The 203,760-nt window shown below is 39.4% G+C and overlaps 4 protein-coding genes across 5 annotated transcripts; 3 read left to right on the top strand and 1 right to left on the bottom strand.

Annotated features, from left to right (window-relative positions):
- The first annotated feature begins 30,567 nt into the window (after positions 1-30,567).
- LOC118788801 (ephrin type-A receptor 6-like) lies at positions 30,568-133,095 on the top strand. Its single transcript, XM_036544900.1, has 17 exons — positions 30,568-30,623; positions 41,507-41,571; positions 59,517-60,180; positions 90,316-90,471; positions 90,761-91,096; positions 113,706-113,830; positions 114,193-114,355; positions 116,651-116,759; positions 120,071-120,141; positions 120,945-121,070; positions 121,727-121,912; positions 125,842-125,903; positions 126,559-126,768; positions 129,699-129,848; positions 131,888-132,081; positions 132,355-132,504; positions 132,817-133,095. The coding sequence occupies exons 3-17, from the start codon at positions 59,535-59,537 to the stop codon at positions 132,929-132,931; spliced, it is 2,799 nt and encodes a 932-aa protein (XP_036400793.1). The 5' UTR covers positions 30,568-30,623; positions 41,507-41,571; positions 59,517-59,534; the 3' UTR covers positions 132,932-133,095.
- Positions 133,096-137,154: 4,059 nt separating this feature from the next.
- Positions 137,155-137,868, top strand: LOC118789268 (claudin-14-like). Its single transcript, XM_036545612.1, has one exon. The coding sequence runs from the start codon at positions 137,155-137,157 to the stop codon at positions 137,866-137,868; it is 714 nt and encodes a 237-aa protein (XP_036401505.1).
- A 3,926-nt stretch (positions 137,869-141,794) lies between these two features.
- Positions 141,795-155,710, top strand: LOC118789050 (LIM and senescent cell antigen-like-containing domain protein 1). 2 transcript variants are annotated; one of them, XM_036545346.1, is made up of 10 exons: positions 141,795-142,004; positions 150,310-150,469; positions 150,787-150,853; positions 151,304-151,424; positions 152,050-152,199; positions 152,408-152,558; positions 153,134-153,226; positions 154,236-154,284; positions 154,699-154,774; positions 155,578-155,710. In XM_036545346.1, the coding sequence occupies exons 1-10, from the start codon at positions 141,976-141,978 to the stop codon at positions 155,690-155,692; spliced, it is 1,011 nt and encodes a 336-aa protein (XP_036401239.1). In that variant the 5' UTR covers positions 141,795-141,975; the 3' UTR covers positions 155,693-155,710. The 2 variants fall into 2 exon arrangements, with proteins under 2 accessions (XP_036401239.1, XP_036401238.1); XM_036545345.1 differs by lacking the exon at positions 141,795-142,004 and adding an exon at positions 146,515-146,618.
- A 13,945-nt stretch (positions 155,711-169,655) lies between these two features.
- Positions 169,656-197,736, bottom strand: LOC118789415 (tumor necrosis factor receptor superfamily member EDAR-like). Its single transcript, XM_036545827.1, has 12 exons — positions 197,686-197,736; positions 186,224-186,301; positions 184,356-184,484; positions 181,903-182,084; positions 180,146-180,231; positions 176,570-176,653; positions 176,081-176,206; positions 175,833-175,907; positions 174,908-174,980; positions 172,248-172,422; positions 171,915-171,975; positions 169,656-170,592 (listed from the first exon to the last, which is right to left on the bottom strand). The coding sequence occupies exons 2-12, from the start codon at positions 186,272-186,274 to the stop codon at positions 170,258-170,260; spliced, it is 1,377 nt and encodes a 458-aa protein (XP_036401720.1). The 5' UTR covers positions 186,275-186,301; positions 197,686-197,736; the 3' UTR covers positions 169,656-170,257.
- Positions 197,737-203,760: the final 6,024 nt, after the last annotated feature.

The raw sequence follows: 203,760 nt of genomic DNA on the forward strand, positions 1-203,760 counted from the left end.
TAATCACTGGCGTTTCTGCAGGGAACACTCGCCCATCTTTCGCAGTTCCGCTGTTAAATCACTTTCACCAAGAAAGCAAAAGAGATCCTCTGATAACTTCCTCATTGGTGCAGTTCTGTAGGGTACATAAAGTACTCCCCATTCTGCTCCTGACTTGCTTCTTGAAAACTGTATTCATAAGATCTTACTGTCCTTTTAGTTTAATATCAGCTCTGTTCACTCACATAATAACTGCAGGAAGAAACTAAAACTATGGCATCTCTTACCTCTCACGAGCACTTTAACTTCAATATGCAGACCGTTGCCTTCGTATGTAATATACATTTTAAAATACACATTTGTTTAAATACTCCTTTGATACTCCTGCTTTCCATGCGGGTCATATTCTGTCCTTATTGCTGCTTCAGTTGGCATGATTATATGGGTCAGTAGAATTCAGATGCCCTTTACCACAGCCTCCCTTGACAATGAGTGTAGTTATGTAATGAATGGCTGGGTGGGTGGGTCTCTACATTTCACTTCACGGTCATAAAGGAACATGCAGTAAGTCATAATAGCCTGATGTTTTGAAAATAAGGCAAACAGCTTCAGGGTGTCTTGTCAGCAGTTATTAAATGTGCTGTCATTTCTACGGAGGTCAAGTAATTAAGACAGACCTGTTACAGACCTTCATTGCTTTCCTGGTTAATCAAATCAAAACATGTTAGATTATCACCTGTTCTTGGATTTACTGTATATGTCCTCAGGGCTGAGAAAAATGTAGTTTAGATAATTCTGTTGATAGGTGTAATTGGCTAACAAGACAGGAGATACAACAGCATACACAAACTCACTTTACTGTTACTGACCTGATTAAATTTTCAAGCCTGTACTATCTTAGACTACAAGATTGTTTTCACAGCAGCTCTGCTCAATCAAACATTTTTGCTGAATTACGTTTTCACTAACTCCTTTGAAATTGCAACCTGCCACCCCCTGTCCTCCATATACTGTATATGTGAGCAGAGCATTTAAACATACACTTCAAAACATTACATGAAATAAAGCCACAAGGTTAAGTGTTTTATTTTAGAGGTGTGCAGACAACATTGTGTTGTACAGAACAACAGCACATTTGAAGAAGAGGGCATCTGCTGTATAAAGGTGTTACTTCTTAGATGTATCTGAATTTGAGTGAGAAAGTGACATAGAATTCCCTGCTGTCAAAAGTAGCTGGGAAAAAGAATCTGTGACCCACATCTTTCAGGAGGGGGAAAATTTGGATGAGCAAGTCGGGGAGGAACAGAGAAGCCCTGATAATCGTCAACGTGCTTCCTCACACCCTGGTTAATGGTAGCACGCAAGAAAGTTCAGGGAGATGACCAGAGGCAAGGCAAAGATGAGGAAGAGCACAGAATGTCAGACAGATAATGGGACAGGTGACTGGACTGAGCAGATCATTTTGGCAGGAAAAAGTGAGGTCATGACTTTTTAATCCAGGTTAATTGGAACAGGGAGGCAAAACTGGAAGTATAAGGGACATATGAAAGGGGGTGGGCAGGATAAAAGCATGTGCTTTTATCAAGAGTAGATTATTACCATAGTATAAGAAGAACAGTATGAGAGAGGGCTGTCAGACTCATTTCATGGAACAACATTCTTTCTGACTGCGTGTGCACAAGCACTTCAGTCTTACTGAGCATCATGTAGTTCTCTAAGAAGACCAAGCAGCCATAAAAATGGTTCATGGGTCACTCTAAAACAGCCATGGCATTACTGTGAGTGAGGCAGCATGCTAGCCTAAAGACAATGCAATAGCTTACTGATATGTGTCATGAATGGAGGACCAGCATTCCTTTTTGTTTGTTTTTTCTTTATCAAAACACAGACAGTAGCATGATACACGGTACATTCAACTTCATCATTTGGGTACTCTGTTTCTTTTCCTAGCTGATTGGTGTGCACAACAACCTGAAGGCCATGCATATCCCTTTTACACCCCTAAAAAACTATTTTCTTTCCATTTTCACTCAAGAGCTCAAGACATATTGGCTAGTTTTCTATTCCCAAGAAATCTGGTTCTCGTTCTAGATTTTGTAACTCACAAAATCATTATGAATTAATCCAATAATTTTATAATCTGATCGGAAAACCTTTGAAAATGGTGTCCAAAGAAAACTTGGATAGCCTTGTCTCTATGTGGCCAAGGAATCTATGATTTACAAATAAGCAATGTCAATGTCAAAAAGCTTTTGCTTTTGTCAGGACACACTAAAGTGAGGTATGTACAGTCTAAAAACAACTTTTCATCTTCAATTACAATTACTATGAATCCCGGTTCCAGACTGTGCTATGCAAGAATGTACCAATTAAAAAAAAAAATCAGATATAAATCTAATAAAAATGAATAGCTGTTTACGGCTTTACAGCCTTATGGGAGTTTTGCTGTTGATGACCTTGAATCTGCTGGTTCTAATAGACTCTACTTGCCAGTAATGCTGTGGGACTGAGATTTATGCTGCTGTGTTGTAAATTTATGGATATCCCGAAAGCGATTCAATTCCCAAAGTCACATCTATTTCCCAATTTATCCAACTCCCCTTGCTGTCACAAGAGAACACTTTTGCTGAGAGGGCTATAGCCTGCTGCTTTAACACCTGTGAGCCAGGATGAGTGCTGAAATGATTTCAATAACATGGACCAGGCTACTGAAAAAACATTGCTCGCTACTATGGTACTAAGATTTTCCCAAAGGGTGATACATGCTAACATTTAGATGTTCTCACCAATATATTTATTAGGATCGTTCATACATTCAGATTATGGTAGATGGCATGGACTGCTCCAAAACTCATGAACAATTCTTTATTGGTTCGGCTCCCTCTAGGAAGATGTGTTGGTTATTTCAAGTTTTCCTTTATTTGTTTAGACTTTAAATGACATTTTTCTATGCAGTAAATTCTGTGTCAGCTTGAGGTTAAAAGTGGTCAGAATACCTGAGTGTAACTAAATTCTGATGCCTTTCTCTTCAATACCATCTTTGAGTTTTAACAAGTAACTAGTTTCTTGATATGTCAAGGCTGAAAAACAAGAGTCCACTGTGCTCCACTGTGTTCTCTTTGAACACCGACCCATGGTGCCCCCACTTTCCCACAGTGAGCTAACTGAACACAAGCCATTGAAATAGCTCTATCGGCGTATTAACTCCCATTATGTTTGCTCCTTGTCGGCCTTACTGATTGAAAATGACAAAAATAAATACAACGCCACATTGTAGGAGCCCCTGACCTTTGGCAACAATCAGTTGTAGCAAATGATAATCTGTCAGTTATTACTTCTCTGGCTTTATCTCTGTTCCTTTGCAGACTGGTCACTTCTGTACAGAGCAATTCTATTGTGCTGGAAGTCGCTCTGGATAAGAACATCTGCTAAATGCATGTAATGTAATGATATGGTATGATATCTTTGCAAAGGAAAAAAAGATTGGTTTCAGTCAGTCAAAAATTGTTATTCAGTGAATCAAAATTAAATCACATGCATCTTGGGGCAATTGAATTTGTTCCAAGACCGGTCAATGCCTTTTCTAAATGGATCTAAATGTAAAACAAACAAATTATGCCTGCCCTTCACCTCTTCACATCCTGCCCACTAATGACTGTCACTTCTAACTTATGTGTGCTTATCTATGACTCTCGAACTCTTATTAAAAAGCATGCTGCACTATTTTTAAAAACCAATCCAATGAGACTAAAATGCAAAACATCATGCAGCTCCAATTTCTTATCAGTCACAAACTGTTCTCATTGTTGTCATTATCCTGTCAGAACAATTACAGCTCAGTTAACCACTCATGCTACACTTGGTTCGAGGCACACATCACAACTACTTTTCAAGTCACCTTCACTTCTGCATCTTGGCTGTGCTCCCTAGCTAAAAGCTGTTATTCCGCTTGGGTGCAGACTGCCTCCACCCTGTAATATTCCATTCATCAGGACAATTAAAGCAGAACATTGCTTCCAGGGCAATAATTAGAGTCTGAAAGTGAACCTGACCCGCCACTAGGACAAGATCGCTTGATAACTTTCATTTACACGCTTTTTGCTTTTCAGGGTTTATTATCCATTGTCTTTTCAAGCAGTCCAGAAAAAAAAATACATCCATGAAATTATGCGTGTCTGAGTGTAATGTTTGAAACAAGCAGCATTAGCAGGAACAGACCTGTCAGAGACTGATACTGCACAATAATTTCCACTTCAGCTGCACCCAAGTATCATAAACCAGGGGACAGCATCACATGATGTTTGTCTAGTATTTGTTTAGAGTATTTTATGAGTTGCAGTAAGATATCTATTCCTGCTTTCAAGATGGTTTCACCACCCAGTGTCATTTATTATAATTGCTAGGGTACATATATTTCTCACTAAATCTCAGAATCACCAGGCTTTCTTTCTTCATGAAAATTTCCATCAATGCCAAACTTATATGAATATTATATTAACTTTGTATGCCTCCTGATAAAAGATTTGAATAAACATGTTTGTCAGGATTCAGGATAGAATTAAATTGAACTGACCTCTGGGTTTTGTGCAATTTTGGTTTTAACAGCTGCCAGTTCTCTTGCTGGCTGTCCCTACATACAATCAGATTTTATGTCAGGTTTTGCAGTGTTTGGTTATCATATTAAATGTTGTTCTAATTTTTCCAAGAGAATTTTTAAAGATATAGTTTACTATAGTAGACAGACCAGTGTACATGAATGTTTTTGATCTTGTCCACTGGAAGACACAAGTTGTGCATACATCAAGCATGTAATCCGTATTCCCCTATACTTCCATTATTATAGTAGGTGCACTGTCAGTATGATAGGTATATTCAATTCATTTCAGTTTTATTTATATAGCACTTTTTACAACATGAGTTGTCACAAAGCAGCTTTACACTGGTATTCCAGGCCTGATACCCCCTCAGAGCAAGCCAAAGGTGACAGTGGCAAGGAAAAACTCCCTGACTAATAGGAAGAAACCTTGAGCAGAACCCGGGTCAGAGGGGGAGCCCATCTGCTTCTGGCTGGCACTGGGTGGACAAATTGAGTAGGAAAGAATTTCCTAAGAAATTCCTAACAGTACTTAAGAGTGGTGAAACATGTAGGTAGTAAGACACAGCAGTATATGGTGCGTAAAACATAATGAGTCTTGTAAATCTTAAATCTTTAAAGTTCAACAGCAGAATATGCTTAGCATGTAGTCCTCAAGGGTCCAGTTCTTTGTACATGGAGGGGTCCACAGGACTGACTGCGAGGAAGCTGAGCTGGAGGTCCCAAAGTGGTGCTTGAGTTACAGCTCCTGGCAGGAGCCCCGAGCCAGGTGAGGAAAACAAAATTGAAAAACATTGATTAGTGGACGATAAGAATGGCAGGAATGTAGAGCAAAGGGGCAGGAGAAGGGGGGGCAGGGAAAAAGATGCCAGTGTGCATAAGGAAAAAAGACTAACATTATGGCAGTATACCTAGGGGACGGGAGGCAAGGGACCAGCATAATCATGAGGGCGACCCTAAGGCAGTCAACGACACCAAGGTTTTTGATAGCTGCACTCGAGTCAAGGAAGACACCATCAAGGTCTAGTGTAAAATGAGTGAATTTGCTCCTGATTGACTTTGGGCCAACAACCAATATTTCGGTTTTATGTCTGACTTAAGGAGGAGAAAATTTCAGGCAATCCATTTCTTTACATCTGTTAGGCAGGCCTCCATGTCTGATATATTCAAAGGGACATCGGGTTTGACTGATATGTGTAACTGAGTGTCATCTGCATAAAAGTGGAAGCTAATGCCATGTTTGATATTGATATTGCCAAGAGGCAACATGTATGTATAGGAGGTTTAGTACAAAAGCCGCACATGTCAGAGTAGCAAATATCCTATGAATGATTTCTGACTCGAATAAATCCTCTATTTTAGTTCTTTTAGACCTCACTGCCGCCTTTGACAGCATTTACAGGTATCATGTCATTTTAATCAGTCACCTACAGACATGTGTGGATCTTCCTGGAAAAATACCGGCTTTGGTTAGTTTTTATCTTTCTGTCAGGAAGCTTTTAATATGAGTTGGAGAATATGTGTCTAAGGTCAGACTCATTGTCATTGTAGACGTATTCTCAATCTATATGTTGCCCCTTGGGCATGTTATCAGTAAGCATAATAGCTCTGGCTAGCTTTTCACTAGTATGCAGATAACACAGAATTTGTTTTCTGTCCAATGACATGGGTAAAATAACCAGTTCTCCAAAGATGCATTTCTGATATTAAATATTGGCTGTCTCAGAATTTCCTTCAGCTGAATTCAGATTAATCAGCATTTCTGGGTCCCAGATCAGATCTGCTTCATTCTAAAATAAGTAATCCCCGGTGTAAAACCTGAGGTGAAGAAGATAGCAGATGTGACTCAGATTTGAGCTTTGAACAAAAGATGGTATCCCAGGCATGCTATTATCAGTGAATAAATGTTTGCCAAATCAGATCTTTCTTATCTATTATGAACACAGAGTGTCATCCATGCATTCATATCCTCTAGACTGCTGCAGTTCTCTTCATCTAATTGTATACAGCCAGTTAGTAGTTGTTGTTGCAGGACTCTTAACCCAAACAAGTAGATGGACATATATTACTCCAATTTTATATTATTCATCTTTACACTCACTTTCAGTTGCTTTTAGAATGTAGGCTTTTGTTTATTATTCGTAAGACTTCAAAAGATCTTGTCGAACTACATTTTCAAGTACGCTGCTATGTCCTAAGAGTGATCTTGTTTTATCTGTGCAGCTACTTAAGATACTGTATGGAATACTGTGCCAGAGAACAGTAGGGCTGCACAGATTTTTTTTTTTTTTTTTAATTTTACCTCAAATTGCGTTCAAGAGCCTGTCTTTTCAAATTTGATTATAACTTACATATTGTAGTTCCTTTCATTGTATCATCTGCATGCCATGTTTGTGCTGTGGTTGCTTTTATTTTCTGTGTGTTTATTTTTCATTTCTTGCTATTGTTCTTTATTGGAAAGCACTCTGAGTGCTCAAATGGGTTTGGGTGTGCTGTCTGAGTAGGGCTTTCCTCTATTGTCACATCACTAGGAATGTCATCCTTTAAGAAATTGTCAGCTGTTCCAAAATTGCCAGGCTCTTTGATCTTAAAATGGCAGCGCAATGCACCCACCACACCTGTATTATCTGTCAGATCACCAAGATAAAAATGTGTACATTCACATCTTATTTCATATATTTTTTATCAAGGAGAGTGCTTAATTGCATACTCCCAATTTAAGGTAAATGTATCTATTTTACTCTATTTTAAACTATTTCATAAAATGACTGCAGCACAGTGGAGTACAAAGTGAGAACATTTTGCTTTATCAGAGCAAATTAATCCGTTTCACACTTTTTACACCTCAGATAACACCTTTAGGTCTGGATGAGTGATGTTATTTCGCTGTAATTTCCGACCTGAAGATGTACATCTGCCATATGTGGTATTGTTTTCTCATGCTCCCACCAATAATTTCATTTATCTCTTATGCACCTTCCAGCTATAGATGAATAGACTAGGTGATCTTCCGTGAGTGCATACATAGCTGCCAAATAAACAAAACATGTAATGAGTGAATGTTTTATTTGCAGCTGTTGTTGCTGTTTCAAATTTCACTTTTGTCGGTGATTGTCCCATTGAAATCAGTGTGCAATGCCTGTTTTGAAAAGATAAGCAGAGTTAAAAAGGCTTTACTCTGACATTCCAAGAGCATGATTGGTTACATCAGCTGCAACTGTTGATGCTGCAACAACATTTAGTTTACAGTTTCACAAATAACGGCAAAAAATTTGAAGCTAAAACAAGGTTTTAATTACACCCTTGGTCAGACTCATTCGTACTAATTATGTTAATGTTTAATAATTGCCAAGAAGCTGCTTAGTTGTGGAATGACACTCCAGGTCCTCATTCCCTTTCAGAGGTGCTCAGCAGTATTTTGGCACATTTGCCTGCACAGCATTTTTGATTTAAGGCCATTCACACCTGAGAATTACACAACCACAACTACGTAAGGGGTGGTCCACCAATCCACACAAAAAAATGAAATTAATATTCTAAAACATAGCACAGGGAATTATCACATGGAATTTCTAATTCACTGACATGGTCTTCTCCCTCAGGGATCTTACATTTTACCCTAACCATAAGGGAGCCTACTTTTACTGACCATCACATATATGTGGTAATCAATGGGTAGCTGTTCATGTATTTTATTAAAAAAGGGGGTCATAATATATAGAGGTTCAGGCTCAATAGTGCTTCTCATGTTTATACTAAGGGCCAAATTCCCTACTACTTGCTCCCTCGGGTTGTATCTCGGCCTCCTTCATCGGAGACTAAACAAAAGCAATATGCAATACCTGGGCTGATTAGCAATCAGCCTCACCTGAGCAGGAGCATGTAGATAAGGTTGCTGCTCCTCCAGGTCCTAAAGCCTCCCAGGCTGTGGAAAACGGCTAACAGCTCTCTCTAGTGGGGTGGCAATGTAGTGTAGTGGTTAAGGAGTAGGACTCGTACCTGAAAGGTTGCCAGATCGATTCCTCACTGGGGTACTGCTGTTGTACCCTTGGGGTAAGTGCATAACCCGCAATTGTGTCAGTAAATATCTAGCTGAATAAATAGATAACATTGTAAAAAAAAAAAAACTGTAACCAATGTAAGTAACTCTGTATAACAGAGTACCTGCTAAATGACCACAATGCAATGTAATGATGCACGATGATTTCCAGCTGAGATATTTTAAGACAAAAAGGGTCAATAAAGCTATTTCAGCGCTGTATCAGTTGTACAGAAACACTGACTATGCAAGCAAGGAAACTCCAAAAACAGAAAACCACAGAGGCGAAAGCTACGAAGCAGACAGACGTCCTGCTGTTGTGGAGCTGATGCACTAGGTGGGCTTGTGACCCCTTTTGACCGTGAAAGAGACCGTGAGAGAAGGAGCAGAAAAAAGGGGAAAGAAAGAAGATGAGACTTATGAACGGAGGCAGAGGAGGAAGAAAAGGGGAGGAAGGAATGAATCTGAGAGAGGTATCCTCCTGCAGTCACACGCACCCCCTCATCATGGCGTGAGCACAGAGTGGAGCTGGGGGAGCACGCCTCTAAATGTCCCCAACATACAATGAGTGAACACTACAACAACACACAAACACTGCCCTCTTACACACATGAAGCCATTCCAGCTGCTTGCTCACGTGTGTCTGCCTGTGTCCTGTATCGCCTCTGCGTCCCTGTCTCTGAGAAGACAATGTGCCAAATGCTGTGTCCATTTATTAGCTTTTTAATAATTGTGGTATTATTATTATCACTATTATTGTAGTTGATGTTCCACCATGAAATTAAAACAATATCAAAGAAAATTTAAAAAATGCACTTTAATACATCAAGAACATATTAAACATTACAACAAATGCACAGACATTGTCAAAGTCATTTTGTTAAATCTAAATTAAGTGCGATTAAAGGTGTCATATAACATAGGAAATGCCTTCTACAGATTCTTTTGACAGCTGTTCTGATAATTATCATGATTGCTTAGGTGGAAAGTGCACATAATGAGCACAGACTGTAAGGGTAACTATTACTCATTTTAATGTTCAGGAATAATTTTGAACAATGCATTGCAAGATCTATTCAATGGAACAGATGGTTTAACTTGTTTAATTGCTTTAATTACAATATCGTTACAATCACAAATATTGGAGAAACAGATTGTAATGGAAAATGAATAAAAATCCTAAACTCTGTTGCATGGAATTCACATTAACCTCAGTCGTTTTCAATGTTAAACTGGTTTTTCTTGCCTCATCAGCTCTGTTCAGGAGCAAACATGAAATAGGGACATGTCATGACAACAGTGAACAAAAATATTTTGCAAGATATATATAGATACAAGAATCTAAAATTAACATTTACAAACCAGCAAATCTCTGTACATTGGTACTGTTTGTTTAATTAGTTAATTAATTAGTTTACTTAGTATTTAATGAACTCATCTTAAGAACCACACATAGCTTGCAGATACACAATAAGTGAGTGGTTGAAAGAGAGCTACAGCAATGCTTTTAATAATATATTATTCATTGCTGCTATTTTATAAGCAATTGATCTAGTACAGCCAAAGACAGTCTTCATCCTATTTTACTGCTGTGTATTGTGGAAAGTGTATAGGTCTAACTGTGTATGTACATTTTTGATAAATGTAGTTTATAAAAATCTTCCCTCTGTGACCAAGAGGACAAAATTCAGTTAAGATGAGTTCAGCTTCTGTGAGTAGAACTGAAATAACTCATATTTTATATCCCATACACTAATTTGTATATTCAATTCATCTCATCTGGACCCTTGTGAGGGGTATCATAAAAGTCTTCTCGGGTGTGTTTTATGCCATAAACACTTCTTTGCAGACAAATTACAATATGATGCTAATTAATTCAATAAAAGTTAATGATGCAGGTATACCTTTGTCATCTAAAATTATGCTGAGTCAGGTAAGGAGTGCTACCATAACTAATTGATTTTTTGCACCATGAGTCAATGAGGAAGACAGCACAGTGCTGAGTGGAGAAAAGTTCGAGGTGTTTTTCCACAAACATCAACTTTCATGTTTCATAACAAGTTATTAGTAAACTGCTAATCCGTTATTAATTTATCTGTTTTTAAATGACTGCTCTTCATAACGAAATGCTTCCCATTCATAACAACAGATAGGGACGTTTCATCTAACCACAACGGCACTTTAGCATTACATGTTTTTCCACATCTTCACAAGTAGCAAACAAGTAACTAATTAAAATTGTCATATCTAAACTGGAAAGCAATGAAGGTTGGAATGTAAATGAATGTTTTTGATTTAAAAGAAAAAGCAACACAGTGGCCAGTTGTGGTATGCTTCCTCCTCAATGCCAGATTGTAGTTGGAGGCTGTCTACAATGATATATTTCACTTATAGATATGCATCTGTGTTTAGCAGTATCACAGAGGATAATAAGTTTAAAGAGATGATATTGTTTTGCCTCTAGAATGTTCTAAATTATAACAGAGCAAAAATGTCAGGCAAGAAAAGCACACTTCCATTCCATTCAGTGTAGGCTACATACATACATACATACATATATGCAATAAGCTGCAACTGGGATCCTTAGGGCAGGTTGCTGAGCCGGTTGCAGTCTTTTAAATGTGACACGATCAAGCAAAGAGTAATTAATTCAGCATACATGGGACTTAATCTATGCATGGAAAGGAAGTGGACATTCCTGTGGAAACAATCACATGAGTTTCTTTTTAGAATATTTTCATGAGGGGAAAACGTCAAAATGGTTTTGCGTGTTTAAATTGCAGCCTTGCTGTTCCCTGCGCATGCTGTTCTCCAGAGACCCACTGTCTGTTGTGATGCCACGGCGTGTTTGGGCTCTGATTTGTTTACCACTGATTGCTTTTTCATGAACTGTGACTGTCCGTCTGAATCACTGTCAGGATTAGATTGTGCATGCAGGTGGCACGAGGCCTGAGCAGGAGAGATTTGGATGGCATTCCGTGCACATGTGTAACCTGGCACACTGGAGCTCGTCACCATGCAGAGGAATTTGTACAGTAATTACAGAGGAGACCTGGCCAGGTGGCACAAGTCCCCGGGACCCTCTGATTCACCTTCAGCTGTGGGCGAGCTCTCACTCTGAATAGGCTTCCGCCGACAATGTGAGTCATACAACAAACGCCAAATCCATATGCATCACTTTGATGCAGGTTGAATTCCTAAATGTATCTGGGGTAATGCTAACCAAAACCATCTGTGTATGTGATGCATTCAGACATGGCCAGAGCCCTTAGTACCACACAGCCTGATGCAGTGGGAGGCAGTTCCTCCCCAAAGAGAAACCTCCCTGTGAGGTTCTTCTATCACATTGCATGCCTCTGTCCCTTCGCGTGAGCAGTCCTCTTGTATTGAGGAGTGACACGGTCACAGGGTCTCGCTCACAGCTTCTGGGAAAGTGACAACTGTGCTGTCATTTATGTGTGATCCGCTCCTAAGTGATTTGGAGTGTCAAGTGAAGCTGCTAGCTACCACTGGCTCCTATACAACTGGTTCTGAATATGACTGGCAATGGACTGAATGGAGTTTTGTGGATTGAATCATTCTCCTCTGGGACTAATTTAAAAACAGCACATCATCTGTTGTCCATCTAGTCCCAAATTCTAATCATTTACACTATTTACACTATACCAAGCGCAGCAGATTTCTAAATCTAGTCTTAGCATATTCTTTATAGATGTGTCTTCCACAATGACCGAGCATGTGGAATCTGATCACGCATTGGAAATTAATACAGACATTAAAACAAGAGAGCACAGTGAATTTTGGCCCTGACTTTCTGCACTTTATCAGAATGACAAAAAAGCAGAGTGCAATGTGTCATGTAGTGGAAACTCACCTTTGTGGGTTCTTCGCTATCAAATGGTTTTATTAATGAACTATCAGCAGCGCAGTTAACCAAGTGTCTCTCTCTAACATTGTATCTTGGGAACTGGAATACTTTTCACTGCTCAGGTGTGTGGACCTCTCAGCTCACAATACATTATACAGTGCAGATCAAATTTGTCTTTCAAAACCATCCGCAAAATGCCACATTCCTAAAGCATGGATGACTGCAACTGTCATCACTGCAGTGGGTACATTGTCTCCACTGGGGTTAGGGTTAGAATCTGCTGCAGTACTGTGTGACATATTTACATTCCTCCCTCTGGCAAATAAATCTATCCCTACAATGCAGGTGCACCGAGGTTAGCAGACAGGACAGGGGATGGGGGATCTAGTGCATCAAAAACAAGCATATTTACTGTACATGCTTGCTTTGCAAGTGCACATTATCAGAAGATTCAGTTTTAACTCCAAAAAGGATAAACCCAGTGTCAGCTGTGAGGGTAACAACACTTGTGATTGATAATGTAGTTATTGTGTCTGACAGTTAACGTTCTGCTTTTCTAGCTACTGTAGGGTTTCTGCATATGCATCACAACCGGTCCAATGGGATTCTGAACAGTTTGTTTATCACTGTCATTTAATTCTGGTCTTGTTAATTTTTTGTAATTTTAATGGTGTTTTGTTACCTGTGCATTGCAGAATTTTAGACTGTTGGTAGGTAAAAACAGACATTTGTTTTGATCAGTAACAGTTAGGTAACATGTCAGTTCTATGTCTCAATAGCATATATATTGTGGTATGCTCATTTATATTTTGTCATTTAAAATATGCCCTTGTCCAGAGCAAAATACACAGAAAGGTGATAAAATGCTCTAATAAGGTTGCATGAAAATGAGCACATACACATCACAATTTTGCATATCACAATTTATCACATTCAAACACATGTCAGGTCCTGACACAGTGCTTCAATAACCAATGCATGCATTCCTCAATAAATAAGTGCAATAAAACATATCATACAACAAAGCTAGACAAATTAAGGAAGACAAGTTATGCTTTGGTAGGTGATGAAGTCCTAAGAGGCTGGGGAAAAAACAGACAAAAAAAAAATGAAATATATGCACTTTATGAGCTATTAATCTGTCTTTTCTGTCTCCAGCACAAACTCCTGTATCCAAACCCCTTGTCACAGCAGCTGATCTAAAGAGAAATTACTTTTCAACTTATTTTAAGGAAGTTAAATAAAAACATAAGCTCAATATAAAATAACCTCACCTTTGAAAAAAGATTAAAGTAACTCTGTGCTAGCCTTTTTAAACCTTTCAGTTGAAAGTTATGTTCTACGAAACTTCTTACCTAACACAGTTCTGAAGTTCGCCATTTAAAAAAAGACAGCCTACACCTGTCAGAGTCATGTTAGAGGATTTAATTTTCAGGGTAGGAGGCTTTTAAACTCCCATTAGAGGCTATGCTGTGCAGACAGACGCTAACCCAGCATGTAGCCTTTGAGAAGACTACTCAACATCCCCAGAGGTCTGGGGTAATGGGTTGTCATGGAGACTGGCCGACAACGCATGTGATTGATAATAGGATATTGTACAAATAAACAAATTAATCTCACATCATTACAGCAGAAAACTACCCTACTTTCAGCTCACAGAGAAAAGTCCTACTTTCAGCTCACAGAAGAATGTAACAGTGCTTACCTTTATGCACATACATACTTCATAAGGAAACATATCTGTAAAATCTGCCCTGGGTAAAAGCACAGTGAATGGTAAAAATAAGGTTGATTAGGTATATTTTAGCATGCCATGTACAAAGCAGCAGTACAGTCCACATGGATTAAGTTTGTTCACACCAAGGGGTGAGGAGTTCATTATTGCATCAAATATAGCAGTTATTGGCATCATATTTCATCACAGTCCAATAGGATTGCCCTCACAGCAGCTCTTTTCTTTGTGACATATTTTCGCACATTCCAAGCAAAATGCTACTGGAATCTCACATCTAGTAGTGCAGAGGCTATAGAATGAGAAGCCATTATGGATCATTAACAAAAAATAGTCTGCTAGGCTAAAAAATAGCCTCCCTTGTACATATGCTTAGGAAGCAAGCATAATGTTATTGCACTGATGTGTCATTAAAAGCTCTCAAAGAAAGGTGCCCAGTATTGTAGTTACATCAGTCCAAATTCAATCCGGTGTAACTCATTCCTCTGCCGTGGCACACATAAACACACACACACACACACACACACACACACACACACGCACGCACATACAAACACACAAATAGATTTACCTAATTGCTTCACCAACCAATCCCTTATTCCCAGATTTCATCCGAACATGTGTCAGTCCATCACAGTGCTGTAATAACTTGAGTTATCATAATTGCTGTACTGAATACATAAAGTGCTACAATAAATTATTAAGTGCCTTACAACATACCCTGCAGTAATACAAAGGCCATGTGAGTGAGGGAAATAACTGAGATATGACTGGATTGCTATGCCCTTGAGCAATGTCATTCTCTTTAATTGCTTTAGCACACATATATTTGTGTAAATGGACAATATGTATATAAATCTGTTATGTGAGTGTCCTTGGAGAAGTCTCTCATTTCCAAATAATAATGTAATATCATGTGTTCTATAAAATCAAGAGCACCTATGCATAAATGTCAATTTCCACCATAGCAAAATAAGAGACTGATATACAAAATCACAAAATATGAGGTGAGATATTTAAAATGGGTGCGAGATTGAGAGGCCCACGTCTGCAACAAGCTCCCTACTGAGAACGAATAGTTCGGAGTCAGTATTTCCTGCCAACAGAGCTCTGGGATTTGGGGGGGGGAAACACAGCTTGTGAGCCAGCCTCCCCCACGCTTGACGCAGTGGCTCATGATGCTTGGCTGCAATCCATGGAAGTGAAATTATTTCTATTAAGCAGGTTTTAAACTTGAGAATTGGAGAAGGCTCATAATACTTATTTACATTCTCTTGAAATGACCTGGCAGTTTTATGATGGAGGAAACACATTTTTTGAGTATTTATTTGTTAAGGATCAAGTTAATTGGAAAATGCATCTGTCATAAATTAACACAACTGATACATAATACTTAACCAAAAAATGTATTCCTACTCCTACTACAGAAAAAGTTGACAGATGCAAGCTCTCAACATATTAATTCATTATACCAACCTGCTATGGGTATTATGAATCATCTCTAAGCATGGATAATAACTACATGATCCCATCCATTGCTCATTATCCTGACATATCTTTATTTTTCATCATAAATTATTCTTGTTCCTGCTGCTGAATTTTTCAATTAACTTTAAAGTTAATGCACATTCATGATCTTCCGAGGTCCCAAGATGCTGGCAAAATCATTAACATAATGCAGCTGTTTCTATGTAGAAAAATATACAAATTGTTTTTATGTGAAGGAGAGGAGGTGGAGAGGAAATTTTGTGATTCTTGCATGATAACACTGTCTACACTAAAAAGCAGCAGAATTTCAGACACCCACACACATGCTGAGCTGTTCTATCTGATAGGAAATATTCAAGTCAATACAAATGTCTCATGTATGTGGGGGTGGTTCTTACTTTGTTGTCTGATGTGATAATCATGTAAAAGTGAAACACATTTAATCAAATGAACTTTGACAATTTTTGAAGTTATGCTGAGTTAATGATAGAAAAAATACTATAATAGCTGTAGAGCCTAATCATTTAATGTGAGTGGAAATGAAAAAATAAATACTTTTTCCAGTGAAGCACTGGAGTCCTGCCCTTTTGTGTTTATATTAAAAAAAGTCACACAACACATATGGCATAGCTGGGGTGAGAGGTATCCTTAAGTTACTGTGGCAGTATTGGATGTGACATTCATTTCTACATAATACAGTATGTTAGGGGTTACATTGTCCATGCTCCTTGACACACTTTATTAAGAATGCTTAACGCAGCTGTTATGCTATGCTTAGATTGTTTTTATGCATGCTTTATGTGAACAAACTTAATGTACAATGTAAATGAATAAAGATATGCATTTAATATGAATACTAAAAGTTACTAGACTGTATATCTCTTCCATAAGGAGTTTTGTCTAGTCAAAAAAAAAAAGTTAATGTGGAGCATTTAAAGGCCTTTTAGTGGTACTTCCTCTGTTCAGAGGGATACATTATTATACAGAAGTATTGCTGTACAACAGCCTCACTTCATGGATTCACTGTTTTCTTATTAAATAATAACAGAACAATGCTTTAGGCTTACCAGCTGTCTATCTCAACAAGGACTGGATGTTCTGTAGTTTCACCCTCTGTTAGCGTGAAGAGGATGTCATTCTGTCATTGTGTTTCATTTTTCGGGACATCAAACAGCCGTGAATAAAAGGTATTATAAGTGTCAGCTGGTTTGTTGCTGGAATCCACAGTAGTTAGAGACAGTCTAGTTTTCTACCACTGCCTGTATCTGCTTGCTAAGCTGCGTGGTGCCATGGTTTTTGATCATACTGGAATCAACTGAAACCAGCTTTGTCAGACATTGCCTCCACTGAAACAGCAAAGATGACTGGTAGATCTTTTTTTTCCCCTTGTTCAATTGCAGTCTAACATTTACCGCAGCTGTGCTCCTATGGGAACAAAATTTTGACCTGCACAATATTTCATTTCATAAGAGCTTGTTTATTGCGTCCTGGCAAAGCAATACACTGTGTTCCCTAATGGGCAAAATGCTGCTGCGCTGCATGCTGTTGGGACCTCAGTATCAGAACACAGGGATGTAATTGCTGGGTGGGAGTGATTGTGCTGCTCCTCTGGAGAAGTGAGCAATCAGCTCTTTGGCTGGTTCCTCTTACACAGAGAGTATGTCATTTTATACCCTCTCACTTAGTTATAATCACACTCATTCGAAATTGCTTTAAAGAGTAATCAGCGGCAATTTCTGTCGCAGTCCGTGTTGCCGTTATACAGAGTACAACAGTGTAGGTGTGTCAACTGCTAAGTTACTGTTTACCAGGACATACTATATACCTCTACAACAGAGGGAGTTTATCCCAGACTGGTCTGTGGTGGCTCAAGTTCAGCTTCCATTTTTTGCATAAATTTTTATTTTCAAACATCATGGAAAAAGCCAAGATATTGTTTCAATTTGCACAAATGTTCCTTATAAAACCATATAATAGGTAATTATATCCGACCCCAGATCCCTTACAACAGTATCAGGGTCTGACCCTCCCTCTTCCCCTTGCATGACAGATGTTAACACAGAGTGGCCTACTTGCATAGGTTTACTTTTTTGTGCTCCAATGTTATTTTCAGGTTTTTGCATGTAGGCTACACTGAAACTAACAAAACACTGAAACTGCATGAGACAAAAGTATCATGATGCTACATTTGTCTTTATAGATGACCTATTACTGATAATTGAACACTGCTGCCATACTAAAATTCTAGTTAATTCATGTGGTTGAACAATAATTTAATTTTAAATATTGTAGCTTGAATGTGCTCTTTAAAAAGCATTCACAATTTCATGTTTGTTCATTCATTTGTCTAAATACACACGTTTATTAATAAACATATGTGAAAACGTATACTGCTCCTGCTTAGAACTGAGCAGCGGCCTGTACTTGCTTGCTCTCCATCACACACCATGCAGCACGCCCGCAGAAGAGATTAAACACAATTTCAGAATGCTGGAATGAAGAATGTCACTGAGTGAGCCGTACAACAAAACGGACTCTAAACTGTTTGATGTCTGAAGTTTACAGCTTCATCGAAAAAGTAGGAGAAAGTGGCAAAGTCCGCAGCGCGGCCCGTGTTCCTTTTAACGCTCACCACAGCTGCTCCCTTGAGCATTCCCTTTTATTCAATCTCTTCTGACTTCAGCTAGAATCATTCTCCTAAACACAATCAGCCTGTCACGGGGGGATCAAGCTGCTTTAAGAGCATTAAAAACACCTGGCGCAGTGAAATCAATAGAAGCAGGTCAAGCGCATACTGAGATGCATTTAACAAGGCAATCTCTGAAGCCGTGGGCAACTGGGAGTAGAATTATTTACTCTGCGGTTGCATTTCAATATTATAATGTGTCTGTCACAGCTTGGACAAATAATTAACTCCGATCAACAACTGAAACATCTTCATTAATGCACAGCTATAATGTATTGCCTTGTCTCCACTATGCTGTCCATGGCGTGTTTGGTCAAACAGGTAAGGTAACTCTCCATTGTAAACTCGAATGCATTTTATTAAAAAAGCAGAACTATAGGTAATCATGAACCACATCAATTTGCTTCGAAAATGTTGACAACAGATAAGGGCCTTAATTTTGGTGGCAACATAATGTTCAATGTAAACATTAAATACTGCTAAAATATAACTAGACAAGGCAATGAGTTTTCCAAGTTCCCTCTTAGCATTTTTGCAGTCATTATGTGATTAGGAAGGTATTGTATTATGGCCTAACTTGTAGTGGTCTGTAGTTTGAGGTATATAAGTGTTTGCTACTGTATTTATACTGTAATTTTAATGGTTGGGCCAGGTTTGGACCATATAGGGTCAAGTTTGTGCAGTAGTATGTAGCTATTGGTACAGTAAAATCAGTCTTGTAATATATTATAGTTTACCAGTAACTACTCATTAAATATATTGTTGTATTATTTTTACAGCCAACTTACTTGCAACCAAAATACACTTGACAACAGAACTTGACACTTGACAGTACACTTGACAACTTGCATCAGAAAAACACTGTTGCTGTTAACTTAAATCTTTTGGCAGAGTTTTTGGTTATAAATAGAATGTTCACCTGAATTTGTATGTTGAACTAGCTTGCATATAAAATATGGAAGGTGATACAGCCAACTTAACTGGACTATTTAAACAGGTGTCATATAATCCAAAATATCCCACAGTACTGCATTTACAAACATTCAATGACTTTCAATGAGCCACGCCCACTTAACTATGTTATCAATGACGCACCCTGCCAGAGCTTTTGTTTGAGCAAGTAGAAGTTGTCTGGGTTGGCAACATTGGTGACAATGACAATGGAGACACATTTTGTCTGCTAGTCTGCAGCTGGCCTGTAACCTGACCGGTGGAAATGAAGCAAGAAATATTAACCTTTTACCAATAAATACTTATTCCACCCTTTCTCTCAAAATCATAAATATACAGAATATTATCTTCCAAACACAGTAGTGGTAACAGGGAATTAGAAAAATGAAGCTTGTGTTCAGCATGCTACACTATCACACACTGGAGTGCACACAATATACACTATGAAACAAAGTATAGTGCAGTACATTTGTTATCTCAGGCATGTAGGCCCATACTGGCTCTCTCTGCGCACCAGCCTCATGTCAGCCCTTCAGTGTGTGTTGATGTTTCCTCAAACCCGCAATTGAGCTCCATTCCCACAGCCAAAACAGACACTTGTCAATCCATACTGAATGCATCAAGACTCTAATGTATTTTTTTTTCTCTCCTGCCCATTTCTTTTTTAAATGGAGCATGCGGCGTGGTAGCATCAATACAGCATGAGGTTATGAGTACCCAGCAGCCCCCTGCTGCGTGCAATGTCACAAGTAATTACCTTTATTTATATAACTCACTCAGGACTCAGTGGCTTTGCTGCTCCACGCTCTCTGTTGGGCAAACGTGTAAGTAAATATTTGCACGCAATCCTGAACCGCTGAGAGTTTCCTTGGTGGCGAGCGCTTCCATTCCATGAAATATTCAGAGCGCGGGGAGGATCCCAGAGGCGCAGTGCAGGATTTTTTACTCCGATTTGATCATAAGTGATGATTTTTTTCATGAGCTGTGACAGTCCCCAAGAATGGCAATTGCCCACAGGATAGTCACGGAAGCTAGGGAGGAAATCCTCAGATACAGTACATGCCACAGTATTACGGCTGTTTTTTTTTTTTTTTTCTTTCTCAGCTCTCATGTGAGATAGCAATAAAGTAATTCACAGTAACAGATGGTCAAATGTGGTCATTTCACTGTTTGTGCATTTTATACAAAATACTAGGCTCATCTGTTCAATTGTTAAAAACATTTAGTACAGTATAAACCGAATGCCATCATAGTCACTACATTGAATGATTAGCAAGTAATGCTGTCAGAGTTCAATATATTGTTTGGGATTTTAGTATATTAATAACATATGTTAAACACAAATATCGCACATGTACTACTGTTCACAAGCCAGTATTTTTTGATAATCATGTCAGCTTTCTACTACAATCCTTCATTTTTGGAAGGATGCAAGTGATGGAAATAGTGATTGAGAAAATAATCAAATGTTTTCCAAATGCAAAAATTCAATTTAATGTAAAAAGTGAAGGAGTCGTGAGACTTTAATAATAAATTGTGCATCCTAATAGCTGCGTACACTTTCAAACTGCAAAACTACAGAGTGTGTACTATGCAGTGTGTTTTCCTTTATTTAGAGTAAAGGATAGCCATGGGATTTTTTCTAGGACAAAAATTTTCATATGACAAAACTTGGACAAAAACTAAAATTTTGAAAATGCTCACTTCATGCTTCTAAAAAACATCAAAATGGTATCTCCTCTGTCAGCATCTACATTATTTGAGCTGCACAGTTCAGATTCCAGAGGAGAAATGTACTGCTCATATTTATTCCAAAACAGAGATGATAGAGTTGTTTGGACATGTAGCTTCTCACGGGCAATTTACCACACACTGGAACATCTTACTGAGATAGTGTTATTGCTCATTGACAATAATAAGTGGCAGTTAGCGTAATAATGCAACGCTTCCCTTTTGCCAGAATACTTCAAGTTGTGAAGTGCTACTTTTCAGCTTCCACTGACAACACTGACGGCTCATTCGTAACTAATGAGCCCACATGTTTATCACACATACTTTGAGAGGTGTGACTCACCTTTTCCCTAGAGTCGAGCAACAGGACACGCAAAAAAATATTTTTTAGAATAATGTAGTTTTATGCTGATTCTCTTAATTCTAAGTCTTCAACATTTATTTTGTACAGTTGCATTAAAACATTTGTAACAGTAAATATAACTTTGCATAATGCATGAGAGGCGTGCTTTGACAATGAAGTAAGACAAGTGATATTTTTATTATGACTCTTTAAATAATTGTACACTGAAGTTCCATTCCCAAAACATAGAAAGAGATGATGTGACTAAGCTGACATGGAGGGGGAAAAAGGCATGGAGAAAAGGGATTTATTTTTAAAGTGTCTCCACTCTACAACCATTACTTTCTCCATTCTGATAATTGGAAAACAATATTAAAGTCAACAAGATTTTAAATTAAAATCGTGAAGTGTTCTCTCTCATCATTAAGCACAAACATGAGAAGCTTACACAGAAGCTTCATTACCAGTCATTCCAGTGTTGACATGCCATGCCATTTATAGATTTCGTTGTCATCTTATATAGAATTATCGTGCAGGACTTGAACAATACTATGATAATACAGCTTTCCTTCTGACTTCACAACATTTCTTGAAAGAGAAATTACTGTATTATTTGCATGATGAAATAAACATTTGTTTGACAAATGAAGGGGGCATCAAATCAAAATATACTTAATTGTCAAGAGACTGAGGATGCCATATGGGATGAGTGAACTGGCTCTTGGGGCAGCTCAGATAAGACAGGGTATAAACATCTCTGTAAATTGACCGGGGAATCATCCAATTACATTGTGATTTTAGATAGGGGAGGTGGCAGCGGGATCCCACAAGCACAAGGTGGTTGCATAAGCAAGTTAAAGGATTTCTGTATAGTTTCATTTCAAAACAAAAATTGGATGCAACTTTATACACCCACACAAATAATTTTCCATTCTATTATTCACCTTCTTGTCCTTAATTTCCCTGTCAAATCACATTATGTCAAAATGTCCAGTACTTCAAGCAACACCTCTTACCATGGTTCTCTCCTTTATGCAACCAATAGCAACATTTGCTTATTGCTGTAGTCATAAACAAATTTGCGTCAAATATTTTAAGGGTACAACCAACAACAATGTAGAAATGTGATGCTGTCAATGCAAATAATTAACTAATCAATATCTATCATTTTTGCCATATATGAATTATAGCTGGCCATCCATCAGAACTACATCACATTTTTACATTACTGTCATTTAGCAGAAGCTGTTCTCCAGGGTGACTTACATAGGTTATAATTTTTATACGTTATCCATTGATACAGCTGAGTAATAATGAAGGCAATTCTGAGTTAACTCTGGGTTAAGTACCTTGCACAAGGGTATATCAGCAGTACCACAGCGGGGAAATGAACCCGCAAGCCAGCGAGGGAGGAGACAAGGAGATGCAAGACGGGGTTAAAGACTAGCTAAGCAGCAGGGTTTCTCATCAGTTTAAGTGTGTTGAGGACAGAGGAAGGAGGATTGACAGAGGATTGACCATATAAATTATGACTGCCCTTATATTGTTGTAGAAATGTATTAACATCTTTGTGTAATGTTTGTTTTATAATATTTATCATACAATAGGTATTATCTTTATATTGTTAAATGTATTTATTGTTGCTCCTGGTCATGCACCTGTCAGTACTGGCTGTCACACCAAAGAGTTTCCCGCAGTGAGAGACTTAACACCCGCATGTTTAGACAGCAACCTAGCTTTTAAAGTAATTAATTGTTACAACACTTAAATCTTCCTTTTTCAAATAGCATTTTAAGGGTATCATAGCTTTGATTTATGCATTGACATTTTTATGTTATTGATGTTTTATTGTGGCACTTTATTTAGTCTACTTCAATTATGTCACAGGTTATTGTATCACTCTGTCACACTGACACTTTCATACAGACACGGTGTAAGATTTTCTGTGTGTACAGTTGTTTGCACAGCCTTATTAAATGGATTTATGTTCTTTGCTTTGTAAGTGGCTCAGAATAAGACATTCTGCCAAATGAGGAAATGTAAATGTAAATGTAAGGTTATTGTTACAATTTGTAAACCTCAACATCAATCTTGTGAATGCCAGTTCAAACTGTCAAGGATATATGAGCAGATTGGGGATTAACCCTATGTTTTCCTACAGCCACATAGCAGCCTGCAGTAACAACATAATAAATCAGAAGTTTGAAATGTTACTTCATGTTACTGCAGATAAGACTGCACTGAAACCTTACATTTTGTCTCCGAGAGAGAAATGTTGTTAGCGTCCTGTCAGTTCAGCCCAAAATGCACACCAGTCAACAGAACATAAATTATCTACTGCCCTGCTCTGCTTATTACATTATTGTCATTAAGCAGGCGTTCTTATCTAGAGTGGCTTACACAGACCATCTAATAAAGTGGCATAAAAACTGCATAAACAGGACACCACTAACCTTTTCATGAACAAGTGCCAGTGCCAAACTTAGTGCTGAGGTCACAAATGCATGGCTAGATTGACATGCACAAAGCAATATGTGTGGCCTAAGGGCTATACCATTCTAAATATAATTTCTAACAAATGCCATACAAATGCAAGCGAACCTCCACATCCCCAATTACATATATAAAACTCTGAAGCACACTTCCATGTATATAACTGCACATAAGAACCACAAGAGGCCAAGACAGACAGTGGGCATGACTACGATGTGAGGTTACGGGGTGGGGGGGGGGGGGGGGGCAGTCAAGCTGAGTGCAGTGGTATAGCTGGCGTGTAAGGATGGTGATTAATTGAAGACAAGGGGGAGCTATTCCCCTAACTAACACCAGCGTTTAGAAGCATATGCATCATCACTGGTAGCCAGTAAAGGGAGACCAGGAATTGTGAGACCTGGGAGAATCTAGGGACACTGTGGACCAACTGAGCTGCAGCATTTTATATAAGGTGCAAGGGTCTGAATGCACATGCAGGGAAGACACCAAGAAGGGAGTTGCAGTAGTCTAGGTGGAAGAGAACCAGGGCTTGTGCCAGAAGTTAAATTTCCATAAAGAAGTAAATTTCCATAAAAATGAAAAAAAGAAAAATGATATGAGAAATTAAAATAGAAAATATTATTTTCAACATGCACAGAGTTGATTTCTTTGGGCACACACAATCCTTCTCTCACTGCATTCCATTCTCTGCCAACATATTGTCAACTTAAATGCTCTTGTAACTGTTGAGACTGGTCTTTCACAGTTAGAAAATAACTCATTAACACTTCACAATGTTGACTCTTTACAGTCACCAATGTATACATTCATGACATGATTTATTATATTCATTTAGCATACATTTCTATCCAGAGAAATGACTGTATCCATGCACACTGTGCATGTGAGTGTGATTCAAGCACTACCAGAAGTTAACTTGTGCTAAACTGAAACTAGGCAGCCTCGAAAACTATGGGAAGTCAAGTCCAATGTTTCTTAATCACAATATCCACAACACACAGCAATACAACAATATAAAAAGCCGCAAGTAATACTAGTGCAAGCAGCAGCAGTTCATCAAAAAAAATCTGGTTATCTAACCATTCCCCTGATATGTGTGCAGTATTATGATCCAAAATGAGTGCCTAAATGGGTGCTACTCACTGTGTTAATTGACAGAATGGAAGCTGAAAGAAAATTCATTGTTCTAGTTTTAACTTTAAGTAATCTCAGCTGTACATAAAATACTAATCAGCTATACATAAAGGTGTTGTTTTTCTAAGAGATCTATCAAAGCTGGAAAGTTAATCAAAGCTGTTAGTATGCACCAGTACTATTGACCTCCGTATTACAACATATCAGAGACTGATCAGTTACAATTCTCAGATTGCAAATTAACGCACACGTTTCAAAAGCCTCTGACATGGCATGTACTGCAGGCACATACATTAGGTTGCGTATGGTTTCATTTTCTACTGTGAATCAGATTTTAATGGCTTTAAATATTTAAATGATTTTTCTTCAGTTTTGTTTTAATGTTCTTACATGAATTGGTGTAGTTTATCATTACGGTCCATTGTGGCATGTATAATTTATCTATTATATAATTATGCCTTATGAACTTTAGCCACCCAGTTCACATGCTGATATTAGACTTCTTCTGTTTGCTCCTCTTACTTCAGTAATGCTGACTCTCAGATTATAGTCTATGGTCCATTAGGCATGCATCTTGTCTCTGTGGATTCCATGAGAGAGGCCAGTGGTGCAATAATTGCCCTACCCAGAATGGGGCTTTATCTCTGCGATGAGAGCAAAATGAGTTTTTAACTATCCCATGCATATCAGTGGGGAGGAAGGCTTCACAGAGGTAAGCATAAATAATAACACAGAATCCACCGGAACTCAGCTCATTTGGAGACTGTCAACCTGGATGACTGAAAACTGAAACAAGTATTATTTTTTATGTATTTATCTTGTGGATAGAGTACATACACTGGATGTCACTGTCACAGTTTATTGCTGAGATTGAGAAATTTAAGCTGCTACTTTGTCTTGCTTTTGTGTATTTTTATGCATTTTTCAAATTATTATTATTTTTTAATGCTGCCTTATCTTGTTAAGGAATTAAAAATGTACAAATACAAAGTCAAATTGCATGCACTTACAGCTGTCATTTTGACTTGATATATTTGGTGAAATAGTGGCAGCTATTCATATGGGGGGGGGGGGGGGGGGGGCATTGTCCTAATGCCATCTGTCTAATTGTAAAGAGCTCCTTCAGGGGCTTTGACAGACGATTGTAGACTAGGTTCAAGCACGTTACAGACAACCAGTCTATCTCTTTATAAATACTACATCACTAACCCCGGTGTCTTGTACATGCATAGTGAATTGAGGCAAAAGCTGGAATGATTATGAGAATGGATGAGAATATGATGAGAATAATGAATGACAATTGATGGGAATAATTTAGCTGGAAAATGGAATTTAAATCATTGTTTCATTTTTGTTAAATTGGAAGATCTACAAATTATCCTCTGTTGTCTAGGTTTTTATTTTTGTTTTTTACAATTACAGTTGTATTTAGCTAGCCAACGTAACTGCTGGCTTCTTTTACTTCTAGCTAGCTATTTCTAACTATTTTAGCTAGCAGACTAATAGATGGCTGTACATGGTCAATGTAGTGGATCTGGATTAATGTGATTTGTTGCATTGAAAACTTCCATTGAAACAGAGCATAGTGCATCAAATCAGTAATCAGAGCATCAATACTTGACTTATTTGGCTCAAAGGTCTGAATGCAGAAACTGATATAAAAAGGCAGAATAGCTTACTTAGCTTGGTCACCAAGTAAATGTACTGCTGGTGCAGTCTGCTGACATGGTCAAGAAAGGGATCTGTTGATTGGCACACTTTTGACAGAGATTGCAGAAGGCATGAGAATTTGAAAGTGCATGTCTGTGGAAGCACTAGATTAATGTTATGCCTAATGGGCAGAAAAGGGGCAGCAGTGCTTAGTGGTAAGGCATGGGTAACCAAAAGGTTGCTTGTTTGATTCCCCACTGAGGCACTGCTGCTGTACCCTTGGGCAAGGTACTTAACCCACAACTGCCTCAGTAAATGTCCTGCTGTTTAAATGGATATCAAGGAAAAAAAATAAAATCTGTATGTTGCTCTGGATATGAGTGTCTGCTAAATCATAATATTCCAATGCAACATAATGTAAAAGGGGTTGAACATGCAGTAAGCAAGTGGCAAAGCATCATGAAACAATGAAGAAAAATAGGGCAGTTTTAGACTTTTAATCAGTGCATCCTCCTTTCTGGGACAACAGAAATAGGCTTTTAGAAGGTATAGTCAGGGCAAAGATTCTGACAATAAGCAGAACTAAAAGGAGTTAGCCCAAGTTATGTAGCTGGTATGATGATGTTTTAGCTTGGTAGTCTGAATCTTCAACTGTTTGTGGTGTGTCAAAAACAGCCCAGAATGATCTATTTACCTCCATTTTGCTATAGTGCTAGAGAGACCAAAGTTATTGCCGCTCCTTTTTGCATGGCAGAAACTACTACATAGCAGGATCTACTGTCATTAGCTGTCACACCAAGCTCTTTTTTATTCTACCCTATATAGTTGTTGCGGAAATCATTCAAGAACATTTACTTGGTTTGCAATGGTCGCAATGCTTAGTCAGTGTTTACTTTTGTGGATGCATTATTTGCCTTGTTTTCATGCCTTATATGTGGTATGTTGTCATGGGCAGCAGGCAGTTTGCAGTGAGAGGACAGTATTCAATTCTGAAGGGAGACAATATACAGGAGCATGAGCCAGACACGGGGAACTCTAGAAAGCTGCACTGTCCTCAAACGTTGAACACTTTGAGTACCTATCAAATTTTCAGATATCAATGGTTAAGGAAGGACTATAAGATATTTTGTGTTCAAATGAATAGTCCATCCTGTGTTACTGTCCTGTCCTGGCATTGTGTTGGATGTGTTGGTGACTTGACTGTAGAATTAAGTAATATCTTCCCCCCAGCAGTCACAAAGACTAACCATTTTAGAGTGATTGTGCCAAAGATTTCTTCTGGGCACCCCACCTCCTCAGGTTTACAGCCTACCAAGCACCACAGAGCTGGGTATACACTTATTTGATATTAGGAATCAAGATGTTAGAATAATAAAAATCTGTTAAATGTCTGAGTCCAACTGTGTCCAGACGGTAAATTCTACATGGAGAAGCTGAATATGCCTTTATACAATGAGTTTTTAAAAATATGTACAGAAACATCCTGGCACAATACTCGGAAATAAAATTTAAAAAGCTACATTTTATTTATTAAAAGAGAGAGAGACTCGTCACCAGAAGTGTCAAGTTTGAATCCTGGGTGGCATACTGCTGTAATTTTGAACAAAGTAATGCAATTAACCTGCATTATCAATGATCTTAATTGTTCACATAAATATTCAGCTATATTGAAAATAGTGTATTAAATTATAAGTATGTGAATTTCAGGATTTATAAATGCCTTTTATCTGGAAACTCAGAAACTAATTGACAACTATAGCAACAGGTGATCTGATCAGTGAACCCAATAAAGTACTTAAAATCTTACCTGGATGGTCGGACACTGCTACTTTGCTCCATTTTACAGTTGTACATTTTTTTCATTCTGTGGAGGGAGATTGCCTGGTATTGCTTGTCTGGATTTTCCTGGGAAAACTTCAAAGCCTTTGTATTAACTTTTTGTTTTTCTACAAGGCAAACTTTGTATGTGATTGAGTATTAGCTAAACGGGGCTGACTGATGTTGATTAATTTAATGTGAGCTCTTTGAAAGATCTGTTCTGCTGAAGTTGATTGACTTAGTTCATTAAATGTGGGATTTTCTTCTATTGACAGTAATTCCGAAGATGAAAGTTTGCACACTAATTTTGTGAGAAGTCCTAGAGGACTGGGGGATGTCATTTCTTAATCTTACTTGACAGAGGTCACTGGAACTTGCTCCTTTCAGATATATAGGAGGAGGGTGTGGAGAACTTTGCTTAGTTTGTCAGCATAATTAGTGGCATATAATTCAAAGCATGAACGGATTTATACGTTTGTCATTTTCCTTACCACAGAGAAATGCACTATGACATGTCATCATTGTTTTGATGGGTTATTTTACAGGTGTCTGATTTTAAAATCAGAATAAAGAAAACAAATTATCAACGTTATACATAAATTTGACTGAATATACAAGCAAGCAACAAGTAAGCATGACGGTTGAATGTTTAATGCAATTATGAACATTTCTTATGTTTGTTTTCATCCTGTAACCTACCAGATTCTCTCCCTCCCTCTCACTAGCACTATCGTGTTACTTTGATTTGTAAAATAAACCAAAATACATTGTTCAACCACTGTTCAAGTATGTAGTATAATGCATTGAAGTGTAGTAATGAGAAATACTGTATATCTCTAAAACAATGATTATAAATAGTTCATATATTTGAACTTTTACATGCAAAGGCAATGGCCGTACTTTTAACAACCTTCCTGCAGCAAAGAAACCAACTGACTGATCAGTATGGATCTCATTGGGAGAGTGCTAGGAAAAGAGATAAACTTATGTGTTCCATAATTCATATTTAAAAGGTCATAAAAACATTAATAAATCAAGTAATTTTCTGATTTTAAGTCAAATTTATTCGATTGCTTTATGATGCAGAAGAAATAAGCCTTCCGCTGCACATTACACTGTAATGATTAATTATGACTACTGCAGTTGCAGTATTTACAATATATTTACAGCATTTATGGATATAGTATGTAATGACTATTTTTTAGAATAGCGTACCATATTTCGGCTGCATTGGAGCAATATTTATAGGAGAAGATACATAAATTAATAAATCTTACTGTCGTTTCCATATCTTCTTTAATGAATTTTGCCCGATGTTGAAGGACGCAGAAATGTGACAATAAACTGTGAGAATTAAGAATTTCTGTGTTGTTCACTGGACTGCAGTCAGCTAACACCCCCTAGTGCCGGGCTGTCAGCTTAGTGCTGTAAAACTGGGCTCCGTCCTGTGTCCTGAACCACAGAAGCTTCAGTCGTTATCTGTATCAAAACTGGGATGGACCTGCACTAAACTGAGCTTCACTGAAAGAAGCCCCCGGCACAGAACGGGATTTTAGGGTCGTCCCACACAGCAGCACTCTGCGCATTTTCCGCATAGAGGAACCAGAGACCCACGCACCTGCTTACTTACCAATGAGATATGGCCATGATACGAACTAGTTACCTATAGCTATAAGGAAGCTTGAAACAGGTACAGAAACAAGAACCACAAGTTTCTTTCAACTGTGTGCTTAACGAGCTAGTGCGCGCTCATTTACTCTCAGCAATAAGATGTGGATGGAGTTAAATTATGTTTTCTGATTATTTAAGAGAAATTAACATTTCGTAAAGTCAAAACTTGCATATGACGGAATCCCATACATTAATTTCCAGAGAGGAGTCCGTTGTCGACAGAGATGGAAAAGACGGTTGTGCGTTTTTTCTCCCCAAACATTCAATGGGATCTCAGACCGTAGTTTGAGGGGAAAAAATACACCTGGATACGACATCTTTTGATGGATTTTGAGGATTACCGAGCAGCCCAGTGGATTTTTTAGAGATGACTTCTGGAGTAAACGCCTGCCTCATTATTGTGCTGTTAAGAGTTCTTTTCACCGACTCCACTCACAGCAATCAAGGTAGGCTAAGATTATGCCATGTAAGCAGTACGCTTTCAGCGTTAACCGATGTCTTGTTGCGTTATACACACTCTGTATATTGAAACCCATTTATAGACCTCTGGACACACATTGTTTGGTGTTTAACACTTTTCCACATTGTTTCAAGTAAAACACTTTGGTTTCGTAAGTATGCACATCATTGGATAGTCTTATACTGAATACTGTACGTGGTATTGTACGTACACTTCCATGTTTAAACTTTGAAATTGACAGTCAGTTTATGTTTTAGGTACCACCTTACTGTTTGAAACGTCGTTGTAAATTCGGTTTGTTCGGTTTATTTAAATTAAGCCTGGCTGACTGCAGCCCTTCTTAACCGATCGACTCATCACGATAATAACAGGGACTAATAATTGCGCGTTCCATGTACATTTAGATTTGCCATCTGCATAAAACTTTGTATGCTTTGTGGGTAGCAAAATATCTTCATAGAAATTAATATACAAATATGCACTGACTCTTTCATAAACTTCTAATGTTTTTTTTTTTTTCTTCTTAACCAACGACAGTATGATCAACATATTATGGTTATAATAATCCAATCATAATAAATGCATGGTGGGGGGGGGGGGGGGTACCAGGTCATAAACCTGGTATTCCGTACAATCAGTGGCAGTTAACGTGTTCTTTTTTACTGCACTGTATTTGTTCTGTCTTAAATAAGTGCTTGTCACCACTGAATATGTGGAAAAATGCGTTAAATTTGAGGATCATAAAAGCGATGGCACAAAGGAATTGGAGTTGAGTGTCATGTTGTTCCTATACTGGCAATGACTGAGATTTAGAATGGCGAATAAAGGTTAAATATTGTTTATATGTTTAGCAAAGGAGTCTGCAAACTATTTCTGTTCTTGTTATGTACGAACTCAACTCAACCCCAGGGTCATGAGTTGTTTCATATAATTCAATATATTTATTTAGTTAGTTTCCCTCATGCCCTCAACAATACATTAGCAGAGCTAAATAATGCCACTCTCACAATGCAATGTGCACTGTGAGAGTGGCATTACCAATTTTTTGGTAATCATTCAATCAGCCTAAATCAATTAAGGCCACTGGCTATGCAGAACAGAACAGTTAAACAATCAGAGCTGCTTGTGTTGAATTGAATTGAGCTGAATTTGAATTGCCTGTGTCTGCTATTTAAAGGTATGCATGGCATTCTGTAAAAGCATTCAGTGTTTGCAGTTCTACAAAGCTGAAGTTTATTGAAGTATTTTTATAATACAACTGCATGTGTACTGCCATTATGATTTAAAATAATCTTATTCAGAGACATACATAAGCCTCAAGATTTTATTGTGTTTCTTCGGTTTCAATACAGCTGCTGAGTCTTATTTCCTTAGATAAAGATTAATTCAACAGTAAGGGAGTAATGATTCAGTTTATAAATATATACCTCCCACACACATGGAACTCAGTTATTGTTGTCTTTCTTAAGAAAGAAGTAACACTTTTCTTTTTGTGAGATGATAAAGATGATGGTGATGATGATGGTGATAATCATGAACACCATGTAACAGTGTGCCCAGGTCTACCTCACATTCGTCTTTGAGTGTATGACATTTGGACTTACACTTGCACTTAGTCTCAGTGCAGTCTAATTGCTCTGTATGTCTTGCATGGATTTTTGTTCAATCTCAACAAGTGCCTCTCATAAAACATGCAAGTATTTTAAAAGGCTCTAGGAGGAAAATCCAAGGCTGATTGTCAGGTGAGGTGTACCTTCAGTTAAATGTTTTTACCCTTGAAAATTATTCTTTAGACTGTTTGAATGGCTTGCTACTACAAATAGGAAGATCAAAAGCCTCTTCTCAGGCCTAGTCCACACATACACAGGTATTTTTCAAAACATAGCTTTTTCCATGTGTTTTGGCCGTCGTCAACATGCAAACCGCATTTTAGGTCACTGAAAACGGACCTTTTGCAAAACTCCTTCCAGGGTGAAGATATTCAGAAACTGTGTTTTCAGTGTTGACGTGTAGACAGGGAAAGCAGAGTTTTTGGCTTGTAACGTCAGAGTGTGCGCCGTTATCTCCTTTGTTTACATGAGGCGATTTTGTGCAATGGCGGACGCTGGCAAAATAGTGCTTTTTTAACCTTGCTAACAGGACTTTTTACATGTAGGGATGTAATGGTACCAAAAACTCACTGTATGATAATACCACCTTAAAAAGTCCACGATACGACATTTATCGCGATATTAAAAAACGAAGAAAAATTATGAGAGGGGCTTTGCCAAGGAGCAATGAATCACTAGCTTCCAGAGGAAGAGAGAAACATTTGACTTTCTGTGAACCCGCATATCCTCAAGAGTCTCCTGCCAAGACACAATCTTTTGGTGGTTCACCCCAGTATGGAAACATGTAGGAGTTGAGCTACAGTGGTTTGCAGTGGGAGCTGGATACCTTAAATTGACTGATCTGTTCCGGATCTGTAAGGTGTCAGTGTGAATGATAGCACGCTACGTACATAAAGCCATAAGGAATGGACTGATGCATGAATACATCAAGTATCTAAAGGGAGATTATGTATGTAAAGAAGAACAAATACAAATAGTGTGTAATAGTGTCCACATTCAGTTCGCATACCTAAGTGTCAGAATTGTATCAGATTTATTTCCATGTACACATATGGTCCGAACCTAACATGCCCATATCTGGTACCATGTGTATTTTTGCTGTTTACATCTTACAAAAAATATCCAATCAGATATGAAAAAAACTCAGACTTTGGTCAGTTTCTCCTGGCAGTGTAAATAAGGCTTAAGGTTTTTAAAAATGCGAGTTCTACAATACTAACAAGATAATACATTTTGGTTCTGGCCCATTATTCATCAGCTGTGTGAGAATTACTCATAGTCCTGCAACAAAAGTACTTTTGGGAGTAAAACAAGGTCCCACCTCAGAGTAGGCAATGGGAGTTATTTATGAAGCCTCCTTCTCCTACTCTAAGTAAGATCATTTCATACAAGGAGATCTCAGTTTTTATGACATGAAGTGATGTAAACCAGCATTTGTGATGACATTTTTCTGAGTTTGTCTTGTATGTTAAGAACATGCACAGTTTTTTAAAGCCTCAATGTTGTTATAGCTCTGCAATTTGTGAACATGATTAAACATTCCATAAATATGAATAAATGCAATTAAATTAGTGCAGATTGTTCCCATTCTGGTCTACATGAAAGCAAAAAATATTTATTTGAAATTGTTTTTGTTAATAACCACAATGATAAAATGTTTGTCAAAGCTATATTATTTTTTTTTTCATCACGGTTAATATTGCCTTAATTTCCAATGTCCCCCAGGATAATAGGCTTGACATCCCATATATGCCAACGCAAGTCGGTGGCTTCTGCAGAATTAAGCAAACAATTATCATGCAGCTGGCTTTTTCAAGGATGTTGCTGGATTTATATAGTTATTTATAACATGAAATATCCTTTCCCAACTGCCCAATTCCCATCTACATAACGCTATGCATGATCTTATGAACGCTATAGATGACATAATTGATATATGAAATATTGTCATTTAGAGGTTTCATACTGCCACATATTGCTGTTAATACTGAAATTCAACATAAATATTTGACGTGTAGCTAGCTGTTGGTTTTGAGATGTCCATATGCAAGTGGTCATGGGACTGGGGATGGGGATGGGGACGCAATAAATGGTGATGTTCTTCCCACAGAAGGAGTGTCAATGTCTCTGAAGAGGTCGATGACAAATAAAATACCCTTCTTATCTGACCGATACCTTTTTACCAGCTCTGTGTTGTAAAATGTATGCAAATTGTATTTGCTTTCCCAGAAAACACATACAGGCTGCCTGGATGTAGCCTGCAACTCCTAACAGGTTAGGACAGCTTGTGAGGACTCCTAAATACCTGTCAAGGAAGGAGTACTTTTAAGCATAGAGAATCTTGATAAATTACTTTTATTCTTAGGAGGAGGAGCAAGAGCAAATTGATGTCACTGAATTTTTGAGCACTTAGGACCTACTTAGGGTTTATACCCCAAGGGCCTGCTTTGTTATCAGTATAGGATATGGTGCAGGGCATGGAAGATCTTTTGCTTCATCGTCACAGAACTCCATGATTTTATTGAAATGATAAAAGGTGCTTGGCTTACATGTGAACCTAGTTTAGCAGTGAATAATTACCCAGCTTACTGGTGAAAGCTCATACTCATGCTCAAGCAATACTAGCATGCTAGCTAGTGAATTTATAGCAGATGTTTGCAGCAAACAAAGCCAGTTGTAAGTTGGGTAACTGTAAAGGTACCTTTGAAAAGGTACAACAAGCTAAATAGTAATCTACAGAGAATTTAGGTCAAAGGAAAAAATAAAGTGTTGCCACCATATCTAGCTGTCCTACCTAGCTAGGTACCTCAACAGAGTAATGGTTCTTTCACATTATCACAGGAACGGTGTGCAAATTAGAAATCATTATATCATGTGGGGGCCTGTACAACTGTAACTTGCCTGATGTTCTGGCTGCCTTCTTTTCCATAACTTTTAGGGAATGCTGTGTTACATTAATGCACATTTTCGCAAAACATTTGTGGGTTCTAAATCTCTCCCTCAGTGTGAACTGATAATAGTTTTATTAATCTGAATTGTAGTGGATTACAGGTTGACATTGAGCTGGAAAACAAAACTACAGGCATAAATTTTTTTATATTTGTATATATTACGATATAAATCCTGTCCATTCCATTACATTTATGTTGAAAACTGGTTTTCACTTTTTATTTCAGTGTCAAATGTCAGAAAGAATATGACCCGTGAGAGTGAACAAGTCAGTGGATTAATAATTCAGTTGAGTCATAGCATTCAGCTAGTCAAATTGATCTTAAAACTTACATGACAAAAGCTACTGTGTGTACTGTCTTCACATTTGAAGACACACATATGAGATATAAGTTATGTTACAGCATTGTATTATTTCACTTTTTTTCTGTACTGAAAGCCATTCTTGAAGGAAGGTATCAGTTGTTAAATCCAAGTGAAGACTTTAGCCATGATGTAGTTTCGACCCTGCACTGTGTTGGATTTTCTTCTAATTTTAAAAGTAAACAAACCGGACCAACTGCTTTCTTTAACTCTGAAAAGGACTTTATGATTAGCATCTGTAATGCATGTAATGCTGTACTTATCAGTGCTTATATATATTTGCAGTAGTCATTCCTAATTTTTGGCAGCATTCTTCAATTTATGACTTTGCGAAACTAAATATTTAAATGTCATTTTTGATTAATCCGCTTGGACTGGGAAGAAAATGACATGCTTTTCAGGTTCATTGTCATAGATTATTATTTTTATGGTAATTGCATTTTGAGAATCTTATCTATTGACCAAAGAATCAAAGGGAATATACACGGTTTGTTTACACTGTTAAATGTCAGGGTTTTTTTTTCCATCTGTTAAATCAGTTTAGCAATGTGCTCTTTCATCTCATGAAAATACCATTCTCTGTAATCTTTTACCATCAGATTTAAATTGCTAACTTTAAATTAATATTTATCATTATTGTGGATGATGCATAAAAGATGTATTTGTTAAATAAATGTTAACATGAATTAATTATATCATACATAAGAAATCAATATAAAGAACAGAGTTCATGCTAAGTGGATGATAAGGCACTTTTCCTTGATTGGTTGGCTTTTTTTTTTTTTTTTTGCATTTCCATGATATTACATGCTTTTTTGAGGTCAGATTTGGTATAAAGTCATTCTGGAGATCTGGCAACCCTGGTCTAAATCTATGGAGGGTTAATCCTCCACAAGATGCAATGACTCATCTGTGGACTAAAAGCCAATTGTACTGAAGAGAGTAAGAGTGAGGTGGGGAGCTGATTCTCTCTGCAGGGCGCTGCTGATTATGACTATGACAGTCATTATGACTATGACTGTTAAGTCCAGTCCTTAAGAGACAGACTTTTCCACAGGTGGAACAGGGATAGGAATTTGGTTGGGTTGAGGCTTGTGCAGTTTTATGGGTTATGCATTCTTTCCATTTTGATTTTTTTCATCTAACAGAGAGGGTGTGCATTATTATGATTCTTGGCCCTTTGTGTCCTAAATGTCTAAATTCGCATCCATTTTTGAATTTTTTATTGAAAATTCCAGTTCAGTATAATTCAAACAGTCTACATTCCAATTCATTATGGATTTTATTTTCAATTGGAATGGACCCCAGCTCTACTGTCAATATTATTAAAGCAGAACAAACAAAAACAGCCAATTTTGCTGTTTCACAGGCAAAGCTGTCTTTTCTGCCTAAACTAGTTTGAAATCAAACGCGTCGTTTATGCAAAGTGACAGATTCAAATGACCAGGACTGTAGAGGACATTGGACAGGGGTGGGCCCTCACTTATGATATGATGCGATATGATGTATACATCCAGCTGTTTTCAACCTCTCTAAAACAAACATACAAAAAAGAGAGTAGAGACAAATGCAAGTGTATCATACAGCCAGTGCACTCATGTAATTCTTTTCAAAGAAGTGTTGGTTACTCAGTCTTGTCAGTTCTCAGTTCCTTAATCACTAAGTATAGTGTCTTTCCCCATTTCAGGTGGCTTCCTTGACTCTTAACAGCGAAACTGAGCAGGACAAATTTTGATTTTCTCACGAGCATACACACTCATGTGATATGTAAAGACCCAAACACAAATCATACACATGCACACACCCAAATACAAATCCATGTACTCATACAGACAGCAGAATCTCATATCCGGTATGCATGCGAACAGGCCTACAAGATGAAGTAGGTAATAAGAATGACTACTTCTGTCCCCCCCCTACTCTAGATACATTGGTAGCTACAGTGCTCTCCATGCCATCAACTGCGCATCGTAATGCCATCATCAGCAGACCTAGCAGTAATGTGGCTGGTGTATAAGGATGATTTAATATAAGAGATGCTCTTTAATGTACCAAGTGATACTGTAAAATAAATAGCATATTTTACTTCAATAGTGATGTATATTCTTCCACTGTATTGTTCAGGCTTCAGTCTTTCATTGTTTCACATGACTTTTCGTTGTTTGTTTGTGCTCAGGATATTTGAATAGAATTGGGCTGTGATTGGAGTGCAGTTTACAGTTTACCGGTAGTTAATGGGATCTGAATTTCATTTGGCTGACAGAATACAGTGAATGAAGTGTATGTAATCAAAACATGTTACTCTTTGAATTTAGTGAACCCTGTTGGGAGATCTCAAAGCACTCATGTAACTTCATTTGTTATGAGTACCTGTTGTTATTTTTAAGCGTACTTTCTTCAACCTCCAACGTAATTTTTAAATGTGTACAGGCACATTGTTTCCTAATATGTTTTCCCAAGATGCCACCACTGCTAAGGAATACTAGTTAAAAGTAATATCCATGCACAAGAGCATCCAAGGAAAGACATTTTTGTGTGTGATAATTTGTTTTAAACATTCTTAATTTTTTTTTTGCCTTTTCCTTTTTTGCTTTTTTGTTTTTGAGGCATAAACCATGCCATACTGGGGAGCAGTGTGTGGCGGGTTCATGACTTATTCTATGAAACTGTTATGTTAGAAATTCTCCACCCTTTAACTGTATAACAGAAGAATTCTTATTTCCAGAAGGTTCCTTGTCACTGCTACTGTAGACTGCAAACAACCAATCCTTGGCCATTTCACCATGCTAAAATGATGCCCTGATGCCAGTAGATACCATTCACTAAAGTAAAGTTTCCATCCTCCACTCAGGTTAGACGAATGTACATTCATGTTGAGTCAATATGAATTTGGATTTAGGCATTTTCAAATTAAAATTTAAATTCTCTCTTTTGTTAGCACAGTACAGTACACTGGCATACAGTACACTGGCATGCAGTGAGATAATGAGTGTACAACTTGCTTGTGGGATAGGCAGTGTTTCCATGTGCTCTTCTCTACACAACGGATAAATGGGCACCAAAGTGAGTAAGAGTGAGAACAGAAATATATCAGGCCACAAAGGTTATGTTTTATTCCTCTTGCGTAACACTTTGTCACACAAAATAACAGCCTGATGAAAGATGCTTTTTCTGCCCAATCTTGTCTGTGGGAAATCAACGTGGGATACAATCCATGGGAATAGAATTCAAAACTTCTTACATTTTAATGTACCCATTGCCTTGATGGTAACCAGACAATCAGTGCTTCTGCATATAAATAGACACAGCATGTGGGGCACACTTGTTGCCTGTTTCAGTTCTGCACATATATAATGTATATATTTAAAATTAAATTATTTGAACATTTGTTATCAGACAAATTCCATTCAGAGAGATTGCAAAAGTCCATACTGCTCTTATTACATTACATTATTGGCATTTATCAGATGCTCTTATCCAGAGCGACTTACATCGATTACAGCTTTTTACAATGGTATCCATTTATACAGCTGGATATTTACTGAGGCAATTGTGGGTTAAGTACCTTGCCCAAGTGTACAACAACTGTGCATCAAACCAGCAACCTTTTGGTCATGAGTCCTGCTCCTTAACCACTGTGCTACACTGCCGCCCAAACTGTGTTCAGATAGCTTCAGCTCCATTCAGATCCACAGAATAGAGGAAGCTGTGGCATGAAATCAGTTAGAGAGGTTTGGATAGATTGCTGCTCTACACCACGCCACCTCACGGCGTGTTAGATTGTATGTAGATTGTATGTATTGTGTGTACAAAGTTTAATATAATGTAAGAATTATATTAAATAAATAAAAAAAACACTCCTGAAGCATTTTTCTGAAAGAAAAAGAAAACAAATCCAGGAGGAAATATGTTTTATTTAAACACGTTTTTATTCATGCAGTAATGAAGAAACTTGATGGTCACCAGCATGCTGCTGAATGACACTTATATTGCTGATTTATTGGCCATATGTCTGCTTGTGATTTTCTTTCTGATTTTCTGCTTGTGATTTGATTTATACAAATTCTAATTAACCCAGTCTGCAAAAACAAAGAAAATTGCACTTTTCTCATGTCTCTGACTGTGGAGGCTTGCAGAATGCCAGTGGCTGACTATTTTCACATACAGTATATGCATGATCTGGTTTCACTAATGCAGACTATCCCATTGCCTTCTGATGCTGTGGCTCAATCAATAAGATGCTTTTGTAGAACAATCTGCTTTACCAAATGACCAAATGACATTGTTTTTTTTTAAGATACAGATTGCCACATATTATACAGAATGTTAATTACGGGCTGTTTTGGAAAGCTGACACTGGTATGCACTTATCTTTGTCCAGATGAAGGTATGAAGTAATTCTAATCAGTTTCTTAACTTGAATAATTACACCCTTACTATGAAATATGCCTGAGATAAAATAAAAAATGGCAGTAATGAGAAAAGTACTCACATTGCAGGCCAGGGCATTTGTGTTTTTATCTAGTCTTTCAGAGTCCTTCAAAACTACCTTTAGTTGTGATAGTTAAATTATTTACACACAACTCTTGTGATTTTGCCCTTTTCTGCTCAAATATACATGCACAGCCAATGTGTCTAACCATTTTCAGAATGCCATCCATCTTTTTACTTTGTCCTTGCTGCAATGTGTTTTAGCTTGGTTTCATTTGAGAGAGTATACACATATAAGAACAAGAACAATAATCAATAATCTTAAGGAAACTGGCCATTCAACCAATATAAGACAATATATGTCACTTTGTAGTCTCGAGTATATCCTGCACTGTGCACTGTATCAATTATAGGTATGGTCTTTAACACTCTGAGGATCTCTGATTCCACTGTGAGTGGTTTAAGGTATTCTATGCATAGGTAACTCTGCATGAAAAAAAGTTCTTTTTAACGTCTATGAAATGTACTTTCAGTAACTTTCTACCTACTCTCTCGTGTACTGACAGAAATTATCTTGACATAGTTTCTGTAATCCACTTACATTTTTTTAAAGGGATTGAGTAAACACCTGACAGTAATCCATCCTGAGTCTCTTTTTGCTTAGTCTAAAGCGATTGAGCCCTCAATTCCATCAACATTTGTCCTGACTTTGACTAGCAGATGGTTGTATGTCTCTGTTTTACATAAAAACACTATTGCTTGCATTCATTTTGATGACAATTGTACTTGACAGAATGTTCGTTGAGAAAACATTTAACAGTTGCTCTTAATTGCAGGTTGAAGTTAAATACAAATGTTGATTTCACTCCTGGCTTAAATACCTTAAGCCTCTTTTCAAAAAGAGTTTGATATCCAGGATAGGTTGTTTTACCCTCTATTTTTAGAGAAAGCACAGTACTGGACTTTTGGGCAAAATATATATCCTATTTTCCCTGGCCACAGGATATATATACTAGTGACCTCTGGCTTCCAGCTCAGAACATGCACTCTGCTTACTAATTTCTTAAAAGACCCCAGTTTCAGTCAGAGAAACCTGATCAGTTAAAGGGAACCCTTTTCAAATTGCATCTACAATTTGCTACTGAGTAGAAGTAGTGAGATTCCAGTACATCATCACATCACATATGTAACCATACGTGTTGATCTCAATATAAATTCAAGAGACATGACATTCAAATGACCACTTTCAGCCCCAAGATTTTAGCAAACAGGAAGGGCCAAAGAAGCAGCCCTCTCCTCTCCAGAAGTCTGTTCTGTACACCTTCACAACTTCACAAAACAGATTGAGAAAACAGCTGGCAAATCTCTCTCAAAAAAAAAAAAAACGGATGTGGAAGCAAATACAGTGTGCAGTCACTTTCAAGCTTCTGCTCGATATCATATCCTCAGATATTTCAGTGACTTTCTACTTTGTTTCGAACACTGATGGTATAATGATTGTTTTCTGTCTTTCCAGTTGTGCTGTTGGATACCACTACTGTGCTTGGTGAGCTGGGCTGGAAAACCTATCCTGTGAATGGGGTAAGTCCATATAAAAAATGTGTTACTTTACACCTGTTTGTGCAACAGTTACTTGCTGTATTTGTTGAAGGTCCTGAAGGTAGAGTGGATGGAGATGTAAACATTAAGACATAAGAGTTTGCAACACAGCATGTATCAAGATGATGAATTTTTACTTTGCACACTATCCCAGATGAAGGAAGCTCACTTGCAAAACAGAATTGTAGCCATTGATTGTCCCTAAGTTTGGAAATAAAAGAATGCGCAACTTGTGTCTTTTAAATTATAGTCAAGTAGTTATAGAGGTATAGTTGCACCTCTGTAAAAAAGCTGTTACATTTATCTCAGATGTAAAGAGATGCCATGGAAGCATATTCCCAGCCAATTCCCTACATCAGTCACCTCTATGCATTTCCATTTCTTTGAATTTTTCTATCCCTTGTTGATTTACATCACTCAACATTTTCAGTTCTGTCAGCTAAATTTTTATCTTTGTGGCCTTGATATAGAACTGGATTCTTTAGTTTTGAGAAGAAAATTTTAATTGTCTATCTTTCTGGATTTTTGGATTTTCTGTGTTGATTTGAAACTTTATTTCTCTTGATGGATTCATTTTGGATTTTGCCATGTATAATTTTCCGTGTGGAGCTGTGTGAAGGTGTGTCCTGTCGAATGGACTTTTGTTTTTTGTTCAGTTTATCTTTTTGGTATTAGTAATTTAAGGTAATACCTTTGCTCCTGATGATCTGGTTCTGTCTGTAGGTTGAGCCCCTTGTCCATTACAAGGAAATCTGACTAAAATATCTGATACTGACCTACGTATACCATCTTTTACATTGAAACTTGCTGTACTATGCTGTCTATCCCACCCACTAAGTGGATGAGTGGATGCATTACTTTGAAGGTGGCATAAAGGATTGTGATTTTTGGTAATTAGGGTGCTTGAGTTTGGCATTCTGAAAAAGTGACATAATGGAAGATGAATTTCTGACCTCTTGGACCTCAATCCTGCATGTCCTTTTAAAATATGACGTATTCCAGCTTGATATCACAAGGGACCTAAATATGTTGCAATGAATGGCATTTGACATGAAATAGCATGAAATTGTGACGCTGAAGCAAGAGCATTATAATGAGTCATGGAGAAAAGTGTAATTACTGCCAGCCTGTGTAATGCAGACCAAAACTCTCAAACCCCCCAAGGAGTAAGGCAAAGCCCGCATTTATGTAGAGTTTAAATCTGTTGGCACATTGCTCCTATATAAGGGAACGAATCACTCATATCCTGACTCTTGGGGGTAACACTCTACAGTGGGATCACATGTACTTTTGGGTTCTGTTATATTCTCCTCTTCTTAATGTCCTGAGCAGAGTCTCAGGCCACAGACCTTCTTTGGTCAACAGCTCAATGGAAGTAGGTCTGTGGCACTTTCTGTGTGGTACAAGAATCCCAGAGAGCCAGTCATAGTGGATGATGTCACCTTTCATAGAAAGTCTCCTGACCTCACTGGGTTCAATGTCCCCTAAGCATACATTTGTATCATGCCTATATTTCTGCCTGGAGGCTGAGCTGTAACAAACCTGGAGGGAATTTCAAACATTTGTTATTTTACCAGCCTTGTAAATCAAAGACCTATTATTCGGTTTAGTTTGATGGATGTTTGATCATCTGTCCATTGAAAATTTCTGCTCCGATGTCAATAGATGTAGATGTTAAACAAACACAACATCAAAAATCCTGTCAACCTAAATGTTACCCCAACAGTATATCCTGTCTTTTAATTCTTTTATCTCGTTTAAATCAGTTTGTGTTGTACTTATCCCAAAGAAGATATTTTTCCAGTGTCAAAAGAGAGACTATTACATCATGTAGGTCAGCCAGACAGCAGCCAAAGAGGAAAGGGCTGGCTGCAGCTCTGACTCTGTGATTAAGCTGTCAAGATGTCTCCTCGCCTGCCCAGAAAACCAGATTGTCCATGAATATTTAATGCAAAAAGGTGATGAGGGGCAGAGAGAGGAGGTGGATTGCCAGGAGGTAATCCAGCCCAAATTCAGTGTGATTAGCCTAGGAGCAGAGCACAGTCGTGTTATGACTTTTCGAGACTTCTCATGATTAGTTCTGAGACTGCCTCAGCTGGATGTGCCGTTTGATGGTTACACTTAAAACAATTAACTTTAAGGGGAGGTTAAGGTTAATGTAAAAAAGACAAGGCTTTTAAATCAATTGTGATTGTGAATGGGTGTTTACAACTGCCCTGTCTAACCAGGCATTCAAAATTGTTGCCCATGAACAAATCAACTGTGACTATTCATGCAGATTTCCTGTATTACTCCTTGTTTTACCTTGTAAATATGTTCATCATGAACTGGAACCTGAAAACCTGAAAAGTGATTAATTCATTGGAAAGTGAATGTTTCGTGCATTCATCAAAGCTACCAGGGAATAATTTTAAATTTTGGAATAAGACAAAGCTCTGTGTGAGTCCATGAATGAATTCATTTTCCACCAGCTTATCCCAGTACTGCAATACATTTTAATGAAGTTTAAATCTTAGCATATACATGGTTTGCACCCATTGTGATGAAGATACATGTGGTATAAAGCATAAGGAAGCGTGTAAAGTACAAAACTGATGCAAGGGTAAGGTGGTGATATGGCCCGAGGTAAAGCCTGTTGTAGTTTATGCTGTAAACTACAACAAAAATGTTTGAAATATGTCCAACTATGCTATAAACCATGACAAAACTATTCATTAATGTAGGCATCTGTGTGCCATCACATCCCACATAGCAACTGTTTGGAGAACATGCACATTGATGGAGAGGAGCTTGCTATCTGCTGTCCTATACTGTCTGACTGTCCTGGGACAATCGTTTCTGCTCTCTCATGGCACTGTGCAGTGTCCCGGCAGTAACTCTTTTCATTTGCAACAATATTTATGTGATTGTCCTGTTATGGTACCTTTAAAATGTAGGCTCTTTATTGTAGCTAAACTAGCTAATGGCTACCATTGTATTTGCAGAGACTATTCAAAACAGTTCCACTGTGATTAAACAAGAATGCCTTCATAGTGAGTTACTGCACACTCACCAGCCAGTCATATTTGAGTATTCATCTGAAAAATTCTGTGTTCTAATCCTAGAGAATCTTTTTGAAAACACACCAGCAATTAGATTCAATAATGAATCAATGTCTAAAACATAATAAAACACAAGAAGACCCTTTATGTATATCATTGCAATTAATAACTGAAGTAATTGATATTATGCCGACATGCAACATGAAGAAATCCAAAGTAACTCATACAAAAATGCAAAAAAGAAAAAAAAAAACTTAACTGAAAAAAATCGTATCTGTTGTTTGCCTTGATATCGTATGCTGCTGATGTGCTATGGTTGGTAACAAAAAAACCGTTTTGAATGAACTAATCATGTAATACATACTTTGCAATGCAAAGTATATTCCTTCTCTTCCCCACCAAAAATGTTGGGAATAATCTGATTGACCTCTGCAGAAGTCATGTAGCCTACAGGTGCCAAATACTCATGTCCAAACGTCTGAGGTCCTCCTCAGTTCTCACCTGTTTCAGGCTGTCCCATTTGGAAGTGTTGCTGCAGTCTAACAGTCCCCCAGAACCCCTCACCATTCCTCCCTCCTACTCCCAAAGCTATCCTTCTTTAGATCTACCTGCTCTTTTCTCCTCCCTCCCGCTACCAAAGCCCCCGTAGCCCTTTGATTCGTCTACCTCCACTTACTGCAATATTCCAAACCCAGGTGCTGGCATAAAATTGCCTCAGTCACAACACCCCTTCCTCCCCACTGGCTCTCCTCCTTTTACCATGTCTGTCCAAGGGTCTGGTCATTATCCTCTACAGGACCACTACATGATAGTAAATTGCTTGTTTTTGGGGTTTCACTGGTAGCTATTAAATTGTTGTCGTAATAATGCATGGCTAATGCTATTTTCTGTACTGTGGCTTGGTTTGTTGTAAGATATCTCCCAACTGGTGCCACAAATTGCAATACATCTATATCTACAAAGGCCCTGTGAGTTGATTTAAGGCATCACCGATAGCTGACTTCAGAATTTGTGAAATATATGATAGTAATGGAAGTTAATAATGAGTCTTAATATCCTGGGCTCCCTGGCAATATCTTGGGCTGAGCTCACACTTAGAGTGACACCTCCTTCTTTAAATGCATTGCCAGGAATCCAGAGCAGGGATGTTTTTCATTGGTATGTGGCAGAAGAAGGAGCTGGGCCTGTGGGGAGAAATGGCTGTACAAGGGGTGAGAGCCGGTGAGGCTTCCCACCCAGTTGGGAGAAGTGACGTTGTTATGTCGTAAGGGGTAGTAGTGACAAGTGCCTACAATATCGTGCACACTCACATACATCGTGCACAAAGAAGACACACTGAAAGAGATATCAAAGCTCATGCTGCGTATATCACCTCTTGTCACGTTTTAATGTAGCTAGCGGAAAATAAGAATATTATTTGTGGCAATATGATTAGCTGTGAATAACTGTACTGTGGGGATGTTGTGCTCCCACTTCTTTTTTAATGTATTTTGACACCACTTAATTTAACAGTTTAGACATGTAATTATAATGTATCCACGCTGCAATTAACATGCATTAACTGCATCACCTTTTTAATAAAGCATTAACTAATGCTGGTTTGTTGGATCTGTGATTACAGAGAATAATGCTCGTCTGACCACTAAAACCACCCGTAAACCTCATTTTGATTTAACTCCAATCTGTAACCTACAGGTTGTGACACTGTAGTTAACAATAGCTGGTAATCTTCCAGTTTAATATGAATTATGAGTATCTAAACAGTGGCTGATGTATAATTAGCTATAGACACACGAAATAAATGCAGCAAACAATCACTTTCAGCTTTCTCTTTTTAGGGAGCACCTATCCAGAGATTTCAAATCAGAAATAAAATCCACAGAGAGGACATTTACCTCACACAATGGAATTTTATTTTGCACCTAATTCAACGCTAGTAAAGAAATTCACTCAGAGTCAATTTCCCTCAAAGCTAGTATGTTCTCTGCTTCATTCTCTGTTGACACATTCTCAGCTTTTTAAAATTGACCTTTGAGAGATTTACATGTAGCCCTGCAATTTGAGCAGCAGTTGATTGGCGGCTTACGAATAACATGTATAATTTATTTTTTTTTTCTTCTCAGAAATGTGCAGTGAGATACTGCAACTTTATTGCAGGGTGGAGGATGAGCACAGTGAGAGTCCTCCAGGTAATTTGATTACTGAGCCTTGGTAATGAAGATCAGGGCACTGAGACTCGGTGAGGACTTGGAGTGGAGGACTGCTAAGCCAGTTCTCTACTGCCTTTAATGATGCCATTTCTATCCAGGATCCCGCTCCCACTGCGCTTACCATACACAGTTCCTATCGCACATTTTCATGGAATTTGCAATTATTTGAGCTTGGCACAAATATGATGATTACTATATGGTAACCTGAAAATGTCTGGGGTTCTGCTGCTTACATGGTAACTTGTGTACGGTTTCATAAAATAATTATACTTAAGGTGCAGCACACCCCCAAACTAGTTCCCTTGATTCCCACACATGGGTGACGGTAAGGAGACACCCCAAGATTGATAGACTTTCCAGCGAATGCATCTATCTATCTATAGCTCCGGTGAACATCTGCTAAATAAATGCATCTGCTAAACCTAACTGACAGAGAGAAATATGTTATACATTAGTCTCTGCATGGTTGCAGACATTGTCTATATCTTCATTTTTCTCTTTTTCCTGTGACATCGGTATTGATTTTCCTTTGTGTTGAAGATAGATGGGGATCACGACATTGAAGATGTTCTCAGCGACTGAGTCATTTGTTCTGTTTGTTAGAGTTAAAGAAAAGTATAGATAAGATCGCATCTGCTTCAGAGTAAGAGATGATTTATGAAAGATCAGATTGTAAAGTGAGAGACATTGTGCCTTATATTACATGCCAGTTCCACACCACTCCTGCCTCGGTCTATACAGGCCAGTTGGCTTATTCCCCATTTATTTCCAGTAATCCCACATTAACTAATACAGAATGGAGCTAAATTGATTTTATTCAGGGCTGTTGGCAGCTGCAGCTCGGAAACAGTGGATCCCCTGTGAAAATGGCATGCAGTCGAAAGTGAGAGGAGCATAACTTCACCCACAGGAAATAAAGGAATCAAGACAATACCTGTCTGTCAGCTGGAGTAATATGCATCTCTCTCTCTCTAAAAACTGCAAGAGTGTCAATCAAAGCTCTTTTTCCAGGCCTCTGAGTAGCTCAGTGGTTAAGGCGTTCCCTTTGGGCATATGCTGAGCTCTGCGGTTCAGATTTGATCCCAGCCATGTCCTCAACCTGCAGTGACTGGGAGTCCACAATGGCAGAACAAATGGGCTTTGTCCTGTCAGGGACAGGAGTGAGCATGTCAAGCAGGAGTTGTTCATCTGTCCACTCTCAGGCCCCTGTCACTGATCAGGCTCCTGCAGATTGCTTGGAGGACATCAGTGAATCCAGGCCCATACTCTAACTCACCATAGTGTGTTGGGCAACCTGCATTGTGAGAAATGGTCACGGTTTGAGTATGAGTGTATGAGTACATGTAGTTATTGCTGTGAGACTAGCGTAACACAGCCAATATGCAGTTCCAAAAACAAATAGGGCTGCATAAAGGGAAGCAAGCATAAAAAGCTCTTGTTCCAGCAATTTGTGTGGATGTGGTTTCAAAGAGGCAGCGTAAGGGCTACTTAGGGAGACAGGAGACAGGCAGTTTTCAAAGCTTTTCATACACACACATACACACACACGCACGCACGCACGCACACACACACACACACACACACACACACACACACACACACACACACACACACACACACACACACACACACACACACACACACAAAAATAAATTCATTTATATCTCATATTTATTCAATACATTTTTGGGTGTTGGTAAGCCAGCGTTCACATTGTATAAATGTAAATCCAAAAATAATGAACTTTACCACTTATTTTGGCTCAGATATCTTATTGGAGATTTTCTGTGGATATATATCCAGATTTAAATTAGTGCAGGTATCAAAGGTATTCATTGTGCCGCATTAAGTGAACTACTGAGTTAAAAGTAGTCCAGCTGTTTTCAAATGCTAATTTTACACTACAATTCCTGAATGAAATTTGATATGTCATAATGTTTATCTGATAGCTCATTGTTAAGCTATATGAACACATTAGTATGATCTAAGTGTTATACATTGCTGTTAAGGATCATTGTTATCAGTTAAATCAGTTACTGATTTGTGCCTATATTGTAACTATAGTGGATCCAGAAAGTCTAAACACCTTGTCAAAATTTCTCATTTTTGGTGTAGCAGCCTGTTGTATAAAGGCCAAAATCAAGGTGAAGTCAGACATTTTTTAACTTTATTTACACATTTTAACCAACAATATCTAAGTCAAAATCAAATGATTCAGTTTTTCAAAAAAAAGTATTAAAAATGAAAGACTTTGAATGTCTTGGTTGCATATTTCTGCATATGCTTAAAGTAGTTGTTGGGGGAAGTACCTTTTTTCTTTGATAATTGCAGTGAGTCTGTTTGGATACATCTCTGTTCAAGTGTACTTACATTGTGAGGGGATAGCTTATGAACAGCTCTCTTCAGGCCAGTCCAAAGATTTTCAGTGGGGTTGAGGTCAGGGCTCTGTCTGGGCCATTGATCTTTCTTCCATCCCATGATGGATTTGGCTGTGTGCTTTTGGTCATTGCCATGCTAAAAGGTGAAATTCCCCTTCTTCAGTTTTTTTTTTTTTTTTGCATAGGGTAACAGGGTTTTTTCCTAAATATTTTATTTTGCATTATTCATTTTCCCCTCTGTCCTCACCACAGCTCATGTCCCTGCCAAAGAGAAACAGCCCCATACCATGATACTCCCACCACCATTCTTGACAGTAGGGACTGTGTTCTTAGGCTGATGCGCCAAACATATTTGGAATTAAGGCCAAAAGGTTCTACCTTAGTCTTGTCAGACTACAAGACCTTTTCCACATGGCAACAGGAGATCCAGAGTGTCTTTTTTACATAATTCAGATGAGACTGGATGTTTTTCTTTGTGAGAAATGGCTTCCATCTAGCCACCCTACCCCACAGCTCAGGACTGTGGAGAACACATGAAATTGTAGCTATGTGCATATGGTGGCCAGTCCTTGCCATGAAGTCCTGCAGCTCTGTTTCTGATGGCCTCTTGAAGGCCTTCCTGATGAGTATTCTTCTTGCATGGTCATCCATCTTGGAGGGGTGGCCTAATTTAGGCAAGCTCCTGTTGGTGCCATATTTAATCAATTTCTTGGTTTTTATTGTATTCCATGAAATATTTAAGGCCATTGATATCTTTTTATAACCCTCTCCTGACCTGTAACTTTCAATAATTTGATCCTGGAGATTTTAGGCCTCAAGGCAAAGAGTGTGTTCTAGATCCACTGTATGTTGTTCAGCTTAATGCTCCATGGAACTGGCCATTCTTGTTGCCCCTGTTGTGCCTGTGCAGTGTACTTCATGTACTATGCTCTGATGATAAACCACTCCAGATAAGTTTTTTCTGTCAAATAACTAATTATTTATTTTAATTAATTTATCTCATAGACCTCCCTTCTGCAAGTTAAGTCTGTTCCCTCCTGTGTCTGTATGTCTCTTGGTTCATAGAGCATACTCATTCAGTAAATGTGTGTGTAACTATACTGCAGTACATTCTTAGCGTGTTCCTGGACCTCAGGTTTTTCATTATGCCATCACTTTTGATTGCTACATGTGACCATTTAAACTCTTTCAGTTATAAATAAAACCGGATTACTAGTTAGTGGACAGACATATCTCAGATCCAACAATCAAGGTTTTGCTGTAGCAATAACCATTAAATCTGTGGAAAAGACAGAACAACATTATGTCAGCGAGCTACCATGGCACAGTATTTCTGGCTACACTGGATTGCCGTACCCTGCACTCTTTGTTCCCCACAGGAGGCAGGTATTCATTATCTGTTGTCCTGCTAAGGGAAGGGTGATGGATGGAGGTTCAGGCTGTCCTGCATGGCTCCTTCCTGGTGTTGATGAATTCAGAGATGAGATGCAGCCAGGGTGTTTTGGTTTCATTCAGTCAGAAGCATCAGATTGCCTGTATTGATCAAGGGCAGCATGGGAGTAATGTGCCAATCCCTAAAGTTATTATATTTTTTTCCTTTCACTCAATTTAAATCTCTACATAATGCATCAGAGAGCGATTTCAGATGGCTTTAATTTCTTCGTGCTCCGGACACAGTGGGATGCTACCCAGGGCAGGAACATTGTGCTGCGGAAAATTGCAGAAAGGTCTGGCCAAATTTAAATTCAATGGAATTAAATGTTTCCTCCAATTGAAAGTTTCAATAGAGGTGCTTTCTTTTATTCAAAAAGTGCTGGAATTTCCATGGAAATTATTTGACACATTTATATCCAATATATGTTCCATATTTTTAAATGTCCTGGTTTTGATAATTTTTTTCTGTAGTATTATTGCAGTGTAACTGCAATAAAGCCATAGGACCAAAATTAAGAATCACACACTGATTATACATATATTGGAAAAAAGAAACATCAAAACATGATGTTGATGATATGATGTGCATGGAAAAAAAGAGCTTTACAGAAATCAAGGACCCTAGGTAAGAGTTTGCCTGTGGTTAGCAAGATCACACACAGTACATTAGAATTTTAGTACTTTAGTGACTGATTATTACTGCGCAAAATGGCAAAACTGCATTATGTGATTTTACTGTAAAAACTGTGGTTAAGTACAAAGAAATTGATGTTCAGAATTTTTCTCTAAACCCACTCCTAAGTAATAGTGTGACTTAATGCACATACTCATGCCAAGATTCATATGTCAGGCTTCATTTATTATTTCATTCTCTGTCTATATGCAAAAGGGAAACAAATCAACGTATACTGTCATTCATCTCGTTCAAAGTTCAGTTTTGCATACATGTAAATTGACAGCCAACCCCAACTTCTACAAGCATGCTTCCAATATGGGTTCACAACAGCTAGACTTTATTTTAGTTTGAACAAAGAATATGTAACTTTGATATTTAACATATATAATCAACACCACTTTTACACTCTTACACAAGTTTAGGCAACACTTGTATTTGCAAAAAAGTCTGGGCCCTAAAAATATTTACTGGGTATCATGTGTGTGGGCTCTTCTGCCCCTGGGTAGTGCAGACACAGCAGATATATGTGTCAGGGTCAGCCTCTCAGTCTAGCTTGGCCCTGCCATAGTTCTGATGTGGCCTTGACAAGGAGAGATCTGCCATCAGCATGCTAACCATGGTCCCTAGGCAGAGCGGACTGGCTCATTGTCTCTCTGCCTGCAGTCAAAAAAACAACCATATACCAGGCACATACACTAGCTAGTAGGCTGCTGTTTGGGCATAGTTAAAGAAATCACAGTGTTCAGAGAGGCAAATATATTCCATTAATTTGGCACTCCAGTCTTGTAATCTGACAGTAGCACTCTACAGATGCATTTTGGTGAAGGGGCTATAATAATAATTAATAAGAGATGATATTTGTTCTGTTTTAATATTAGGTCTTTTGTCCATTGCCTTATCTTTGGTTTTACTTTCAGGCATCTTAATGGATAGAAAGGGCTCTCGTCTACAGTAACCAATCATTTGATTTTTGCTAAGACAAAGTTAGTGAAAGGAGACAGATTCTCTATGAAGGAATTGCTTTGCAAAGTTGTGTTGGATATGAAATTCAGCCACTCAATTGCATATAATTCTAAAATTATATCTGCATGAACTTTTTGTTTAGATTGAGACATATGAAACAGATTCATTAAGGCAGACTTGCAGGGTAAACCTATTTTTCATGAGTTACACATCAGTGGCATTACTTGAGCTGAGACAGAACAATCAGTGCTCTCATGACATGGAGCATGTACCAACAATAACTCCAAAGGTTGTGTTACATACAGTATGTGCCTCTGTATCATTTGACCACCCCAGGTTCCTTTATATCCCTTTTTATATCCCTTCATAAAGCATCAATCTTGCTCTTTTCTGCTTTTGCTGAGCTTTTGATTGGTCTTAATCAATTTCACTGCCAATTTGCACCAGCTAATTGTGTGGACAAAATTAAGATGATGAAATACTTTTGCTTTTTTACTTTTCTGTTCAGTTTCTCTAGCATAAAGACACTTCCTGCAATCAAAGACTCATCACTTTACCCATAACTTTAATGTGATGTCAAATCCAGTCCAGAATTTGGTTTAAAAGCTCTATCAAATATCATTAATTGAGCCCTCAGTTTGAAGCCAGCATGAATTATATACCCCCAGGGCCAGGACTGAGGCACAGTGCCCGAGAGACTTCAGATGCTGTCAAGACTGAAATGAAATAGAAATGTCGCTTTCCTATCAACAGGGAGAATCGACATTGCTAGTCACGCGGGCAGAGAACAAAAGATGTAAAATATGATGCAGAAGACAGTTTTGATTCACTGTTTTCCTCATCCCTTTAAATTGTTTTATTTCATCCTGATTGTTAATTCAAAAAGGAACATGCAAGAGATGGTAAATGAATACTCCAGGCACTCCAGTCTCTTCCTTGAACCCGACAACGTGAGGGATCCATTCTCTCAGAGAAAGAGATTTCTCTGCAGTAGGGCTGTTATTCAGTGCTGCGGTATAGTTCTTTTCTAACTTAATTGTGTGAATCAGGTAATTGTCTGTATGAATTTTCTTTTATAATGTGTTTCATTAACACTGAATAAGAGTCCATTAAAGCAGGTATTGTGGGAAGACATGCTACCAAACCATGTGTGATGAGTACAGGAATGCAACTTCTTCATGGAATATCAGAGTTCATTCTGAGACTAATGTGCACCAACGTTTCACTTGGTTACAAGAAGTGGAAAGTTTTGCCTCTGGGATTGTTGAAAAGTGGGTGAACTGTGTGCTGTCTAGTCTAAGAGTGAAAATATCACTATGCCAGTTAAAGCTCCCAGATCAATCCCCAGAGAACATCATAGAGTCACAGAGAGATATTATAGCGTGGAATTATTTTGTTACTTGTTAATAGTATATATTTTTGGTTCTTGGTGATTTCACACATTTTATGTTAACAGGGCCTGAGGCAGCATTGTCATTGAATGACTGCAAATCTAGAAATCATGACTGGTATCGGTTATTTACAAAAGTTGCTCAGATATTTTATTGGAGAAAAGTCAATCCATTTTCATGTGTGAATAGATTACAGAGAGAGGTCTTCTGGGGCTTATTCTAGCTGAGATGGAGGGCCTTTGTTCATTAATCATGGCTGTTTGTGCAATATTAACGCCGAGAGCTTTTACAGTGATGTGTTAGATACTTGCCGAGACACAGTGGAGTGTAACCAGCGCTTCTGGCAAGATTGAAAATACAAGGGCAATCATGCAAGGCAGCATTCACACAATAACAAAATTAAGGTAAGGTAATTGCACTTTCATTCTGTGGAGTGTAAAAACACAGAAAAGGTAGAGGAGAATGTGTTTTGTTGGAACTACCAAAGGTGAAGGGAAATAGCATGAGGGGACAGGCCATGAATATGCCACTCAGGACAAAGAGAGAGACAGAACAGGGCATTCAATTTACACATTGTGATCTCTGTCCTTAACTAACCCTTGTAGCACTTTTGTAGGTGCAAAATGTATAAAAGCAAAAACAATATGTACATGTACTGTTCTTTTCTGTCCATGCACATCATCATGATTCGGGCAGTCATGCAAATATTGTATTAGAATAGAAAAAGGTTGTTTCCTAAAACAGTGTACCATAATAGACAGATTGGCTCCATGCCACAGTATATTAGCACAATAATACATGCCTGTCTAATACACTCAGTTACTAAATGTCTAAATCTGACATCTTCCTGCACTGTTGCCATATAAACAAGAATAATTAATTGTTAACATGTTAATTGTATAATTAATATATGCATATGTATATTGTGGATAGACAGTGTAATGGAAACATAAAAATTAAATAGCAATTAAATTTCCTTTAAATACATATTATAAAATAAAAATAATGTAAACACAAAACAATATGTAAATATTTATTAACTACTAAAGAGTTGGGGCCACACTTCAGAACAACTTCAGTCCTTCTTAAAATGCTGTTATACAAATTTTTAAATGTTTACAGTGGGATACCGGACCGCTGGTGGAAAGGCATGAGTTTCTTTACGTACTCCATACTCTGTGTTCCAGAACTTTCCATAAAGGTTCAGTGATGTACAGATTTAGTGACTGGGGAGTCCATGGAAGGTGTTCACTTCAATCTGGTGTCTATGAAACCACTCTTGTATACAGCTTGCAGTGCGTATGGGGGTGGTGTTATCTTTGAATATGGAAACATCTTGATGAAACCAAGCTTACACTGTAGGTTTAGGGTGCACTTGGTCACCTAAAAGGGCTTTTTATTCCATGGCCATAATTCTACCATTCAGAGTAATAAATCCTATGAGATGGCTGCCCATATCAGATCCACTGCTATGTTTAACAGTTGGGAACATCTGATTCAGGCTGTAGGCTTCCTTTGGCTTCCTCCAAACATAAACCCATCCAGTTGTAGGAAGGAGAATAATTTGTGGTAATTTTTGTGCCCGTTGTTTTGTGGTTTTTAGTAACTATCCTAAGAGTCTTTGAGCTTCGACTTTAGACAACTATTCCACTTTCCTGTTGCAGTACATCCTTGATTGGCATATGCCAGCATGATGTTTGACATTGTTCCCCTTGATACATTAAATAATTTTGCCATTTCTTTGACTGACAAACCTGCAATTTAGGCAATAATAATGTATTACGGAAGGTGTGTGTTGGCGTGTGTATATGTGGGAATGTAACGACAGCCTCTGTAAGACAGTTTGATCAGTACTGTAAAGTCAGGCCATACTTGTGATGGCATGTTTTCATGGAAAATCAGTGATAAAGCTTGTGCAGCCTAAGTTGTCATTTCAACATGGTCAGTAATTAGGTGTTCAAGGAAAATGGTAGAAGCCAAAATAAAATGGACTAAATGTGACTACCTTACTCACCATTTTTCCTGTTTTTTTTTTCATTCAGATTACTGCAGAGCGCTTTTTCATTAGCCTCAATTAATGTTAATTCGCCATTAGAACTTCATCATCCATAGCAAGCTTGCAATACAACAGAAGCATGAGATAACAGTAAATTAGCTTGGAGAGACCAGTGTCCATGTCAGATTTTAATTATGTTTAGTGGTTTTAGCAGATGCATTGGTTAAAATGTAATGCTAGCCAGTCAGTGGCAGCTGCCATACCTGGCATGAAACAGTGCCTTTTGAGGTCCATAATTTCAGTGCAATCAAAACTGAGGCAGATTTCATAACAGCAGCCGTTGAATGAATTTGAATAGAAAGTTATGAACAAACTTTCTAACATTCAAAATACCAGTTGTTTTGGTGTCTTTAATACAGCAGGGCATTTAAATTTGAATGGTTTTAGCAGCAAGCAAAGCTTAATATCTTGGTATCAGAGAGGGCTGGAGTCCCATTAGTATGCAAGGGCCCAAGCTGAAACAGCACCTCTGTAGTTGTATTATGGGTAAGCTGGAGGGAGGTGTTTATGACTCTGCAGAGTGTGTCAATAAATGCTGCTGAATACAGGAGGGACGCTCATTATGGCTATGCTGTTTTTGTTGTTTGATCAGACAGAAGATCAATTCCAGCAGCACTGTTGTTCTGTTTCTTACAGGCAGTGGTAAATATCTCATTAGGTACAGCATGATGGGATTTAATTAGACTTGATGAATCCAATTATGGAGCAAATGTGGCAGACAAGTGTGCATGTACTTAGGTGAGTGCATGTGTGTGCGTATACATGTGTACGTGTGTGTGCATGTGTGTGTGCACGGCCCAACCCTCAAGGGACAATCACGATCCCCAGTGCTGAACATGCAATAAAACCCAGCACGTTGAAACGAAAGAAACGAAACCAAGAAAACGAAACCAATATTTATTAAATCATCCAAAGGCAGCGGATTTAACAGAAAATGTAACCAAGGAAAAACAGAACCAGACCAAAGAAAAACCGTAAACCTGGCAGGGAGGTTAAGGGGTTCCTCACTCCTACCCACAGTGCAACCCCAAGGCTGTGGACGGCAGGACCACCCCACTGTTCCTGATGGGCAGCTGCGCGTTCAAAGAGCGCCAGGTCCCATTCCACACCATACAGGGAAAAATAAAAACATACCACTACAACTGACGAGTAACTGAAACAAAGAACAAAGGGAAAAAACCTAAAAGAAATAACTAAACAAAACACTGGCGCTGGAGTGGTGAGTCCGCCTTGAGAGAGAGAGATGACAGCTCTCTGTCGCCATCATTTAAACTTTTGGCTCCACCCACCTCGCTGCATCCACCTGTCACCTAACATCTGCAAGACAGGGTGGAGACAGGAGCAAGGGGAGCGGTGCGTAACACATGCGTGTGTATGTGTGTGCCCATGTGTTTGCGTCTCTACAGTACTATTTACCATAGTTATGAGTGGATTTCTGACATCGCTCACCTGGCAGAAAAAATGTTCTCGATTGGTTAATTATACACTCTATGTATGATTCAGGGATACGTTTATTATCATGGTGAGTTTATTTTTTACCTGCGTTTAGCTGTGATAACATCATATGACCTGTAATATAAACAATCTGTCAGAATATCAATATAAAACAAGAATAATAGAACGGTTACATCTGAACCAGAAAAAGTGTATAGTTTGTAACTCAATGTTTGAGTTGACCTTCCTTTACTTAAATAAGCCATTTGAACATGAATGTTGTTTATGACATGCATGGAGTTCATATTCCTTATATTCCTCTCATATTCCTTTTCCATTACACTTTCACTCTGGTGAGGTTGGCTGAAGAAGTGCTAAGCGAGAAGCTCAGATTTCTGTTATGATTACAGCATGTAAAATAGGAGAGAAGTAAATGTGAGTTTAACGTCTGCATTGCCCTTTTAACCTAGTTCAGTGCTGTATCTAACACCATGACACTGGCAGAAACCAGGAGCTCAGGTCCTTTATCACAAAAAAACCATTCATGTTTAAACCTCAAAATATTGAATTCTCTGTCCTCATTCCAAAGCTTTGGGTCATAAATTCAGTCACAGCACTGCTCTCCATGACAGCAGCTTTACAAATTTAATAGAATTACCTCACCTTTGGCAGGCAGCTGTAAATAATTGAGTCTTGCAGTGAAAATGTTAGAAATGGGTTTCACCATTCAAAGAAATCAATCTTTCTCTCTTTCATGAGCACTTTTCAATTATGCATGTTAAGATTTTAGTGCTGAAATTTCAGCTCAGGCTAATGCTCTGTTTCTAATCCCTTTGCTGAGGAAATCAGAACCATTATGGGGCAATGAGCTTGAGGTCAGGCATGCAAGGCAACTACTGGGCCTGGAAGTCCTTGTCTCACATGAGATTATAATTCTGCAGGATCTTCCCAGACCTCTGAAAGATTTTAAAGAATAAGAATGAGAAACTAAATGGAGGCGCATAGAAAATGATTGGTTTTGTTTTGCCGTTTTCTTGTAAATGCAGTGGTTTGTAGCACTATATGATGCAGGACTCAGTAAAGCTAGTTTTTGTTAGTTTACTAGCTTGCCAGCCAACAGGCTTATTTTATCTTCAGGTTCCCTTGGTTTGCCCAGGCTCCCACCTAGGCCCTGTATTTCCAGAAGGAAACAGAAGTATTTGCACTGCATTTTCCTCACACGTTCACAGATGTGCCAGTTATATACTATAATCAGCACGGCACTAAGACATTAGGCTGCCCTTAGATATTCCTCAATTGATGAGATTAATTTTGGCATTTGACAATGAGCTCAACTACCTTTAAGCTTTGGTCATTGCTCATTGCCAGTAGCAAAGGTTTTTTTTTTAGGTGTTCTTCTTTTTTATTGTATAAACATATCACATACTTCTATTGCCCAGTAAATCCCACAGACTTCATGTCACATATTCATGTTTCCTTTTTACCTCACTATCTCATAGTGGTCACCAAATTACCACAAACGCTAATATAAAGAAAGCCTTCACTTCTGCCCTACTGAGAGGGGCAACTATAGTACCATTTCAACACTGAGTATTTTTATGAATAGCGGTCCAGATCTTGATAACAGGAACAGAGTGACCTCATACTCTTTGCACCAAGCTGCAGCAAGGTCTGAGCAAATAACATGAGTAGGCTTGATGCCCTCAAGCCATTAAAGGGCAAACAGTACAGCCATCATTCCTGCAAAGTAAACCATTAATTCACTATCCAGTATATCAAGTATCAATGAATCTGTAAATACCTTCAAATCGTTTTTGTAAATCTGTAAACTAATCTAGCATGGTGGTAGTCTTCTATCCCTGTCCCTTATTAGCAAAGGCTTCCCTAAACTTCAGGTAGTATCCTAATCAGTATGTTGGGCTGTTTATCCTCTCCATCAAATCAAATTCAGAAGTTGGTGTCTGTCTTTGTCCTGACTGACATATTCCCAGCAATCATCCAGAACAGATCTTGTGAGATAAGTGGCAACATGAGCCTGAATATGAGAGGCATTTAGACTTGCATGGCATGGGCAGGGGAGGATCTATAAAAGGCTTGCAAATGATAGTGACATACCAGTGTCAGCTGGGTTTCTCTCACTGCAAGGAGTTTGATTGAAATGGATTGGCTTAATTCTCCCACAACAGGAAGGCTACCTGCAACACAGATTGTGGAGTGCACTAATTTGTCCATATAAGAGGATAACATTGGGGAATGTGGCCTTGGCAAAGCAGGTTAAGTGAACATGTGAATATAAGCTTGTTTTTATTTCGGGTAAGTGATTATCTCTGCTTCACCTTCTTAGTGGGACACCATCACAGAGATGGATGAGCAGAACCGGCCCATCCACACCTTCCAGGTCTGTCACGTAATGGAGCCCAATCAGAACAACTGGCTGCGGTCCAACTGGATCTCCCGGCAGGCTGCCCAGAAGGTGTTCGTGGAGCTGCGCTTCACCCTGAGGGACTGCAACAGCATCCCCTGGGTGTCAGGCACCTGCAAGGAGACATTCAACCTCTTCTACATGGAAACGGACGAGTCTCATAGCATCAAGTTCAAACCGGGCCATTATACCAAGATTGACACCATAGCAGCTGACGAGAGCTTCACGCAGACAGATCTGGGTGACCGCATCCTCAAACTCAACACTGAGGTGCGGGAGGTGGGGCCCATCACTCAGAAGGGCTTCTACCTGGCCTTCCAGGACATAGGGGCCTGCATCGCGCTGGTGTCAGTGCGCGTGTACTACAAGAAATGCCCCTTCACGCTCCGAAACTTGGCCACGTTCCCAGACACCATTCCCCGCATGGACTCTTCCTCGCTGGTGGAAGTACGAGGCACCTGCGTGAACAATGCGGAGGAGCGGGACACGCCCAAGCTGTACTGCGGAGCGGACGGGGACTGGCTGGTGCCGCTAGGCCGCTGCGTCTGCAGTAGGGGCTACGAGGAGCTGGACGGCACCTGCTTCGGTGAGTGAGCTGCTGTCCAATCCTGCTCTCTGCTTATGTCATCTCATATGTCTGTGTACGAGGATATAATTAATTCATATGATCATGATGATAGCGTGCTATGAATAGACTAGTAGAAAACCAAGCATCTTATCTTGCATTATATATTGCACATGGTTTACATCATGGGTTTCTACATTCACCTGCCACTTGTCTTGGGAAAGTAGGCATGGCCACCGTGACATGACATGGTGAGGGCAGGAATTGTGCAAGGGTAAATTAGGGAGCATATGTTTAGCCTTATACTTACAGGTTATCAGGGATCATGCCAAGCAGCCACTTCATCACTGCTTTACCAAGAATCCCACAGGTATCTCAGGCTCTTGTTGTCTCATCAGAAGTATAAAATCAGGGTTGAGGTAAAGAAGGCAAGACGGTTCACATGGAAAAACAAATGTTCAAATGCAAAGATCTAGAAATGCATACACAGAGAAATGTACACAAATACAGATATTAATCATCCATAATATTTTTGTTTTTGTTTCTGTGATAACACTTTAATGTATTATGGCACAGCGCTAAGCTGCACAAGGTAAAATGTATGCCAGAAGTATACATAATGTGTACATAGATAATATGTACATTTTCAGATACATTTCCTCACAGCAGGAAATGGAATGACATCAGGATCAAATGCAAAACCACCCTGACTTTTCATGGAAGCAAGTAGTTGTTGTAGTCCATCCCTGGTCAGAGAGAGTGAACGATTTTACAGGCTGCTAAGCCACAGTCCTGTGCTTTCACTGCGGATCAGAAATATCAGCACCGCACAGACAGGCAGACCTTGTCTCTTCACATGCAGAGGCATAAAGGCCGATGGAGGGCGGCTTATCGACAGAGTCGCCACATAATCCCCATGTTACGATCTCAAATTTGTCAACACCAAGTCTTTTGTCGGTAACACGAACGCAAACACATTCAGATGAGATCTAATAAGTGAAGAGCATCCTGTTTGGGTGTGATATTTACCGAGATGGAGTGGTGTTTTTTCAGATAAGAATGCGGGCTGCATAAGAGAAATCTCTTTTCAATAGTGCCCGTTTTCTCTGAGGCCAGCCCACCCCGGAGCCTTATCAGCAGAATGGATCACATAGTAGATTAAGCTGGCAGTCGCACACAGCTGTCAGTTGTCAAGCTGTGTGACTGTAATGGAGCCGCAAAGTGAGTGGGCGAGCAGCTCCCAGACCTCCTGAAGGCCCTTGAAAGCCAAGCCACAGACTGAAAGCTTTCATGGTATCCTATTCATCGCAGTGGTCTGAAGGCTCTATGTCCTGCTGCTCAGCGTTGTCGTACACTTGGCTGCCAAAGGTTACCTTCACTGTCTTGAGGCATTTTGCTCATATTCCCCCCTTGTTACCCCAGTTTCTCTATTCAAATGTCCCCACCATGATGGTTGTCCAAATACATATTCAAGCAATAAACATCTAATAAATTTAAAATTTAGGAGAATAACCGATAATACTTTTAGATTATAGACTGACACATGGTTTAACTACCTCACTGAGAAACTGCAAAGTGATCCAGGAGACTTAATTTGTAATTTTACACTGTCCACACTCTTAGGTTTAACATGAGGCTACTGCTCTGACTAATCGGTAATTGATTTTGACTGATAATGGGATAAAACATAATCAGCTAACTGCCATGCAGATATTCAATTGTGAAACTTGTTTTAGTTAGGATAAAGCCAGGACACTTTCATTACAGACCAATCTTGCCTTACCTGGCCTCATTTGACATCTTCAGTGCAGAGCCTGCACTGCATATTGTTGTCATTTTCTGTTGAAGTTCTCAGCATTTAAAAAAAACGTACATGTGTTACTAACATATGTTTACTTAAATGATTATTACAAACTGAAAATTAATTTCCATTTTGTGATAAAGGGATAGTTATTAAAACATGAGGTTGCCAAGCAGCCATGACACAACCATACCTTTTCATGTTTTCCACCCAGGTATTAAAACACATGTGCAATAATCTCTCCTGCAGCAGTTGCAAGCTGTAATCAATTGCATTAGGGATTTCTTGTGTTCATTAGCATACTCTCCTCCCAATACCTTTTATTTTGTTGTCACGCTGGATTTTCCAAAATTACAACAGCATTAAAGCTGACCTGCAGAAAGCATCAGGTGCTGTAATGTGCCAGATGACAGCTTGTTGGTACTAAACACCCCACAAACATGGTAAATCTGGTCCTAAATAGGGCTGTAATTAAAATGTCTGCTAAATGAAGCTATGCTCTGAATTAAGGAGTGGAAAAAAACTCAGTATTGAATTTCTCCAAGGAAAAAAACATCACTTATGTCACTGCAGAGATGAAGTAATTTTGAAAATTGTACCTTGTTTTATGCTTAATTGGAATCTCTTACATCTAAGGATTCCTGTTTTTTTCTAGATTCGTAATGATCAAGACAAGATAATTAAGTTGTAATGGTCAGAAAATCACATTTTTTACAGATGGTAGGAACTGATTTTATTCTCCAGTGTTGGAAGTTCAGCCTCCAAAACACTGGCCTGTCTGTGTTAGTTGACTTGAAGTTGATATTTCTAGTGGGTTTGGTGTCTTTATGGTTCCTCAGCTACTTGTGAATCCTGAGCATAATGTTCAAACTTCAGCTGCCCTCTCTGTGGCCAGATAAGAGTCCATTTCATTCCAAAAATGTTCATACTACTACCTGTAATGATACATACACTATATGGACAAAAGTATTTGGCCACACCTGTTTTTCAGGGTTTGGGCTAGGCCCCTTATCTCCAGTGAAGGGCAATCTTAATGCTTCAGCATACCTAGTCATTTTGGACACTACTATGCTTCCAACTTTGTGGCAACAGTTTGGGGAAGGCCCTTTTCTATTCCAACATGACTGTGCCCCAGTGCACAAAGCAAGGACTATAAAGATATGGTTTGATGAGTTCGGTGTGGAAGAACTTGACTGGCCCGCACAGAGCCCTTACCTCAACCCCATCGAGCACCTTTGGGATGAACTGGAACGGAGATTGCGAGTCAGGCATTCTCGTCCAACATCAGTGCCTGACCTCATAAATGCTCTGCAGAATGAATGGGCACAAATTCCCACAGAAACACTCCCAAAATCTTGTGGAAAGCCTTCCAAGAAGAGTGGAAGCTGTTATAGCTGCAAAAGGGGGACCAACTCCATATTAAAGTATATGTATTTGAATGCAATGTCATTACAGTCCCTGTTGGTGTAATGGTCAGGCGTCCAAATACTTTTGTCAATATAGTGTATCTGTGTGCTGGTATCTTAGTATGAATATGTTAAAGCATAATGGTAAGTTATGTCAGTCATATTAGTTCTGTTAACATTACTCCTGTTGCAAATGTTATTAGTCAGTTGCTAAACAGACAGCAGTGCATTGGTAGAATTAGTTACCTATATGTTCAGTGTCATTTCAGGTCTGCTGGCAGGTGCCTTTGGGGGTGTTGTCAGCGGTGGGAGGGGAGGTTAGCCTGAAGACTTTAACACTGTCACATGGTCCTCCAGTGCTGTTTTGTGGCCTCACTGACTTCAATATTTCAGTGACTGCTGCTTGTCTAAAGAATAACTGAGTTCACAGCTGAATAATAACCTTATGTGACCTGAAACAAACTATGAAGGTAGTGAAAAGTACCATGAAGTGCCCCAGATTTTCTGTCACTCTAAATGCTGATTGGACGGTTAAATTCTGCAATTTGGGTTCCGTGGACTGACAACAGAGCAGCAGAATTACTTGTAGTGCTTGCGATGTGTGTTGAAAAATATTTCTCAAATGCTTGTCATATGCTTTTTACACAATTTCATATTTTGAACATGAGCAAGAATGTGCTTCTGTTGATGTATTGGTGTATTGATGAACATATCAGAAGAAGGAGGCATTTTGTTCAGTAACAATATATTTTTAGCTTCAGGATGTGTCATTATCATTTGTGTGTGTGTGTGTGTCTGTGTGTGTGTGTGTGTGTGTGTGTGTGTGAGAGAGAGAGAGAGAGAGAGAGAGAATGAATGAATGAGTGCTTGGTGCCCAGGGCATGTGCCAGCACTGTACAGGAAACTAGGTACATGGTAAAATATATGAATATGCATTATTGTCAAACAATCAGGTGAGGAGTGCTCTTGATTTGTCTGTTGCTTTTCAGTTATCTGTGTTATAATGAGAGCCTGCACCCGCCAAAAGCTTGAAAGCCAACAGGAGAGAAAGCAGTAGGCATGAGACCTCCTATTTGGTGTTGCCTCTCACATTACACCAAAACAATTCTAGTCCAGGGTTAACACATTCTTCAACACAATGCATTGTAAAAGATAGTCCAAACCATGATCATTCAATGACAGGAATTAGGAATATTTCTTTCATCAGAGCAAGAGGACATTTTCGCTCTTTGTTTCCAGATTCAAACAAACATTTTAAATTATCGTACTGCAGAATATTATAGCCAAATACAGTACAGTATACAGTGCAGTAGCCATTACAGTGCAGAGGCTGCATTAAAGACACTTTGATCTGAAGGACATTTTCCTTTTTAGCAAAGGTACTTCAGCAGCCTGAACAACATTAAAAAGTAATGCCAGTATTTTCAATCCATCCTATGTTCTTCATCATCATAAAAAACAGTAGAGTGTAAAGTCATGAGTATAAAGGATATAAAGTATAAGTATCTAAAAGTATATAAAGTAATGATAAATTTATGATTACATTTTCAGTATAAACAATTGTGCTGGAACCTTTTGGAAATGATAGATTGGTGAGTCTAAAACCGGTTTTCATGGTATTATGTAATAGTGCACTCCTCATTGTTTCGTGGGGAAGAGCTTAACTGAATGACATCCATACCTTTTCTCTCTGCAGCCAGGAAATCCTCTCTGATTTGATGATCTGGGCACAATCTGGTCCTAATCTTACTTGGCTTCTCCACTGCTTCAGCATCAGAATTAAGAGATGTGTCCTGGAGTTTGGGAGAAAGCGAACTATCCCCAAAGTTTGAGTCTGCAACCTTTTTCCATATGAGGACAAGTGAAAATTATACAAATACGCTTTTTCCATTCTCTCTCATTTTGCCTGTCTGAATATGATTACATTATGGAGCATGACATTTCAGTCTGACTCTGTGCAAACAAACTTAAAGGTCTCATTATGCTGTTATAATACTGCCGATGGGTTTCCATGGCAACAAAGGTATATTTAGGAATTGAGTGCCATCAGCAGTTTGTCGTCTTGCGTTTCAGCTGGCAGTCGTCTGCATGAGGAGCTGCTTCTGAAAGAATTGCCTCAATGAGTCGACAGTGTGGCAGATTGGAGTAAGTTAATATATTCCTGATACAGGTAATACATCCTCCATGGATGCATTAACACTCCCAGACTCCCAGATTTCCCCACTGCTGTTATGATGAATGATGCAAGGAAAGGCATTATGCAATAACATCTTGCAGTGTAAAGTTCTGCCATGCTTAGAGGTTTGCAACTCAATTTAAATTGAATATTCTATTTAGTGTAGGTATTATATAGGCAGGTGGACAGCTGTTATTTGCCATGAGCATTTGCTGAATTTTCTTCTGTGCAGGATATATTTGGATGTATATGATCAACTGTGTTTGTGTACTAATTTTCTGTATGCTGTTATGTGGTCTGATTAAGTACAGCACAATGAACACTCACTTATCAGATAACAAACAGCAACAGCAACACTGTCAGAAACTGAAGAGGATCTGCACATATGAGAAAACGCTCTTAAGCGTAGTGCTTTGAACAGTGAGTTAGTGATGAAATAAGCCTGAAACACTGTGTCACAGTTGGGTATATTCTGGTAGCTTTTGAATGAGACATTTGCTGTACTTTCAACAATTGGCAGGACAGAATGCAAATTAAATCTGAATTTTAGCAAAAACACATGTTTTCCCTAAGAAATGGTAGCATCATCTCAACATCTTGGTCAGCTGCTTGCCTTTTTCCACTGAAAGCAAGCAGCTGACAAAAGTATATTTCAATTTAAATAGTTAAATAAAAACTGATAATGCAACCGAATGAAATGTCCTTTATCCATGCATATGCTTTGCCTGTTTTTTTTTTAACAATTCTGCTAAACCCATCAATAAAGTCTGCTATAAGTGATTAATTAGGTTGCTGAAGATATGGGAAAGTATTTCTGCTCAGTGTGTTTTTTTCCTTTTTGTGCGGGCACAAATGATAAACAGCATGCCATAGGCTGTCCTGCATCCCACACATTTATTACATCTCTGTCAGTGCAGTTATAGATCATGTCAAACTTCAGGATAAACATGAAAAAATAAGGGAGCCATGTTTGGCTTCAGAGCAGAATTGAATTGTCGAGAGGTGGGAGGCACTATGGAATTTCGAGGCATCTTTTACCAAGTTTTCAGAGGAAGTTACGGAGCACTGTCTGTTGAATGCCTCTGGCTGTGTACGCTCATAGCGGTATTCTATGGAATAATAAATGTACCATAATTACAAGGAATTACATCAAAATGTGACCTCTTCAGAAGCTGTATGGTTGGAGTCAGCCAAAGTACTGACAATGAATTTAATTTCTAAATCAGATTTCATCTCTGGATCCCTTTACAGAGGGGCTCTGACTCATCAGCCACCAATGGATAGCACCCACTGGGGTGATGCACAGTGTCAGTCTGGTTTCTAGAAGACTCACCACCCAGCTGAGGTGGAGAGCGATTTACTTTGCTGACTGAACTGGGGGACGATTACGTGTCCACACTGAGAGACCCTGTGAGGCATGTCATGGAGGCTTGTTGTACCCTTTCAATAGACACTGACACTATGCACCATACAAACTAGCTTGCATGCAGTCATTTTGACATAAAAAATTACATATTTGAACACACAGTATGATAGGCTACATGTTAATACTGATTAGGTCACATATATTGTATTCCGTCATTAAGTGGGGCACAGGCATCTAAAGTGTTTACTCTGTAGCATTACTGTAGCGGGACATTGGACTTCACAAACCAATTCCAGCAGAATTGCGTGGTACCAGGTTTCATATGAGTAGAAGTGGTCTACATCCGACCGCATTGCAGTTTATCATTAATTTTCTGAAATACATTCTTTTTTTCACTCACTTATTTTTCACAATTTTCTTCAGAGAGTACTCAATTTGTGATTTGGTCAGAAGGATTTAAACAACGCTGAAGCAGCCAAATTGTAGCACTGATGTCCTAAGGTGATATGGTTACAGATTATCCCCTTTGATGGTGCACTGTAGTGACTGGACTCTGATCCTAGCTTCAATCCCCCAGGCCTAGCGGGAGTCCAGCTAGTGAATCATCCATACGCTGATATGAAGGCATAATGGATGTTATCTCATTTACCTCATCTCATCTAGCTTCTTCAGGGTACAGGTGCACTGGAAGTCTCCACAGCCTGACCTGAACTCACCATATTCATTAGAGTAAAACCACCGAAGCATGAAAAACCCTCCTCAAAGCTGCAAAATGTCTGTGATAGGCACTGGCACTCACACATTGCACACTGCAGTCAAACGGCCAGGTACCCTCATAGCACAAAACCTTTTTGGAGACAGCTTTTTAATTGGAACATTACCAACCACCTTACAGTCTCTTTTTTCAGAACAGCTCTCCCCAGCTTTCACATTTTCACAGGATAGCACATAACTGCCTCAGTAACAAATGTAAGATAATGAATGTGCTAACCAGAGATTGCATTCAGCCATGCTTCCTGAGGCAGATTAAATCTCCTACAGTACTCGGCAAAACATTTTCTTCACCGTAAAAAAAAAACGTAAATTCGTTTCTGAATTGGAACGTGTCCCGAGGTTTAATTGGAAGAAAGCTGGAAACAGCGCTGAAGTCCCCAGTCAAATGTTTCCAGCTATTGTGAAGGATTTTTTTGTCTGGCTCAGGAAATGATGCATCCAAATATCCTGCTGCAAAAGTCTCCACACAGCCCATTGTGGGGAAATGAAAATGCAAAGTGCAGTTGCAGACGGAAGACAGGATGATAGAGGAAGAGAAGGATTTGTCTCACGCTCACCAGAATGAGCCATTATTTTCCTCAGCCAACAAAACACATTTAGTGAATCACGCCGTAACATCTGAAGAATTTATTTCAGTATGAGGAGCGACCGTTGTTAATTGGGTGCCTTATAAGAAGACCCTGATTGCCACTAGCAGGGGATGTGCCATGGGAGTTTACACTCTGTTTAAGAAGTCTGTCTGTGTAGTTGATTCTGTATATTTAAGGGCATAAATTTGTTAAATAAAATGATGCCGAAATGCATCATCACATCATTGCCTTTCACCACCAGGTTGAGTGGACACTACATGTTCTTTCGTGTTTTTCTGTATGTGAAGAGTACAACTGATGTATTTATGGTCAGATTTGAATAGAAACTGGAATGGTTTTCTTTGGAACAAGGAAGAAATGTTTAGATTTTAGCGCTAGTATGGCAACTATTAAGCATATACATTCTGTTGAGCAACATCCGGTGTTCTGTACTGTATGTTTTCAAAAAAAAATAAAATAACTTCTCAACACGTAATGACTTAATTTGAGACCATCCATTCTGACATGAATATATGGCATTTGAGCTGCATAAATTTCCATATTATTGCACACTTTTCCATTAAATGTTTCTGCTTGTTGAAGTGGAATGTGCAATAATGACAGAAGATCAGCTGTTGCATTCAATGCCAGTGTGAAAAACAGGCGTCCACCTTTGCACATATAAACTGCCAAGCTCTCAAGGACATGGTGGATCCCAAGGACAGAATGGAGATGTATCAAAGACTGAATAATCTTTAATATGTATGAACTTACCTCTCTCAAGAAAGAAATGTGCCTTTTTATGTATTGGTGGAGTCGCATGACATATGACTTTAAAAAGTATTGTGGTGTTTGAAGGTTCTGTTTTTCATTTGAAGGAGTGTTTCTCATTATTCAACTGTCTATAATTTTAGGGTGCAGTATATCCATCTCTGCACCTGATTGTTTAATTTAGGCATAAATACTGGATTGCCTTTATTTTATAGTACAGCACCATACAATTGCAACTTGGATAATCTGTGAATTCACCTTGTTGATGTAATTTTCATGAGGTTCATTAGTTTCAGCACTGGAGACCCAGGCCTTTTGCCTCAGAGGGTTAAAGGCAGAGGCCACCATGTGGAAAAAACACTGGCCTATCCTATTTGTAAAACACATTTTGAATAAACTACTTAAAAGCAGAGAACTAAAACTGGCTGACCATTGTATTACATGTGTCTATAATGTATCTGAATAAGATTTATTTGGCTTGTAATTTCAAAACATTATAAACTGTAACATTATTAGTAGTTAACTATTTATAATGATTGATAGTCATATGATATTCTTTCGAAATAGAAAATTTATATTTATATTAACGTAGAACAAAAAATCTTTGTAGTTCTGAGCGATGGAATTCTGCCTGGCTCCCAGATAACTTTGACTTGGAGTTTGTCTTTGAAACAGGACTTGGCTGTAGGCAGCATTTGCTAACAGAGTAACACTGGTGTCCAAGACATTTGTCTGCCTCCGCTGGTCTGTCCCTAGAAACAGAAAGGTTCCAATGTCCCCTGGCTGTAATCACTCCTCCTAGCAGGAGATAGGGACACAACCCACTTGTCTGCAGTAAACACCTGATATTTACCATACATCTGCCACTAGGACCATTTTAACACATTGCTTGTACTTGTGTGTCTCTGCCTATGGATGTCAGTTGTTGAAAAGAGAGGCAATTGTCTCTCCAAGGTAAAACCCTCCCCTCGAGGATTTGCACTTTATTAGTATCGATATCAAGACAAAAAATATGCTCAAGCACATAGTACATAATCACCACCCGTGCAGACTGACATAGCATGTAAAAAGGTGTTCAGTCAGAGTTTAGCATACTATTAATGTTCTAATCCAGCAGGTTTTTACCTTCTTAAGTGAAACATAACACTTCTTTGTGGAACCATCTTCATGTAGCAATGCACGGTGAGGGTATGAACTCAGAGTCGTAGCATTTAATATAAATGACTCTGACTTTTGTAAGTCTAAGACATACAAAATGACATTATTGTGATTTTCATAAAAAGGGAAAATATAAAAATGTAATTGAGAAATAACTAGAATGTAGAGGATTATGACTGTGTACTATAATTGGATATGTGATTGGAACCTTTACGGGAGCATATTAATTTTTAACTTTTTAATTTATAGGATTCTGTTGCTATTATTCTTCTATTCTGGGCACAGGAACTAAAGTAATGTATTAAGTATGGCTTAAGGCCTCGTGCTTATTCATAGATATGAGGAAGTATGCAGAAGGTACAGTAGATGGAGGTGATATCCTGTTGAAGACTAGAGGCGGCCACAAAATTGCAGAAATTACTACAGTGACGTTATGTATGTGAGGTTATGCGACGCCCTGACACCATCATGGATGAGGACTGAAATGCTCAGAATCACACAGTGGCAGAGGGTTTAGTGTGTGCTTTCAACCACAAATGACATACCACAAACCACAAACATTCTCATGCATTTTCTGTTGTGCATTTGTCCTAAGTCAATATTAAAATGTGTAAAATGCAATAGAGAGAGAGTGTGTGTGTGTGTGTGTGTGTGTGTGTGTGTGTGTGTGTGTGTGTGTGTGTGTGTGTTCAGAAGAGGTGGTCAAATGCATTAAGATGAACATATCATGAAACAACATGCTGTATCTAAAGAAAAATATAGACAACTAGCATGTTGCAAATAGTTGTGCAAAGTTTAAATGTGAACTTGCGATGACTTCTGGTTGCTCCGGTATTTTTGAATGTCATTTCAAAGGGTAGCAGAACAAAGCCACTAGAAAAATTCCCAAATGCACCACAGAACGAGCAGATGAACCCTCTACCGCTTGCAAATCAAAGCGAGCACAACATTTGATGCTCTTTTTTCCTCCAATAGAATCCTATCAGACTCTGCAATGTTTCCATTGAGCTTCTCCTCTCTGCTGGCCAATAAAGCCTGAGAATTAATACATTAAAGTGCTTATGCAATGGCTTAAATAAGACATCACATTGGTTGTATAATAAGTGAGTTCAAAAGATGTCAAAATATACCACTGTGGGTATTAATCAGCATTCAGCATTTTCTAGCAAAATGGTTTTCCTTCTTGTTTTTTTTGACTCAGTATACTGTTGAATAGAAGGAAATAAATGTTGAAAAGCTTCAGTTGCATTATTAATGATGTGATGGGCACCAGTCAGCCTTGCTTCAGCTCAGAAAGTGTGAGCTTCTTCTTCTAAACTCTGACTACAAATGCAGGAAGTTCACACAGAATTTCAGCTGTAATTCCATATGAAGAAGTTCACATTGCATGTTTATAGACTCCCTATTCTGACTGTTGGAAATTAAGTGTTAAAGTATGAAGTGTTTTAAATACTGTAAACCTAAAAACTGTTCACCTGCTTTTATGCCAGCCATGGAAAGCAACACTCCACTCTGGCACCAAATTGAGATAATTTCCCCTTCCAAGAGAAAAAAAAAAAGGCTTAAATTGCTCAGTGATGTCTTGTGACAGGACCAGGGCTGTTGACGCGTGCATCTCATTGCTAGAAATTCCAATCCCAAATTTTATGGTTATATTTCTGCCCCTTAAATTGACACATTAGTGTTGTTTTGTAACTTGATCAGGATCCGTTAGGAGACTCACTCCCATGCCACTACTGAATGACAGTGACCGGAGGGAGGATTTTTTTGACAGACGAACGTGGGTTTGCTGGTACACACCTACATAATCAAGCTAAGAAGAACACCACAGTGCTCTGTTCCTCGCATTGCAGTAGGCACTCTATGGTAACGAGATAAGCCACGCTTTTTAAAAATGAGAAGAGAGATGAGCAAAGTAGGTCACATTTAAAAACATGAGGTGTGAGTCATCTCTTCTAGGGGGGATTTAACATGAACTCTGAATGACTCCTCCAAAAGTAGCTCTTCACAACTGCGCCAGTTCAGTTCGGAGAAAACCGTATATATTGGGTTTTATTCTATTTTGCTATTTTTTATGTTATGAGTTTCCAAAGTTTTCTAGGTATTTTTGGACATGGCTTCTCACTCCTGTGTTAGCCTGTCATGGTAAGTGCAATAGCATGTAAAATTCCGCTCTGTTTATGCTATTCCCAGTGCTGGTTTTATCTCCATAATTATAAGCAGCTTCTCCATAGGCAGTTTATTCTCAGACATCATTCCATTCCTTTGTCTGCACAAATCTCTTTCATTGACAATCATAAGACTAGTGAAAGGAGACAAAAAAGCTCTTCTGGCTGTGACTGACCGTGCCTCTCTGATTGGAGAGAATGTAACCAGGTCAACCCCACCAGACTTCTCCAAAGATTTCCACACTGCATTAGATTACTCTTGAAACTTCATTCTGAAAAAAAAAAAATGTTTTATAAGCAATGATGAGAGCCTGGGACTCAATGGATCAAAGTTGGTTCATCCCCTGCAGTTTAAAATGTACAGCATCAAAATCACCATGCATTTGGTGCTGTTGAAAGAATAGTCTGGCCTCATCACAGACTAACACTGGTAAGAAATCCCTCTCTCTTTCAGTTCTGTAACAAGTAAACTAATTATAAGGTTGTGTTGTTGTATTAATAAAACTATTATATAGCAATTTACACACAACAGTTAACACTTCCAACAAAAGTTTTACCTTGATTGCTTAGTGTAACACTGCTTGCAATTAACTGGCAACTCAATTGTACACAAACTGCACAAAGCCGATAGCCGTCTGTCTCTATTAAACTAGTTTTATGCAACAGCCAATCAACACACAGACAGCCATTGTTCATGTTTCACTGGAGAAGTGCTAGCATTCCACTTATAATAACTAATTGCTAAACAAACTAACTAGCTAGGTCTTTCATTCTAAGTATCTACTATTAATTCATATCCAGTTGTTTACAGATGGAGGGGAAAAATACACTGTGAGGAGAAAGAAATAGTACTCATTAGGTTTTATGAGGGTTTGTACAAGTCAAGTGATAAAATGTTAACACAATATGTCCATGTTAAGTTTTGCTGAGTCAGCTAGCTGAATCCTTATGGATCATGTGGTCAAAAAAAACTGAAGGCCCTAGTCATTGCACTTCTCCTATCTCCTGTAAATAACGAACTCATTTTTCATTATATCAGTGTCTCCTTGAAAAAAGAGAAAACCCGTTACGAGCTTGCAATGAATATGGTAGTACAATCACCAGGCTCCATATATGCGCAGCAATACTCAATACTGAGCATAAAGAGAAAAATATTGTCAATTCTGTTACATAAATTCTTAGACAGATAGGTGTACGCAGCCGTCAGCACATTTCAGCTGAAAGAGACAATGCCCTGAGTGCTGATTTAGCAGGAATGAAATGTTTCTGTGGGAACACAGCCATTTACACACACCTTTGTATTGAACAACCTTGTATTGAATTTTTATTGTGTTTAATATCAGCAGAGTTGGAAGTTTACCAAAACCCATAAAACACCTGAAGGGGGCTGTGAATGTGAACTTTTCACCTTGAAATGTTATGGTGTATTGCCTTTTTAACATCTTCCATTTCAAGCTATGAACATACATTGTTTGAACAGGAATATACTCTACATGAAGTATATGTTTCTATAATAATACTATAGCAGCTCCAGTGGGTTTAGAGTAGCTTCATGTCATGTACAGTGCCTTAAGAGCAAGACTGTGTCACACTGCACATCAGTTCCCTGTTTGGGAGTCAGGTTACACACATTGTGGTTCATACAAGGTTTTTACCAGTACGTAGCCTGCTATTGAAGTCTCAAATACTCAAATCCATTTCCTGACACATCTCTTGTTCTACTGAAAATGCATGGCCTGTCAGCTGTGCCTCTGTTTCACTCCCTCTGGTGAAGACAAATGTCTTAAGTAACCAGCGGTCAGTGCATTTCTAATTCTCTGTGAACTGTGTATTTGCATATCAAAGCAGGGAGATAAGAGTAAATATTCTTTATGGTCCCATCTGCTCACGGTCCCACTTGAGACTGGCGGGAAAAGGGGGCCTACAATTACACCAGGACTTCACCAAGTTCACTCACTGTGCTGTACCTCTGCCAAGATTTCGACACTCTTATAATGTGAGAGGCATACATGGCGTTCTGAATGAAACTGGCCTCATAACCAAGTTACAGCACATAAACTGTCTGAACTGCCACATCGCATTTGTAGGGCGTGTTTATAATGATAGTTCATAGATGCATTGCTACCTACTGAGAATATCTGAGTTAATAATTAAAGTCATATGCAAATAGTTATCAAGTTGATAATGGGTAACAGTGACGTTGTGATATTACAGGTAATTGCTATAATAATTTGCTTTGTGTGACTTCAGATGTGTTGTTTTTAATGAGTGCCAGGTTCTAATATGATGTTTGCAGTTAGCTTACCAAGTCAAAGCTATATTATAACATTTTCACCAGCCAATCACTGTTTTAATTGCATTTTTTAAAACATGCTAAATGAAATGTTCCTCAAAGCATAGGCTACATTTAAAAATTAAATTTACATTTACATTTATTCATTTGGCAGACGCTTTTATCCAAAGCGACTTACAAGTGATGTACAATACAACACAAGTGAAAAACCACACAGAGTCAACATTATTAGAAGTATTGCTTGACAAAGTTCCAAAGGTTGGCCAGGCAAGGTACCAACTAGCAGGTAAAGCTAGTGAGTGCGTTAAACCATTACCACCAAACCATTACGTTAAACCAGCTTTTCCCAAACTTCTCCTGGAGGACCCCTGGTCCTGCATGTTTTAGATCTCTCCCTGCTCCAACACAGCTGATTTAAATGATCAGTTTGTTATTAAGCAGCTTCAGGGGTTCATAAGTAAAAAGTAAAGCACAAAAGTAAAACCAACTTTTTTCAAGTGTCTCTAACCTACTGAAGTAATTTTATTTTAATTGACTCTTTTCATTTTACACACTTTCAAACGGATCAGACTATTGCCACATAGTCACGAGAAAAACAGGTTACAGAGCCTGTCTTAGTTTCAAAGAGACAACAGCTGTGTTACAATTTCTTCATCCGATTTCATGTTTCAAAAAAAAAACCTATATGTTCAACAGAGACTTAAAATATTGATCTGGCCAGGCTACAGATGAGTATGTGAGCAATTTTCAGTTTTTCTTTGATTTGTTTATTTATTGCTAACTCAGATAATGAGAAAGACAAATGAAATGATCATTACCAGAGGGGTGATAGTGCATATTGCATGAGAGAGACCAAAGCTCGTGCACAGGAACTGGTGATGAAGTCTGCTCTACCGAAGCATAAAGGGAAAGACTAGGAATGGAAAGGTATTCACTGGGTAGATTTATTTGTGGAAATACAGTATATTGGTTTTGTGTTTGTGGGATGGAAGGGGACATACCATTTCGATCAAGGCCTCTAAATTAAGCTGCCATATTTTTCTCGCCCTGTCTGCTCTGCTTCTCTGCCTTCATCAGTCAGCTCTCTGCTTGTGTATAGCATCTTTGGGTGAAGATCATTTCTAATTGGATGAGACGTCTGCAGCCTTGACAACAGGATATTTCTCATGTATTCCTACTGAATCTGTGTCGTCAAAATTATTGACAGTTTTATTTCTGGATTTTAACTACATTGCAGACAGTCTGCCTCTTCCTGATACATTGGTTTTGACAAAATCTTCTGATGTATATCTCTCTTATCGTTCCCTTTTATTCCAATCTTAAAACATATTCTTTTATCAGTTCCTGTCAAATAAAAAATAGCACCAGCAAAAACTTCATGGATAATTGTGTATGAAAAAATTAAACAACTTGCACTACTGATACTGAAGTACAGATCAGAGATTTCTCATAAGGAAGTAGGGCTGGATAACCTTGTGATGAACTTTTGAGAGGATTATAGCGTACGTTATACATTTTTCATATTAAAATGAGTAATAATGAATGTGAATGTTAATGAAAGTTATCAGCCAATTGTTTATTTGATGTATGGTTGTTGAAAGGTATATTGAAAAAGGAAAGGGATTATGAAGTTACATAGCTTTGTGATTTTTCTTGTAGATCCCCCCGAGTAACAATGTGTTAACAACCCACCATTGTTTAAATATATAAATATGAATCTAGTCACAGTGTGCATATCTTTTGGTCATGTCCCATGTTGCACTGCCAACATTCCTACACATTGCCATATTTAGAGCAATGTTATTGTGAGTGCAGACGCATTTAAAAACAAAAGGCTTAAAGAAAAAGAAGCTACAGCTGCCAGAAAGGGAAACATAACTGCTCAGCAGTAGTCATACACCTGTTGGGAAGCTGCTGATTAAGGCAGGTGTAGCTTGTTAACCAATTACTTGCTTCACCCACACTCACAATTACACAATGACAATCAGTTTGAATCTGATGGAGCTCACATTGCAAATGGATAAGGAAAAATACAAATTACGCACACTTTTAAACCTCAGCAGTTTTTTTGGAACAGGTGAAGGCTCTCCTTCAGTTATGACCAGAATTGTGGTTTCACCTTTTTCGCTGAAGGTTCCTGCTGCTCTGCCCTGGCCATGGAGGGCCAAATCCCTCCCCATGCAGTTAATCACCTGACACGGCACAATTCCAATCATTTTCCCGATTTCAGAAACTTAACCTCCTCCAGTTCCAAGGGCACTCTGTGTTAAAGACAGCTGGGAAGGCTGCTTGATTGCAGCCCTCCAGGACTGGAGCTGAGTAGCTCTGTTCAAGACACTTGTCATAATAAGATCACTGGTGTGAGACATGCTCTGTATGGTAGATGTGTCGTACCCTTTCATTTTGTGATTATGGCTGTGGTTGCTGAAAGGAAATGAATGCAGGTCTCACTATGAGCACTCAAGGCTTGTGCAGAATATGCTCAAACTCTAGCCGGCAGTGGCAGTTTTCCATGACAAGACGTATTCTCACCAAGAAGGCATATAGCACAGTACTCTCACCAAGAGGTCACTTAGCACCATACTTACAGTAACAGGTCACTTAGCACAGTACTTTCACCAAGATAGCCTATATTATAGTATTTTCACCAAGAGGGCCTATAGCACAGTACTCTCACAAAGAGAGTATTTAGCACAGAGTGGCTAAACTGCAGACCTCACTGATCTACAGTTGCTGGAGTGACAGATTCAGTCTGGTACCTGGGGTGTAATATAATTAAAAAGCCACAGGAAGCATCTGAATATGAAACTTGCAAGTTTTGCTGTCTACTCAGAGAGGGACAACAAACGTGTATTCATTCGTTTTCGCCAGTACATCAATGAAGTTAAATGTTTAATGAGTTGTAATGTAATAACCAAAGATTAGTGATGTTTATCACTTGCTGTAATTTTGGTTAATTATTTGACACATTGTATTTGAGAAAATTAGTTGAGTTAAAAGTGATGAAATGTAATTAACAACAGATACAGCATCCAGGAACATTATGCAAAGATTAAAATTAAAATTTTAATAATTGTTTTTGTGGCTAGTGTTCTTAGTCATTAATTATATATTTATACTTACCATTTCTGTTATATTTTCCCATTTCAGTTTTTTAGGTTATTGAAACCTTTCCTCGTGAATTCATTGTATTTTGTACTGTTCTGGGTTATCATTATTTTAAAGCATGATATGTCTGTAGTAGTAGAGACAGCAGGGAAGAATGCTGAATATATTTTAGTGTACAAAGTCTGTATTTTAATGCTGACAACATACTATACTCCTCAAAAGTTTCATGGAGACTTGCTGTGCTTTGTTCAGTTCACTATGATTAGCTAGTTTGCTAAGTGGTCTGATAATGGTCAGTGAAATACATGCAATACTTTCCATTACTTGTCATCATGTGAAGTAAATGCAATCTGAATTGTGTTATGTGCAGTTGTCCCATACAGATGTAGGATTCATGAGAGGAGGGAAGAGGGAGTAAAGTAGACAGTTCTTTTTTTTTTTTCATTTCCTCTTTGTCATAACTACAAGTGGTTTGTACAATATACATTCAACAGTTCCACTAAAACAATTTACTGTGGGGCAGTATCTCCAAATGAGCAAAACAGTACATAAGCCTAATTATGATTGTGATGAAAACACAAATTTTACTGGATATTCCTCCATTTTTTTACTTGCGTAACCAACAACAAATTTTCAGGATTATTTTCTGAAGGAGACTCTCAAATGTACTATTGACCCCTTCCAGGAAAAAGAGTTGAGGCAAAGAAAATAAAATTGCCTGTGTGTTCTTGCATGAGAATTGAGGATTTTCTGTGGGGCAATATGAGTTTTCAACCTCTCCTGCGCCCGGAGAGCTGTCCTAGCTCATGTGTTTTGTATTGTTATGCTGCTGTGTATAACAAGCAACAACACAACTGTGGAAGTGATCATTTCAGGTTGATTCTTTTACTTACAGTAATATAACTGAGGAGACTATTAGGTATTTAAATTTTTCATACAATGCTACAGTAGGTCTCTAACAGAACAGTAAAAGTAAAAAGCTGGAAAAGTGGTTAAATTAGACTTAGAACACTCATGATCCTCTGTGGGGTAGTTCATGAATATGATTATTTATAGTTATATGTCATGATAAAGGTGTTCATATATATTAGCATCTATATGCTCCTAATCAGCTCTGACTGGTGAACAAAGTGAAGCAGCGTGATCTTTGATTAATACTTCAATGTGGGATTCGTCTTGCATCAATGTGTCAGTGTCCAGATGCAAACAAACTTAATATGGAATTGAAAGGAGTATAAAAGGTTCTTTCAGAAGAATGCAAATGGGTTTTTTTTTTTACATGTTTCACAGTGAGAAAATAGTGCATCAGATTATCATGAGATGATGCATTGTCCTTAACGAATACATTTTGTTTATATCTTATTTCATTTGTTCATATCTTCTTTCATTTTTAACATGTTATATACTGTATATATATATATATATATATATATATATATATAATGATACATGTTACAACATGATACATGAAACAACTTTAACTCTCAATAATTCTTTGTTCACTTAGCATTATTTAATGTGCATTGAGTGATTAAACCTGCAAAAAAACGCATATTGTATGCAGTGCATTTCGGAACAGTATATATTTGTCAGAGTCATTATGTTTTACAGAAAGGGTAGAAACAGTGGAGGGGTGGCATTTTTCAATCTTTTAAATATAAACAAAGTAATACTTTGCATAATAGTCAAAAAGAAAAGACATGCAAGAACGTATCTATGTTAATAGCTTGTCAATGTTTGCTAGTTCTCTTTTTGAAAATGAAAACAATGTTCTTATTTCATACTTTAAAAAGAAAGATTAAAAACACATAAAAGCATAAAAGGTAGAAGCAAATAAATCCACACAGACAAAATATGTAAAGAAATGACACTACTAGTTATGGACATGAATATTTCCAGTGTGGCGTTTGCATTTTGTGAGATATCATATGAAACCGTAAGGTGCTTGTTCTAGGTATTAGCCTTTGTCATCCTTAATTAACACTACTAACGAATGTTGTTGTATTTTTGTCTGGTATTAAAAATACTTTCTCTACAATGCCAGGGACACTAATTGCTTTTGAAAGGGCCATGCTGTGGAATTAGATTCCCCAGCTCCCTCCACTTCCCAGAGAAACATAGAAGTACTGGAGGACAGTGCATTGTTGTATAGTTGTAGGAATTCATCAAAATGCAGAGCAAGATTGTTTGTAAGTGCCTCTTAATGGAAGCTGCCACACAGGGCAATATTGTACCTGATTGACAGGCAGTGGTATTGGATCTTCATCAGACAGTCCTGTGCAGCCGTGGGCTGAAAGTGTGATTGTTTTTTTAAAACTTACTTACTTTCAGAAACCAACAATATCAAAGCAGTATCCTTTGGAAAGTTTCAAATAATATGTCTAATGCTATAATGTGGTGAATCCGTTATAACACTTTCATAACGATTTTCAGCACTGTCATCTAATAAAGTTGCACTATATTGTCATTATATTGGCTCTTTTACTTTTATTTCTGTACTTTTTATTATGACCGTGGTAGTATTTCAAACAAATAACACATACATTACTAGAATGACAAGACTATCTCTACTAATTGAAGGATTAATAGCATATGTTCCATTTCTTAGCGTTAACTTGTTTGCAGGGTCGTATGTGCTGGCAGTACAGGTCTCCTCCTCTCACAGCATGTACATTAAGGCTCTTTCCTTTTGATTTACATCCTATTGATACCAATGAACACAACGCTACAATGACACACTCCATCTTCCTTCTTCCACCTTTAATTTCAGTTCAGTAGATATGAATCTTAATACAATCAGAAACACAAGCATTGTTACCAAGGAATGTATAAAGGTAGGAGATGAGTGGAGGAGGGATGCCGTGAACTGTGGTCAGTGTTATCTTTAAACCTGTGGGTGGGACGGGTTTGTTAATTACGTAAGGATTTACTCAAAATGTTCCCCTCAATTCTTTGTTTGGAATTTCAATTATTGTGCAGTTAAACACACACTTAACACAAACACACACATTACAATTCCGGATTCTTAAAGGGTAGCAGTAATAGTTACAAACGCATCCAGTTGCAGTCCACTAGAGACCCATGTATAGACTGTGTTTTTGCAAAACTTTTTATCTTATCCATCATATCATTCTCAATTGTAATAAACATTTATCAGTGTGGATACATTTCTATGTCTCATAATGGAACCATAAACCAATGTGTAACCCTCATAGCAGCATACTACAGCATTTTTCTTATTAGCTGAGACCAGTGACTGATTTACAGGTCCCTTTTTCAACTTAAAAGCTTTGCCTCTGTCATCTACAGATAAATATTTTAATTAAAATTGCCCTTTAAGTAACAGCCAAATTTATCATGCTTTAAAGCCATACACTTTACTGGGGGGGGGGGGGGTGTCATCTGAATTGCCAAGCATTGCGTTTAGTTCTTCTCATCTGAATGTGGAATGCACAAATGCCACTGATGGGACTAGAGGAAGCTATGGTTCAGGTACAGACTATTAATGAGGGAATCTGTATGCGTTTGGCTTCATAGTCTCTTAATTACTTGCTAATGCCACTCACAAGTCTTTTAAAGTGCCATTTCATCACTCTTTATGATTACATTAAGAGGCGTTTTCCTCCGCCCTCTAAGTACCTGCACAGAAATCAAGCAAGTGGGAAAAGTCCAATTATTTGACAACAATCTCATGCATCACTAGGTGCAGCGCTATTAAGATTTCGCTTGCGCTACATGTTTATTATTTACTCCTAATATGCCGAGGGACGCATATGCAATTCCGAACAGTGTCGCCGTTCTTTTGATGCTCAGTGCATGCGTCCTCATTTGGAGCAGTGCTGAAGGATAGTCATGTAGGTACTGTTATTGAGCAGTGTTGATATTGAAAAGGTGGTAATGGAAACAACACAACTGCACATGCCTTGATGTGCTTTGAATGTGTTCACTGAGAAGTACAGCATGTAAACAAAAAAGGAGACACATAGGGCGTCCTCGTAAACTTCCTCAAGGTAGTGATGCAGAATAGAGAAACAGGTAAAATGACGAGAAATGTAATTATGCTCATTCAGTATGAAATCAAGCACCACCTGACCTGACCATCTTAGCATTATTTCATAACCAGTCAAAATTTTACCAAAATTTGTGTGTTTATGCCATAGTGTTGCCATACTTTACCAAAAATATTTGATGCATTCTAGACTAATGAAGCAGCTGGGTGGGCCATTGTCTTCATTAAGCTTCCCTACATTCTTGCACTCTAATGTAAAAAAACAACCACTGAGTATATTTAGAGGTCTGAGCTGTGTAGCCCCCCCCCCCCCCCCAACCAGCTCCCATCACTGAGTCATGTGATAAGAAACACTGCAGTGTTATTTACAGTAAAGGGCAATCTCTCTGTCGCCACAGAATTCCATTTCTCTCCCATTTCTGTCCATCTACAGAAAGATAATTACCACACAAGCTTCAGAAGAGAAAAAAACATGTTTCATCAAGCAGAATACATCTCAGGGCTCATGGATAATGCACCCAAAATTAAAGTTTCCTTTTCAGGACAGGGCCCGGAGTTTGAACCCATTCTGTTTGTAGCAATCATCTCTCGCTTGCCAGCAGGTCACAGTTTTCATCTCCCTTAATGGCATCTTCTCTAGTTGCCATTTTGCTAGCTGTCTGATATATTATGCTTTTATTTTTCTTCCCTATGCTATGATAAGACAAGGCCTTCTCTTTGTTAGGCCAGATTCATACTGCACTGCTGTACTTGTCTCTTAGTGGCCAGCACTGTTATTAAGGTATATGTCTGGGGTGGGGAGGTGGGGGAGGGGGGTGTGTATCTTCATGTGGTGATGACATGCTTTTGACAGGCACTGGTCATATGAGCAGATTTACTTTTAGGGGACATTTAATTATGTCACTTTTATGCAATGGAATGGTGGTCAGAGTGAAATACATGTTACATTAGAATATAGCTATGCTGGCTTCTTCACATAAAAGGAATGCCTTAAATGACAGGAACTAATGTTATTGTATTCTTCCCACCCAAAATTGTTTCACATTAATTATGTCACACTCATTATTATATTATTGTCATTTAGCAGATGATGTTATCCAGAGCAACTTATAAAGACTACAGTTTTATCCATTTATACAGCTGATTATTTAATGAGGCAGTTGTGGGTTAAGTGCCTTTCTCTAGAGTAGAGCAGCAGTTCCCCAACAGGGGTGATCGAACCACCAACCTTTCAGTTATAAGTCCCATATCTTACCATTATGCTACTCTGCTGCCCATAGAGTCCAGGGCATCTTCTTCCAAATGGATTGCACCATGCATTCCCATTACATAACAACATACTGGGAGTTGAACACCAAGCTACCTGGGTGAAAACCAGGAATCCTGACTGTTAGACCATATGGGAAACCAATTCTTTGGTTTACACTCTTAGGTAAGGAGATCATGCATTCTGAGGTGTAATTTACACACAGTTCTCATTAAGCTGTACTCTCATTATTTGGCAGTAGAAGTGGAAATAATGAGTTTATATTTATCCTGCAAGTCCTGCGAGATCATCAATTTAGGTCATAATCCATATGATCTCCTATGGCATCGAGTATTTGTAAGACCACGTATTGATAAAATACTCCTTCATTCCCATCTGAGCATGTGAAATTTCAGTGCCATGGGGAAATAAGAATATAATGAGAGAAAGAAAGACTTCTTAATATGTGAGGGTTTTTTTTACTGTGAGAAACAGATAGCAGGTCATCATCACTATGCTAATGAAGTCACAGTGAAGAAAAAAAAAAGATGATGCTCTGAGGGGCTAAGTCAGTGTAATAAACAAACTCATTTATTTTCATATTTAGAAGTCTGTGCAGCTGCAGCTGGCAATGAAATAGTGTTTCAGATTCAGGACAGTCAATCCCTCTCATCTGTGAGCCTTTCCCTTTCTCAGAAAATAATACAAAAAAAGTGATTCAGGGAACATAACAGAATCCACCCCGCTAATCTTTTGAGGAAATTCACCTCAAGAATCTGTGAACTTGTTTGCAGCTCTTTAAGATGAAAGATGTATGTCAGCCTTTGTTTGTGCACCCTCAGATCTTTCCCGAAGAACTGCTAATGCTCTGATAGTAAATATGCCTTTTTGAAAATGATACATTTCTCATTCATTCGCTCATAAATTTCTCATTCATTCAACAGTATTAGGAATTTGGCGACATATCGCAGTTACAATAGGACAGTGTACATTTTTTGAGTCTGTACTATACTGATTGCTTCAAAATTATAGTCAAGCAACTGCCTTTTTCTGCAAATTTATTCCACAGTCATTGGATATGAATTTGTTTGTTATGTTTGTTATCAAAAATGCTGATTTAAAGGACCAGTCACCATCCCACCACCTTAATGAACATATGCATAAAGATATGTTTCTGCCAAAATAAAGAGGATATCATTTCGAAATGTAAATATCATAAATGCATTTTTGTTTGGCATTAAGATACCTCTGCTCGGGAGCATTTAATGTGTGAACATCTGGCTACACACATAAGCCATTGGTGCTGAGAGGAAACATGTTTGAAGCCAAAGACTGGTTTTGTCCATATTCATATCAATGCTTTCAACTTTGGCTTAATCCAGCTCTTTACGTCACTGAGTATCCTGTATTGACTTTTACGCACATTACCAGAAGTGAACCTGGGAATACTTCTAAATGGGAATCGTTGCATTTCCTTTTCTGTACAGAACAAAATTGGACCCTTCTATACAAGTTAAATTATTTCTCAATTTTTGTTTTCCCCTCCCCTGTGAGGTTGCTTTAATAGACACCATATTCCTTTCAGCATTTTCAGTGTTTTTTCTGTATGGTGTTCTGTTTCCTTTTTTTTTTACTTTACTAAGGCAGGTTACAACATTGCACCTGTGCAGAACACAGTCAGATGTGTTAATGGCTATTACACTGTACGGGTTATGTATTTTTTTAACAGCCTAGCTAGACTCATTTCATGCATGATACAGTTATAGCTTTAAGACTGTCAGAGGGGCTCAGGCTTATATTGTGGGTTCTAATGGATCTATTAGAAACTGTTAATGTGTTGCATCAGCAGGACCCGACTTTGGCCAAACTCAACCCTGGTTAATATTTCTGTGGCTTATTCCCCAATCACTGAAGTCATTGTTTCCAGCAACCTCAAGTAATTATGATCCCATTTCCTGATTTTGCTACTAGGGAGACACAGTCTCACAGGAAATGTCCTGTGCATAGTTCCATATTCTTATAAACTGTCAGAGAGAAGGAAATGGCAGCCTCTATGCAGTCAGGTCAGTGGTGTTGAAGTTCTTATTATTAAAAAAAAGAAAATTTCATCTAAGAGCTGAATTGTATTTGTGTATTCTACCTATCCAATATTAATGATAATATTGCTTACCAGAACATTGCAGGGCACCCACACACATAGGGCCTGCCCACACTGACATTTTATAACCATGCTAAGGGTTTTAAATATATCATCTCTAGTTAACACAGCTAATGACCAGACACAGTGTAAATTAACTGTTCAGTCGCATTGTATTCATTACCTTACCTTATGCAACGAATAGGTCTTTAAAATAAAGACCATTTAATGTTATCATTTCTGAAGTGGTGTGAATTAGTGCATAGTGGAAATTCTGCAGTGTAGTTTTTATAAGAAGGGTTATGTTTAATATCCCTCCTCACATTAAAAGAAAATAAAAACCTCTGTTCCATTCATGGGTTTGTTTCTCTGTGAACTCATAATATTGAAAGCTGTCATTTGAGACCCTTTGTGTTGTAATGTACAGAAACTATATCGATGGATAAATCATGCTTGTGTTGGCTTACTTCATTTTAAGAAAAGTATTGCAGTAAGATCACTGCCATCCACAACCCTTCTGCCTAAGGCAACAGAAAATAACTAGATTTAACTGCTCATACAACTACTGTTAGTTTGTTTTTGCTCTTTCTTTTTAATTTATTCACAGAAACAGATAAATGCTAGTGGTATGGGGATTCCGCAATGACACAGAATATGAAGCGTTCTTGGGCTACACCTGTGGAAGTAGTTCAGAAATTCCACCAGAATTTCTGAGTACATTCTGAGACGCACCTTTTCAGTTCATTGTCTTTAATGTGACACTGTTAAAAGTTTGGCAGGGCTGCCTGTGAGGCCGGTCTGTGTTTGACGCTGGAACTGAAGTCTTTTGAAAGACGTTTGTTAAATTGCGCGTCAGAGGGAGAGGAAGAGGGGGCGGGTCCTGTGACTCTGGTGCTATGAGTGCCTTGGCAGAAGAGCACTGCTGCAAGAATGCACACAACGAGAGGAAAGCTTTGCCCTCAGTGGCCCCAAACCCAGGATAAAACCAGTCAAAAAGTAATAAAGCATCTGCAAAGCAGTACAAAGCATTTACTGTATGTTTACCAGAGGCAAAATGGATAACAAATATCGAATAGATCACCAAAATCACAGTCCAAAGAGGCTGATGTCAAAAATGTATTTCATGAGGAAGTCATCAATTTGCAGAATGAAAGTGTTGTTTTTTTTTTTTAAATCTGCAGAGGCTGCAGATTAAGCCTAGATTTCTGGGACATTAAATTGATTGGATGCTATTAAGTGATTCCTGTCAATATGACTTGAATAGAAAGAATTTGTCTGTTCTTGTGATGGCAAAGTTATTATTAAATACGAATGGTATTTATGATAAAATCTTTCCTTTAATGGATCTACTTTTAATTCCTTTCTTTTGTTAGTGGTTCCTAATGCGCTAAAACCAATTTGAGCAAATGTGTTTATGCAGAATACACTGGTTGATCTTTGCTCTGTGTTCCCTGGTCCCACAAATACATCTGTTGTAACAGAAGAATGCTTTGAACATGTTCAGATCTCTGGGTTTCAGTATCAGTAAAGGGTATTGGACAACTTATGAAGTGACAAAGGATCTGACACCACAGTTAAATACAGTACATGACTCCAAAATTGAACGTAGTGTATGTAATAAAAGGGAGACAAGCAGCAACCTGTTACATGCATGTATTTTTCTAATATTAACACAGATATAGTGTAGCATATTCACTCTCACCAGATGTGTGTATATAAAAACCAAACGGGTTGTATGCACATCAGAGGCATAATGCTGTCTGCTCTCCCTCTCTCAGCTTGCCAAAACTGAATACTCCATCTGTATTGCAGCCTTGGTCAAACAAGATGGACACTGACAGTAAGGCCTGATCAATCAGCTGATGTCAAGGCTCATCACACAACCCCTTGCAGAGTTTCCCAGGTCAGCATGGGCATGTGAGCCACAAGGCCTCCAACTGGAGTCTGATGATACTCAGATCTGCTCGTATCTGCTCACACATCCCACCACCCTGCCCACAGTCCACACTCTTTCCCTTCTGAGAACCTCTTCTCTGTGTCCTATCAATTTACACATGTAAACACAGCCTCAGCACAAAGCCCAGGGAAACAAGGCCTTATTAGTTCTCAAAAGCCGAGCAAGGCTCTCAAGACATTGCAGATTTATTATTAGTCTTATTAGCTGTGTCTTTGACACCTTACATTATTCTGCGTGGACAGTCGCCACAAAACATCCATACCAGATTGAGGCTGTGCTGAATAATTTATAAGACGATAAATAAGATGTTTTGCGAACCAACTAATGACTATATTTAGAATGCAAATGCATGCATTATTTAGTGGAAAATTCTAGTGCAGTTTTTTTTTAAAACTGTGAAAGTATTTTCAGTCTGTGACAACATCGAAAATTTGTAGGCAAAACTAGTAAACTTGTGAGAGAGTAAGTTACAGGTTGTAAGGCACTAAAATATTCTGTATTCATTGTGATCAAGAGTGATGTGTTGAAACAGCTTATTTCACAGGTTTCATGATGTGTGATTAATGTAGGTGACATCCCACCCCCCATTTTACATTTTTTACCAAATGTATTATGGCATCGTAATACTTATTTCACACTGAAGACTGGCCCTGAGACCCTCTCTCGCACCATCCTCCATCCTACCAGATGATTCACTGGGCATTAGAAATTAACAGCTGTACTGTTTCATTGACTAACCCTTCACTCTCTGCCACCATATATATCTGAGCTGAAAACAATTCTGTATGTCCAGCATCTTTTTCCAGAAAAAGAGAGGCTCTGTGCCTTCAGTAAGTTGCCGCAGGGTGAAACAGTATTGTCCCACTGTGACATTTTAATCTGTATCTCTTCCCTGAGCGCTATGTCACTATGTCTTAAGCATTTCTGTTATAAATGAATTTTGGAATTTGTCAAAGATGTTAAGCTGTTAGACAGATTCATCAAGTCTGCATCAAATGCAAAATTGTGAGTAACAGAATTACATGGCACATTTGTAATTGCACAAACAAGTATAGGCTGTTAGCGAGGCATTGTTTTCCCCTGGGGCTGATAGAGGTAAAATCTAGTGTGGAACTTTTCATCAGAGAGGCAACCTTAACCTTGTGTTGCTGAGTGAAATTGAAAAATGGGTCCTTTTCAGTTTGCAGTATTTGTAACAGGCATCCCGCTGCAATATCTCCCACACACATCTTATCAAGCCTCATTCGATTTCAAGAGCTGAACTATTCTGCAACATTTCTTTTATGAGGATCTGCAAATAAATGCTGCGGAATTGTGCTTCTCTTGAAATCGCTGGTCTTCGGCAGCGCCGTGGAGATATCTTAGCCCAGAGCACAGAGCCGTCATCACGCAGGGGGCGGAGGAAGGCTGTGCCATGCAGCAGTGCAGACAGGTAAAAAAAAATCCCAGCACATCTGCTGAGCTGTGAGCGTCTTCCATCCACAGCAAGCTGATGTGGTTCGGGCTGACTTCCAAAGCTAATTAACCTTGGGAAACTCACACATAGACCCAGCCCCCCCAGGTCAACACATTATGGCTGTCCAACCAAAGATCCCATGTGACTCCTGAGTGGTTTCCTGACAGTTATTTAGTGCAAGTGATGAATCGCCCAAACCTATCACTAAGCCATCACTGCCAGAGACCTCTGTTATTCTGCTGGGTGCAGCTACAAAGCATGAATATGAATGCCTTTTGTTTAGCTTTATATACTGAACAGTGTTGACAGAAATAAAAACACTTGCCTTGCAGTACAGCAAAATATCTATTGCAATGCACATGGACATAAAGTATAAATTAGTATAAGGAAAGAAGTTTGCCAACTATTATGCAAAGAAATCCAAAAGTCTTTGCTGTCAGTTGCTGTCAATTTGTAATTTGTCTTGTTTGTATATGTCATTCTGACATGCCATTTTCATTAAGCAATTTATTAAATTTATTTTTTAAAAAAATCAGAAGTTTTGGGTCGTATGAGGATTCTATATTAATTCTGCCACCATTATTTGTGAAATTGTTGCATTGGCAGGTAGTACCATATGTTCCTGGGCATTGGTTTTTCATAGGTCAGACTAGTGATCACCAACTGTGATTTCAGCAATAGATGGCTTTGAATAGTAACTGCCCTAGGCTCAATGACACTAGCCCCAAAGGGTTAATGGCACCTCTATCCAGAGAGGATGCCACTCATAATATCCATACAGCTGTCTTCTGTCCTGTATCCTGGCATAATTGGCTTTGCTCTGCAGGGTTCTCCCATTTTTTTAAAGATTTACTTCATGGGAGGAACAAAATCAGAGGAACAAGGATAGTCCCTGCTCCAAGGTGAAGTTCTGACTTTGGCCAGCTTGTGTTGCCTCGTTAATGCCATGTGCATTGTGACAGGCAATAAAATGGAATTTGCTAAGGGCAGGAGCCTCTACCTCTCGGAGCATTTGAAACCATTAACGTGGCACTGGGAGGCTTAGAAACAGCATTTGTCCTGGTGGCACCTCTGATCCCCATGCAGATTAAAGGGACTGAGAGTCCCAGGAGGTAGTTCTATTTTTTTTTCCTTGGCTGTGCAGGGAATTGTTTGAATTTATACATCTGACAAGTGTCTCGCCAGCATTAAATAAGCACAGTGCAATTAGTGCAGTGGAACTTTTGTTACTGCAGATGCGATCAGTTTCTGCAAAGGGCATTTATCTTTACAGTTACAGTAATAAATGGTGAGAATGTTGAAACTGCCGTCAAAAGTATCTTGGCAGGAGCAAGGCTTCACAGGGTTGCTGAGCTCTTTTAAATGTGGATTATTGTGCAGTGGTGTACAATATCCAGACTACTGCACCACATGACCATAAAAAATAAATTACCCTAAACAAGAACTCACAAGTGCAGTACAGATGTCATTGGGCTTGGATGTGAGGCGATTGTTATGCAGTACTGGGAGGGCAAATGTCATATGACTAGACTGATGCTTGCCAATGAGTAACATATTGATATTTTGACAACAGTGATTTATATGCCAGCACATATCCTGGACAGCAACATCAGGTCCTGTGCATAACTGCGTGATGCACCAGGGTTGTTGTCTCTCTTTGCTCCTGACAGTCATTGCTTTCCTACCCACTCATCTTGATCGACTTGCTGCCAAGAACTTAGGTTCAATTCCTGACCAACTGTCCATGTTGTCTTCTCACAGCATGCAGACCTGGATTCTACAAAGCTTTCACTGGAAACACCAAGTGCTCCAAGTGCTCCTTGCACAGCTTTACATACGACGAGGGCTCCTCACTCTGTCCGTGTGAGGCAGGCTTCTTTAGGGCAGGAAAGGACCCCCCCACAATGGCATGTACTCGTAAGTTCCTGTACTTCTCTTCACCTTTGGAAGTGAAATTAGGGACATACATACATACAGACATACATACATATTTGTACTTTAATACTTAGATACTTTTGTATGTTGTAACCAACAATGTTCCATGGTTCCAAGACCAGCTTTGAAAACCTACCATTAATAGAAAATTCAATGAGCAGGAAGTGGATCTGAGCTTAATACCCAGTCTTCAAAATATCACGGCGGATTTTGCCACTCTGTGCAGACCTAATTAATGAATCTCTAACTGATCTGTTCTCTCTCCCCCCAGGACCCCCTTCCCCTCCTCGGAACGTGATCTTCAACATCAATGAGACCTCCCTCTTCCTCGAGTGGAGCCCGCCCAGCGACACGGGGGGCAGGAGCGACCTCACCTACAACGTCCTGTGCAAGAAGTGCGGCTCGGACCCGGAGCAGTGCGAGCTGTGTGACGGGGGCCTGAGGTTTTTCCCGCGGCCCCAGGGGCTGACCAACGCCTCCGTCACCGTGCTGGACTTCGCCGCCCACGCCAACTACACCTTCGAGATCGAGTCGCTCAACGGTGTGTCCGAGCTGGGCTCCTTTCCCCGGCCGGTCGCAGCCATCACCGTCAGCACTGAGCAGGGTGGTGAGTACCTTTATTTCAGCCATTTCTGGCCAGCAGAATAACAATGAGTTTCAGAGGTGTTATTGCACAATTATTTTTGCTAGATTTGCAGGAGGTGGAGGCAGTGTGATTACTGGGGGCTGTAACCAAACGGTTGCAGATTTGGGTGGCAAACTGTTGCTGTACCCTTGAGGAAGGTTTGCAGTCCAAATTCATTCAGTTTAAATTCAGCTATATAAATGAGCAACATTAAATGTTAGTGTTAGTGTTGTGATGGTTAAACACATAAAATAGGACTGATTTTAATTCTAGCAAAGGCTATTAATATGGAAACCTTTTCATCATCCTTTCAGAGTGCTGTATATGAAATGTATTTTGAGTATCCATCTGTGGGAATGTTTTTATGTGTAAGAATGGTCCTCCTTTTAAAACAATATGTTCATTTTGGGCAGTTTCAATTTCAGGGTGTATTCATTTTTCATCCCTCCAAAAATGATTTGTTATACTACGGTATTATTCAGGTATATTTGTTCAAAAATTGGCTATTTCTCTTCACTTGAATGATACCTGACAAGCATGAAGACATTTCTGTCCAAAGTGATGTGTGTGGCTGATGGGTCACTTCCACCTTGGCATTAGTTGGAATGCAGTCGTGCTGCAGGCGAATACTGGGCCTCCTGCAAGTGCTCGGGGCTCATTGTGAGAAATATCTACTCCAGCCAGCAAGATTTAAATGTATATGATTATTTATTTATTTTTCTATTTTCACTGGACAGTATTATGCTATCCATCTTCCATGGAACTGCCTTATTTATTCAGAGAGAATGCATGGTTCATAATTTGCACCGGTATAATGGTCAGCATAAAGTAGGCATTGATACACATTTCAGATACATTAATATTGCATTTTTAGTTAACTAAATGTAAATGCTTTGACTTTTTTTCCAGAAGAATTCATTGGATATGCTGTATTAAACATGTGTAATCTGTCTTGTAAGAGCCATTGACTTGGTGTGTGTCCAAGAGAACTGTCATTTTCAAACACTTATGTACTTTCTCCTGAAAGTAAACATGTTTCAACCTCCAGTTAGTTGTGGACATGAAGTGATAACTGAAAAAGTAACCACACATCATTGCACCAATGCAATGCAATACAAATGCAAAACATATTGTGTGTATGGGTATATATACTTATGCAAAAGTCTTCTGCCATTTATGGGTCTGCAGCAGAGTGTCAGAGAGTGGAACCTCCACCCCTGGGCCATTTCTGTCACTACTGGGTCTAGATTCAAATCTGCTTAGATTTTACCTTGCACCCTTCTCGATTGGGACCACTAACTGCATGTATGTAAACTGGAGGAAGTGCTAGACATACAGCAATGGGACTATTGAACTGGGGGATAAGAAAGAAATAAGACAGCACTAAACTGAAAAGGCCAAAGATTTGCAGGGAAAGACCAACTTTGGAGTGAGGAAGTCTGGCTCTACTGTAAAATGAAAATACGACTTTGATCAATGCAATGCTATGAAGATAGTCCATAAGGTCGGTGTTCTATATTCCTTTTCTTCAATAAGATTTTTTCCTGTTTAATTTGGGGTATAAATGCATATGAAGCTCACTGTAAGAACAATTCCCTCTTCCCCCTGATGAAAATGGATCCATTTCTGTAACAAATGCACTTTGACTGTCAGTCTACAGCTCTGGCACAAGGTATGATTATTTTTTGGAAGATGAATGGGTCACAGCAGTGACCACAGTCCTGTCCAGTCTGCCTACTGCTATTGCCATCCCATGCTCCAACTGTGACAGACTGGCCATGGAGTTAATCACGAGCCAGGGAAAATTACAATGATAATTATGAGAACAGGATCAGAAACCATTTTCTATGCTTTAAGGCCAAACTGCCCACCAAGCCACAATAAATAAATACAGATAATAGTAAAGTGGACATATTAGCCTGTTGGAATGGTAGCACCTAGCTAACACCTAGCTAATTCTGTAATCAATACGTGCTCCAATTGAACATGTAGATTTATGCAATAAGCTGATGACTATACCGACAGTTTGAATCAAATACAAAAATGCTGACTTTGTTAACCTTGATATTAATGCTGTGATAAAACACATTTGTTAAACTTCACTCCTTTCCACGTCCGAATTGGCAGCTTGGCGGAACATTACTTGGATATCCAAGAGAATTCAGTTGCCATGGTTACTGTCTCCATTTTGTTATTCACTCATATTTCTCTCAGTTTGTTGAGGCATTAATTAATGGACATAAACGACATTTTCTTTTGTGGTGTTAGTGTAACTGCACATTTCAAGTTGTTGCATTGAGTAGCAGTACGTAATATCACCCATGCAACACTGCATGTGACAGAAGTGATGTGACACACTGATACAGAATTCAGCGAAGACAGAACTATCACGTCCTGGTAATGGAATTTAAAAGACAGGTTTACCATTAACTGGCATGGTTTTATGTGTGTTTCAATTCAGCCAATGAATAATTCCACATGCTAAATTCATTTTTGACATTTCTCTGAAATGTTTCTAAAGGTAGCTATGTATGAAGCGCAGTTTAAGCATGACTGAGTTTGCAGTGATAGGAATGGGTTTGAATTGTCACATGGTGCAGAAGGTAGCCTTAGCCGTTCCTGAAATCCTTGAACCCACAGCATTGAAGTTAGATATTTTAGATACTTCAGATTTTTATAACTATACTAGTGAGTAGATTTCACTTCATCTGTAGCTGCCAACAAAGAATTCTCTAATTAAGTGGTCTGTTGGTTCTTATGGGCATAGAGGCATAGTTGTCCCACAATACCGTATGTGTGAATACAGTGGATCCAGATAGTCTACACACCCTTTCAGAATTTCTTGCTTTTATTCCCATGTGGCCTGAAATGAAAACCCATTAAATCAAATTTTTTCCACTTTCATTTAGACATCGACTACATCAAAGTAAAAAGAAAAGGCGACAAGGGAATATTAATCTAAAATAGCAAAACTAAAACAGCTTGGTTGCATAAGTTAACACACCCTTTGGGAGTTGTAATTGTACTGTACTGCAAAGACTGGGAAAATTTTCAAAATGTAGATGCAAAAAGATTGTAGTGACTTATCCAAACAGACTTACTGTAGTTACCAAAGCAAAAGGTGCTTACACCAAGTATTAATTTAAAGCTGTGTAGACTTATGCAACCACAACATTCAAAGTTTTTCATATTTAATTAAAAAAAAAAACTGAGGCATTTGATTTTCATTTAAATATTGTTAAAATGTTACAAATTATTGTTGTTGTTACAATGTATAAATAAAGCTATAAAGGCTGTTCTAGTTCAATATCAAAAAAGTGAGAGAGTAGCATTGTTTGACAGCTGAAGATGGTACAGGTGAATAAAAACATTTCTTCCAAGCAGAAGTGAAGAGTTATGAACTCCCTAAAGGCCATCTCTTTGAGATGGGCCTTGAAATGGAGAGATATAATCACAGGGATGCCATCTCATGGCATTTGACGATTTGTTGAGAATGTCCTTAACAGTGCAAAAAAAAAAACAGTTAGCAGTTCATGGGGTGCAACAGTGTGCGCTGAATACAGCTGGTCTTTGGTGCTTTGGAGGGAAGGTTTCCCTTTGTCTCCCCAGCTGATTTACTTGGAGTGGCAGTAGATGCGTCTTCTCAATCACTTCAGGTATGTGCAAGGAGGTGTTTGGTCGAGGGAATTTCTACAGTGGCTGACCTGGTGGCAGGATTACGGCAGCATGCTTTAGAATGAGAGGGGCACTGAAGAGACACGCACTGCCCTGTGCCAAAAAAATGAATTAATATTTTAACTTTGACATGTAGGCATACATCAACATTGTCATATGAAATGACCTTAAGGAGGGAAATGACAGCAGCCAAAAACATCTCACGCGTGAATGGAAGAGTTTTCACTCTTCTTTCCCTATCATTTCTGTCATTGCGTCAGACAGCCCTTAGCTGTCCTGCACGCATGGAGGCAGTCTAAAACATGCTGGTGATTATCTCCCTTTAAGAGTGTCTGTCTGAAACCTGTCTCATACATCTCAAGGCTGCATCTGGCACCGTTCAATTCTGCATTTGAATAAAATAGTTGGAATTTCTGGTCCCCGTACAATACAAAACAACAACTGTGTGTCACCTAATACAAATATGTTATATATGATATAATTATCCTTGGTCACATCATTTCACTTTTTGTTCACAGTGTCTGTAAGAAGAGGGTAGGAGTGTTTCCAGGGCGTGACGGTATACTGATTTTAACACTGAATAAAGATAAAGAGAGGTAATAAAGCTGTTGTTAAATACTGTGACCGTGAGTAAAATGAGAGTTCTGGCCTTGTCAGCTAAGACAGGAAACAGAGCTGAGTACATGTAGTTGGTGTGTGATTTATTTGATAAAAAATTTGATTAAAAGCTGATTAAAAAGCTGTTGGAATCATCAGCCTGTTTCTACCACAAAAGAACCAAATTAGGCATTATTGGTGATAACAGGAAGCAGCACACATGTGGTCTGCCGTCATTTTAATAAAGACATCATGAGAGATGAGAATTTCTGTAAATGCAACCTCACAGGGACCGAATGTGACCTTGCAAGGAACAAATGTGATCTCACAGCGACTGAGACCAGCTCCAGTGTCGACCTAAGCTAATTGGTCCTTTTTATCTCTTTGTGTGTAGGAAGGTGCAAGTGGTTGCAGAAGCTTTGGAGAAATTATTGCTTCCTCACCTTGTGACTGTCATGTGCGTGAATTTACAGTATGTAACAGCACCTCATTAATTTGCATAGTGGGCATGCTTATCCAGGGCAAATGACATATTGTTCATTTACACAGTTGGGTATTTACTGAAGCAATCCAGGTTAAGGTTATTTACCCTGAACTGGCTATGGACACAATTAAGACAGAAATGCACCCAGAACAGACTGCAAGGAGAGTTGTTTGATATCGCTGTTCCTGGCTTAATTGGTGTGCAAATGCAGTTGCTTAAAGTATTAAAAATGTAGCAGCTCTTTCATATGATATCCAAAGGACAGTTTTTTCCCCACTGTGTGCAAATGGTCAGAAATCTTTACTCATCCATCCATATGTAGTGCGCTGAATAAGCTTCCTAATAATCTTGCCTCAGATGAGTCTTTATCATCATCTCAGTCTAGATAAAGCCAATTGATTGGGACAGCTTTCATGCTGTGTCCAGGCAACACTGGTAATTTTGAAGTGTGTCACTGCCTTACTACTAGCTGCACTGACAGCAGAATTATCTGCTGCTCAGAGGGAGAGCAGAAATATTTGCCCCAATTAAATGCACAGCAAACACTGGAGAAACTTTCCCAGAATCCTGTTTTCATTCAGAAATTATTTTTGTTAATTAGATGTTCCCTCAAGGTCTGCTGAGAAAAGTTGACAAAAACATTTTCAACAGTTCTGTTCTCTCTTCTGTCTGTTAGCATCACTGTGAAAATCATTTTGTATGCCTGTCTTAAGCTGGCTTTCAGACTAGTTTATAGATGAAAACTGTTATTATTAGCTATATAGTTTTTTAGTATACAGTAAAACTAAATCTGTACTTTATATATTTTTGTACCATTTCATCCTGTTCTTTTTCCTCTTCAACAGTTTATAAGTAAATGTAGTTCGTATCAAAGATGATAATAAATACATATTTCTATAAAAGTACTTACCCCGCTGACACGACCTAAAAATTTGATGGAAGGCCTCAAGGTAGACTCAGAGCGGCCCCTCCATAGAATACCTGCAAGGATTGCAATGAAACATGTTGAAAACGAATTGCCTGCTAGTAGAGGGAGAGATATAATGTAAATATTCTTTCCTGAGGCAGAGTCAAGTTCACTTTGACTTTTCAGTCGTTTGAGCTTGGGAAAACTTGTCAAAACTGAGCAGTCTGCCTGCCCCGCTTGTGTGCATTTGTAATGGGCTCTTGTGTAATACCACTGCTTTCATTATTTGAACACCGCGTATCATTTGTGGCTTAAAGAAGACTTTATCGCAACTTCCAACCCAAGGCTGTGTACTGAGCACCCCCTATTGGAGATCTCAGCCACAGCGCACTGTGTGTCCTCCCAAATTTCACTACGGGAAGGGTGAGGTTTTAAAACATGTAAAAGCTGAAATACAGTATTACATTTGTTCTAATATAGTTGCATCAGCAGGATTCTGACAAAACATTCTCAAAGTAAAAGGCGGACTAATACCAAGTAAAGCCTTGCACCTAGACAGTGAAACCTTGAGATGATGGTTTGTTCGCATTCTCCTTTCACCAGATGAGAAATCAGCAGCATCAGCAATCAGCAACAGATATGTAATGGGGGGGCTATAGGTTATTTCAACCTGAAGCATTGACATTGCAGCTGTACAGACAGGCCTGGGTTTGTTAGATCCATCCAAGCAAACCAGTCAATGTTGCATCCAAAAAATTCTTTGACATCCTATCAATGACTCACTGTCTACATGCAACTGTAGTTGGTGTCACCCTGTCATTGAGGAAGGGGTCTTTTGGGTTGGGGACTTCCTAAAACAGATTGTCCAAAGCTACCATCTCTGCAGTTGAAAACCAGGTACTTTTAAACCCCAAGTGTATTATTCTGTAACAGTAATGAGTATAACATGGCACATTGATCAGGGATTGGGATGGTGTTGCAAATACTTAAGCCTACTCCAAAGAATGTATTACTGATAGCCTATTCTGTGTAGATCCTGCACCCCTGTACAAGGTCCAGCCCAGAGTTATATGTGACCACAATTCAGGGCAGGCCAGCAGCCATCATGTCTCTGGGTACAATGCAGTCATAATGTTGCCAGTTAACTGTGCCTCAGCCCTCTCCCTCCCTCCCTCAGCAATACTGCTGTACTCAGTGCAGGTCACCCCAGAGAAAATCCCTGATGGATCCAGGATGGCTGACTTCCCCACGTCCCAGCAGTGGTCCAGCAGCTGTCAGACAGAGGCTAAATGCAGAAGATACCGTGCTGATTGTGCAGCCTCAGAGTGATACTCAGGATTACAGACACATTTTTCAATATTTTATTTATTATTTCCCTCCTTATAGCATGTCTGCTGGTGGTATGGTGAAATGATACTGACTTGAAGGCAATATGCTGTAATTCATATTATATATGTATATGCATGCATTAAATCATGCTCACATTCAACAAGAATCCAGGGTAAGGTAAGGTGCCTTTCTCTGTCTGAGACTGACAGTGTGGCCTCGCTCAAGGCTTGCACAGTACTGTAAGCTCTTTGTGTGTATTGGCTTTTTATCAAAGATGACAGCCAGGGAGACAGTACAAGGAGAAGAACAGACACAGAATTGTGAATGTGTTCAAGTTCCTGAAAAGTCAAGTAGCCACACAAGGGCCAAACAAAAGAAAAAAAAACTTTCTTTTCCTAATAAGAGCCTGTCCAGTTATATCAGAGAGAACACTCCACTGAATGGAACCATTTTCTCTTAATGATAAAAAAGGTTTGTTATTCAGAAACTGTCCACCAGATCTGCTGTAGAAAAGAGCTTATCATGAATAAAATTATGTGCTGATGAAATATATTCTGATAGTTCATAATGTGGGTTGAACTTGTGCTTGCCACATGCTAGAGGAACAGTATGTTCTATACTGTATGTTACTGCACAGCATAATATTCAGAATAGTTTAGCGCTAGTAAAAGTTTACTCAGTGGACAAACGTGATTGAAAACATGTCAAAGTAATTTCATTCACATGTAATTTTACCAATTAAACTTGTTAAATGAAAGGAAAACAAAACTCCCAGGTGAACACAATGGTAGGCATGCTGTGTATAAAATATGAATATGAACAAACACCAACAACATTGCCAAGTGTGAAGGCCAGGAGCTCAGGAATAACTGCTGATACCAAATTAATTTTCATATTCATACTTGCAGATTTGTCTTTTTTTCTCAATAGTTGAGTTCTCTCTGGACTGGCATCCCCCATTACATGAAACCTCTATCTTTCACATTGAACATTTTAAACCATAGTCAATTCCAGGGATGTCTGCCGTTTTGCTGATGGTGCTATTTTACCCCGGTATCAGCAGGCGTTTAGTATAATGCATTTAAAGCACGGATGGCTGGGAAGAATTTAATAAACCACGCATAAATGGAATAAAAAAAGTAGACTAATGCCAACAGATTGATAAATAATTCAGAACGTGCGTTTGGAATGAGTCCTGCAGAAACAGAATGATGCGCTGTGTGAAAAGTTGGACATTGTGACCGAAAGGCTGTTGTGAGTAGGCCAGGTAATGACAAAATGACATTTGAGAAAGAGGGATGAAGAGAAAAGACTGAGAAAGGGGGAAATTGGTATATCTTGAGGGTGTAATAAAGGATTTGTGTGCTGGAAATGATGTGTCTTGCTTCCTGGGACTAGTGGTGTGCAGATAGCATGGAACACATTACTCTGCCACAGTCTTTGCAAACCACTGGGAGAGTGGCTGCAAGGCTAGGGCCAGATAAAAGGTTTAGAGCACGCTCGGATCAGCTTAGCTAAACCACGCTCGTACCCATGAAATTTATTCAGGAAAAAAGGGGCCAATCACAGCATCCAAAGTTCAGACTGAATGAAGACAGAATGTTAGGGAACTAGACAGGTATAGGGGTTTGAGATGGACAATTCTGGAAGTGGAGTAAAATTCACAGCCCTCAAAATTTGGCTGTTTCTGTGTAAAATACACAAATGATAATTATAGTTTATAGCAGGCATAAAACAGTTCTAAAACATCTAAAATATTGTTGCAATTGGACATGATGAGAGAGTTACAAAACTATCATGAATTATTTGCTGGTAGTCTCCTCAGCACACTAATCTAGAGAATGTAGGCTTTCTCTTTGTTAGATTTTATAGCAATTTGAAATTATTTACTCCTCCTCTTAAGCTGACAATAATTACACTAAAATGTTTGTAATGCTTTATATGTGTTTATATTTTACATGTGGGTAGCTTTACCGTAACAGCTAACACCTACTGTACCAACATCTTCTGTTTGTGTAGTGAGAGAGCAGGCATCCTGATGCCAGTTTAGGTGACTCTAAGTGGAGAAATGTCTCACCTCATTATACAACCTACCAATATAGACCTTAATAAATATGCAGTGTTAACAGGGTCTAGTAGCATCTCCAGGTTTCTATACCTAATGCCTTTCCCCCACTGGGAATTCCCTGATCTCAAGTTTTAGCAAAACTTTTTGTATCAAGTTAATATCCATTTCATTCGATATAGTGAGAATAGAGCAGCACAATCTAATTGTAAGCTTGCGAGTCTCAGTCCCTTCCACCTCTACCAAAGGTGGCCTATGCCAAACATGAGGAGGCTTATAGGGTATGCATGCCAAGAAAGGTGGACCCAGTGATCTCTAAAATTCTTCACCTCAACAAATCATACAATTTCAGAATGTAGCTTCAGTTCTACTCATTCAACATGCTTTTTTGCTGGACCGGGTCACAAATGACAGTACATTAAGGATGATGCAGACATTAACTTTCTTTTCCTGTTTCTCTGCTCAGATGCCGGCTAGTGAAACTGCTGATGTTGTCTGAGTAAAAATGAAATTAACGCTGAGAGATATATGATTGTAAATAAATAATTTAATTTCAGACTGCATGTACACTTCGAATTACAACATTCAATAATAAGCAAAACTAGCTAAATGTATCAGGCTACTTGTAAATTCAGAAAATCCCACAAAACTGCACCTACCTACCCGAACTCACTACTACAAGCCGTATGGCTTCTGGTGATCACGTCACATTGCAGCATAAAATCGCTTATCAGAACTTTCTCTGCCATTAATCCCCAATGGTGGAATGAACTTCCACACTTCATCTGTTCTGCTGAGTTCCTCACTATCTCCAAGGAACATCTGAAGACACAGCGCTCACCTAAAAACCTGAAACAATACCACCTGAAACAATTTCTTATGTCTTAAACTTTGTTTCAACTTTGTTTAATTTTGTTTAAAAATTTCTCATCTATGGTTTCATGCATGTGTGATTCTGACATCAGATTCACAACACACTGCTGGCACTTCCAAGAGAACTCTCAAAGAGCTGAACCTTTATGGAAATGGTGCTGCTGTCTCATTTATGGACTTGCTAGATGAAAAAGGATTCAGCTCAATGAATACTCAGCTCTTTTGAACATTTTTGTCCAGTGAATGAGTCACTTGTGTAGAATATGTAGCCATCACAGTTTTCATAGGCTGGCTCGTCGGCAGCCCTCCAATTCAAAAATTCCCTCTGATAGGAATTTTCTACTTTGTCTGTAGCCTAATGTATGCATTTGGCAACTCATAAAAGCTGGCTCTTCTAGAATACTGAGCTGGTGTTTAAGGTTTACTGAAATCAAAAGATTTTTTGGAAAAGAATAAATCAGATGCAAACACCACGCCACTACAGAGTGAATGACCACCAAAGTATTAACTTTTTCAGCAGGTAGTCACAGCTGCTCAACACCTGTTCCTGTCTTGCATGATATCAGTATGTAGCAGCCATTACAGTTCTATGCTTTTTTATGAACATTTCTAACAGCGGGTGAGACAGCGGCATCTTCTATTCGGAGTCACTATGAAATGAGTGGGCTTTCTCATCCAATAGATCTCCAAATGATGCATTTGCTTTCCTTCGGTTTCCAGAGCTTTTGGATACACATAGCTTAATTGATGGGATGAACAGCAAACTGGGACAAACAGTTTGTGGATGTGCCAACTCAGTCTATATATATAGACTGACTTTGCAAGTCCCCACCCCACCTTCTTGTTTCACACACTGTCACACAAACACAAAGACACCAGCTCCTGACTGTTGATCACCAAACACCCAGCAACTTCAAACACCACATCTGGACACCTAAGTACTGATATGTCCCGATAGAAACTGAGGTTGAATTTGAGTGCTTTATCAATCTGCGATAAGCTGAATCCAATTCTTACTGGCATTTTAATGGCACGCTAACAAGAACAACCATTACAGATTTTTTACAGAATTGTGTGCCGGGCAATTCCAATTCTGATGAGTCATAAGAATGAAGATTAATATTGTGTATAGGAGTATATGGATACTGTGTATCCGATATGTAATTCTGACATGGAATGATTCCATTAGGCTGTGAAAGTTACAATGTCATATTTCTGTTCCCGTGTAGGAGTGTTTCAAAATTACTTTTCACTGAACTAAAAAATAAAAATGATGTGCCAGCTTTATTTCTACCCATGCAAGGGGTATGAGAACATTTCCATTTAAACCTGAGCCCAACGAAAGGCCACACCTGTCAGTCAGGTGATGAGATAGCCCAGTCATTGCCAGAGCCTTAACATTTTTCAAATCAGTCTTCCTCAAACAATTGTCTGTGGAATATCAAAAATATGAGCAAGAAATAAAACCATCTGAAATAGCAGAACCCCCTGTAAGCAGACATGTGTGGCTTAACAGTTACATGAAATGCCCATCATGAAATGAGCAAGTGGATTGTAATTGGTGTTGAAAATTATTAAATTATGTCTTATATTCTAATGTTATTACACATGGCTCCAGGTAGTCACAAATCATCCCACTTTAACCTAAAAAGTTTGAACAAAATTTGGACACGCCTACTTATAGAAGGGTTTTTCTCTATATTTACTTTTTTTCTACATTTTAGAATGATAGAAAACACATCAAACCTATTAAATAACACAAATGGAATTATGCGGTGATCAAAAGTGTTAAATAAATCAAAGCTATCTTATATTTTTTTTATTCTTCAAAGTAGCCAAAATGTTTTTTAAAAATATTTTTTTGGAAGGAAATTCACACATACTGTAGGCATCATCTTCACTATTTATTTATTTGTCTAGAAAATACATTCCAAGCATTAAAGCATAAGTCTTTTGATCAAAATGTCTGTGAGTGCATGTTTCCCATTATCTTAATCAGGTGTGTCCAAACTTTTGACTGGTACTGTGTATCATTTGATCTTTTATTTCATCATGTAGCTTAATTGCACCAAATAATGAGCAGCTTGTCTGGGAGAAAAAAACAACTCGGATTTAGACTTTTTTCATGGGAATATTCTTTAGCTAAATATGTACTATGTATATCACTTCCCATATGATGATAATCTCACATTGATAATTGTGTTTAATTTACTGTGGATCCATGCAAGAATACCCATCTGGTAAGCCCTGTTCTACATGGAATCCTGTACTGGCTTTTTTCTGGTGCATCTGTTAATACTTGATAATACTCTAAATTGTGTGCACCTGTTTTGACTTCTCAAGTTTCAAGGTTCAAGATCAGCTCAAGCATAGACCAGCACCGAGCTCTTATAGTTAGTGTGACTGATGTAAATGTGAACTGATGTAAACTTTTTAACAATCAGGCACCTAAAAGTCATCTCTGGGGCATGTGTTTCTGCTGTGATCCAGAGACAGCCTGCCTGAGAGCCCTAGAGACTGGGGACAGAAGCATGTTGACAGTCTACACTGTCTCTTTTTCCTCTTCTTGGTGAAGTAACAGCTTTAGAGATCAAACCATTCGCATCTTTCAATGCACGTTTAAACTTCTCATTCAACTTTTTGATTTTAAGGTTTAGACCTGTGACAATCCAATTTTTCCCATCCATCAGAGAATTAAAGATGCGGGTGACTAGACCACCCTTGACTCAGATGTGATATGCTGTCTCATTTTGTGCACAGAGATTTGGGGGCTTTCAAAAGTTAATCCCTAGAGATTTACACAGAGGTCCAGCGCTGGGCAAGATGAAGCCATCAAATCCATGACTTCATCTTCTCTCTAGCTGCCAATCTATAATTTTCTTTTTTCTGTTTTCTGATTGGTTTGGTATCAAGCTTTAAAGGGTGATGCCCTATAAAAGCCAAATTGCAGACCACAAGTTAAGAGAGACAGACAGTATGCAGATATAGACTGACCTCAGGTTCATGGCTGTGCTCTGTGGCTCCTAGGGGCACATGGGGAGTCACATGGGGATCACTGTCCTGAATCCTTATACATCATATAAATCAGATGTGCTGCAAATTTAAAAAAATGACTGTTAGAATATGGAGTCCAATGAAGACCTGTAGACAGCTGTGGAGTGTGTGTGTGTGTACGTTTGTGTGTGTATGTATGCATGCATTTGTGTAATTGAGTCTGTGTGTGTGCGTAGGGGCACATTGGTGCCTGTGTGCTTGAGTGTTCACTGCAATTTCCTGAACTAATAGAGCCCACAGTGAATATGCAGGTGTCAGAGTAGCACTCGCTAAGAAAATCAAAATACTACTCAGTGTCCCGGAATAACCTGGGTGGCACAGGTGCCAGCTAGCATTCTGGTATGTTCACCCACAAAGTGTGTTTCTTGTGCTGGCAGGTTGAAGTGAGAAAACATGGGAATACTTGTATCCCTAGATACAGTCCACTGTCTTTACTTGTTATTTGTCATCAGTAGTACTAAACCGGGATTATAGAACGTATCAAGTCACGGCAGTGACTTCGTATGCCTGTAGAATGGAATGTAGCTCTCACTGTAGTCACTGTAGTATCAGGCAGGGAATGAGACAAGGACTGTGAACAAAACAAACTGAAAGAAGATGGAAACGGTTGAGGTATCAATACAAAATTGTGTTCCATATGTATTTGATTATAGTTTTTTATTATTATTCAGTGACATACCTACCAGTGATCCTGAATTAACATAAAATATGTTTGGTTGTGCATCTATAGTATGCAAAATCCATCTAATAGGTATGTCAAAGAATTTAAAGGAAGGCTAGTTTCCATGCATTTTCAGTGTTTTTCTCAGTCCATCCACCCACTAGGAATGCAATAGCCATTACTTTCAGACCGCCAGATATAATACAATACAATACAAATTAATTTTTAAGGGATTTGGCTGCTGATTCCCAAGATGACCACCAGATGCCCTCATGACATCCATTGTTCTATGTCTCAATTAGTTAATGTCTTCCAACTGTGTTAATCAGTTATTGGTTTCACCTGTGTTTTCTGTCGTTTCAACCCTGCCCTTTGTCCATGTATTAGCTCGGTCCTGAGTTGCCAGGCTTGGTGTGTGTGAACTAAGCGGTATAATAGATGAGTGAGCAATGAGGACAATTTTCACATCTGCTGAAAATGGAGGAGAATCTCAGGGCAAAGCCAGCAGAGACAGTGTGTGATCTGAAAGTTTACATGAGAACGGTGTCATCTAGATTGTGGGATGTGAAGCTTACATGGGGAAGACGTGATCTGAATAGTGGACTGGGCCCCCAGCCACACAAGAAAGAGGTTTATGATGTAAAAGAGGCAACTGAAGTGTCATTATCAACGTGGGGGATGAGAACACGTGAGGTATTAGTAGGAAAAAAACATTTTCGGGTCATGAGGCTGCACTTTGTTGATCAGGTAAAATAGAGTAATTATTATTAGTCAATGATTGAGAAGTGGCACTCTATGAAATTAATGCATGGCCAGTATGCATTAGAGTGCACAGTGATACAGGGCTGCATTTGTGTTATTTATTAAGTAAAAGCGTAATTGTGATCTGCAGTAGTGTCCCAATAGAGAACAGACAGCTTCCCAGAGTAAAGTTCCACTTTTTCTTCTCCATGAACAGCATTGAGCAATAGAGACTGATGCCCTGGAGAGAGGGCAAGAGGGCAAGCCATTTTAATTGCAGTCCTAAAATGGTTCAGTCTCGTGCAGGTTATATTTGCTTTGAGCTATCAGAGGACGCTACTGAAGTCATTTTGCAGCAGACATTGTTCATTTAGATTGTAATTTTGATTTTGGAGTTGGCCTGATAATTCTCACATCATTTATATACCATTTTTTTCGTCTGGAACAGAGTCCTTTGCAAAGAAAAAAATCTTTCATTTCTGATTGCCATTGTAAGGGGCATTTTTTTTTGTACATTTTAGGGTACAGCTGGGTGTCAGAGCATGTTAAGTTACAGTTTCAGTATTCGCAAAATTTTCATATATATTATGGCATGTGTTTAATTGAAAGTATTGCAACTATTTTGAAAACTTCTCTTGCTCTGTTTTTATATCTTGATATATACTGAGTTCAGTGGGATATTGAATTATGATATAAATGTGGTACTCGATTTGATGATTTTTGTGACAGTAGCTGACTTTTCCTTCATTTTGGTAAAGCCATTATGTATTATGTATATATACTTTTTGTGATCATTCCTTGGTTCATTCCTTGGTTCTTAAAATGTTCTAAGGTTTGAGTGACAGGGCTGAGTAACAATAATTACAAAAGCAAGATACCTGGGTGACTCATCTTTATCTCCCCAGTTTTGTAAATGAAAGAACTAAAATGTAAAAAACCCCCAGACACACAAAAAAGGCCTTCTGTGATAAATAATATATTGACTTATCTCACTATGCACACGTGATTCAGCAATTTGATTGAGGTTATGAATGACCCCAGAGGATATTTCATCATCTAAATTAGATCTTGGTGCAGAACCCTGAAACAATTCTATAGATTTCTTGACTACAAATTGACAAAGTAGGAATTTAGGCATCATCACTGACAGAGGAACAAGAAGTGGGGTGGGTCCAAGGGTATTGGGGAGTCAGATGTTTTTGCCAAGGGGTGTGATACTTGGGACCAAAAACTGGATATCATCAGGCAGTCCCAGAACATGGTCAAACATGTCCCAGGGACACCATTGTTACATCTTTCGCAGTTTGGATTGGGGATCAGCATCATGTTAAAGCGCATGTAACAAGTGGCACATGATCAGTGAATAATGTATAGTTTGATACACTGGGCTTATGAAAATATTGGTTTAAATGGTGTCCCAGTCAAGGTCACAACCTACTGTCTCCATTTTGCATTCCCATATTTGAGTCAAAGCCAGCAAATTACATCTTGCATCTTAAATCAAATGGTCATAAATGGCTGAAACCATACAATTGTGCTCAGTGTAGGAAGAATCAAACTATCCATTTGATGGGATCAAGTATTTGCTTAGTGAATGCTCTGATTTAGGGTTTATTGCATTGTGTAAGTATTCATACTTCAGCATCATTACTGAAACAATTCAGGTTACTTTGCTTAAGGACACAGTGACAGTGCATCACCTGGATTCAGACCTTCATACTGTCTTGTACAATTCTATTTCCTGAGTAGCTACGCCATTTTTACCCACTGTGTTTTGTTATCAATGACAGGACAACCGGGGTTGATATTGGGAGGCATCCATTTATGTATCTTCTTAATTTTCCTTGAGAGTGGTAAAGAGAAGAAAAAGAGTTCCCAAAATAAGTTGCTGTGGGACTCAGGCTTTAAACGACTCCCTCAGATGTCACCATTAAGATTTGGGGGTGGTGGCAGGCCATTGTGTCTGAAGACAAATAAATCTACCATTAAAAGGAACACATTACAATTAGTGATAAAGAACAGTATTGTTCTGTTCCCTCTGTTACAGCCCATGGAATCAAATGGCAGTTTATTGCTCATCATAAATAATTAGGACAATGTGCTCCCACTTTCTTGTTTCTTGTTTGATTTAGGGCTGATCGTACCGCTGTCCTCTTCTCTCATTGGGGCTGGCACCAGTGGAAAATCTCACTAATAAAGCGCTTAGGTATCGGTGTGAAATGGATTTGGGGCCGGACAGAAATTGGCACCAAAGAAGATAATTCCATCCATCTCATTAATTACCTCTGAGAAAGAGGACAAATTAGTATTGATTGTGGCAAGCTGTTCCGGAGCCAATTTTACTATCCTGTTATAATGCTTCATTGCATTCCCAGATTACCATTTAAGGAAAACAAGGATGGATCAGCTCATTACAGGGCCGCAATTAAAATGTGTGACTTCCGGTCCTCTGCAGCGCTGCACCTGATTTCCTTTTCTTCAGCAGGTGGCCAGGTCCATTTCCTGTAGATCGCAAGGGCCAGCTGCAATACTGAAAACGCCAAATCACAATAAAGAAGCACTGTCGTTCAAAAATGTGTCCAGCCCACACATCTTAGTTTTTCATCTTATCGTTTATTTATTTCATTATTCATTGTTTGGCAGTTTCTAAAGCATGTTAAGACAACTTGCTTCATTCCTTGGGCAGATGGATGTTGAGGGGATTGAGCTGGGATAAGTCAGGGAGAGCTATTTCAGAGTCTACAGAAAGAGGGATAAATGTCTTTCAGAAGTGTTCTTCTGGATCTTTTAAATCAAAAGAGACCACGGAAGAAAGCCTTGTGAAAATGCAGTGCTGAGCTCCAAGTGGGAACCAGAGGGTAGGCGATTTACAGTGGCCCCTGCTGGCTCCTGTCAGTCTTTGAAGGAGAGCCTGGCCAGTGTGGTGTCACACATTCCTGTCACCATCTTAAGTGACAGGAACAACCGAAATGAATGGAGCAAAACCTGTCAGGGGCAAGATAAATCCAATTACGTGCTATCACAATGTGTGGTTTGAGCAGGAGCATGCTCTCCTATACCTGCTACATGTGTCATGCAAGGGTGTGAAAATAACCAGAATGTAACTCCGGTTTCCTGCAGTGAAAGGAGCTCACTGTCATACTTGGGAAAGAAATGTGTAAAAAGGCGTTGATAATTCGGTAATAAAAAAATAACTAAAATAGAAACAAGTTGGAAGTATAGGCTTTTCACAAGGTAAAATCTGAAAATTTCAACAATTAGGGAGAAAAGTTATTCATTAACACGGGACACCTGAGGGTTTGGTAGCAAAGATAAGTGCTCAAACATGGCACTGCTTTTACAACAACTTGTAAAACTTCTTTAACTTTCATTAATGTGTCTTACATGTTTTGCAACATTAGCCTCATCCACACCAGCATGTGTTCCTTCCATGGGCTTGAAAGTTTCCGCCAAAGCTACGCTCTGTCTGATCTCAGTCTCTCTGTTGATATTGCCCATGTTGCTTTAGCTAACAGAATGGTGATCCTGCTGAATACTCAGAGAATCAGAGAGCAGGGTACATGCTAAGCTGATACGTTGTGTGGAGTAATGGACAGGAAATGGGAATGTTGTCTAGAAGGTCTACTTTATGGATAGCACACTGCTGTGGTGCCCCTGATCAAGGCACATAATCTCAAATGATTCTGTAATTATCCAGGAGTATGAGAATGTGTAGTATGTAAGGGATAAGGGTGTGTGGCAAGTACATTTATGATGTAATGCTCTGGTGAAGTATCACTAGTACTGTACTGTATGAATTAAATTATTTTTTTACAACCTTAACAGCTGCATAATTTAACAGTTTCAGTCAGTAATTTTATATGAGCATTTTGTCATGAAATATGTCTGTCTTTTGTCAAATGTGAGACAATAATTCTATGTATTTACAGTGGTGAAAGTGTGTATAATATTGCAATATTACATTTTTAAATACTAATAAAAAACAAAACATTACCGGGAGAAAATTAGCATGTGTTCCTGTGAAGGCAGGCTTTCATTTACGGCAATAATGTGGTGACTTTGAGTAGAGTTTGATTTTTTTGTAGCTAATAAATCATTGTGGCAGTCCCCCTTAAATCTCTTGTAATGATCATTAAATGAGAATTCTTCTAGAGCTTTATCATTTCTTTTTTTGCATATAAATAACAAAAAAAATCATCTTTGGAATGCTAAAGTGCCTAGTTTGCAGAGAATTGTACACCCCGAATATACTTTGTGGTGGTGCCTTTCTTTTTTTAGGACTGAGGAATGAGATTGTCATTCAGATGGATGGCCAACCACAAGAGCCTTTTATGTTAGTTGCAAAGGAATGGCAACAGAAATATCTTCTCCCTGTGGTCCTCTGCTTCCAGGGTCATTTGTGATTAACACCGCTTTCCGGCCAAGCGAGGGGAGGTCGGACTATTGATTTGCGGCGCTGTCCTCATGATGACGCCCTGTGTTAATTTGGCTGAAACTTTGACAGGGCTCATTTAGGCAGCGTAACAGAGTCAGCTTGTCTCCACAAGTCTCCACAGATACCCTGCAGGGCCTGTTTTATGGTAGTGAGTTTCACTGCAGCTCAGAAACAAAGTCCAATGACTGCAATGCAGGATAATGGTAAGGAAACTGCGTTTGCAGTCAGAGAGTTTTAGGATGTAATCCTTGATAGGACACTGATTTTAGCAAGGTAATTAAGAGAACAACAGAAAATCTATAGCAATTAATATGAATAGTAGAAATATAGGTCGTGAAAATATAGGCTTTGTTAGTTACCCTGATTAAGAATGTGGTCACTGTGCTGTCCAGTGCTGAGATTAGCTCCACCTCCTCTTTCTGCAATAGACAGAGGCTTAAATTGTCAGATAAGTTTTACTTAATTCTAAACAATTCAACTGCTCATTCCAACATATTTTTACTCTGACCTGAACTTAGTTAATGTGTATGTAATGTAAATATCCTACTAAAAGACACCCCATCCAATTGCAGGAAACTGGGTGTGACTGCAGTATGTGTGGTTTGAGCAGAACGTTGCAGTGGCCAGCACAGAACCCAGCCCTCAACCCAACAGAACATCTTGGGGATGAATTTAATTAGGGCCAAATTAATTAGGACTTAATTAGGGCAAGACTAAGACGGCCTTCTTCAGTAGCAGAGCTAACTAATGCTTTAAAGAAGGACTGGGGCACAATGGCATCAGCTTTTTACCAGATATTAGTACACAGTCTTTTATAGCTCATTGAAGCAGTCATTAAGGCCAAAGCCAGGCTAATAGTAATTTTTTGGTATAAAGACATGTTTTATTCATAACTACCCAAGTAGTGTTAGTATAACATACTGTATATACATACATGTACTGTTTGGTTTTACCTTCAGGTAATATATGTTGCAGCAATATTGGTTCTTCCTTATTTACCATGATTAGGAATGAAAGGTTTGAAACACATTAGACACCGCGAAGCAGCATCAATGCAGACTGAATTTATTTTTTGTTTAACAGTTAATGGAAGTCTTTAGGGGAGGAAAGCTGATTAAAAATGTAATAGAAGCACATGTAATGAGTCCATTAGTTTAATTTGGTTGGGCTTTTGAACCTAATGAAGGCAGGGGGAAAGTTTGCCCAGTGCACTTAGTAATTGACTTGAAGCGTAGTTCTCCCACTTTTGGCGAATCATTCTTCCCCTGGCTGATTTAGCCACATGTGAGAATGAACATGGCTCAAAGAAATTAAAGGCAAACATGATATTGTGGTCGTGCCATTCATGTTGTATCTTCTGTATACTTTTACACATTGGATTGTTTGCTTTTTTTTCACATACTGAAGTTAATTTCATCTTAACATACAAACCAAACTTTTTCCTATGTTACCCCATTATATTCAGCTGTGATGTTGCTTTGATTTGATCAGTGGATCCAGTTTATATGGAAATAATGGAATTACAAAAAATGTTTTGAGGGACTTGGAGTTTACATTTTAACCTGTTGGGAAGATAAAGAAGTGTGTTTTTATACCTAGGGGAGGAAAACTGTGCAATCACTTTCCATAATCATTTTCTGTTTGGGAGCAGCTCCTAAGATAAAATGGGCCATTTTGCTTTGCTTAGACATTATTGTACCAAACAGTAAGTGCTGACCTGGATGTAGATATAGAATAGATACTGCTATTGCCCACTGCATTTGTATTGTACATGAACAATAACAATATAATCATTTCATCTTAAGCCATATAGCCAAGTTTCAAAACATGTAAACCCCCACAGCAGTTTAGCCAAAATGTGCGGAGTAAATTTCGAGGACTGAGCTGGCAGCTATGTAATTATGCAACTGACTTTATTTCCCTTGAACATGCTGTATTTTTTCCAAAAGAATAAACAGCTATTACACAGAGTTTGTCTGTTGCATGTTGATATTCATCACAGTGCTGCTGGGTGTTGCAACCCACCCCAGCTCTCACAGGGATATTAGAAGTGCTTGACATGCTGAGGAATGTGAGAGTGGCCAGGGACTGACTCACCCTGATGCATCCTCGGGCTGTTCCTTGAAAAACTAGGAGATACATGTGCATTCTATAGTGAGCATGATGACACATCCATTGCGTAATGTGACGATAAACTGCATTTACCTTCAGTTGCGCCGTTTGTGTGGTGGTGGCTTGTATTGGGTGGTGCGTAGCTATGGAGCTCCAAAGAAATGCCGTTGTCAAGAGCCTCCAAACTTCATGTCCGTGTCCATCTCCGTTTATGTGTATGTGACTGGGCCCATAGTCAGAGCTGCCTCCCCACGCTATGCTGACGATCCCTCTGGGCCGAGCAGAGCAGAGCGGGAGCAAACCCTCCCTGCCTGAAAGATTAGGCAGGACAGTCCTCTGTCTGTCTGAAGTGCCCATACGATGGCCCTGCACACAGGGCAGCCGCTTGTGAAGGGAGCAGGAGGGCAGCATTGCACCCACAGAGTGTGATCAGCAGCAGTGAGGGTCCTATACTTTTGACGAGTCACAAGTGATCACATTCAGTCATAGACTGGAAAGAACCTCAAAACACATACTCACATCTCTGCATTCAGCTCTTGTGATATAATTTCAACACTTCCATGATATCATGGGATATTATTGGGATATTATCTGGACATTATTAATCGGACAGCAGTTATCTGGTAGCCGCTTTAGTATGCTGTGTGTGAATATTTTCGCAGCCTGAAATCAATCAGCTCTGGTAATCTGGTTTCTTCAAATGTAATTTAACCATCAGAACATTTGTTAGGTAAGTCATCATCAGTGGTGCTTGTTGGCATTACAACCAATGTCTTTCTCCATCTATAAACATGGACATATTCCACATTTATTAAGTGGTAATAAAAAAAGTCCATTGGGTGTATTTTCTAAGAAGATACAAATCACATTTTACAGGAATAAATTATGATACTTTTGTGTTTGTACAATATATTGGTGTTTTTAATGTTTCACACAGTTTAAGAACAGATAGATCAGGTAGTGTGGAGCAGCAAGTACCCATTATTATGAATTGTGAATAAACAGCAGCTTTATTTTATCAACAGGTACTACTAAAGATAAGGTAATAAAACAACTGAGGGAGCTGTCTGTTTGATATGAAATTAGTACCTCATTAAGTAACATGACCTTGATGACATCCAATTTCTTTCATTTTAAACCTGACAATAATATATGTTGGAATACTTTCAGTAAAATATTGTTGAGCATTTTGTTTTTGCTGTTTTACTACAATACAGTGATGAATGGAGTCATTTACAGGAGCACATCTATCATGAATTTTGGATGAGTGAGTTGCTAAATGAAGTTAATTTGAGATAATGAGTTTCCTCTGTTGTTTTTCAAAGTAAACAGAACATTAAGCTAATTGGGTTTGGGTGTGAGCAGACTTCCCATGTCCTCTCTAGTGTGACCAGTTCTTTGCAAAATTCTTCTTTTCAGGATGGTGTGGAAAAGTTGAAAGCCTCTGGGCTTTGGTCACAGGTCATTGCGGTGGGATTGGCAATGAACCAAATTCAGATAACACCAACCTCTTATCCGATCACACCAGTGTGTGCCAATGAGTGCCAATGAATCTGCTAATGTTTGCTAATGAGCCCTGTGAGAATGTGTGCGGGGCACAGGGGTTTGGGCAGATATGTGTTGATCGGTCCGCAGCTGACCTGAGCTGTTTCTTTCAGGCCCTTCGCTAGTGGGGATGGTGAAGAAGGACTGGGCCTCTCCAAATAGCATTGCCCTCTCCTGGCAAGAGCCAGAACAGCACGACACAGCGGTGCTGGACTATGAGATCAAGTACTATGAGAAGGTACAGTGCTCTTATAGCAGGAACTTATAAATGTGCATCATTAGGCATTTGTTATGAAAAAATTAATGTAGAATTAAATAAAATCATTAAATTGTCATTCTTATCCACAGAACGACTCTATAATGTGACATGTATGTATAGAGGGAAAGTATTATTGTTATTTAAATAGAGACGATCCTGTAATGTAATATGATATTTATCTTTATTTATTTAAGTATAAACTGTGCCTTTGTGTAATGTGACAGTTATTATTATTAGTTATGGTACAGGCATAAGCCTCAGGGTTCTATGCTATATTCTTTTTTACTGTTATTTATTTAAGTGCAGACTTAAGCCTTAGTCTTCTGTGTTCCATCTCAAAGGAACACGAGCAGCTCAGCTACTCTTCCACCCGCACCAAGACCCCCAGTGCCATCATCGCAGGCCTCAAACCCTCAACCCGCTATGTCTTCCACGTCCGAGCCCGCACCTCCGCTGGATACAGCAGCTATGGCCCCAAGTTTGAGTACGAGACGGGGGACGATGGTAAGGCCTCCACCATCCGAGCATTTTAACAAATCTTAACAACCTTTGTGAGTTCACGCAGGGTCTGTCTGTTTGGCAAGGCCATCTTGTCTGACTGTAAGAGCTTACAGTACAGCTCATAATAAATGCATCAATACCAATGTGCATGGAGATTAGCCTTTATATCCCCTTTTGTACAGTCATGTTTTAGAATCGGCAATTGCATACAAAGTGTAATGGTTGATTAGGGGGGACCCAGATGCAGAAGTCATGTGTTTTAAAAGACAATGAAGGGTTTTAAAAGACAAAGAATCTTTACTAGAAAACAAGCGAACTTGGGCATGAGAGAGCACACAACACATGGTAGCTCAAGGCGGAGCAGGGAACCAAACTACAGGCAGGGTTTAAATAGACCAAGCACATAGAGACTAATTACAAACATGCGAAAACAATCTAACAAGATTAGGCACACATAGTACAGGCACAAACAGGAAGACAGTCCCTCTGGTGGAAGCACGAGGGAAGCAGCAGACAACCAGGCCAGACAGGCTGTCACGAGGACGCCTGCTGGTTGTTGCAGGAAGCAGTCTCTGAAGCCCTGACACAAAGCTTGTCCCACAACGACATCCTCTGCACCCGCAGAAAAAGCAAAATGCAATCCCCCAATGCACTCGCACGCAGCCGATGGCTATTTTTCGCTCTACAAGTCACGCTGTGAACTACAGTGAAGATGAACCCCTGCCAACATACCCTCCCCTATGCTGCTGTGGAATCACAGTCACTGTCACAAAATGATGTGGCCAGTTTCAAACTCAGGCCTCAGCCTGTGCCCAAAGCAAACACCTTACCAACTGAGTCACTAGGGAGCCCCACAGCTTTTTTTCAAACACTGGGCCTTGGTAGGCACTCAATAAGGTAGGACTGAGTGGTATTAAACTCAGGCAAACAAAGAGACAAAAAGGTGAAAGCACTGCACTAAACAGGAGCGTTTGGTCTTGATTTGTGTTTTATGAAACCTGTTATTTACCTATGAAATGTTGATTTTGTTGGTCAATAGTAGGCTCAAAGCACAAAGCTTTTTTTTCATTTTCAACAAAATTTGTCTAGTTCTCTCAGTCTTACACTGAACACACTGCTCCTCTAACAATAAACACGCCTCTCAAGGTGAAAATACTGCTTGCCATACACTGAATATATTGCATGACTCTTCATCAGTGTTAAATAAATTTGAGCTCCTAGGTTGATCTTCTCACTAGATGCCATTCAATAGCACACATAACCCAAGAGGTCCATCATATCTGTCCAGTGTGATTAGAAGTGCCTACTTGTGATAGAATGCATGCTGCTGTTCCAGCTCTTCCCGTCCTGATATGACATCTAAAAGGCCCATTCATCTCCAAGCACAAACCACCCTTTTTAGCGTAGCATGATCAGGTGGGAATTGCTCATTTCAGTTTTAAAGCATGTGTGAGCTGGAGAGCAGTAATCTGCAGTGGAGATCTGTAGCCTCTCCTCATCCTCTGAGACAGCTTGCAGCAGTGAAACCTGAAAGGACCTGTAAGGCCCATAAGGACTCCCTATTGTCAATGTATTCACATTCTAAACATTCATGTGCAATTCAACCCTGCACTTGATTGATATTCATGATCCATGAATCCATAAGGGAAGGCTGATAATAGCAATTACATTTCAATTATCACTGATTAAGTAGACTTGAGAAATTATTGATAAAATGGGAAATCATGCATATTGAGCTGGTTCAATTTAAAAGTACAGTCTTGAGTAAATTACAATTTCATGAAACAAATGAGTTGAATGAATCTCAACCATGAGATCCGTTCCCTTCAAAAGCAGGTCATTATGTGCTTTTGAGTCCTTGAGTGACTCTATTCAGAAAAATGATATTTCAAAATTCCACTGAAGACTAATTGTAGACCAAGTTGACCTGGGCTGGTTATAAATGTTATACTGTTGAATTTGAACTGTGGAATTGAGTGGAGATTTTTTTTATCAAAGTTATGACTCATAGGTGAACATTGCTTTCTTATTTAAACTCAATGCTAATATGTGACGTTGTCACATATGATTGTATTTAATCACGTTAATTTAATATTTTTAGTATAGCATGTCAAGGTGTCTGATAGTCTATTAATGCGGTATGTGCTTTTGAATTGTACAGTTTGGAATATGACGTGTTGCATTGTATTACAGAGGCACTGGAGCACAGATTGTGCAGAGTGATATTGTGTACCAGTGGTGTGATCAGCCGGAGATGCCAGCATCGTGACTGAAACACTATGCTCTTTGTCCCTTTAGCCTCCAACATGGCTGCCGATCAGGGCCAGGTGCTGGTCATTGTCACGGCAGCAGTGGGTGGCTTTGCCCTCCTGGTCATCTTAACACTGTTCTTCCTTATCACTGGACGGTAAGAGACCCCCTCCTCCTATTTTCAGACACATTAACAAAGTGTGTAAGTCTTACCAGCAGCTGGATGGCTCTTATCAAGTGGCACCAAGAGGCTCAACACTCATGGGATATCTCCTGGTCAGGGCTAGCACAAGCCTATTTCCTCAGTCTGTTCTTTAATGCTGAGAGACATTGAACATGCACATCCCTCCATTCTAAGCTTGGAAAAGGGTAACTGAAACACATAGTCAACTGACTACAGTAGTGTTTCGAAGAGCCAAGAAACTCTTGCAGCCTAATAAATAAATTTCCTCAGCGATTTCTGTGAGAATTTGTAATGACTCCTGACCTGGTCATTGAACAATGTAAATGGGTCATAGGAAAGCTTGGCTCCTAAGGCTCTCAGTGATCTGGAAGCCAAACCCTTTGGTCATGTCAGTAGTACCAGAAAATGCTGCACTCTTAGAGGGTGATTAAGGTAATGTTCATAAAAAAAGGAACCACTTTTAAAAATGTGCGTAATAGTTTGTTTATTGGTTATTCAATGTTTTCCACTTCCAAGATAGAGGCAAAAATTACACCTGTTTTGTAGTAGTAGTAAAAAAAACACATGCTGGAAGCCTAATCAGCCCACTGTTGAGAGGAAACTTGGCTGATCATGAGAACAAAAGTTTTTTGATGAGAATACACAGACTGTGTGCTGTTTTCAGAACCACGGGCAGCTCATAAATATCAGCAGAATACAGCGATCACCCTCCAGCTGGAAGTATCTACTGGTCATATGAATCTCATGCAGTTAATTTTATGAGTTCAGCCTTTCAAAACGAGTCCTGTCCTTGTGTGTTGGTTCATCCCCCATTTGAATCACATTACCGGCAGACACGATAAAGGCTGATAAAGACTATTGTGGCCAATGATTTCCAAGCAGGTCATGGGGGGACAATCTTCAGTTCAATCTATCACCCCCTGAAATGTCTCTTATTTGGGTTATTTATGAGGTCAGATTTCAAGTTAATTTTTTGATTTTCCTATAATGTATAAAGTATTTAGCTTACCTCCTGATTACTTTGGACTTTTCTAATTAAAATTACAATGAATTGCAATTTTAAACCAATTTCTGATCAGACCTTGACTCTTATCAAAGGCCACTCTGGATAAGAACGTCTGCAAAGAAAATGTAATGTAATGAATGACAGTATTTAATTAAAATAAAAAAAAACCCCTCTCAAATTTAGAGATGACAGATGACTGTCATTAAGAATCTTTTTGATGTGAGAACACAAAGCCCTTTAGTTCTACAGATAGGAAGAATTTCCTACCTAATGATCAGTTGTGTGGCGTGCTACCTCAGACAAAGGAACTCAGGCTACCCTGGGCTACATTTGAAGAGTTCAGATGCAAAAGCCACTAAACGCCACCTCTGCCAAAAATGAGATAACAATGTTGAGTGAATGCTCTGCACACGTAGTATACGTTACTCAAATAATTTTGCTTCAAAACCCGCTAAATACCACACTCTGCCCGGTCTGAAATATTGATTTGTAGGCAAAAACCTCTAAGCGCCACTTCCCTTTGGTAGCAAAAGCCTCTATGTTCCGAGAATCAATCAGAAGGCGCGAATCGAATCATATGATTTCAAGCAGTTTCAACATGGTCGCGTGCTGAAGAGCCAGCTTTTTTGTTGATTTTTTTTTGTTGAAGATGCCATTCTTCTGTGTCATATGGATGTTATGATAAAAAATGCTCATTTAAAAGAAAAGAAGTCTGACGGATATAGAGGGTTTTGCATCTGAACTCTTCATTTGTAACTGACGTTTGTCTGGTGCCAATGGTATATATTGGCTGATGAGTGTGGGTGGGACAGTCCATGACTGGAGATATTTTTGGTTTCCTGCTCAACCCCCTGCCAGTCCCTGGTGTGCAACACATTCCCCTCCAGAACAGGACTGAAGCCTTCCCCTACAGTTGTGGCTGCATTCTGCATACATGCCTAAACCAGAGGACTCCTGTCTCTCAGTAAGAGAGACTCTTGGTCTGTGGATGATTCTATTCATTGTCTTACAGACATGCGATATTTGAATAGTCTGATGGGACATCACTGAATGTTTTCATTATTTTATTTTCCCTTCATTGTACACCTGTTTGTTTGTGTGCAGATATTGTCCACACCTACACCCCATTTTACACACACACAGGGGCAGACACATTCACCCAGTCACACACTTGTTGAAGTACACACACTCTCTCTCTCTCTCTCTCTCTCTCTCTCTCTCTCTCTCTCTTTTTCTCTTTTCTCTTTTCTCTTACTTTGTTATTTATCAGCAGGATACTGGGTCTCTCCTGTGGTCTGGTTGGATTAGAGCAGCCCTTGAGTGGGGTCACACAAGTGCATTGCCTTCCTGGAGGACTGAGAGGGTACATTTCAAAAGAGCTGCAGATTGCTTTGATGTGTCTTAAGCACAATTATTACATGCACTACTGCATGACTCTACAACGGAAAATAAAAAGGCTAGTAAAAGGGCATGCACTAGAAGCTAGTTCTCGTGCTGCTACAGAAGTGATCTTCTGTGCAGCTTTTCCACCTGTGCTAGACTAGAAATAAATCCCAACTGCACATGGTGCCCAGTAACACCTCTTCAACACAACCTCATTATTTGTGTGTCCTCTAGCTATCTCCTTTCATGGAATCTCCAGGTTATGATTTCTACAGCTTCATGCTCCACCCAACCAAGTGTGAACAGCTGAGTAGTCTAATTGCTTTATCAGTGCTGTAGATATAACATTTCCCAAGGGAATTTAAGGAGTTAGAGGTTTTAAGCTCTTAGTCCGTGCTGATCTTTGAAATCATCTTGGAAAAAAAAAACTAATTGAATTCAAGAACAAATGATAAATTTATTTCAGTGGCTGGTGGTTTGGGTGCAATCTGAGGGCTGTGAAATTCCCTGTAATGTTGCCACTTTGTCCATGGAAACTTTATAAGGGTGTGGAGTGTGGGCTCAGCGTGTCTCCTGTGTGCAGAATCTAAAGTGAACATCTGTTTAGCATGTTTTGCAGCAAGCGGTGGCACACATAAGCTTACTAAACCCTCAAAATGTTTGGAGAGATTCAGACAAAAAAGGATTAGAGAACATGTGGTGTGTAATCTGGCGCACGTCCTATATGCACAAAAACCTTTCAGTTGAGCAGAGGACTTGTTTGATGTTTTTGAAAACATGGAGCCTTTGTGTTTGCACGCACCTGTGTTTGGATTTGATGCCTCCGTTCAAGGTGGGTAGACGTGCCATGTACACCTGTGCCGTCTCTGCTCATTCCTATCCCTATGCTTTGCAGGTGTCAGTGGTACATCAAAGCCAAGATGAAGTCGGTGGAGAAGAGGAGGGCAAACTGTCTGAATGGACACAGTAAGAAAAAAGGGTTTTAATTCCCCTTCAAGTGAAATGTATTTTAAAAAATCAGTATTTACCGTTGCCAAATTCATTGCTGGATACCAAAGCCTCTTGGAAAGTTAATGGGGACAGGAAAATCAAACCCTAAATGTGTGTAGTATTGCACAATAGTTAAGCTTCATATGGTTAGTGGTACACAAGAAAACACTATTCCTTACTTGACTCATTTTAAGTTACTTGTTTTTTACAAGAGGGTTTTGGGAGAAATTCAGATTTAAATCCCGATTCTGATGTAGATCTATATGTCCAAAGGTTATGGTGTGGTGTATCACTTCAGATGTACAGATAAGGTGCTTTGGAAGGAGATTCCAGGCCGTACAAATTGTGCATGCACAGAGAAGTATTTAAGACACATAGAGGCTTCTATGCCTGTGTTATGCGCTTCTGATGAAAGCATGATTACAGGCGGGTTATTCATGGGCAGGTAATGGGGTCAGAGGGGTGGTGGGTAGGCAATGGGGTCAGAGGGGTTAAATAAGCCTCTAATGGACCCCATCACCTTTAACCTCTACCAGGCCTGAGCCTCTCTTTGCATCTGTGCGATGAAAAGGATGCAGATGCACAGCGCAGACTGGAAGCTCTTCTCTTTGGGATACTCCAGCTGTTCCTCAGTGGGTGTTTACCTGCTTTTGCCAGACTCACTCCCTGTACACAGCAGGGCATCAGATCTGAGACAGACACAGTGTGGAGCCAGAATGAACCTGGACCCAAGCTGTGGCGCTGCTATATGGGACTCCCCCTCTTTATATCTATTCCAGTCCCTTCCCCAGAAGTAAAGACGTACATCGACCCAGATGCCTATGAGGATCCCACCCAGGCGGTCCATGAGTTTGCAAAGGAAATCAACCCCACCTGGATTCACATCGAGAGAGTGATCGGAGCAGGTGGGTGCTCGCCTGAAGCAGGTTCATCCGACCTCAAGTCTAACTTTCTTTGGAATCTATTTTTGTGAATAAATAAAACATATTCACTTTTCTATACAAAATTTACTCTTTCTGTTTCTCCTTCTTTACATTATATGCATTATATTTAATTTTCACATGGGTTGTGCTTCAGCTGTACAGTAATCCAGTAATCATGAAATTATTATTTTCTGCAATATGAGAAATGATCTATTTGTGTTTGACAGATATCTTAATCATCCCTTTTTTCATACAGAGACCTAATTCAATCCCAATGCGTCTGATGTAAAAGTCATTTATTGCAGCTCAGTCTGACAACAGAAAGAAATTAAACCATTTTCAGCTTTGAGTAGAACAAAGGATCATTGCTAGGAATAGATTCTGAGATGAGTCTTCTGCAGGTGAATGAGGATCCTCAGAATTAAATATTAAAAGATGAGGAAAAAAGCTACCGCAGACAAAACGTATCCTTAAATACCATGAGTGCCATCTAGTGGTAAATCCAGAAAGTTTGGCCTATGGTGTATCTTAGACTAGATAAGAATCAGGAAATACTTACTAACAAGTCATAGAATAGGTCTAATGTAGATTAAAGATAAATTTTCCATTATCCAAAAATGTTACCCTGTGTGATTTAGGTGAATTTGGGGAGGTGTGCAGCGGGCGACTTCGACCCCCAGGGATGAGAGAGATTCCTGTGGCCATAAAGACCCTGAAGGGCGGCTCCGTGGAGTGCCAGAGGCGTGACTTCCTCCGAGAGGCGAGCATCATGGGGCAGTTTGACCACCCCAACATCATTAGACTGGAGGGTGTCGTCACCAAAAGTAAGACTCCAAAAATGCATTTGTGTATGCAATGAGAAACACAGCTGCCCCCTCATTCCCCTTCCAGGACACGATTTGTTTGCTTTTCAGAAGCCCTCATGCAGAGCCATTTAGATACAGCTGGATACCTGCTCAGTCCATCCTGGGCAAATACTATGCTCAAGAGTACAACAGCAGTGTACTCCTTGGGATACAGTCCTACATTAGAACTTACTGATTACAAGCTAAATTATATCACCAATATACCACACTGCAATGATACAGTCCTGTTTGAAAGCAAACACCTTTACACTTGGTCAGCGCTGCTTTCCTCTGACCTTGCACTTCTGCCCTGATCAGGAAGATGAATTACACAAACCACTCATGCTGACAGACTTTCAGATTTCCTCTAAAACAATTACATTTACAGTGTGAGTACAATACATGCTGGTGCACTGTATGGACCTACAGTGCCATTCCTATTTTCTGTCTAAGGTGTTGTTTCTGCCCTCCAGGAGAATGACAGGTAGGCTAATCTCAGGGGAACAGACCACAGGTAGCATCGCTGCTCCATTTATCCTTTTCCTTCTGTGTTTCTGTCATCTCTGTATGGATTTCCTGTGTGTTGCTGCTTTAACCTTTCATAACAGAATTAAGCTAACTGTGCCAAATAAAGGTCCTGAGTCCTCAGCACAGTGATTTTGTTGTTTATAGCATTGTGCCTGTTCCTGTTTCAGTAACACACCCACTGCATATGGAGAGAATATGTGAGGGAACAACTCCTTGGGGAACAGACAAATGTTGGTGAATGTGTATAAACAAAACTGACACTGAGCTGAAGACCAGCCCCTGGGTGTTGTGGTTGTGATCCTACAACTACCTCCCCCTGTGTGGAGTGACTTGTTAAAGCCACCTCTCATAATCGATCAACCATTTGACAATTGTCAATCAGCATTAGCCAAAAGAACCAGTAATTACCTGCATGAGACTTTGTGATTACCCCAAGGTCACAAAAGCAGGAAAGACCAATAACAGCAGTAATGAATAATCAGGAAGGAGTTGTACTTTCATTATATGTGTAATTTGTGATTTTTGATGTGATTTTTCTACTGTTTGGGTGTTTTAAATGACAATACTTTTACTTTAGTACATTTTTTACTCCACTACCTTCCTTCAAACTGAGTCTGTTACATTTCCATGGTTGTTCTCAGGATATGCTACTTTTAATCACCCTCAAGTACATTTTCTCTGAAGTAACAGTATTTTTGCTTAGGATTTCCAGTGCTCTTTACACCACTGCTTGCAACAACCATGTATATTCCAGTGTAATTCTCAATAATTATTTTCTTCTTCACAGCAACATAAGTGAGAGAAAGACTTTTATACAAGAGAGCAATAAATCTTGCTTTTGACAGTGTAGATTTTAAAATAATTGTTCTCCTTCTAACATTGTTAGTCTTTTCAATCTATTAGCACTTCAGTGTTGCCTGTGGCTGCCGCGGTGGTGAATGGAATCATTACAAAGAGGTCATAATCTCTCCTTCTGCATGTGAGACACTTACAATTCCCGGCAGTGGGACCCACTTTCATTCTGTTTCAGCCTCATGCAAAGCAACCCTGTGCAGACAGAATGCCCCTTACAAATACAGCCTATTTGAAAACACTATCTGAAAACACTAAAGCTAATCAATTTTCCCCTTAACCACCTAAGACAGAAAAGATTGGTCAAGGGACCAATCATTTCTGTCCATTTCTGACCAAATGATTGGTCAAGGGACATCTAAAATGTGTGCTGTGGCCTCTGTGAGAGCTGTGATATCCTGAAATCACATCCACAGATGACTCCCAACATTAGATTTACATGAATTTTTATTGATCTTTTCAAAAGATTTTCTTTACAAAAACAGAGCTGTTTAGAAATAAATAAAGTGAGATGAATCAAATGCAGGTTTGCGGGCAGCAGATTGTGGAAAACCTTTTGACTATATGGTTATTATGTGATTCAAGTTTTCCATGAAACCAATAATGAAGGCAATACTCCTAAAATTGCTTCCCTTTATTTCAGTAGTGCACATAACCAATTGTCTGTAGTCTTTGCTGGCATTTTTGGATAAGGATACCACTGTTTTAACTGAACGTTTTGTCTTTTCATGAGGGGCAGGTGATTCACAGTTTCGATGTGTCTCCTGCTTGGCAAGCGTATTCTACTATCTTCTTGAAGTCTGAATCTATCACTCAGTGGATTCAGTGACATTTGATGCTGTGTCCTCACCTTTTCATGTCAAGTTTATTTAATGCTTAAAGTATTTAATTTTGCTTTTTTTATTTTATTTTGACTCTGAGTGAGTCACATCCTTGAATTGTGTTTAGTGAGTGATGGTGAATTTTGACTCTCATTCCATTTGGAGATGCATATCTCGCTCAGCTGGCTGTGTAACTTTGGGTTAAGGCTGGAAATTCCCCCCCCAGCTCTGTTAGCATGCAGATTCTATTCCCTCCATCACCCCATACTGCTCAACAGAGCTGGGGTCTTTCTGTCAGTAACAGACTAGCGCAAGCTGGCACGTTTACTGGGAACAGCTGCAGGTGATGCTGGGAAATGAGTCATAAGAGGGATCTGTCACATTGCTGGCATTGAAATATGCCGCCCACGTGTGTTCCCTCGGCCACGATGCACCCCAACACAGGCACCATTACTCTCAAGCCGTACCCCAGAATTGCCCAGGACACTGCCACCATCACATACCGTTGAGAGGCTGTCTCCAATCTGATGCCTCTCTGTCTCTCTCTTACACACACCCACCATCTGCTCACAAGATACTTAAGAGAGACTCTAATGAGGGGAGCTGTAGCTTACAGTGGCTTTACATTATATCCAGGCAGTGTTAATCGTCCAGAGTAATGCGTAAATGAGTAGAGAATATGTGCAATGTCTATCTAGCTAACGAGATGTAATTTAAACAATATTCAGCTGGTTCTAGTAGAGAAGTAATCAATGATGTGTTCTGTAATTTCTGCGACTTCATCATGTTTGCTCCCTTTGACATGCTCTCCAGCTTCTTGACAGAAACACAAAATGTTTTCCAAAATGCACCAAAATCCACTTCACATGCTACAACCTTTTCTCTTTGGGATATTATGCCTTACTTAAACTCCAAATTGATTGCAACTTACCTTGGGTCAGGAGAGAGTGTGATATTAGTCTGTGGAGCTATGTTGTTGGTTGCTAATGAACTCTGTCAGAATTGCAGAAATTTCTGCAATTTAGAATATTGTTTTGCACTAATATGATTTCTTGTCCAAATGCAGAAAGCTGAGAACATTGTAGAAACCCAGTCCTTGTACTAGAGATATTGTCTTTGCACATATACCTTGTGATCTGTTGCTTTAACATGTGTGGGACCATTTTACATACTGATTTCATATAATCTGTGAAGATAGACCCAATTTCCCATTAGCTCCAGAGTCAAAGGCCATTATGTATGTACCAGGTGTCCAACTCTCAATGGTTTGATGGAACTGGATTTATACTGAGGAAGTGGCACAAGGTCAGAAAGCTCTAATCTAACTGTGGGTTGCACCTGTATCAAGCTCAGGCCTATGGACAAAATGCTTCAGCCAGTAGCCTGTAAGCATTCACAGTGCATCTCACAACATAAAGATGGTGACATTTTGAGTCATTCACTATCCAAGGAGAAATGCAGCTCATTTGAAGTGATGTTTTCTTTCTCCAGATCATCTGAAGCTGCTTGGTTGGTCCTCCTGACCATTTGATTAACCTCATCTGTTCTTCTTCACTATTTAAATCTGCTCTGAACGAGGCGATCTAAGATGCAGTGCATTTCTCAATTTGTCAAACTCGCAGTATGTTGATTGCCATGTGTTTGGGACTGGAATCTGTGAAGTTATGTCTGCATTTTTCCTTACATCCCTCTCTGCTCTCTCTTTAGGCCAGCCAGTCATGATTGTGGTGGAATATATGGAGAAGGGATCGCTGGACTCCTTTCTGAGGGTGAGAATGTGTTCCTCCACAACACAAAGTTGAGGTAGAAAACAGTGGAAATAAGATATTTTCAGCACAGCTACCTTTCACTTACATTCTGCTTTTATAAGCGGCTGAGAATGTGTTTATTCATTTGCAAATGGATGAGATGTACTTATATATCATATTTCATACTTCCTGAATGTGCCCTAATTCCTCGATATGTCCCTCTGAGTTGATGTGTGATTATGCACTATGCATCTAAAATGTGTTAAAATGTGTTGGCTTTGTTGCCACATGGTAGGATCTCATTAACAACCTTACTGGAAATAGATGGAAATAGAGACACTGATTAGCGATTCCTCCCAGATTCATTTTTACACCTGTGGTGATATTTTAGAGTTAGAGGTATTAAAAAGTTTGCCAGCACTATTCCTCTGTAGGCAGCGCACTGTAACATTTGGATCATTTGCCCTCATCTCCATTAAAAGTGCTGAGTGCTATTATGAATGATGTGATGCACCTGATAATGGGACTAGAGACAGCAGACTGCTAGATTGATGATGCTCTGTCACACTGAGCATTGCTTTGACCCTTCATTTGCACAGCTGCCAGTGTGTAGGCTTCGGTTCTCAGTCAACCTCAGCCCCCACCCCACCTCAGCCGTCTCTTTCTCTCTCTCCAGAAGCACGATGCCCAGCTCACCATGATCCAGCTGGTGGGCATGTTGCGTGGTATCGCTGCAGGCATGAAGTACCTCTCTGACATGGGCTACGTCCACCGCGACCTGGCCGCCCGCAACATCCTGGTCAACAGCAACCTGGTGTGCAAGGTGTCCGACTTTGGCTTGTCCCGGGTGCTGGAGGATGACCCCGAAGCAGCCTACACTACCACAGTAAGGGAAAGGGGGGTCTAACTCCCTGGGTGCCACACTCTGTTTTTAATTGCTGTATTTGTACCAGTGTGTACATGTGTTTATATATTCAGTTCCACACTCACAGTTTTAACAAGGAGTTGTTGTTAATCTGAAAAACAACTCACGAAAACATGTGCTTGTAAAAGTCTGTGTGGACACTTAAACTCACGCACCCGTTCAGCTAAATAAACTGCTTAAATGATTGTAACTACAGGGGATTTAGCAGTACCCAGAAGTCGGTTCAGAATGCATTAGTGTGCCCTTGACATGCACAAAGCGTCCACTGTTCTTTCTCTCCTCTATGTGTTGCTGTACCACTTGGTTCGGTGCAGAATTGTTTTGCTGCAGGGTTTAGAACCGCTGTGCCACAGTCATTTTTGGAGAGTAAGATGGAGCTTTCTGAGCAGCTGACATGGCTCTGACCTCTACTCGGCTAGCCGCTGTTGGGGGATATGTAGTACTCTGGGACTGTAAGCCATTTTTCTGCATGACAGAAATCTCAGCCCACAGATGGAGAAGGCTGGATTGGTCACAGCAAGAATACGCGTGAAGGATTTGTGTGGTATTATTGTTTGCCCTTATGTGGAAGAGCAGAGTGAGTGAGACACACTGATCCAGATTTGACAGCTTCATGGCAAGTGTGACAGCAAAGGCAATGTATGAGCTTTGTCATTGAATTGAACCCAGGTGAAAACACAATGGTATGTTGCTAATATACTGTACAATTCTATATTCAAGACCACAGGTCATATAGATTATAGGTTTCAACTACATCTTGTAAAGTATGCAGCACATTGATTAAAAGAAGATTCTTTATGGGAGTGACTTAATTTTTCTCAGTGAATGTCTCAATGAGAGATGGGATATATATCCTGATTGAAAGCTGTAACAGGGGGTAATATTGATGTGACAGTGATAAAAGGTGACATGGGATTTAAGAATTGATTAACTCTTAAAACATCCAAGATGATTAAACTGTGCCCTGAGCTCTCAGTATTGAGGAATATATGTGATAGGATTACAGATAAGGCTAATTGGAATTTTAATAATATGCCACAAGGAATTAATTACATGATTACATACTTCAGTGAGTCTGGAACTTAGTTCTTCAGTTTAAATCTACATCCCCCTATTTGCTCAAAACTACACTGCCCTCTAGTGCAGCCATTTGAAAGTGTGCCCAGCCCAAGCGGTCAGCATTTTTCAATGCTTCAACTTATGAACGCAGTCACGCAGGGCCACGAATGGTGTAGTTACCATTATAGAAAACGTAATCACATAAATCCATTAATGCGCTCATATTCTTAGGATTTGGAATGAAATCCACTTTACTCAAATGTAATTATTCACAGTCACAGTAGGTGGATGAATTTTCATGGTGGTAGTATTATAGTTGAATAGGCTGAAAAAGCCAGCTTACAACTTACACTTATCAAACTTGGCCAATACCTTGAGCTAGAATGGGATTGCATTTTTGTGCTTTTTGTGTCAATGCCTAAAATATGTTTGACATATTTATGATTTTACATTGAAAAATTTCCCATTGCCTAACTTGGACAGTACTTTCAGAATCTGTACATTCTGACACATGCAGCTGACATCATTATTGGCCTGCTACAGCGGCCACAGATACAGACCGTCGCTTGAGCAAAGATTGGGACTACTAGCTACTACCATGCTAGGCTTTTTCAAGCCAACTTTAATTTAGTTTCATATTGTATCATGTTGTAGTTTCATCTTCCTCTGCTATGGTGGCATATTATGTGTAGCATGGTGGGCTTCAGCAGGCAATGAGCAGTGACCCCCTATCCAACAGTAGACAGAGTAGGGGCATCTTGAGTTTTACAGGCATGTTATACATTGAGATAGGAAAAGTCTGGTAAACTGATCCAATGCAGTGATCTATTTTTCATGTTATTTCACTGTTAAAATTTCCATGGCAGCAGGTGGAGCCACAGAAGTAATTGTTGCTCAGAGGGCAGGAGATAAAGAGAAAGGGAGAGATGGTAGTGCTAGGAATATGATGACCAGACAATTTGGGCACAGTATGCAATGGGGCATTGTGATGCTGTGTAGCCCCAGCAAACATACAGTATTGCAGCATGAGCAATATAAGTCCCCATTAAGACCAAGAACCAGGGGATGGCAAAGACAGTTCTTACTACCAAACATTTTGTCTAGCCATGAGCCACCCTCCTTCTCAGCACCCAGTTTGACTGTAGATACATTTTCAGTCTAGACTTAAAAATTGTGATTATGTTTGAGTCTCAGAAATAATATGGTAGGCTATTCCATAACAGAGAAGCCTTTTGTGAAAAAAGCTACCACTACCTTTCTTTCTTCCTATTCTTAGATGCACCAAAAAGCTACTCTCGTTTGAACAAAACAATCTAGGGGGGTTTAGGGGATTAAGAGATCCTTCATGTAAGCAGGTGCAATGTTTTTTAAAGCCATAAGTTAGGAGCGGTGGTTTGAGCTCAATTCAGTATTTTAGTGGTAACCAGTCACGTGGTGTTAGAACTGGAGTAATATGATCATTTTTTGAACAAGTTGCTGTGGCATTCAAGCATTTTGATAGTCTAATCAAGATGTAATAAATGCATGGACTGTTTTTTCTGACTTATTCATGGAAAAAAGGGCCTAATTTTGGCAGTTTGTCATATTTAAAAAATGCCAGTGTACATATAGTATATATAGTTATTTTTCACAGCTCCCTGATTTCAGTACCATATTTCCTTCCTTATACAATGTACATGTATATATTTACATGTGTCTATTTAATTGTATCAATTTAAAACCCACAGCTCTGAATAATGGCCGCTCACAGCAAGCTTGATGAAGTAGTAGGAAGCCTCTGTTTGCTATGAAGGGCATTGAGAGGGAGAAATGCCTGTGTTTGTTTTTTTCAGGGAGGAAAAATCCCCATTCGATGGACATCTCCAGAGGCTATTGCATACAGGAAGTTCTCATCAGCCAGCGATGTATGGAGCTACGGCATTGTCATGTGGGAAGTGATGTCATATGGGGAGCGGCCCTATTGGGAGATGTCCAATCAGGATGTGAGTGTTTATTTATTCAAGCAGCTGTTTCATTTTAATGGAAAGGCATTTTGTGCAGATATTTCTTTTGCCATTAGAATTTTTGTTATTTACCTGATTGTTTCTTAGTTGTGCTGGTTTCTGGTAAAGTGGCTTGAGTGTTTGCGTCAAACTTACAGTACGCACTACAATTTAATTGAAGCAAATATGTTATCATTGGAGTTTTTTCACAACTAAGAGGTGATGATTGAAAATTATTTCAAAGGTGTCCGTGACAACCAGTCATGCTTACGTGAAAAGAAATGCTGCTTCCTAACAAAACTTGTGGAAAATCAAGGGAATGAAACTGTGAGTGAATATGACAAGCATGGGGGACAGAGGATTTGAGTTGGGTTCAGCTGATCTTTATTCACCTGGAATTAAACAAACATATTAATTTGGAAAAACTTTAGGGTGAAATGGTAGATGCTTCCATAATATACCTAAGGTAATTTCCCTACATATACTTGTAAGATACAGTATACTGTAAAATCAAGAAAATGTATGATACTTAAAGACAACTGTAGTTATTGATCACAATGTAAACACTGTTTCATTTTACTGAGGACTGTGAAAGGAAGGTTTCCTCATCTCACCACTCTTAGGCACTCTGACATTTGTCATGCACCTGTGAGTTGCTTGGATGATGTCAGCAGACTAACTGCATTTGTCTCACCTAAGCGCTCCTGAGTGGATGGAGTGGTTGGTGGCAAAAAAAATACACAAATAAAAAGCATCATACAGAAAGAGTGAGAGAGTGTGCACTCACAGGAGAGCAGAAACTTTATGAAGGTGGAACATTCGCAGTTGCCCTGAGGCAGTAACCCTGCTGTGAGTGTGAGAACAGAGGCCTTACACAGCAGCCAAGCTGTTCCCCTGCCCACTGAGAGAGCAAGCTAGTTAGGCTACCCGCATCAAAGGCACACTGCTAGCAAAGGTAGAATTGGGTTAACACATTTGCCAGAGTCTAGAACTCAACTCTTGAAGGGAAGTCCTCCAGCAATATCAGAATTAAACTTTATTGGCTAAGCATGCTTCTATGCATATAAGGAATTTGACTCTGGTTCCAGTGTCTCTTGTAGTGCTTTCATACAAGCATAGTATTATGTGAAACTTAACAGTCAAATCTGACAAAAAATATTGCCCTCTCGTAAAGCCTTGAACCTGTACCTGTCCCATCTTATGTGCTGAATTATAAATGGGTGAGGAAGTTGTCCAGGTGAGAGTACTTGTATGCTGCCAAGCTTCCAGTATACGATAGCAGTGATTCTCAGTCCTTGTCCTAGGAACACACCATAGTAAGGGACCCTGCAACACCACATGCCATGATTAACAATGAAATCTGCTGAGTAGCAGGTAGTGACTGACCCCAGGTCAGTACAGGACCTCATATGACAACATGGTGCATTGTTACAAACCAGATTGGCAGGCTGGGGAGCAGGATGTCCTTATCATTGTCTTACCACTCTCCCTGCTGAGACATTTTCAAATGATAAAAAGCAAACTCAGGCTACCACATTTTAGCTTCCTGCTACCGAGCATTCCTGTAGAGAAGCTGGCTGACACTTCTCTCGTAAATGAGCCCAACAAGAACAAAAGGTTAAAAGAACGCAATCACTTATTTTTAAAATCCAAACAAAGAAACCAGCCTATGCAAACCACCAGCAGGGACAAAATGAGCCCTTTCTCCTGCTCTCAAGCCACACCTGTATTTAATCCACTTTCAATTCGTCAGGTGTGACTTGTTACCCAATCGGCTGGCTCCCCATACAAATTGCCAACATGTGCACACAATTAACAAATGATTGATACACAACTGACAATTAGGTTCAAGGGGGAGGTGAAGGCTCCCCTTCGCAATTCCCATATCCATGAACTGCTTCTCTCTGCATTCCATACAGGCCAGGCACAAAGGGCCCAGGTGTTGCATTGTTTGTGGGTCGATCTGCATTCAGTTGATTTTGAGTTTTGTTGGGATGAAATTGCTAAAAGCAGCCATTTGACCTGAATGGCTCCTGCAGGTGATCCTGTCTATAGAGGAGGGGTACCGCCTCCCGGCTCCGATGGGATGCCCTATGGCGCTGCACCAGCTCATGCTTCACTGCTGGCAGGAGGAGAGAAGTCACCGGCCGAGGTTCACGGACATCGTCAGCTTCCTGGAAAAGCTCATCTGCAATCCGAGCAGCCTGCTCCCCCTGGTGGAGGGTGTGGAGAGGTAGGGTCTGTCAGATTGTGCAGGCTTACATTGGGCCCACTCTGGATGGGGACATCACCCTCAGGGGTCAGGGGCTACATTTTATTAGGTTAATTAAAACCGGACTGTGAAGAATACAATAAAAACATGCATTAAGTGTTTGTGGCAGCGATAAGGAGCTGGCTGTACAGTAAATCATTCACTCAACGCATTACACAGATTTGAATAAACCTAAAGAAAAGTATTAATGTTAACTTTTTGTCCTCTTTTTGTACTGGTCTACTCCTCATGCAGCTTGCCGGAGTCCCCCGGAGATGTCTCCGATTACCCTCTTTTCATCTCCATTGGTGATTGGCTGGATTCTATTAAAATGAGCCAATACAAGAACAGCTTCTTGGCAGCAGGCTACACTACACTGGACTCGGTCTCCAGGATGAGCATCGAGTGAGTGGAAGTAATTTGTGCAGCATAATATTTATAGCAGCAGTATATTTTTTAAATAATTTTTAAATACTTAACATTCAATACACTCAATATTTTGTCTTGTAACTGCCTTCTTGGGATATCAATATGTATATCTGGAGTGCATTTTCTAAATTTGGAGCTTTTCAAAAACTAGAAATCTTTTTGTTTGTGTGTGTATCTCTGCATGCATGTGCATCTATGTATGTCTGTGCCTGTGTGTGCACATCTGTGCATGTCTGTTTGTGTGTGTGTATATACCTCTATATGTGGGCTTGTGCGTGTTTTTCTCAGAGATGTCCGGCGGACGGGGGTGACACTGATTGGACACCAGAGGCGCATAGTGAGCAGCATACAGATGTTGCGCCTGCAGCTACTCCACATCCAGGAGACAGGCTTTCATGTATGAGGCTGTGAGCACGCTGCCAGCCATCGCCTTTAGCTCAGCCGTCTGGCCCCAAGGAGACTGCCCGTTACAGCTGCAAGGCCCGACTTCTAGCAACCTCACACTGCTTTTCTTGGACTTGAACTCAACAATATGGACCACTTTTTAAAAAAAAAAAAACAGCCGTTTCAGTCTGACAAGGCAGTCTGGACTTTGACAGGCAGCCATTTACCAAAAGGAAGCTACTGACCTTGCTGCTGCCAGGCTATTTTTAAGGGCAGCAAATGTATTGGCATCTACATATGTTTGGTACATTTACAGACGTGATCTGCAGTTTTTCTCTGTTTTGTGATCATGTAGCTGCTATCAGGTGTGAAATCAATAGAATTTGCTTGTTACATTTATCATTTTAAAATTAAGTGATTAAAAAGGTACTTTATTGAACTTCTTCCCAAAATATGTTTTATGGTAATACTTGAAAAATTAAGGATCCAATCATGAGATTCATTTCCAAATGTGAACAACTTTTAAATGTGCAATGCGTATATCAATAATTATTTTAGTGTAATACTTACATATGTGAAGTCTTGTATGTGAAAGCCCTGGTTAATTTGCATATAATTTCCTTACTTGTATTTATTTCAACTTTCTTTAATTCAGTAATGTATGCAGTTGATAAAGAAGAGTGCTCATACTAATAAGTATAGACAAGTGCAAAGCTGTGCTCTCTGCTTACAGCTCAGTTTAAGACTAAATGCAGCCCTCAGCTTTGGGTCGAATGCATGCAGTTTTGAAAAGATCTGCAGTAGCATTCATTCACGTAACATTTGGTACTAAGATTTGGTACATTTGGAAATGTTGACAAAAGTGGACTTACAACCAGAAGGTATGAGTTGTTAAGTAAATCCAGAACAAAGCAATGCTGGGGTGGTTAGCTTGTAATTTAGAAGATCATGTCTTTTGACAGAAGATTTCTGTGAATGAATGGATATGAGATTGTAAAATTCTCCAGAATGAGGACATGGTTGATACATTGGCCAGTTGAGTAGTTCCCGAAGGACTGAGAACCCTGTGTATACCTCAGCTGAAATGTATGAAGAAAAGCACACCTACTCTTCAAAGGGAGGAAGAACAAGCCAGGGGGATGTGTCTGCTGAATGCTAATTGCTTCACACTCACAGCCACACACACCAAGCAGTACCCTGATTCATTCCTCCAGTCAAGAGACAAGCACATATTTCCTGAAACGTGAGAGCACTTGATGATCCAAAGCAGGTGTTCACAGCAAGAAGACCTGGCTTTCTCCCTAACGATGGCTAAAAGTTCTGGAAGACCTGGCTTTCTCCCCCAGGATGGCTGAAAACACTGGAAGTGGAGAAAGGAAATGTAGCATTTTACTGCTGAGCAATGGGAAGCATTTCTTTTGTACAAAGTACAAGTACTTATAATGTATTTTATTTTTCTATGGTTTCCAAAGAGGCATTGTTAGCTCATGCAGACTATATATGCCTGTCTGTGAGTATATTTGTTAGCCAATAAAAGTCATGTTTAGTGCTGTCAGTGCTTGTTCCCTGGTTTTATGTGCAACAACTGAGATCACATTTGGCAATATGGCTACACGTGTCTTGGCTGAGAGTGATGACAAACAATTTGGCCAATCAGGTATTTGTAAAATATATTAAATATTATACCATTGCAGTAAACTCTGGCTGAGTTTACAAGTGTGGGAAGCCTCCCTCATACATGGAACAATTCTTCTGCTACCATTGTGGAGAAATTGGACATTACCACATTGGACATTACAAAGAGGTGTGTGTGTGTGTGTGAGTGTGTGTGTGTGTGTGTGTGTGTGTGTGTGTGTTGGGGGGGGGGGGGGGGGTTGTTGGGATGACACTATTGGAGAATATTTCTAAGTACAGAGGTTAGAGTGCAATTATTTAAAATGTATCACTTTGCACACAGAATAGCGCCCTGTGAATAGTTGCTACATACTGCATTCAGAATTGCATTACAAGAAATTATTATATCATATATATATATATACGTGATCAATATACAGAGAAAGTAAATGGAGAAAGAAATGCAAAACTAAGACATGCAAAATTCAAAACTAAGTATCCAGCAAAGTTGTGTGGATGCCCCTGCTGTCTCTGAGGCTTGGATTACACAGAAAGCATTTCTTTTCCAAGACAAGGTGCCGGAAACAGTCAGCACATCCTGTTGTGATGAACTGAAACTGGTCCGATGCAGTACAAGCGACTGGAAACATAATGGTGTTGTAAGAATGAACATTGGCCTCATTGTAGTAGCTTCTGTGCAACACAGCTCTAAGGCATTGGTTATGGGGTCATTTTTTTTGGCTTTGATTGACACAGAACGCTGCAAAAAGAAGAGCCGCTCCAAGGCCTGACTATACAGCTGCTGTTATTTCATACAGATATGGACAGCGATCCTTCAGCGTAACTGGACTGTGCATGGTAACGTGGAAATTGGAGCTGCTAATTTCCCACAACTTCTCTGTAATAAAATTGCTGTCTGCCAACATATGCAGTGTGATAAGTTGTCAGAATACTCTCTGGTTTTATTACTGTAATTACTAACTGTTGTCCTGCATTGTATCCGTTTTATCATAATACATGAATCTATAAATTCACAGGACTTGGTTGAGCCCGCAGCGCCCATCCCAATAGCGGGACATCTTGAGCCGCCTCGGTGCTCTTAGGTCCCTTTGTAGAGGCTTGGCGTACAAAGCCCTATTCATATCCGCACGTCAGATCTCTCTGATGGCTGACGAAGCGCCTGAGAGGGGTGTGCGGACGCTTCCCACTGCCCAGTCATCACCCCTCTGACAACAACAGCCTCTGTTCGCGCAGCACCGGAGGCGCTATCCGCAGATTATTGTCCAATCAGAGAACGCTTTATACGTGTGAGCACCAGTGAGTCGGCAGAGCGCAACGGCTAAAGTTGCCTCGAGCTGCCTCCCTGCATCATTGGACAGCCAGGATGAGAGAGACTCTGCACAGGTAAGGCACTGTAGAGGGCTTAATTAAAGGCAGACATTTTAATTAAGGGCTTGCAGCATTTGTGTTGTTATGTGTTATTATGAATATTAAATGACTACTTCTTTGCAGGTGAGCTGGGCATTCTGAATCAAATGACAAAGGACAAATCCTCTTTGAGCTTTGAGGTACAAGATGCACACACACATCAGACTGTTGATTTATACTATGAAATCAATCTCTCCTACAGTTTTTATTAAACGATGAAATGTGTGAGTATGTAAGCATTACATCAGATGTAGGAGCACACAAACAATGCATAGATCTAACATCTGTCTGTACCACTGTAGTCTGTGTTTCTCTGTGGAATAAATCACCCAGCACAATGGGGAGCCTATGTTCACTTGCATGTTCTGTACACTGTGTGGGTGTAGGTAATGCTAATGCTAATTAGCAAGCTTCCGGGCACATTGATCACAAATCATGTGGCTACCCTACAGAAGTTACCATTGTGCAGCTGTTTGTGGAAACTGGCGTGCTTGGATTGTGGATAAGTTGTAGGTCAGTGACACAGACTGTTTTGTCACTGGACACAAGTAAGGGACTATAAACTATGTGACAAAGCCATATTGTGAATGGCAGCAATCCAATAATCAGTGAGAAGGCCTGATAATGACAGGGTTTCTTGAAATGTGATATGGTTGCCAAATTTGTTCCTATTTCAGTGTTTTCAGATGAAATATAGTTACATGCTATTACACATTACAATGTTTCTTTAATTTCATTAATGTCAATAATTCACATTCTGTATTTGTGAACTTTGAGATGATCTAGTGGTTGAAAACAATTTCACAGAACAGACAGCATTATCATGCCTGATGACTTCTTAACACTATGTATCTCATTAAGAGATACCCAAATTACAGAAGCAAAATATGCCCAGCCTTTTGGTGTAAAGTCATCAAAGTAAACCAGACTTAATTGGAATGTTCCGTCTTTAATTTTCACTTCTCTCCACAGGATTTCTGAAATACTCAGAGTGCATAAAGGTGGGAGTTAATGTAACAGCGTATTGGTGAAACAGCTCATCCAAAACGCAATCAGAAAATACCCAATAATCTACAAAAGTTCAAAATGATTTTCTCAACGGAGGGACAACTAAAAATCTGAGTCCAAGCAAATATAAAAGAGGACTGTGGTCATTTCTGGTGAGTGAAATCCTATAACTGATTAATTTATACGTCACAGATGGCCGCCATGGTCGTCCAGCTGCTGGGCTTTTTCCTGGGTTTGCTGGGATTGTTCGGGACCGTCGTTGCCACGGTGATGCCCCACTGGCGCCGCACCATCTCGGTGGGCTCCAGCGCGCTCACCGACACAGCCTACATGAAGGGGCTGTGGATCGAGTGCGTGTGGCACAGCACGGGCGTCTACCTGTGCGAGATCCACCGCTCGCTGCTGGACCTGCCCCGCGACCTGCAGGCCGCCCGCGCCCTCATGGTGCTCTCCTGCGTGTCTTCCACCCTGGCCGCCGCCCTCTCCTCCGTGGGCATGAAGTGCACCAGCTGCGCCCGCAGCTCCCCGACTAAGACCGCGCTGGCGGTAAGCGGCGGGGTGTGCTACATGACGGCCGGTCTCCTCTGCCTCATCACTGTGTCCTGGACCACCAACGACGTCATTCGAGACTACTATAGCCACCTGGTGCCCAGCGGCATTAGGTATGAGATTGGACAAGCCATCTATGTGGGGTTTATCTCTGCTGCCCTCAGCATCACTGGCGGAGCTGTGCTCTGCCTGTCCTGTGGAGGTTCCCAGAAACACTTCCCAGACCCTCTGAAGAGCCACATTGCCTTACAGCAACTCCCACCACAGTACCAGCCTCCTATTGTGCACACAGTCAATGACACCCCCTCTGTCTACTCTGCCTCCAATACTGGATACAAACTCAATGACTATGTGTGACCAAGGCTGGCTGTCGTCACAAATCTGTTCAATCAAATCATCAGATCTGTCCTCAGTACCCCTTTGGGTTACCATGTCCTTGCCATTAATACTCTTAATGCCTTTTTAGGAACCCATTCCCTTGCCATTCAAGCTCTCTTACACTTGTGACTTATGACAAAAATACAGTGGCCTTTTAATGTTCCCAGCACTTTGATAGTGATATTACCAGGATTACTAGTATCTTTTATGTTTCCTTTTTATATAGTTTGGACATTTCTTCGAGGTAGAGAGGTAGGAACAGATAAAGGAAGAGATAGATTGCTAACTGGCCAATCCTGGAATTCTGTCAAACAATCTTTGCTACCCAAACTGCAGGCATAAATCTATTTTTGATCTGTTTTCAGTATAGTGCATTAATACAACTCTTTATTCTTTAGCTGAGGCAAATAGCTATATTTGCTTTCAATCTTTTCCACACAAATTGAACAAATGTATAAATAGATACTGTATGGCCTAAAATCTTAAGGTAAATACCTTTCCATTTATCAAATAACTCAGAGAAATGGCATCTATCTGTACTTACGACTTGATGTTTCAACTTCAGATCAGAATCGGAAATGCTGCATGAGCGGGAGAACCTGAACCATAATTTGTATTTCAGAGGCAGCTGTTCCACTAATCACCAGATGGTGGCAACAGCAGCCAGCATGTTCTTTTGTTGTTTATCTGCAAGCCTAGGGAAACACATCAACACTACATGAAAACCTTGACAGCTTCACCTCTTCTTAAGAGCTGCGTCTCTTCATCAGCGCGTTTGTATAGTTTTTAGATTTTTATTTTCTTGTTAGAAAAAAGATGCAATGATGGGATAAGTCATGGAGTAAATAATACTTACATTCCGCATTAATTCCTGTTTGGTGTGTGTCTGTCTGCTTCACAACATTGGAAATCCTCATACAGAATATGAACATTTTTTTCTTTGCTTACATTTTTAGTGGGCAAGTGTTCCTTTTGCATTATCGGTCTCAGCTGTATCAGGCTGCAGAGTCTCCGCTTTGAAGCAGATCCATCAGACACCTTGGCTGAGAAAGATTGAGCTGATGGTTATATAGATGTGGATGGACAATTTCTATTTTCATGTAAGAATGTTACTCATAACCATATTTTGAACATTGTTGTTTGCTGAAAATTAGTAAATTATTTCATAACAATTCAATGTGTTAAAAATCTTAGCTTTTAAAGTTAACCTGATATCTCTACAATAAAGTAAATGAAGTTATACCACATTGCTGTTAAAGATGTTCTGTACATTCTGTCTGTGACATTGTCTGCAGAAGATGTCATAAATGTCAGACCCAGTGGCCTTGAGAGTGTTCATAAATAAATGTTAATAGCATGTTCATATATTTATAAATTACAGCAAAGTCCAGTTGTTGTTTGAAATTAATTTCAGGTTGTTCAGGACCTTTACAAAGAATATATTACACAAGCCTTACTGTCTTATAAAGCATTCATTAACAAATACAGTACTTTATTAAGGGTGACATGGGATGATGCAGTCATGCATGTTATATAAAAGTGAACCTATACACCTAACAAGGATGATGTCTCTGTGTCAGCCATAAACCATATTTGCTTATAACCGGTTTATAAAATGGTGTTATGTTTCCTGATGGTGTTATGTGTTCTTTATGAAGGCCTTAAGTTACTCTCAGAACATGTGGCCGAATCTAAAAATGTCCAATTATTAATTACTAATTACACATGTGTTGACATTTACTGCCATTAAATGGCTACATTTATTCATTGTTATATCAGTAAGTGTTCATTGTATTTCTAAGCACACTTACACATTACAAGCTGATTCTATCTGCCTTCTCCGTATAATTAAACAATGACATTGTAAGGTAAAGCTTGATGATTGTGGTGGCTGAAAGCACAGGTGAATAAAAAAGATTTTCACAGTGTCTTGATGTTTCATGTAATTCTACATAGCAAGGTAAACAAAACCACTAATTGTCAGTTTCAATAAGCCAATGTTAGAAGAGTTATAAAGATATATCAGGATCTCTCAAGGATATACATATACAGTATTATTGCAAACAAAGAACAGTGTTGTTTGTGTCAGTTCCCTCTTGATGCTATCTGTATTTACAAACATATTGTTATTCTTGGATTCATGGAGGGATTCTTTGGCATGTTGGTTTTCAGCAGATTCATAACAACATAGGCTCACTATTCTCTTCAGGCACGTATGACTATGTTCAATGCTTCCTGGATGCTTTGCCATGGCTATTTGTTCTGTTAAGAGCTGTAGGGATACACGAGAACAGTAACAACATTAGATATTAAATATAAATACAGTATCACAACATGCAATGAGCAATCATTGTCATAATACCACAGTTCCACAAGCATCTGTCTAACCCATTTATTTGTATTAGGGCCTTCTCAGTTAATATTGAATTATTGTTTTAGTCAATTAGTCCATTGAGTCTGTGCTCCCTTATGAATCAAAATGTCAAAATAAACAGACATGTTAATCCATCAAATTCTGGACACTATCCAAATGTGAAATGCTTTGAGGGGTTGTTTGGGTTGCTTATTTAGTCTACTGTGGTTTACTGTGGTTTTATACCCTTGACAGTTGACACATTTATACACGTCTTTCAAAATCATGTCTCTTGTCTCAGAGGTGTTTTCTCATTTATTTGTGTTCTTAGAGAAGTTATATTCACTTTAGAAGTTAAACTTGTTGCAAATATTGGTGAATAACTAACAACAGATGGCTCTATTATGGAGACATTTAAGATGCCATTTAATGTTGGAGATTCTGTGACAATTATTTCTGAGAGAAGTTAATTAGTTTTGTTGATATCAAGCTTTTACATTGGTTAGCAAGGTTAATTAGCAGCTGAATATCTGTATCAAGGAAAAGAGGCAAATTAACAAAAGCCTTCATGACAAGAAGAAGCTGATCAATATTTTAAAAATGGAATGAGTTCCATGAATTTTTCAAGTCTTCCCTGATTCTGCATTTTCCATCGAAGTTCATCAACAATGAAAATTAATATCATATGTATGTGCAAGAATATGGTCCCAAAATGTTGTCTTAAGTAGGGCTCATATGAGAATCTCTTAATGATCGGGTCTTCGACCCAGATAGGATTCTACCCACTGTGCCTGCCCACTCTTTTTCTCTTCGAGCTGGGAAAGATGTCTACAGCAAATGTCATCAGCTGACTAGTCTACCCTCTCTGCAACAATATTTGTAATCGTTGCTGTACAGTCTCACCGTAAAACTTTGCTACTTCATCTTGCAACTAGGGCCTTTCCCCGAGTCAAGAATGACAGAACTATTCACCATGAATTCAGCTCCAGATGTGTCTAGAAGACAGAGGTGGAAAACCCCGGCTTCAGAAAGTAAAAGTCACGTATTTGTTCCACCCATGCACTACATCAGCTGAATTTAATTAGCACAACTCTTCAGCCAGGTAGAGGAGCTAATTAGTGAAATCACCTTGTTTAGTGAATGGCTAGAACAAATACATGGCAGGACTTTTACTTTCTGAAGCCGGGGTTTTCCACCTCTGCTAGAAGACACCTTTTTTGGACTTCAAAAATTATACATACGCTATGCATTCCACTGCGGCAAAATCATCTGTGCATTGCACGTGGGAAATGTCGATGCCTGAACTGCTGGAAGAAGCGTATTGGGCTTCATTGATTGGGGCGTTTACGTTCGCAGACCGTACAGGTCTGATACGCTGCTTGTGTATCCGCCCGTCTTAATGGAACCCAATGAAATGTTTCCGTCCACTCGCTGGTCCTTTTGATTTGGTAGTTTTCTATAGGCTGATGTAGAAGTCGCTCAAAGCATTTGGGGTTTGCCCGACTGGTGACTCAAATAAACACATCATTGAGAATTGAGAACCAGTCCTTAACAATATACTGAAAAGACTCGTACAAATAGATTATTTCCTTTGCAAGCTGCGCACCACTACCTGGAAACGGTGCATGTTGGAAGGCGGTTTTGCCCTCCTGTACATCGGCTGATACAAACGAACCTCGTTTCCAGAATTGGGATACGCCCAAAAAGTTTCCCCAAGTGTGGTTTCAGAGGGGATGCTGGGGGTAGCAGACATGACCGGCAGGTAAGCACAGATTAACTCGCTAAAATGTTAAGCCTATCTGGGACAGTTCCACTCCTCTGTGTATTTATCCGTTCGCAGCTGTATAATTGGTTTGTAAACGACAAAAAGCGCTCTGAAATAATTCATTAAGAAACAGAAGCCTAAGTGGTTAGTTCGCAGCCTACTGCGATCTACGGTACATTAGGAGAATACGGAATAGTTAACCTAGTATTCCATACTTCTTCGTGAAAGAGATCAGCCGAGGCTAGTGCAGTTGAAAACTGATATTTAGTTTATACAAAGTTTCCATGTGGAAATAATGCAGATGTGTGGAGATACTCTGCAAACAAATATGCTGTTTATAGAGAGTCTGCGGATATTGAATTCGTAGACAAACGCCTGTTGTGATACAAAAAGAGGGACATCCCTTACCACACCAGTCGGGCTTTTTAAAGTTTAAATCATATTCAGCTAGCTAACAAGTCCACTATTTTTAAAATCAATATAAGCGAGGCATTGAAATTTAAACAGTTATAGTTGCTTTCCTGGCAGTTAGCATTCCCAGCTTAATTACCATTAAGCCTTTATTAGTATATTTAGGGTTTGACAGTAGACCAAGAAATTACTGTATCTTGGATCAGTATGTGACTGTAGTAGAAGATGTAACTGAGATCCAGAAAGCGTGTTGACTATTACTACTTAAGTCTTACTTAACAGTTACTCCAGGACGCAAATAGACATCTTTTTTGTTACGGGTACCTAAGCGGTAAAAAAATTACGAAGACATGCATGCATTTAGGAGAGAACAACCTAGATTGTTTCCTCGGGGAAACAATGCGTCTGTGATACTCCTAAACTACTAAACTTGCATGTCAGCCGTTTATTTTGCTTCCTGTATGCCTGATGCACTTGAAAGTTAATGTCACAGTTTGTAACCATGGCGATCCTGATATAGGTGACGGGGACTGAGTCATTCTCCTGGCTTAACTCACTAAGGCAGAGGTGACAGCGCTGCCTTGTAAAGTGCTGTTAACAATGTAAGAGGATGTGTAAATACACAGTGGATGCCATTTTAAACGTACTGGCCGAACCCGCATGCATGTTTTCTGGTGTTTTACTCTGATAAAATGTCTGCGCTCAAGATTTGTGAGGATTCTAGTAGAAGTCAGTAAAGCACTTCTTGCAACTGTTAAGAAAGGTTGTCAGTTGTTGACATACTTTGGTGTGAAAGGCAGTTCTTATGGCTTTTGCAGGGAGAGCAAAATCTAATTTGGAAGTTTAAGTAAATTCTATTGCTGCATTCCTCTTTAAGACATCGCAAGCTAAATTGTGCTGCTTTGGGTGTCTTTAATTGGTGACAGTCTGTTACCAGTAATAGCTGAAAGCTTTGGAAAGAAAAACCCACATGACTTTTGGAAATGATTACCTTTCCTGTATGGTCTGAGAATCATCCATAATAGGACAGGTTTATCTCCAGTGTTCAGGTGTTGAACTGTTGGGGTGAGGAGTGAAAAGGTAAGAGCCCAGCATACACAAATTGTATAACGTAGCTGTGAGTAGAAACTGGCTTGTAACACAGTCGTCAAAGTATGTGTGTTTGTAATGTGTCAGTGTTTTGTTAAGGTTGAAATATATGTATAATTTTATTTTATCTGCATTATGGGAAATGTACAGCACTGTGCTTATAAGTATTGTGAAACATTGAGTGTGGTATTCTGTATTTACCTTTATTTTTTTTTTTAATCATTACATTAATATTTTATAAGTGCTCAAAGAGCTAAGTAAATTTCATGGTTAAGTTAAAAACCCATAACTGCAATATTGTATTTGCACACATGCAATATTGCATTTGTACACTTGAGGAACTTGCTCATTCTTGAGATTTCTGACCAAACTTTCTGAAATCAAAAGTTGCCTGACTGGTAGGGGATTATATTATTTAAACACTAAGTATGCAAATGCTACTGAACACTTTCATCATAATAATAATGAAATAATTGTTCTCAATTATAAAGAAGACTTCTCTGTTACCAATAAACTTGTGTGGCTGGATTTTTAAATATGTGGCCTGTGCAAGCAAGGAAACAGTTAATAAAAGATACAATACCAGTGATGTCCAGAGGGTGGTGCCAGTACCATTCCATATCCTGGGGTGTTCCTGTTTTGAGTGTCCTATGACTCAGATTACCATGGCCCAGAAGATCTGTTGTTCTAGTATATTCCATGATGTCATCATTTAATCATGACATGTATTTTCAAATCCCAACCTGTAATTTCATCACATTCTTTGTTTCTTGTTGATAAAAATAAACTAGTGCTGTAGTGGTAAAGTAGGAACTGATCTGGCTCAGAGCATTGAAATTGGTAATGTGAGTCTTTGAATGTCTCTGTAGTTTAAAGTCTTTGGTCTCTGTAGAGTTTGTGCAGTTTAGACACATTGCCCCTCCAAATATCAATTCAGGGTCTCTGTCAGCTTTTTTCATTAATTAATTGGGGTTAACACAGTATTTACGTTTACCCAGATAATCTCATATCAGTGTTAAGAGGTATTTAGTGCCTGGAATGGAGTCATAAGGGGGCCTGAGTGAGCAGGAATACCTCTGATAGGGAGTCTTTACTGGCTGATCCTTTTTGCATTTTTGCGTGTTAGTTCTCAGTGCTGCAGCATACACTATCAAACTCAACTGAGAAAAAAAAGTTTGTTAATGATTACATTTCAGTGGAATACACAGTATTTTAATTGTTAGATTGGTTACATCCGTAGTTCCTCTGGTGTTTGGACTTGGGTTTTCATGATGCCTTTTATAACTATTTTCCCTGTTAAGAGGTTGTGTGCTGTGGTAGGTGGGTATGTTGGGTAGTTTTGTGCATGTGTTATGTATTTGCATGTTGTGTTGGTATGTGGTAGCATGTTCCAGCAGTGTGTAATCTTGTGCCTGGTGTGTTAGCTGCATTGGTAGTGCTGCCTGTGTGCGTGGTGGTGCTTACCAGGAATGTTGCAGGTTTGGACTGGTGAAGGAGAGAGCTCGGCTGTTTGTGCCTCTGGTTTGTATTTGCATGTAGAATTCTGTAGAATTTTACTTGGCATCCACAGAAAGGCACCAACATTTGCATGCAGGGTAGAATTAGTATAAATGTGAAAAGGGCACTTTAATTCTGGATACATCTTAAATGCAGCCCCAAAGACATACTGCAAATTCAGGTACTTCAAACCAAGGAGCTGAACCTTTAAACTGAGAGTTACTAACCACATAATACCTAACATTCACCAGTCTTAGACCAACACTGCTTTACAATTACAGATTTGAACAAACCACATTGTAAAACAGACCGGCGCTAAAAAGAGATTACAAATTGGCTGAATATCTTGTTACTGTCCAAGATATAAAGCAGAGACAGAACTTTTACCAAGTACATGCTCAGTGAAAACAGTCTAGCCGTTGAAAAAACCAGGCACAAAAATCATGGCTGTCAAAAAGAGAAAGATTAAATGGTCATTGTACAACAGGTTAGGTTGTGATAGAGATGGACTTTGTCCTTAAAATGTAAAAATTGATTAGTGTAGGTAAGTTGACAATCCTTCTAAGAGAGAGATGGTCATCATCACTTGCCACACAATTTTGTCAGTGTACCATAGCATATTTTTTTGCCATAGGAGGACTGGCAGTGACTGGTGTTTAAATTGTTGTTGTTTGTTTGCTTGTTCATTTGTTTTTTCCTCTCCGTCCTGTTCATTATAGTTCTGTTTATACATGTTATATGCCTGATTGTAAATTTGATGACTTTGGCAGTCTTGTCATTGTTGAAACAGTTTTGCCAATAAAGCATTTTAATTTGAATTTGTGGAAGAGAAATGGAGGCACAGAGAGAAAGCTTCCCATGGACCCCATGTTACTGACAAGTCCATATGGCAGTGAGTGGTGTAATTGTGCTATTTTCTGATCTTTTCTTCCTGCCAGAGTAGCATTCTCTGGTAGTATCTCGGGTAGTATTTTCTGCCCTTTGCCCCTTTTGCAACTTTTCAAATTATGTGAGTTGTGAAATATGCGAGATAAGAGACATATTTAAGGGACTGACAGTATGCCAAAGTGATCGCAGCTGAAGAGTTGTTTCTCCTGTACTCTGTGGTCAGAGGAGTCACAGTGCAGACACAGGCCTTAAGGAGGAGCACCTGGTTACCTGGATTTCTGTCCCTGATTACCTGGACGAGTTAGGTCTGCTACAGACAAGCCCTTTGTACCTGCTCCAGGGGCAAAGCCGAGTGTGAAGGAGGGGCGTCAATCTCATAGGTATGCTGGAGCTAAGCCACGCCCCACTATAGGTCATTTCAGAGCATGTCCTGGAGCAGAGCCGCTGTGCAAGCGTAGTGGAATGTCACAGCTTGGCTGTTCTGCTTAAACCGCTTACAGTTCCTCTTTGGACCGGAGGAAACGACCGACTGCCTTCATCTGTAAAGTTCTGTGGCTGTGGCACACGCGGGACACCTTTTACCTGTTACCATAGCGTCACACAGGCGGAGAGGGGAGGGAGTATGTGCACCGTCAGGCTGAAGGAGCTGTCTAAGTCCGACCTGTACAGGCGCAGGCAGGAGGCCCCTGATGGCTGCGCGTGTGACTCTCTTGAGGACAGACTGAGGTGAGGGTCATCCGCACATGTGTGATGCTTGCAGATCCCTCCATGAGGGTGATAAATACCGTCTAACACAATAAACTGTTTTAGTCTACTTCAGACTGTTCTTAGACAGTAGTAGTTTCTCAGATCTTTGCTTCTGTGGTCAGCATGTTTCAGAGATAAAGCAGAAACGTGTGTCAGATGGAGTAATGTACAAGTGAAAGTGTAGGAAGACTGAAACTGACTGGAAGACTGAAAAGATAATAAGGTAACTGTACTAACTTTTAGAAAGAAAACTGATGTTAGGTTGAGTGTTGCCCCATCCATACCGTCAGCTGTGATAAAGTTTCTGGAAAAGCACAGGATAGCACAGGCTACACACAAAGCTTGTTTTCAGGATATTGCCTTCGCCCGACCTTTGAAGGACAGCCAGGGGTCCCCAGGCATCCATTGCACCATCGTGTCCATGGCCAATCATATGGGAAGCAGGGGTGACCTTTGTATGACAGAACACCTGCCCAAAGAGGAGTTCTCTCTGTTCCTCTCACAGGACACCCCTGAGGTTGTCCTCATAAACACTCATGCAGTTGTCCTGTCTGTGTTTGCATTCCAGATACCAATACAAGGCCAAGTTCTTACAGGAACACCCATCTACTTTAACTACCGGTAACTTATTCCGTTAGGTGTATCCTGTGAAATATGTTCAAATTTGTTAAAAATGGTTCTATTTGAAACGGCAATCAATGTTTTGACATCAAAGTTATTATTCTGCTGAGGTTTTTTATCCAAACAGGTTCTTTGTCTGGATTGACTGTACTGAAATGTCTTTTTTGTGCCTAAATAAATATCATTGGCGTGAATACACTAACAGGCATTCACTCTGTTTTTAACATTTTTAAAATGAACTTGGAGTGATGTAGGAATACAGTGGAGTCAAAATGAAGGAGTGCAGTTTGTTTCCTTAGATTCTCAAATCCTTCATTCCTCCCTCAGTGGCCCCAATCAATATTTACCTTGTAAAGTTGTCCACCAAAGTCATACCAAAGCCATCCTAAAGAAGATAAATGCATAGTTCAGCCATATCACATGAACTTAATTCCAGGTTCAAGTTCTATCCATAAAATGTGAATTGTGCTAAAATGTGAAAAGGTGCTAAGCAGTAATACAGGTTAAATAAAATAAAGCACTTAGCTGTGTTTTCCATGCCTTTCCTTTCTTGTTTTCACAAATCACCATTTCACATGTATGCATGTGACCACCTCCAGGATGTGTGTTTGTACTGTTCTGAAGCATCTACTGAGCTTTGCCAAGTATATTCTGACTAAGACTGGTTGCACACATAGTTTATTTAATTTTTATTTTAAACAAAGTATTCTGTTTTAAAACAACTCTTCATGTTTATTATATACAGTGCCCTCCATATTTATTCGTACTCCTAATCTTGTTAAACCTACTTGCCCTCTGAGGAAGCTTCCTCCTTGCAGCCCAGTGACAAAGACTTAAATGATGCAAAATACTGTAAATTGTACTTCTTGATGCTTTGTATACAGAAGATGCTTGTTTGGTTCAAAAAAAAATCTCTAGCTCTTTCCATGGAATTTACGGCTGCCTCCCAGACCACAGCTCATGAATATAAGGTAGGGTCACAGGCAGGGTTACGGCTGTCCCAGTAGCCATTCTCAATAATGGACTCTAGGGGAGAGTCACCTGTTCTAATTCTTTTATAGCCATCTCACAATTTGTGTGATGCCATTACTATAGAGGACAGAAGGGCAAATTCTTCAGATATTTTTGCAAGAACTCTCAAAGAGCCATTGTGGAACCTGAATACTGGTGCTGCCTGTACACAGTGGTAGATGTCAATGATTAACAAATTTGCACTTGGCAAAGGTGATACGCTGGGCTGTACAGGCTGGTGTTTTGAGCATGTAGTTGACGGTTTAAGGAAAAAATGCTAGGAAAGGACTGTGTGCTTATCATGTGTTCTTTTACATGCAAACAGAACTTTCCTTGTCTCTATGTAAGCACAAGGTTTCCATCTCTCTGAACCAAGGGCGTAATTTTGCATATGGACGGTAGGGACATGCCCCTACCAATATTTGAGCAAACTCATTCGCATTATCTTTGGAGTGAAATATTATTATTATTATTATATTACATAATTGCAATGTCCCCTCGGTTGTTGTGTCCCTACCAATGTTGAGACCAAAACTACGCCCTTGCTCTGAGCTGATTCTTTAATGGAGACTTTGATTTTTACCATTTAGTGTAGCTGTGTACATTCCAGCTGTCAGTTCATGTAGAACAACAGAAAAGAGCACATTTGCATGTTTTAATTCTGCCAGCTTGGTGCCTTTTGATGCAGTAAGTTCAGTTTGCACACAATGAAGATTATAATTTTATGGAGTTTTAACTGGAAGGGGATTGTTCTCTGTCTCTGTTAGACATTTTCAAAACCAAAAAATTCCAAATCAAAGTCAAAAGGAAGAAAGTCAGTTTTCAATATGTAATAGTGTGCTCAGATCCCATTGGTTTTCTGAAGTAAAAAAAAAAAAATCACAAAAACACATTTGTAACGTGTTTCAAATAGAACAAAGACATTCATAACACACATGATAATACAAGTAACAGAAGTTAAGTGATATACCAGTGATTCCTCCAACCTTATCCTTGTACAGTGTACCACTGTAACAGTAGTTTCATTTAGAAACTGGATAAATGGCAAACTAGTCAGTGGCATGTGTAAGGTCAAGCAATTTATGTTTGTGTGTGCAGCATCGTTGGTTGGTTTGGTTTGCATTGTTGGTTTGCAGCATATGCATTTCTGCAAAGTCATCCACCTAGAGAGATGAGTAAAATACATTTTATATTTTCCAAGAGGGGCTCTGGGATTCCAACCTTACGAACAAAACAGTCTGAATCTCTCTGGGTTTCCTTCCTTCTGTCTTTCCAGACTTTTAATCCATGAAGGCTGACTGATTGACATTTGGTGACTTTGATGTAAATGAAATAAGGCTTTTTTGTGGTTTATCCATCTACCACCATGTTTTAAACTACAAATCGTATATATTAAGATCTAAATACATCTCCAACTGATTTCTTTCTGAAGAAAAAGAAGGAAAAAAACATACTAGAAATGTGTTTCCCATACAACACAAAACTTCAAACCATGTATTTTCTTGTGAGCTTACAGATGTGCAGTCTAAAGGGTTTTAATCCTTGTGTCGGGAATGAGTGATCTCAGGGAGGGCATTTCAAGCAGAGTACTTATTGGATGTGATACAAACGCACATGTCAAACTGGTATTCCCCTGCTAATAGACTTAAGATGGAGGTACGTGCTTTAAGTTCCATCATTTCTGAATGCACAGACAGTCTCAGTAACGTGGGTCTCCTTCATGGAGGTTTCTGTAGGAATGGTCCATAAAATTCCTTGAAGTGTGTTAGAAGTGGAGAAGAGGGAACAATACCGTTTACTTTACTTCTGCATGAAAATTCCCACAGACCTTGAGTTCCCAAAAGAATTCCGGAATCGAGAACCATTCTCAATGTGTGACCCAACATTGTGAGCAGCAAGCGCTGAAATGGAGCGAGTTCTTCACTGTGTTAAATGCCTATGAAAAGTGACTCTTGGAAATGATCACCAATAAGGGCTTTAGCTAAGCAAATGAACACATTAGAGTGATAAAAGTAATGTACTTTCTTTCTCCCCACAGCAACATGGCAAATGCCCTGGCAAATGCCATCTGTGAGCGCTGCAAGAGTGGCTTCGCCCCAGCAGAGAAAATTGTCAACAGCAATGGGGAGCTGTACCATGAGCCGTGCTTTGTGTGTGCCCAGTGCTTTCAGCAGTTCCCTGAAGGACTCTTCTACGAGGTGGGGCTCTTCCCTACACCTCCTATGTGTACCTGATGATGAAAAATCGCATTGCATGTTGTAAAGACCGGGGATAGGGTATCAGATTTGTGGTGGGTAGATATTGTGGCTTGTGGATCAACAACAGAGCCCTGAGAATGTTCCTACAAGATGCCAACACATTCCAAACTCCAAACAAATGAACATGTCTCGTGTAAGTATGTATTTGTCTGAACTGTGTGCGTAACGCTCCTATGTAAGGTAATATTTGCATGTTGCCATCTGTAGAGAGTGTGGTGTTGTTTGATATACTTACTTCTGTCTTCTCTCAAATGCAGTTTGAGGGCAGGAAGTACTGTGAGCATGATTTCCAGATGCTGTTTGCCCCCTGCTGTCACCAGTGTGGTGAGTTTAAGCTTGCAGCAGTCTTATCACATACACTGAGGTTAGAGTGAGCTGCACCAACACCAAATTTTATCCATGAAATTGTAACCGAGAATGCTATTTGAAGTCACTAAAGGTCATTTAATTTTATTTAATTTAGAAAATCGAACACTTTTTTTCTTCTCACTACAGAGTAAAGCAAGACAAGACAATTTTGTTATAAATAGACTCCAGTGATTTCCCTGATTGCCTTAAATCTAATTTTCCATACCACATGGCTCAGTCTTTGGTCCTTTAGAGTCAAAATCAATAACATGGGTCACAATATTAGCTATGCCAAACTTAATTTGTATGCTGATATATGCTCCTGTCAGTGTAATCTATGCTTCCTGCATATGTAAGTCTCCTGCCTATATTGGTGTGGTGCTTCCTCTTGTCTGTGTGTACATTTTCATCGGTCACTGTCCTCAGGGGAATTCATCATCGGCCGTGTCATCAAGGCCATGAACAACAGCTGGCACCCCGACTGCTTCTGTTGTGATATCTGCCAGGCGGTCCTGGCTGACGTGGGCTTCGTCAAGAACGCCGGCAGGTGAGTTCTGCGCAGCACATCCCTGCAGATGTTGGGAGGGAGGACACAGACAGTGCGTGACGCCGCAGAGCCCCTCTACACACTGCAGCATGAGCACACTCCCGTGAGAATCATCTGAATCCATAAAAAACATCTCCTGCTGTGATCCCTTGTAAGGTGATGGTTGTGCATAATCTCATTGGATTGGAGATGCATACAGTACCGGTCGAAAGTTTGGACATACCCGATAATTGGAAACATGCATTCAAAGACATTTTAATTTAAAGACTTGTGCTTAAATGCTTGAAATTTGTTTCTTAGACAAATAGGCATGAACTTCACTATTTATATGTATGAATTTCTTTTAAAAAATATTTTTTGGATACTTTGAAAAATCTAAAGTAAAAGGTAGTCTTGATTTGTTCAACACTTTTTTGGTTATTGTATAATTCCATTTGTGTTATTTCATAGTATTGATGTTTTTACCGTTATTCTAAAATGTTGGAAAATAGTAAATCTAAAGAATAAAAGTTCCAGGCTTTCCAAAAGTGTCCAGACTTTTGACTGGTACTGTATGACTGTATGAACGCTCCCAGCTCTTGTAAATTCTGCCACTATCTTTTCACCTCTTTAATGTGGCCCCCAGACACTTGTGTCGCCCGTGCCATAACCGGGAGAAGGCAAGGGGCCTCGGGAAGTACATCTGCCAGAAGTGCCACGCCATCATCGATGAGCAGCCTCTCATCTTCAAGAACGACCCCTACCACCCCGACCACTTCAACTGCAGTAACTGCGGGTCAGTCCACCATGTTATGAGAACATAAGTGCACATTTTAATTAAAAAAAGGGAAAAAACATTGTACAGCATTTTGAGAACGATGATACCTTTTGTATGGAATCAAAGGTACGTCATGGGCAATGCTTTGTCTTAAAGGAGAATCAGATCTATGGAATTTGCTGTAGTCTGAGTCTCCTCTCCTCTCCTCCTCTCCTCTTCTTTACAGTAAGGAGCTGACAGCAGATGCCAGAGAGCTGAAAGGCGAGCTGTACTGCCTGCCCTGCCATGATAAAATGGGTGTGCCCATCTGCGGGGCCTGCCGTAGACCCATCGAGGGGCGCGTAGTCAATGCCATGGGCAAGCAGTGGCACGTAGAGGTGCGTGTTTTATTGTTAATTATTGTAATTAACTACAAACTACAAATAATTAATTATTGTAATTATAATAATTTTTAATTATTGTACAAGTTATGGGATGTTTCTTACTTCATATTGTTACATTTCTAAGGATTTTGAGAACTGCTGCCATTAATATATGTGTCAATGTAGATTAGTATTCCAAAGGAGCCATATTCTAATACAGAGGTAATTTTGCTCACTGCTTTCTGTACTTCAGAAATGAGTGTGAAAATATTGCAATGCCATTCATTTTAATTGTCTGATCCTGTTTTCTTTCCAAGTGTAGAAGCTAAACACAGTACTGTAGGTACATTCCTCCTCCTCTCTTCTAAGGTCTTGTGCCTGTGTGTGTTTAGTGTGTATGTGGAGCAGAGCCCATTCATGGGCACCCATACTACCAATGCAGTGAACAGCTGGAGTGCTGTACAGTTTTTGCAGTGTAAGCACTTTCTTCTGTGCCATGATACAGGCAGCTCTCTGAAGCTGAGCTACACATGGCCCCGTGCAGAGCATGTGCTGAGCTAACATGATTGGCTGGTACTCTGTATTTTCAGCATTTTGTGTGTGCCAAGTGTGAAAAGCCTTTCCTGGGACACCGTCACTATGAGAGGAAGGGGCTGGCCTATTGTGAGACGCACTACAACCAGGTAAAGTAATGTGACAATCCGGAAATTTCTCAGAACACAAAAACAACTCAGCAAAGAAGCAGAAGATAACATTTATTCCTTCTTAGTATTACATGAAAGCATGAGGGATTTTGAATTTCAATGCCGAATGATAAGGGGAAGAAGTGAATTTTTAACTTGACTATGGCTATGTAACTGAACATCTACAATGTCACAATTACCCAAATCCACTCATGTTGATATAATATATGCTACACTGTATTTGCATGCTGTAGATTTTTTAGAAAAGCTTAGTGGGCAGCAGTGTAGCATAGTGGTAAAGGAGCAGGGCTCATAACCGAAAGGTTGCTAGTTCAATTCCCTGCTGGGGCACTGCTGCTGTACCCTTGGGCAAGGTACTTAACCCACAGCTGCCTCAGTAAATATCCAACTGTATGAATGAATAACATTGCAAAAAAAACATAACTGATGTAAGTCACTCTGGATAAGAGCACCTGCTAAATGCCAATAATAAAAATAATTTAAAAAAAGGATGAATAATACCATTAAATCTAGGAATTAGTCACCCAAATTTTAAACCCTTAAAATTCATTGTGCCAGGGCTCCCAACTGGCTCATTGGATGGAAGCACTCGTTCCGAGTGTAGACTGATCGCTACGGGTTCGATCCCGGCCGTGTCACTAGCCGACAGTGACCAGGAGCTCAGACATTGACCCGGAGGAAGACATTTCATCTCTGTGCTAGCTTAGCTTGTGGGCTGAAGTGCGAAAAGAAGCAGTGTTTGACATCACGTGTCTCGGGGAAAAAAAAAAATCATTGTGCCAGAGTCTCCACAGGAAAAATGATAAAAGATACTGCTCCATTCTCAGTTTTATAGCTCCACCTGTTGGTGAAAGAAATCATGCAGTTGATTGGAACCTTGATTGGAAATCGGTACAAATCGGAATTACTTGTGTTCTTTGCAGCATTCAAACCATTTTGTTTTGCATATGTGACATGTCCCTTCTGATCCATCTCGCTCTTCTGCCAGCTCTTTGGAGATGTTTGCTACCACTGCAACCGTGTAATCGAAGGAGATGGTGAGTTCTTGTTCTGTTCAGCATGTACACATATATTGTGTCTAATTTTTTTACATTTCTTTCTATCTACACTGTACAAAAACAAATACAGTGTAGCCCATACATTTCTATCTTAATGTGACATCATATATCACAAGGATACTTTAATTTTAGGATTTAAACAAGTGTCCCTTGGGTTGCATATGGCTCCCCAGAACTCTGGAGCCAAAATAGTGTTTACAGTAATATTAAGCATTTTGTTTATAATGTTACTAGAATTTTATTTTTCCTTGAATCACTTTAGTTAATCGTACTCCTGATGACTCCTATTACATGAATGCCCATGTGTTAATGCTAAAAGCTTGTTAGCACTGAGAGCACGGTTGCTCTTCAGTATGAATGGCCAGTAATGAAGGATCTGCCTGTCTCTTCCAGTGGTGTCGGCCCTGAATAAGGCCTGGTGTGTCAACTGCTTTGCCTGTTCTACCTGCAACACAAAGCTGACCCTCAAGTGAGTGGCATTTTGGGCAGATGCTTAAATAAAGGGCCTGCCCTTGTCCAGTTTTAGCCTTAATTATCCAGCTTAATTATCTTTTCCTGTTCTCTTCACTCTGGCCATGGTCTCTGGTCATTGATCACAAGTCACACCAAGGAGTGGGGATGAAGCTGATGCCAGTCTGTGTAATCCTGTGTGATTCTCTATGTCCCTATGCAGTCTCTATGAAAAGTCCCTGTATGGTTGCTCTTTGTCTGTGCTTGCATGTGAAGTGACTGTAGAATGCTCTTCTTTTTGGGCTTTGATGTTTGTGAATTTAACAATCATGTTAATTCACCAGCTTTCATCAGTGAAGGTGAATACTTCACAATAGTGTAATTTCTAGTATAATTACTCTGTAGTATGGCAAGGTACGCTGAAACTTGAATGTCATTAGCACCATCTTTATCAGAAAGCCCATTAGCAGGCCAATCTTGTGGAATGCACACTTCAGTACATAATTTTTATAGTTGCTATTTCTCTCTTTGGGAAGCATTATCCTCCAGTATGGCTTACAGAGTATAGTTATGACAATAGACTGAACATTGATAACAGCCATTCTGCAGTGGACTGCGTGCAGGTACTTTGGCTAAACTACACTGGTAAGTTGTATGATGATGATTGCAAGTAACAATGGCAGTTAGAGGTGAGTGCTTGGGCTCAGCATAATGTAGACCTTTGAGGTCAGTGTCATATGAGGTGTGATGCATCCAAAGGGAGCATTTCTAAATGAGCACATGTTGGATGATGTTCTTAAACTCTTGTCTGCTTGTGTGCAGGAATAAGTTTGTGGAGTTTGACATGAAGCCGGTCTGTAAGAAATGCTACGAGAAGTTCCCCCTGGAGCTGAAGAAGAGGCTGAAGAAACTGTCAGGGACAGCGGGACGCAAGTAGAATGTCCACACCACCAGGAGGCGCTAAAGATTAGCAGGCCTATGTGCTTCAGCCATCCTTAATTCTGAAGCCTTCACCTATTGTTGTTCTACAGTGCAGTGCTTTACTCTGATCTGTTTTTGAGTTTGCAAAAGTTCTCACAAGCAATTCCTAAAAAGTTGATGTGTGGGTTTCTGTATACGTGCAGCAGTAATACTCAAACTATTTTAACGCAGAAAAATGTACGGGTTTGAATGCAAGCTGTAGTAAGTCTTTGACAGATAGGTGCTTACAATTGTCAATGCACATCATCTGTCGGAGACAGTGGCCTTTACCACGTATCTACCCATATATAGAAATCTGTGTTGTTTTCATGTTTTTTTCTATTGTATGTATTATTATTTGAAACCAAACCAGTGTTTTGGACACAATCTTTACTGGGGTTAACCACTATTCAGCTGCAAGGGTCTTAAATATCATCCTCCTTTCCTCACTGTGCGCTCATTATAAATGTGGGGCACAAAAGTCATGTGTTCTTGGGTGATTTAAGAGTGGTCTGTATCAGCTGAAATGCACATTAAAGTATGATTATATCACATGTAAAATAATAATCAGGCCCAAATGGTGACTTAGAGCTCAAAACATCTGAAAGGAGTTTAAATGAAAGTTAGCACACCAACACGCATACAGACTACTGAAAAATTAAGTAGTCTACTAAAGAGTGCCTGTGTGCTTGTCTTCTCTCATATCTCATACCTCAGGAAGCCATTATCTGCTATTTTTTTTCCTTGGGATTGTCTGTTTATATTACATTTTTTATTGTGTTCCATTTACATCCAGTAAACATGGAGAGTGGTATTAATTATATATCAGTACACTGCCATTATAGGGTGATGTGTAGCTTGGAGGAGAAGCGCCAGCTGGTGTAAAGTGTCTGATAGACGAGTATTTACTTTATGAATAAATTTCATACCACTACTCTGACACTTACTGGCTATGCTTTAAATGTGTATGAACCACATATGCAGTTTCATCAGTGGATGTGAAAGAATGATGTGTTTTGGAGAATTGTTTTATGGTTTCATATATATTTTATATGAAGAAGGCAGTTGAGTTCAGTGTTGCTTTTGTTTCCCCAGAATGTTATGATCTCCCCGAGGAGATAGTCAAATTTGAAAGTCTAAGCATTGTTTTAGACAAATGTTATTTTATGACCCTATTTTAACTGTCTATGGCAATTGTGTATATTCTACTGCCAAATGTGACTTTTTGTTAGAGCATTTAATACCTTACAAAAATACAACATAAAAAGCTCATTATACAATGGAATCAGATCTGAGAGACCAAAGCAAATTCATTAACAATGTAGCCTGTTTTTATGTTGAAGCATGTGCTGAACTTTTAAACTGATTGTTTTTTTGCTTTTTTATGTTAATTGTGCATGTTCTCTGTACTGATCAGTAGTTCACAGCAGTTTGTGCCATATATAAAAACGTAACAGCTGCACTATTTAATAAAATATTCTTCTTTCCGTGATTTGTGAATGCAATTAATTTTAATTGATTTGATATGTTTACAGAGTGTGTATAACTGTATCCTTCTGTTTCTGCATTTACTCATTTGATTTCCTCTTTTCATCAAGGTGGTTTCCAGCTAATTCAGCTTTTCTCAATTAGTTATTTTTGCTGAATGTGTACACATATGGTTTTGGTGGCTGGCTAATGACTTTTCAAGGGACATAAATACACGCACACACACACACACACACACACACACACACACACACACGCACAAATCAATATTGTATCTAAGTTAGTACCGAAGCATAACTATATATGTAAGTGAGAACTGGTTAGCAAACACCCATGATATATGTGGTGAAACACAGACGTGTGGTTGGCTTTCATAAGCTGCAGAGCATCCTTATTAAGAGTGGTTAATAGCAGCTAAAGTAGGAATGACCTTAATTGTGACGTTCATTTTTTGTCAAGACCATTTTTCATACATGTATGTTAACCTGCTATTAACCTGGGATTAATGTAATTGTTTGCTCTGAAATTGCAATATCATTGTACACCGCCAGGGGGCATTCTTCTGGGATGTGTTGTCTTGAATTGTCTGCCATGCCTTATTTGCTCTTTTAACAAAATAATCGACGTTGAGACGCTCAGTGCTGTCACTTCATCTATTCAGAATCAGTGAAGGGAAGTGCAAGCTCATTAAGAGCATGAAGGGGAACTCCTGAAATGGTCACCTGATCTCTGAGGCTTTTATCTGCGCTCCAGGTACATCTTCTACCCATTTTGTTTAATTCTAAAACACCTTCATCATGTACATGATAAATGTAGACTTTTGTAGATGTAATATGTGACAACTTGTTGGAGGTTCTTTAACAGTAAACATCAGTGCTCTGGCACTCTGTGATGTTCAGTGGCAATTTGTAAAGGATACCATATCAAATAAATGTTAATTTAATCTAACATTTTAATGTGCAGTAAAATTTGCCAATAAAGTACACAAGGAGAAAAATGTTATTTTTTGTTTAATTCTGCAATTAAGGTTTTAGTTAATATCAGATATTTTAAATTCAAGGGTTGAGAACCAGGGAGGCTAAGTTACATTGCAGTTATATGTGAAATAAAAATCTCTTGAGATCTATCTGCTGACAAAAAAGGGCACATCTGAAATCTTAAATTGCACTGAGCAAAATGAGGAAAAAAATAAGGATCCAACTCCAAACTTTGGGTTCAGTTAGGTACAAAAAGGGTTAAAGGGTGCTCCTACCCTCTTAACATGTAACACTGCACTGTGGAGTAGGCCATTCAAGCAAAATCCCACAGAACAGTACACCGTGGTATGGGTCATGTGAGCAAAAAACGTGGGAAAATGGCTGACAGCACAGGGAATGAAATGTAGAAAGAAGCATTTAATGGGGGAGCACATTCGATGAGTTTAATGAAAGAACTGGTATCCTCTACAAACAAAAATTCAGGGTCAGATATTCAGAGGATGCAGAAAATGTGTAGAAAGTACTGATTCACCCTGTTAATAGCACTTTGATCATTACCACATATTTGTTATCCATGGCAGAGGGGATATTAAGCAGGGTCTGTAGGCTAAATGAGAGTAATATGACCTGAAATTAACTATATAATAAGTTTTCCCACTTATACTGTCATGCTTGAACTTTAGACCTGTCTGCCTTTGAGGGCAGTATTCTTAACTACCTGCCAGTGCAGTTCTTTATTCTGATACATGTGGTGGCCATAGGGGAGATTCTGCCTTTTATATTGTTAGGATGGGATCAAAATACACACACGCATAGGTTTTGCTCCGTTTCTTCGATCTATGCTTGCTGAGATGCGCACTGCCAAGCGCCATTCTAGGTAAGCATTCAAAAGTGAATCTTTGATGGAGGAGGAGACAAACGATGCGACACACTGATGGCGGCAACTTCGAATTGGATGTCTATTGGAGAAATTGATGTCTATTGTCTGCATACAACCTGGATGGGAAGACCACCTGGCAGCATTTGGTTGTTGCGATTGTTTGGTCATTGTAGCTGGGACACCGGTGGACAACATTGGTTTGGGCCCTATAACAACCCGAGCGCTATGTCGTTTTGATGTATTTTGGAGTAACTTGTTCGCAGTCGCTTCTCTGAAGACAAGCGTTGAGCTGCCATCTTTGTGTCTACGTTTTTAAGAAAAATAAACCAAACTGATTAAACCAGCCCCGTGGCTCCGGTAGCTGTGGAGCAAACATGACAGCCGCCTCTCCAGAAATCCTTGAAGCCGGTGAGTCCACCTTGGTTGTCTTGGATTTGTAAATCTGCCTCATGTCACTTTTGGGTTTGTTTGTTTGCTTTTTATGTACCCGCACAACATACGATTAGGTTCAGCTACCTATTTCCTCTACAAACATTGATCATCTTTTGTTTCCGAACAAGGGGAGCGATGCCTTAAATACCTAGACTAGAATGTAGCTATAGACTGACATAAAGGCACAGTAAGCATAGAGAAACACTGGAGACAACTTGAGAAAGCCAATCAATTCAACTGCACTATGTTCATTCTGTGTTTTATTTCCAGCCCGTTTGTGAAATGAATTGTATTCTTTAATGAATTAGGTACTAAAACCTGCATGTGTAGCTACCAAATGTCAAAGTAACTGTTTAATAAAATATGTAAGCTAAAATGCTCGTAATATGGATTTAATGCATCAAGGGAAACAATAAAAAATGAAATAACAATAGCTAAATATCTTACCTTCTTAAGATTTGAGCCAGACATTATTTTGTCAGTGAAAATAAAATAATTTACGACTACTGCTTTGTATTTCGTTTAAAATATTCGCTTACTTATTATGTACATCTCTGTTTAATGAAAGTGAGTTGTTTAAAAAATGATAATTTTATGTTCTTGCTTGCAGACTCCTGATTAAAAAAAATTTCACAACATAAACACAATCAATACAATGCATTGTTTCCACTAACCTTGAAAACATTGCAAATGTTTTCTGCAATTATTGCAATCGGCATTGTTACCCAATAACTTGTCTATAATGTATTCATTAATCAAAGCATACTGAATTCGCAGAATAGCGCAACTGTTCTCAAATAATGTCTGTTGTTAACTGAAATAGTTTATTTTTTATCATGTTATTTATAATTTTAAAAAGTGTGCGGTAACATTTGTGGGTTACTTTTGTGTACGCACACACACAACTTAACACCACTCGAATAGGAGAAAATTATAACAGTGGGCGCCAAACGTCATCAGTTTACATTGTTGACTGCTGAGTAAATGAAATTACGAGTGATGATAATGATGATTATGTTTACATCGGTATTAAGTTTGAAGCGGTGCCCCTAGGCACCTCCGAGCTCCAGTGCATTCAGATGGCTGGAGTTTCTGCAGGCCCGGGTTTTGAGTGGAACCCTGCCGATGCCCCGCCAGCCGAACGTGAGAGCAGGAGTAAACTTGGACAGCACGTCAGCTCAAACGGGGTCTCCCCAGGGGGAATGTTCAAAGCTTTGACGCGTGTATTAGGTTTCCAGCTTGGCTCCTTACAAATACAAAGGCTCATCGTGTTTAAACCTGCTGGAGTCAATGATGGCCTTTGTTTTTGTGAGAGAGCAGCTCAATGTCTGTTGCAGTGCAGTGGTGTGTGAATATTAAACGCTGTACCCTCTGGGCCCACGTGTGGAACAAGGTAGTAGCTACTTGTATGCAGCACAGGTATTGCTGGATTGATGGAAATCAGAAATGGCATGAAACTGATTGAGGTAACTGTACTCCCTCAGACATGTTTTTTTAATCTATAGCATTTCACAGTACTGAGTGGATTTTAGCACTCATTGAAAGAGGGATGATGGGTTTTGACACATCATATGGATATCCTACTCTGAAGGTCCTCCAAAGTATGTTGATGAGAAAAGCAGTTCCGTTTGAAATTGCTTTAACCCTGAAGGTTACTCTAGGTTACTCAAAAGACAGGATGCCTTTGTAGATTTAATGCCCCCTTAGTCTCAAAGATTGTTGAAGATCTGCATAAGCATTTGGTGATGAAGTTTACACAAATTACTGATAAGAATTTCTTAATCAGGGTGTCAAGCAATGTACAGAGCACTACCTGCATTTTGATTGTGTCGCCCAGTTTCCCTATGAACAAATCGGCAAAAATGGCACACATTTACACCACTGTACCCCCAAATTTTACAACAGAAACATATTTGTTTTTAGTATTTGACACAAGCCCATTCTTAAATCGCACTCTATCATGTACACAATGCCAAAATGAGCACAACTGGAGTACACAACTGTGCATCACACATGAGCAGCCAGTGATGATGGCCTGTCTCTCCTATTTCCTGCTATTAGGGGGTTCTGAAGACATTCCAGAAAAAGGCCTTGACTACATTTCTGAGTATTTGTTACTTTAGTGATCATCTAGGTCTGTTTTTTAACAGATTGAATCAGACCACTTGAAAAGAAATACAGTTCCAATAGCGTGGCATGCAATAATTGATAACAGACATTCCGCATTTATGTAGCTAAAAGCTGCGTGTTTACGAAGGAGGGAAGAAAGGCCTGACGCTGAGCGGGGACAGGGCTTTGGATGAGTCAGGGTAGTGATGAGTTATTGAGTGGGTACTTAGCTGTATGGAGGCTTGACAATTAAACTCTTTAACGAGTGCACGGTGGGTCCCGGGGTGTGGAGGGTGAGTTTGGTCACTGGTTTTGCCATGCCCCATATTATTGCTTCCAGCAGGGGCCTGTTTCGTAAATCAGGATCAAAAGTCAGTCTTAACCAGTTTCAAGAAGCAAGCTCAATGCAAGGGAAGTTGAACTAAGCCTGACTTGCACAATGAAAACAGACATGTTTCACTAGTCAATTCTCATGAAATGCCTTCCTTCCAAGGCATTTCAAGATGCTGAGCATACCAGAAAAGCAGTGAAGTGCAGTGTCATACAGACTGAGTCATCAAATGTAATAAAAATAAAAAAATACAATTTTAAGCGTTTGTTTCAATCTCACAGTGTAAGTTAGCTAGTTACCTACCATCACATGCTTACTGAAGAAGAAACAGGAACAGCAGTCTTTCATTTTCTGAGGACAGCAGAATGATACTGTCATTATATGAATATGATATAGGATGAAAACCAGTGGCTTCTTTGATCAAGCCTTCATTCTAAAAGAATTGGTATAATGGTCATTACATGAACAGTGTGTAGAGAACAATTTGTATACTGACTAATGTATACTGACTGGGAATGACTAATGCTCTTACTGTATAGACTCTTAGTCTTTTTGAGTAAGGAATTTTCCTTGCTAAACCCATGAGGAATGGATCTTTACATTATGGCTAGAGGAATGGATCTTTACATTATGGCTAAATATATCTAAAAGTAGTTGGAATTGTTTAGTATGGATTGTGGTTGGGTTCATGGTGCATCCTCATATGAAGTCATGTAGCATCAATGGAGCAGAGAGTAGAATTCACCATGGCCTTAAATCAGAAAATCCCAACAGGCATCCCGGTGGCTTGTTTGTTTGTTTTTCCCATTTCATGAAAGGCAGAATTCCAGGTATACAAGATGAATGCAGTGAAAGTCCAAACACAAATGTCAGCTGAGCACTGACATTATAAACTCAAGTTTTAATTATATAATTGTAGATTTATGCCTGCCTTCTGATCATATCTGATAAACATCTGCTTTCCAGTTCCCATCAGCTACACAGTGGGATTAGAGCTGCTCCAACCAAATTGGAAACAGGATTTGGTCTCGAAAACCATTAGGTGAATCAGCCAGTAAGGCATTTATTGAATAGTACTTGCATTAAAATTTACAAGAAGAGAGGGCAAGAATTCAACAAAAATATATTTTGTAGAAAACCCGCATTGACATTGGTGATGAATTTTTAAATAAAAACCTAAGGCGAAACACTTTTAAATCGTGAGTGTACATCATAGGAAGCTATGTGTATTCTACTTCTGAGCAAAAGCACTTTATGAAATGTGAGTTAAAATTTACAAATGATTGAATGTCATCTGCAGTGTTTTGAGTTCTGCTGGTTGAACTCCCGAGGCTGAGAATAGTGTCTCTGCTCCCCTTACTATCTCCAAGAGTAAGCATTGCATTGTAACTGTTGTCTGCATACTTACAGTTTCACATTGCTTTCAATTGTTGAACCTGTCCTGACACTTGTATAATACTCACAACATCTGTGAACTCAGTAGTCAATACAGTAGGTAAATACATAGTAGCACCGGCACAGGTGTAGGGTAAATACACATGTGTTAGAATAACAATGTGAAGTGACACTGAGGCATGCAAAGATGAGCTTCTCTACTCCATTTGCTTGACCCTCCACAGCTTCTAGCTGAGGGTGACTTTGGTAAAAGTCAGCATCTACTATATTATATAAAAGACATTGTAAAGACTGGTTGTGATGTTTCAAAAAGTTAACTGTTTTGGCTTCAGTTGAAAAAGAAAAAAAGGGATCATGGCAGAACTTGTGGATGCAGCAGAATAGATTAGTAACATATTGTATTTCTTTTCTGTAAATGGCATCCCGATGTTCTCTCTCCCCAGGCATTGTCTTATTTATATTTATACGTTTTGATTATGTGAGTTACTAAATTATGTACTAAGCACTTGGCAAGTCTACTGAAAGGGTGATTTTATTTCCAACAAAAACCAATTTAAAGCGGATATATACAATTGAGATTATTTTTATTATCTAGTTAGTCTGAGGTCTAAAATGATGTGATATAGTATGAAAGTGTACCATTTCATGACACAATCTGCTGTTACATATTGTCTAAAATGTCATGTCAGTTTTACATTGTAGTCATGTCCATAACACCCTTATAAAATTGTCTTTAAAAATATATTCAGTGTTCCATTTTATATGCACAGTTCACACATAAAAAGAATCTGTTACATTTATGGGTGTCTAGGGAATTTTCTTAATCTTTCTTGCACTTACTCTCTTTGCTTGTTGGTACCGTACCTCACCGAAGAGTAACACTTTAGAAAACAACTTCTCCCAGGCCACGCCCTCCCCCCTGTGCCAGTAACCTATCCACATACTGTTCAAAGCTCTCAGATTGTTCCAATAATCTGTCATTGCTTGATGTATTACTTTTCATTACTTTAATTACTCAGTGTTGAAAATATATCTGTCTTTTCTTATTTACACTTAAGAACATGAATAACAAACCTGTGGATTTAGCCATTTACATTTCTGCATCCATATACAGTGATTTAAGGAATTTAACTGTCATTAGTCTGCTAGCCACAATAATTAGGGATAGCTAGTTAGAAGTAAGCAAAGCCAGCAGTTAAGTTAGCTATTTAAGTACTCCTGTAATTGTTAAAAATAAAAAAAATGAACTCTAGATGGCAACACACCAATTTGTCGATCTTCCAAATTAGAAAAAGTTTTTTTGGAGAATGTTTGAAAACATTTTTGATACATTTTTAGAGGAGGCTTGGCTTCCCTTGCGTCTGAGAAGCTGCCACTTTTTCCACCTTACACAAGCCCTAGTTCTGTGTTCCTCAGATTAAATAATTACAAAGTGGAGTGAATTAATACTTAAAATAAATGATGCATCAGTAATACAGATTGGAATCTGGTGTACATCTTGTTAGCACAGGTTAAAAAAAGAGAAAAAAGTATTCCACATAATACTGTTAAAATAATAGGGTAACAGGCTTGTCCCTTGAATAGCTATATTTCTGTACTGAACAATTTTTTTTACCAGTTCATTTAGATCTTTGTCTTCATTGTATGTAGCTGGCATTCACATTATGCCATACTTTTCCTCAGGGTGATGTGGAATGTGTGGCTAAAGGTTTTTATGTATTGCTTTCCTGGTCTTTGTTTTTGCAAACCGGCATTGTACTTTTTACACTGTATTGCACACTGTAGCTCAGATGTAGACTCATCAGTTCAGCACACTGTAAAATCCAATATTATTAATGAAAATACTGTCACTAATCGAAATTGGATCATTGTTGGTTTCTGAATAAGATATCAGTGTACCACCAAACCACAAGAACGGTAGCCTTTGATTCATTCCTTCTAAACTATAGCCCATACCTTGGCTACAGATGTGCAATATTTATCTGAATATGACTGATGGAATTCACAATAAGCTTGAGTTACTGCAAGCCCTACACATTGAATTTAATCCTGTTATGTTTTTGAAAATTACAATTAATGAAGGCATTTCTTATGCTTTGTGAAACTGTGTATGCTTATCAGGAAGGTCTTAAACACAAAGTCATCATGAACAGAGGAAAGCTCTAGAGTAGATCACGTCACACTGTGTTAGCTGAAACATTTCTTTTGAAACATGTGAGGCCAGAAACTACATATGAACATTGGTAATCATGCACACATCTACAATATTGTTTAGCTGCTCAGCAGAAGATTAGCAAAGTGTCTATGCAATAAGGCTTGTACTACCAGCAATTTTCTTTTGTTTGTGTGACAAAGAAAATGTTTATCCAGGTGATTGAAATGGCTCCCAATAAAAGACAAACTTAGGAAGTAAATGAGCGTGTATGTCTTACACTGTATATGAGGATAAATGTGACCACTGGTCGCAATATACTCACACATGTCAATCTTTCCAGCAGGGGCTTTTCTGCAGGTACTTAATGAACTTAATGAAACTTCCTACATGACCATAATGTTTAATATCCTTTTAAAACTCTTTGGCACAGAGATAAGGAGCCAGAAAGTACCCAGAATGTAGCCTCAGTGGGAAGACCCTAACTTATCTAGCCAAAGCGGTCCAGAAGAGACCACATGAGTCATCCTAAATAGACTATCACATGTCAGAGGGCTGGGCAGCATGAGGCTAACGAAACAAACAAATGAAACCGCTGAATTTTCGGTGAAGTTGTTACTATCAACAAGAATACGTTCCTTTGTCTTCACCTCGCTTGAAAATTATTATTGTTAATTGTGTTTTTGTAGTCATTGACTTGTGTTAATAGTTTTTAAACTGAAGGTGGTTATGTCAGATTAAATGTGTATTCCATTGGCAATATTAACAACAGCAGCTCTCTCCACCACCTGCATCTCCAACTGTGTAACACATTCTGTTCTTGTGAGGAATGTGTGTGAGAGGAGGTCAGCCCCTAGATAACAAACAACACCTTTGTCTGCCTTAAAAACAGATGTATGAGTGATGTTAGCTGTGTGCTGAGAAGCTAGATGTTTAGCTGACAGTGTGTGGGCTCCTTAGCCTGTGTGAATTTTAAAATGGATTACTTGTTCTTGTGTATTGTCCTCCATCTTTTATGGGCAGAGCATCAGCCCACGCAACATCAAACAGAGAAAATGTCCACAAACAGCATGCTGTGGCTGCCTGCTGCATGGTCTGTTACTGTTGTTGCTTGTAGTTTTTCGTTTGTTTTGATTGACTAACCTCTTTAGAGGTTCCATGTTGCACAGCTTTCTCAGTTCACCCTGTCTTTGGGCTATGTAAGTAATTGCAGCAAGTTTTACTGCAGTCAGTTTGGACCTCTTTCAGCTGTATACCTTGTGGTTCTGACACTAGTGTCCTGTGCCTGATTCATACCTCTAGATGGTGGTAAAAGAGTAGCCGCAGGCCGTGGTGGCGTGCACTACTGCATCAGACGCCAGCCTCTCCACATCCACAGACAGGGTGGGGCTTCCTCTCTGTGCCCCCAGGTATCGGTGACCTCAAAGGTCTTTTTAAAAGCGAGAATCAGCTTCAAAACAGATCCTTATGAAATCTGAGCCATCTCTTTATTGCCTCATGTTTCATATTTGATTCCCCACCCCTATCCACCCCCCCCCCCCCCCCCCCCCCCCATAAAATTCAGACTGGATAAAAGGGGATGTGTCTAATTATTTTGGTACCCACCTTGTAAGTTTTGGCAAACATCAAAGCCAGATTGCATTTACTGCATTGAGTGTTACGTAGTAACTTGTAAAATAATATTCAATATAGTTTTGTAGATACAAGCCACGCTGATGAGATATAAAGTATGCAAAATACAATAAATATATATGTGTTGATCAAAAAGGCCTTATAATGTTTAATACCTTTTCAATAATTACTGTATCACCAGTTAATAACTGGAGATACAAAATGTGTCCAGTACTGGCTCTTGTGTTGTCTCATGCCTGAAATTCCAGTGAGAGATGTGTGGTCAGAATATCTCTCCCTTACATATCTGCTTAATAAATCTGTGCACTTGGCATTTGAATTATGGTGATAGAGGATAAGGAGTGCAGCTGTGTGTGTGCATGTGCACATGCACATGCGTCTATCGGTGTGTTTGGGTGTGGGTGTGGTTGTTGAGGCTCTGATGGGTTTTGTGCATGTCTCTCTTCAGTTAATCTGTCATATTCTCAGTTATGCTTTGCAATGACCGTCCATCCACAAAGCAAAACAACTCTGCAGACCATACCTCACTTACTACCCCTCCCTCCTACACCCACTGTATATTCCCTCACACACTACCCCTATATCCTACACTCACTGCACCTTACCTCACACATTGCCCCTCCTCTCTACACTCACAGCAGCATACCTCACATACTGCCCTCCACCCTACACCCTCCGCACCATACCAGACACATTACACTCCCTCGGACACCCACCACACCTTCACTCACACACTACCTCTCCCAGCTAAACCCACCTCTACCTCCAGGCTTCCTGGTGAATGCTGCAGAATTGCCATAGCCGAGGCAAGCAAAAATGTCAGACTATGATGTTTTTGAGACACTCTCCTCCCGTTTCTGTCTGAATAAAGAGACGCCTACGCTGGGGACTTGGATCTGCCCCAGCATCTCCGTCAGCCATTAATCATTCTGGCTTGTTGTTGTAATTGCCTTGCTGAGTGGGGTGAGGGAGGGAGAGGCTTCAGGGCCCACTGAAAACACTTCCATGCCTGAATGGAAAGTAGAGATGTGGATCTGCAGACTCCAGAGGGGGAGAGACATGGCGCGTAACAGTGCATTTACAGACACCATTCCATTCTCCCAGTCTCCCTGGCAGCATTGGTCTACAGCTTTTCGTACCAGTCAATCGCCAGGCAGGTCATAGGGCTGGGGTCATGCATGTTTTGGCATGCATGTTGGTGTTTTGCAGATTAAAAATACATCCTGTGAATTCTGTCTAATCTTGATGGAAATTATTTTGAAAAGAGAAATATTGAGCAAAGTTACTAATGAGGTACAAATAACAGCAACGCCACAAAAATCACAATTTAGTTTGAATTTCCATCTGAGCTGTATCTGATATTTTTTATTGATGTGTATATACAATAATAAGTTATAAATACAGTTGAATTCTGTTTCCTTTGGCATTTTGCTTTGTAATTTTCTTAAATCTTATTTTATTATACAGTTTGTTGATGAGGTAAGTAGACTTATTTGTACATATGTCAGTCATTGGCATCACCCAAATATTGAATCTTCCATATATGTGTAAAACAATACAACCTTCCACAGATGTGTTGTCCTGTTTGTCACGTGACAAGGTGAAATTGTAGGTGACATGAATATGAGCTAAACATGCAAAATAATCAGATATATTCATTTACACTACCGGAGTCCTGCTCCTTCTGTAACTCTATCCATGTATCAAAGAGAAATCAAAGAACGATGTGCAAATCTGATTTAAAATGTGTGTGCACTGTCCTTTAGAGTCCAGCTGAGCATGTTTTCCTGAGCATTAGAATACAAGAAATATTGGTTTGAAAAGGCTCTATAAACTAACCACAGGAACTGACTTTGATACAATACAATGATGTAAATCAACAGGTTGGCCTTAGCAGAACACCTTCAAATCCTGTGAAGACATAGCTTTTACAAAACCGAAAAGACCAGAAGGAAGATTTCAACTAAGAAAATCTAAATTAATTTCTCATAATGACTTTCCTACAGCACAAAAATCACATTTTAGCATTGTCTTTAGTGAGCTGCATGTGTCCCTTGGTGCTTAACACACACAACACAAACAGCCTTGTGCTACACTCGGACATGGACATGAGATATGAAGACCTAACACGCAACACAACAGTCATTTTGTACAGAACATGCTGGCTTTGCTCCTAGTCACGTTAGGAAGCCACTTTTCTGTCCACACTGGTTATCTTTGGCATTATTAGCTTAATGGCACAGCTACTGGAAAGCTGTAGGACTACTGCAAATCACCATTTTCCCAATTTATACCACCAGTGAGACTTTAGGGCTGTAGGAGTCAAGCACCTGGAGATAGGGAGGGGCTTGAATTCCATTTGGGCTTCCTCTTTCAGATCCTCCATGCATTAATGACAGAGTTTGTGATGGCTAGACACCCTCAGGTGTAGAAGAACAGTGATGGATTAATACTGATGGCTTTAAATAGTCCCTAAGACAGTTTCTGAGAACACAAGTCTGTACTTTTCCGAACACATGAAACAAGGAGCTAGGGGCAGAAAAATGAACAGACCCTCTGCATCCTTTCATAACCAAACGTAATCTACATTGCTCAGTATTCCATTTCAGGGTGCCAACAGATTTTTAAATGTTCTTTGCCTGGGAATTAGTCATGGTTTTAAAAGCCTCCCACCCCTTCAGTGAAGAGGATCCCTGGAATCGGTCCCATCTGAGGGACACATAGCAGTAAGTTCACTGGGCCTCTTCTCAGGAGGTGTGGAGTGTGGTTTCATTCCCTGATGCCCTTGCCCTAATCAATCTCCAAATCACCATCACAGATGGGTGGACTTTTCCCAGGAAGAAAAAACAGCGAGCAAGAGTTTACCCCTGCTGTTTTGCTTGTTTTTTCCATCATGGCAACAACAGGAGCAAAACCAGTGAGGGAACATCTCCAATGCCCACATGATGTCATATTCTGACTACGGCTGGTCTTTAAGCAGCTGGGCGAAGTGCTCGCTGCCATTTTTTTTCAGGGTGAGTGCGACATCCCCCCTGGACAGAACAGAGACAATTCCACTTGCTCTGCTGTCTCTGCATCTCAGTGTCTCGGTATCACAGCCAGGGAGCCGTCCCCAATTCTTCACGTAGAGCCGACGGGGGCGGGGCTCAGACACTGGCGCATCGGGATGAGAGGGCGGGGGAGGTGGGCGGAGCTCCCTCGGGCCCGCCCAGGATGTCCGTGCACAGAGACTCAACAGCGTCCAGGCGCTCGATCTGCACCAGCTTGGTAAGCAGGTCCGGGATGCTGTATCCAGCCGTGCTGATGCGGTCGAACAGCTGCATGCCGTCCGTCATGCCGCCGATCTCGTCCCGCTTCAGGCCGAAGCTCTCTGCCAGGTGGCGCCATGTTTTCACCACTGCCTTGTCGGTGTTGTAGGTTGAGCTCAGCATGCGGCTGGTCTTCTCCAGGCAATCAAAGGGCAGCTCCGTGGGGCTCAGGCCTGAAGGTAAGAGCAGGCAATTGGAGGGGTGTCAGCACTCACAGAGATTATGATGAAGCAGGGAATGGATCAGTTTAACCAAACCCTTACAGCATTGAAACTACAATATGCTACCAAGAGTCACAGGGCATCCCATATGATTGCAGGACAGTGAGTGAGACTGCATGACTACATGTGGCTTGAAGAGAATAACATTGGAATGTTTCAGTGGTCAGCACAGAGCCCTAACCTAAACCTAACATTTCGGGAATGAACTAGAACACAGAAGTAGGGCAAAGCCAAGATGGATCTTTTTCAGTAGTGAAGCTTACTAATGCTTTAAAGGTGGAGTAGAGCAAAATGCCACAGACTTTCTGCTAAAAAAATGATCAGTCTTTGAAAACTCATTGAAGCCAAAGGCAGACCAACATGCTCAATCATATCTTGGAATAAAGGCATGTTTTATTAATAACTACCCAAGTCCCATGACTTTTTTGTAGGATGGTGTACAGGATGTTGTTCTTGTATGTAATATACAGCATGTACATCTACATAAGAGACAGACATATAGAGCTTTGGGTAGAAGAGATTAAGATTAATGGTCTGTGACCCAACACACAACACAACAAATTTTCAGTTATTGTAGAACTAATGTCTTCCTTATTGGTAGTTCTATTAAATAAATATTCAGACTCTTTGTTTCTGATGCGCTTTCCACAGCTGTTCCCTCAAAACTATCATTGGCTTACTGCATTTTACAATGAGCCATAACTAATTTCAACAACTGATGTGCTGTGACTGCAAAAATTGAACATTATAACTATAATGCCTATTATAACTGCAAAAATTTTCCACCCCACTGAAAATTTCATTTTAAGTCAGCGCTAATTTCTTGCCACCACACCACTCCAGATGGTCCTAATTTTTTTGTGGAACAAAGGCTGGGAGAGAGTACACATGCGAGCTAGTTCTATGGTAAAGTCTCTTCAAATAGGCTTCAGTTAATGTATTCAAGGGAGATACAAGACATAGAGCAGATGTATTCAGATTCAATTATAAAGAACAGAACAGGCTTTATTTTCAAACGCACAGAGGAGAGCTTATGTAACTGCCCATGGTACTCCAGTGTGAGTGTTATTATAGCTGTACATATGTATGTATAACTATGACACCAGGAAAGAAACAGAACAATAGTGATGGTGACAGTTACACCGACACACTGTGTGTAGAACAGTCTCAGATTGTTCCTGAGTGTCTTACTCAGGAGGGCAGCAGAACGGAGCCTCCTGGTTGGCTTTGTGTGCGGGTGTCAGAGGAAGAGTGTTTTGTAGGAAATCGCTCACCCTCTGCAATGTTGCAAGCTTTTGCATAAAGATCCATGATCTTTTTCCTTCGACTCTGAATCTGCAACAACAAAGGAAAAATGAAGGAACTTATATATATATATATATATATATATATATATATACCAGGTGCTGCTATGGATATTTCCAAAACTCAATAAAAAGTGCATCATCAGCAAACACAAATATAAAGGATAATTACATACTTCCATGCAATGTAATCAACATTACATAGCAAACATTGTCAAAGTAAGTGAATAAATATGTTTGTTTTTGCATTTCTAGTTAAGATTTCTAGTAAAGACGACCCACTTGATTGCTTTCATAACTTACCCCAGTAGACTTGCTGCTGTTGCTGTTGGTGGAAGAGCAGGTCTTGTCTCGGGTGAGGTGGACCAGAGACAGCAGGCACAGGTCAGCAGCTCCCTGCTTCTCTAATGCGGCCTCCTCATCGCTGTCAATGCTACGGCTGAGCAGCTGCTCATTCTCTGAGGAAGCGTCGTTCTCACTGAGGACAGATGAGGGCGCTGCGGTATCAGTCTCTCTGTTGCAGTTAATGATTGGCTCACCTTCTCACTGACACAGGCTGCACTGACGAAGGCCTTGATTGGCCCATGCAAAACTATGCTTCGAGGGACTGTGATTGGCCTGTTTTAGCCTGCACTCAGCACACCCTTGGTCCCGCTGCTTCCAGCCGAAACGCCTTGTTGACTCTCAGTACAGAGATGCTCACAGAATATCATTGTTTCTCAGCATACCTGCATACCTGTAGTGGCTTGGCAACCAGTTCAGAGAAACACATTGTCTAGTGTGCAGAGCCAGACACACTGTTTGTCAGTCTGACTTATGGCGACACCTCTACCAGTATGCACACCTCACTGTGCATTAGCAAGCATTGGGTTAGCTGTTGCGTATCTTTGTCTAGACAGTTAGGGTGTGGGTGTGTGTGTGTGTGTGTGTGTGTGTGTGTGCGCCTATCTGTCTGTCTGTCTGTCTTAAACAAAATGGGATCATGTGTGCATGTAGTCTCGTGCACATGTGGACATGCATGAGGGTCTGTGTGGATATGTCTTTATGTTATTTATGTGATTTTCCATGTGTGTTTTTGGAGTACACAGTACAATACAGTGTAAAAACAATAGCCACCCATTGTCTACATGGTGTAGGCTCAATAGAGTGCATTCATGCACCATTCACCTTCCACAGGTATAAAAGCTTAGGGGTGAGAATAGGGTTGTGACGGTAATGATTTTTTCTTTCCGCGGTAATAAAGCAACAAATTGCCGCGATTTAGCGGTTTACCGAAATGCCCCCCCAGCGCCGCCCTCCGACCCCCGCGCAACACAAAAAGCCAACCCATAGCGTTTGCACATGAACAACTTGTTTATTTTTCTGCAAAATTCTCGGGAAGGCTGATTACAACTTAGAAAGTGATTGCAAACTTACATATATTATAAATTTTAACATTTTTACATTTAACATTTTAACATTTTAATATTTTATATTTTAATTCACATAATTCTGTAGGCTCTACAATAATGGCGTCTGAAGCAGCATGAACAGGTAGGCTATATGTAGCCGCATTAAAACAGTTTTAATTATTTTTCAAATCAAATGACAAATAAGAAGATGGTAAGGGAACATTAGGTTAATGGTTTTTTAACATGCAACATAATTGAACATTCATGATGTCGGTAGGCTATCTACTACAATCACTGCTTGTATAAAGTGCTGCAAAAAAAAATCGAAATGTACTCATTCTTTATTTTAAGTTCTTTTTATTTTACGTGGCAAACGCAGGTGTGCTGAACGGCAAATTTCGTTTTAACCCTTTCGCGCGTACGGTCACACCGGTGTGATTAGTAGTTTAGCACATATACTAAAACTGGTGCGATTAGAACACTAGATTGGAGAAATTCTAGCTAATTTTAGCTTTGAGGAAACAGCGATTTAACTCCAGAAATATAGCAAATGCTAACTGAAATCTATAAGAAACTTAATAACGCAAATGAAACCATAACGAACCATATAAGGTAACATGTGGGCTACATACCATAACAAATAAGTTACATGCGAAAGGGTTAAAACGAAATTTGCCATTCAGCACATCTGCGTTTACCACGCCTTTCAGTCATTCAGCCAGGTAAATATCCGCGCTGGAATTACGGAAGGAAGTTGCGGTCAAACTTGATAATATGATTAATTTGCGTTAAAACATTAACGCGTTTAAGTTCTCAGATTAATCGCGAACGAGCTTTAATGCGATAACGTTGACAGCCCTAAAATAAATAAATAATTGCAGTGATGCGGTAATGAGCTCAACCCCACGGTAGGCGTCTCATGACCGCGGTATTGCGGTGATGCGATTATCGTCACAGCCCTAGGTGAGAATGTTACATCCTTTAAAGTACTACTTTAAAGATGGACAGATACCTTTTGACTGGCTGTCACTCACAGCACTGTTTGTGTGAGTAAACATCTTCAAATCCCAAGGTTTGTGGGCACATCTATGTATGACTATCTCATTTCATCAAAGTCACTGCATTTCCAGTAGGAATCCTCAGGTGAACTGGCCCTTCCCACAGCATGCCTGTCCAAGAGTTTTATACAAAGCTCTTCCAGAACTCCTTCCATTGAAATGGCCAGGAGCTACAGATACAACTGCTAGAACTTGTCCTGTGGTGACTTCCTTACCAACAGATTCCATGCAGCAAAAACGGATAAGAATCATATCTTTGAGGTGTCAGATCAAGTTGGAACAGACTTTACTTGCACTATTTACAACTTGTTTATGCCCTTAAGTTAGGAAATCATGCCTGGAAGTTGTTGATGACAGGTTTTTTTTTGTATATTGGCCAGCTTTCTCAGAAACTGTTATAAATAAGTTTATTCTTGACACATTGTCCTAATCTCACCATCAATATTGTTGTAATGGGTTCAATGAACAAAGTTTTGTCTCCAATCTGGCATGTACAAAGGAAGTTCCTGCTTACCTTTTCACTGTCTTTGGCGGAGTGGGTTTGAGTTTGTCAAATTCATCCTTCTCTGTGAAGATTGTTACACTATCTGTAAAAGAAACACTGCTTTCTATTCAGGTCCAATGGATTGCAAAAAGCCTATGTCAATAGCTTCCACAGGAATTGAAGCAAAACGTAAGCATACTTTTTTACTGTTTATGTAAAGATATAATGTGCATATTAGAACAATTACAACAGTTTCCTTGTTCATAGTTTCAATTTTTAAATAAATAAATGGCAAAATAATTGTCACAGATATGGCCCAACTCAAGCATGCCACGGCGGTAATCCCCTTAAATACTATGGTAAAGAGACACCTCCTGAGAGGACGGAAAGTAACATATTCCCAACTTGTCTTCCATATACATGCTTGCATTTATTATTAATGTTTGAGCATTTTTGTTAGAGCAGCTACTGATTAAAATGCTCTAAGCTATGTTGGTGCTGTCAATCACAATAAATCCGGTTGCAGATAATTAAGGAAATTCTTTCAAGAGCATGACAGTTGGTTCTGTATGCCCACACACAGAGGGACATGCAGAGGAAAAACTGTGTTCCTTTAATCCTTTGCCATGTAGCAGACACCCAAGGGTGGCAAATATTGCCATTCAACACTTTATTTTCTGCTATATGTCAGTGCTACATATGTACATATAAATTTCAGCTCTTTTGGCAGACCAATGAAACTGCTGATTCAAGATTCATTCAAGCCATATCTGCCTCAATATTTTCACAACTGAGCTGCTTTTATTGGTTTACAATTTCTTTAGACCTCAATCTGACACTGAACAGAATAACCAAGTCATCACAGTATTTAAAAACTAAAAGCAAAACCAAAAGATGAGTGCTGTCATGTTTTTGCGAGCTCTTTCTTCTTTAGTTTTTTACAGTTGTCTCTTACCTTGGGCTTCTTTCTTGTCTTCCTGATTGTTGGTCTGTGCTTCGACTTCTTTCACTACTTGACCAGTGCAGCACGCTGCCAAAAATACACACCTTTAGCTCAGTTGATCTGTTACACAAAAATGAGGCCTCTGTGGAATGATTTTTGTTTCCATGTCTACCTGTGCATGTGTGAGCATAGAAGCAGATGACTCTTATGTGTTATCTGTTAGTTTCTGTATGAGTGTACACCTCAAGATGCAGTCTCACCTTGGCCATTTGGCTTGGCCTTTAGAATGTAGAACATAATGATCAGCACTATGGCGATCGCCATGATAAAGATGGTTGACATGGCGATAATGAGGGCTGTTGCCAAGTGCCCCTGTCCAGTGGGATCTAAGACACAAAGAGAACAGAATGTCAGTAAAATCTGGTTCCATGGGCCAAGAGGCCGCTGATGTGCATGTCAACTGTTCACACTAATACAGCAACACTAAAGTTTAGATGACCGTTTTTTCAAGGGTTGGTTTATGTAGCTGTAAAACAGTTTATAAACACATCACTTCTTTTAAGCTGTGAGTTTTTAAAACTATATAAAAACACAGTTGAATAAATACTTCAATATTCCACTTCCATGTTCTGAACTTTGAAAAGGTGAGGTTTAAAAACTAATAAATGGGATAGGTCATGGTTGTCTGTGGAAATGCTGTATGGAGCCCCAAAATGGGGTCTGCATGTCATATGGTGCGGATGCCTCACCTTTGTGTGGTTGTGGGAATATGGTGGCACTGGTAGAGGAGGCACTGGGGGCGTGTCCTGAAGAGATGGATGTGCCACGCATGCCTGTAGCAGAGACCACACTCATCACTACACCATATAACATTACTCTAACAGGGCTGCAGTCAGTTTAATTGAAATCTGCACGGCATCTTCAAATGAATACACAACAAAACTGCAGTACGACCTAAAGGTTATGAAGCTTAAACTGAAATATACAAAATTTTGTAATGTATTCACTATGTTCTGCTAGGGAGAGAGGGGCAAATAGATGTATGTTCATTGAATTAATAAAGTTAATGCTCCGTTTCAACAGGAGCTGGTTAGAACCCCTCCTGCATACTGGTGAAAGCAAAACAAATGGATATCAGAATTCAATTCACGAGTGGACCTCATTTCCTGTCTCTTGTCCGCATTCTTTACTGCGCATACTCCCATTTAGGTCCCATTTAAATGCTTCCTTTGTTCCCTTTTTATTTGATTAAAGCTGTATTGGTGTTCAAATCTTAGAACAGCACTGCTGGATCCCATAGCCCCACAAGTCAAAAACTGCAGCCACTATGATGACATTGTGTCTCTGTATCAATGCGTGGAATACTGATAGAACTACACCTAAGCTCATGCTAGTCATTATGGGAAGGCAGTATTATTATCTGTGATATTTCCCAGGAGGCATCAGACTTCCTTGTGAAATCCCCCTTGGCTGTCTATGAGGCAAATGAATAAACAAACACATAATGTAAGAGTTCTGCTCTATTAAACAAAGCTAGAAATAATTCAGACTGAACAGAAGAACAAAACATATTTTTCCACTTGTAAATATTACAATGGTTTACCATGACTTCACAATTTTACCTGTGCTGTGAAAACAAATGATCTTCCTTCCGTTCCAGCTAAGAAAATGAGGAATGGAAATGTGTCTGATGGTTCTGCATGCTGGGCATATACAGTACAGACGAACCGTTTCATCTATCTTCACGTTAAGACCACATTTAGTGCATGTCTTGGGTTGTTTTTAAAGCTAATTGTGAAACCTCTTCTGTTTGCTCTAATATTGTGACAGAAGTGGATATGTAACTCAAGGGTTTGAAGTCTGGGTGATATGTACATGAATTCCTCCAGTAAATTCTCAGTTGTACAATTTCATGTGCTTCATTGTACAGTTTTCCAGTTTAAGGAAGACTGCTTAAGAAATTAATGATACATAATACATGTATTCTTGTATTTAAATAGACTTATAGGAATCGCATGTTTGGAATTTGGAAAAGGGCTAGACTTTCATTGAAAGCAAGTAGTTTGTGGAGAGCAAGGGTGGGTTAATTTTCTAACATATATGAAGTGATTATAGCATGTTCCAACACGTGTATAATAATCCTTCTCTTTTTGCCATTCATACTTTTAATTATTAGATACAAGCTATACCGTGAGCTTGTGTAATTTTCAAATTACCAAGCGAGTGCTAGCTCGTCTGTACCTTGAGCAAGTAACTCCATGTTAACCTTCTGCACTTCATTTTTTAGTGTGTGGTATTTTCAAACATTAACTTAAATCTTTCAATTAAATACTCCCCTCCATCTTGACACATTCTAATTTTCTTATTCAGTTTTACAGCATAAACAATTAAACTGGCATCAAAAAGTGTGTATCATGTGTATATTATATACACAATCATTAGTCATAATCATTTTTGCAGTGTTTTTATATAATTGGTATTGTATTTATATTAATTTCCTTTTTTCTCTCAGTTCCAAGTGGCAGCTGGTTTTGAGTACCAGTCTTGTTAATTAAAATTCTATTGTATGGAGTCATAAATCCAGTTCCTGCAAGAGCATCACCACGTTTTGAAGCTACTACATATGATAATACTCACAAGGCATCTGTTAGTTGTTTCAGTGCGTCTGACATATTTCATTAATGCAAGACATAAAATACAGTCCCCAGAGGAAACACAAGGGGGCCCTGCCAACTATTTGTGTATCCTAAATGAGTAGCAAATGAGACTGAGGAGATGCCAGTCAGAGCTCATTTGACGAGCGCGTTCTCTATTCCTCTAAACACTGGCGCCATGCGATCTTCACGTCTCCCGGCTTCTCTCTGTGCGCTATGGAAGAGGGCCTGCCATCTTGACATATGTATAGGCTGACAAGCGCACTGCACAGCTAGTTCTGCATCTGCTCCTAAAATGGGGGACACTCAATCCTCCTTTCTTTGCTCTGAGTTAAGGCCCATGTCATAAGATGGGGAAGTCACTTTCTCATTGAGGGCATTAAGTGTTTTTGTTTCTGACTGACTATTCAAAACATACTGCTTGTAACATCACTACTATTGGCACATAATATATATTGAGAGCTGTATCTCTGGCTGGCGTAGAGGTTTGGTGTGATGGATATATACGGTGAATTATTATGTAACTTCTGAAACTGAACTTCTTTGGGTTCAGTGCCTCATGAGAATTCAAGTGTCTTTTTGTGGAAATGGATCACCAAATTTTATTTTCATTGCTAAATCATTGCTAAAAATTCCCCAGGACTTTTTCATTGTCTGTCATCTGGAAGCGGTTTAATTAACAATTTCTGTTTCATGAATTCTTTTTTTTTTGTACTTCTGGGAATTTCAAAATAAGAAAAACCATGATGATCAAACGGTGCTTTCCTCAGTTGAGACCGTCTCCAGACTGGGAGACGGCTCTCACGCAGTGACGGCGCCCTGCTCTCTGTCACAGAGAAATGGCGGTTTGCTCATTTGTTCAGGTATGCAATGCAATCAACGACTCACTCATGTTGTGGATGGCCTGCCAGACATGGAGTCAAAAAGTCACCAGACACGAGCACAGCAGAGGGTGGGTTTCACAAGACCCCAGCCATGCACTGATGACCTGCTGATTAGTGTCATTATTGAAGTGTGTAGGTTGTTGAATGGTGCTGGTTTGATCCTAGTTCTGGCATATGGTTCAGGCCAACACAACTGGAAAAATGGGTCCTAGCGCCATGCACGCACAAACAGGCAAGTGGAATCATTTACCATAATTGAGTGTTTCTTTACAGATTATGATGAAGACAGGAACTTGGGTGTAACTGCAGAAAAGGCCAACGGCTTCAACTAATCCAGAAAACTAAGAGAAATTATCAGAACAGAGCTACCATAACTCCAAGTGCTGGTGAGAAGTGCTGTGAGGTACTGCATTCTGAAGGCAGAGGTGCCTTTTAAAGAACTTTCTATCCACTGTCACTGTTACATACATGGGAAAATAGTTCCATATGCAAATTCGGATAATAGTATTATTAATTTAATTATCGTGATTAATGATCGTGACAGTTTAAGTGCTGAACATAAATAACTGTGGGAATGTAATTTATTTAGTAATGACTGTCTTAACAGTTCTGACTTTACAGTTCTCTCAGGTTCAGAATCCAGGTGATGTTGTTAAAGTTCAAGACAATGGACAGGAAGAAAGAAACACCGGGGAAATACTACGTTATGGGCTAGCATGCATATAAGAGGAGGCACCATGGCTGCAGAGCAGTGATGTATTGTAGACTGAAATAGCAGCACACTCACACTCTTTGGTGTTCCTAGGGGCATTCTGACAGGAATGACACACCATCCCATAGATGTTCCGAGGGCGGTTCTCCAGGATGTAATATCTGTGAATGAAGACACTGCAGTGAATCAATAACTTCAAAGAGACAAAGACAGGCTAGTCCTTACATAACCCTGCAAAAAGTTAAATGACCACCACTCTAAATTCATTGTTGAGTTCACAGTTCAATTCAAGGTTGTGTCTGAAATTGATTTTTTTTTTCAGATTTGGCAGAATCGATGCTCTCTTGTTATGACCCTTTTTAAGTCAGAAGAAGTGCATGGAAGGTCAAAAAGGTTATCTCCTGTGGTCCTGGCACTCATATATAAAACAAATCAAAGCATCATTTTTCTACCCTGGAAGGCATGACTATAAAACTGAAGCAATCAATCAAGAACCTGGAACTTGTTTCTGTCCTGGTTCCAGAGCGCTATGCAGCATGGCCTGTTAGGACTTCCTTTACTTGCAACATTCTCTTTCCAAGGTGCAGTATCAATGGGACCGCCTTCATAAAAAAGGGTGTGTAATGTATACAGAAGCCAAAAACTCCAAGCCCAGTGTAACAAGTCAGTGTGATATACAGCAAAAAGGAAGCCATAAATGTGTTTGTTTTGTGTTTTTGTTTTGTGCCCTAATCATGACTGTTCTAGCACACTGTTCTTTTACATAAAGGCACTGTGCATTAGCATTGTACTCTGTTAGTCTGGCTGGTGGGGCATTCAGGAAACATGCAGCACTTCATCCAGACATCATTTACGTCACATTGTTTGACTGTGAAGCACAGACTACCACTAATCAGATGTACACCACAGAAGTATTATTCTTGGGGTGTTGAGATGTACATGTAACAATGTTTCCCGCTCTCCATGGTAACCTCCAGTCTTGGGAGACCATAATGAACAGTACTGGTGACAGCCACCAAGCCTCAAACCCATGTGCAAAGCCACAGATACACAGACAGATATAATTTAAAGCACAGTGGACAACAGTGATGGTCTGTGAGACAAAGTTTGAGTCAGACTTTCCTTTTTAGAAACAAGTCGCTGACAAATAGGACCTTGTTTTTTTTTTTCTAACTTAACAGTAGAGACAGTACCTGATGAGAAGAGTCCTAAAAACGGCCTGTTTCTCAACAGTGAGATAGTCTTTTTATTTTTCCAAAATGCACCTCAATAGCTCTATGAACTCCTCTGCTAAAAATACATTATCTTAAGAATGTCCTTTGCATCACAGTAGGTCAGCGGCCTGTTAAAATCTTATTTGGGACAGTCTGGGCTGTCAGACAGTCTGGAGTGTCAATGTGTGTTGGCAGTGTGTGAAATACCCGGGGGGCGCCTCCTACCCATACCTGCCAACATTTAGGTTTCAAAATATGGGAGGTTTTTTCAGCAGGGGGTGTTGTGGATAGTAAATAAGCAAGTAAAGAAATTATTGTATGTAGTGTGTGGATTGTGTGTGTAGATTGTGTTTCGTAGACGATCTGGCAACTTGGGTAATGTCAGACAAACATACAAACGTTGGACGCAGGCTGCGTCTGTTGGGCTTTAAGGGTTAAAAGACATTTTTAGTGACAGTTGCAAGTGACAAATAATTTTTTAAAGATTTTTCTGGAAACCCCCCAAAATTTTGCTGTTGAGGCTTTCAGGGGGGCGCAAGTGTCACTCAAGGGGTCTCGGACCCCCCGAGACCCCCCCGTATTTCGCACCCTGTGTGTTGGCTTGGGAGGTGGCCTTACCCTGGCAGACAGGGTCCACATTCAGCATCACTCTCTGGGGTGCCCGGGGTCAGCACAGTGGCCCGGTAAAGGGCGTCACAGTCCTTGTGACGCCTGCAGATCTCATATTTGCCCTTGGAGAACTTCCCCGCTGGACATGGCACACAGTCGTAGTCTTCATCTTTGATACCATAGCCACAGTTCTGTAATGAAATACAGTAACCATTTTGAGCTGTAAGTCTGTTACAGCAGTCATTCCAAACACAAGAATTTGAGGCCCTGGCAAAAGTTCCTATATAGCAAAGATAAGCTCCTCTTCAGTCTGAATGTAACACGACTTAGGCTCCCCACATTTTTTTCAATGTTTTTTGTATTCAGGAGAACTCTTTGACCTGGACACTGCAATAACTGCTGTAGAAAAAGAAAACAAAACAAGCAAAAGGGTCATTTTTCTCTACTTTTATTAAAACAAGACAATACTCATCTGCTATGAACCTTTGCTAGACTGTCCATTATTAAAATTGAAAAAAGCAATATTTTTGGATTACCTGCACCATGATCTAAAGATCAGAAAAAGCTGTGCTAACACAGTTGCACTTTATCTGAATGATGTCTGGATTTTTCTGTTATGATGTGCTATTAAACAAATAAAAACAATTCTGCAGTACTGATAGGTTCAAGATATCCATGAAAACACTTAAAAAAACCCTGTGCACAAAATAAAATCCCAGATCCAGCAAACCCTGATATATTTTATCAATGCATTGCAAAAATGGAAACTTTTGTAAATGCTGTAGTTGATTTACGGGGGCTACAAGAATTACTTTCAGCAAACTGAAAGCAGAATAGCAATGATATTAATCACTTACAGGCACTCAACACAGTACCTGGGAGCAAAGTGCTCTGATATGGACTTCTCTTGGCTTTCTAATCATGTCCACTTTCATCACGAGGAAGCATTTGATGCGCCTGATAAAAAAAACTTTAAGCACATTCTACTGAATTTGCCTTTGTACGTGCAGGATATAGATTAAGGATGGTTCAGATTAAGATGGATTGAGTGTATATTTGATAATCACTGTTAATATACCCAGGGAATCATTTGGGGTACTTCTAAGGTTCTCACCTCTCAAATACAGAACATTTTAATTAAAAGTATATCCTGTGGCAGTGTTATGAAAGACCTGTCTTCCTTTCAATTACAGATTAATGATTTGGAACATTAGAACATGCTTAAGAGCTTGATTTTGTCAAGTTTTCCTTTTGTAAGAATGTAAGGCTGTAAGATATGTGCTATTATTATTATTATTATCATTGCTACTATTATCGTTGTTGTTAAATTAATCATAACCAAGTTCCATGTTATTTTTTTTTCTTTTCTTTTGCATACTTAGATTCATAATGACCACAACGTGCTGAACTTTCAGAAACAAACTTAAGTGTTACATTTTTCTGTCACATCCAACAATTTAAATCTTTCAGTGACTGGGAAACTATAAGTAACAGTTTAAATTCATTATTAAAAGATAAGGAGAAATTATATTGCGGTGGGACTGAATCCGTCCTTGGTTGCACTTAACAGCAGTCAAAAGTATGTGTATATCTACTCCTGAGAATGTATACAAACCCACAATCCCTGCTGATTTTTTTTAAAGAGACAGGATCTTTAAAATGCAGTAATTACAGTTTGCACTCTAGAATAATTACCTTAAAGCATTTCATGTTTAAATCAGACGGGAAACAATTAAAATGCTGGCAGTGATTTCAAAACAAGTCTTTAATACGTGGAACAGCAGAAGCAAAGGTGAAAGGGCAAATAATTTTCTGGTACATGCAGCTTCAAACTGGTGGGTGTCGGCTTGGAAGGGAAACGTTCAGTGAAACGTTCGCTGGGAGTGAGCAGAGATGATGACCTCCACAGAGGCTGCAGTCCACTGACTGCAGTGTCAGTCATGCTGAATCTTAGAAATTTAACTTGTTCATGTAATGTGTTAATGGCTCCAAGTATTCCATTCAGAATTATATACTGGTATTTTTTTCTCTGTTTACTTAATGTCCGAGTTGAGACCATGCTTGGGCATAATATCCCATTAAATTTATATCCTCATGCAAATCAACAAATTACAGGCTGAAACAAATTTTTAAAAAACTATGTTGATTGTGAAAACTGTTTATACTACATGCCTATGAATATAGCATCATTGGATGTGTAATAATATTTGTGAGTTCTGATATTCTTTGAAATGAGTGTTTCTACAAAGCAGATAAGGGCAGGCTCTGAGTTAGCATTAGCAGTTGATGTGTCAGTGGCATCGCTGTTTGCCATAAGCAGACAATACAGTTTTATAGAAGAAGAGCAGACCACTGGTCTCATACACTTGATGTTGTTGGAAGGCGTGCCTGACTTTCTATGAAGAGATGACACTGTGCACTGGTGCAAAATGCGGGGAACACTGATGCTTATCCTCTCTCACCATGTAAGGCTCCTGACCCGGTTGGCACTGGGGACATGGCTTGCAGCTTCCGCTGGTCTGGTTGTAGAACTCATTCTCCCCACAGCTGGAATACTCCGCCCTCAGCAGGGGCAGGGGCAGAGTGGATACCTGAGGGAGACGGAGGATAGAGACTGTATGTATGAACACAGCAAAAAAGACCACTTAGTAAATTTAGAGTCAGCCCTGAGCCACAGTGTTGAATTAGGCGGAGACCCATCTTACTCCAAGTGAGCGTTATGCAAATAAATATCAATGGATCACTTTATATTTATGAACTCTCAAAAGCAAAGAGACACAAATAATTTCTGTCAAGTTGCTTTGGCCTGTCAGTTTCTTAAATGTTCAGATTTATATTTTCATGAGTGCCTTCTGGTGATTCATTCTGAAAATGTAATTTTCTTTTAATAAAAGGACACATTTCAAGCCTTAGTGTGTGATAAAGGATAGCATGCTGGGTTTTGTTCGCACAGTCCTTTTAAACCTATTGACCTTTGTTGAGTTTTCAGTCAAAGCAATCATTATATTTTATAAAACTGAGTGTAACGTAAGATTCATTTGATAAAAGGAAAAAAAAAATCTTGAGCTCATTAGCTAACCCTATTGATGGATACAGCCGTTTTTAATACTGCAAATATATTGCTTCGGGAAATGGGGATGATGTGTCATGAGTAATGATGAATGACCTTGACCCACCTTGACCTAAAGGCCAAGTAAAATCACCAAGTTACTGGCTTAATTGTACAATGGAAAAGTTTTTAATTAAAGTTTTTATTAAGTGTCTGATTTGGGAGAGATGAGCACCAGTGAGTTTTTATCTGGGACAGAACAGAATCTTTCCAGACAACAAGTCACACAGGGGGTTCAGCCTCATAGTACCAGCTCCTCCTAACACAAAAACGTCTCTGTTGTCAAGGTAACAACTCTTCCAGGCCCTTATTGTCATTTTAATGCTTTTATCCCTTTATGCAATCCTGTTTTCAAATTGCAGTTGTATATTAGGCTCATCTCATCACAAGGTGGTTTCTGTCATAGTCCAAAGTCTGAATTACATCGTCTCCCTGTGCTATTTCTCAGACCCAGACAAAGGATAACTAAAATGGAAAATGTATGTTTGTAAAGAACAAATTAAATGCCATCACCAAACCCATCCAAAAAAAGAAACCTGTTCTCCCCAACTCTGTCAGACAGTTACTATTGTAAACACCATAACCTGATGTAACTTGAAAGATGGTATTCAAAACCACTGAAAAACAATATGCACATAGCATTGAACAAACAAAGGAAAATTTAAATTTGTGTGTACAAAAACAAAACAGCAGTTAACAAAAACAGCAGAGGGAAATTAAACCTAAAATCAAAGTGTGCTGTATACTATGTTCCAAAGTATCAGACACATGTTATTAGTAAGAACAAATAAGTGCATGATTACCGGTACCATCTGTATCCACCTCATGTAGGAATACATTTACTATATGCTTCCAAAATAAACATCAGAGGTACATCAGTGTCATTCATGATTGGTTAACAGTTGTTTCCCCCTGTAGCTTAAAGAAAGAAGGAGGAAAAAAACTATTGATATCAACCACACTGTTTTAATCCTAAGTCTCTTGAAGAGAGTATACACAAGACATTGCAAAGTTAAATTACTGCTTAGGAAACTTGCTAATGTGGCAGCAAATGTAGTTTTCTGTCTTCAACAGCATCCTCCGTTTTTCAGGTTGGGAGTCTTTGATTTTATGTAATATTGAGCCAAGCCCCCCAAATGTCTAAACCTGGCCTTGCCAGTATTCAACCACCTATGTCCCTGCTGAAAATAGGCCGTAATGTTACAGCAGTTTGAGACTCACCAACAAAAATGAGAGGAAGCAGGACTGTTTGTGATCTCCTCTCTGGGTCATCTTCTAGCCACCGTCCCCTGGGGAATGCTGGGAAGCAAGGAGAGAATGGTGAGCATGTGAATCGGGGATGATTGCTTGCGAGTGCTGGAAGCAGCCATGGTGCGTGTGCAGACATGCTCCCATTATGGCTCCCATAACGTTGGTGAGGTATTCTAACCCTCTGCCAGGAGAATGAAACGCTGCCGTCTACTCATTTCAGCATGCAGGGACAGAAAACCCTCTGTCCCTGGCTGAATGTACAGCACTCGCTGCATCATTTAGCAGCGAAAGTGTGTGTGTGTGTGTGTGTGTGTGTGTGTGTGTGTGCGCGCGCGCGCGCATGTGTGTGTGTGTGCATTCATGGTTGTGAATGTGTGTGTTTTTGTGTCTGTAACATGCATTGTCATCTTTAACATATCTGAATGTGATGCAGAACATCCAAGGATAAACAGAACCTAGGTACAGGGCTCACTGTTAAACCTTTACTATCTTTTTGAAAGCATGGTATGGCATTGCTCTACACTACTGTTTGAAAGATGCTGCAGTGCAGCTCCATAATCTGAAAGTCATAATAATAAACCTGTCCTTTGCCATTATGGAAGATATATATCCATGTAAGCAACATTTCATTCATATTCATAAATATAAAATGTTTATTTTATGTGCTCTCCACAAAGATATAATGTTGCTCACACACAATATATTTTAAATGAAGTACAGAAGACCTACAGTATACACACCATAAACTTTGAAGACCTCCATTTTATAAGCCATATAAAATACATTATATCTCTTAAAATTGACTGTGTTTCTTCCTATTTGTTTTAACTACCACGCAAATGTTAAAATTCTGGATACCAATTCAGTTGTTTCGGCAAGGATTACTGTGTCTCTACACTAATAGTTGTATGTTTCAATATGAGCACATAGTTTAACAATTGTCATAAAACTGGACCATTTTCCCTTTGTCCCAAAAGCAATCATATCACTAAGTTGCAGCCAAATCCGTCCTTTACATTTTTAGTTATCTCACCCACAGACATACAGACAGATAAACACACACATAGGGATGATGACATAACCTCCACCTAACTGTGATGGAGGTAATTGTTTACTGCTACGGATACCTTGGCAGTAGCGAGAGGGTATGAGGCACAGCTCCCAGATCTGACTCCACCCACCCTTTCACTTTTTACCTACAGGAGACTAGCTTTTATTGGATCAATCCCAGGCATAATAACAGTGCTCAGCGTTAAAATCCAAAGGCATTAATAATGCTGTCACTTAAATGAAGGATGTTTTGGTGAAACAATCTGCAAGACCATTTCTAGGTGATCGCCTTGTAATGAATAGGTACATGTAACTTCAAGAAGAAAAAAATAAATCAAATTGATTGAACAGGTAGTTTAGTGCATTTTTTTTTATTATTAAAGAAATATGTAGCTAACGTAAGGGCTGATGCATCTGTTTGGGAAGTAACATTGTGCTAGAATCAGTTACTCACAAGTCATTTTGGTTCATTACAAATGGGACTATCTACCGTCAGTCAAGGACAGGTGGTCTGAATTTCATCTGGCCAGTAAGAAACAGTGTGTGCTGCTGGTACTACCTTTATTTAATGTGAATGTGCCCAGATTGGGCTTTGCTGATTCCAGTGATAAAACAGGGAAGGGCAAATGCATACGGAAACACTTGCTGATGGGTGAGATCTGTTTCTGTGTTTGCCACATATAAACGGAGCAAGTGGGCCTGCTGTGTTGCAGCGATAGGTTCAGAGGTGGTAAACGCTGTAGTAAATTACTCCGGCTGGTTCTGCCTGCAGCCACAATGGGACCTGCCTTTTTGCCTTGTTTTGTTTACATAGCTACACAACGCAGTGTGTTAGCTAAAACCTGGAGCAAACACTGAGCCTCAGTATCTTCCCCTAGCAGCCATGTTAAAAAGCAACAAATGGGCACACAGTGCTGCTACAGTAATTCATTTTTTTTTCCTCTTGTCAATGGGAATTTTCCATTTTCTTATCTGCATTAGTGAAGCGATGGCATGCAGATGTTCCCGGAAAGAGCTTGCTTTCCCTCTTGAGCAGCCTGGAATCTCAGAGAATTCAGACTTCTTCAAGAACACCGCGTGCACACTGCTGCACACAATCTAACTGTCGGTGTGCCCCAAGGCAGCAAGAAATGCTTGTTTCTCATCCTTTGAACAATCTTTGTCTTTTGAGGACAAGACTGCAGCTGGTTCACGGGCATCTTATAAGACAACTAGGATGAGATTTTGAATTCATTCACACAATGAATGACTAACCCAAATGAGTCATTACTTATGCACCATGGGGATGGATGGGCAGAATATGATGACCCTCACCTACAGCGATCCACAACCCTTTGAAGTGTTAGGCATGGTGTAAAGGCATGTATGAATTGTGATGTCAGTTTCAAAAAGAATTGCAAAGGTAATTCTCTTTAGAAATCATCTGGACTTCTTGTCCATCAAAACCACAAATAATGGCAATTAATCTGAGGTCCTTGATGCTTTTTTAAATAAAAAGAACACACAGCTTGAAAAGGCAATACAGTAAGGATGATATGGCAACTTTTAAATTCAGTACTTGTAGTACTTGAAGTACTTGTGAATGCAGAGTACAGTTTACTTAAAATAAAAAAGAAATCTTTCTGCTCAAACAACCACAGTAGATGCACACAGAATACTTCTAATATCAGATAAAAATTCACCCAGCTAATTAATCCTCATGGCAACTTGGCAACGTGTTATATAAGAGAACTTAGAGTCAATAGGTACTCCTTCCTTGCAGTTGTTCTCAACTTTGACTAATAAATTGAAAAGGTGTTACTTTTTTCTGTAATTTACACACAACATTTCATTCATCTCACTGAAGACAGCTCAAGTGCTGTGTCAATCGCAAAAAATGTTGCAAAAAAGGAGTTGTGACCACAAAAAAGACTGAACTGATCCCTTAGATGGATAAAGTGAGAGGCAGAGGGGAAAAAGAAGGATAGCGGAGGAGAGCAAGAGTAAATGACATAGGAAGGGAATGTCTCAAATTCCACTGAGGTCTCACAGCAGAGGTGGGGCAGCGAATCAAGGCATTACAGCACTGTGGGTGGCATTTGTACTGCACCTCCATCCAGCCTATCCGGTGGCAACATCAAACAGGCACCTGTCACTCATAAAGCCACATTCTGGCGGCGGGAGGAGCTTCTACACTTAGCAGTCATTCCAGCCAGGTACAACTGCTCCCTTTTCTCTTAAATCAAACGTACATGCAGACCCAGCCACGTGTAAGCTGCAGTCCCTGCAGTGATACGCTCACTCACCACAGAGTGGTTTAATGTTTGGTTTAAATGTATGTTTAAAATCAACTGGCAAAATAATTGTAATCTAACACTAAAGCAAAAATTTGATGCAATAGATAATACCTGCTTGCATTCACACCAGTGGCCTGAGCAATGTATGGAACAGCTCCTCTGTTTTATTTTCAGTCAGTGCATTTTGAAAGACTTTCAGTTATCATGACATTCCATACAATGTCTAAGAACATTGCAATTTCAGTGTTCATCACTCTCCATATTCACCACATATAATAGCCATGTCATGGAACTTGCCATTATTACATTACATTATTGGCATTTAGCAGACACTCTTACCCAGAGCAACTTGCATCAGTTACAATGTTTTCCATTTATATACCTGGATATTTACAATTGGGGGGTTAAGTACCTTGCCCAAGGGTACAACAGCAGTGCCCCAGCGGGGAATTAATCCAGCAACCTTTTGGTCATGAGTCCTGCTCCTTCACCACTATGCTATACTGCCACCCAAATAGCCACAATCACACATATAAACTCATGGAACAGACACTGCACAGGTAAAAAGTAATATAATAACGTAATAATACTTATTGTCTTTATACTTGGTCTCTTCAGCATTGTGAGCTGCCTCTCCAACCAACCATACTTTTCATGAGCAAACATATTCTCACATTTCCCTGAGGAATAAATGTAATCAATAGAGGAAAAAGCTGCTCTGGCGGTGAATAGAAGCTGTCAGTGAACATCGCTGGAGGCCGTGTCAGGGGAGCGGTGTTGATGTGGTGGAGCCGCCTTCCCACGTAGGGCTTGGGCGTGGGATGGACCCCTAGGGAGCCCAAGAAAAACACCTTCATTTTTCATGTACCGTACATCCAAACTCTCTTAATGAATGGATGCACATCAAAGGACAGTGCAGTGCCTGTATTTTTAGCGAAGTGACAAATACAATACTGCACTTTAAGCTCTGAATGGAGGAAAATGAGCAACCATTGAGTGAGTCAAGCCACACAGACTGATGGTACAATAAGCTGATAACTCTTCTGAGCTTGTTGATTCTTGCATCAGCTGCAATTATCTGTCAAGCAGACTCCATGAGAAATTTTACTGAAAACTGAAAACAATAATTACAGTATGTCTCAGTTTCCTGCATGAGCTCTCTGTAGCAGTGGGCATATTTATGTACATGAGGCTGACCATTCTTAAATCACTAATTCATTGAATAAAATTGATCTACAAATTAGATTGTTTTATACTGTATTTATGTGTGTGTGTGTGTGTGTGTACTGTATGCTATGTTAAGTAATTAAGTCTAATCATTGGGCGTTGATCATTGACAGAGGAGTCCCACGTAAAATGACAGTTGATTACAGGTTTGAAAAACTGGCCCTTCATAACAATGTCAGTTTACTCAGCAATCACTGAATTGCACAAATCAAAAACACACGACCACACATCAGCAGCTCCGTGGCAAGCTGCCAGGACGTCACAGCTAAATCTGTACCATCATGCAGCTTTTTAAATCCAGCGATTGCTTTGCTGAAAGGTACGTGCAATGAAAATACAACATTCCATATCCTGTTCTCCTGATTGCACCAAACCCTTTTTCAGAGATGTCTGCTTCAGTAATCTCTTTGTGATCTGAGCCCTTTTGCAGTCACATGCCTCCAGGAGAAGCTATTAAGCCTATTTATTTTGTTACCCTATACATGTATAAAAGAGACTATCTCACACTTACCATGAGCAGGCAAAGTGAATTGACGGAGCCTGTCTTGGTGCCATGTAGTTTGTTATTGTCTGGGAGCCCAACTCTTTACTCATCTAGTCATTAGGAGTCATTGCGCTAATTTCTTCCTCATCAAACATCTTTAGGAGATCCAGCAGCAGACCGCACACTCACTCTCTCTCACTGGGAGGAAGCACTATGAACAACACGGTCATGGTCAGTCTTCTTTACATGGTCTTGCTCAAGTTTGGTTTCTTATGTGTTTGAAATTCTTAAATGACCAAGTCAACTTTTATCTACGCATCTGTCTTATCAGAAATAAATACACTTATAAAAATCTTTTATTTACTTAATAAGCGAAGGGAAGGAGGCAGCCAAATGACTATGCCTGGGAGCCTGTCTCTCCTCTCCTTATCTGACTAAATGAACACAAACGCCTGAGCACTTTCATCAGATTCCAACACCGCCCCCCCCATCTCCCCCCCACCCCGTCGCTTCTGAACGCTCCCAACCCGGCTCTCTCTGGAGCTGGAATGCGCCACAGTACATTCTGAGCAGCAAATTTACTCCTGGCACCTCCGCCCCCACGAACCCATGTTGGGGCTTGCATGCTTTGAAAGGCAACCGCAGACTGCTTGCCTGGAGTTATTAATCTTATAACGATAAATGCACAGAGGACCATTATCTTGATCATTACTAAGGCTGAAATATCCATACTTTCTGGAGCGATTAAGTAAGAGATATTATTACCTCTAATGAGGGTCTCTCTGCCCTGTTTAATTAGGGGTCTCAATCCAAAGAAATACATAAACATCAAAAATAAAATAAAAAAAAATCAAGTATTAATTGAATAAAATTGAGAGTATTTTCTAAAAATGAGCAACTGTGTTTACTTTCAAACACTTCCTTTTGGGAGAGGTATCGGGTTCAGTTGGCAGGATTCAGACATTGCTGTGGCACTTCCAGACAGAAGACAGGACAGGCTGCAATCAGTACAGTAGATAAATTACTTAGATTGCATTAATACCCTTCAAAATTTGCCTACAGTCCCTCTGCACAGACAGGGTAGTGTCCACAGTCTCTCTGTGCAGACAGGGTAGTGTCCACAGTCTCTCTGCGCAGACAGGGTAGTGCCCACAGTCTCTCTGCACAGACAGGGCAGTATCCACAGTCTCTCTGCGCAGACAGGGCAGTGTCCACAGTCTCTCTGCGCAGACAGGGTAGTGCCCACAGTCTCTCTGCGCAGACAGGGCAGTGTCCACAGTCTCTCTGTGCAGACAGGGTAGTGTCCACAGTCTCTCTGCGCAGACAGGGTAGTGTCCACAGTCTCTCTGCGCAGACAGGGCAGTGTCCACAGTCTCTCTGCGCAGACAGGGCAGTGTCCACAGTCTCTCTGCGCAGACAGGGTAGCATCCACAGTCTCTCTGTCAACATCATTTGACAGCCTCTCAAGACAAGTGTGAAAAATTCACTTGGGTATTGCCAATGAGTGGCAGCTCCAGCAGTTAGTATCAGCAAATAAGTCATTTTACAAGGTGCATCTCAGCTTGTTACTTCATCTGATGTTACTGTTCTGATGTTTGCCGATCATGGCTGAAGGTTACAGAATCCTTCCGTTCCATGTCCTCAGTTGGCTGAAATGATTTTGGTTCAGGGATTGGAAATGGGCTGAGGGGGTGTCTATGGGGGCTGTTTGGGAATGCATATTCAGCACAAAGCCATATACACATGTGCATATACATGTTAAAACCAGTATCTCCATGTATTACACTGGCTTCACCTGAAATTAGGCAGATTCACAAATAAAGGCACTGCATCAGCTCATTACAGCATAATAACAACACTGTAGGCACTTGTTGGCTATAGCCTATAATGCTGAGGAATAAATAGCACTTAAATCATTTGTAGGATTTCATTTTCCTTATCAGACAGAACTAAAGTGTCTCTGTTCTCAAGAATGGTTTTGTCATATTCATTCAATAGTTAATATATTGGCTTTTTTAAATGAAGAATGAACATGCAGATTTACATAGAGAATTTTTAAATGCATGGAAACAGATTTGTTCAAATAAATGTTTCCTAGCAACCAGGCTGTGTTCCCATTTATACTTAACACTAGTACATATTTGGGTTTCAGAAAGATCAATTATTGTGTATTACTACAGATAGAGAATGGATAATTTGAAGTAGTCAGAATAATACGATTTTGATTTCCACTTTCTATAGGTACAAACAAGGACAGCATTTTGAGAAAGAATGTGTCAAGCCTTTAAAGTCTAACACATAAATCTGTCGTTTTTTCACATTAGTGTGGCAATTTGAAATGGAATGAGTGCTTTGCAAAGGAATCTTGCTGCTTTCCTCTATCCTCTATAATCTTTGCCTTTGGGTGAGGAGTAGATCTCCATGAGTGACAGGAACGTTGGATGAGCTGGAGTTCCATCCCCTATAGGTACAGAAATACTCCTGAATGCCTGCCAGAGACTGTCTCCAAAAGAGTCACTTACAAACGCTGTACAATCTTTTCATCATTTGTGCTTTCATGGCTTTGAAAAATTGAGAGTGGGGTATTAATGGCAGCCATGCAGAGGAATCAAGGCTTGTCTTGCCTCCCACTTTGGAATATGGTGAAAGAGAACCTCCATCCAGAAAAAGAGGGAGTATGACATTGATCACGGTAGAATCCCAACCACCTCTGCAGATATTTTCAAAGCAGTACAGAGATCATGGGACTGTTGTTTTACAAGACCTGCAGCTTTGGCTACTTGTTCTGATTGCATTCCAGATCGGTTTGAAGCTATTCGTTTTGACCAACGAACGTGATCAGAATCACCAGCAGACACCACCAGCAAAGACACACTAGAGAAAAGGACCATGACTCTCAGGGTTATAAATAGCATTACATTAATGAAAATCAGAAAGGTAAGTATTATCTTGTTCATTTATGGTTCTCACTCTCCAGCATCATGCTAATTTGGCCTTTCAAAAGAGAGCAAAACATAGATTCATCCAAAAGCAGGCCGTATCATCAGAAGTCAACACCACACAGCTCTCTGATACAAGCACACTACACAGAAGGCACTCTTACATTATATAAAGCTGTGTTCTGATTTTCTCAGAGAGCTTTGTGTAAAAGTACAAACTATTATAGTTCTCAGACTAAGTAGACATGTAGACTAAACCAGCACATGGAGCCAAGAAATATTACACCATAGAAGTGACGAACAGAAAACTAACACACTAATGCCACATTTGATTGTGGGTGAAGGGAGCAAGCTGAGATTGAAGTTGATTAGACACACACAAACACAAATGCACATGTATACATCAGTTAATGAGTAAGTTTAAACCATTAAACCGAGGGTAATCTTTAGTTTCCTTCATCACACTTCAGTACAGTACCATTTTATTTATTTTTTATTTTTCTGGAAAACTTTACAAGCAATAATCATGCTCTTATTCACAAGGTGAAAATTCTTAATTGTATTTAAGTCATCAGGTGTTCAAAACACTAATGTTAAACTCCTTTAACTCTCATCATCTTACTTCTGTGCTGTCAGGACGTGTCTGCATCAGTGTGAAGTCTGCCTCTGCCCCTGATTTACAGAAAAGCAAATGCGCTCTTCATCTTTCTGATGACTTTAATTACAGATTCCAGCTTCAGCTTTATTCTCAAAGGACAGTAAAAACAAACTCAAAGCACACATGAAAAGGACACACAAAGCCTCTCCCACCTTGAACTGCAGCTCATGTCTGTAATCTGTTTGCTTCTCTGATTAAGGCTGATGAATTAGACGCAAGGTCACCTTTCATCAGAGACTCAGTGCCGATTCCTCCGACTGGTTGTGGTTAGACTGGGTGACTCCTTTCAGCAAGCACATTTACCTTGGTTTTGTTATTCAGGTACATTATAAGGCTCACGGCAGTAAAGGTATTCGAAAACCACCCAAGGCATTCCTGTGCCTTAATGGGAAGCTGTACTAAAGTTGCACTGCACGCTCCATCCTCCTGTTTGTTTGTGTCCTGGAGGATACACACTCCTTGGACACTTTCAAATCTCTAGCAGTGGAAACCAGGTTTCTGTATTCTTAAAGTCCACTGTACCTGTGGATATACACTGTATCGATTGGTGTTGAGTGAGTGGCACCACCACCGATGGTCAGGCTGTTACTGCTGTCTGCCAATGAGTTTACTTACTATGTTTCCAGTTCTGACCAGTTTATTTTTGCTTCCTAGACTCTGTGAGTATTCCTGTTAATGGATCCATCAGTAAAGCATGATCTCATTCAAATTCAAATTCTAACCGACCTTAGGTGGCAGTGTCCAGTGTTGCTTTACTGTACCTTAGTTTATTTTGAGTGGATATTAATCAGGTTTATGAATTATAGATGAATGCATGTCAGTACATGATTCCACATGGAATTAAGGAGTTTTAAAAAAGTCCATGTGGACATAATGTATACGTTTATGACAAATAGCACACACTAGCACAGTAATGTGTGCCTCTCTGTGTAGGTGCTACTGGCTTTCTCAGAAAATAGTTAAAAAATCAAGATACTATTTTAGTGGCCTTTATAAAGGCAATTTTCCCTTTTCACAAACACACTTCAAGGCATAAGAATACCTTATGTTACATCAATGGAACCAAGGGCTTAAGTGATTATCAATTCTCACAACATGGCAGATTTAGCTCTAGCAGATAAATATGTACAGTACGAGAGCTGCATCACTTCTTGTCCTTTCATACTCACTGAACGATATTATGTTCTTTAATTTTGTTGAGAGAAAAGTAATAGGTATCTCAGTAGTTTTTAATGTATATTTTGTACACATTAAAGACCACAGACAAAGTATTTTTGTTCTTTAGTGCTTCAAGAAAAAATGATAAAATGGTGGCAGTATATAATCTACATATGTACATTGAAATGGTAGGGTTTAAGGACAGCTCCCAATTCTCTGCTCAACAATCACATTTTAATATAGCCTTCAAAATGTAGATTCTGTCATTAATTTTATTTATTTGTAAACACATATGCTAGCAAGTAATTGATGCAAGAATTTGTGAACCAAGTGCAGTTACTGTAGTGTAACGAATTTATAATATCCAGCCACAACAGGGCAAATGTGTACTGTCAATGTGTACTTGTTTAGAATTTAGTTTACAGCTGTTATTCAACTATGCATAGTCTTTCTTACCCCTTTGAGACCTAAAGGATCCCTTCCCAGAATGATTTTTAATTCATCTGCTGTGCATTAAAACACAGTAAACCATGTGATTGTACTGTAGCTCAACAAAATGTCTTCCATTCGTACTAAATCTGTGTGACGTTTTAATTGGAAAAACTCATCATATATAAAATACATGAACAAGAAATTATTTTACTGGTTTGTTTCAGCTACCTACAAAAACTACCTTACCCACAAATACTTTGACAGCTTTAAAATAAGAAAAACTGAAATGCAATTTAAAAAGAAACACACAATAGTACTGTACCTAGGAACAGAAATGTTTAATTCTAACTGAACAGTTATATACACAACTACAACACACTACAATACAAAAATACACACACTACAGTCTGTTGTCTCTAAAATAGAAGTGTTGTATATTGTTTCACGGTGAAGATGACAATACATGCTATAAATATTGGCGTTGTAATAGTAGTGGTGGTATGCTAACTTTGCAGCGAACCTGAGGACCCGCATTAAAAATTCATCAAAGCTGGTGGCGCAACATTACTCTTTGAGTATGTGCTTTACTTTTTTTTTCCAACAACTTTTCTCTCTTTATATCCCAGACATGAAAGAATCGGGTACCGGAGCTCGCAACTCGTTGAGGTGTAAAAAACGGATTGATATCCACCTTCAGCGCGAGTTCAAAGCCAAGGAGGCATCACAAGGACTACAAGAACGTGCATGTTCCGGCTCCACTGTCTCCAAACAGGACTTTCCCTGGGATTTTGCTCAGGACAGACGGCGCAGTAAAAACGATTATGTACTTCGGGTCGAAACTGAAGCACACACGGGGCCTTGTTGTATATGGAATGACAAGTCACAACTGTTTACCCACAGACATAGCTAACAATCTGAAATCAGATCCCATTGTACCAAACACATAAAAAAAAAAACATTAAAAGCTCTAACCACTTTCAGGTCATTCAACGCGCGCATAACCCTCTTGGCCAACTGTACAACGAATAAGAAACGCATGCAATCTCCTAATGCATCTTCATCGTAAGGGCGCATAAATCAGACCGATACAAAATTCATTGCCATTGTAAATTTAGTATTTTCAATCTACGACTTCCATTATGTCTTGCAGTAATAACTACAGGTCTACTTTCTAGACTTTCATGAAGGGAAAAACTCAGACGCCTTACCTGCAACCAGGAGCTGTTACTGATGTGTATTCCCAGACGACTGCACGCGAAGTAGATATTAAGTATAATAATAATAATAATAATAATAATAATAATAATAATAATAACGCGCTTCTGTTGAATATAGAGCAACTCAGTTTAAATTTTGGAATGTCATTTCCATGCCTTTGCTGTTCCTTTAGCTAAGTTCACAACCTAAGGTCCGCAGACAAATCCTCTCATGGAATCTCAGAAACTCATGGTGCCGCATGTGAGCTCTTGAAAGAGTTATAGCTCCTCCTGAGAGGAAAAAAAATCCTCCCCGCCCAAAATATGATAGAACTAACCTAAGTGATTCAGGTAATGTGAACAGCAACGCCGCGCAGCAGTACGATTCGATTTCGCCATCTACTGGTGTAATAGGCCTATCGCAAATGTATCCAAGACCTTGGGTTACCCTTAGCGTTACGCTGCGCCAACACCAAGCAATCGTCTGTGGTATGTCTGCCGGTTAAAATGCTACCATGCTCTGTTGAAAATAGATACATACTACTGGACAGACAGACTGATAGGGTTTATGCTGTGCTGAATGAACCTATTTACCAATTTATCAGACTTGACAAAAATAGACTAAAGTGGGTGAATTCCTCTCAAATAAGGTATTTTTATATCCTAAGAAAACTGTCAGGAAAGTTATTTTAAGACTTTTTGTTTTGTCCTCAGAACACCTGTGCTGAAATAAGCAGGGCAGTTTATGGAGTCTTTTGAAGAGTTTACTGGTAAGATCACAAGATTTCTGTCTCTTTGAAAACTTGCACGTTAGGAGCAGGTTCCTGTCACACCTCTGTTAATTCTTTCATCATAAATACAGCTGTCTTTCCTGTTGGTACAAAAGAAACTGACAAGCCATCCATCAGTCTGCCTGTCTCTCAATGTAATGCTACAACATCGAAAGCTGTGAAAATGAAATCTAAATAATATCCAGCATTTGTGACGTGGTTTGCATCACAAATGCTGAGATTTTTTTCATGTTTGATAAAATATGCCAGTGATTGTATATAGGGCACATTGATCATTGAATGAATGGTTATTTCAATGACATTTGAGCCTTAATGGAAGAAGAGTCAATGTGCACTATGTGTTAGAGGTCTATGTATATACAATAATTTATATACATATTACCTACACAAGTTAACGTTAAACTGATACAGAATATGTGCCATTAAATTTCAGTTGTTCACATGTTCATGTCCATGGACATATATAACAAGAGATATATGTTTTAACAGTAAGGGGGAAGTTGTATTTGGGATGGGTGGTTTCAGTCTATTGGGATGTGTCTGTGTTGTCCAGGGACTTGGACAGAGCTGAGATGTGTAGGAAGACCTGTTATATGACCATGAACTCTCCGCAGGGCAGGTAGTGCCCTGTGTTGTGCTAAAGCCAGTGAGCTGCTCTGTTCACCGTTTCAGCCCCATCTGATGAAAGAGGAGCTCTCAAACATTTAGAACCTGTAATTATAGTCACCTGCAGCTGAATGAAATAAGCCAAGGATTGCCTGATCCGGGTAGTGATATTCACTTCCTGCTGTTTCGTGACCACATGACCACTACCAAGTATATTCCCCATAGAATGTATCTTAGCACTACCAGTATATTGCTGAATTTCAGATATATACCATTTTATTATGTGAACAATGTTTATCAAAGTAACCTATCAATGATAACTCCTCAATTTGATGTTAAGGTCATACATTTTATATAGAAAATAAAAATCTCAAAAAGTTTCACCATTTGAGACTGGTAAATTTAAGTTGAAATGGTCTATAATATGATATTAATTTTTAGCATTAATAAATACAAATGCTTATCCTCCAACCTGTTTCTCTATTTTTAACTCCTTGCATATAGGCAGTGCCGCCCATTGCTTGAAATATTGGTTACAGTGTGCAGAGATTGTTTTCTAAGCTCACAGTGCTATCTATCTGATCCATAATGTACCTGTTACAGCACAACACTTTGCCAATCCAGGATATAAGCTGCGCCTTCAAAACAGCATGTAACACTTCACATTCCTGTAATATGTGTCCAGCCTGCTGTCATCCCATACCCTCCCCGCACCCCACCCCCAAAAAGAAAGAGGTGTCCTGCAATAGGCTTGTCCCACCTGACTCAATAAGAATGACTAAATAAGAACTACTGATTTCCTATTTGCAGTTACAACTGGACATCAGGGATATGCTGCATACAAAGTGGGTTTACTTTGTCCTGTGCTATAGCTTTCTTCTCTGGATGGGGCCTGGAAGTGGTTGCCATGGGAACTACCTTGTCAGCTGACCTACTTTTACTGGACAGAGGTTACTCGATGATCTCCGGTATGCAAGTCACTTTTTAGAGCATCTGCACAAGCATCGTTTGTTTTGTTTGGGAGAGACTACTCTGGTATTTCTTGTATATTGCCTGTTTTCACTTAACGGAAACTGTAGCTGTGCCAATTCTGATCATCTATGGGATACAAGGGGCTAGTTAGTTACTTTACTTTCATGCCTTATGGCTATATTGCAAATACTAGTGTGATGGTCGAACTGGTCTGACCATATCCTTTTACCAATATGACAGACCTATGTTTTCTGGTTTAAACAACCTTTTTCATGAAGTAAATCTTTATTGTATCTTCATATTGTTTTTCAAATGTCTTCTTTTCTCATCAGGCAGGTTCTCACAGGTATAGAGGCAAGCCTACTGAAGAGGGACAATTAGGTTTAAAGGCTTGTCAAATAAAACTGGCTTTAAACTACAAAAGCTGGATGGGATTTGTGTTCAAAGCTGGAATTTAAGTGAGCAACTGCACTCAGAGGGGATTTAACTCAGATTAAAAATGTTGCCACAGTGTCTGTCTTCATGAACTTCTTATATACTTAAATAGTTATGTTTTCTATTCCTTATATGAAAGATTACCAATAGTCCTATCTTTAATAAATTTAACTTTCAATTAAAATGTCAGGCCTTTAAAGGAATGCACAGTGTGGGCAATGCTGTACATGCTCCGTAGCTACAGCAGTTTTGTCACTGATCTCTCAAGCATAGATCTGTCCTTTGAGAGTCATAATTGTGTACTGCACAGTGTTTATGCCTCACAGAACTAAGCAGGAGCTGGTGTAATTAACATTAGTGCTAATTACACTCACCCAGGGCTCCACTTCAAGCATTCATCAATATATTGTGTCCCTTTGACCCCTTTACATTATTTCTGTATGAAGTGTCTGTTTAAGGGTAAAATTGCATTATTCACATTATTGTTTATCATTTCTGCTGCTGTACTTCAGTGAAATATGAAGCTGAAATTCAGTTATAATATTATGAAATGCAACAATAAAGAAATATTACCCAGATTATGAAGAGCCACAAAGAGACAAAGAGGGGTGTTATCACACAACCTAAAACTACTTTTGTATTTATTTACTTTAATTATATAGGAAATGCTTGTGAAGTAGGAACAGTGAGACTGAACTAATGGAGGCAGCAGCCAAGCCATGATCTTGGCACCCTTACACATTGCAATCCTAATGGCTGGGCACCATTCCAAAACACGCTGGTGGTTGGTGTTTATTTTAAGATGGCATGAAGGATGAATTCAGCAAGAGCTTCTACAGAGTTTGAAGACTGAACTCAACAATACTAGATTATCAAACCTCATTCATTTGATTTTTCTGGTAAATTCTAACATTTTGGTCTGACATACAGAGGATCTGAAATTCTGGTATCAAGTCAAGTTCCTGTTTAGGGGAAGCTTGATTGTCAGTCTTTATCACTCAAAAATGCCAAAATGAGCAAGAAAGCAAGAGTCACATGTTTTCTTACACAATTCAATTTAGGTTGTCTATACTTTTACTTATTATTATTGTTATTATTATTATTATTTATACTGGGAGTAGATGCAGTGATATCGCTGGTACTGCATTCTGGGTACAGCAGCCAGCATAAAATGATCTAACACAGAGACAGTGAGGACTCTCTCAAATGCTTACGTCAACCACATCTAACACCGTATAACAACATGTAGCTCATGAATATTACGATTTTTTTATAATTAAATGAGAACAAAAACCTCTCTTACTCAAGATTGTATTAATCATATCAGAGCAAGGCTTAGTCCATTTGACACATGACCAAAGGTTTTTGAGATCACTTAATTGGTGGGAGACAGCTGTTACTCAAGTAAGCTGTAAGAGTAAGAAATCAAGGAGATATGCGATAAACCAAGCATTTACCCCCTCATCTTTTTCCACAAAACTGTTATTTACCAGCCCAATTTATTTATCAATGTAGTTTTGCGATGTTCCATGCATGAATAAAATACCTTGAATAAACTTCTCTCTCTAATTGTAACTGCATCACAGCACTTAATTCAGTTGTTTAGCAGAAGTGGCTATGCAGGGTGACTTGCATACCAATTGTACAAAATCATTAAAAAAAAAAAAAAAATACTGATTAGGCACTAACTCATCTCTGGGTTACAGTCACAGCGTGCAGGATTCATACCCATACTATCATGGTCAAGAGTTTATTATTCTGTTATTATATCACCAGTGCTATTTTAATCATGCCGACGTGATGTAATTAATCATGTTCCACAGTCCCACAGAGCCAGTATGCTGCCATGGCAGATCCCAGTGGGTGGCGAGAGTGAGATTTGTCTGCTTGTGAACTCAGTTGTCAGTTATCAATGACTTAAGCAAGCCTGCATGTACAGCGTTTGTCTTAATTGCTTAACTGAAGCTGCAGCTGAATTGTAGAGGGATGTAAATTTCTAGGGTGGCAATATTAAGAATGTCAGCTGGACAATTTTAAACAAGCTAATAGTACTGAAACCACTGTGGATGGGATACAAGCCAATGCAATGTAAGTTTATTTGATTTATATAAAACTAGAAAACCAAAATGGATGCATAAATGGATTGCTTAAAATATACTTTTATAATCTGTTATGAATATGTGTATACAACTCTTCTACAATTGACTTGATCCTTTTATACAGTCATGCTTCAATAAGCTTGTGACCCTCAAGACTGGCAAGACAGGCAGGGGACACCGAATGTGCTCTTGGCTTCGTATGCGTAACCATCTTAAGTTCAATTGAAGTTTCAGTGATGCAAATTGCTCATCGTTGTAAAAGCACTGCTTCTGTGTCACAATGACAAGTGATGTCTTGTTCCCTATGAATGTAGGTTGACATCAAAGTGTCTCAAGAAGCAGAACTGTCTGTGAAACAGCAGAGGGCAGTAGTCAAACGGGTCCGCCAATTAAAACAAATGCCATTCTGTAAACGTAGTTTACAGACAATTTTTTTTTTTTTTTGATATTACGGATGACTATAACCTTATGTAAGTTTATAGTTTCCCCCGTGTCACAGCTGTTCCCTAAAGACAATTGATAGATGCAAGTCAAGTCCTGTTCTTGAGTAATATACTGTGCATCATCTGTACAGAATAAATTGCCTTTATGTTATCCTGATAAACTCTGTAGCCGCTATCATCCGGCCTAGATAGCGTAAACGTTCTGCGCTAAAGAGTTGTTCATGAGTGTAGTTATCTGGGCCTATCAGATTTTAAAGTAATACATGGATTTCATACTGCAAATAAGAATGTCTAGATTTAGCGTCGTGACGCGCCGCAACTAGCCGACACTAACAAACGCACGGAACGGGCGGGTAGCGCCAATGATTAAGTAGCCTAATTGTTATACCTGTGTTTTGATCAAGGTAACAAACGCAGCTCCTGAGTTTTTAATCTGCACTGTCATGTTTCAACATCCCCCATTCACTGTGTCATGTGAGGTGAACTCACAATTCCTTTTCTCATGCAATATTTCAGCAGCAAGAGGTATACATATTCTCTCTCTCTTTCTTTGTGTGTGTATGTTTTATGTAACGATGTTGACTAAAGATCTATAACAATAAAAACATCGACAATAATAATAACCTATTCAAAACAAACAAAACCCAATAAAACAATCTGCCACAGGAATAGTTATCTGTCACATCCTACTTCTTGCACACTGTATTGTGAAGCACTCACGTGCTTCATTCCTATAGGATA

Source organism: Megalops cyprinoides, chromosome 14 (assembly GCF_013368585.1).
Source record: "Megalops cyprinoides isolate fMegCyp1 chromosome 14, fMegCyp1.pri, whole genome shotgun sequence".
Taxonomy (NCBI): Eukaryota; Metazoa; Chordata; class Actinopteri; order Elopiformes; family Megalopidae; genus Megalops; species Megalops cyprinoides.

Coding starts and splice junctions, on each gene's coding strand:
- LOC118788801 (XM_036544900.1), top strand. CDS start 59,535: ATGGATGAGCAGAACCGGCCCATCCACACCTTCCAGGTCTGTCACGTA. Junction 90,472..90,760: donor CCCCACAATGGCATGTACTC/GTAAGTTCCTGT, acceptor CTCTCCCCCCAG/GACCCCCTTCCCCTCCTCGG. Junction 113,831..114,192: donor AGATCAAGTACTATGAGAAG/GTACAGTGCTCT, acceptor TCCATCTCAAAG/GAACACGAGCAGCTCAGCTA.
- LOC118789268 (XM_036545612.1), top strand. CDS start 137,155: ATGGCCGCCATGGTCGTCCAGCTGCTGGGCTTTTTCCTGGGTTTGCTG.
- LOC118789050 (XM_036545345.1), top strand. CDS start 146,515: ATGTGCACCGTCAGGCTGAAGGAGCTGTCTAAGTCCGACCTGTACAGG. Junction 150,854..151,303: donor CCCCTGCTGTCACCAGTGTG/GTGAGTTTAAGC, acceptor CACTGTCCTCAG/GGGAATTCATCATCGGCCGT. Junction 154,775..155,577: donor AACACAAAGCTGACCCTCAA/GTGAGTGGCATT, acceptor GCTTGTGTGCAG/GAATAAGTTTGTGGAGTTTG.
- LOC118789415 (XM_036545827.1), bottom strand. CDS start 186,274: ATGACCCAGAGAGGAGATCACAAACAGTCCTGCTTCCTCTCATTTTTG. Junction 184,485..186,223: donor GCTTCCTCTCATTTTTGTTG/GTGAGTCTCAAA, acceptor CGTCTCCCTCAG/GTATCCACTCTGCCCCTGCC. Junction 170,593..171,914: donor AGCTTGCAACATTGCAGAGG/GTGAGCGATTTC, acceptor TCTTACCTTCAG/GCCTGAGCCCCACGGAGCTG.